The sequence below is a fragment of the Vipera ursinii genome (genome assembly GCF_947247035.1).
Source record: "Vipera ursinii genome assembly, chromosome: 3".
Lineage (NCBI taxonomy): Eukaryota > Metazoa > Chordata > Lepidosauria > Squamata > Viperidae > Vipera > Vipera ursinii.
In genome coordinates, this window is record NC_139516.1 from 117,447,902 (window position 1) to 117,736,259 (window position 288,358).

A 288,358-nucleotide genomic window follows, 5' to 3' on the forward strand; every position below is an offset into this window, starting at 1 on the left:
AAAGAAGGAACGAATTGCCAGTAAAAGTTAGCGAACCCCCCAAAAGCTCTGCAGTTGCTTGCAGGTTCATGGGGGCTGCCATTCTAACACCACCTTCACTTTGGCTGCGTCCATTTCCACTTCTTCATTGGAGATTAAGTACCCTAGATTATCCAGGTGGGACTGAAGGAGTTCGCAATTAGACAGCTTGGCATAGAAGCTTGCTTTCAACAATTTCAATTTATTATCATTACTACAGCCAAAGGCCAACATATAAATTAAACATTCAAATAAATCAAAACTAAACAGAACCAACACAAGAAGATATAGCAATATATTACAATTAGTGATGTAATCAGTGGGTGACCAAGGTCTGCCTAATTTTACAGACAGTATAACAAAACCTAGCTACCTTCAGAAAAACTGAATCATACTGACCTGACAATAAAAATAGATTGAGTATAGTCTAATGCTGGATAACAACACATAATAAAATTACTTATAAAAGATTATTAAAAAGATCTAAAATGTTTATTTATGTTTCTGGTGAATCCCCAATGCTGCTGTGCAGAATCTAGCCACCTGTGCTGTGATTACTGCCTGCTTGTCCTCCATCTTGGTGGCTTTCCTCAGGCCAACCATCCATTGGATTTTTTGGCCAGTGCAGAGGGACCCTGCCACAGCTCCCTCTTCTCGCACTGGCAGCTGCTGCATCTTCTCTGCTCTCACTTTGGCCTGTGTTACCACTGGCTGCATCCCAAAATCCAGCTGGGCTGATGCCATTGCTTCACAAGGAGGGAAGAGCCCAGGCTTGGCTGTGGCCTTGATCTTCTTCCCAGTTCCCAACATCATCACTATGCTCCAATCCTGTTGTAAACCTCCGAGTAGGCTGCACTCATAATGTTAGGACAGCTGGTTTAATGTCAACTGTCAGACTAGTGAACTCAAAATCAAGGAATCTTCAAGGCTTTGAAGTGCCATAAATGACAAAACTTTATCGATTACATCTCAGAATTGAAAAAGCAAAACCAGCTCTGGTTTGTCCGCATTAAATTTTGCCTAGTTAACAATAGCTTCCCTTAAACCCTACCCACCAGGTGTTCAGGTTGCCCAATCATATATCTTTGGTTTGTTATGGGAATGGTTCACTTCTCCATCTGACACCTGCATTAATGACCTTGGCATTCTTGTAGACTCTAATGGTCCACGGACAGCTTCTTAGAATCCCGTTTCCTCCCCATGCATTCTACCCCTCCCCACTGATTCTATGGTAAATTTAGTAGCAATAGAGATTCATAGGGATCTTAGCAATTCAATCTTGACAGTTGCTTTGTCCCTATCCTATGGGTGGGAAGAAAACATTTCAGCAATGTATTTAGGGACAATAAACAACTTTATAGATTTCACAATGATTAAGACGTTAATCATTGTGATATCCCTACAGTCACTTTAAGCATTTCAATGCAAGTAAAAACAATAGATGGCTAGCCTTTGAAAATAGGTCCAAATACACACACCATGACCCCCCCTGCAAATATTGAGCTTTTAATCCTTTATGTCACAAGCCACCTCCACTTTTTGACTGAAGCTTCACAACCTCATAATTGATTGGAGGGAGGAACTCTGTTTTTTACTGACCCAGCTTGCCTTCATTACCATACCCAAATGGCAAACCCATCATTCCAGCCAGCAGTAAACCAAAGCCTCAGAGACTAATGTGCCCTCCCTATCAACAAACATGCCCCCCCTATCAACAAATGCCCCTATTATGTATAACTATCAGAACTTCATGGTAAACTTCAGAGATCTCTTCAGGGGCTCAGTAAGGAAGGTTACAGCAACATATCAGATTCATGAACTTCAACAAGGCAATAGAAGAGTCACACTCCATGTAACTGAATTCAGGTTGATTGCAGCAGGCTTAGATTGGAACAAGGCAGCTCTCATAGCTAAATTCAGAGTGGAACAACCAAATTGCTTCTGAACTCATCAGATAAGGAGTTCCATAGACTCTAGAGCAAACCTACCAGATTTGTATTATTACTGATTTATGTTTGGAAGCGATTCAAGTCCAGTTCAGTCATTTGAAGGTCACAAGTAGAGATTATCTTTGCCAAGTCCTGCATAAAAGCCATAGGTGTTATAGTATTCATCCACCACTAGATGTCAGCACTGGTTTATTTTTCAAATTTTCAAAATGAACAAATTGCTTTTGAAATGAGAATCTTAACCATTCAGTAATTTCAAACTTATCCAAATTTAAGTTTTATAGTCATTTCATTTCATTTCAATATGTTTTGGTCCTCCATGAAAGGTTTAATTCACCGCTTCCGTTAGTAAAAGGGTGGGGCAAAAATCCCCCTCCTTCACTTTTGGAGGTGTTTTGCTTCTTGGGATTTTGTTTTCTTTAAGAAAGTTGATAATTAGGATAGAGAAAATTGATGTTCTTACCCAGATTGAAACACGCTGTTTACAATCATCTTAAAATAGTGCTTTTGACTTTGGTTGCTTGCAGCTTGGGCTAGACTCTGAAGTTAGGCTAGCCTTTCTCCTGTTGGTTTCTGGAAGGCTTCTCCTGGACCGATCTGGTCGACCACCATCTCTTTGAGGTCCCCAGGACTTCCATCCTTCTTTGACGTCTGTTCTGGGAATTTAGGGTCCCCTAACAGGAAGAAACTCAGTCAAAGGGCAACAAGTCCTGAACTCTTAAACTGCTGCACTCCTGTGCAGGACCGGGAGTCCTTGATGCAGTTATTATTTTTTTTAACACTGACTAGCATGCATTGTTTTTAACTAGAAATAATACTTTAAAAATAATTATTGAAGAGTATATTATTAATTTCGGCATTTCCGTTCAAAGGGTAGAATTTGATGGTTGACTAGCTGGAGGAATGTCAGTGAGGATGAACTGAATTGTGAGGTGGGTGATATTTTGAGAGCTGTAGAGTGTTAATGAGAAGCTAAGCAGGACTTGGGATATAGGTAGATTAGCTGATAGGGGATGAGGAAGACTGGAGAGATTGTGGTGAAAGGACTTGTAGCAATATTGGCAGAGGAAAATATGGCAAGAAGTAGAGGGAAGGGCATTCTCAGGAAGTTGGATTTGATTTCTTATTCTGGTCCCACATTCTAGCTCCCTATGTCCACCATATGTATCAGATCCTCAGTGGCCTTGGTCTCTAGTTGGTGTTGCTGAATCTCAGATCAGCCTGTAAGAAAACCACAATCATTCCTATGCCTATTGTGGGTGGCAGGGAAAATTTTGTCCATATTACCAAGAACTGGATGAGTGCAGAGATGAGTTCCCCTTCAGAATTAACTTTTGGGTGTGCACTGGTTACTTCCCCAGTACAGGGGGAAGAGAGGACTAGTACCATTTGGGTGAATGATACCCAAATAACCGTGATAATCAGATGTGAGTTTCTATTCATTGAGTTGGGCTCTAGGACTCAGTGAGATTGCTACTGTTGCAATTGTCTACTTCTATGCAGCAATTTCCCTGTTTGGGCTGAGTGATGCTGTTGCTGGGCTGGTAGAGGAGTTTTGGGGAAATTTCAACCTGCTTTCACTTCGTTTGGAATGTAAAAATCTAAGGAGTCCAAAACTACCAGACTTTCCATAGGTTACTCAGAGCCTGATGCACACTGTTAAGTTACTTACTGAGTTTGGGGTTCACCTTGGGTCATTTGCAATGTGATTTGAGGGTGGGGAATATTAACACGCATCTTTTTGTGGGGTTACATACTCTCTCATTTATTTAGAACTTTCTAGTGTTGCTGGAGACTTAGTTACTTCTTGGAATACGGAAATGATGCCAACCCTTGAGCAGCCTCTCTGTGTATAATGATCCTAAGGAACACTGTGGTTTTCTGAGGAGCTCTGGCAGCTGAAGCAGCAGAATATATGCTTGGAGCACTGATAGAAAATGGTTAAGTTCAAATAAATATATGGTTGAACCTGAACTGTGGAGATAAGAGAAGCAAAATATACTTATTTTTCCATTTGTATGGGTGTATGCTGATTTTTAAAGATTATTTGGATCCCTTATAGGGAAGGAAGGTCATGAAGAACATTTAATATTTACCAGAATGAGTATTCCAGGAATCCTTGGATCTGTTCTGAATTTGACACTGGCTGGGCAGATACTATAAGTTAGTTGGAGTAAGGTTCCTGTCCTATTAGATAAAGTCCCCCACCTTCTGCTAGCCTGGCCCAGCAGAGGACAAAAGGCCCACTGCAATCCTTTTTCGGCTGTGAGGAATTGGAGGAGGCAAAACATGAGGGGGGGAAGGGGAGGAACGCAGCAGCAACAGAGAGACTTTGAGAACCAGATTTCTGATTTCTCAAGCTGAATGGCCGGCTAAGAGGAGCATAGCAGGCAGAGCAGCTGAGGTGACTGGAAACCTGAACACACCTGAGACAAACAGAAAAGCACCCAAAACTGCAGCCCCCCCCAAAAAAAAGAAAAGAAAGGAGAGTGTTGCTAATAGGAGATTCTATCCTCAAAGGAATAGAATCATCCATCCACAGACCAAACTAAACATTGGTTTGTGCTTAAATTGTAAGCCGCCTTGAGTCTTCGGAGAAGGGCGGGATATAAATGGGATTAAAATAAATAAATAAAATAAATAAACATACAATCCAGGGAGGTATACTGTCTTCCTGGAGCAAAAATCAAAGATGTGGCTGAGAACCTAACCAAAATAATTAGGCCCACAGATTACTACTCCCCCTCCTCCTCCACATTGGTATGAATGACACTACAAATAACCTGAGTGCAATAGTGGAAGACTACATACAATTAGGCAACAAAGTTAAGAAGCTAGGAGCATAGTGTTCTTGTCAGTGCTCCCAACAAAAGGCCACCACCCATTGCGGGGAAAAAGAATTTTAGAAATAAACCACTGGCTAAAGGGTTGGTGTCGCCAAGAAAACTTTGGTTTCTTCTATCGCGGACTGCATTTTCTACATAAGGGACTCTTGGCAAAGGATGGGCTACACCTCATGAAAACAGGCAAAAATGTACTTGGAAAAAGACTGGCCCAACTCATGAGGAGGGCTTTAAACTAAAACTGAGGGGAGAGGCTGACCAATCTCTAGAACCCAAAACTAATCACAAATCCCAAGAAAACAAACCAAACAACAAGGTAGGCAGTGTTAGGAAAAAAAGAAATCAAACAACAATCAGGAGATACAGAAAACACACCCACGGACAGGCATAAAAGCCTTAAGTGCTTATATACAAATACTCAAAGCTTGGGGGAACAAACAGGGAAAACTAGAAGCAATGGTACACGAGGGAGGGTATGATATAGTTGACATAAGAGAAACCTAGTGGGACGAAACCCATGAATGGAATGGACAGTTGGATGGATACAAATTTTTCAAAAGAAACTGGTCTACAAAAAGAAGAGGCGGAAAGAACACTACATATCTGCAGAAATGCACAAAATCTCTCCAGAATCTATGTGGGTCAATATAAAAGAGAAAAAAGTGACATTTCCATAGGTGTATATTACAGGCCACCCAACCAACCAGAAGAAACAGATGAACTCTTTGCCAACCAGTTAACAAATGTATGCAGGAAGCACACTACAGTACTAATGGGAGACTTCAACTATCCAGGTATCAACTGGGAGACAAGCTCTGCAGTGAGCAGGAGATCAAACAGATTCCTAACCAAGCTAGCCGACAACTTTGTCACCCAAAAGGTGGAGGAGGGAACTAGTTGCAAAGCTATACTGGACTTAATCTTTACAAATAGAGAAGTGATAGAGGGAATGGAAATTGCTAGAACCTTGGGTGAAAAGTGACCATGTCATACTGAATTTAATATAATGCAAACACTAGCAGTATAAAAAAATCCAACCAATGTCCTAAATTTCAAAAGAGCTCAAAGAGAAGCTAGGAAAGATCCCATGGATGAAAATCCTAAATGGAAAAACAACCCACAAAGCATGGGAAACTCTGAAAAACACGATCACAAAAGCCTAGATCAACACAATACCATGGAGAAAGAAAAACAAGAAATCCAGGAAGAAACCAGCATGGCTGCATAAAGATCTCACTAACAAACTAAAAGACAAAAAGGACAAATACAAAAAATGGAAAGAGAGGCACATAACCAAGGCTGATTATCAGCAGACAGCCAGAACATGCAAAGAAGAAGTCAGGAAAGCAAAGGCTCAGAATGAACAAAGACTTGCAACAGAAATCAAGGATAATAAAAAAAAAGTTTCTTCCTAGACATTAAGAACAAGAAAAAAAATCAAGGAAACTGTAGGCCCACAAAATAAAGAAGATGGTAAGGAAATTACAGACAACAGAAAGAAAGCTGAGCTGCTTAACTCATACTTTGCATCAGTCTTCACACAAAAAAAACCCATAGCCTAACACACCAAAAAAAAAAAAAACCACTGCAAAAGACATACTAGAAACAAAAATCAAAATAAGCAAGAAAATGATAAGAGAACACCTATTTAATCTTGATGAATACAAATCACCAGGACCTGACAGATTAAATCCCTGAGTTATGAAAGAGCTGGCAGATGTTACCTCAGAACCGTTGCACCACATCTTCCACAAATCCTGGAGCACCGGGGGTAGTACCCAAGGATTGAAAAAGGGCTGATGTGGTTCCCATCTTCAAGAAAGGAAAAAAAACCGGACCCAGGAAATTATAGAGCAATCAGTTTAACATCAATACCTGGGAAGATCCTAGAAAAGATAATAAAAAACAGATCTGTGAACAACCAGAAGCAAAGTCATAACTAGCAGCCAGCACAGGTTTGTTAAAAACAGATCATGCCAAACCAATCTGATCTCATTCTTGAATAAAGTGACTAAACTAGTAGACCAGCAAAATGCAGTAGACGTAGTATACCTTGATTTCAGTAAGGCATTTGACAAAGTAGACCACAACCTATCCTTGGTAAGGTAGAAAAAGGTGGAATAGACAACATCACCACCAGATGGATCTGTAGCTGGCTGACAAACCGTACTCAACAAGTAGTCCTCAATGGCACTACATCCACATGGAGAGAAGTAAGCAGTGAGGTACTACAAGGTTCCGTCTTAAGCCCAGTACTCTTCAATATCTTCACAAACAACTTAGATGAAGGAATTGAAGGGCAACTCATCAAATCTGCAGATGACACCAAACTGTCAGGAGTAGCCAACACCCCAGAAGACAAACTCAGGATCCAAAAAGATCTTGAAAAACTTGAACAATGGGCCCTATCCAACAAAATGAGTTTCAATGTGGAGAAAAGCAAAATCTTACACTTAGGCAGGAAAAACCAAATAAAGAAATATAGATTGGGTGAGGCCTGGCTTTAAAACAGTAACTGTGAGAGGGACCTTGGAGTCCTAGTGGACGATCACTTAACTATAAGCCAGTAGTGTGCATCAGCAACCAAAAAAGCTAATACAATCCTGGGTCGTATAAACAGAGGCATAGACTCAAGATCATGAGAAGTAGTAGTACCACTTTATTAAGCCCATACCTCGAATACTGCAGCCAATTTTGGTCACCATATCACAAAAAAGATGTTGAGAGTCTGGAGAAAATTCAGAGAAGAGCAACCAAGATGATCAAAGGCCTGGAGACCGAAACATACGAAGAACGGCTAAGGAATTTGGATTTGGCCACTCTAAAGAAAAGAAGAAATAGGGGAGACATGATGCAAGTATTCCAGTATCTGAGGAGCTGCCACAAAGAAGAGGGGGTCAGGTTGTTCACCAGAGTACCAGAGGGAAGGACGAGAAACAATGTTTGGAAGCTGATCAAAGAGAGAAGCAACCTGGAATGAAGGAGAAACTTCCTGACGGTGAGGATAATCAACCAGTGGAACAGCTTAACCCTAGAAATCGTGGGCGCTCCATCACTGGAAGTTTTAAAAAAAGAGTGGACAATCACCTATCTGAGATGGTATAAGTCCGTGGTGGCGAACGTATGGCACAAGTGCCACTGGTGGCATGCAGAGCCCTCTCTGTGGACACATGCGCCATGGCCCCAATCCTAGGCCTTCAGCTGGGTTTTATAAAACCTTTTCGCTTTAGGCCTCCGGCACTGTGTGCAAAAAAAAAAGTTCAATCAATCAATCAATCAATTTTAACTTCTTGCGGGGAAAAAAAAGATCTCACAAAGTTGGAATTGATTGATTAAACATTTTACTCCCACCCATTCTGCCGTTACCACCACAGCCATGCCCACCCAATGGGCCATGCCCACACAATTGGCCACACCCACCCAATGGGCCATGCCCACCCGGCACACGATACATAAGTGGATTTCAGGTTTCAGTTTGGGCACTCGGTCTCTAAAAGGTTTGCCATCACTGGTATAGGTTCTCCTGCTTACAGTAAGCAGTGGGCTGGACTAGAAGACCTCCAAGGTCCCTTCCAGCTCTATTCTATTCTATTCTATTCTATTCTATTCTATTCTATTCTATTCTATTCTATTCTATTCTATTCTATTCTATTCTATTCTATTCTATTCATCTCAAGGAAATGGACGGGACTCTTGGCATTTTCAGCACAACTACCTATTCTGCATATTAAATCCATGTATTGTCCTTCCTGGTTGTTTGATTTTATCCGGGAGATGGCATATGGTCTGGTACAAATGGTTGTAAATTCATTCTTGAATGTAGGGATAGGCCTATCTGCCTTGAAGGATTGCCTCAAGACAATACAGGGAGGCAACATTTTTGAATGGCAGCAGTGGTGCTAGGGCTAAAGTCAACAGCTGAGCCTCTACTTCAGGCTCAGCTCTGATGCCTCCTACTGAGTGCTGCTGTTCAGGGATGAGAGAGAAAAAGAAGTTTTTCTCTTTTGGGGGGTGTGGGTAACATTCTAGCAACTGTTAAGCTTTTTCCAAATTTTTGAAGGCTAAAAGATTCACCACACTGGACTAGATGATCTCTACAGTTCCTTCCAAATCTGTAAGTATGATTCTACCCAGTTATTATTTCAATGCTCTTAATCACGACTGCCTTCAAGAGTAGCATATTAAATAATAGAAAGTACATTCTAAAACTGTAATATTCTGAATAATTTAATTATTCTGTTCTGTTTTCTGTATTTACTGCTTTTTTTTGCACCTGAAAGAAGAATCAATTTCTTTTTGATAATCCTTCTTTTCCTTTATTTGCCTGGCAATAGCTTTGCTTGCTTTTATCTCCTGTGCACTTCCTACATGTTCTTTCTAGCAAATAATAAACAAAAATCTCAACTTTTTCACTCAGTCCCATATCATCGCACAGGGAAAAGAAGCAGTGAAATAACTAATAATATTAATAGAAGAGATTGTCCTAATGACATTGAACTGTTGACTAGAATGATTAAAAGAAATCATTGGAAGTCATTAAGCATGTTTTGGTCCGTTCTCAGATAAGTGGTCTCATGCTGAACAACGAACAATTTATACTTCCAATCGTAATTCTGCTTTGTCATTATGTGTCTATGTGTACCTGCAGTGCTCAATGCTGGTCATTAACCTACCTAACATGATGGCTAATATGAGTAATGAGGTACTTGCCTCTACCACAAATTCCTTTGATTCTTCTAAGCATCAACAATGTAATCTATGTAATGTACAAGGATTTGGCTGTTTTATGTGGCCTTGACAGGGATGTTCCATCTAACAAAGAGGTGATGATATAACAAAATGCATTACGGTAAATATTACTTTCACTTCATATACTTATAGCTGCAAGACATGCTATTACAAATATTGTATTGCTTTTATTTGTAGGAAACCTGTTTGTGTGAATTTAATTCTATTCCAAGCTGATTCATCTCATATATTTGAGATGTATATTGTATATTTATCTCATATATGCGGGCAAACGCGTGCGTGCGCATGCACGCACACACACACACACACACACACACACACACACATGGTATGGGAGGAGGGAGGGGGAGAAGAATCCCATGCCATATAGTTTGGTTTTCAGAAAAGACCACCAACATACATGTAATCAATACACATCTCAGCTGATCTGCAGAGATAAGAAATCAGGTCAAGCCAAAAGGTTTTCACGTTTTTTTATTGTAAAGCTTTGGGAGGGCTAATTACAGTGGAGTTTGTCATCTGACAGCTCAGCAAACCAACAAAATGGAAGAGAACAAAATGGGCTCACGAGGTGTCATGCTCACGGCTCCAAACGAAAAGGATTACAAGGGAATCAATTGTGCTCACAGTGCCAGGGGAGAACTAAGCCCTAGGCCCAAAGCTTTCCCAGTGCAAGGGATATGCATCACATTGAGAGCAATACAACCTTAGCAAGAGAGAAAGAGGCAGTATCTAAACAAATGGCACAATTCAAAAATAGTTGGGTACTCTTTACTCTGCTGTAGGATTTCTCCTTTAGAAAAAGCTACACCTGCATGTACATAAAACTGTACAAAAAAACAAGGCATCACAAGCAAGAACTGAAATCTCGTATAAATAGAATCAACACGAAGAATTACAAAGGGGTAGCTTCGTTCCATCTCACTCAACTGACCTGTGTCTGGCCTTGCACCTTTGGTATTACCCCTGGCTTGTCCTAAAGTAGTGCTCAACGTTCTTCTCCTTGCCTTTGAATGTGCTTGTCTAGACCAGAACTCATGGAATGGTCTTCTTCCTAACCTTCTCCATCTCTTTTCCTAGGCATGTATTTCTTGGTTTGAAATTGTGAAGGTGAGTGTCTCCTAAAGGTTATTTTGACCATTGGATTATAAACCACTTACACTCCTAGGGCATCTTTATATTTTATAACTATATTCATCAAAACTATATTTCAATTACTACTGGTGCCATCTTCCTTTTTTTGCCTCACACAAAACACATTTTCAAAGTCTTGGTCATGTTTGGGAGGCCAGGCAATACTGTTTTTCAGTCCCTTTCCCTGAATAGCCAGTCTTTTTTTTTTATTTCTTATCTCTGACAAAACCAAAGGAAAAGAGATGAAGAACTCTCCATGTTCAAGTTATCAGCCTTGGCTTATTACCAAAAAGCAAGCTTATTTGTTCCAATGGGCCTAGAGCAAGCATATCCAAATACAGAAGCAATTCTGGGATGAGGTCAGTTTTATAATTCCCACCTGCAAGGGATGGACTAGAAATTAGATTGCCTCCTGTTATATTTTGATCGATAAGCCTAAAAGAGGATAACCTTACCTGAGCAACACAGGTATTCCTTCATTAGTGATTTTGGCTCCTATCTATTCCTTTCACAGTGGGATAGAATAGAATAGAATAGAATAGAATAGAATAGAATAGAATAGAATAGAATAGAATAGAATAGAATAGAATAGAATAGAATAGAATAGAATAGAATAGAATAGAATAGAATAGAATAAAGACCTGTCCTTTCCATACCATACCGTTGCACTTGAAAAAATCTGGGTATGGTGGATAGCTGGAGACTTCCTTGGACAGTGTTTATTTATGCTTTTATTTATTTACCTCAGTAACTATATTTACACATACAGTCCAGACAGATTTTTAACCAAGAATTGAGGCACAAGCCAGAGCAGCCTGGTTTGCTAAGCTATAATATGTGGGTTCACATATCATATTAAGTTAAAAATCAACAAACTATTTCAGAACTTTTTCCTGCTTTACATCACACATGATCACCCTAACCTTAGGCTCTTGATACAAGAGTGGGTAGGAAGTGCTGTATTCCTGCTCTCCGTCCTATGGATTGCTGCTGACATAGCCCTGAGCCTTAAAAAGTATAGGGATAGAAGAGAGGAAGTCCTTGGTTTTTATACACACTGGAAGTTGCCAGTGATCTCAAACCTGGGACTCTAATACTAGAATTCAGACACCTAATCGCCCCTGGCATGTGGCAGCTTACGATGTGAGTAGAATCACTGGGTTTTTTCTGGAATGCTTCCCACTACCACTATGTATGGTTAGAAGGCGATCAGCGGTGTGCTCATTAGAGGACAGAGAATGCAGGGAGACACTAACATTTCATATAATCCTAGAAATTATCTCTGACAATCAGAAGAAAATGAAAATTGCTCTATGTTGATTTTACCAGTTTACTAGTTTGATAACCAATCTATCTCCAAATGATCAGTCCTGTCAAACACGTACCCATATACCCACACAATAGTTTTACAAAACATATCATGTCTGTTTCCTTTCCTTCTGAGACACATGCAGTTGAGAAAGTTGAACAGAGAGACAGCAAAGAAGGACAATATCCAGCCCACCTTCTGCAATACAGCTTAGAAAAACACATGGCAATGTGTGGGAAGAAAGTTGGGCCTGTTGGAACCAGAAGAATTAAGCCAAGAGAAACAAGATGGGTCCAACAAATGTCAGCTAGTCTGGTGGACAGGGCCCCAGTCTGGAGACTGTCTTTCATCACCATATGTACTGGAAAAGTCCTATAATTACTAGCTGGCAAGTGATTGCCATTAATACTATACTATCTGGAATCAGGCCTAAGTCTAGAATACTGAGGGATTTAAGAATGTAGTCACCAAAGCAGCCCACTGCTTGCTGGAGGAAGAGTGCTCTTTTATAAATTCAGAGCTGGTCAGTTGAGTGATCCCAAATGACGGCATCAATGGTTGGGGATAATAATGCCCATGGATAGTTGCACTGTTTTTATGGGCCCCTACTGAAACTATGACAGGCTCCTGCAGTCAAATACTTTGTGGCTAAACATGTGGCACTGGAAGAGAATATTGGAGCCCTTGAGGCTGTCTAAAGGCATAGGGAGGGGGTATGTGACTCCAGCATACAGAGGCCCATGGGCCCAAGTGTGACCCTGAGTCCAAGCTCCATTTCACAAAGGCAATGGTGGCTTACAGGCAGACAAATCAAAGGCCAGAATCATGGCACTGGGGTCTAATGACCCCATGGAAATTCTCTGCCTCACATGAGGCAGTGGAGTAATCTGGGGCAGTTAGATATTCTACCACCTGAAAAACTGAAGGTTCTTTCACTTTGTTTACTACTGCGGTTCATTATCTATGGGGCAGGGGCAAAGGAGGACAGCTAAAAGCTATGACTACTAGCTATAGGGCTCCTCCATACCTGATAAAAGAGTTTCTGAAGTCTGAAAAGTGATTAAGATTTTAAAACTCTGTTATGTCCTTCCTACTCAGTCCTGCTGACCAGCCAGAATGCCCCTCTCCCAACTGATGCTTCATCCTTATTTACACTGTGGAAGTAAAGGGTGGGCTGGTTGGAAGTGTTTGCCCCAATGTGCTCTTCTGTGTGGTGAAAAATTCAAGCTGAAAATTTCTCCCTGTGGTGTTGTTTGTTTCAATGTCTTTTTGTTCCAAGGACAAATAAAACTCAATCAGGCAAGACATAAATGTCATTCTTAAAATTCGTATTTACAGGAATCTATAGTAACAAGAGAGGCAGCTTTTCCCCCTGCACCTGTGCCAAGTGCTCTCAGCCCTGTGCCCAATGGACTCCACCAAATCTGCGTGGACCTTTGGTAACTAAGCCATTTCCCACCCACCCCAGTCCTGAAACAAAGAAGCCAAACTCTCTTCACTATATTCCTTTCTCTCTCTTTCCAGATATCCATGGACCACTCTACGGAGAGCTTGGCTATTCTGGTGGTCAGTTCCCTTGCCCAGTGAGGAATCAATGAATGAAATGTTTCCATGCCCAATGACTGGGCAAGGCAGTCTTATCTGGCAGGCACAGAACTGCCAAACTGAGTGACAAAGAATCACAGTTTGAAAAGTCACTTCATACTGGAGCACTAGACACTGGTCTCAGCATTGTTTTCAGATACTTTATATGGCCTCCTCATTCTCACAGGTAGATCTCTCGTTTGGCAGTTTGGGATGATGGTGTGGTGGCTGTCTGGAAGTCTGAGGTCTGGGTGAGAGGGATTTCCTCCATGGGGGAATTCTTGCACGGCTCATGGCTACTGTTGGAGAAGGCACTGTATGTGGGGAGCAGGCGGAGGTTAGCCATTTTGGTGTTGCGCTCTTCTGAGAGTCTGGGGCTTCCATTCCCAACTTGTTCTTGACTCCCTCTGTCTTGATAAGGCACAAATGTGGAGAATTTGAGGGCATTCTTGGGCCGCCGGTTTGGAGAGGACTGACCTGGCATCCAGCAGGTATCAGAGTGACCAAATTCTGTGCATTCTCGAGTACAGGTCCCTGTCAAGGCTACATCAGGCAAAGGTCGGAGATCTGTAGAAATAAACAAGAAAAGGGAAGAAAAAACATTTATTGATACGTGTGTGTGTGTGTGTATACATCTCTGGTCATTCGAGTTTTTCCCCACGTAGAGTTGGAGGTATCAGGGCAACATTTTGACGAAATCTCATCCGTTGCCCTGATACCTCCAACTCTACGTGGGGAAAAACCCCAATGACCAAAGATCTACATACAAACACCCGCGAAAACCTCAGAAAACAGGTCATCTACAGGCAATAGCCACAGCAGTGGCAGCTCATATTTGTGTAAATTTTTTTGGCTGCCACTGCTGTGGCTACTGCCTGTAGATGGCCTTGGGCTAGGCTGAAACAGGAAATAAGATTTGTCCCGTGTCTGGGACTAAGCAAGTGTATTCTGAATGCTTAAAAAACATTTAACACATATCTTCCTTGCTTCTCAGATAACACAGAGAGAGAGAGAGAGCCTGTGGCCTAGGGGTTAAAACAACTGCTTAAGACGCAGTCGGCCCAGGTTCAAATCTCAGAAGGGTATGGCTGACTGATGAGAACAAATAAGTTTGAAATGATCATATCGGTCTCCCTTTATTCTTTGTTAGCAAGCCAAAAAAATTGTGGCTCAGTGGGTTAGGATGCTGAGCTTGTCGATCAGAAGGTCGGCAGTTTGGCAGGTCGAATCCCGAGTGCCGCGTAACAGAGTGAGCACCTGTTACTCGTCCCAGCTTCTGCCAACCTAGCAGTTCAAAAGCACGTAAAAATGCAAGTAGAAAAATAGGGACCATTACGGTGGGAAGGTAACAGCATTCTGTGCGCCTTTGGCGTCTAGTCATGCCGGCCACATGACCACAGAGACGTCTTTGGACAAGCGCTGGCTCTTCGGCTTTGAAACGGAGATGAGCACCGGCCCCTAGAGTGTATATTTTTATTATTATTATTATTATTTATTAAATTTGTATACCGCCCTTCTCCCAAGGGACTCAGGGCGGTGAACAGGGCACATATAAATAGAAAATACAAAAATTAAAAAAGAATTAAATAATCGCCCAGATAAAACAATAACAATATAAAAACCCATTAAAAACCCTAACATCCCCCATCAGGCCAGGCCAGCTTGTTCAAATAAATGGGTCTTCAGACCGCGTCGGAAGGAGCGAAGGTCCGGTGCCGTCCGGAGCTCGACTGGCAGCTGGTTCCATAAAGCCGGAGTGCCCACAGAGAAGGCCCTCCCCCTGGGGGCCACCAGCCGACATTCTCTGACCGGAGGCACCCTGAGGAGGCCCTCTCTGTGGGAATGCACAGGGCGGAGGGAAGTTGACGCCGGCAGCAGGTGGTCCCTGAGGTACTCCGGACCCATGCCATGTAGGGACGTAAAGACCATTACCAAAACCTTGAATCTCACCCAGAAGACAACTGGTAACCAATGCAGCTCACGGAGCAAAGGTGTAACATGGGAGTACCGGGAAACTCCCAAGACAACTCTCATGGCCGCATTCTGTACCAGTTGGAGCCTCCGAGTGGTCTTCAAGGGAAGCCCCATGTAAAGAGCATTGCAGTAGTCCAGCCGAGAGGTCACGAGCGCATGAGTGACCGTACACAGGGCATCCCGGTCCAGATAGGGCCGCAACTGGCGCACCAGGCGAACCTGGGCGAAAGCCCCCCTAGTCACGGCTACTATATGGTCTTCCAGAGTAAGCCGTGAATCTAGGAGGACTCCCAAGTTGCGAGCCCTATCCACGGGGGTAAAAACTCACCCCCCATAGAAAGAGGTGGAATATTTTGAATGTCCCGGGATGCCGGAATGCACAGCCACTCAGTCTTGTCAGGGTTGAGCTGAAGTCTGTTCCTCCCCATCCAGACCTGAACCGCCTCCAGGCAACGGGACATCACGTCGAGGGCATCACTGGGGTGGTTTGGGGTCAAAATGAAAAGCTGGGTATCATCGGCGTACTGATGATACCCAACTCCAAAACCACGAATGATCTCACCCAGCGGTTTCATGTAGATGTGAACAGGAGAGGCAAGAGGACCGACCCCTGAGGAACTCCACAAACGAGAGCCCTTGGGGTCGACCTCTGCCCTCCTGCCAACACCGACTGCGAGCGTCCCAGGAGATAGGAGGAGAACCACCGAAGAACTGTGCCTCCCACTCCCAATCCCCTGAGACGCCATAGCAGGATACCATGGTCGATGGTATTGAAAGCCGCCGAGAGGTCTAATAGGACTAGGACAGAGGAATATCCCCTGTCCCGGGCCCTCCAGAGATCATTCACCAGAGTGACCAATGCCGTCTCCGTGCTGTATCCGGGCCTGAAACCCGATTGGGACGGGTCTAGATAATCCGCTTCATCCAGAACCAGGGGGAGCTGATGCGCCACCACACTCTCAACAACCTTCGCAAGAAAGCGAAGGTTGGAGACCGGACGAAAGTTATTCAACACAGCTGGGTCCAGGGCAGGCTTCTTGAGGAGAGGTCTCACCACCGCCTCCTTCAAGACGGCGGGGAAATTACCCTCACTCAAAGAAGCAGATATAACCGCCTGGAACCAGCCTCGTGTCCCCTCCCGAGCTGCATAGACCAGCCAAGAAGGGCACGGGTCCAATAAACATGTGGTGGAGCTCAACCTCCCCATAATCCTGTCCACTTCCTCAGGGGTCACAGAATCAAACTCCTCCCAGATAACATCGACAAGACCGCCCGTGTCCTGATCGTCGGACTCTGCCCAGTTGGAGTCCAGACTGGTCCGAATCCGAGCGATTTTATCCAACAGATGTTGACCAAACTCCTCGGCACGACCCTGCAAGGGTTCCTCCCTCACCTCCTGATTAAGGAGGGAGCAGGTCACCCTAAACAGGGCGGCCGGGCGATTATCTGCGGACGTGATGAGGGCAGAGAAGTAATTACACCTCGCCGCCCTCATCGCTGCGAGATAAGACCTAATGTAGGTTCTTAGTCACAACCGGTCGGATTCGGATCGGCTGGACCTCCAACAGCTCTCTAGGCCCCGTCTCCGACGCTTCATCTCCCGGAGCTCCGCGGAGAACCATGGAGCTCGTTGGGATCTGCACCAGGTCAGGGGCCGCAAGGGTACAACTCGGTCAAGTGCCTCAGTGGCCGCCCTTTCCCAGGCTTCCACTAGGGCATCCGCCAAGTTGTGAGCAACGGAGGCAGGTGGGGACCCCAGAGCTGCCTGGAACCTGTCAGGATCCATTGAGCGCCTGGGGCGGTACCATCTTGACTTGTATATGTGTGTGTGTGTGAGTGTGTGTGTGTGTGTGTGTGTGTATCTATAACTATCTATCTATCTATCTATCTATCTATCTATCTATCTATCTATCTATCTATCTATCTATCTATCTATGCAACAACATGAGTAGCTAACACTTAAAGCTGGGAACACATATATAAACAGTAATTTCCTTGTAACTATCACAGAGCCATAACATTGAAAAAAATGGATATACTGTAGATTATCAAGTCCAACTTAGTGAAGGAATTACTGAAATAAAGACATTTAAAGCAGATGGCTGATTAGACTCAATATAAAGACATCCAATAACAGGACACATTGTACTGCTCGTATTTTTTTTTAGAATAATTTGCTAATATTCCAATAAAGTTAGAATTGTCCTTCCTGTAATTTAAATTCACTATTCCACGTCCTATATGCTGAGAACAGGTTTTGACCTTTTTCTGTGCAGCATCCATTCTAAAAGTTTTTTTTTTAGAATTTTAAAATTTTTAAGCAAACTAAAAAAGTAATGGAAAAAGAGATTGACATTATAGTGACTTGTAAAATATGGAATAGAATAGAATAGAATAGAATAGAATAGAATAGAATAGAATAGAATAGAATAGAATAGAATAGAACAGAATAGAATAGAACAGAATAGAACAGAGCTGGAAAGGACATTGGAGGTCTTCTAATCCAGCCCCCCCCCACTCAAGCAGGAGAACCTGTACGATTTCAAACAAGTGACTGTCCAGTCTCTTCTTAAAAACCTCCACTGATGGAGCGCCCACGATTTCTGAAGCCAAGCTGTTCCACTGGTTAATTAATCAGTCCTCACTGTTAGGAACATTCTCCTTAATTCCAGATTGCTTCTCTCTTTGATCAGTTTCCAACCATTGTTTCTTGTCCTGCCTTCTGGTGCTTTGGAGAATAATTTGATCCCCTCTTCCTTGTGGCAGCTCCTTAGATACTGGAATACTATCATGTCACCCCTATTTCTTCTTTTCTTTAGACTAACCCACAGGTCTGCAACCCGCGGCTCCGGAGCCGCATGCGGCTCTTTCAGCCGTCTCCTGCGGCTCCCAGTCCTCTGCCATGTGCAGTCCCCCCCAAAAAAAAGTGGGACTAAAAAAGCTCAACCAATCAATTCAAAGATGTAGGGTAGGTGCATATATCGCCTTGGCTCCACTCTTCAGTCAAACCCTGTTCTGCGCATGCGCGCATGTGCACACATTTTTTGCGGCTCCCAGTTTTTCCTTTTGTGAGGGAACCGGTTCCGAGTGGCTCTTTCACTGTTTCAGGTTGCTGACCCCTGGACTAGCCAAACCCAATTCCTGCAGCCATTCTTCATAAGTTTTAGTCTCCAGGCCTTTGATCATCTTAGTTGCTCTTCTCTGAACTTGAACTTTTTCCCAGGTCTCAACATCTTTTTTGTAGTATGGTGACCACCATTGGTTGTAGTAATCCAGGTGTGGTCTTACTAGGGTTTTATTAAGTGGTACTAGTACTTTGCGTGATCTTGATTCTATGCCTCTTTTTATACAACCCAGGATTGTATTAGCTTTTTTGGTTGCTGTTGCACACTGCTGTACTTACAACCGAGTCCCAAAGTTTTGTATGTTGCAGCATTACAGAGGTCGTTCTCACTTTTGAACGACCACAGAGATGCTGCACCATGCTACTTTGGTACCATGCCTGAGAGTCCTGAACTGCCCATGCTCACCTTCTGTGCAACATTGGGTGCCAGAGCCCTTGTCCAGTCAGGCGGAAAAGTGCCAGGCCAGCCTCTCCCCTTCCCCGCTAAGCCCCGGCCTCTCTCACAAGCGGATGTGGCCCTGTCTCACCACTTGCCGGACTGCTGGACTGGCACTCCATTGTGGCTGTAAGTTAAGGACTACCTGTAAATGGAGATGGTCACTATTTGATCAAAGGCAACTTGAAATGTGACTACAAGTAGTTCTCAATGTACAACTGTTTGAAGTCGCAACGGACTTTCCCGGGGCTTCTAGGACTAGGATTCAAAATTCAGGCAGCTGCCCACAACTAACTTGATTGCATTTTGGGATCACATTTGCAGTCATGGTCATGTATCCACAATTTATCATATTTTTTGCCAGAAATTGGCATTTATTTCTGGTTTTTGGCAAAATATGCCCACTTCAGACAACAGATTTTCTTAACAACTGCTGTGTTTACTTAATAACCATGGTGTTCACTTAACAATTGCAGTGATTTGCTTAATGACCATGGCAAAAACGTTTGTAAAATGGGGCGTGATTCTATGATGACCCACTTAACAATCAGCAGATCTTATGACTATAGTTCCAGGTTCAATTGTGGTAAGTAAGTAAGTTAAAGACTACTTGCACCATTAAATGAGATCAACGCAAAATCAATTGTAGTCAATCCCTGGGTTCACCAATATACAAGTTCACTATCAGGGCTGTCTTTTCCTGCCTCTCATATCTATCCATCTTCCTAATTGGGACGCTGAATGAAAATGCCTTGATTTGGGTTAGATGTGATAGTTGGCCACCTTACTTCAGACATTTCCAATCCACAGAAGAGTAAAACAGAGTTTTATTCTAGCTCCTCTATTTAATATCTACGTGAATTCAACGGTAGTAGTCTTAACCAAAAAGGAATTTTACCATCTTAAACTTAGTCACTGGTATATGGTACAGCTTTGTGCCAATGACGTAGCAATTTTTTCATTCATGCAAGTGGACCTCAGGAAGAACTGTGGGCCTTAGCGGAGATCTCTAGGGAGGAAGAGCTTTCCATTAATAACTCTAAAACCAAAACAATTTTCTCAAGAAGTCTGTGTTGTCCCCCAAATCATGGGAAATTGGAAATAAAATTGAATTTTGATGTTGTTCAGTCACTAAGTTGTGTCCACTCTTCACAACCCCATGGACCACAGCACTCCAGGCCCATGGTCCTCCACTGTCTCTTGGAATTTAAAACTGGATAAGTTCCAGTCTTTAAATATGGTGTGATTTTTCAAGCTCTCAAACTTTGGCAGCAATAAGTTATACACATTTCTGCCAAAGCCAACAATAGGGCCAACACAATTTGGATTTCTTTTCCCCACAAGAAAGAGGACAAATACTTACTTGTCCTGTTAATCCTTATTTGATGCAAGGTATGCACCCACAATGATTTAAAGCCCATGGACATTGTTCACTAGTTTGTCTTAAAAAACAACAAAAAAAATTTTTTTAAGTAGTAAAGTATGAAAATGTATCAAAGAGAGATCCAACCTAGATCTAAGGAGAAAGACAGCGAGAACAATTGATCAGTAGAACACAAGTTGTGGATGCTCCAACACTGAAGGTTTTGTTTTGTCCCAGCCTACGTACGTCTTTGTTACTTCACAAAGACAAACCCCTCTTTTAACAAGTAGGCTGTAAAACCAACCCCTTTTATTTGAGTTACAGACCTGGTAATTGTCCCAAAAGCAAAAGCAACAAAACACGTTTTCCAACAGAGAATTGTTGTTCAAGGCAAAATGGAGCACGAGTCAAACAGGAAATAGTTCATCGGCAAAGCAAACAAAACATGATCTCTTTGACACTGGAGTCCTTTGCAAACGGTTGCCTTCAGCAACCAGCCCTGCCCACACATTCCCTTTTTGTTATGAGTGGAGGGACCAGGTTCTTCATCAGATGGTAAGTCCTACAGCTCATCAGAGCCTTCCTCCGACTCTGATGGTTCCCCAGGCCCCTCCTCCGACTCTGATTCCCCGGACTCAGCTGCTGGGATCACAGGCTGGCACAGAATCACAACACGTTTTTCGAAGAGACTGGACTACCTCCAACTACCCCCACCTGCCTATCTCTTCCACATCTCTGCCCTTTAAGGCTTTACGGGCAGCAAGCAGCCCCAGAACCACATAGCTCTGCAGCTGCCTCCCATGTCCTAGGAAGTCTCAGCAAGGGCCAGCAAGCATTTATTTGCCCAACTGCCTTTCCAATCCCACATAGCTACCCAGCCTGCCACAGCAAGCCAGCCAGCCAGCCAGCCTTTGTTGATTTCAGCTCAATCAGTCTCAGTGTCAGGACCCACCCCAATCCACGTCTTAGGGAAACAAAAACTCTTGGAGTCAGTTCTAGTCCAAAAGGAATTTTTACTAGGACATGCTTGGTTGTGGGAATACAAGACAGGACTTGGTATTGTTTTACAAATTGAAACTTTATAAAAAGTTCCCAGTTCAACCCCCCTCCCCTCAATCCCATTTGGTCAGCCCCCCATCATTTTACTTCGTGTCATCCCTTTCGTGGGAAAAAGGGAATTTCGAATCTTTATGGTTATTGCCTTCTTCCTTTACAGATTCAAATGGAGACACAGGCCAGATGCCCTAACCCTCCCCTTTGTTCCCCCAGTTCAAAAGGTTTCCCTTGGTCTTTGAAATAACCTAAGGCAGGCTGTATCCACATGCGCTCCTCCTTCCTCGGGAGATGGCAGAATCCATGGGGGGGGGGGATAATGTTTTAAACATACATTTATGAATGTGATATAAATGGATTCTGACACTCAGTCTACTTCTTTAAGGTAGTCTGTCTGCCTCTCATGGGGCACTACACCTTTTCCTCCCCTTTCAGTTGGAGGGAAAGGAAAAAAACCAAACTTAACAAAAGTGGAATTTGGATAATAGAATAAAATTCAAAGGAAAAGAAGGTCTTAGGACCAAGTGGAATATCCACTAAATAATTATTAAGCAGTTTAGATTTGAAGGAAGTGCTGGGATCACACAATGAGGAATCTCATCATCAGCTGGCCCATTTTACTAAGCTCACAGAGACAGATCCAAAAAGAGATGATGGCTCCCTTTCAATCTTCAGAAACAGTATATTTACTTCAAAAACAACAGCAAAAGGAAAAACAGATGGTGTTTCTTGAATCAAATCAGAAAACACCTGATCAATTTTTTTGTTATGTCAATTATTCTTAGTATTATAAACTTACAAACTAAATCTTATGATTTGTTTTCATTGTAGTATTATACTTAGATTTGTAATATTTAAATTAAAAAATGAAATGAAATGAAATGGTCACAGAGAATGAAAAACAATCTTTGCATTCAAGTGGATATTAAGAAACAGTAATTCTGTTTTCTGCTACAAACTGAAGATGGCTCAGCAATTATATGGGGTTGGCCTTAGGCATATTACTATCTTGAAATAGTTAGTGGAAGAGAGTTTTCATACATCCATTGGCTGTATGAAGAAACTAGCTCTCCTGCACTGGCTTGTTATTTGAGACAACCCTTCTTTTCGAGAACCGTCCGTTGTAGCAGCCATTCTTCCTGTTTCTTATGTAACTTATAGCACTGCATGATGAAAGAACATGTGAATGTTCTTCCCTTTTTAGTCCATTACTTTTCTCCTGATAAATCATGATTTTCAACTGCAAAATGCCACACGCTTATATAGAAAAACAATTCAGATATGTACTGTTTTAATACTGTTATGCATTGCAGATAGTTTACAGAAAATGTTTTATAGACTAAGAGAGTTGGAAGAGATCTTCTAGTCCAGACATGTCAAACACAAGGCTCGTGGGCCGGATGCGGCCCAACGTGTTGTTCCATCCGGCCCGGGGACCTGCTCTGAAAAGAGCGAAGGACTGGCCCGCTGCACCTCGGCCCGGCCCAGGCCGACCAGGCGCTGATCTACAACCTGGTTGCATCTATCAAAGCCAGAACGCGCTCAGCGTTAAATCCACGGGGCAGCCCCGCCCCACCCCCTGCGTGCGCGCGCACGTAAGCAGAGTCCAGCGTCCCTGCTGGCTGTCTTGCCCTGCAGGCTGACTTCAGCCAGGATGCTGGTGCTGGCCATCTCCTGTGCGCACACCCGGGGGCGGGGCGGGGCAGAGGTGGCGAGGCAGCTCCTTGCTGGTTCCAGTGGATCTTAGGCTGAGTGCATTCTGGTTTTGATGGATGCAACCAGGTTGTAGATCAGCCCCCCCCCAGCACCTCCAGCCTTGCCTCACAGCCACGAGGCATCCTTTTCATCAGCACAAACACACACCCCACACGGGATAGCAAGACCGGCAGCAAAATAGCAGCGCTGGCAATCTCTCCTCTCCCATCACCCCTTCCTGAGCGTTGGGGAAGGAAAGATGAGAAGGAGAGAAGGAAGGAAGAAAGTGTAGCGGAGATGGGGATTGGGGGGGGAATCGGCATTGGCTGGGATCGTCGCTGGCTGGGAGTCTTTGCCAGAGCTCTGCGGATTCGGCAGAGGTCGGGTGGCTGGGGGGCGGGGCAGGGCTCTTGGGGAGGGATTTTTAAAGGGGAAGAGGAGATTGACTGGGGGAAGATTTTATTTTTTCCGGAGAGACAAGCCAGAAGGAGGGAGAGCGAGGTAAGAAGTTGATGAAAAGGCTTTTTCTTCTCTCTCCAAGCCAGAAGGAAGGAGGGCAAGTTAAGAAGTTGGTGAAAAGGTTTTTTATTCTCTGTCCAGAGAATAAACTTCCTACCTCGCTCTCCCTCCTTCTGGCTGTCTCTCTGGAAAAGAGAAAATAAAATCATCTTCCACCAGTCAATTTCCTCTTCCCCTTTAAAAATCCCTCCCCAAGCTCTGCCCCACCGCCAGAGCTCCTGACCTCTCTGCGGGAATCCACAGAGCTCTGGCAAAGTCTCCCAGCCAGCAACGATCCCAGCCAATGCCAATTTTCTCCTTCTCATCACTTTCCTTCCTCCATGCTCAGGAAGGGGTGGTGGGAGGGGGAGAGATTGCCAGCGCTGCCATGTTGCTGCCGGTCTTGCTATCCCACATGGGGGGAGTGTGTCTGTGCTGATGAAAGGGATGCCTTGTGGCTGCGAGGCTGGAGGTGCTGGTGGGGGGAGGGGGTTGGCACTATTCTACAACCTGGTTGCGCCCATCAAAGCCAGAATGCACTCAACCTTAAATCCCTGGGACAGCCCATAGGTGCGCGTGCAAGTGGAGTGCGACGTCCCTGCTGGCTGTCTTGCCCTGCAGGCTGACTTCAGCCAGGATGCCAGCACTGGCTGCCTCCTGTGTGCACACCTGGGGGGCAAGACAGAGGCGGCGGGGCAGCTTCTTGCTGGTTCCAGTGGATCTTAGACTGAGCATGTTCTGCCTTTGATGGACGCAACCAGGTTGTAGATCAGCGCCAACCCCCCCTACCAGCACCTCCAGCCTTGCAGCCACTAGGCATCCCTTTCAACAGGGCCACCCCTGCCTGCCCACATGGTATAGGAATGGCCAGCAGCAGCATATTAGTGCTGGCAATCTCTCCCCCTCCCATCACCCCTTCCTAAGCGCAGGGGAAGGAGAGAGATGAGAAGGTGAACAGAGGGAGGAAGGAAGAGAGGGTGGGAGGGAGGAAGGAACAAAGGAAGGAATAGGGAAAAAGTAATGGAGGGTGAGAGGAAGGAAGGAACAGAGGAAGGTAGAGAGAGTGGGAGGAGAGAAAAAGGGAGGGAGGAAAGAAGGAACGGAGGAAGGAATGGAGGGTGAGAGGGAAGAAGGAAGGAACAGAGGAAGGAAGGAAGAGAGGGAGGGTGGGAGGGACCATGTCCTAGTTTGCGCCCCGGTCCCATCCTCCTCTGCCGAAGACCTTCAGATCTGCCCCAGTCCTGCCCAGGCACCCCTTAAGTGAGTAATGTCGACCTGGCCATGCCCACCCAGTAGGCCACACCCACTCTGGCCACACCCACCCAGTAGGCCACACCCCACCTGGCCATAGCCACCCGGCCCCCTGAGGGCAACCACAATGCTGATGTGGCCCTCAATGAAATTGAGTTTGACACCCCTGTTCTAGTCCAAGATGTGAATGGTGATCACATGACTGTGGAACACTGCAACAGTTTTAAATGTGTGCCAACTGCAAAGCAAGCACATGGCAATCATGTGACTGTGGGACACTGCAATGAATCACACAAATGGCAGTTGTATGACCACAGAACGCTATAACAGCTGTAAATGAGATTATTGGTGGTAAAATTATTTTTTTAGCACTGAACCTTGAATAGTTGCTGGATGAAACAGTTGGTAAGCGAGGACTAACTGAATCACTTATGAATTGGGTTTCTGGTGGTAGAATTAATAATGAAGTTGAATGGAACTACCTCTGGCTACTACCATTAAGAATAATAGGACCCATGTGTAAATGATAAGGAAGGGATATAAAGGAACAGATAATCTCCAATTTCATTCCCTTCCAGCAGGCCTTTCTTTTCCTTTCCCTCCGTGGTCAGAATCTGTAATAAGCATGGCAATAAATTTCAGCTCTGGAGGTGGTTGGTGCAATGATAAAGAAGGTACCACTGCTCCAAACCCATAGTCTTTTAGTCTGTTCTTAATCTTTTCTAATTTTAATCAGTTTTTATATCTTTATGGCTTATTATATTGTAAGCTTCTGAGAGTTGCTTTAACCTGTGAGATAGGTGCCATATAAATTTAATAAACAAATTCTCCAGAGACTTCACTCTTAGAGGAACTTACAGCAAAAGCCTGTAGGTATGACGTAACTAGATAATTAGCTTATTTGCAGAGAAATCAGGAGCCACAGACTGCAAAACAAAAGATAGAGCTGTCTATCTGTCTTGTCTGCTTGCCTCTATGGTTTTACATTCTTGGGATTTCCTTTCATCTTTTTATGTTAAAGGAAATTTGATTATCTTCTTTCTGTTCTAAAGACTGGGAGATATGTACTTAAAATGTACAGTACATACAAAATTTGGTTCAACTTGAAAATCACTGGTTTCCAAACCATCAGCTTCTGTCTTTATAAAGGTAAAGGTTCCCCCGCACATGTGTGCTAGTCGTTTCCGACTCTAGGGGCCGGTGCTCATCTCCATTTCAAAGCCGAAGAGCCAGTGCTTGTCCGAGGACGTCTCCATGGTCATGTGGCCGGCATGACTGGATGCCAAAGGCGCACGGAACGCTGTTACCTTCCCACCGTAGTGGTCCCTATTTTTCTACTTGCACTTTTACGTGCTTTCGAACTGCTAGGTTAGCAGAAGCTGGGACGAGTAACAGGCGCTCACTCTGCTACGCGGCACTCGGGATTCGACCCTGCCAAACTGCCGACCTTCTGATCGACAAGCTCAGCGTCCTAACCCACTGAGCCACCGCGTCCCTCTTTCTGTCTTTATATAGAGTCTCTAATAAGACATACTATGAATCATTCTCATCAATAATCTTGAGCAGGTAGGTTCAGAGAAAAACCATACATATTTTATCATGGATTAACAAAGTTAGATGGACCAGATCTAATTTTGCTGTCCCAATCCATACTAAATGTAGCACCAGCAAGATGGTCTTCCAGATTCTAAACTTTTAACTTAACCAGTGCATCAAGTTTATTTATTTATTTATTTATTTATTTATTTATTTATTTATTTATTTATTTATTTATTTATTTATTTATTTATTTTAATCCCATTTATATCCCGCCCTTCTCCGAAGACTCAGGGCGGCTTACAATCTAGGAAGCACAAATCAATGTGCTTAGCAATAGCCTTCATTCTATGTATATGCCTGCTTGTTATAAGTTGACTTTCTCATAAGATGCCAAGATAACTATACATGTAGATCGGAGGTACTGAATATTTTATTACAAAACATGTACAGTTTGCTTCGAGAGTACATTTATTTGCATTAATTTCTAACTTGATGTAACACTGAGAACAGGTGATAATCTCTGGTCAGAATCTGTAGGCTTAATTTCTATTTGCAGCTTGAGGAAGCACTTCTCCAAACGGGCGGCGCCACTCTCCGTTTGGAGAGGTGCGCGCGCATCACTGCCCGTTTGGAGAGGTGCGCGCGCACCGGGCGACTGGGAGCCGCAGGAGACGGCTTAAAGAGCCGCATGCGGCTCCGGAGCCGCGGGTTGCCAACCTGTGCATTAGACCATCCAGTTGCTCTGACTTTTCTTGTCCTTTGCTTCTCATGCTCGATAAGTTCCAAGAGAGATTTAACTGTTTGGATACAAGAAATAATTAATGTCTCCTTAACAGGAAATATTTTTTACTTTCCATCCTGAAATGATGACATCAAAAAAAGCCTGCTATATGTGAGAAGGAAGTTCTATAGAGCAGAAAATCTATGGGAAAGTGTGGGGCAAAAGCAGTCATTTACTGACAGGTCTTCAAACCTAAAACATTATTTCAGTATATTTTTCACTTTCTTTATCTTCTCATTCATTTGAGCTGCCCAAAGTTGCTTCAGTAGTGAGGTGGTGACTAAATAATGAATGAATGAATGAATGAATGAACGAATGTGTTAATTAATTTCTGTAAAGTCAGTCTGTCTCAATCACCTGCAATATAAACTACTGCGAAAAAAAATTCCAGCATGATGAACAATTAGTAGTTCTCAAATCTTATTCTTGGGTAAAAGTAGCACAAACTATGTCAAGTCCCCAAACCCTCATTCTTTTCCCTGCATACATATTCTACTTTGGGGGGCTGCCATTCTGCTGGGGGGAGGGGGGAGTTTACTCTCGCTTGGGATAACTTTCGCTTTCTACTCTCTCCTCCTGCCTCTATCCCCTTGAGGAAGGAATGTGTCTCCCTTATCAGGCAGATGGTTACAGAGAAACAAAACTGGAGACGACCTTGAGATATGTGCCAACTGTGCCAGTTACCCGCTCGTCAGACCATCTGTGGATTGGCTGGATTTCAAATGGACATTATGACTTTGGTGGGAGGAGGAATATTGCTTGCTTAACTATACAGTTTCGGTGGGCTTTTCCCCAGATCTTGCCTTGTTTTCTCTACTGTCACTGACTCCTAATAAAAGTTTCCTTTTGAGACAATGCCTGTTTCAAGAGTTCTACTTTCTTGGGTGGTTAGTTGAAGTGGGTCCTTACAAACTCTTTGCCAAGCAACAATTAGATATACTTTACTAGAGGGCTCTTTAATTTGCTCTTATGTTCTTACCATTCTCAGGATGTTCCATCTCACCAATGCTGCCATCAGGTGTGGTGCGCTCATAGTGGTCCTCAGGTAGAGCCAGAGGCCCTATCCGAGGCCCTGATGAAGATTTGCTGCTTGGTGTTTCTGACTCTTCAAGGCCACTGTCATAGTAACTGTGCTGGGAGGGATCCTGCAGATCTTGAGCCTGATTGGCTGCAGAGAATGTCACTCGACGATGAGGTAACTGCAAAAAGCAAAGCAAAATCCTTAATTAATATACATTGCCATTAAAGAAAATCTATCTAGATCATAAAAAAGATTATAGAGTGAACTGAATTTAATGCAAATATGTCCACAATAATAACTGATTGTCAGTTGCTAACTTCTGGTAGAAGGTCATCAAATTAGTCATTATATTACTGAGTTATGGACAGGTATTTATGTTCTTAAGATAATAAAATGATTCAAAACTTTTCAATTCATGATGCTTTCTAAAAAAGTTTATTGTTGTAACCTCAGATGGTTATTGTTATAACCACAGTATACCACCGGTACACAATATACCATAGTGTGTAAAATACAATAAATAATTGCATATAATACAATAAAACAAAATAAAGTAATAAAAACAGTATTGGATGAACACAGATTATTGCCTATGTATAGATTCTGCTTCATAGAAATGTATACTATAAATAGTCCTTGCCAGTGCTTTTTTTGTAAAAGAAAAAGGTGCCGGAACTCACACGTCATACAACCTGCCTTGCCTACCCTACAAGGTTCCATCCAAAAAAGGTGCCGGAACTCCATTCTGAGTGTTCTATGAGAAAAAAAGCTCTGGTCCTTGCTTATCATTCATTCAGCAACTGTTCAAAGTTTCAACTGTGCTGAAGAATTTTATAGTCCATTTATGACCTTCACAGAGTCCCTCAATTATGCGATGACTATTATAGTCAATATGCATTATCTTGTGCATAATTCTTACAGATTGGACAGGAAGAGACTGCAAGAAAACAAGCTGTTTACTTTTCTACACATCAAAATCAATGCAATCTCATCTGCAGCCTGGGAATGGCAGTCTCAGTTACGCTGGGACTGAATGGGCTGATGGTGGTGCAGAGCTCAAGCTGCAGGATGCGTTGTGCCCTCTGTGCCAGCCTGGTCCTGGGTTAGCCATGCGGCCTCACTTTATCAGAGCACCCTAGGAGAAGCCCAGCTCTTGGAAGTGCCTGCAGTGGTGGTACTCTTTCCACTTTCTCCACTTTGGGCAGGAAGAAGCAAGGTAGTTGTTTGTAGGCAATTACTCCTTAGCCTTATCCTCTCCTGCTGCTGGCAGGATTGCTTTGTTCTTGTGTGCAGAAGAACAAACAGCTCACTCTGTTAAAACTTTCATCCTCCCAAACCTCTCTGCTCTGTAGGGGAGGGAGGAAGGGCCAGGCAAAGAAGAGATTGCCTACAGTAATCACTTGCTTTCTCCCACCCTTCTAACAGAGATATTGGAAAGAAAGAGTTATCAAGAGAATAAGCTGCTTGCTCTTCTACATATTGAGAGGGAAGTGATTGTATCATCAACAGGAAAGGGTCAGGCAAAGGAGAGATGCTTATAGAAATTGCTTTTTTCCCCCCCTCTCCCTTGTACTGCAGAGAGATTGGAGAGAAAGGGATTTCAAGACAGTAAGCTATTTGTATAGAATGCCTGCAGCTCCCAGCCCTAGACTGTGGGTGGTTACATTGCTTTTGATACCTACAAGACAGCATTCAGGCATTTGAGTATTCCAATGGGGGGGGGGGAGACAAAAGCCAAATATGTGAAACTGAGTAATCTTGCCTCTTTCCAGCTGGAAAGCACAGCTGCAGTCATATGATTTCCCATATAGCAATGATTTCACTTAATGGCAGTGTCACAATTAGGGTTGTTAAGCAAGGATTACCTATAGAAGTTGTATTAATCTTCAATGAGCTGTAAGACTCTTCAACATAGTTCCAATTATCAATATAATAGCTTAAAACGGCAATCAGGAAGAAATTTTTGGGTGTGTCTGCACCTGTTTTCCTTTGCCTTTGTATCACCAAAAATTAATTAGAAGTTTTTCAGTAGCTATACTTTATCATTTAGTGCAAAACAAGAAACTTCCATTATCAGCTTCAAAACAAGTCAGAATATCAGCCTTCCATCCTTCCGAGGTAGGTAAAATGAGGACCCAGATTGTTGGGGGCAATAAGCTGACTTTGTAATAATTCTGCTTGGGGGGGGCGGGCGAAAGCCTTAATAAGCAGGCATATACATAGAATGGAGGCTATTGCTAAGCACATTGATTTGTGCTTTAGATTGTAAGCCGCCCTGAGTCTTCGGAAAAGGGCGGGATATAAATGGGATTAAATATACATACATACATACATACATACATACATACATACGTGTGTGTGTGTGTGTGTGTGTGTGTGTGTGTGTGTGTGTGTGTAAATTGAGCTGTCACCGGTGTGACTACTGCCTGTCGATGGCCTTCAGGATAGGCTTTTGGTTCAAATAGGAAATTCTGGACTATAACATTTCCTGCAGCAGACCTAGAGGCTCATTCATTATCTTGGTTCAGTTGGGGCGCCAACTGTCTAAATATGGCTGTTGTTGCTATTGAAAATAAATTAATATAACTGTTTCTCAGGTAAAAGTTAATTTTTGCAAACAGTAGAAATTCAGACAAATACAAATATATACTGCATGTGTGTGTATACGTATTAGACAAAATGGTGATACGAGGCATGAAAAATAACAATACTTTTCATATAAAATATTTTGATGTATACATGCTACACTTCAAAACAAATTTTGCCCATGGAGCGTGCTGTTAAAATATGTAATCTAAAAATGTATACTAAATAACTTATTTACAGTTATTTACAGATAGTCCTCGACTTACAACCACAATTGAGCCCAAAATTTATGTTGCTAAGTGAGACAATTATTACATGAGTTTTGCCCAATTTTATGACCTTTCCTGCCAGAATTGTTAAGTGAATCACTGCAGTTGTTAAGTTAGCAACATGGATGTTAAGTGAATCTAGCTTCCCCCTTTGGCTTTGCTTGTCAGAAGTTCACAAAAGGGGATCACATGATCCCAGGACACTGCAACAATCATAAATAAGAACCAGTTGCCAAGAGTTGAAATTTTGATCACATGAGCATGGGTATGCTGCGATGGTTATTAAATGTGAAAAACAGTCATGGGTCCCTTTTTTCAGTGACACTGTAACTTTGAACAGGTTGTAAGTCAAGAACTATCTGTAGTACATAACATATAACCTATAATAATTTTAAAGTATAAAAACTAAAAACTATAAAAACTAAAAACTATAAAAACTAAAAGAGCAGAAATAAAATTAAGCATTTTCATGTAGCATAATGGAGAATCAGCTTGATGTAGTTGTTAAGGCTAGATATGGAGACACTCCAAGTTGTAGTCCTGCCTTAGGTACAAAGCCAGTTGGGTGACACTGGGACAGTCCCTCAACCCTAGAAAGTAGGCAATGGCAAACCACTTCTAAAAAACCTTCCAAGAAAATTGTAATGACTGGGTCAGGCACTCATCAGAAATAAAAAACGTATTCAAAGGCATGCACGCAGACACACATGCACGTACACACACCAAGTAGCATAATAGGGTGATATTAAAAACCTTGGGAGAATCAAATACATTTGCCTAATGCTCAAAACAAAACAGATGACAAATATTCCTTACAGGAAAGGAACTGCAGAGCTAAAAGATGTACCAGAGAAGAACCATTCATTGGAATCCATGGGGAGAGAAATGGAGGAAATGATAAAGAGAGCATTGTGATATTTTAAAGCAAACTACACAACTTGCGTACTTGGATTCAATATAAGGACACAAGTACAAAGTCTGGGAATTGCAAGATATGAGAATGAGCGCTTCATAATTTTTTGTCAACATGATTTGTACTGGCTACATATAGAATCACTCTCAACAAATCGCCTGTCTATCATTCATCACGTAACTGTTCAAGCAGGAATATATGGGAAGAAGTGTTGTTTCAGATACTGTGGCTTCATGCCAAAAATAGAATTTATAATAGAATAGAGCTGGAAAGAACCTTGGAGGTCTTCTAGTCCAACCCCCTGCTCAAGCAGGAGAACCTATACTGTCTCAAACAAGTGACTGTCCAGTCTCTTCTTAAAAACCTCCACTGATGGAGCGCCCACAATTTATGGGGATAAGCTGTTCCACTGTTTGACTGTCCTCACTGTCAGGAAGTTTCTCCTCAATTCCTGGTTTTTTCTTTCTTTGAAGAGTTTCCAACCACTGTTTCTCGTCCTTCCATCTGGTGCTTTGGTGAACAACCTGACCCCCTCTGCCTTGTGGCAGCCCCTCAGATACTGGAACAGTGCTATCATGTCTCCCCTATTTATTCCTTTCTTTAAAACTAGCCAAACCCAAGTCCCATCTACTTTGTCAAATGCCTTACTGAAGTCTAAATATACTATGTCCACAGTGTTTCGCTAAGTCTACTAATTTAGTCACTTTATCAAAGAATGAAATAAGATTGGTTTGGCATGATCTGTTTTCAACAAACTCATGCTGGCTACTGGTTATAACTTTGTTTGCTTCTATTTGTTTGCAGATCTGTTTTTTTATTATCTTTTCCAAGATCTTGCCAGGTATTGATGTTAGGCTGATTGGTCTGTACTTTCCTGGGTCTGTTTTTTTTTTTTTTGCTTTCTTGAAGATTGGAACCACATCAGCCCTTTTCCAATCATCAGGTACTTCCCCGGTGCTCCAGGATTTTTGAAAGATATAGTACAATTGTTCTAAGATAAGAGCAAGTGCAAGTGTGCAAGTTGCTGCCACTCACAGCTTTGAAGTATTCTCTCAATTATATAATCACACAAATACTATAGAATTTGACTTTTTAAAATAATAGAACCCTGAGAATAAATAATTTTCCCATAACCACTATTCTTTTTTAAGTAAATGTTTTATTTTATTCACAAAGATAGACTAGACTAGACTAGACTAGACTAGACTAGACTAGACTAGACTAGACTAGACTAGACTAGAATATTATTGTCGTTTTGAATTACACTAATCGGCATTAAAATGAAATTTTGTTCCCTACAGCTCTTATGTAAAGAAATAGGAAAGCAATTCCCCAAGTATAGTTCTGAAGGTCAGTAAGAGTTTACATTCATAGTTCAAGCAGGCCAGATATGCCACCTAGAAGTCCCTTCTTTTTCAAGGGAAGTAACTGTTAAGGTAAAAAAAAATATCTAAAATCTGGGCATCAAGCCAAGTCTCTTTTAGGCAATAACAAATTGTAATACCATATTTTGCCACAAGATGTCACCAACGCCGTTTTAAGCTTTTTAAGTCCAAAATTTATATGGTGGTTTTTCAAGGCTTATTTTTTTTCAAAAAAGAAAAAAACAAACATCTCCAATTAGAAAAGGAACACTTTTAGTCCCCAAGTTTCAAAAGAATATACATCCAATTAGATTAAAATTGTTCTTATAGTTGCTCTGTTTCCGCTCGGTAGTTAGTCACCGCCTTTCTTAGAGGGTGGGATAAAAATTCCCTTCCTTCTCTCCTTACAGGGGGAAAAAGTATTCTAGGTGTGGCCTTACCAAGGCATTGTAAAGTACTAATACCACTTTACAATGCCTTGGTAAGGCCACACCTAGAATACTGCTTCCAATTTTGGTCACCACGATGTATAAAAGATGTTGAGACTCTAGAAAGGGTACAGAGAAGAGCAACAAAGATGACTGAGGGACTGAAGGCTAAAACATATAGGGAACGGTTGCTGGAATTGGGTATGTGTAGTTTAACGAAGAGAAGGGTGACGGGTGACATGATAGCAGTGTTGCAATATCTCAGGGGCTGCCACAAAGAAGAGGGAGTCAAGCTATTCTCCAAAGCACCTGAAAGCAGGACAAGAAGCAACGGATGGAAACTAGTCAAGAAGAGAAGCAACCTAGAACTAAGGAGAAACTTCCTGATAGTTAGAACAATTAACCAGTGGAACAACCTGCCTCCAGAAGTGGTGAATGCTCCAACACTGGAAGTTTTTAAGAAGAGACTGGACAGCCATTTGCCTGAAATGGTAAAGGGTTTCCTGCCTGAGCAGGGGGTTTGACTAGATGACCTCCAAGGTCCCTTCCAACAACAACAACAACTTCTTCTTCTTCTTCTTCTTCTTCTTCTTCTTCTTCTTCTTCTTCTTCTTCTTCTTCTTCTTCTTCTTCTTCTTCTTCTTCTTCTCCTCCTCCTCCTCCTCCTCCTCCTCATTATTATTATTATTATTATTATTATTATTATTATTATTATTATTATTATTATTATTATTATTTACTTTGGGCAACTTTTACAGGAGAGAATACTTAAAATCTTAAAGAAAGGATCAGGTCTCATCCAGTTTCATCCGTGCTGCTTTAAAGTTGCTTGGTGGTGCTTTTGACTTCAGCTGTCAGCAGCTTAATGACCGGCTAGTTTGGTATGACCGGTCTTTCCTCTGCCAGTTTGGAGGGCTTCCCTGGATCAGATGGAAGGGCCGCCACTCTCCTGCAATCAAATGAGAGTTCCCTCCTTGCTTGTCGCACCTATAGGGCAACTTTCAACCCTTTCCAGGGTCCCCCAGTGGAATGAATTTGGACATGAAAGACGGAGCTTGTCTTCCTGCATCTGCGGCGCCGCAATGGCAAACCGGAAGTCCCCGTTATTCAGTTTAAATGTTTCTCAGGAAACCTCTCAATTTAGTACTAAGTAACTCAGTCCCTTTCTTTGATGGATGCAAACCATCTCTTTTATACAGCTTTTCACCAGACCAGTGGCAAACAGCATGACTAACATAACCAAAACCTTCCACTTTATACCACTCCTTTAGCCACACATTGAATTCTGCTATATGCTAGCTTTTTCATTTTTGCTCCTTATATACAGGTAACATCTCTGAAAAAATAAGATTACAGCCTATCCTGCTAAAGTTCCTGCCCCAAGCTCTGGAAATCATTCTGCACAGAAAGTACATCTTTTTCAGACAAGTCATTAGTGCCAAGATGGACAACAACATCAACACCATAGTCTTTGCTAGCATTCTCACACTTCCAGTGAAGATGTGCCAGAAGAGTCTTCTGACATGCAACTGACATGCCAGGAGAGTCTCCTATCTCTGGACTGTCGTTTTACCAACTCAGCAACAGAAGGAACAAAGCTTCCTCTTGTTTATTTGACCTCCTGGATTAGGGAGTGTCCTAGAATCATCACTCAAGATTCTCTGATAACAGCATCAGTCTGCAAGCCGTTTTAGAAGCTGTGCTTCTGGACAGCTGGTGAGCTGAAGCTGGAGAAATCATGTCGGAGTTGGATAAAACAGCCAATTTATTTTTCAAAAGGACAATAAGCTGTGCCTTTCATTTCTTAATCAATTTATGAGTTTTATTTTTATGAGCTAAAAGAGGCTCTCTTTAACTATGACAAGGAAGAGGGTTGCTGAAGGCAGCCAAAAGAAGGAAGCTTGGGGTACTTTTTCTTGTGAAATATAAGGATAAAAGGTGTGACTTTTAATTTACTACATGCAAAATAATTCACAGTCTTTTAGTAGGTGGTGTGATTGTAATCTTCTGATTTTTATGAACTCTGATTGGCCAGAAAAAGGAAAAGAGGGGAGAAACAAACAAACAAATAAACAAACAAATAAAGGTAACATTTTGTGACCACTAGAGAGAGTTGAAGTTAAATATGAAGATCTTGAATCTGTTATTAAAGATATAAATGACAATTTTTAAAGTTTGTACAGAAAATCAAATATACAATAAACTCTCTAGGGTTTAAAGATGTTAATGATACAGAGGGGATTAAAGAATTAGAATAGAGCTGGAAGTGACCTTGGAGGTCTTCTAGTCCAGCCCTCTGCTCAAGCAGGACAACCTGTCCTATAGCATCTCAGACAGGTGAATGTCTAGTCTCTTCTTAAAAAATCTCCAGTGATGGAGCGCCCACGATTTCTGGGAGTAAGCTGTTCCACTGGTTGATTGTCCTCACTGTCAGGAAGTTTCTCTTTAATTCCAGGTTGCTTCTCTCTTTGATCAGCTTCCAATCATTGTTTCTCATCCTTCCCTCTGGTGCTTTGGTGAACAACCTGCCCACCTTTTCCTTGTGGCAGCCCTCAGATATTGGAGCGCTGCTATCATGTCTCCCCTATTTCTTCTTTTCTTTAGACTAGCCAAACCCAAGTCCTGTAGCTGTTCTTTGTATGTTTTAGTCCAGGCCTTTGATCATTTTAGTTGCTCTTCTCTGAATTTTTTTCAAACTCTCTACATCTTTTTGGTGATATGGTGACCAAAATTGGCTGCACTATTCCAGGTGTGGTCTTAATAGGGTTTTATAAAGCGATACTAATACTTCACGTGATCTTGACTCTATGCCTCTGTTTATACAACCCAGAATTGTATTAGCTTTTTTGGTTGCTGCTGCACACTGCTGGCTCAGTCAAGTGATCATCAACTAGGACTCCAAGTTCCAATCTGTATTTGTACCTTTGCTTTTTCCTGCCTAAATGTAACTTTGCTTTTCTCCACCTTAAAACTCATTTTGTTGGGTAGGGCCCATTTGTTCGTTTGTCAAGATCTTTTTGGATCCTGAGTTTGTCTTCTGTGGTGTTGGCTACTCCTGTCAGTTTGGTGTCACCTGCAAATTTGATGAGTTCCCCTTCAATTCCCTCATCTAAGTCATTGATGAAGATATTGAAGAGTACTGGGCCTAAGATGGAACCTTGTGGTACCCCACTGCTTACTTCTCTCCGTGTGGATGTAGTGACATTGAGAACTACTCGTTCAGTATGGTTTGTCAGCCAGCTACAGATCCATCTGGTGGTGATGTTATCTATTCCACCTTTTTGCTTCCGTATCTGCTGCCTGACACCATCGGCTCCCGCACACAGAGACCAGCGAGCACATGGGGCCCAACGGTGTCCGTCAGCAGCCACTGCTTGCTGGCTGTCCTGCATCATGGCAGCCCCATCAGCATGGGCGGAAACAGCCCTGGGACAGCTGGAAGGAAGCCCTTGCCTGGCCTGGGCCCATCCACTCAATGGCTCTGACGGGGATGGCTTCTGCTGTTGCTCCGACCAGTCAACCATGCAGGGAAGTAGGAAGGGCAGCTGGTGCACAAGATCCATTGCCTCATTGGACTGCCAGAGAGCAGTCGAGGCGGCTCCAGATCCCCGGCTGCCCCTCCACCTCCTCTGCACCCCTGCATGGTTGACCGGTTGGAGCAGCAGCAGAAGCCACCCCCTAACTACTTCTGTGGCTGCTCCCGGCAAGATGCCATGTGGTGGTTTGCGCCGGTGGTGCCACTCATGGTGTGCCACGTGGCTTCCTGCCGCAAGCAGCAGCACCAGCGTGATGCACCATGTGGTCTCCTGCCGTGAGTGACTGCTAGCAACCAGAAGTGTTGGACAGTGTTGCTGATTCTGGTGCCACTGCCGCGAGGCGAGGCAGGTGTCAGGGCACGTCAGGTCTGGCTGCAAAGGCCCTAAGATAAGCGGGTGTGGGGCATGTGGGGCACTCACTCACACCCCTGCCCGAGCTTGATTTTTATGCATGTGCCTCACCCCACCTCATACAAACAGATGGCGGGACGGAGTGGGCGGCATCTTAACCAGGGCTTATTTTGGGGTAGGGCTTATATTAGGCACACACATACAAATCAAGCTATGACTTATTTTCAGGATAGATCTTATTTTGGGGGAAACACAGTATCATTGGGCAGGAATTGAGTCCAAAAGGTGTGTGTAACAGTCTTGCATAGACAAATGCAACCCCATTAAAAAAGAGAGGGTCTTCAAAACCAGCACTGAGTCTGGATGTGTGATATATAGTTGGATATTTTCAGAATATTGGTGATACCAGACCCTAAACTGATGGATCATTTCACCCTGCAGTTTCATATAGATGTTAAATAAAAGGAAAAGGATAATTGAGCCCGGTATGGTACCCCACAAGTGAGGGTCACAAGCATAATTTCTCACTCAACACCAGCCACAGAGAAAGGGGAAACATGGCAAAACCGCCCCTCCCAATTCCCAAAGCTAAGCCAATAGGATACCATGGCCTGAAACCTACTGCAATAGGTCTACATAATCTAATTCCTCCTGAGACCTCTGGAGCTGAAGCCCAACCATGGTCTCCATTACCTTCCCCAAAAAGGGAAGGTTGACAACTGTAAAAAAAGTTGTTTAGAATAGTTGGATCCAGCAGTGGTCTCTTAAGGAAGAGGCACACCACAGCTTCCCTCAAGGATAAGCTCCTCCCACAGAGAAGCAGATATCACTGCACAGGTCCATCCATAGGCCACCTCTCAGGTGACCATAAGTCTACAACATCTGCATCTCCAGAGGTGTGCCCCCCCACGCTCTATGCCTGGTATGTTCTGGCTGAGTAAGTTGAAATTAATCTGGCTTGTTCAAGGAACCAGGCCGGCTGTGTGTGGTGGAGATCCCTTCCAGAGAAAAAAGAAGTCCTGAAGCCACTAGCCTGTGAACAGAGCCCATGCCGGCACTCTCATTAGTTTCTCATTAGTTTCAAGTGCAGGAACGAGAAGCAATGAGCTGCCAAATGCCCAGCCGTGTGCCAACTCAGAAAACGACACTGGAACCCACTAGGAAGCCAGCAAAGCCACCTCAAAGAACCTGAGAGAGATGGCCTTGGAAGTTGTTGAGTTTACCCCATCCCCCAAGAATAGCAATAGAACTCCGACTTTCCCAGTTAATGGGCTGATGAAGAGCAATGTTCATTTCAATGACCCCTAGGTAAGTCTCCCAGTAATCCCAGTAACCATTTCCATAGAACTGGTGGTTTCATCCTTGGGGCACAAGGGGATCCTGGTAGCTGTCAGGTCCCCTTTTGGGTGCGCTGCCATTCTGCTGGAGGAAGGGGGAGGCTCCAGGGGAGCGTTCTTTGCTTGCTTTCACTTTTGTTGTAAACACATAGGAATTAGGAAGGGGCATCATCTTCAGAGACTCCCTCCCAGCCGGTTCCAGCCTGACCCCAAGGTGGCTGTACCCTAAGGATGACCCATTATCTGTCCTGTACCTCAATGCTCTCAAAGCAACCTTGCAGCACTGTGTTGGCTGCCGGTGGACTGGTCGAGGGGGTTGGGTTTCAAAATGGGAAGAATAGCTTTGTGTGGGAACGTCAGATTCTGCTTGACCTTACTGCAACCACTATTTCTCAATAAAAGTTCTTTTGATTAACTTCAAGAGTCATGCTTTCTTGAGAGGACTAGTCGGGGCAGGTCCTTACATTAGGTGGAATCTGCAGTAGTGGTCAACCCAGAGAAGCATCTACCTCTACTGTGGGGACCACGCAAGGAATGTCTGCACAAGACAGTGACTAGGAGAAAGTGGAATGCTGTGGGAAAGCCTCTACTAAGGCTCACCCCAGGACGGACCCCTCCGGATGGATGGAGATTGCCAGCCTGGGAGATTCATCAAAACCCAGATAGTCCATTGGTATCAGGAAAAAAAGATGACTGGGAAGGGTGAACCAAAGAAGTAATCTTCACCCAGGGCAGCCGATGACGCAAATGGCAAGCAGAGCTGGAAGAACTCAGAGATGAAGTGGAAGAAAGCAGAGAAATGGATCATGCCGACTTCCTCATGAAGTAAACTATGCGCTGCATGATGGAAGTATTCCAGGGCCTCAAGCCACGAGAGACCCTAGCCAGAATGGCCCTTGGGATGCTTTTCAAGCCCAAAAGGATGACGATGGCAGGAGAGCCTCACCATTAGACACCATGGCAGGAGTCTCAACAACCCCAGCTGGAGCAGCCACAGCTGCAGGAACAGCCCAGAGGGGAGCTGCAAATTCATTGCTCAAGGGGATCCTGGAGTCAGTGGCCCATGAAGACAAAAAGCCCCACCACTGTGTGTCAAGTTCAATGGAGACTCCCAGCAGCTGGGATTCTTCCTGGCCCATGTCCTGACCTAGATGCAGGAGTATGGGCCAGAAATACCCTTGGAGGGTGATGGGGTTTTGTGTTTCACACTGGTGCTAGAAGGAGCAGCAGCTCATTGGATGGTGACGCTCCACAACGTGAATGCCCTGGAGCTGAGAAATGTTGATCGCTTCATGACAGCACTTTGCTGCCACTTTGAGGATCCCCGTGCTGACCATAAAGCAAGAGACAATATCTAAACCATATGGCAGAGATGCAGTACATCAATGAGTTCTGTGCCCTGGCATGGCCAACTCGATTTGCTGGAGGACACCAGCTGTTTCAAAGATGGGCTGAACGATGACCTATACAATGCTTGCATGGCAAGAGGAGCCCATGCCACCCTGCACAACTGATGTGCGTTCGCCAATCTCTACTTCCTGGAGATAGGTCCTGGAAAAGATCCCCTCCGGAGAAAAGGGAGATATCCAAACCCCAAACATTGCAAGGCAGATCCACCACCTGCTTTAAATGTGGCCAGGAAGGGCATCGGGCAGCAGAGTGTAAAACCAGCCATCCAGCCAAAAAGACTAGCCCAAACCCCATGGGGAAACCCACCAAGGTGCAGCCACGAGCCAAAGAAATGGTGCTGAAAGGGGTGGAGGTTGTGGAGTTCACCCCCTTGCTTAAAAGAGTGAAGGGAACTCTGACCCCCATCAGATGATGGCCAAGGGCTAATGGATACAGATTCCGATGACGACCCCCTGGTAAGCGACCCGATCACACCAGTGACTGTTCTGGTAGAACTGAGTTTCCCTGGGTCAGGGTTGAAAGCTAATCTCAGGGCCCCAGTAGATTTGGGTTGCAGCAGATGTCTGGTAAATCCGCCATTGGTTGAGAAGCTAGGAATCTGGCTGAGGCAGTTAAAAGTCTCAAGTTAGTTGGCAAAGGAAGAAAGCTAGAGTAAGACTGAAGGAAACAGAAGCATTGACCTATTAGAGGGGATGTTATATTACTAATTAGATGTTTGAATATGGTTAAGAATAGATTGGTAGAAATAGAAGTATTATTATAATTAGATAGATAGGATTTGTAATCAGAATATCATATCTTGGTATGGAAAGGGAAATAAGAATATGGTAAGAACTTTGAATAAGGAAAACTTTTGGTTACCCAAATATAACTTGTTTTAAAATTATAAATGATTGGGATATTTTGAACATGAATGGGAAATTTAAATTGAAAAAAGAGAAAATAGGATATGGATTGAATAAATGGATATTGAGTGCAAATGCAATTAAGATGTTTTGGTTAGAAAAGATCTTCTAAACTGATATTATTGACACTATTAGAAAAATCTAACCAATGTTGATAGGCAACTGTTTTATTTACCAATAAGAATTGTATTTGCTTAGTGTGGAAACATGTTTATTACCAGAAGAAGAGAGGATGTACTGGAGGGTGTAATATTGGACTTAGTTTGAAGAAGCCTACATCTCTGTGAAGATCTGACCTGGAAAGTTAACACAACCCAGGTGGCTAGAAAGGCCCAACAGAGGCTTCACTTTCTTAGGGTCTTGTGGAAGAACAGGGTAGAACAACAGCTAATGACCCTCTTTTACCGGTCTACCATAAGCGTCCTCTCGTATGGTATTGTGGTTTGGTATGCTGGTCTGACAGCCGCGGATAGGAAAGTATTACAGAGGGTAGTGAGCACAGCACAAGACATTGTGGGCTGTTCCCTGACACCACTGGATGACATCACCAGGGCTCGTTGCCTTGGAAGAGTGAGGAAGATTCTCAGGGATGACTCACACCCTGGACGGTATCTCTTTACTCTCCTACCATCCGGTAGGAGATATAGGAATATAGCCAGCCGTATCAACAGACTGAAAAATAGCTTTTATCCGTGGGCTATTAGGCTTTTAAATGAGACATAATCTTATGCAGAATTGACTTGGGAGACCGGTGTGTGGTGTAGTTGGTTCACATGGTGTGGTAGGATGGAGGGTTTGTTGTCACTGTGTGTTGGGGGGAGAGAGCACGGGGGGAGGCTCAGCTAATCTCAATGTACACATGTTGTACTTTGACAATAAAGGTTTATTATTATTATTATTATGTACCACGGACTTACTAATGGACTCAGCCATCACGTTGTCTACTCTATTAGGCACTTGATTGTAAAAATAGAAAATTAATAAAATATTTATATAAAAAAAGTCCCAATGGTGTTTTTCAACTGGATAGGTCTATTGCGGGAGGCATCCCAGAAACTTTCGCCCCTGGGATAGACCCCTAGTCCTAGGGCTACCTTTGCTAAAAAATGGAACCCTCCCATAAACTGGAGAAAAGGACTGTTAAAGTTTTGGATAAGCCACCCCTCCCGGGCCCAAGACAAACTTACAAAGGCGGCTACTCCGAAGCCTGAACTAGGGGCTGTCATGCAAGGAAAAAACGTTCCCGTCATCCCCAAGGAATACCGAGACCTCAGAGATGTGTTTAAAGAAAAGGGCTCAGGTGAACCTCCTCCCCACAGACCGACTGCACTATAGAAATCCTACCTGGTGCCAAACTGCCAAAGCCGAAGCTGTACTCAATGACACCCAGGGAGCTGGAGGAACTGCACTTGTTCATTGATAAAAACCTAGCCTGAGGCTTCATTCAACCAGCACAACCCCGGGTTGCGGTCCCAGTCCTGTTCTGGGAGAAGAAGGATGGAACCCTTTGTCTCTGTGTGTGGACTATATAGGGTTCAACGAGGTATGTGTAGAGAACATTTACTTGCTGCCTCTGATGAAAGACATGCTAGACCACTTGGCTAAGGGCAAAATTTTTATTAAGCTGAACTTGAGGGAGAAATACTATCATGTAAGAATCAAAGAGAGAGATGGGTGGAAAGCCACGTTTAATTGCCCTTGCTACCCTTTGGACTGCAGGGCGCTCCGGCTATGTTCATGCAATTGATTAATGAGGTCCTACATGAGCACCTGTATAAAGGAGTGCTGGTGTATTTGGACAACCTTTTAATCTATGCTGAACCCAAGACAGAACATGTGAAAGTAGTGAGAGCAGTTCTCCAGAAACTGTGAGCTGCCAAACTCTCTAAATGAGAGTTTCACCAAAGTAAACTAGATTACCTGGGTTACTGTATCTCGCATGAGGGGATAGAAATGGACACTGAAAAGGTCAGATCCATGCTAGAATGGGCACTTATTTGCACTAGGAAGCAACTACAAAGCTTCCCAGGGTTTGCCAATTTTTACAGACAATTCATTCCTTCATTTGCTCAAATAGCCCTCTCCATTATGAACTTGTTAAAAATGAAAGGGGGGACAAGCCCAAACCTAGCCAACCACTAAAATGGTCAATGGAATGTTAAGCCACTTATGAGAAGCTAAAACGCCTGTTCACAGCTGAACCAGTTCTGAAGCACCCTGACCCAATGAAGTCATTTGTCATACAAGCCAATGCGAGTGATGTGGCTGTGGGAGCAGTATTGCTGCAAAAAAATGAGAGCGGACAGCTGCACTCTGCGTTTAAACCTCCCAAAAGCTTTCTGACACTGAACAACATTGGGCAGTGTGGGAGAAAGAGGCTTACGCAGTGAGATGGACACTCCTGTCCTGGAGGCACTTCTTAGAGGGGAGTGAAATATCTTTTGAAGTGTGGATTGATTACAAAAATTTAGAGACACTGAAAAACCCTTGTAACCTCACCCCTAAACAAGCACAATGGGCACAATACTTTAACTGTTTTGACTTCACCCTGCTCTATCTCCCACAGGGAAAGAATTTCCTGGCTGATGCACTGTTATGCATGTCACAGTACAATTGCTCCAAAGCAAAAAAGTTCTTCCGTTCCATCAACTGGCAGCCCAAGTAATCACCTGGGCACACATGAGAGGAAAAACCCCAGTAGACAATGTCTGTCCTTAAAGCTGCCCTAAAAATGATAGATGGTTCCAGACTCACAGCAATGTTTGCTCCATCTGAAATGGGTTGGCTTGGGTGGGGGTGAAGCTCTATATTCCAGAAAGTCAGAGACTCATGGTTCTGGGGAGCTGCCAATGATTCTAAAATGGCAGGGCATTTTGGTTTCTGAAAACATTACATTTAGTAGAGGCAATTTTGGCGGCCATCCCTCAAAAAAGACATTGAGAGCTATGTAGCCAGCTGTCCTTAACCAAGAAGTGGCAAGGGAAAATGCCGAGACTCCTTCAGACACTGAGCTGTCAGCACCTTGGAGAGAGATTTCTATAGACTTTATTATGGAACTCCCTGAAAGAGCAGGAAACGCAGTAATCTGGGTGGTCATTGATTTATTTTCCAAGCAGGTCCATTTTATCCCATGCCAGATAATTCCATCTGCTCGGGGTTTGTATCATATTTGTTTCTGTATCATATTTACCAATTACATGGAGCACCCCAAAGGATCATTTCAGATAGAGGGAACCTATTGGGTATGGACTAAGGACTCAGTTCCAGTCATTACTCCCAAACAAATGGTGTGTGTATGTGTGTGTGTGTCTGTGTGAATGAGTGAACTCAATATTGGAAGAATACTTTAGATGCTTCATTATCAACAAAACAACTGGACTGATCTCTTACCATTTGCAGAAGTGGCATACAATAACTCTGTGCACAGCAGCACTAGTTTCACCCCTTTTGGGATGACCACTGGTCAAGACTTCAAATCTATGCCTGAACTCCCTGTCAATGACCCTGCAGTGCTGTCTTTGAAGGAATGGGTCTTCCAACTACAAAATACCTGGCCTGTGGTACACAAGGCTCTCGAAGAAACTTGCGATGCCTATAAAGCACAAGCTGACAAGAAGAGAAGTGAACTAAAACCTTTTAAAGTTGGAGACTTGAGTTTACCTTTCAGCATGCTATTTATAGTCACTTCAACCTTCCAAGAAATTGGGACCTAGGTTTGTGGGGCCTTTCCCCATCAAACGTATTATTAATAATGTTACAGTAGAATTACGAAAATCCCTCTGCCGGTCTTTCATTGCAGTTTACTAAAACCTGAGATTTCCTCACCCCTTAGACCACTTCCTCCCCCTGTACCTGAACCGTTAATGATACAGGGGGAACAACATTTTGAGGTAAGGCAGATTTTGGACTCCCGTATGCATAGGGGAAACCTCCATTATTTTGTGGCATGGAAGGATTTGGGCAGATTGAATGGCTCAATCATTGGCATGTTATAGCCCCTACATTAGTGAAATGTTTTCACAATCAATTTCCTGATAAACCAAAACAAGTGTTTTAATTTTGTTTTTCTTTTCCATTTTTTTGTGTTCTGCAGGTTTAATCCCTCTTTTGGGGGTGGAAGCATGTCAAGTACCCTTTTGGGTACCTGGCCATTCTCTTGGAGGAGGAGGCTCCGGGGAAGCATTCTTTGCATGTTTTCACTTTTGTTGTAACTGCATGGGAATTAGGGAAGGGGATCGTCTTTGGAGATGGAATGGACTCCCTCCCAGCTGGTTCCAGCCTGACACCAATATTGCTGTGCCCTGAGGATGACTCTGTTATCTGTCCTCTACCACAGCATTCTCAAAATAACCTTGCAGCACTGTATTGGCTGCTGGTGGACTGGTGAGGGGTGGTGGCGTTAGGATTTGAAATGGGAAGAACAGCTTGATGCTCTGCATAGGATGCTCTGCCTTATCTCCAGTCAGATAGGATGGAGTAGCGGAGGAACTGACAGCCTTGAGAACAGCACCTTATTGCTGGTTTCCCACAATTTAATACCTGTGGATTGGCTAGATCAAACCGACTGGTTGGACCCTGGGGAAGGACACTTTTAATGTAATGTTTGCATGGGAAAACTTTAGATCCTGCCTTACTCTCCTGCTGTCATTCTCAATAAAAAGTTCCTTTTGAAACAATGCAAGTTTCAAAAGTTCTGCTTTCTTGGGAGAACTTAATTGAGGCAAATCCTTGCACAAGGACTATTTGTCTATCAAGTACTTGGAATCTAGACAACCTTCCAAAAAATTGGGCCCAAAGAATGTTGGCCCTTTTCCCATAAAAAGAGTAATTAACACAGTGACTGTCAAACTCGAATTGCCAAAAACTCTTAGGCACATACATCCGGTATTTCATGGCAGCCTCCTAAAACCAGAAATCACATCTTCCCTATGCCCAGAATTATAACCAACTCATGATCCCATCATGAATGAGGGAGAGCAGCATTTTGAAGTTAAAGACATTTTGGACTCTCGTACACATTGAGGGAAAACCCAATATTTCATAGTGTGGAAAGATTTCCCTCCCTCAGAGACTGAACGGGTTGATTGTAAACATATTAAAGCATCCAAATTGTTCAAAAAGTTCCATGAACAATATCCAGATGAGTCTCAATGACCATCCAACTAATTGTGTATTTTGGGTGTGTCTCTCCCTCCCTTCTTATTTTCTCTACAGGACTAACGTCTCTGTCAAGGGGAGCTATATGTCAGGTCTGCCATCTTCGGCTTGGTGCCTCACTGGCATCCTGCCATTGAAGGCTAGGAGGGAAGGGGCATGGGGAAAACTAATGGGCAATAAACATGTATGGGTATATGATGGGAATTAGGAGGGGGAAATGACAGCTTGATGAAGAGCACGAAAGTTTGGAACCAGTTTGTGCCAGCACTCAAGGCCATGCACCCCGAGGAAAGTATGTGGATTACCCCAAACATCTCAGCATTCTCAAAACACCTAGGCGAATCTTCATTGGTCATGGGAGGGCTGGGATGAGGGGAAACATTTTGTATCTTTTTCATGTGGGAAACTTAGTTCTATCCTGAATTTGCTGCAACCAGTATCCTTTAGTAATTTCAACCAAATGAAGGCAGGTCTGACACTCATATTTTAAGTGTCAGTGTATAGGTATCTGAATTCCTTTTGACTGACCCTTTGTTTAGTTACTACATCTCCTGTTTTGTCTTGAGTTCCTTTTCTTTCTTTCCACTTGGTTGATTGTCCTGAGATTTGTGCTTGGAATTAACTCTAAACATTTGTCTCTCCCTCCCTCCCACTTCAGTTTTAGTTTAAAGCCCTTCTGATAAGGTGAGCCATTTCTCACACCCCAAAGATGATCTTCCCATTTCCTGTGAGGTGTAGCTCTTCCCATGCCAGAAGCCCCTCATGTAGGTATTGCAAACTGTGATCTAAGAATCCAATGTTCTCTCATCAACACCATCTTCTAAGTCAGTGGTTTACTTCAAAAATTGTGCATTTTTCCCTCATTGGATGCCTACCCTTCGTTTAGAGCACAAAAGAGAATACCATATATGCAGCACCTCTTTGGCTATTTTCATGCCTAGATGCTTTTAGTCTCTTGATATTGTTTCCAGACATTTTGTCATATCATTTGTTCCCACATGAAAGATAGTAATAATCTGTGGATTTAATTATTTTAGTAAGTCCCTCAGTCAGTCCTTTGGTAGTTACTCCTGGAAGACACATGACCACCCTAGTTTGATTGTTTTTTGGTGGTTCACCCTGAGCAATGAATTGCCTATCACAACGACAATGCCTTTTTTCTTAGGGAAGTCTAGTCTAGTCTAGTCAAAGTGCCTTTCACTTCAACCAAATAGAGTCGAGAGTTTTTCTGGGGCAGATCTGACATTAGGCAGAATCTGCAATTGTGGTCAACCAGGAGGCATCACCTCTACCGTTCTTGGGGACTGTGCATGCAATGTTGGCTCAAGGGAATGACCAAGAGGAGATCGAATGCTTGGGGGAAGCTTTGTCCAGACCTCCCCTGGAACTGGATCTCTCTGAGTGGACAAGGGAGGCGGAAAGCTGTGGCCACCTGGTGAGATGCAGGTGGTCCCTGGGGGTCAGAAGGAAGGAAGATCATGGGGATCATTTTCACCTGTGGGAGCCCCAGCAGCTCTCAATGCAACAGGAGCAACAAGCAGAGCTGGAAGAGCTAGGGGAGGAAGAAGAGATAAGTGGTGAATATGGCCAGGCTGACTGGATGATGGTGCAAGCCATAAAGTTCATATGCGGGGCTTTCAAAAACCTCAAGGTGCACAAAGCCCTTGCCCGATCAGTGCAACCTGATGACCAGCAGTTTCCAGGCATAATGACCGACAGGGCAACCACCTCCATTGCTGCTGGCAACACAGGAACTGTGGGTGTAGCACCTGAGCGGTAACTCAACGCACTCCTCCCGCACGAGCAGCACCCAGGAGGAGGAGCTGAAAGACCCCAGCACTGTGTAAAATTTGACAATGATCCTCAGCAACTGGGACTCTTCCTGGCCCAGGTGTGGGCCTATATGCAGGAGTATGGTACAGAGATAGCTATAGAAGGCAGCAAGGTGTGGTGTGTCCCCATAACCCTAAAAGGGGCTGCAGCACAGTAGATGGTCTCCCTCCATAATGATGATGCCCCAGAGCTGAGAAACTTCAACTGATTCATGGTGGCGCTCCGCAGACAGTTCAAGGACCCCCCCACCCGGTTGATCGCAAAGCCAGAGACCAGATCAAAACCATCAGCCAGGGGTGCAGAGGGGTAGCTAAGGACACCCAAGTGTTTCTTGACCTGGTATGCAGGCTCACTGACCGGCCACAGGACATCATGTTTGGCTGCTTCAAAGATGGGCTGAGTGATGAAGTCTACAATACCTGCATCTCCAGGGGTGCCTGCCCCAATCTTCATGGCTGGTACATGATGGCGAAGGAGGTGGAAATCGAGCTGGCTCGCGTGATCTCATGGTACTTTAGGCCTCTATTGCTCTGCGGCAAAAGGTTTTGCAAATGGAGGGAAGGTCTGAAACATCGAACCCTTCCCTCCATTTTCAAAGCCTTTTGTCATCTTTGCAATAAGCCTCTGCTGCTGGGAATGGAGGTTGGGAGTGATGCACGCGTCAATCTGGGACTCCATTCTTGGTGGTAAAGGCCTTTCCTGAAGGCCTTTACTGCTGAGAACAGAGGCTGGGAGGAATATGTGCGTCAATCCAGGGCTCCATTCTTGGCAACAAAGGCCTTTGTTCAAGCACATTTTGTGTGGAGACTGGAAGCCTGAAGTCCCACGAGATCACAGCACCCAGAAGCTTCTAGTCTCAGCACCCAAAGTGTTTCCATGCTGGCTGGATGCTTTGAGGCAGCAATTTCACTGTCTGCTTGCAAACATTTTGCATGGAGACTGGAAGCTTCTGGGCACTGTGATCTTGAGCAGCAGAGAGACTAGAAAGGAGATGAATGACTAGATCTTTGCAAGTAAATGACCTGGCACGGCAGGATGGGGGGGGAAGCAATTGTGGGGAGCATGAAGTATCTCAGTGGGTTGGGGGGAGGCCTTGGGTGGTCTGAAACAGGTGGCTTGTTCCATCACTATCCCCCATGGCCTTCCCCACTCTGAAAGACCTCAAGTGCACTTATTGTACCACGCATTCGTTTAGCGAATGCACAGACAAAAGCAGGGAGTGATGTAGTTCAAGGTACACCATTCAGTTCTATGAATCAAGTTACAAATGGAATGGGCAGGCTGTATTCATAACTCAGGGACTACCTGTAGTTAGACTACTACAGATAGTGGTCTACTGCATCAGCTAAGTATCTCCTAGGCAGAGCAGACTAGGGTTTCTCAAGGTGCTATTCAAGCTCTTTTGAAGAAGCATAAAGAAACAGGCAATTTTGAGGACCCTAGATGGAATGATCAGCCAAGGAAACATAAAACAGAGATGAAAGATCATCAACTTCACTTCCCTTCGGAAGGTTTTAGCAGTGCCATCAGCACAGAACTGGCGGAAACCAGTGGGTACCAGGTATACCAGTCTACTGTCCAGAGAAGTCTGGCCAGAGGTGGTCTTTGTGGAAAAATTGCGACCAAAAAGCCTTAATTCTGACGTGGAAACAAGGTTAAGCAACTCATCAAATTTGCAGATGACACTAAACTAGCAGAAATAGCCAACATCCCAGAAGACAAGCTCAGGATACAGAAGGATCTTGACAGACATGAACAATGGGCCCTATCCAACAAAATGAAATGTAATGTGGAGAAAAACAAGGAAAAACCAAAGGTACAAGTACAGATTAGGAAAAACCTGGCTCACAAATAACTGTGAGAGGGACCTTGGAGTCCTAGTGGACAATCATTTAAATATGAGCCAGTAGCGTGCGGCAGCAGCCAAAAATGCTAATACCATCCTCGGTTGTATAAACAGAGGTATAGAATTAAAATCATGTGAAGTATTTAGTACAGCTTTATAAAATCTTAGTAAGATTACACCTGGAATACTGCATCCAGTTTTGATCACCACATTACAAAAAAGATTTTGAGACTTTGAAAAAAAAAAGTGCAAAGAAGAGCAACTAAGATGATTAAAGGCCTGGAGACTAAAATGTATGAAGAACGGCTGCAGGATTTGGGTTGGGCTAGTCTAGAGAAAAGAAGGATTAGGGGAGACATATAGCAGTATTCCAGTATTTGAGAGTGCCACAAAGAATAGGGGTTCAACTTTTCCAAAGCACCAGAGGACAGGACAAGAAACAATGGATGGAAACTAATCAAGGAGAGAAGCTGGAATTAAGGAAAAAAACTTCTTAACAGCGAGAACAATTAACCAGTGGAACAGCTTGCCTTCAGACAGCTTGCTTCATCACTGGATGTTTTTAAGAAGAGACTGGACACCCACTTGTCTGAAATGGTATAGGGTCTCCTACTTGAGCAGGGGGCTGGAGTAGAAGACTTCCAAAGTCCCTTCCAACTCTATTCTAACTCTACTCTACTCTACTCTACTCTACTGGTAATCCCCAAGTTACGAGCATTCCCTTAGCAAACGCCCCCAGTATGTATGAAAAAATCCCAAAATTACAAAAGTTGCCACATCACAGCAATCATTCACCCTTAGGAATGGCACTGCAACATTCACCCTGGGTATTCCAGGGTGATAGGTTCTCCTGCTTGAGCAGGGGGGCTGGATTAGAACAGGGCTTTTCAACCAGTGGTATGGGTACCACCTGTGGTACACTGGCACCTAGCAGGTGGTACGGGACCATCCTAGAAAAGTGGTAGTGGGGGAGAGGAATCAGCTGAACTGGTGGTAGCACCGCACAAGCTTGAGCGAGAGACGGCTGGAGCTGCAGGGCTCAGTAGAAGCACCAGGATCAGCGCCAGTCTTCAGCTGGAGCTCGGCGCTGATCCCAGCGCTTCTGCTGAGCCCAGAAGAAGCGCCGATCAGCTGGAATGTTGCACATCTCCAGGGTCTTGTGATTTACATTCAGATGCTTGGCAACTTATTCATATTTATCATGGTCCCAGTGCCGTGTGAACTGACCAAAACCTGCTGCAACCACCCAGAAGAGGGAAGGGGAAATAAAAACCAACCACCACCCCTGCTGCCAATCCTCAACAGAAATGCTCACAAAAATACAAACCTCGGACAGGAGGACGAGCGCCGCCGGGCGGGCAGGCAGGCAACTGTCTTGCTCGGCTGTGGCTCGGGGGGGGGGACCTTTTTAGTGGCATTGTAACTTCGAACAGTCACTAAGCGAACTGTTGTAAATCGAGGGCTACCTGTACTTCATCACTTTTTTCCTTTTTTTCCCTTTTGGTCATCAAGTTTTTGACACCTTGCTAGGCGACTGGTGGTACTCGGATGTTGCCATATCCTAAAAGTGGTACAATGGGTGAAAAAATTGAAAAGCCCTGGACTGGAAGACCTCCAAGGTTCCTTCCAGCTCTATTATGTTCTGTTCTATTCTAATTAACAAAGAATCTGCTCTTTGCAAGCATTTTAAAATTATTATAAAGGATCGAAGAAAATGCTGTCATCTATTTTATCTGAGATTTGGCACAAATGATTGGTATTCAAGAGATCGCCTATTAAATTCAAGTCTTTAGCAGCAGCCAACTGATGTCTGAAGAGGATTGTTCAAGGACTATTAAAAGTCCAGCCTAAATGTTGGAGGTGTGGTGGTGAAGATGCAACGTATTTTCATATATGGTGGACCTGTAAAAAGGTTAAAGCATTTTGGATTAAAATTTGGTGGAATATGCAGAAGATATTTAAGAAAAGGATAAAGTTTTGTCCGCAATTGTTTTTACTGGGTATTATTACTGACACTACTGTTGTGGATACTAAGTTGATGTTGAATTTAATTACGGCAGCAAGACTTTTAGTAGGGCAATATTGGAAGAAGGAAGAACTGCCGACTATAGAAGAATGGACTTTAAAAGTTTCCAACCTGGCGGAAATGGCAAAGATCTCAGCGTACTTGAAAGATCATTCGCAACAGAGATATATTGTGGAGTGAAAAAAATGGATTGATTACATCCAGAATAAATATGGGACTAAAAAGTTTCATTTAGCATTTGAATAAGTATTGATGTGATATTTATAGTGCTTGTAGTTATTTTATAAGAGTTAAAGTGCAATAGATTTAATAGTTTATTGTTGTTTGCATATGGTAGATTATGATTGTTTTTACTTTTATACCTTGTATTTAGCTCTGGGAAGTCGGGGAGGGGAGGGGGGGAGGGAGGGAGGTGTTGGGGAGGGTTGGGAAGAGGGGTGGGAGGGGTTTTGTTTTGTCTTGTTAAAAATAAAATGTACTATAAAACTTTTCAATAAAAAAGTTACTATAAAAAAGACTAAAAAAAGTGAATTCGAGCCTAGAAGTTCTTATTCTCATTCGGTCAAGGTTTACATAGTTTTAAGAAGGACAATGAAATAATTACCAGTCTACGGCCAAACCAGAGTATATCCAAGTGATACTGCAAGACCATGGTTGACAGTATGTTAACAGATATGATAGCAGTGTTCCAATATTTAAGGGGCTGCCACCAATTAGAGGGCACCAAGAACCTGTTTTCCAAATCACCAGAAGGCAAGACAAGAAGCAATGGATGGAAACTGAACAAAAACAGAAGCAACCTAGAACTACGGAGAAATTTACTGACAGAAAGAACAATCAACCAGTAAAACAGGTTGCGTTCAGAAGTTGTGGGTTCTCCAGCACTGGAGGTTAAGAAGAGACTGGACAGCCACTTGTCTGGAATAGTACAGAGACTCCTGCTTGAACAGAAGGTTGGACTAGAAGACCTCCAAGGTCCCTTCCAGTTCTATTCTGATTAACTAACCTCCAAGGTCCCTTCCAACATTATCAAGTTTGTTTTTGATTCCATAAAGAGAGAGGATTTGAGGTAGCCTACATCCACAGAAGATCTGTAGTTAATTCTCCAGGTTGCGTTCAGAAGTTGTGGGTTCTCCAGCACTGGAGGTTAAGAAGAGACTGGACAGCCACTTGTCTGGAATAGTACAGAGACTCCTGCTTGAACAGGGGGTTGGACTAGAAGACCTCCAAGGTCCCTTCCAACATTATCAAGTTTGTTTGAGATTCCATAAAGAAAGAGAATTTGAGGTAGCCTACATTCACAGAAGATCTGTAGTTAATTCTCCAAGATGTTTGGAATAACTTTGAAGAAACCTTGCCAAGTTCCTTCAAAAATTGTTTGCAAGTCTATCTACAAAATTGATGCTGTTTTGAAAGCAAAGGGTGGTCACACCAAATATTTGATTTGGATTTCTCTTCCGTTCATTTACTTTCCATTTTGTTAATTGATAAAACATAAACTATTAACACTTTTATTAATGAATGAAAATGAAAGCATTCTTAATTTGCAGCATTTTTGCACAACTGCCTAAAACTTGCACAGTGCTGTTAAAATCTATGTTAACATTAATCAATGAGACTGGATAATAATTAGCACACTGTGTGATCCTTACCTGCTGTTGGTGTATCTGTAATGTAAGCCTGATTTAAAGTCAGTGATAAAATTACAAAATTATGGAATGGAATGACTAATAAAAAAGATTCAACACTTTCCCCCAGGATTGTCTTTATGGAGAAACCTAACTTTAAAACTTGAGAAAAAGATAGCAATACGGAAAAATTGGATGGAGGGGGAATTGACTTTGTATCATCTGATAAATGGTGAAGATGATTTTTAAAAAACATTCTGTATTAAGAGACAAATATCTGTGAGATGTAACACAATGACAATATTTACAATTACAATATTTGTTAATATTGTTTGGACTAGGAACATTTTCAGTTCTAAGATATTAAAACAATTTGCTTACAACTAAAACCCCCTACAATTAGGTTTAATAGATATGTGTTATTCTAAAATCAATTTGATATACAGATATTAATAAATGAATAAAGATTTATTCTTATATTGCCTAGACCAGGGGTAGGCAACCTCGGCTCTTTTATGACTCGTGGACTTCAACTCCCAGAATTCCTGAGTCAGCTATGCTGACTCAGGAATTCTGGGAGTTGAAGTCCACGAGTCATAAAAGAGCCGAGGTTGCCTACCCCTGGCCTAGACAATGAAAGAGTGTCTTAACATCTATAACAACTGTCAATGGAGCTCAAATTACAACTGATACAAAAATAATATTTAGAACTTATTGGACTTCACTGTGTTTGTATAGAAAAGGACTGACAAAAACAGCACTTTAAAAGAGATATAAGGATAATGCTTGTTTAAGATAGACATTTCTACAATGTCTTTAGGTTTTGGGAGAAAGTAGTAGATTATATAAATGATTGTGCAAAAAAAAAACCCTAAAATTTTCAGATGATAATATTTTTAACTGTATACCTAGTACACGGGTGTCAAACTCGCCATGTGATGTGACGTGTTGCGATGTATCGCAACTTTTTTGCATTGCCAGGGCTGGGGTGGGCACGGCCTCCACATGATACAACCAACCCACGGGCCAGCAGTTTGATACCCCTGACGAGTACATGGAAATTAACAATGGGACAATGCAAATCACTATTATGGCTAAAAGACTGATATTGCAGCACTGCAAAGGCAACTGTATGGCTCCAATTATGTAATGGGTTTAAAAACTAATTGTACTTGCCAGTGAACAAATTGCCTACAGCTATACACTTTGTGTAGAAAAGTATAACAAAATATACTCATTTATACAGAATACAGTAGATTAAAAATACATAGAATGAAGGCTATTGCTAAGCACATTTGATTTGTGCTTAGATTGTAAGCCGCCCTGAGTCTTCGGAGAAGGGCGGGATATAAATGGGATTAAAATAAAATAAATAAAAATAAAAAATGAGTCTTATGTTTTAGAAACATATACTTATTTGAATAATTTTCATTTTATACATAACTATTTACTGTGATAATTTTAAATCACTTTTTATGTGTCTTTTCTCTTCTTTGATAATGCATAAATCTGTATCAATTTTACCTTTGTGTTTTGCTTTTCCCCCTCTTTTTTAATTAATTAAAAGCAATGAAAATAAATGAAAAAACCTTGGGAAAGATATTTAGTGGGCTCCTCAGAGTTGTGTCCTTGGTTGAACATTATTTTCATAAATGACTTAGCCAAGGGGATGACTCATCACATGTGTAGATGACACAAATCTGTCAAACTCTGAGGATTGCTGACAAATGGTTCAAAAAGATGTTGAGAGACTTGAATTGTGCGTCCTGTCCAATAAAATGGAGAAAAATGTTGGGCTCTGCACTTAAATACAAAAAAACATGCACAGCTACAAGTAGGTGATATTTGATTTGGCAGTATCAATTAAGGTCCTGAATTTCTGGTAGACCACATATTAAGCATGAATCAGTAATGTGCCACAGCTGTTAACAAGCTAATAATATCTTGGGCAAAATTAACAGATACCACACCTGCATATTTTGTCTAGTTTTGGTTACCAAAATACAGGAAAGATGCTGAGGAACTGGGGTCACGAGTCACAGAAAGACAGTGTAGGTTTTGTCTCCATAGTTCAATAGGGCAAGAACCAATAGGCAGAAGTTTTAGAGGGATGTTCAAACTTGAAATAAGGAGGAATTTCCTGATTGTGAGAACTATTAAGCACTGGACTCTTGGAATTGTGAGTGTTCTGTTCATGGAGTTTCCTGGAGTGACGTAAAGATATTGGATGAAAAGACTTTCATAGTGTGTAAGATTCCATAAGCAGTCATAAATATGGAATTGTTGCAATTAAGCAGGAGATAATTTGTTTTATATTTTAGTTCAAAAAAGGGCACAATACTGACAATTAAAGGAAATAATTACTTTTATATTTTATAAGCTTTTTGTTAATTAAAACTGTCCCTACTCTCATGCTTTAATTTGACAATAGATTCTTTCTCTCAAAAGCTGTTCATGTGGAAAAATATGAGCATTTTATTAATAACTGAAATACTTTTATAGTTCCAAATGTACTCCTGCTATACATCAGAGCAGCTGTTCTTGTGGCAGAGACTATTTATGTCTGATAAGCAAACAAAAGCGCTTGCTTCCATTTTTCTATATTCAAATATAAAAATAATGCTGCCTCCATGGAAACCTTGGTTTGAAAATCAGAAACCAGGGTCTGGATTACACATAGCACTTTTTGCGAACTTCTGGTAGTTTCCATGACTTTTCCTCCCTTTATAGCACAGGTGTTAAACTTGTTCTGTCATGTGATGTGTTGTGACGTATTGCTACTTTTTTTGCATTGCCGGAGTGGGCGCAGCCACCACATGATGCAACCGGCCTCTGGGGCGGCCGTTTGACACCCCTGCTTTATAGTAATCTTCAGATGCACTGATGTATTGTTAAGACATTATCTACAGTAGATTATAGAATTTTAACCAGATTCCATCTTAACTTGAGCTTGAAAGTACTGTATGCTTCATATACTAATTAAGTTCTGTTATGACAGAAATGTTATTAACTGTCTTGTAGCCTTTATTTTGCAAGAAGAAGGTCCAATGTTTAATATTCTTCAAGAAGTGGGAAAATACTGTGATTTAAAAATCTGAGAGCTAATTTCAACTGTCATTTAAAACACCTCCTTGAAAGTACTGGTTTAGAATAGGAGCTTCTCATTGCCTTCTCCTGAGTTGCCTCATTGCCTTCCTCTGATGAATCTTATCAAAAGTTATGGCTCAGTGGTTAAAGTGCTATTTCTTAAGACCATTAAAGGTCTATAGCTCGGCAGTTCGAAACCAAAGTATGCGAGATGGAGTGAGCTCCTGTCACCTGTCCCAACTCCTGCCAACTAGCAGTTTGAAAACACGTGAATGCAAGTAGATGGATAGGTACTGCATATGAGTATGTGGGAAGGTAACTGCATTCTGTGTATAACCATACGGTCTGTGCCAAGGTATGATGTCATGCTAGCAACATGACCACAGAAACATCTCTGGACATTGCTAGCTTTGGCTTAAGAAACAGAGATGAGCACCACCCACTAAAGTCAGTCAGGATTAGTGGAGTAAAACCTTCAGGGACAACTTTACCTTTTACCCATGTCAAAATATGAAAAACATGATGTTGGTAAAAATGTCCACTTCATTCTTAAGAAGTCTTTATTTTGATCATCAGCCAGCATATTTGTTCTGTTCCAGCCTACGACCGGCCCTGTTTGAATGTCAGGGACAACCCCTTTTTATAGTCAACAGGCTGGAAAAAACCCAACCAAATTTATTGACAAAGAAATCAAAAGTTCACAAACAAGAGTTAAACGAAAAGTTCACACAAGAGTTAAACCAAAAGTTCAGACAAGACTTAAACAGGAATTAACAGACCAGGACTCTAGCAGAAGATCTTCAAACAGTTGCCTTCAGCAACCAGCACCTCCCCCACCTTCCCCTTTTATCAGCAGTCCCAAGGCGTGGCTTCTCATTGCCTTCTCCTGAGTTGCCTCATTGCCTTCCTCTGTTCTGCTCTGCTAGATTGCCTCCTTCTCCTAGCGTCCCTGAACAGAGCCAGCTGTGGATCGTCTTCTTCCAATACCTCGTGCTCACATGTCTGAGCCTGATGAGGAACAAGACAGTAGGGGCCAGGCTGAGAGTCCTGCAGTGCATCAGAACCTCCCTCTGACACCAAAGGCTCTCCAAACCCCTCCTCCTCCTCCTCCTCTTCAGAATCATCAGACCCAGCTGCCGGAACCACAGGCTGATGCTGAATCACAACACTTTTATTCAAGAATAATATCCCATTGTGATAAGCCAGTCTTTCTTAACTGGCTGTAATGGCTTTCCCAGACAAAGAATCAGATGCTGATTCAGAAGACGAGGAAGAGCAGGCTTCAGGAACTTCAGAGAGGGAGGAGGAAGAGTGACAGGGGACTTAGAGGGCTCCAGGAGAGAAGCAAAAGCGGTGATGCCGTGAGTGTTGGGGTAACTTGCAGTGAGTGATTGGAGGAGCAGCCTGGCTGTAACTGCAGCTGGTCAGTGTTGACGGGGAGGAACTACCTCACCTGCTGGATTCCGAGACACACAGAGGTGAGTGGGGAGAAGAACAGCGGAGGTTGGCGAGGCTGCTCACAAGGAGACAGCCTCAATCCTCCTAATGAGAGACCCACCTCAAAACACCTATTTTGCTTGACACTGGGAGCTTGTAGTTTGTTGGAGAAAACTGTTCACGTTACCGCCGTTTGTATGCATTCTGAACTCTTGTGGAAACCCTTTACTGCTTGTGCCTGGATTCTTGGACTCTGTGCGATCTACTGTGTTCTTTGACCTCTCAATTTGTCTTGAGTCGTGGAGATCTCTCTTCCATCCAGTGAAGGGGTGGAGGTTCCAGGGAAGAGCCAGAATCTGGCTGGGGAAAGTGATGGCAGCGACAATGATCCACCGGTAAGTGATGCTTCAAGATCCATGACGATGTGGGTGGAACTAGAAGTGTAATCCTCAGGGTGGAAGGGAAGATTAGCAGTCCTTCTAGACTCTAGGTGCACCCAATGTTTTGTTAGCCCCAACCAGGTGGAGACTTGGAATATTTCTCTGTAAACTAAAGATGCTCTGTAAACTAAAGATCCCTTTGCTTACTTAAACACTTCATTAGTTGGGGGGGGGGGAACGTCCTGCTAGATTCATGACCAAACCTGTGAAAATGAAAATTGGAGCTCACCTGCAAACCATACATTTTATTGTGGCACCTAGTATGGGTAGGCTATGATTTGGGGCTTCACATGGCTAGAGAAGTGGAAACCCATGGTAGACTGAGAAAGGAAATCCCTAAAATTTCCCAAGACATGCCCAGGTAGGAAGCCTGTGGTAGAAACAGAAACTAGCAAGTTTGCCCCCAATAATAAGAGTCAAGGACCTGGCACCCTATCGTGCCTAGCAATAGAAAGGGAGAGTTCCCTCATCCCGAAGGAATACTGACACCTGAAAGAGGTGTTCAGTGAGTAAGAGTCTGAGGTGCTCACCCCTCACTGCCCCATCAATTGTGTCATCAGAATTCTGCTCATGGCCATGTTTTCCAAAGTTAAACTAGCTAGAGGTTTCATATAGCTGGCAAAATCACACATAGTAGTGCCCATAATATTCTGGGAAAGGAAAGATGGGTCCCTGAGACTATGTATAGACTACAGGGGCCTGAATGGCATTTGCATGGAGAATATGTAGCTGTTGCCCTTGATGAAAGACATGCTGGCCCACGAAGTCAAGGGTAAAATCTTTACTAAACTGGATTTGAGAGACGAAGATTAAAGCTGGAGATGAAAACTGCATTCAACTGTCCATTGAGTTGTTTTCAGGTCTGGGTTCTTCCTTTCAGCCTGCAGGGGCACCTGCCATGTTCATGCAACTAATTAATGAAGTTCTGCATGAACATTTATTCAAGGGTATCTTGGTCTACTTGGATGACATTTTAATTTATACTGAAACAATGGATGAGCATGTTAAGCTGGTAGAGACTGTCCTGAAAAAGCTATTGACAGCAGTTGCATGTGAAGTTTTCCAAATGTAAATTTCACCAACCCAAATTGGATTACCTAGGCTACCAAATCTCCCATGAGGGGGTAGAAATGGGTCCAGAAAAAGTGCGAGTGGTACTGGAATGGGAGGTGCTGCACACCCAAAAGTAGTTGCAGAGCTTCTTAGGCTTTGCAAACTTTTACAGACAATTCATTTCTGCGTTCACTCAAACTGCTCTGCCATTAACCAACTTGTTGAAAACTAAAGGGTAGGGAAAACATAAACCAGCACCCCTCTCAAATGGTCCATTGAATTCCAGGTGGCCTTTGAGAAACTTAAAGAGACTGTTCAAATGCTAAGCCAATTTTGAAACACCCAGACCTTTCGTCATCCAGGCAGATGCCAGTGACGTAGCCATCAGAGCAGTCCTTCTCCAGATGGATTCCAAGAGATGCTTGTAACCATGCGCTTACACTTCCAAAAAACCTGTCAGAGACAGAGCGTAGATGGATGGTCTGGGAGACTAATCCTTCAGTTTTTCTTGGCAAGTTTCTCAAAAGTGGTTTGTCACTGTCTGAGAGAGAATGACAGGCTAAGGTCATCGACCTTCCCTCACGCCAAAGATGGGACTAGAATTCACATCTCCCAGTTTCTAACCTAGTGCCTTAACCGCTACACCAACTGTCTCTTTTTTTGTCCTTTTTCTTAGACTCTTGATATATTAACACAACTATGTTAAGATTTGGGCTTTGTAAATTCTATTAAAATTTCCTAAAATTATTTCTAAATATCTGGAATAAATATGTTGAAACTTTTAAAACAGAATTAATTTCTAAATCCTTGAGCTTTATTGGGATGTAGGTTGGATTTTTATGTTGAGATTCATGAATACTGAATAACAAAATTGGAATATGTAATATTTAAATATTTAACTCTTTAAAATATTTCTACATATAAATAGGTGAAAATATGTTATTGCAATATATGGGAAGAAACAGAGGATTACTCTAAAATAAAAGGGATCTCAAGAGTCAAACTAGCCCCTCCCTCCAAGGTTCTTCCTTAATTTACTTCTAGCTTAGGAGCTAATTTTCTAGTTAATTTACTCCTAGTTCCTAGAGGAAACCAATTATCAGGACTGTTGTCAGTCAGATTTCAGGCCTGGATATGGGACAGAAACAGCATTGGTCATACTCATGAACAATCTCTAGTGGAAACTGGATGGGAGTGACGCCTCCATCCTTGCTTTTCTCAACCTCTCAGTGGCTTTCAATATCACTGACCATGGTATCCTTTTAGGCCAATGTAGGGAGTTGGGGTGAGTGGCAGAGTTCTGTGCTTGTCCACCTCCTTCCTCTGAGTCTGGTCCCAATTAATGCTGATAGGAAACAAAAGGTCCAGCTCACGGTCCCTGCTTTGTGGAGAGCCACAGAGCTCAATGCTTTTTCTATGCCTAACATCTGTACGAAACCACTGAGCAAGATCATCCCTCACCATGGAATGAGATATCCACCACTATGCTGACGATACTCGGTTGTAATTCTCTGTTTTGGATGTAGTCAGTGATACTATGGACGTTCTTCCACAGGGCCTAGAGACCTTGGGGATCTGCATAGGGGACAATAGACTTCAACTGCTCTGGTAAGACAGAATGGCTGTGGGTTGGGAGCCCCTCTCCATCCAGGAATTTATCATCTTTGTGTAATCTAGGGGTCCTATACGAAGAGCAGGTGACAGTCGTGGCTAAGAGGACCTTTGCTCAATTTTGCGTTGTACATCAGTTACACTATGCTCTTTCCTGCCCTGTCATCTACTGTTTGGAACTACTATAATGCAGTCTACCCTGAAAAGTATTTGTGATTTTCAGCTGATACAAATGCAGCTATACAGTTAATCTTGGACACCCCAAAGAACAGCACATAAAACCTCTGCTGCATGAGCTGCATTGTTTGCTGGTCTGCTTCCAGGTCCAATTCAAGGTGTTAATTAGGATTTTTAAAGCCATATATAGAATGAGGCCAGGTTACCTACTAAACTGTTTTCATCCTGTTACATCGGCCTGTCTCACCACTAAGGCAAGAGAAGATATGTTGCAGACCCTGTCAGCCAAAAACTATAGGAAGAGACACTTCTCTGCTATTGTCCCTGCCCTTTTGAACACTCTCCCCCTGGAGATGAGGTGGGTCCTCATTCCCCTGACCTTCAGGAAAGGCATAAAAACATGGCTCTGCAACCTTCCTTGGGGCGTACAAAGGAGCACATACCAGTGGGGCTAGGTAGTGCCCTGAAAGCTCTCCCCCGCCCTTTAAATAATTTTAATACTCCTTTCTCTTTTAAATTTTTATACTTTTAATATTTTATTGTAACCACCCAGGGTCCCTCTGTTAAGGAGATGGGTGGTTTTAAAATATGTTAAAATAAAAATAAATAAAAAATCAGAATAGGATTACATCCTCTGCTTCTTAAGTCCATTTGTCTGCCATAAAAAAATGATTTTAACATTTCAGTAAGCAAATGTGTTTTGCTTTATTATGGCTTCCTAAGTTATATAAAGGGACGCGGTGGCTCAGTGGGTTAGGACGCTGAGCTTGTCGATCAGAAGGTCGGCAGTTTGGCAGGTCGAATCCCGAGTGCCGCGTAACAGAGTGAGCGCCTGTTACTCGTCCCAGCTTCTGCCCACCTAGCAGTTCGAAAGCACGTAAAAAATGCAAGTAGAAAAATAGGGACCACTATGGTGGGAAGGTAACAGCGTTCCGTGCGCCTTGGTGTCTAGTCATGCCGGCCACATGACCACGGAGACGTCCTCGGACAAACGCTGGCTCTTCGGCTATGAAACGGAGATGAGCACCGGCCCCTAGAGTCGGAAACGACTAGCACGCTTGTGCGGGGGAACCTTTACCTTTACCTTTAAGTTATATAAACACAGTCATTGTTGTTTGTTATGCTTTATGTAACCCTTTGAGTGCTCAAGGCCCCTGCAATCCCTAACAAGAGCTATAGTTGAAATACTAAAAATGAAGAAATGGAACTGATGGTCACACAAGAGATGAAGGTGCAATGATCTTCATAGCTGGGAGTTGAAGTCCACGAGTCATAAAAGAGCCAAGGTTGCCTACCCCTGGACTAGAGCAGGGCTTTTCAACCAGTGGTATGGGTACCACCTGTGGTACATTGGCACCTGGCAGGTGGTACGTGACCATCCTAGAAAAGTGGTGGTGGGGGAGGGGAATCAGCTGAACCGGTGGCAGCACCACACAAGCCTAAGTGAGAGATGGGTGGAGCTAGGCGACTGGTGGTACTCGGATGTTGCCATATCCTAAAAGTGGTACAATGGGTGAAAAGGTTGAAAAGCCCTGGACTAGAGGATAGTTATATAACTACTGAACATATCTCCCTTTGTCAAGACTAAGGAAAGAGTGACCCAAAGTCTGTGGACTTGAAAAAGTGGGAGAAAAAAGTTGTACAATTTAAACTCTCAAGCAGATATATACAAAGTGCTTGATTCTGACATTCAGCAATAGGCAGATCTTCTGCCTATATATATAGCTTCTTTTAACATATGCTATTTATGCTATGTCTTACCACTGTCTTTTGTAAGCAAATTTCTGATTATGTTGTTGACTATCTGGACTATTCACATTTATTTCCATGCTACATACAAAGTCTAATACTTTGAGGGAGAACTTTTAACACATAACCCCAGAAAAATCCATGTGTTCATTCTTCAAAGAACATGGAGTTGAAAAGAATTTGGAAAGGGCCTTTTAGTTCAATCCTTTTCAGCAATATATGAAAGTATATTTCCCAATGAAAGTATCCCCCAAAAGATGGCTGTGTATCCTGCATTTGAATATCTAAGAAAAGAACATCCCCCACCTTTCCAGATAACTGACATTTCTGTTCCTATTCCAACTGTTGGGAAGCTTCTTCTAATATTCAGTCAGTAACTTAGTCACAGTATGCATAATGGTGACTAAGCCTGTACATACTGTACTCTGGAATGTACTTGTCTGTGACAACCTCAAGTTGAATTTGTGTCATCTTTTCTCAAAATTAAACATAACAAGCTCCTTCAGCCTTTCACAGGAATTAGATTTTAATCCTCTGACTATCTTATTACTCTTTTTTTTACTTATTTCAATTTCTCATAATCTTTTCTAAAGTGTGGTGCTCAGAACTGGACATCATAATCACAGCAGGGTCTGACCAAAACAAAATAAAGTAGAATAATTATTTTTCACTATTAGAACTGCATGTGGCTGTCACGTAGCCACGTGATTCTTTGGTTCACAATCAACTACTGTTCTAATTTTTTTTAAGTATAATCACCAATCCAGATATTATTTATCCTAGATTGTCCATGTGGTTTTTGAATGTTTTTGCACTTGTTGCAACTAAATTTCACAGGGTGAAGACTTGGTGTCCTCAAAATATTACTCAGTCACAACTCCCAGCAACCAGACCAGCCTGGCTTTGTGAGTGAAATATGGGGCTACAATTCACCAACATGTGCAGAATCAGAGTACTCAGACAGCTGAAATATGTTTCAGGCTCAAAAGAATGAACAAGGTTTTAAAGTCTAACAATTAAACACGAATTTTCTGTTTACTTTTGAATTGCCTAGTATGTTTTACTGATTGCCCTGCATGGCTAAGCTCCCAACAATACCATTAGAAGGGTTGTCAAAAGACATGGTGGTTGCAGCAATGTGATACAAATCCCATTCCCTTTGGTAAGCATATTAAAATCAAACAAGAGTACAACTTCCAGTGAATATTTATGGTGAACTAGATGTCCCTGAAGGAGTTAGGATGTCGTAGTGGCAATCGATGGCCAGACAGTAAATTCTGACTCACGCAGTCCCTCCCAAAAAGGAGAGGTTGTTAAGTTTGCCCACTAGACAACTGCTCTCTTTGAGTAAATTGAAGGAATTGAAGCTTTTGTGATCAGCTTGAGACTTACAACCACCTGATTTGCTTAATGACCATCATAAAAATAGCTGTAAAATCAGCTACAGTCACAAGGTGATTCAACTTACAATTGCAATGACTTATAATCAAAGTTCTAGGCTCAACAGGGGTCACAAATCAAGGACTACCTTTACAGCAGCAGTCCCTAACCTTTCTGGCTCTGCAGATTGACAGTGGCTGTAAGGGGGAAGAGGGAATGATTTCATGTGCATGCCCACCCTTGCACAAAATGGAGCTTTGCATAATTGTGCACTCACCAGTTGTGTGGCCCAGTTCCCAACAGGCTGCGGACCGGGTCTGGGCCACGGACTGGGGGTTGGGGACCCCTACTTTAAAGGAAACAGAAAGTATGCATAAGCCACTATAATCCTCTGGGTAACTTTTTTTTAAAAAATACAAATATGATTAGGTTTTGCGTCATTTTTTGAAAAACAAATATAAGAATGCTATAATATAAAGCATATTAGTGAAGGATATTAGTGAATATAGAAGGCAAACATTTCAAGAGGTATCAGTTGAAAGACTTCAGAAAAGGCATACATGCTTAAAACTCATTGGTATGAGTTTTGCATACCAAAAGTTTTGTTTTGTTCATTGCAATGAACAAGGAAATACATTCAATTTTGCAGCTACTAAGATTGTTGGACGAGCAGGCACAAAAATGATGGCCTTCCATACTAGGGTGGCTGTGAAATGAAGAAATAGATAGCAAGTGCCCGTCCCCCCAAGTTCTCTCTTTTAAAATCTTCTCCAATAGCTGAATGACTATAACACAACAGGTTCTGGATGCTGGATGAGGAAGAAACATGAGAAAGCAAAATTGAGAGAAGTGCATAGCCCAGCAACCACACAAGAAAAAAAGCTGAAACCCATGCTAAACAAAAAGGCCAGCAATGAAGCTGAAACCTTAATGAGTGGGAAAGCATCGGGAGTTATGGCAACTGGGAAAACAAAATTTGAATAATTTTTCTTTATCCACACTTAACCCCATCACTTTAACCTCAGAATCACAGCAGTGAGATAGAAATGAGCCCCTTCAGAAAGAGGATAAGGAACATAGGGCAAGAACATGGATACTGAAATAGAAGTTGGATAGAATAATATAATTACTGAAATAGACTTGAGAGACAGGAATGGCAATAGGAAAGATAACTTAATACCTAGCAACGGAAGAATTGCATAGATATAGACAGAATAAACCATAGAAAATAAGATTTAAGTCTGTTAGAAAAAAAACATACGGTATATCCATTAAAAGCAAGATGGAGATCTGTTATGATTAATGTACAGGCCTGTAAAATGAACAGATATACCCACATTTTTATTTGAAAAGCAAAATCTTTATTTTGTATAATAAATTCTCAATGTACTGAACAGAGATGAATAAAAAACAGTTTCCAAGATGTTTGGTCTCACCGTTATTCAGCTACCACACTAGTGGCAGATGCAGGATTGATGCAAGCCAGGGAGATCAGTAACTTTTCTGAATGAAAAAAAACATGAACTAGCTGCTAGAGAGAGAGACTAGTCATCGTAGGCCTCACATCTGCAAGAAATATTGTAGCCAGTATATTCACCTCAGAGACAACAAAAAAGGTAAAAGTCAACATTAAGGAATAAGTTCCATGATTTACACCAATTGTCCCTGAAACACTAAAGCAACAATAAGAAAGAGCTAGATTAATGAAGGAAGATTAAGAAGAATTTTATGGAACTTTAAATGGAAATATTATTTGGAATGAAAAAGTGTGAGAGGAAAGAAGCGAAGAGTTTAAGAGATCTAATCAAGAAAGCATTGTGTCCAAGATCAGTCCTTTCCACTTCAGTGTCTACCAAACAAGTAGAAGACATCCCAAATATATAAAAATACCAAAGTTAACAGAAAAGGGAATCAAGCTGTTTATCAACACTGAGCATGTTGCTATTTCCTGTAAATAGTCTAAAAAGAATGTGGGTGCTTTGGTTGGCACTCAGTGTAAATGGCAGGGCCCTGAGTTCTTAAAAACATCTCCCAACCAGGAATATAACTGATTGCAATTGTATCATGAATGTGATAGTTGAAATATCTGTGGAGATTCAGGCGCTCCTGGGGAACAAAGTTATGGCTTTCTGCAGAGGTCAAGGGTGTTACTCTTTTCATATTCCCTTCATTAATCAGGGAATGCATACAAGTTAAACATGTTGAAAAAAACACTTTGGTGGAATAATCTTAAAATTATCTTGCTGTCTGGAAAATAAAACAGATTTTCTTACTTCCAAAGGTTGGATTGAAAAAGAAGGCTATGCAGAAAGTTCTAAGTAAGCTTTGGTAGAGGTGGAGAAGGAATGCAATGAGGAGGTGGAATGTGGGATTCTTCTTAATTAGCCTGATTTAATAAGGGAATGGGCTGCCATAAAAGAAATGTTGCAAAAAGTCAACAAATGCCCTAGCAAATCTATTATGGAAAATTGAGCCAGGAAAGTAAATTGTACTAAAGTACACCAAGAAGCATTTGATATCATTAAAAAAGTACTTTTAACCAAACCCGTTAAACCTGACTATATTGATCCTTTTGTCCTTCAATGTAGGGTTGGGTGCTATATTGGAATTAAAAAGGAGACCATCCTCTGTTCTATCCAGTGCTTTTTTTGTAAAAGAAAAAGGTGCCGGAACTCACACATGTCATACAACCTTCCTTGCCTACCCTACAAGGTTCCATCCAAAAAAGGTGCCGGAACTCCATTCTGAGCGTTCTATGAGAAAAAAAGCCCTGGTTCTATAAAAAAAATACCTGGAAAACAAAAGCACAGCAATTTAGAAAAGGTGATGCATGCCTTGAAGTGGGTAAAAAATCCATATGGGGCTCAGAATTCTCTTTTATCAAACACTTATCTGACTTCACTTGAAAGATTTAAAGATAATATTAGTATCCAAGATGGTAACCAATGTTACAAATCATTCTGATTCAATACAATTTGATGAGCAGGAAAGCAAACTCTGGTGGCTGATTATCTGTCCCATTATGGGAAGAACACATGAACAGCATTGGGTGACATGAAGTTCTATTATGCATTCATGACCTGCTCAAAGAGCAAGTACAGACTGTGGTCTGGGAAGTTTTTTTCTCAACTCAGGCTGCTGAATTTAATGTTGCCATTCCTGTACTAAAAATTCTTGCTACAGTGACTCATGTTTTTATCACAATTGTTAAATTAAACCACTGCAATGCACTCTATATGGGGCTACCTTTTAAGATGATTCAGGAACTGCAGCTGGCCCAAAATTCAGAGTTCTATTTGCTGGCAGGAGTAACACCAGTGCTTACAATTGCAGCCTTCTTTATTTATGCCATGGGTCCAATTCAAAATGCTGGTTTTGACCTGCAAAACTGTACATGACTTGAGTTCCTTGACCCTTCAAGGCAATGTTCTCCAATCAGAATCTGCACATCCTTGCAAACAGGAAGTCCTTCTCAGTCTCACTGCACCAATATGAAACAGCTTACAGAGCTTTAGGTTACACCCATTCACTCAGTGGCTGTTCAAATTTATGATAGTGTTAAATGAAGGGATTTATCTATTTATTTTATTAAAATTGTTTGCTGCCCATCTCAACACTAGGTGACTCTGGATGGCTTACAATGTAAGTTATACTTACAATATAGGTTAAATTAACAACTGCTCCTCAAGAGACTTGGTTGTTGCAATATCCCTGTGGTCACATGATCATGATCCAGCTCAGTACAAGCAATCTTCACTTAACAAGGTAGAATAGACATCACCACCACCAGATGGATTTGTAGCTGGCTGACAAACCGTACCCAATGAGTAGTCCTCAGTGGTACTACATCCACATGGAGAAGTAAGCAGTGAGGTACCACAAGGCTCCGTGTTAGGCCCAATACTCTTCAATATCTTCATTAATGACTTAGATGAGAGAATAGAAGGGGAACTCATGAAATTTGCAGATGACACCAAACTGACAGGAGTAGCCAACATCCCAGAAGACAAGCGCAGGATACAAAAAGATCTTGACAAGCTCGAACAATGGGCCCTATCCAACAAAATGAGTTTCAATGTGGAGAAAAGCAAAGTTTTACATTTAGGCAGGAAAAATCAAAGGTGCAAGTACAGATTGGGCGAGACCTGGCTCAAAACAGTAACTGTGAGAGGGACCTTGTAGTCCTAGTGGACGATCACTTGATTATGAGCCAGCAATTTGCAGCAGCCACCAAAAAAGCTAATACAATCCTGGGTTGCATAAACAGAGGCATAGAATCAAGATCACACAAAGTGTTAATACTGCTTTATAAAACCCTAGTGCACACCTGGAATACTGCAACCAATTTTGGTCACCATACTATAAAAAAGATGTTGAGATCTTGGAAAAAGTTCAGAGAAGAGCAAACTTACGATGATCAAAGGCCTGGAGACAAAAAGATGTAAAGAATGGCTGCAGGACTTGGGTTTGCCAGTCTAAAGAGAAGAAGAAATAGAAGTGACATGATAGCAATATTCCAGTATTTGAGAGGCTGCCACAAAGAAGAGGGGTTCAAATTATTCTCCACAGCACCAGAGGGCAGGACAAGAAACAATGGTTGGAAACTGATCAAAGAGAGAAGCAACCTGGAATTAAGGAGAAAGTTCCTAACAGTGAGGACAATTAACTAGCGGAACAGCTTGCCTTCAGAAATCATGGGTGCTGCATTACTGGAGGTTTTTAAGAAGAGACTGGACACTCACTTGTCTAAGATGGTATAAATTCTCCTGCTTGAGCTGGACTAGAACAGGGCTTTTCAACCTTTTCACCGACTATACCATTTTTAGAATATGGCAATATTTGAGTACCACCAGTCACCTAGCAAGGTGTCAAAAACTTGATGACCCCCCCCAAAAAAGGAAAAAAGTAGTCCTTGATTTACAACAGTTCGCTTAGTGACTGTTCAAAGTTACAACAGCACTGAAAAAAGTGACTTATGACCATTTTTCACACTTATGACCATTGCAGCATCCCCAGGGTCATGTGATTTACATTCGGATGCTTATCGATTCATATTTATAATGGTCACATTGTCCCAGGGTTATGTGATCCCCTTTTGCAATCTTCTGACAAGCAAAGTCAATGGGGAAACCAGATTCACTTAACAACCATTACTAGTTTTAACAACTGCAGTGATTCACTTAACAACTGTGGCAAGAAAAGTCCTAAAATGGGGCAAAACTCATTTAACAAATTTCTTACCCCTCCTTTTATATCCTCTCCTCTCCCTCCTTTTATATCCTCTTCTCGCCCCCTTTATATCCTCTCCTCTCCCTTTATATCCTCTTCCTCCTTTTATATCCTCCTTCCCTTTATATCTTCTCTCCCTTCTTCTTTTATATCTTCTCCCTCCTTCTTTTATATCCTCTTCTCTGCTTTTTATATCTTCTCTCCCCTTTTATAACCACCTCCCTTTTATATTCTCTCCCCTTTATATCCTCCTCTCCCCTTTTGTATCCTCTTCTCTCCCCTCCATCTTTTATATCCTCTTCTCTCCTTTTTATATCTTCTCTCCCTCCTTTATATCCTCCTCTTCTCCTTTTATATCCCCTTCTCCCCCTTTATATCCTCTCCTCCCTTTTATATCATCTTCCTTTATCTTTCTCCCTTTTATATCCTCTCCCTTTTATATCCTCTTCTATCCACTTTTATATCCTGCCGTCTCCCTTTATATCCTCCTTTCGCTTTATATCCTCCTTTCCCCCTTTTATATTCTCCCTTTTTATATCCTCTTCTCTCATCCCTTTTTATATCCTTTTCTGCCCACCCTTTTATATCCTCTTCTCTACCCTTTCTTTTATATCCTCTCTTCTCTTTGCCCCTTCTTTTATATCAGACATGTCAAACACAAGGCCCGGGGGCCAGATGCGGCCCGTGAAGTGGTTTCATGCGGCCCGTGAAGCCATCCTGGAAACAGTGAGGGAACGGCCCCCCACTGCCTTGGCCCTGGCCCAGAGACCCTCCTTCTGCCAGAGACCCTCAGATCTGTCCCACTCCTGCCCGGGCCCCCATAGGCACCCTTGATGTGAACGATGTAGAGCTGGCCACGCCCACCCAGTAGGCCATACGCACTCTAGCCACGCCCACCCAGTAGGCCATGCCCACCCAGGCCACACCCACCCGGCCCCTTGAGGGCAACCGCAATGCTGATGCGGCCCTCAATGAAATTGAGTTTGACACCCCTGTTTTATATCATCTTCTCCCTTTTTTTCTCTTCAGTGCACCTCAAGGCTGCGCTTCTCTATCACTCTTTCGCCATCCCCTTCTCTTCCCCGTTCTTTTTTTCTTTCCCTCTCCCGCCAAAACCTGCTCCTCTCTCTTTCCCACCTCCTTTTCTCTTCTGGTGTGTTGGTTCTGCTTTTGTTGCTCCCCTCCCCATTATATTGTTTTTGTATTATTTTGGACTATTATGAGTCACCAAAAATCATTTGGAATTCGGCAATATTAAATTGAATAAATAATTATATATTCCTTTTAAAAAGGATTTGTGTCTGATCATTGTAATCAAATTGGTACATATTATCTTTGGTAGCATAATCTACTTAATTACTCATTATTTCTCATTATTGGAAATTTCGAGAAAACCAGAGAAGTAATTAATTTAAGTATGGTTTTGTTGTATCTTTTTCTTAAGAGACATAAAAGGTAAAGGTAAAGGTTCCCCTGCACATGCGTGGTAGTCGTTTCCAACTCTAGGGGCCGGTGCTCATCTCCATTTCAAAGCCGAAGAGCCAGCGCTTGTCCCGAGGATGTCTCCATGGTCATGTGGCCGGCATGACTAGACGCCAAAGGCGCATGGAACGCTGTTACCTTCCCACCGGAGTGGTCCCTATTTTTCTACTTGCATTTTTACGTGCTTTCGAATTGCTAGGTTGGCAGAAGCTGGGACGAGTAACAGGCGCTCACTCTGTTACGCGGCACTCGGGATTCGACCTGCCAAACTGCTGACCTTCTGATCGACAAGCTCAGCATCTTAACCCACTGAGCCACCACGTCCCTTTTTAAGAGACATAAAATCAGGCTATTCAAGAAATTAATCCAATTCTTTGGTTAGCTGCATATTTACTCTTGCAAAATCCTAGAAAATTAAAATATATTTTATAACTTTGAATAACCATGCATGAGAATAGCATTAACACCATAGCTAACATCTTGAAGAATGAATTAAATTAAATTAAATTTTATTAAGGATTGTTCAAATTCAAATTTTATCTCCATTTAATTATAGTGACAAAATTATTTACCTCAATCTCTACAAATATACTTTTAACAGAAAAATTGCATATGGACTATTATAATTTTGGTATTTCTCTTCAAGGCTGCAAGTCATATTTTGTTTATATTATTTTTTCTGCGTTTGGTTTGGATGTGTAGTATATGCACATATGTAAGCTCATTGATATAGTGCTGATACGGCTCACATTAACTATGCTTCACAAAATGCACATAGGAGTGCACCAGCCTTTTAAAGATTCTATTATGCCAGTGGAAGTCATTACATACCTGCAGCCATTAAGCTTTTTGAGGTTAAGTCTCTAGCCCAGTTATTATCTGATGGACAACTTGGACCAACTTCAAATCTGACACCATTAGAATTTGTCCAGTCTAAATTGTTAAGAGCAATTTTTCAAATTCCACACTGGGTCTCTAATGCTTCATTATGCATGGAAGCTGGAATGGTGAGAATGGAGACCAGAATCTGACAAGCTCTGCTATTCTACTGGTTGAAGATGATATTTCTCCCTACAGGCTTAGCTGGTATTAGAATATAAGTTTCAAAGTGGGTGGAAACAAGCAGTTTATAACTAACCTCCCCTCCTAGGACTCTTCCCCTACTTGCCAGAAATAAAATCATCAAACTCTTAATTGCAAATCTGATGTAATCTGATATATAATTACTATGTTTCAGCTACAAACTGTAAAGCTAGAGAAGGGACATCAAAATTCTCAAGGTAATGATTTAGAAGCTAATCAGCTTGTATAATGTGAGTTAAGTGATGCAATGTTAGGAATGACTCAGCAGGAGTCTATATCTCTTTAAGAGCTTGAGTATAAAACGGAAGGCCTTGCTGGAGTCTTTCTCTCTCGTCCGTTTGCTGCTGTAACTGCTGTGTGCTGGAGTTTGCTGTATTATCACGTGTATGTATTTTGTTCCAGGTGTATATTGTAGATAGTATAATATAAACCACCATTTAATACAAACCACTGTTTACTGTATTTACTCCTGGATTACCTCAGTGCAATAAGACTGTGCATGCTCTGACAAAAATAATCAAGGAATTCTAGAAAGTTTTCTCTAAAGGATTATACAGTTTTAGCTTAAAAAGAGAATGAAGGTGGAATAAAACTGCATGGTATTGATAAAATGATTAAGAAACTGGTTCTCCTTTTCCTCCATTTGTTAGCCTTGATAGTTATGTTCAAAAGAAAAAGAAAAGAAAGAAAACTGAGTTTCAGGTAGAGAAAATGAAAACTGGTAAACTTATTTTACTTCATTTTTCTCAAAGAACTAGATAAAAGTATATTCTATTAGATAAGATTAGTGATAGGATTGCAGTGTGACTTGACAGAATCATAAAGATGAATGCCTGTTTAAATCTCCACAACCAGATGAACTGTATCCTAGATGCTAAGGAACCCACTGATGTCTGTCCATTGTTTGTAAGACACTCTGGAGAATGAAGCATCAGATGATTAGAGGATAAAACATTTTTTATTTCTCTTTAAAGTGGAGGAAAAAGGGAATCCATGGAATTACAGTCCAGGCTATTTGATCTCAATTACAAGATGTTTCTGGAAGAGATTATAAAACAGTTGAAAGGTCTCTGAAAAGAACGTGATAATTATCAGAAATCAGAATTATCTTATTTGTTGTTCAGGTAGCTTACTTAACCAATTGTCAGGATGCTGTAGACATGATGTATACTGGTGTACAGGAATTTATCAAAGCTGTATGATATTCTAAGAAGGAAACTACTTAAAAGTGTGCTGGATGGCATCACAATTAAGATAGCAGGTTGGAAAAGCCACTGTCAATAGTTTCTGACATACTGCAGTGCGTGTATTGACAGAGACTGTTTCTGAATTCAGTCTACTTTAACATTTTATTAATGACTTGAACTGTTTGAAAGAATGTTTTTCAAATGTTCAAATACAAAATAGGTATAATAGAGCTGATGTCTGCAATCTGTTATGTCTAGATGGACAGAAACAAACTGGCCAACTCCAGATAAGACTGAATGTTTGTGGCTTTTGGTCCCTCTAGGGTTGGTGGAGTTGAGACTGGTGTTTAGCTTGGCGGTCCTCCTGGACTTATGCTTGAAGAGTGGATAGTAGTTGTGGCCATGAGAACATTTTGTATAGTTCATCTTGGTGCCAGTTGTGCCCTTTCCTTGATCAGGAGGCCCTTCAGACAGTCACACACAATACGGTCACCTCACAATTGGACTATTGCAGTCTAATGGGACTGTATTTGAAGACAATCAGGAAGCTACAGCAGGTTTAAAATGCAGTGGCATGAGCAATAAGTTATCAATGGCCCTCTGGATGCAATGCAAGGTGCTGATTGTTATCTAAGGCAGAGGTCCCCAAACTTTTGGGCACCAGGGACCGGTTCCATGGAGAGGTTTTCCCGCGGACCGGAAGGTGCATGGTTTTGTGTGCTGCCTGCATCTCACAGATGGGGCTTTGCTTGTTTGTGCGGCCTGGTTGCTGGCATGCCGCGGCCCAGTACTGGTCCACAGACTGGGGGTTGAGGACCCCTGATCTAAGGGACAACCTATCTTCAATTGTTACTACCTGCCCCAAACATTCAGGCAGAGTGAGTGAGCTCCAGGTCTCCTCAATTAAACATTGTCATATTGTGGAAGTGAGAAGTATGCCTTCCCTTTTGCTGCCCCTGCCTCCGGAACAGCATTCCCCTCAAAGATATAGAAGACACCCACTCTCTTTCGAATAAGTCTTCTTTCGTTTTCTTTTTTCTTTTTCTATTTTAGTCTTCTATATATATTTAATAATGCTAAGTTTTGTTTGATCCTATATAAGTTAGAGAGTGATGGATTTTAGAATTTATAGTTGTTAGTATATGGTTGTTTATGATTGCTTTTTTATATATATATACCTTGTATTTAGCTCTGGGAAGTCCGGGGGGGAGGGGGGTTGGGGGGAGGTAGGGGGGGAGGAGGGAGGGGGGGAGGGGGGAGGAAGGGGGGAGGTAGGGAGGGGAGGAGGGAGGGGGAAGGGGTTTTTTTAAAGGAAAACTGTATTTTTAAAACTTTTCAATAAAAAAAAAAGACACCCACTCTCTTTGAGCTTGTTCCTAGGCCTGGGATTAAGTATTTTTGGGGTGCCTATTATATTTTTATTGTTATGGAAGCTTTTAGTACAGGGTGCCATTTTGTTTTATGTATTCTGTTTTGATTTTGAATCAGAGTCTAAAGCAGTGACAGCAATAACAAATTTTAATAACAATGACGATAAGATGAAAAAAAGAAACAGTGAATTATTGGAATGGGACTTCAGGAGCCAACTTGTCTTGACTTGCTTAGTGCAGGATCTGTTAGAACATGTCAGACAGAAAGCTATCCAGCCTCTGTACAAGTCTTTCAATGAAGGTTTCCTGAGGTTATATGTTATATTCATGGCATTCCCAATTTATAAGGTCTGTCAAGAAAAGGACGTGTAATTATTTACGTAAGGCTTGTTTCCAACAACTCATACTGGCTGTTGTTAACTCTTGCGTTCTTATCCAGCTGCTCACAAACAGGCTATTTAAAAATCTGTTTCAGGATTGTGTCATACTAATAAGAGTGTAACTTCCCAGGCCTTCCTTCTTCCCTTTATTGAAGATACGGACATTCTCTCCTCTCCAGTCTTTCATCTAGAATTAATTCTCCATGTGTTCTCAAAGATTACAGTTTAACAGGGACAGACAGATAAACATTTGATCAACAGAGTACATGTAGCTATTACCTTTTAACCTAACATGGGGGGGGGAATGTACTAGCAATTCCTCCTGCAATCGCATTCTAGCACTTGGTAACTAGGTCACATTTAAAGCCAATGGACATGCGACCATGTTTTATGATGGTTGTATAAAAATGACCAGATTCACTTAAGGACCACAGTGATTTGCTTAACAACCAATGCAAAAAAGGTCATAAATTGGGTCAGTCACATGACTGACCTGTTTTAGGACTGTCACGAGTTATGACCGTGATGGGCAGCTTCCATTATGGCCACAACTCGAGGTCTACCTATAATAAGGAAAAAATGAACAGAAAAATCACACTACAATAATATAGTGTAATAAAGCTAATTAATAAAATATAAATGCATAACATATAATATAACTCATCCCGGTTATTCGTTACACCAGATCAAGCTGTAGTAATTTGTGTGCTTTAATAACTGCACAAAAAATTAGCTACATTATATGCCTTATACTGTTTTTTATGTTTCATTATTTCTGTTATGTTGCTTGGTCACAATTTTATAAATTATTTATATACTGTATATGTTCAATAGTATACATGGTTTGGGCTGGAGGCAGACCTGGCACTCAAGTAGTATGAATCTGTCTGCTGAGTCTCCTGCTTCATTATCATTGGTTGCAGATTTAATATTATTCTTAATAGGCAACATCAAAGAAGCATATGCATTTTAGACTACAAAACAGTCCAATGCATTTACAATTTCATCCACCCTGAGAATCCTCCACTGTTTACAGTCTTTCAAGTATTATTATGGCCAGGAGTTCCTTGAGCTTGCCCTCAATTGTTTTTTCCTGTTCTTCATAATAAGTGATCAAGAAGCACTTTGTAAAACTATTGCCAGAGAAAAACAGGTGTCTAATGTATAAACAGGAGAGGGATTTGGCTACAATTTAATTTGGTGGAAAAGAAAGGTAGCTTCTAGATATGCGTTGCCATTTGTTTCCTTTTTCCATAATAGTGCTTCTCACTTAAGAACAAGAAATCATATGCACAGGAATAGGATAGGGGATATCGTACCTGGATGAGCAAAAAGACTTGGATTTTAAAATGATCATATGCTCATCCCTACTGGAAGGATACGTATATTTGCTCTAAACTAGGGGTGTCAAACTGCTGGCCCACAGGCTGGACGCGTCATTGGGAAGCCACGCCCACCCCATTGCTAGCAGTGGCCAAAAAGCTCCAATACGTTGTGGGACATCACGTGACGAGTTTGACATGTCTGCTCTAAACATTTAAATTTTATTAGACTGTCTCCTGTTTCCTTTTGAACACTAGGGTAAAATCTTACTGTTATTTCACATGCTACTTTATTTCCATCTTTAGCATCTTGGATTCCTATGTTCTTTCAAAATTTTGCCAGCAAGTTGTTTTACAGGATTGTTCGCCTTCCATTGCATAGGTGAAATTTGTATTATTGTAAGAGTGTTTGGGCTGCCTTAAACATGAATTATTGTCATTCTATCATCTCTTGGCTTGTATTTGAACACTGACTTTGTCATTCTTTTCTTCAATAATTTTCTTGTCCTCAGTAGATCTGTTATTTCTGATGTGATATGACTCGTTCCAATCCATTTTATTTCATTAATTCCCAGAATGTTAGTTCTCATATGACAGGAATATGTTTGCCTTTCCTGGCTCTGGCACTCATTGCACAATCAAGCTTTCATTGTTTTTGGGGCCACAACAGTAGCCAAGCATCCTGTAAGATCATAAACCACTAATCCTACTTGCCTCTGTCTCTTTCCAGTAGCTTGTCAGGGCTCATTTTCCACTGTCAGGTTGACACTTTCCTTTTTGTAAAGCTGTGTTTTGGCAGAATATTGGAAGCAATAGCTTTTTGCTTCACCACAGAATAGAATAAAATAGAGCTGGAAGGGATGTTGGAGGTCTTTCTAGTCCAGCTCCCTGGTCAAAGCAGGAGAATCTATACCATCTCAGACAGGTGAATGTCTAGTCCAGGGGTAGGCAACCTTGGCTCTTTTATGACTCATGGACTTCAACTCCCAGAATTCCTGAGCCAACCAAGCTGGCTCAGGAATTCTAGCAGTTGAAGTCCATGAGTCATAAAAGAGCCGAGGTTGCCTACCCCTGGTCTAGTCTCTTCTTAAAAATCTCCAGTAATGGAGTGCCCACAATTTCTGGAGGCAAGCTGTTCCACTGGTTGATTGTCCTTACTGTCAGGAAATTTCTCCTTAATTCCAGGTTGCTTCTCTCTTTGATCAGTTTCCAATCATTGTTTCTCATCTTCTCCTCTGGTGCTCTGGTGAACGTGACCCCCGTTTTCCTTGTGGCAGCCCCTCAAATACTGGAATACTGCTATCATGTCTCCCTTATTTCTTCTTTTCTTTAGACTAGCCAAACCCAAATCCCTTAGCTGTTCTTCATATGTTTTAGCCTACAGGCCTTTGATTATCTTGGTTGCTCTTCTCTGAATTTTTTCCAAACTCTCAACATCTTTTCTGTGATATGGTGACCAAAATTGGCTGCAGTATTCCAGGTGTGGGCTTACTAGAGTTTTATTTTAGTCTGATCTCTCACTTTTGATGCCTGCCATTTTTCAAAGTTTAGTAGTATTGTTCATAATGACACTGGAATATGCAAGCACTACAATGTAATGATCCATGAGATTCTATTCAGGTCAGAGTCAACGTCAAATCTTGAATTCAGTTCTCAGAACAATATTTAAATAGAGGTTCAGAGAAAATGGAATATATTCAAAGAATGGCAACAAAGATGATCAGAGAATAAGAAACTGTATCTTCTGAGAATAGATTGAGGGAACTGGATGTGTTTACTTTTGAGAAAAGATGAATTAGAGGGATATAATATTTCAAAATATCAGAAGGAAATATCATGCAAAGAAAGTCAGAATATATTCCTTATAAAAATATTTTGTATCCTGCATTTTTTATAAATAAATATTATGGTTTTTATGCTACGGGAAGACAGATTACAAATAATTATTAGGAAAAATTTCCTATGGTAAGAAATTTTCAATAGGAAATCAGTTACCGAAGAATGTGTTGAGTTCTTCACTGGGTGTGTTCAAGCTGTACAACTGTCTGCTAACAATGCTCTCAATTAATAGAAATCCTGAACAGAACATAAAAACAGCTCAAGAGGGTTGAGAAATTTTGAAAACATAAGATACTTAAGGCCCAAACACAACCAATACTAAGGAGTAATAAAAATGGTAGACAGAGGATGAAACTGGACTGATTACATAAAAAGCTGTTGGGGGGGGTGGAAGGACAACTTTTAAAAAGTAGAAAGAAGAGAAAATTAAAAAAACAGAATGTCAGGAGATAGCCCAAATTTGTAAGGGTGGGGTCAATAATGCTACGACTTGATTCAATGCCAAAAATAACAAAAAAGGAAACTCAAATAAACAATTAGTCCACTGGCTCTACACACACACACACACACACACACACACACACAAACACACACACACACACACAAACACACACACACAGAGGAAAGAAAAATGTTTAAATTTGTTGAGGAAGCTGATTGGCTGACTATGTCAAATGCAGAAGTGGGGAAGTGGGGGGGGGAAGGAAAACATGAAGTTCTGTGAAGATAAAGTACTTGTTTTAATCCATCCAGAGTCACTGAATAATGAGATGGGCAGCATATGGCTTAGGGCCAGGATACTTGCAGGACCATCTGCTACCGGGAACGAATTCCCATCGCCCAGTATGCTCACACAGAGAAGGCCTCCTCAGGGTACCGTCAGCTAGACAATGTCGGCTGGCGAACCCCAGGGGAAGGGCCTTCTCTGTGGGAGCGCCAGTCCTATGGAATCAGCTCCCCCCTGAGCTTCGGATGACCCAAGATCTCCGGTCCTTTCGCCGCGGCCTCAAAACACTCCTTTTCCACCTGGCTGACCTGGACTGACAGACATTTTAATTATGTTTACAATTTTTAATTTATTTTTAATTTTTAATTTTAATTTATTGCACTGATGACTTTAATTATAATTTTATCTTAATTTCTGTTATATGTTATTGTTGTTAGCCGCCCTGAGTCCTTCGGGAGATAGGGCGGGATATAAGTCCCATTAATAAATAAATAAATAAATAAATAAATAAATAAATAAATAAATAAATAAATAAATAAATATAAATTTAATAAATAAATAAATAAGTAATATAGAAGTATGGTGTGCTGAAAGGGACTACAGTGTTACAGATGGGGGGGCGCAAGTCTTTTTTTTTTTTTACTCCTTTGTCTGGATTACAAATTTTAAATAAAGAAAATTATAGAAGGAGAAGTGTAGCTAGATGTACAAGATAGATGGCACCTGGGTCAGCAATAGTAACTTGCAAGGATCCGTGTGTCCTTACAGACAACATGAGCCAATGGTGTTCTGCAATTGCCAAAAAAGCTAATGCAATCTGGCACAGCATCAAACAAGGTGTAATGCTGACATCACGGAAATTGATAGTTCTTTGTGTTGCAATGATCAGATTGAATCTGGTCACAACAATACAAGAAGGAACTGGAAAGTGAAGAGAAAAGGACCAAAGACTGCGAGGGGCTAATTCCTGTAACAAATAATTAAAAGAACTAAAAGAAGGCTAATGGGAAACATGATAGCAAGTTTACATTACTTGAAGGGATGTCCCAGGGAATGGGTCTATTCTCAATGGGGCCTGGGGTTAGGAAAAACTACTGGATGAAAGCTTTATAAAGAAAGATCAAAGTCAAAATAAGGAAAAAACATCCCGACCCATTAAGCATTGGAACAGCCTGCCTCATGAAATCCTGGAGGATACATCACTGGAGGCTTTCAAACAAAGGGATGATCTGAGAAATTCTGCCTGGGTAGAAAGTTGCAATGGAATACCTCCAAGGTCACTTCCAACTGTGTGATTCTGATTCTAATGTATTGAGCAGGGGATGAATTTAATGGCCTAAATGACTCCTTACTTTATAATTCTTACTTACTTACTTACTTACTTACTTACTTACTTACTTACTATGCTACTATCCAGAGTGACTCTGGGAGGCCTACAAGGCAACAAAGGCAGAAATACAAAAACAATTTATAAATTTATAATTGTTTTTATACTTCTGTTTTTATTGCATTGTAGGAATTACAATGCAATTATAGGAATTATGTCTATAATTTAAAGATAGGAATTAAACAGATAAAAAGAGCAAAAATCCAACGGCTCACACAGAGACGGGGTGGCACCTTCTTTTGCCACTGCCCCAACCATTTCCAGCTTGAAGTGTCTCCATACAAGTTGGCAGGCCAGGTCTTAAAGGTCCTTTTGGGAAGCCAGAAGGTTGGGGATGGATCTCACTTCTGGCAGCAGGATATTCCCAAAGGTGGAGGCCCAGCAGAAAAGGTTTTTCTCCTAGACGCTGCCAACTGAAGTTTCTTAGCAGTAGGTCTTTTCCACTGGAATACAAGGGGCATGCAATCCCATTGGGCAAGACAGTTCTTTTCAGACCCATATCATAAAGAACTATAAAGATGATAACCAACACCTTTAGTTGGACATGGAAGAAGATCAGTAACTAGTGCAGCTCACTGTGATGTTATCCTAGGGCAGGGGTAGGCAACCTCGGCTCTTTTATGACTCATGGACTTCAACTCCCAGAATTCCTGAGCCAGCTTGGGTGGCTCAGGAATTCTGGGAGTTGAAGTCCATGAGTCATAAAGGAGCCGAAGTTGCCTACCCCTGTCCTTCCAAATCTACCCGTGCTGCTGCATTCTGTACCAGTTGTAGCTTCTGGATGCTTTTTAATGTAGCCCCGTCTAGGCCACATTGCAGTAATTCAGAAAAGAAATGAAAAGGGTAAGTATGACTGGGCACAAGGCCTCATGATCAGGAAAGGGTGTAACTGCTAGACAACATGAATTTGCGCAAAGGTTCTCCTGGCCATGACTGCTACCTGCCCCTCCAGCAGGAATTGTAAGTCTATGAGAACCTCCAAACTGTGCGTTGGATCGGTCTGTGTTAGTGCATCCCCATCCCAAACTAAAGATAATAGACCTCTAGATCCCAAGACTCCATGCACCCTCGACTGCTCTATTTTACCATGATTCAGCTGAAGCCTCTTGTCTTCCATGCAGGCCCCCTCACGTCCTCTAGGCACTGCAAAAGGGCAGTCACAGCATCACCTGGGTCACCTGGGATGAAAATATACTGTTGAGGGTCATCAGTGTACTGATGGTACCTCATTCTGTGGTATTGGATGATCTCACCCAGCGGTTTCATGTAGATGTTAAAAAGGAACAGAGAGAGTACCAAGCCTGTGGTACCCTACAAAGAAGCATCTGGACCTCTTGCCCCTATCACCACCATTTTGAACTGGCCTTGGTGAAAGGAACTGAACCAGCACAGCACTACACTAATAATTAATAATCTAGCATGAAGGAATGGCAGGTAGGCCACATATCCAAGAACAACTGTTCATAAAGAACTACTCATTAGAATAACCTCCTTCTCTCCTTGATATATTTCTAATTTTCTCTGCACTTTCATATTAATCCTTTATATTCAAGAACTGCATTGCTTGGATACTATAGATTAAAATCTAATTATAAATTATTACAAAACAATGAAGGGGTAAAAGAACAGCAATATATCAGACTCTGTCTTATTCTATTCATTACTGAAAAAAGAAAGTGCTTTAATCTTCACTGCATTTTCAACCCACCCAATATGAAAAATGGCACATTCTTTATTTTCTGTATTTTCCTCCATATCTTCCCATGGCTATTGCTATACTGGTCAGATCACATGCGAAACATTATGCCAGTTTAGCCTTTCAAATTTAACAGAGATGAGCTAGCAAGATGATAAGGATAAGAAACAACTTAAAAGTTTTGAATCTATTTAGTTTGCAGGAGGGACATGGTGATCTTCTAGTAGGTGGAAGACTATCATGCAAAAAATATTTGGACCAGAGAGCAGAATTAGAACCAATTCATGGAAACTACAGGAAAGCAAAATGATTTAATGCCATGGAAATTTTCCTACATTTAACAGCTTCTTGGAAATGGAACTCAATGCACTAAGAACTACTGGGTTCTTCTTTGGTAAAGGCTTTGGAACCACGTTTGAAAAGGATGCTGAACTGAAAATCTGTGTCTCTCTTTATTCTAAAATTCTACAATTCTAAGAGAAGAAAAGGAACATACTGCTAGAAAAATTTAAATTAAAAGAAACAGATCTAACAAAAGAGGAGGTGGACCTGTATTTCATGTGAAAAATAGCTACCCCTCTATAGAAATGCAAAAATAAAAAATAAAACCTAGGAAGATAATCCTGTTTTCTAAAATAATTACCGGCTAATAGCTCCAATCTGCAAAAATGAAGTCAGGAAAGCTAAGGCCTGCAACAAATGTCAAAAGTAATGGAAAAAAAGTTTCCTTCAACATGTAAAAAGAAGAAAAAAGTGGAAGAAACAACTAATGGGAGAAGATGATAAGGAAAGTAACTGGCCACAAGGAGAAAGCAGAGCTGTTTGATTCATTCTTCGCATCTGTCTTCACACAAAAGGCTAAAATAGTCCAACCGATCAAAAGCAGATTAGGAATAAAGTCAAAATAAGGAAGAAAATAGTAAGAGAACACTCATCTATTCTAGACAAGTTCAAAAAATCATGACTAGATGGATTACATCCCAGAATTCTGAAGAAGCTGGCAGATGTGATCTCAGATCCACTGAGCCATATTTTTCAAAGATCCTGGAGCACCGGAAAACTACAGAGGACTGGAAGAGAACAGATGTGGTTCTAATTTTCAAAAAAGGGGGAAAAAATGGATCCAGAAAATTACAGACCAAGCAGCCTGACATCTATACTTGGGAAGATCCTAGAAAAGATCATCAAGCAATGGATCTGCAAATGCCTAAAAATAAGCAAAGCTGTTACTAGAAGCCAGCATGGATTTGTCAAAATCAGATCTTGCCAGACAAACTTTATTGCCTTCTTTGACAAAGTGACTAAATTACTGGACTAGTGAAATGCTGTGGACATAGACTTTATAGTAAGGCATTTGACAAAATAGACCACAACCTACTTCTTGGTAAAATAGAAAAATGTGAGATAGACAGTATCGCCACTAGAAGCATTTGTAACTGGCTGACCAAATGCAATATATGTATAGTACATCTACATGGAGGAAAACATGCAATAAGTACCCCAAGGTTCTTTCTTAGACCCAGTACTCAAAATCCTTGTAAACAATTTAGATGAGGGGATCGATGGGCACTGTTTTGTGGTAGTTCTATTTTTTTCTTTGAGACTGGTTCCAGTCAAGAGTTTGTTGGGGAAGAGATCATTCTGCAGGCCTCTCCTGTGTATGACACTGCAGGTTTCTACTTTCTGTCTTCACCTTTTCAACATCTACATTAAACCACTAGGTGAAGAGATTCGTAGAAGATAGAATAATAGGATTGGAAGGGAACTTGGAGGTCTTATAGTCCAATTCCCTGCCCATGGCAGTTGTTTGCTTGTTTGGAGATTATGCAGAATGGTTATGCTGATGATACCCAATTACAGGTAGTCCTCAATTTATAACCAGTCATTTAATACTTGTTCAAAGTTATGATGACTGTGGAAAAAGTGACATTCGACCTCTTCTCAAAGTTATGACCATTGCAACATCCCTGCTGTTATCTGATGAAAATTCAGGTGCTTGGCAACCAGCTTGCATTTAAAGCATGAAGCTTGCAGTATCTTGCAAACATTTGATTGCAATTTGTGATCTTCCCAGCCAGCTTCTGACAAGCAAGGTCAATTGGGGAAGACAGACTTAATGACTATGCAATTCATTTAATGACCATGACAAAAATGGTCATAAAACCAACTCCAGTCATGTGATGCCTACATCACTTAGTGACCAAAATTCTAGTCCCAAATATGACCATAAGTCAAGGACTGTCTCATATCTTTTGATCTAGGATCATCCAATGAAGCTGTCAAGATCCCTTCCAACCCTATTTTTTATGTTTTAAATACTGAAGAGTACTGGCCCCAAGACAGAATCCTGAGGTATGACCACTACATGCCTCCCTCAGTATCCACTCTATCAAAAAAGTGCTATGGTCTATTTTATTAAATGTCTTATTCCTTAGTTTATTAATCTAGTCACATTGTCAGAGAAAGCATATATATCCCACGATTTGAAACTCCTTCTACTTCCATTGAGGCAGTCTAAAATTGCATTTTTGGCAGCAACATATAGTAACTATTCTGATTCATTTTTGCTATGCAGGTAATTATTATTCCAAGATCTTTTTACAAGTGCTCTTACCATTCCAAGTATTTTCAGTGCTAAACCAGTATATTTGATTTCTGTTTTTGAGGAAAATTACTTGACAGGTTAAGCATTTTATCACTTCCCCATACAAGTCATTAATCCTGCCACAACTGAACTTTCTAACACTCACTTAATGTCTCATTCCAGTTTAAAGAAAGTCCTTTCAAGAACATTCTTTGAGTGTAATTTTAAAAACCAACTATATACTTACTTAATTACCATGCCTTCTGGCCTACATCTAACAAGTTTGTTAATCATACCGCTAAATTCTTTGTTGAAATCAAGATATGTCTATGTAATTTTCACAAATCTACTGAAAAAGCTATCCAATTAAATAAGATAAATGATCTAATCTAAATATAAAATAGGTTGTCCTGACAAAATATATTCTGAACAAATATATGTTCATTTCTGGTAATTATTAAAGGAAGTTGCTGATGGTTTAGATAGACTATTAATTATCTTCTAGAAATACAGGAAAATGAGTGAAGATGGCTGGAGGGAGGCAAATATTGTTCCTATCTTCAAATAAGAAACAAGTAGGATCCTGATAGTAATAAACCAGTTTCTGATTTGGGAAGATTTTGGAGCAACGCATGAAGTGATCAATGTGTACATTATCTTGAAGCAATTCATTGATACTAGATTAGAATATATTCTTCTACAACAGCTTCTGTTAAGATTAATCAATTTCTCATACTTTTGTTAAAAATTCTAGAGAACAGACTTTGCAAAGGATTTCAAAAAATATCTCATTATATTTTGATTAGCATTTTAATTTAGCTTGGAGTGGATGGCATGCCTACATATAGCTTCCAAAGTGTATACTAACCATTCTTAAAACAAAGTAGAATGAGAGATCAAGTGGGGTGCCCCAGAGTACAGTTCTATGGCTTGAACAAAAATATGTAATGACAGCCGGAAGCAGTATAATAGGTTATTCACAGTTTATCAATAATATTTTATTGAAATTGTGAGTGGTTTCATGAGCATACTTTAAGGTGTGTGTCTCTGTGTGTGTGTGTGTGTGTGTGTGTGTAGGGATATGTGTGCAGGTGCATGTCATAAATGAGAACTATTGCAAGAAGCTACCTTTTCATCAGTGACAAGATTGCCAGCTTCCACTTCTCTAACTCTGAAATGAAACTTCCTACAGTTCCAGCTCAACTACTGTATATACCTTTTGTGGAAACCTTTTGGGAAAAGAGTACAGTAGAAATGCCACCTTTGGTTAAGTTCCACCAATTTTTCTTCTAATTTCTTTATAACTGTAGCCTTGTTCACTTAATAATACTATTTTACGTCGCTTTCTGGGCAACCAGTCAACTCTTTGCACCATTACTTTAATTTTATTACATTTTACAAGCTCACTAAATTAAAGAACACAAAAAAAACCCAACCAACTTGATAGCATTAACATAACATACTGACAAATGTCCTCTCAGCTTCAATACATGACATCAATAACTGAATCCTACTGTGATCTGATTGGCTCGTTGCCAAAACAAGATGACACCTGATTGGCTCTCTAAACACTCATGCTCATTGGCCACAATCAGATGAAGGAAAGCTACCTGATATCAACCTAAGCAAGTTGTGCTTCCTTTTTCTGGTTATTTAGCTATAACTTTTCATAGAATCCAGTTCAGATAATTGAACAAACTTTGTTGCTTTATATTCTTGATTAAATTATCTTTCCATTGATATATAATTTTATGGTACTACTCCAAAGAAAAGTGGTGTTATTAGCCATTGAACCTCAAAAATAAAATTAATAATAATAATAATAATACACTTTTCCCAAAAGGTTTCCACAATTTTGGCCACTACTGTAATTATAATTTTGTAGGTTTAGGGATACATACATGAAAGGTAAAAAAAATAGGCAATTGCTAATATCATTCATTTAATCTGCTGTTTCAACCTTTTTATGTATTTATTTATTTATTTAGTTACATTTATATACCGCCCTATTCCCTGAGGACTCAGGGCGGTTTACAGGGAATTAAAAAATCCACCATACAAAAGTTAAAAAACCAGATTAAAAAATATTAAATTGACCCTGTATACTTAAAACCCCAGTTAAAAATGTATACCTGAAAAGAAGAAAATATTCAAATATCTGTTCACTATTGTTTCAAAGCATAGAATCTAGAGAAAGTATTGAAATTAAAGGAAGGCAAATTCAAGCTAAATGTTAGAAAAACCTTCAAAACACAGACTGAAGTGGATTTTTTAAAATGTGTTTTGAATGTGAATTCAAAGTCCAACTGCAAAATAGCAAAGGACTCAATGGTTATGATAGATGCCAATGGCCTGTAGAATTTTGTTTGTGAACCTGGATTTTTTTTAGATATCCATGGTTTGTGTTTATTGTTTTCATATAACTTATCCAGAGTTTCACCAAGTTCAATAGCCTCTAAATCTCATAACAAGTAAATAAAGGGCTCTGAAGCTGAATTAGATCTTGAAACATGATTATCAAAGGTATATATTATATGTATAAGGGTAGAATCAGGCCAACTTGACTAACATAAAGTGAGATGTGGACATTATAATATAATAACAAACTGAACAAATCTGTGTAGATAGGAATATTTGGCTCCTTGAATGTAGATCTTAAATATAACCCTTTCCCAAATTTACTTTAATAGATGGCTGACCCAGGAAATTTGGAGAAGTTATATTGGAATGTTATATTGGAATTCAATAATGCAAACACAAACAACAGAACATAATCAAACTAGTGTCTTAGATTTTAAAAGAGCTGATTTTAAAAACTTAAGAGCTAGCTAGGGAAGGATTCCATGAATGAAAAACTATTCAGGAAGCTTTGGAAACTCTGGAAAATGTAATTGTAAAAGCCCAACTCAGCTCAATACCACTGAGAAAGAAAACAAGAAATCCAAAACGAAACTAGCATGGTTACACAACAAACTCTCTGATAAACTGAAAGACAAAAAGGATAAGTACAAAAAATGGAAAGAGGGACATATAATTAAGGCAGAATACCAACATATAGCTTGAACTTGGAAAGATGAAGTCAGGAAAGCTAAGGCTCAGAATGAAGTAAGATTTGCAACAAATGTCAAAAACAATAATAAAAAAGTTTCTCTCAACACATATAAAAAAACACCCAAAAAGTCAAGGAAATAATTGGTCCACTAATGAGAGAAGAAGGCAAGGAAGTAACAGGCAGTAGAGAGAAAGCAGAGGGACTTAATTCATTCTTTGTGCAAAAAATACAACATAGAATAACAGAGTTGGAAGGGACCAAACCCCTGCTCAAGCAGGAGGCCCTATCCCTTTTCAGACAAGTGGCTGTCCAGTCTCTTCTTAAAACCCTCCAGTGATGGGGCACCCACAAACTTCTAAAAGCAAGGCATTCGACTGGTTAATTGTTCTCACCGTTAGGAAATTTCTCCTTAGTTCTAGGTTACTTGATCCTTGATTAGTTTCCACTTGTTTCTTGTCTTGCCTTCTGGTCCTTTGGAAAATAGATCCCCTCATCTTTGTGGTAGCCACTCAAATATTGGAACACTGCTATCATGTCTCCCCCCTAGTCCTTCTTTTCACAAGGCTAGACTAGACATACTCAATTCCTGTTCTAAACTATTCTTCGTAAGTTTTAGCCTACAGCTCCCTAATTATCCTTGTTGCTCTTCTCTGTATTCTTTCCAGTGTCTCAACAGCTTTTTTACATTGTGGTGACCAAAATTGGATGTAGTATCCCAAGTGCAATCTTACTAAGGCTTTGTGAAAAGGTACTAATACAGGTAGTTCCTCAAGTTCTGAATGTAATGGAGCCTGCCCATTCCATTAACTTGAAAATTTGTAGGGGTGAATCTTGTACCTCAAACGAGACCACTCCCTGCTTTCATCCACACATTCGCTAACTGAATGCACGGACGAATGCGCGGTTCGTTAAGTGCACATGAGGTATCTCAGGGTGGGGAAGGCCATGGAGGGCCTAGTGATGGAACAGGCCCCCAAGCCCCCCCCCAATGCACTAAGATACCTCATATTTCCCCCTCCCTTCCTGCTGCGCCGGACTCACTCATCTTGCAAAATCTGTCTCCTCTCTGCTGCAGTTTCTTTCCCTTTGAGAGAGAGGAGGTCAGCTTGGAAATGCTTTTTGCACTGACAATGGAAGTTCCTGGATGCCGTAATATCACACGAGTTCAAACACAAATTCTTTGCAAAAGAGATCATGACCCCTGGAAGCTTCCATTCTGGGCGGGGGGGGGGGGAAATGTGTGCTTTGTTTGCATGCCTATGGGGCGAAGTGTGCAGTTGGAGTCAGCCAGGCACAGGAACCAATGCTGTCCGTGGCCCGGGTGTGCTGCTCACTGGCATGCGCCAGCCTTAGTTTGAGGGCAGGAATGAAGCCTTCAATTAGGCAGAGAGGCATCGAGGGGCCAGGCCCTTTGCACCTACGTCCAAGCTGCAGGCGGTAGCGACAGCCACCAGAGTGGCCATGATCCCCCCCTCCCCAGACAGCCGGACAGCCACCTCACCTGACCTACTCCTAGCCTGACCAGCCGGCTGGCACATATCCTCACCGCTCTTCTCCTCCTCGTCCTCCCACTCAAGGGCTCCATCCAGGTGGAAGAAAGTGGTGGTGGAGCAGCAGGATTGCTCTCAAACAATAAGACTTGTGTGAGCTGCTCGCTCAAGTGCACCGGCCTTTTTGAGAGCAATCCCACTGCTGCACCTCTGCTTTCTTCCACTCGGACGGAGCTGAGAAACCCAAGCCGCTGCCGCTCAAACGCTTTTTATCCGAATGCACACCTTGGGGGACACTGAAAGGTCCGTCTGCCTGCCAATGCGCACTTAGAAACAGAGCGGAATGCTGCATTTTCAACTGCCCCATTTGCTCAGAGACCTTCCAGTTTCCCCAAAGCCATTTGGATAGAAACTGTTTCAGCGCCTATGGGGCTATTCAAAACGCAGGGATTCGCTGCATTTAGTATAGCCCCATAGGTGCTGAAACACTTTGTATTTGAACAGAGACCTTGGGGAAACTGGAAGGTCATCTGTGAGCAAATGGGGTGGTTGAAAACACAGCGTCCCATTAACCAGTGGAACAACTTGCCTTCAGAAATCATGGGTGCTCCATCACTGGAGGTTTTTAAGAAGAGACTGGACAGTCACTTGTCTGAGATGGTATAGTATTTCCTTCTCTGAGCAGGGGGCTGGATTAGAAGACCTCCAAGTTTCGTTCCAGCTCTATTTTGATCTGATTCTGAATGGATTTATCACACCCAATTGGAAAATAAATGTCAAGAGATGTCATGTTACAATTTACAGATTTTTTTTTGTACAACAAATGCTGTGGAGATATACACAATAGGAACTTGTGCCTTTGGGGAATAAAATCCAATTATTAGGAAAGATCCCGATTACTATTTTAAGGAAAAGATTCACTATTAAGAATCAATCGAAGGTATTTGATCCTGGATGGATCAGAAACAATGACTGTGGTAACCTATGGTATATCAGAAGCCGTTGTGGACTTCCTTTGTGTGAAATACAATAAATAGACTTTAACAAAGGGTTTTGAAGTTTAATTTAGTTGTTGGTTTTACCCGTTAACTATGTTTTCATATACTAGGCAGAGGTCAGGTCAACTGGACTGGGTGAATATTGTTCTAGAAATTTATAAATTGTGTCTTCTTCACAAAGTGGGAGGGATACGTATATCTTTGAGGCATATTTATAAGTATTCAACTAGGGGGTACAATTTATGTATATGTTTTGTTTTTTTTATTTTATGCACTTTTTCTGTAGTCTTGTTTAGTTGTGTTTTGTTTTCTGTATTTTGGGGAGGAGCTTGTATTGTAATGTTTTGAATAAAAATAAAAAAATGTGAAAAAATATTTCTAGATGAGCCTAATTAATCAAAATGATTTGCAAAAAAACCCTTCTAAAAATCCCAACAATATGCTACAGACATTGTTAAGTACCCACAATAATATGTACGAAATCATTGCTATAATTGGTGTGCCTTGAGATAGTTTTTTAAAAATGCAAGTATTTGTAAAAAGGAACTTTTTGTTTTTCAATCAGCATACTAAATCTCTCTGAAAACATCAAAGATAAAATTTTCTGTCATAACTTTATTCCAATTTGATTCTCATATGCGTTTGGGTGAAATTCATATTGGTTCCTATGATTTGCTTAATATGATGGGTTTTTTTCCATTTGTGGAAACTAAAAATTGAACATAATTTCAATTGCTGAAACAATCTCCAAAAGCAATGTCATCTTACCCATCATGCCTCCCCATCATTTGGTTTCCCCACCACTGCACTATAGATTGCAACACAAAAGTCAGTGACCAACACATCATAGCACATCAGCTAACAATGGAAACATTTATTGACATCACATCATGTTTTAAAAAAAACTTTACCTGAACAAAGCTGAGAAGGAAAATTAGCATATTAATCCCCAAAAGAAAGGAAATAATGATACAATGGAAGGAAGATTAACACTATTCCTTGAATGTTTCATATTTTTATTGATAATTAACTGCAGCCAGTTTCAAGCATGGCATCCCAAACTGTACTTACCAAAGCCTCAGTGGTTATCAATATTTCCCATATACTACCCAGCTTGCAAACGATATATCACTTTTCTATTCTGCCAAGTTCTCTATCATAGACCAGAATATTTTGAAGCAGATGGTTTTACTTGCTTTGAATTCCAGCGGCAGTAATCTTTGCTCTGCACATGCTTATAATCTAATCTCTCAGCAAAGAGGTTATTCTAGCTGTAGAATTAATTTCATTTCTGCATGCAAAAATCTTGCGTCCATGGCCCACGTCACTCCATTAAAATTGTCCAATTTTACCATACTGTACCTGCAAATGTACTAAGGCTCTGCTGGTGTCAAGTTTCCATAGAAGAAATCAATGTTGGTCATTGATTCAGATCAATGATATCTGAATCGAAGTATGACTGGAAAATGGGATCCATAAACAAAGACCTGGCTTCTGGGACTTTAACACTTTCTTTATAGTAATGAATATGAAACATGAGAACTGAATACATCCTGATGCATGGATCATTGACCACTGACAACCCAACCCTTTGTGTTGCACCCAAGTGGTAGAATCCATTTCCCTAAATGCCATCAGCCCTCTAATTTACCACAATCATACAATCTTCTCCCCACTCTCGCACCCTTATTCCCTTAATTTGCTGGATCGAAGGAGGCCTCATTTCTAAGTAGTCCTATGAATGTAACATGCATCTGGACACTGCAGTCCTCCAACCTGCATCCTGCCAATCCATTCATGCAATCTGGGCCAAGTCCATTTCACTCCCACACCTCTGTCCATATAGCTCTGTTGTAGAATGAGGGAATGGTGGGAGGGTGCAGCACAATCTCTCCTACCTGTTTATTGGTGTATTTCTGAGGGTTGGTACGGTAGCTGTAGTCTGAATACTGCTCCGAGCCTGTAGAATTGCTGTCCCCAGTGCCCACAAATGTATTGGTGGCTGGGAGGTCCTGTACTACCTGATGCTTCTTGGAGGCAGATGGTGATTGGGGTTGCAGTTGAATGGAAGGCAAAGGTGAATTGGAACGGTAATGGCGACCCAAGTCAGGGCTTCCAGGTGGATAATTAAGAGGCAGATGGATGCGGGGACTGTCACTTACTGAATCATTCATAAGGTTGAATTTAAGAGATTTCTGCAGACCTGTTTCTTCTTCATCCTCAGCTGGTTTTGGTGGCTTAGTGGATTTGCTTTTTTTCACTTTGCCTTTAGCCTTGTTGTTCCCTTTGCTACTTTGTTTGGGAGCATACAGATCCTTAGTTTCCTTTTTGCCAGCTTGATAACCACTTTTGGCCTCCTTTTGACGGCAGTAGCGTACCAGCACAACAAGCAAAATTATCAAGGTGACAGCTACTATGCCTGCAATGACTCCAAACAAAATATTACTGCGCTGCTTGTTGCGCTCATACTCTGGATCACCAGCAATGTCAATATCAATAGGTGTGTCCAAGCTGTGTCCTACTAGAGTCTCCAGCAGTGTCCGGTTAGCCAATGTTTCATTCACATAAAAATGAACTAATGCTGTGCCATGGTGAGAAGGCTTCCCTTTGTCATTTACATGTACAACCAAGCGGTGAAGTCCATGATGCTTGCGGAGAATCTCTTTTTCTAGTGTGATATTTCCACTTACAGATGAAATCTTAAAGAGTTCAAAGGGGTTTCCACCAGCAATTCTAAACAGTAATTCAGCATTGATCCCAGAATCAATGTCTTCAGCTCCAACACTCATAACCTGTTGCCCAGGACTAGTGTTAGGTAGAATATGTTTATAGGAAGCATTGGATGGAGATATAATTACAGGAGCATTGTCATTCTCATCTAATACATTGATTGTCACCCCCACATAAGCAGATCTTGGTGGATCTCCCCCATCCACAGCTTTAAGACGGAAAGTGTAAGTACTCTGTCGTTCACGATCAAAAGATATACTGGAGAGAATGGTTCCAGTACCATTTTGGATTACAAAGTCACCATTATCCTGTTCCACAGAGAGTTGAATGACAGCATTATCTCCTTTGTCTGCATCAATAACTGTCACCATGCCCACTGGATTCAGTGGTGGTATGTTTTCCATGACAGAAAAATTGTAGCCACTGAGCATGAATTTTGGATCATTGTCATTGCGATCCATGACACTGATGGCAATTGAGGCAGTTCCTTTGCGGCTAGGGCTACCCTTGTCAGTTGCAACTACCAAGAATTCATAGCGTTCTTGCTGTTCCCGATCCAGCACATTTTTTACACGGATTTCGCCAGATTCTGGATCAATTGAGAAGGTGTCTTTTGATAAAGATTCTCCAGCAAGAGAGTAGATCAGTTTAGCATTAGATCCACTATCTGCATCAGTAGCACTCACTTCTACCACCAAGTCGTTTGGGGAATTATTCTCAGGGAATGCCACCTCTGTTGAGCTCTGGCTAAACACTGGATCATTGTCATTGACATCCATCACCTGCACTTTTAGGGAATTGGTGCTTGACAGGGGTGGATTACCAGAATCCACAGCTACAATCTCAATGGTATATTCTTTCACAGCTTCATAATCCAGGGGTGTAGTGGTCTGTAGAAAGTATTTCTTTTTGCTATCGCTGCCAGTATCACTAGCTTGTCGTAGCTGAAAAGGTACATCACCAGCCACCACGCAGGTCACAACAGCATTTTCACCCTCATCCCGATCAGACACTTGTACAAGAGCCACAGGTGTCTCAACTGGCACATCTTCAGAAATATTGGCAATGCCATCCTGATGAGTCACCAAACCAATACCACGAATTTCAATGGAAGGAGCATTATCATTCATATCCCTGACATTGATCACTACCTGGGCACGGGCAGTTTTGGGATTAGCTCCCTTGTCCTTAGCCAACACTGAGAACTTGAGCACATTAATATCTTCACGATCAACAGGACCTTGCACCGTGATGAGTCCAGTGGCTCTGTCTAAGCGTAGCAGCCGATGAATTACATCTGAAGCCTGATGGAAGGAATAATCAATCTCAGCATTGGCACCCTGATCAGAATCATTCGCTTTCACCTGTAATGAAGAAAAAAAAGAATCTGATCAGATAATACTTTAATGCTTTCAAGTTTTGGATGCTACTTCCGCAGAATTTAAAATATCATAACCTAATTCCAATTAAATAGTAGCAGACATTATTAAATAAAGGATTACAGAATATTACACTTACAATGAGTTTTTGTCCTGGTCCCATTCTCTCTCTTTTTGGAATGCATTTTTGACATTCACTCAAAAGGCAAGTGTGGGCCTTGACCTGGTCAATTTCCTACTTCACTACCATATAATGTACAATGCAGAACTGGGCAACCACATAGACAATATATAACATTCAGTAACTACTGCAACAAGTAATATAGACTACAAAACATCAAAGATCCCTACTGGTTTTTTACTATTGAGTTGGTTGGCAAAAATTGCTGGGTTTCCCTTATGGCAAAAAATAGAGAGCAATCTTGAACTGATTCACTGGGCTAAGAAACAAACCTTCCTTCCTCCCTTTAAGAAAGTAATCCAGCATCCTTCTTAAAATGTGCAGCCCTTGATCCCCAACTCAATAATCAAAGCAGCATTCAGACCTGAAAAAGTTGTCCATCCCTGCTACTGAGTGACATTTAAAACCAAGTAAACCTCACCAACTTCAGAAACACCAGTGCACTAGATCTGTTGCTTGTAGTTCACTCACACAAGTTATAGTTAATGAGCGAGCAGAAAGATGACTGGAGTATATTTTCAATATAAAACAGTTTCACAAGATATTTCTCATTCCCTTATATTTGAATAATAGAATCAAACAAAAAAGGGATAATTAACCTGCAACTGATTTGTCTAATGTTCACTTAAAAAACTACACATATAGATTATGTACCTAAAGAAAGTCCTGAGAATAGTCCTAAATTAAGATCTTGGCAGGAATGTTGCCCTTTCTGTTATCATGCGTCCTGTAATGTGCAGTTCCTACATTTTACATTTGGTTCTGAAGAATTGGCATGGTAGTAAATCACAAGTGATGCAATCTGGAGTAGGGCGAAAGGGATCAGTTGTGTGAATTCAGTCACAGTCCTCTTAGGCAGGGTTTTTCAACCAGTGGTAAGGGTACCACCTGTGGTACATTGGCACCTGGCAGGTGGTACGCGACCATCCTAGAAAAGTGGTAGTGGGGAGGGGAATGAACTGAACCGGTGGCAGCACCGCACAAGCCTGAGTGAGACGGCTGGAGCTGCAAGGCTGTCAGGGCTCAGCAGAAGTGCCAGGATCAGCGCCAGGCTCCACCTGGAGCTCAGTGCTGATCCTGGCATTTCTGCTGAGCCCAAAAAAAGTGCCGATCAGCTGGAATGTTGCAACATCCCAGGGTCTTGTGATTTACATTCAGATGCCTGGCAACTGATTTGGTCATGTGAAGTGACCAAAACCTGTTGCAACCACCCAGTAGAGGGGGGCAAATAAAAACCAAACACCCACCCCACCCCACCCCTGCTGCCAATCCTCAACAGAAATGCTCACAACAATGAAAACCTCGGACAGGAGGAAGAGCACCGCCAGGCAGGCAGGCAGGTGTCTTGCTCGGCTATGGCTTGGGGGGCATTTTTTTCAGTGCCATTGTAACTTTGAACAGTCACCAAGCGAACTGTTGTAAGTCGAGGACTACCTGTACTTCATCATTTCCCCCCCCCTTTTTTTGGTCATCACGTTTTTGACACCTTGCTAGGCGACTGGTGGTACTCGGATGTTGCCGTATCCTAAAAGTGGTACAATGGGTGAAAAGGTTGAAAAGCCCTGCTCTTAGGTGTCTAACAAATGACCAGAAGAAAGCATAGCCCTGCCAAATAAACCATATGAAAATTGGAGATCAAGCCAAAATGCCAAATGAAGATAGAAGACTACAATTAGATAGGATTCTTGCATATCTCCAGCAAAGGAACCTCCTTCTAAAATGCACTTCATATTGCAATCGCTCTCATGAAATGTGCCAAACTCAATCAAGAGAAGGTTTGATGAATGGAGTGATACATTTCACATGTGTTTTAGGGAGTTCCTTTTTCACTCCTAAAGCAGATTGGGTGTCCTGAGCAGGTAGCTTCAGTGAGTCAGCCAAGCTGAGCAAGAACGTGCTCGTCCCGCTTTGCCTCTGCTCTTACTGCTTTGATTTTGGAGCGCCAGGAGCAGGCAAAGTAACCGCGCTGCCGTGCAAACCCCAAGCAGAGAGGCTGGAGATGAGACAGCTTGCTTGAGGAGAAGTTCAAAAGGTAAGTGAGCAATTGGTAAGAGGGGGTGGAGAGGAGCTGGTGGGCTAGCACAGCAGGAGCAGGCAGGGGAAATATTGCTGTGTCTCTGCGGTTGGTCATTAGGATGAATGACTGCCATGGTGGTGCTGCAACATTCGTAACTTCAGGACCACGTTGTAAGTACTTGGGGTGTCACTAAGTGAACTATTGTAACTCGAGGAATACCCGTACAGTTAAAGATCTGAGAAATCAAGATAGCGAAGAGGAATAACTCTGCAGGCAAACCAAAGGAATGAATCATATCCATCTGATCCCACTGTGTACCAGAGAAAATGTCAGTATCACCTATCTATTATCTACTTTTGCAAAATACTGGAGAAAGAGCAGGAATGAAGGAAAGGTCTCCACTGATATACAAGAGAAACTGCACACTTCTATGTCTTAAGAAGCCAAAAAGCATCCATAAAAAGAACTCATGCATCATTATAAGGAAGAAACAGCTTCAAATGCTCAAAGTTTAAGGAACTAACAGGGTGAACCTGAAGTACAGGTAATCCTTGACTTATGACCACAATGGACCCCAATTTTTTTGTTGCTAAGCAAGACAGGTGTTAAGTGATTTGTCTCCCATTTTACAACCTTATTTGCCACAGTTAAGTGAATCACTGCAGTTGTTAAGGGAATCATGTAGTTGTTAAGTGAATCTGGCTTCCCGCATTGACTTGGCTTGTTGTTAAGGTAGCTGGGATGGTTACAAATGGTGATCACATTTCCCTGGGACAGGGCAACTGTCATAATAATACATGCCTGTTGTCAAATGCCTAGATTTTGATCACGTGATAAGAAGATGCTGTGGCAGTTGTAACTGAAAACCAGTCATAAGTCACTTTTTTCAGTGCCATTTTAACTTCAGTCATTATAAGAAAGATTGTAAGTCAAGGACTACCTGTTCTAGTACACAAGTGCAGATATGAATAGTTGCCATTCCTGAAATTTGGAGGGATGAAACTAAGGACTGGTATATATTGCTGGAAGGATATAAACTGTTAAAAAAAACCCTCCAATCCTAATAAAAGAGGTGACGGAGTTACGTTATATGTAGGAAATCAGTATGCCTCTATAGTAAAGGTAAAGGTTCCTCCGCACATGCGTGCTAGTTGTTTCCGACTCTAGGGGCCGGTGCTCATCTCCGTTTCAAAGCCGAAGAGCCAGCGCTTGTCCGAGGACGTCTCCGTGGTCATGTGGCTGGCATGACTAGATGCCAAAGGCGCACGGAACGCTGTTACCTTCCCACCATAGTGGTCCCTATTTTTCTACTTGCATTTTTACGTGCTTTTGAACTGGTAGGTTGGCAGAAGCTGGGACGAGTAACAGGCGCTCACTCTGTTACGCGGCACTCGGGATTTGACCCGCCAAACTGCCGACCTTCTGATCGACAAGCTCAGCGTCCTAACCCACTGAGCCACCGCGTCCCTTTTGAGCCACCGCGTCTATAGAAATACATAAAACCAAGAATGAAAGCCTCCTTGAATGCCTATGAATACAAATGAAGGGAAAAAAATAATTACATTGCAACAGGTGTTAGCATATAGCATAGGTGCTAGCAGTGTTCCAATATTTGAAGGGCTACCACAAAGATGAGGGGGTGAACCTATTTTCCAAAGCACCAGAAGATAAACAAGAAATAATGGATGGAAACGAATCAAGGAGAGAAGCAACCTATAACTAAGGACAAACTTCCTAACAGTGAGAACAATTAACCAAAGGAATGGCTCGCCTTCAGGAAGCTTTTAAAAAGAGACTGAACAGCTGCTTGTCTGGAATAGAATCAGGTCTCCAGCTTGGGCAGGGGGTTGGACTAGAAGACCTCTAAGGTCCCCTCCAACTCTGTTATTTTGTATCAGGTGTACACTACAAGCCACTCAACCAAGCAGAGGAAATAGGTGAACCTTTTGATAATCAGATAGCTAGGATATACAGGAAAGACTTCACAGTAGTTATGGAGGACTTTAACTATCCTTTAACATCAACTGGAGACAAATTCTGCACCAAGTGGGAAATCAATAAAAAAAATTCCTTATGAGCCTATCTGACAATTTTCTCATCCAAAAGGTAGAGGAGGGAAACAGATGGTCAGCTACAGTATACTCCACTTAATTCTTACTAACAGAAATGAGTAACAGAATAACAGAGTTGGAGGTCTTGCAGCACAATCCCCTGCTTAAGCAGGAAATCCTTATTTCAGACAAACTGTTGAACAAAAATCTCCAGTGTTGGAGCACCCACAACTTCTGGAGGCAAATTGCTCCACTGGTTGATTGTTCTAGTTGTCAGGAAATTTCTCCTTAGTTGTAGGTTGGTTCTCTCCTCGATTAGTTTCCATTCATTGCTTCTTGTTCTGCCTTCAGGTGATTTGGAATAGGCTGATCTCTTCGTTTTTGTGGCAGCCCCTTAGATATTGGAATACTGCTATCATATCACCCCTAGTCCTTCCTTTCATTAAACTAGGAGAAAGAACAGGAATGCAAGTCAAAATAGGCAAGAAAATGGAAAGAGAACACCTATCCACTTTAGATGCGTACATGGCAGGAGTAAGAACTGAACTATCATCAGAAAATAGAAGAACTGAACGAAGAGAGCTAAGAAAGTACACCTTTGTTCTAATTAACTAATTAGAGTACCTGTGTGAGAGAAGCAGATACAGTGCAATAGAAATTAATTTCTGTTATTTTGGCTCTGAAGGTAGATAATATGATCTCAGTATCTCATTTTCACTGATTGGTACATATTATGTAAAGCTAGGCAATGAGGAGTAATGCTCAAGTTATTAGCATTAAATCTCAAGTTATACTTCCCTTATTTAGACTTTGCAGAAGTGATTTGTGTTAGTCTAGGGCAGCAAAATATCAGGAATTTGGTAATAACTTTTTGGGCTAACAAATTTCATTAAAATGCATGAGTTTCCTTCATTGAATGAGAAATTGTTGAATTCACATCAAAAGATTTCAGACTATCTCAGAAAGTCTTAATAAAAGCAATGAGATTTAACACGTTACAATTGTTAAGGTATTTATAATCTGTCTCACATGTAACTTGCATCTGCATAACCAATCCTCTCCTTCCCCTCATCTAATCCCAAATGAAATCCTACATGAGTATGAATATCAATCCATTGGATGAAATGACCTGTAGATTATGAAGGCTTATGTCTTTTAATCCATTTTTATAATCGGAAAGGATGATATCAGCCTCTTGATTTTTGCTTATTTAAAATAGCAATGGCTTTGGTGGATTAAACTGAAACTTGAACATGTTGAAAATAAAATATTCTGGCAAAAACATGAATGATTGAGAAGAGATTACAGTTAGCAGAGCTAATTTGTAATTTGTCCTGGATCTCCTGTCATAGGACCAAGTTTAGACATTTAAGGGCTTCGTGACATTTCTGCATTCTGCTGAAGGTTATAAAAAATAGTTTCTAAGTAACCCGGGGGATCTCAACCCCCAGTCCATGAACCAGTACCGGGCCATGGCATGCTGGCAACCGGTCCGCACAAACAAGCAAAGCCCTATTTGCAGGATGCAGGCAGCACACAAAACCATGCACTCACCGGTCCTTGGAAAAACCTCTCTCCACAGAACCAGTCCCTGGTGCCCACAAGGTTGGGGACCTCTGAAGTAACCTATTAAGTGTCAGTGAAAGACCAGGGATAGCTACTACTAATATCCTTGCCGACACAGCTGAATTGCTATCTTATCTTCATTTGGATAATTTTCTCTATAGTGTAAATAGAGAAATGCCCAATATTTATAATTTAGAGTCAGAAGGCCAGTCATCTACAACAGGGCTTTTCAACCAGTGGTACGGGTACCACCTGTGGTACATTGCCACCAGGCAGGTGGTACATGACCATCCTAGAAAAATGGTAATGGGGGAGGGGAATGAGCTGAACCGGTGGCAGCACCACACAAGCCTGAGCGAGAGATGGCTGGAGCTGCAGGGCTGTCAGGGCTCAGCGGAAGCACCAGGATCAGCACCAGGTTCCACCTGGAGCTCGGTGCTGATCCTGGCACTTCTGAGCCCAGAAGAAGCACCGATCAGCTGGAATATTGCAGGATCTCCAGGGTCTTGTGATTTACATTCAGATGCTTGGCAACTGATTCATATTTATGATGGTCACAGTGTCCCAGGGTCATGTGAAGTGACCAAAACTTGCTGTAACCACCCAGCAGACGGGGGGGGGGAATAAAAACCAAACACCCCACACCTGTTGCCAATCCTCGACAGAAATGCTCACAATGAAAACCTCAGACAGGAGGAAGAGCCACTGTAACTTTGAAGAGTCACTTTTTTTTTGGTCATCAAGTTTTTGACACCTTGCTAGGTGACTGGTGGTACTCGGATGTTGCCATATCCTAAAAGTGGTATAATGGGTGAAAAGGTTGAAAAGCCCTGATCTACAATGCCAACTTTCTATTGATGCCATTGCTAAAGGTTGTTTCCAAAGGGAAGCACTGATGCCCAATACACATTTTCTCTCACTTGTTTCATGAAGAAAAGCCACATCTGTCTCTGGAAGTTTAACCCTATATTATTGACATTTATAGAAAGTCCATATGGTCCATATATTGATAGAAACTGCCGAATGCACCATCTTAAAACGAAACAAAAATAGAAATGTGTCAACTAAAAAAAAGAAAATTAAAAGGTTGCAATAGGAAAAAGAATAAAGCTCCAGAAGAACTACCACTATCACTGAGGTGATAGAAGAAAACATAGAAGAAATGGTAGAAATTGAGCTTTAGATAGGTTTGGGGCAACCAACAAAATCTTACCTCTGGAACATTTTGAATAAGTCTGTGCAGAATGCCTAACTGGTATATGCATGTGAGGAACCACAATACAGAAGCCTTTTAAAATTTAATTTTATAAATGTAATAGAAGTTTATGAAAAATGCAGTCTGCTTATGTGTAGTGTTGTTACCAAACTCATATTCCTGAGTTAAGGATGCATTTAAAGATTTCTTTTTCTTGAATTTCACATTTAGGTTTTCCCTTGGATTTCTATTTTGCATCAATCTCCAGATATTTATTTATTTATTTATTTATTTATTTATTTGTTTGTTTGTTTGTGGTGTGGGTGTGTGTGCGTGTGCGTGCGCGCGCAGGGTTTTTCCCCCCCATAGAACGCTCAGAACGGTGTCCGAGCACCGTTTTGCACACACAAAAAATAAAGCTTTTGCACAAGCTGGGCTACTCCCTCTATTGGCTTTCAAAAGCCTATTGGCTTTCAAAAGCCAATAGGAATTGCTGCTGAGCATGCCAAAAGACCCGGCTGGCAAACGTTGCACAGGCAAGTTGTCTGCAACTAAGGCAAGTTGGCAGTAACTTTGCACCCCTCCCTGCTGCCCAACTACACCATCTCAACTAGGTAAGAGAGGACAAGGAGTGGGAGGTGGGTTCTGTGGAGTCCATGTGCACTCCTTCCTTGTGCTCACCCGTGTCAGCCAGGCTGGTGGCCTACCCGGTGCTGGACCTGTGCCACCATCACCTTGCCCTGCACACCTATGTGGCCGCCTTGCAGCACCTGGCCCGCACCGCCTCCGCCGCCCACCCCGCGCAGCCCCGTGTAGAGCAGGCCCCGCTGCTCCCACAGCACCAGCCGCGCCGGCTCCGGTGGGCAGCCCGCCACCAACACCCCTTGCGCCCGTGACCGCAGCAGCACTGCCACCCCTGCCTCCTGTGCCCAAGATGAGAGTTCCTACACTTTTTTTTAGAAAAAAAGCACTGTATATGTATATGTACTGTATATGTATACATATATGTACAGGAAGAAAGAAAGTAAATCCCATGCCCTGAAGTCTTATAAAAATATAAAAGGCAATTTATTAATGTTAAATTGTAATTTGACTATTAATTACTGCCATTTCTTGACCACTTGACACTGTTAGTAAATATTTAGGAAATTGAAATTCTATTTTAAACTGTGTTCATTTTGTATTTAGAATGTATAGCCAAATCAAATCAAACTGGGGTTGGATAGAAAGCTATATAGAAAACTGCTCTGTTCTGCCAAATTCTCTTCTGCACTGCTGGTTATAGACAGGGACTTAAATGCCTGACTGGGCACAAATGACTAAATGTTCTACCAGCGTTTCAATTTCTCCTACCAGTTGGAGGAATTAGAGAAGCTCTGTCTCCTAGGAGAAGCAAAAGCGAAAGTGTAATTTCATTGGATTGAAAGCATCTTTGAACAAATGGCACTATTCTTCACAGCGCCCTGAGTGATAATAGACCTGCAGAACATACATTCCAGGAAACAGACAGGTAACCTACAATTGATGTATGGTTAGTATCTCATAATTTAATCTCACTGCAGAGTAGCACAAACTACTCATGGGAGCATAAGTAGAGAGTAACCATTATTCCATTTTGTTGAACTGTCAGATGCCTATCCATTTTGTCAACTGGACAGGACTGTGACTGGGAGAGTCCCGGCCATTTTATAACAGAGCCAGTGGAAATGCAAAAGGAGAACCACCAGGAAACCCTGAGCTTTATTGTGGCCCACAGAATGGAAAGATCCCTCTTACTCAGGCTGGAACAGCTCAAAAAATGGAACCCTTATATTAACTGGCAAAAGAGACTGTTAAAAATCCAAAAGGGAGGGCCTGAGAGAGGAGAACCTTTCCCCAAAAAAGCTAACTGCCAAGCTGCTCAGGGCACGATGGAACTAGCTGCAATGGCCCAGAACCAGCCAAGACAGGAGCCCCAAATCCCCAAGGAATATTGGGATCTCAGGGAGGTTTTTAGTGAAAAGGGGTCTGATGCACTCCTACCCCACTGGCCAACAGACTGCGCTATCGTGATCCTCCGCAGGCCAAACTGCTAAAATCCAAACAATACTCTATGACTTGCCAGGAGCCGCAGGAATTCTGCACATTCATCGACAAAAACCTGCCATGTGGGTTCATCCAACCAGCCAAGCCTGAGGTAGCCACTCTGGTGTTATTCCGAGAAAAGGATGTTTCTCTCCACCTGTGTGTCGACTACCATGGGCTAAACATGGTTTGTGAGGAGAAACCACTCATGAAAGACATGCTAGCCCTTCTAGCCAAGGGGAAAACCTTTACAAAACTGGACTTACGTGAAGCCTATTACCATATTTAATTTAATTTAATTTTAATTTATTAATATTTCTATACCGCCCTTCTCCCGAAGGACTCAGGGCGGTGTACAGGGCAAGAATAAAACACAAAGCTACAAAAATTAAAAAGTAATTAAATACATGCCCATAAAAAACAATAAATACATTAATAAAACCCCAATAAAATGATAGTAAAAACCCCACCAATCCCCCCTCAGGCCAGGCCGGCTTGTTCGAACAGGTATGTTTTCAGATCGCGGCGAAAGGAGCGAAGATCGGGCGCCGTCCGGAGCTCAACCGGTAACTGGTTCCATAGCTCCGGGGCGCCCACAGAGAAAGACCTCCCCCTGGGGGCCACCAATCTACATTCTCTGACCGGTGGCACCCTGAGGAGGCCCTCTCTGTGGGAACGCACAGGGCGGAGGGAAGTTGACGCCGGCAGCAGGTGTTCCCTGAGGTACTCCGGACCCCTGCCATGTAGGGCTTTAAACACCATGACTAGTACCTTGAATCTCACCCGGAAGACAACTGGCAACCAATGCAGCTCACGGAGCAGAGGTGTGACATGGGAGTATCGGGAAACTCCCAACACAACTCTCGCGGCTGCATTCTGTGCCAGTTGGAGCTTCCGGGTGGTCCTCAAGGGCAGCCCCATGTAGAGAGCGTTGCAGTAGTCTAGTCGAGAGGTCACGAGCGCGTGAGTGACTGTGCATAGATCATCCCGGCTTAGATAGGGCCGCAACTGGCGCACCAGGCGAACCTGGGCGAAAGCCCCCCTAGTCACAGCTCCTATGTGGTCTTCCAGGGTGAGCCGTGAATCTAGGAGGACTCCCAAGTTGCGAGCCCTATCTACGGGGGGTAATAATTCGCCCCCCATAGCAAGAGGTGGAATGTCCGAATAAACCCGGGATGAAGGTATGCAAAGCCACTCGGTCTTGTCGGGGTTGAGTTGAAGTCTGTTCCTCCCCATCCAGACCCGAACCGCCTCCAGGCAACGGGACATCACGGTGAGGGCATCACTGGGGTGGTTTGGGGTCGAAAAGAAAAGCTGGGTATCATCAGCATACTGATGATACCCAACTCCAAAACCACGAATGATCTCACCCAGCGGTTTCATATAGATGTTGAACAGGAGAGGCGAGAGGACCGACCCCTGAGGAACTCCACAAATGAGAGACCTCGCGGTCGACCTCTGCCCTCCTGCCAACACCGACTGCGAGCGTCCCTGGAGATAGGAGGAGAACCACTGAAGAACCGTGCCTCCCACTCCCAATCCCCCAAGATGCCGCAGCAAGATACCATGGTCGATGGTATCGAAAGCCGCTGAGAGGTCTAATAGGACCAGAACAGAGGAATGCCCCCTGTCCCGGGCCCTCCAGAGATCATTCACCAGCGCGACCAATGCCGTCTCCATGCTGTACCCGGGCCTGAAACCCGATTGGTACGGGTCTAGATAATCCGCTTCATCCAGGAACAGAGGGAGCTGATGTGCCACCACACTCTCAACAACCTTCGCAAGAAAGCGAAGGTTGGAGACAGGACAAAATTTGTTCAATACAGCTGGGTCCAAGGCAGGCTTCTTGAGGAGAGGCCTCACCACCGCCTCTTTCAAGATGGCGGGGAAGCTACCCTCACTCAAAGAAGCCGATATAACTGCCTGGAACCAGCTGCGTGTCCTCTCCCGGGCTGCATAGACCAGCCAGGAAGGGCACGGGTCCAATAAACATGTGGTGGTGCTCTGCCTCCCCATGATCCTGTCCACTTCCTCCGGAGTCACAGAATCAAACTCCTCCCAGGTGATATCGACAAGACCACCCGCGTCCTGCTCAACAGACTCTGCCCAGTCAGAGTCCAGACCGGTCCGAATCCGAGCGATTTTGTCCGACAGATGCTGGTTAAACTCCTCGGCACAACCCTGCAAGGGATCCTCCCTCACCTCCTGATTCAGGAGGGAGCGAGTCACCCTAAACAGGGCGGCCGGGCGATTATCTGCGGACGCGATAAGGGTGGCGAAGTGGTTAGACCTCGCCTCCCTTATCGCAGCGAGATAAGACCTAGTGTAAGTCGCAATCGATCGGATTCGGATCGGCTGGATCTCCAACCGCTCTCTAGGCCCCGTCTCCGACGCTTCATCTCCCGGAGCTCCACGGAGAACCATGGGGCTCGACGGGATCTGCACCGGGTCAGGGGCTGCAGGGGTACAACTCGGTCAAGAGCCTCAGTGGCCGCCCTTTCCCAGGCTTCCACTAAGGCGTCTGCTGAGCTGTGAGCAAGGGAGGCAGGTGGGGACCCCAGCGCCGCCTGGAACCTCTGGGGATCCATTAAGCATCTGGGGCGGTACCATTTGATAGGTTCCACACACCCACGGCGGGGGGTGGCAAAACGGAAGACCAGCCGCAGGAGATGATGATCGGTCCATGACAGGGGCATAACAATTGGGGAGCCCCCACCAAGATCATCTAACCACCGTTCAGATAAGAAAACTAGGTCAAGGGTGTGGCCTCCCTCATGAGTCGGTCCCGAAATTACTTGCGTCAGGTCCATGGCCGTCATGGAAGCCATGAACTCCCGAGCCAACTCATCAGGATTAAGGAGGGGTATGAGTGGAAAATGGAGTTCAATTGTCCTCTAGGGTGTTTCCAATTCAGGGTGATTCCATGTGATCTACAAGGCGGCCCTGCTGTGATTATGCAACTGATTAACAAAGTCCTGCATGAACACCTGTACAAAGGATTGCTCATGTATTTAGATGACATTCTGATCTACACCAAAACAAGGTCTGAGCACGTGAAGCTCGGGCGAGCAGTATTAAAGAAATTGCGAGCAGCTGAGCTATATGCTATGCTTTCAAAATGCGAGTTCCATCAGGACAAGATCGAATACCTGGGGCATTGAATCTCTCATGAGTAGAAATAGACCTAGAAAAGGTTAAAGTGCTGCTAGAATGGGGGGGGGCTCGTATGTGGAAGCAACTTCAAAGCTTCCTAAGATTCGTGAATTTTTAGCAGCAATTTATTCTCTCTTTTCTGCAAATCACCCTATCTACTATGAACATTAAAGACAAAAGGGAAAAATAAGCCTAAACCTAGCCAGCCCATAAAGTGGACAATGGAATGCCAAGCAGCATTTGAAAAGCTTAAATGGCTGTTCACAGCAGATCCTGTGCTAAAACATCCAAACCCAGATGCTCCTTTTGAGATCTAAGTGGATGCTAGCAACATGGCTGTCAGGGTTGCATTACTACAGGAAAAACCCCAGGGAATCCTCCAATCCTGTGCCTATACCTCCAAGAAATTAACCAACACAGAACAGAGATGGGCGGTGTGAGAGAAGGAGGCTTATGCAGTACAATGGGTATTGCTAATGTGGCAACACTTCCTAGAGGGGTCTACCAACATCCATTTGAAGTGTGGACAGATCATAAGAACTTAGAAGCCTTAAAAACGCCACAGAGGCTGTCCCCTAAGCAAGCCCGCTGGATGCAATACCTCAACAACTTAAAATTTTACCCTGCGCTACATCCCACGGGGGTAGGGGAGGATTTCATGGCTGATACCCTGTTCAGTGCCAGACTGGAAATCATCTGACCAATCATCCCATCAAACCAATTAGTAGCAGTTGTTAACCACAAGAGGCCAGAAAAAAGCCAGCTAAGTGTTAGACAAATTGAAAATGTCTTTAACAGACAATGAATGGTTGGCAATCATAAATCATAAATCATAAATCATGAGGGATGGGATAGCCTGGGTGGGGGCAAAATTATACTTACCTACACCCCTGCGAGCTCTTGTTCTACAGACTTGCCATGACTCAAAGACATTTTGGCTTTGTAAAAATCTTATATTTGGTCAAATGGCAAATCTTATATTTGGTCAAATGGCTAATATGTGCTTTGGCTAAGAGACGAGCAGGGAAGCTTATGGGATCGTTGCAGCCGGTGACTAATTCTTATGCACTTTGGAAAGAAATTTCTATGGATTTTATAGTGGATTTACCTGAGAGTGCAGGAAATACCATGAATTGGGTAGTTACGGACTTGTTCTCAAAACAAGTTCATTCCATCCCATGCCCTAAGATCCCATTGGCCCATGTCTTGGCAAAGCTGTTTGTGCAACACATTTACAGGCTCCATGGCATCCTTGACCGCATCATGTTAGACTATGGAGTACACTTCACTTTGCGGTTTTGGTGCCAATTTTTGAAATTGATGGGAACCACACAGAGCCTAAGATCCTCCCATCACCCCCAAATGAATGAGGGGTGCAAGAGAGCCAACTCAGTGCTGGAACAGTACCTAAGACGCTACATTAATTATCAACAGAACAGTTGGACTGATCTGTTGCTATTTGCAGAGGTGGCATACTATAATTCCGTATATAGCAGCACTGGGTTTACCCCCTTTAAGGTAGCATTGGGGTAGGACTGTATAGCAATCCCTGAACTACCCCTGGAGAAGCCCCCAAACCCTTCATTAATGGAGTGGATACAACAATTGCAAGCCATATCACCAATAGCCCGAAGAAGCATGGGAAGCTTACAAATGGCAAGCTGATAAAAAATGTGCAAAGTCAAAGGAGTTTAAAGTGGGTGACAGAGTATACCTTTCCACAAAGTACATACAGTCTACCCAACCATTCAAAAAACTGGGCCCCAAATATACAGGCCCATTCTCTATTAGCAAAATTATAAACCCTGTCACGGTACAATCAGAACTAGCAAAAAAAAACCTGAAGAGACTCCACCCTGTCTTTTGCTGTAGCCTACAGAAATCAGAATTCACCTCCCCCTTCGTCCACCTCCTCCCATGGCACCAGTCCCCTATCTTTGTAGAAGGGGGACAACATTTTGAAATAAGGAAGATATTGGACTCTCAAAAGCACAAAGGCAAAGAGCAGTACCAAATTGTGTGGAAGCATTTCCCTGCCTCATAGTCCGAATTGGCTGATGGACACCATGTTTGAGCTGCGAAACTCCTGCAGTCTTTTCACCAGAAATACCGATAAACCATGCATGCCCAATCTCACCTAGTAACTAACTTAAACTTTACTTTCTTTCTTTTAGAGGGCTAATGCCACCGAAAAGTGGGGCTGAATGTCAGATGCCTATCTTCATTTTCTTTGAAGCTTGCTAGCAACTGCCATAAACAGGGGGGAGGGGGCATTTGGGAGGGGAAGAGTGCTGGAGGGGTGAAATAATGTTGTGAGAATTTGGTGAGTATGGACACTTAACAGGAACCATAGGTGCCAAACCGAGCCATCTGCCTGCCCTCGAGGACACCAACCCTGGGGAAAGAATTCACAATGGTGCCTGAGCCACCAGATTCCCAAAACATTGGATCGGGATTGGACTGGACTGCTCTGGCTTTGGACATTGGAGGAAGGCTTTGGACATTGGGAATTGCTTTCTATATATGACTGAAAGCAATATATGATTTTGCACTGTTTTTCTTCAGACCTTGCCTCGCTCACGCTGCATTCAGTATCTCTAGTAAAAGTAACTTTTCTCCAACATCCATGGAGTCAAGGGTCATTGTTTCCTAGGGAGTAAACTGGGGCTAGTCTGACATGAACTACAATTTGACTGCAAGACCAGAAGATTGAGAAGACTATCTTTATTCCTTGAGAACAAAAATGACCTTGTCAGAATCAGACAGAAGTATGCAAGTCTGGTAGCTGAATATTTTCTTTCAGCACCCACTTTAGAAAAGTGCCATTCAATTATAGAAGCCCATCACAATTGTTTGATATTATATGAACAGCTTATTAGAGACCTAATAAGCAAGGGTTCAAAGAAACTCTATATGTCTATTGACGGTAACAGTTTTCCCAGGAATGTAAACAATTCAAACTATAAACATACAACAATCACTTACACTGGGCTCAGTCTTTGACCTAGAAAAAAAAGGCCCTCCTGATGGATTAAGAAGCAATACACCACCATCTTAGGAAGGACTAAGAATTTAGAAGAATACAACTGTGCAACGTCAGTTGGAGATGGAAGCAATGTAACAATACATACTCAGAAATAGATAGGAAGTTACAAGATTTGGCAACAAGATGACAAGCAGCAGAAAACGCAAGCAGGGATGAAGGATACATAAAGCTTAAGCAAGATATAACTCTATAGGGCAAAATGACATGTAAGCTCAGGTGAGGCGCATCTCCGTAGACAAATGGACATGTAAACTAAAAGTAAGAAAGAACCAAAAAGATAATGGCTTTGTGAAATGTTATTTCCCTATTTCTGGAAATCAGCTGTATAATATAAAGACCGTGGTTTGATATTGTTCAGAGTCTCAACTCCCAAATTGGACTGAGACCCTTTTGATGAAGTGCTTCAACAAAAGTTTTGCAAAAGTCCGTCTCTCGTGACTGGGTTCTGATTGGCTTCTGATCCAGGCTGAACCATTTTTTGGTCAGCACTCTGAAGAATGAAAAGAATAAAGCTACCTGTAATAGTTGGGAGACCTTAATCAGCTCAGTAAACAAACAAACATCTTACTCTTATAGCAACCTATAAATGAGGGTCTTGGAAAAAGTGTTAAGGACGCGGTGGCTCAGTGGGTTAGGACACTGAGCTTGTTGATCAGAAGGTCGGCAGTTTGGCTGGTCAAATCCCGAGTGCCGTGTAACAGAGTGAGCGCCTGTTACTCGTCCCAGCTTCTGCCAACCTAGCAGTTCGAAAGCACGTAAAAATGCAAGTAGAAAAGTAGGGACCACTACGGTGGGAAGGTAACAGCGTTTCGTGCGCCTTTGGTGTCTAGTCATGCCGGCCACATGACCACGGAGACGTCCTCGGACAAGCGCTGGCTCTTCGGCTTTGAAACGGAGATGAGCACCGGCCCCTAGAGTCGGAAACGACTAGCATGCATGTGCGGGGGAACCTTTACCTTTACCTTTAAACCCTTTTACAAGTATGGAAGAAACATTTTAGATCTCTGCACTCAGAGCACAACCAGGTAAATACCATCAAGGCCCCTGGTAAATACCATCAAGACTACTGGAAAAGGCCCCAGTAATGACCGCATCTTTCCTGAAAAGCTTAAATTGAACTATGCATTGTGGACATTTCTTGCTGACACTTTATGCATATCAATCATACAGGACACTTCTACAAAGACTGGGGACTGGCAACAATAGATTCCATTTATAAGAAAGGCAATAAAGGGGATCCAGTAAACTAAAGAGCTACTATCCTTCTGAATATCTTAAATAAATTATAATTTATTTATTTATTTATTTTATTACATTTATATTTAGACCTGATTGTCTATGGAGATTCTCAGTCATCTAGGTCCTGGTTATCCCAAAGGTGCTTTTTCATGAGGCAACTGGACTTTCTTGTTTTTCTTTGTTTCGCTTCTCATCCAAGAAGCTTCTTCAGCTCTGACTGGATAATGGGGAATTGAAGGATTTATATTCCTTGCAGGCAGCTGGCCATTTGCATTCTTTTAGAGAGTCACTGAGGCCATTTGGAGGTTTACCTGTGTCCTCAGGATCACCTGAGCAGTGCAAATGTGTGTAGAGCCTTCTTGGCTGGAGTATGTTTTCTGCTCTGGGTCCCTTCACCGTTGAAGACAGGAGCAGGCTGTTGGGGATGAGTCTGTGTTGTCCGGATCTCAAGCTAAAACGGTTCCTGTAGTCTGCAGTGTTTTCTGGAAATCCGTTTTCAAAGAAAGCCCAGTTGCCTCCTGAAAAAGCACCTTTGGGAAAAGCACCTGATTCAAAAATTAATCAATTAGATCAAATCTGAATGCTTGATCAGTGATGAACAGACAGGGTTCCAAACTGAGCACTCAGTGTTGGCAATGTTTGTGCATAACATCACTTGACTGAGAAACATGTCCTAAACTAAAGATACTCGACTTTAAAGTAGTATCCATTCCATCTCTTAAGTCATTGTTATGAGGAAAACTGTTAGATATCAGTATTGATGACTACTTCTTTTAATCTAAGAGCTACATTCAAACTTTTTATGTAAACAATAATGGTTCAACTGCTGAACTCCCAAAATTTTCTTGTGCTTATTTCTTATATAAACAGTAGCCTTAAACATGTGATAAGAACTACTGTCCATTACTGCACCCAAAACAGCCTCGATATAAATCACCAGAAAGATCAAGAAACCAAAGCAACAAATCTGGATAATCTGGATAATTGAGAAGAATGAGATTGACTAGGTACAGTCCTTAAAATGTAGTCTTTCATAATGGATTATCCTAGAAAACCCATCATATATATATTAAGATACATACATACACACACACACACGTCTTGAGTGTTTTTTTCCCTTTAATTCTTTGTTAGCAATACACACACACACACACACACACACACACACAGAGCTGACAACTCTTTCAAGTATCAACAAAAACCAGTTAAGCAGAAATTGAGAACATCTGGAGTGCTTGCAGATTCCCTATTAATTTTGGATTTTATTCAAGGGAAAAGCTTGCATTGCAAGACTGAGTAACACTGAATATCAGTCTGAAATCAACTTACTCTCAGAGCCACAGATGTTTGCTAAACACAGGCCCCTGGTAAATGGCAAGGTATCTCTACTTCTACTCTTACTTCTCTAGCTTGAGGAAAGGATTTTTCAGGGCCAGGCACAACATCTTTCATTCACACTACTAATTTGAAGGTATGCCAGTGCACTTGCACTTGTGACTTTGGGGAAATAGAAACAATTGCGTCCTTTATTATTGTAATTTTATAAGGATTTCAAAAGAACATTCCTCTTATCAAGCACACCTGCGGGAGATGATCTTTACATCCACTTTTTTCTGTCAAAATTCAAACCACAAAAACCATCTACCCTGTAATCTGATTTATAGCTACAGCAACTAAAATGAAGTAACAATGGATATCAAGCTTAACTTGACATTCTTCTGTTTCTTTTTAGCTGTTTTTATTTTGTTAAGTGATTTCTATTGGTGATCTGTAACTAAAGAATTTGAGAATAAAAAAAGCCTTTAACAAGCCAGTAAAAACTGCTAAACTTGCAATGATCTAAGAGTAAATGCTCTCCTGGTTCTTAAAACAAGGGCTCTGCTAGATCAGATCAGATCTCCATTCAATTCACTATATAAGTCATATTTCCAGTTGGTGGTAGTAAGGGGAAGAAATGAACTGGGGAGCAGCACAAAACTCAAAGATCTAATCTTATTCAACATCCACATCATGATTATCCAATCTTTTGGCTTCTCTGTACTGTACTGTGTGTCTTGGGCCACATATAAAATATATAATATAGTTAAAGTGTATCAGTAACAAACTTCCTTCATTTTTAATACTTTTTTTTATCTTGTGGGAAACTATAGATTGCACAATTCATAGATTGGCATAGCCTATAAGCCCTGTAAAAAAATAAATAATTTTCACTATTGGTCAGCTAAATGCCTTCAGGATTTTTTTGTTTCTTCATGTGCAATTGGCATTTGAATATAGATTTATGTTGCAAATGCAGAGATTTCACATAGTATAAACATCAAGAAATGAATTCCATATTTAATTATGTGGCAATGGTGAGATGGGTGGCATATAAATTTAATAAATATAAATGAAATAAATAAAATAAACATAAATTTAATAAATAAACAATAGAATAAAATAAGGTAGTTCTTGACTTACAATCATTGTTTAGTGATCATTTGAAGTTATATAATGGCACTGAAAAATGTGACATTTTTTCACACTTATGACCTTTGCAGCATCCCCATGGTTGCATGATCAAAATTCAGACGCTTGGCCAATAACTCATATGTTACTCTTGCACCGTCCCAAGGTCATGTGATCACTTTTTCCAACCTTCTGAAAAACGAAGTCGATGGGGCAGCCAGATTCACTTAACAACTGTGGCAAGAAAGGTCATAAAATAGGGCAAAATTCACTTAACTAAATGTCTCATTTAACAACAGAAATGTTGGGCTGAACTGTGCTTGCAAGTCAAGGACTACCTGTAAGTTTGCGGTGCCTATATTTAAAGTGGAAAAAAAAATAATCCACCCCAATCATAGATCATGATCCCATTCGCCCATTCCCTGCCAGTTCTTCCTTAGATCCTCACACCTTCTAACCCTCTTTTGGGGGCAGATTCTTCAGCCTTGACTGGCTGTTTATTATACTTAAAGATTCACAACATCTTACTAGCTAATCTTAGGCTAGTCATTCTATTTCTCTATCTGGCTAACTTTGGATAAATGGTATAAAACAGGGGTAGGCAACCTCGGCTCTTTTATGACTTATGGACTTCAACTCCCAGAATTCCTGAGTCAGCATAGCTGACTCAGGAATTCTGGGAGTTGAAGTCCATGAGTCATAAAAAAGCCGAGGTTGCCTATCCCTGGTATAAAACAATCATAATAAAATATAAAATCACTTACAAAATTTTGTTAATTTGGCACATACAAGACATACTCAATATTGTCTCATATACTGAATTCAGAAATCCAAATGGCTTCTTTTTGAATATATTTCTTACTCTTAACCTAGGTTTTATTCATGCCAGGGGTTGAAAGGGAGTATTTCTTTGAGATTTTTCTTGTGGAACCACCTTAACAGGTTTAACTGAGAGGCCACTTCTTCCATTATGGTATGTGAGAAATTTACCAAGAAAAAGAGGAACAAAATTCTAGTAGCAGGCACATCTTCAAGCAACAGAAAGGAATTAAGACCACACTAAAAGCTACCCACAAACTCCTCTATCCAAAAAGGAGACAATGGTGATAATGCTGATAATGAAGAAAGCAAGTAGCATATACAAGATTACAACTATCCTCTTCTAGTTCTGAGAATGAAACCAATTGCCCACATCCATACAATCACTCTGCACAACCATAATGGATAGGAGTTAAGATAAAAGTATGGACACCAAATTACCAATCAAGAGGGATGGGGGAACTTGTAACTACAATTGCCCTAGCAATTTCTACGTGGTAGATATGAATAAAAAAGAAATTGAAATTAAAGAACTAGTAATAGCAGAAATGATAGAGAAAAGAGCAAGAACTGGTGAGCACCAGGTGAACATGAATTGCATGTGGTTTTTGATTGAAACATCTGACTGCTCTACACCCACTAGTTGCAAAGCAGCTTAACAACATACTGCAAGGAGGTAAAATTGAAGAATAGTTAACATCTGGCAAAACATATCTATCAATGAAAGATCCAGCAAAAAGAGCAGCACTAGGAAACTACAGGCCAACTACCGGCATACCAACACCTTTCAAATTGCTATCTGGTATGGTAGCTGATGCAGTCCAACACCATTCAGTTGAAAATAAGCTTTTTCAACCTGAGCAGAAAGGAAACCACCCAAACAGCAGAGGAACAAAAGATCAACTTCTAATAGACAAGATGACTTTGGAAAACTGCAAGAGAAAGACCATTTTAAATGTAGCATGGATCGACTACAAAAAAGCAATGGACTTTCTGCCACATGACTGGATAATCAAGTACCTAGAAACAAGAGGAGTCAGTAGAAACATCAGAAGTTTTATGCAACGATCAATGGCATAATAGAAGACACCTTTACAGCACAATGGTGAGAGACTAATATCAAGAGAGGAATATCTCAAGATTTACTACCACCAATATTATTTGTCACCGCACTGCTCTGTCAACAACAATGAATAACTCAGCCCATGGCTATCAAACATCAAAAACATCTGCCAAACTATCCCATCTCTGTTACAAGGACAATCTGAAGCTGTATGGAAAAACACCATCTAATATAGAATTGCTGCTCATCATTGTCCATATATAGCCAACATATTGTAATGGAATTTGGACTGAACAAATGTACCACATTCACAGTGAAAACGGGGAAAAATAGTGAGAACTGAAGTAATCAAGATGCCCTAACGAAAATAACATCAAGTCTAGATGAAGATGATTACTATTAATACCTGGGTATCCTTCAAGAGAATGAAGAAAATCTTGAAAGTCCAAACTCAATTGAGGAAATACTATCAACGCAATAAAGAGCAGGGCAATTACACAGCTGGAATAGTGGACTGCACTCAAGCAGAATTAAAAGCTATGGATAGGAAGTCCAGAAGAATAATGACAATTATTTTCTTCATCCTCTCAGCAACATTGACAGACTCTTACCTACAGGGAAAATATGTAGGTGTGGAACGTTGCAAATACATCAGATGGTTGAAGAAGGAAAAAAGAGTATTGGAAGAGTATCTGAAGGACAGTGATGACAATGCACTTATATTACTACAGATAGTCCTGTTGAGCTCCGGACGGCCCCTGACCTTCGCTCTTTCCGACGCAATCTGAAGACCTATTTATTTGAACAAGCCGGCCTGGCCTGATGGGGGATGTGTTGGGGTTTTTATTGCGGGTTTTTTATACTATTATTTATTGTTTTAGCTCGGGCTTCTATTTAATTCTCTTTTAACTTTTGTACTTTGTATTTTACAGTATATGTGCCCTGTTCACCGCCCTGAGTCCTTCGGGAGAAGGGCGGTATACAAATATAATAAACTTAAACTTAAACTTAAACTTAATCTTTTATATTTCCAACAACATTTGCAAAAATACAGGAACTGCCAGGTCAGATTATAACAATTTGGAACATTAATTGGCAAAAGAAGACGACCAGAGACAGATGCAAGAGATTTGACTCGCCCTACCAGATGGACTATTACATGAACAAACACTTGTTTGAATATGGTTAAAAGACTAGAGAACCTTGAACATAAAGGGGCCCTATACCAAGTGGGATAAGAGATTTGAGTAATATAGTATGTTCTACATGTATGTAGAACGCGGTGGCTCAGTGGGTTAGGACGCTGAGCTTGTCGATCAGAAGGTCGGCAGTTTGGCAGGGTCGAATCCTGAGTGCCGCGTAGCAGAGTGAGCGCCTGTTACTCGTCCCAGCTTCTGCTAACCTAGCAGTTCGAAAGCACGTAAAAATGCAAGTAGAAAAATAGGGACCACTACGATGGGAAGGTAACAGTGTTCCGTGCACCTTTGGCGTCTAGTCATGCCGGCCACATGACCACGGAGACGTCCTCGGACAAGCGCTGGCTCTTCGGCTTTGAAACGGAGATGAGCACTGGCCCCGAGTCGGAAATGACTAGCACACATGTGCGGGGGAACCTTTACCTTTACAATATATGAAATGTAAAAATAGTGGGTTGATGTAACTTTTATTAAGATAAGTGAAATATAAACCGATTTAAAAGGATGTTATACCTGGATACTATAAGACAGATAATAAGTACAGGATTTCTATACTGCACGATAGGGAAAATATGGAAATTTAGATGACTAACATATGAAAAAATTATGACAAGAATTGGATTGAATATAAGGGAAATTCAGCTTAAACAAAAAATTACAAAAATAGGATGCATGCATTAATTAATTAATGAGATGATGGTTATAAGAATAATATAAGCCAAAAAAAATGCTATACATAGAGATTATTATTTGTACAAATATTAAAAAGTGTTTATATTTAACCATTTATATATTGAAAATATTAAGAATTACATTTTGTTTAAGGTTGAAGAAGGAGAATATAAATGGAGAAAGGAAGATCAAATAAATATATTATTAATTAATATACTAATTATGAAATTAGCAAACTTAATCATTACTGATTATTAACTGATTGTCTTTTTTTCTTGTATTAAAACATAAACCAAGACAACACACTGTACACTAGGCACTGGATATTGTTATAGTTAAAACCAATAAAATGTGTCTGTGTGTGTGTGTGTCTGTATATATGTATATGTGTATATATATGTATGTATATGTGTGTGTGTGTATATATATATATATATTCTCCCAGAAGAACGAAGCTGAAGCCACCAGCCTGAGGATGACGGATGAGATTTCGAAAAAACGTTGCTCTTACACCTTCAATTCTACATGGGGAAAAACCCGAATGACCAAAGATCCACATACAAACACAGTGCTTTTTTTGTAAAAGAAAAAGGTGCCGGAACTCACACATGTCGTACAACCCGCCTTGCCTACCCTACAAGGTTCCATCCAAAAAAGGTGCCGGAACTCCATTCTGAGCGTTCTATGAGAAAAAAAGCCCTATATAGATTTTGTCCGACAGATGTTGACTAAACTCCTCGGCACGACCCTGCAAGGGTTCCTCCCTCACCTCCTGATTAAGGAGGGAGCGGGTCACCCTAAACAGGGCGGCCGGGCGGTTATCTGCGGACGCGATAAGGGTAGCGAAGTGATTAGACCTCGGCGCCCTTATCACTGCGAGATAAGACCTAATATAGGTTCTTAGTCACAATCGGTCGGATTCGGATCGGCTGGATCTCCAACAGCTCTCTAGGCCCCGTCTCCAACGCTTCATCTCCCGAAGCTCCACGGAAAACCATGGAGCTCGCTGGGATCTGCCCCGGGTCAGGGGCCGCAAGGGTACAACTCGGTCAAGTGCCTCCGTGGCTGCCCTTTCCCAGGCTTCCACTAAGGCATCCGCAGAGTTGTGAGCAACGGAGGCAGGTGGGGACCCCAGCGCTGCCTGGAACCTATCATGACAGTAATAGCAGTAGTCAGGCACTACCTTGACATGATTGTGCGGCCTATATGCTTTGAGAAAGGTATGCCAGAGGTATGATGAGACATAAATTACAGAAATTTGTATCAGCTCATTCATCACCCAAATTAACAAGGGCCGAGCCCGAATTAACAAGGCCCAAGGCACTGGACAGAAGTGCCTCAGAAAGAACAAAGCCCTTTAACTAAAGCGATAGAAGGATTGAAATAAAGTATAACTGAGCATCTAAAACAGCACAAAAAATCAAAATAAGGTTGCAGAATAACAGAATACTAGAGATGGAAGGGACCTTGGAGGTTTTCCAGTCCAACCTCCTGCTCAAGTAGGAAACCCTATACCATTACAAACAAATGGTTGTCCAATTGTTGGAGCACCCGCAATTTCATTTCACTGATTAATTGTTTTAACTGTCAGGAAATTTCTCCTTAGTTCTAGTGCTGGTTCTGTTCTTGATTAATTTCCACCCATTACTTCTTGTCCTTCCTTCTGGTATGTTAGAGAATAAATCAATCTCCTCTTCTTTGTGACAGTACTGCAAGACAGTTATCATGTTCCACTCTAATCCTCCATTTCAATAGGCTAGACCAGTGATGGCGAACCTTTTAGAGACCAAGTGCCCAAACTGCAACCCAAAACCCACTTACGTATTGTCGGGTGCCTGGTGGGTGTGGCCCACTGGGTGGGTGTGGCTGTGGTGGTAATGGCAGATTGGGTGGGACTAAAAAGTTCAATCAATCCATTCCATCTTTGTGAGATCTTTTTTCTTCCCACGAGAAGTTGAAATTGATTGAACCTTTTGTTCTTTTGCACACGGCTGCGGAGGCCTAAAGCGAAAAGATTTTATAAAACCCAGCTAAAGGCATAGAACTGGGACAACGGCGCGCGTCCCCATAGAGAGGGCTCTGTGTGCCCCTGTGGCACGCATGCCTAGGTTCGCCATCGCGGGGCTAGACATATCTAGCTTCCTTAATCATTCATCATACAATGAATAGGCTTCAGACCCTTTATTATATTTGTTGCTCTTTCCAGCATCTCAATATTTTTTGTATCGTGGTGACCAGAACTGAACTCAATATTCAAAATGTGATCTCACCAGCATATTGTAAAGCAGTACTATCACTTCTCACTGTCTTGACTCTATCCCTCTGTTGATGCATGACCTTACTTTTCTCACCACTGAATTGCATTTTTTTGGATAGGGTCCAATGTTCTGAACTTTGAGTCTGTCTACCAAAGTGTTAGCAATTCCCCCCAGTTTGTCATCTGGAAATTTGAGCAGTTCGCCTTGTATCCTTAGTCTTCTTAGAACTTCAGACTAATGTAGAAAAATTTAAACTTTCCCTATTGTTACAGTCAATCCCTAAATGATAATAAGCCTTTCAAAAGAGTTTTTTTATCAAGCTAGATAAAAATGTTTTCCTATGTTTTGTTATTTATACTTGGAGAAATAAGAAAGCAGGAGAATCCTACACCAAGCTGGCGGGAATAGCCAACACTCCAGATATGCTCAAGATCCAGAAGGATTTTGACAGACTTGAACACTGAGTCCTATCCAACAAAATCCAATTCAGTGGTGAGAAAAGAAAAGTGGTTTTACATTTAAGTAAAAAAACAACAACCCCAAATGCACAGGTACAGAAGTAGGTAGTACCTGGCTCAACAGCAATAACTGTGAAAAGAACATGGAAATTCTGGTGGACAACCACTTAAATTTGAGCCAGCAGTGTGCTACAGCTGCCAAAAAACCCAATACTGTCATAGGCTGCATTAGCAGAGGGACAGAATGAAAATCACGTGTTAGTACTGATTTATAATGACTTAGTCAGTTAAGACCACATGTGAAATATTGCATCCACTTTTTGTCGCCATAATATAAAAAAGATGAGACTATGGAAAGTGCAAAAAAGAGCAACAAAGATAATTAGGGCACTGGAAGTTAAAACATATGAAGAACTATTACAAGAACTAGTTATATCTAGTCTAATGAAAACAGGAACTAGGGGTGACATGACCATATCTAAGGGGTTGCCACAAAGACAAGGGGGTCAATCTATTCTCCAAAGGACCTGAAGGCAGGACAGGAAGAAATGGATGGAAACTAATGAAAGAGAGATTATACCTGGACATAAGGAAAACTTTCCTGTAGATGAGAACAATTGTTCAGTGGCAATGGCTTGCCTCCAGAAGTTGTAGCTACTCAATCACTGGAGGTTTTTAAGAAGAGATTGGACAGTCATTTGTCTGAAATGGTATAGGGTCTTTTGCTTGAGCAGGGGATTGGACTACACTGTTGGTCAGGGCTTTTTTTCTCATAGAACGCTCAGAACGGAGTTCCGGCACCTTTTTTGGATGGAACCTTATAGGGTAGGCAAGGCGGGTTGTATGACGTGTGAGTTCCGGCACCTTTTTCTTTTACAAAAAAAGCACTGCTGTTGGTTCTCTTAAACATGTAAAGATTTAAGTGTATGAATGGAGGGCTCAGTTCATGGATTTGAATATGGATAAGGTGAGTAAGAGGAGTTAAAGTTATCCCCACATGTCTAGGCCTCAAAATCCCTAAGAAAGGAGTAGCTGTGGTAATGATTTAAGATAAGAAAAGGTGGCTTTGATTTAGCCAAATGTCAATCAATCAAAATAGAGGTGGAAAGGACCTTGGAGATCTTCTAGTCCAGCCCCCAGCTCAAGCAGGAGAACCTATACCATTTCAGACAAATGACTGTCCAGTCTTCTTCTTAAAAACCTCCAGTGATGAAGCACCCACAAGTTCTGACGGCAAGCTGTTCCACCTGTTAATTGTCCTCACTGTTAGGAAGTTTCTCCTTAATTCCAATGTCAGCTAAGAACATTTCTTATCTGGCCAATAATATTTATTATTCCTGAATATATAAGCCTCAGAGGAGAAATATTTACCCATCTTTAATACATTTATAGTGTGATAAAAATAATGCAAAAGACAAAACCATATTTAATGGAATTGGTTAGCAGGAAAACAATGGCTGTTGATCTCAGTCATGCTGAAGGATGGAATCTTACTGCCCTGCCTTCTGATGTAACCAGGTGGAATCTAGTGCTATTGTTGATGGCACTAGTAGTTATAAGTGATATTGAAACAGTAAACTATATGATCAGAAGTTGAGAAAAAGGAAAAATATATGCTTTTCCCTCCCCATTAATTCCAGTGAGTTTGATTGCAGAAATTAACTCATTTTTCCAGCTCCCATCCTCCCAGACTATTGTTTGCAAAAGCTTCTGACTAATCCAAACCTCCAATAACATCTTGTCTCTAAAATGTTAGGAAAGTAATAAGTAACACATGTAAAATACCTAAATACTTATATAATCCTTTTCATATTTTGAAATTAATAGGTACTCAAACTGTAAATCCAGAATTATGTATGTTTAGACTCTTCTACTGAAAAAGGGCTCGCTCACCTGCAGTACAGAGTGACCAATAGGACTATTTTCTGAAAGTTCAGCCTCATACAATGGTTTCTCAAACTTCGGTGCATTGTCATTCATGTCCAGAATGGTGATTCGCAACAAAGCACTGCTAGCACGAGGTGGGCTACCCCCATCTTGAACCCGGATAGTTAAGTCATAGGACTCTGACTGCTCTCGGTCTAGGTTTCCCATTACAATTAGTTGTGGCTGTTTCTCATCTTGATCCTCTGCTACTTGCAAGCCAAAAAGTTTCTGGGCATCTGAACCAGGCATGAGCTCATAGGAAGCAACACCATTGGCACCAGCATCACGATCCATGGCCAGTGGAATAGGGAAAAGTGCACCAATGTTGGTATTTTCAGGAATGGCTAGTGTGATGACTGGAGATACAAAGTTGGGTGTATTGTCATTGATGTCCATCACTTCAATCTGTCCCTCAAGTAGGCGAGGGCTATTGTTCATCAGGTCTGTGATAGAAACCTCAAACTCCAGAAAACAAGGATCTCCTGGGAACAAGTGCTGGCACTCTCTCAGATTTTCCCGATCAATGGAAGTTTCTGTGGTGTAGATATCACCAGTCTTGCCATCAACACGAAGATAAGGGGCACCCACTTCTAATTTATAGAGATGTCCTACATCTGGGAAGCCATAGTCTGCTGCCAGACTTCCAATGAGTGTATTGGGTGGCTGCTCTTCCTGTACTTTGTAGACTACACGTGTTCCAGAACCAAGGTTGGGAAGCTGGAGGAAAAACCATACACCCAGGCAAGAAATCAGCTGTTGCATTTTGAACTCTGATGAGACTGAAAGAAAGCAAAGAATACAGATCATTAACAACAGCAAAGTTCTACCCAAGAAAACTTTACTTTTTACGCAAAGCAGCATGCAGCTGCTGTGGGCTATATACAGGTCTCTACAGAATAAAATAATTATGAACCCCCGTTTCTTCCTGAATATAAAAAAAACCACTCCCAGTTTCATAAGTGCCTCTGTGAATCACTTCAGCCTCGATACTAGAATGGCCACACCTGCCTGGCTCTGGAAAAAGCCATGTCTACTATTGCTTCACACCTTACTCACTATGTGATAAACTGTAATCTTTAATAAAAATTCAAATAAGAGGAATCTATTGTCATCCTAACTATTGTAACTTTTGCAGAGAGCTCCATCTAAAATAGAAAACGCTAAGAAAGTTTACAATATCAAACAAAAATCCATAATATACCCCTGCATGCAAGCTTTAAAAAAAATTACAAATGAATACTGAATAGAATACACAAAAGGAATCCCTCATGAAAATCTCTACATCACTTTTCAGAAGAAATTACTAGAGCTGAATGAATTGATTTCCTAGAAAAGGTATTTTCCCATTGTTAAAATATAATAAACCTTTTTAATACAACATGATCAACCTTCTCTCTCAAGAACCAAGAACTATTTACTTATTTACTGCCATATCTAACGGATGTCAAATTTGATTGTGTCACATTTACATACTGTGACATATCGCAACATTTTTTGCCTTTGTGGACCCAAGGTGGGCATGGCCTGTGCTAGGATTTGGCATCAGGTGAATCAGTAAACTGAAGTGGTCCTAGTATATTGCGGAATATCCTTCTTTACCAGGCTTCCCAGAAAGTTTTGTCCTGGCAAAAATCATGCGCATGTCTGCGCTTACAGTTTAATATGCTGTTGTCTGAGTTCATGTCAGCTTGATTCTACAGCAAACAGATAAGCTCAGCTGGGATGAGCTGTAGCTTGGTCTCACAGTAAGATGGTCCTCCATTTACAGTGGAGGACCATTCAAAGTTGCAACATCACTGAGTGATTTATGACTGGTCCTCATATTTATAACTGATATAGCATCTCCAGTCATGTGATCAAAATTTGAGAAATTGGCAACCAGCATATATTTACAAAGGGTGCAGCATTTGGAGTCACATAATCAACATTTGTGAACTTCCCAGTTTCCAACAAGCAAAGTCAACGGTGAAGTCAAATTTGTTTAATGACCAATGTGTGATTCACTTGATAACTGCAGTGATTTGTTTAACAGCTGTGATAACAAAGGTTGTAACATTGGGCACAACTCACTAACCACCACCTTGCTTAGCAACAGAATTTCTGGTCCCAATTGTGATTGTGACTCAAGGAATACATGAATGCATGCATTCTTTAACTGTAAATATTAAAGATAACCACAGAGACCTGCTAAAACCTGTCAACCTCTTCTACTAAAAAAAAGAAAATAGTGATGCCTTTTTATATTAACTGAAAATATATTTAACAGCATATTTCATACGAGGTGATCTATACACAAAGATTGTTATTGTGTCCACTACTATGGGAGTAATTGCCATGAACTGAATTCTTCCCAATGTTTTAATGATCCATTGCTAACATGCAAATTTTATAACCAGTTTTACAGACAAACTATTAAAGAATATCTCACATAGTTAAAAAGAGATCTGAAGTGAAGTGAAGTGAAAGAGATCTGTTTTCATTTACATCAATATCGCATTTTTGATATCGTCCTTACAATATCATACTTACAGGGATATTGTATTCTACAAATACAATAAATATTAATATTATACTTATAGGGATTTTATATTTTATAAATTTATTAAGAAAATTCTGGTCTTAATTTTTATTAATTTCTGATAACAATCTCTCTCTCTCTCTCTCTCTCTCTCTCTCTCTCTCTCTCTCTCTCTCTTTGCTAAAAACTCTTTTCATTGTTTTTGGGGCTTAATTGTTACAGTGCTTTTCCTGTGTTTGAGAGGAACTGTTTATGGCTGGCTATAAACATTCCACCTGTAAAAGCTTTACTACTTAAGTATTTTGGGCTACATCAAAATATAGGCAAAATACAAGCAATATATCAAGACAACATTTACTAGGAAAGCTGGGCAGAAAAAATATTTTCCAACTTACAAGTTCAGCTTGAATATTTGGATAAAAAGCTTGATAAACTCTTTGTTAACAATCTATTTTAAAATCTGGTAATCAGATACCAGTAAAGCACTACAAGAGGATTTACAACCAGGTGGCTAACAATGTAACTTGCTGCCGGCAGCCCTGAAAATGCGGGTAACTGGGAAAATACAAGGTGGTTAGAGGATTCCAAGAAAGGCATGGATTGTAAAGACTCAAAGTTGATAGAACTGACTAGTGATAAACTCATCTTTTCTAAGAAGACTGAGTGGTTTTATTATATCCAATCGGAAAACAAATGTTAAGAGTTATTATCTTACAATTTATAGGAGACATTTTTGTACAACAAAAGCTGTGGAAATACACAAAACAGGGATTTTTGTTATGGGGAATAAAATCCAATTGCTAAAAAAGATCTTCTTTAATATTTTAAAGAAAAGCCTTACTATTACCATGTTTCCCCGAAAACAAGACCAGGGTTTTGTTGTTGTTTTTTTGCCTCCAAAAGGAGGCAAAAAAAAAGAGGTCTTATTTTCAGGGGATCTCACCTCTGGCACCGACAGCCCCGCCCAGCAGGTCCACTTCTTCTTGGGCCAAAGGAACAGATTCATTCTGCAGCTGTATTCCAGTCTGCATTTTGCAGTCAGGCCTTTCCGGAAAGCCTATGCAGCCGAGTACTGAAGCTATGGATTCAATCCATAGCTCAGTCCTTGGCTGCAGAGATCTTGCAGAACCGAGCTATGGATTGAATCCATAGCTCAGTTCTTGGCTGCACAGGCCTTCCGGAAAGGTCTGTGACTGAGAAATGCAGGCCTGGCTGCAGAAAACACTGCAGAAGAAGTGAGCTGGCAAAGAGAGGCCTGGCTGCAAGGTACTGGGTGCGGGGCACGTGGGGCAAACCCCTACCCCTGCCCTAGCTTGATTTTTAAGTGTGTGCCTCGCTGCAAAAGTAGAGCTTATTTATGGGGTAGGGCTTATATTGGGCCCACTCCCAAAAATCAAGCTAGGGCTTATTTTCGCAACAGCCCTTTCGGAGAAACAGGGTAAGAATCAGTCAAGGATATCTGATCCTGGATGGCCAGAGACAATGATTGGCGTGACTTATGATAAACCAGAAGCTGTTGTGGACTTTATCCAAGTGAAATATAATAGATTTTTTCAGGTCCCTTTGGAATGCTGCTGTAAGGTCTCGCCTCAGCTATTCCCTCAAGAAAGTCGAACTCTTGAAGCAGACAGCATTTCAAAGGATCTTTTATTGAGAGATAGTGATTGCAGAGAAAGCAGGCAGGATCTAAAGTTCCCGCACAAAAACGTTAGGTTAAACCCCATTGGTCAAACCCCTCCCAACTGCCCAGTCCATAGAAAACCAATCCAGAAGTGCGAAGGTGTTGTGAGAACTCTGAGCTGAGAGTCACAGTGAAATTAGAATTACCAAAATCACTGAGAAAAGTCCACCCAGTGTTCCAGTGCAGTCTCCTTAACCTAGAAGTGGTCTCACCCTTAAGGCTGGCACCCCCCTCCAATCCTGGAATCTATTATGATGGAGGGAGAACAGCATTTCGAGATTAGGAAAATCCTAGATTCACGCACACATTGGGGAGTCACCCAGTACCTAGTAATGTGGAAAGATCTCCCCGGAGCTCAGCCTGAGTGGATGCAAAAGAATTATGTAAAAGCCCCTAGACTAATGTAAATGCTTTCGTGACCATTACCTGGATAAACCTAAACGAACACCTAGCCACTATTTCTTTTCCCCCTTTGTTATTTTTCTCTTCTCCAGGTGGATCTTTCCTTCTAGGGGCAGTATGTCAGGTCCCTTCAGAATGCTGCTATAACTAAGGGGAGGGGGAGCACAAATTGGTGTGGATTGAGAATGTTTCTGTATTTTCTGCATTGTTTCTGCTTTTGCTTTGATGTATCTACATGGGAATTAGGGAGGGGGGAATAACCTCAGGGCCGTCTGGTTTCACTCCTGCTGATTGGCAAGAATGAGACACCTGGGAAATGGCCAGTTATCACCTTTTCAGCTTGAAGTTCACCTTCACGCCAGCGGATTGGCTCCTGATGGACTCAGGTATTGGAGTGGGGCTGAAGAAATGCGATTTTTAGCTTAATGCTCTTGCACAGGAACTTCAGATTCCACTTTCACTCTGCAATCACTTTCTCTCAGTAAAAGATGCTTTGAAACAATGCGTTTCTTGAGTTGTGCTTTCCTGAGAGGACAGCTGAGGCAAGTCCTTACAAGATTGTAAACAAGGGTTAGAAGTTTAATTTACCTGTTAGTTTTACCTGCTAATTACATTTTCATACACTAGATAGATGATAAGCTAAGTCAGGGGTGTCAAACTGCCGGCCCGTGGGCCGGACGCATCATGACAAAACCGCGCCCACCCCATTGCCGGCAATGGGGAAAAAGCTCCGATACGTCGCGTGACGTCGCGAGTTTGACACCCCTGGGCTAAGTGGGTTGGGTAAATAGTGTAGAAATTTACAAGTTGTATGCCTGCTTCACAAGAAAGGAGGAATTATCTTTTAAACATATTTATCAGTATTCAACTAGGGAGAACAATTTATGTATATGTTTGTTTTTATTCACTTTTTGATGTAGTCTTGTTTAGCTTTGTTTAGCTTTGTTTTTTTTCTTTTTTTTGGAGTTTGTATTTTAATGTTTTGAATAAAATAAAAAAAATGTTTTAAAAATTCCTCAAATACATTTGGGAAGGCTGCTCAAACTAATCAACCTTGCAATTACATTATTTTTAATCACATGACAAATACTTAAGAAATGTCTAGAACTTTTATGTGCATGAAACTAAGATATATGTAACCTTTTCTTTACATATTTATTTAAAAGTTTTTTTTCTTACTATACAATACAAATAGAAATAGAGATAATGGAAAAAAGGGAAAGGAAGGGGGACAGAGGGGGTGACATGGAAGAAAAAAAGAAAAAAACCTCAAAAGCAATAGCTTCCAACTTATTTCGGTGCAGTAAGATACCAAATACAATTATAATACCAGCTTTTTACTTATAGCAAATAGAAACATGAGTAGTCCTCAACTTAGAATCATTTATTTAGTGACTGTTTAAAGTTAGGCATGGAAAAGAGTGACTTATGACCATTTTTCACATGTCTGTTGCAGCATCCCCATGGCCACATGATCAAAATTTGGATGCTTGCTTGGCACTGGCATGTATTTGAGAGTTGCAGTGTCCCAGGCTCATGTGATCACCCTTTACAACCTTCTGACAAGAAAATCAACAGGGAAGCTATATTCATTTAACAACCATGTTACTAACTTAACAACTGCAGTGATTCACTTGATAACTGTGGCAAGTAAAGTCTTAAATGGGGCAAAACTCACTTAACAACTGTCTTGCTTTGCAAAGTTTGGGCTCAATTGTGGTCATAAATCAAATATTATCTGGGTATTTCTATAACAATAATCCACTTAATCATTGAAGTTTTATTTTTGTCTCTTTCATGCCAAAGTCCAGAAGCTGTATCCAAGTAACAACAAAACTATTTACATTATTTTCCCTAATTAGTGCAGTCAACTTCATCTCTGCCAGCTTCATTATATTTTTGATCCATTTCTCCTTTGTAGGAGTTGATACTTCTTTCCATTTTGGGAGCATATAGAATTCTTGCAACCATCAACATACACAACAATGTTCCAATTTTTTTCCATTTCTTCATCTAATAGTCCCAATAGAAAAATGTCCAGTTTCCACTGTACATCCATTTTTAGAATCCTATGAATTGTAAATGAATCTATTCTCAATATTTCTTTGCCTTATCTCCCATTATTGCGGAACTGCCAGACAGTGCAGGAAACACAGTTATTTGGGTCATGACTGACTTATTTTCAAAACAGGTCCACTTCATCCCATGCCAGAAGATCCCAACCGCCAAAATATTAGCTAAAATGTTTCTTCAATATATCTACCAACCACATGGTTCCCCCAACCCATAATTCGGAACAAGGGTGTCCAATTTACTTCTAAGTTCTGGAAGGCCTTTTTGGAGTTTTTGGGCACAGAACAAGGCTTGAGTTCTAGTCATCCTCAAACGAATGGGGGGACAGAACAAATGAACTCAGTTCTAGAACAATACCTTAGATGTTTTATTAACTATCAACAGGACAATTGGACCAACCTTCTGCCCTTTGCTGAAGTGGTATATAACAATGCTATCCATTCTAGTACCAGATACACTACCTTTCAAGTGGCTACAAGGCAGGTGTTTAACCCAGTGCCAGAACTGCCTACCTTTGAACCCACCATCCCTTCCCTTAAGGAATGGATGAATCAGTTACAATACACCTAGCCAATAGTAAGGAAAGCTCTAGACAAAGCCAGGGATGCCTACAAAGCTCAAGCAGTTAAGAAAAGAATAGAACCCAAACCTTTCCGCATCAAAGACACGGTTTACCTATCCACTAGGTTTCTTTAGTCACTTCAACCTTCAAAGAAGCTAGGTCCCAAGTTTGTAGGACCCTTCCCCATCAAACATATTATAAACCCAGTTACTGTGGAATTAGACCTCCCAAAACTCTTAAGGCAAATCCACCCCATGTTCCATTGTAGTTTACTAAAACCAGAAATAACCTCGCCTTTAAGGCCAAAAGCTTCTCCTGTACCACAACATATTATGATAGAGGGAGAACAGCACTTGGAAATTAAGGAAATCCTAGACACCCATAGGCATCATGGGATTGTGCAATATTGGGTGGCTTGGAAAGACCTTCTAGCCTCCCAAAATGAGTGGGTACATAAAAAGCATGTTAGAGCCCCTAGATTAGTTAAACATTTTCATGCTCATTACCCAAATAAATGTAATTCACCTATTGTTCTCTTTTTCTCCCTATTTCATTTTCCTGTTTCTGCAGGTGGGTTTCTCCTTTTATTAAGGGGGCAGCATGTCAGAAACCCCTTCAAGCCTTCTTTTCAGAGCTCTGCCATTCTAATGGGAGTGGGAGGTGTTTTCTCTGCTGGGAGGGGGGCTTGTGGCTTGTATTTCCTCTGCTTTGTTCCTCCTCAATTTTGATGTATCTCTTTGAGTGTAAAGTGGAGAATGGAATGTGCCAGGGGCCATCTGCCTTATCTCCATTGCAAGATCCGCTGCAAGATCCATTGAAGCACCTGGGAACTGTCCCGTATCAATTCCGTTTCCCATAACAACTTCGCACCTGTGGATTGGCTGGATGCGAACTGGACTGTTGGGCTCTGGGGTGGGATTTTGTGGAGCAAATGTTTTAATGTAGCAATTTGCATGGGAAATCTTTAGATCTTGCTTTATTCTCTTGCTATCACTATCTCTCAATAAAAGTTTCTTTTGAAACAATACCTGTTTCAAGAGTTCTGCTTTCTTGGGAAAAGTAACTGAGGCAGGACCATACAGTATCCTATAAATTGAGAAAACCTTATAGAAATTCTTACACTATGATTAACAAAGGAATTAGAACAATATCGCAATATTTTATTTATTAAATTTCTACCCTGCCCATCTCACCTAAGTGGCTCTGGATGGTTTGCAACATAATAAAAGCATTAGATTACAAACAAATTAAACTTTACAAGTTAAAAAATCAAGTTAAAAAATTCAAAAGGCTAGGAATTTCAAAAAAGCAATGGGGAATGTCCTCTGGCCATCAGCCATCCCCAGCTGCATCATTTTTTTTAGACCGCCATGCTAATTGGCAAATCCAGATCTCCACACACCTCTGGAAAAACAGATGACTAGGAGCTTGCCTCACCTCTGGGCATAAGATATTCTATGGAGCGGGAATAAGTCTTCACTTTACTAGACTGTCACTGTGACCAAGTGACTTCAGGTCTGTTTATTCTAGTTTACAGAATAGCCAAGCAGAATATTAAATATTACATAATAATAAAATAAGAAATAAAGACTTCTGGACATAGGAGTGCATTTCTAACTACAATAACAAAAATAATGAAAAATGCCATGACACAAACATGAAAAAGAAATATGTACATTACCAGAATACCAAAATATATTTTATCACTGATCCTCCTTCCCCCTTTTTGGAGATGGTTAGATTTCTGGTTTTTAAATAAAGCATAAAATATTGTCAGGCATAAGATTGTGTATACACAAACATGCATGCACACATACATATAATCACAGGGCTGAAAGGGTCATAATAAACCATCAAATCAAATCCTTATTCAGCACAGGAATTCAAATTAAATTAACTTAATTCACCCTTTCCATAAGGACATGCATTTTGTTCCCAGTCTCCCAATCATCTTTTTTCTTATTTAATTTTTACTGCTTTTAAAATGACAAAAAGAAAGAAGAAAAAAACCCACAAGGTAATTATGACAGAAATACATATATCGTCAAAGAAAAGAAAAAAACAAACGGACAGAAATGTTTTAAAAACTAAAAAAAATCACAAAAAAGGAAAAAACATATTTTAACAAGTTACAATTTTATATATATCTTTTGCAAATATTATTCAACTACTTAAATTTCTGTTACATTTCCATAACTATCATGTGTTTTTTTAGCCTATTGTATTTTGTATAATGAAGTCCCATACAAAGTCTACATCAATAGTTAATCTACTCATAGGTAGCATACAATCAGGTCTTCAATCCAGTGAAACAGGCAATAATATATTTATCTCCTATCAATATAAATTCAATCTAATCTAATTTAATCCACACCAAAAACATCCATGTTTATTCCAAAGCAAGTAATGGAAGAGAAGATGAATGATGATGAATTTCAGCATTAGACTTTCTCTCAATGTATATGTATGTGCATATGCATATATGTTACTACATATAAGTAACAACAACAAAAATCCCTTGCAATATCTGCATAGAGAAATAATAATACAAACACATTCATAACATTCAACCACAGGCACACTTCAGAAGAGCTGCTACAAACATTTCCAATACTGTTAATGAAGAAAAAAGTCCCTATGGAGTTCTTGACTTTAGTAATCAAAGAAATATCTCTACAGCACTCCATACATACGTTAAGGCTTTCCTTTAGCCATTAGTTATCAGAGAGCTCCACAGGTGCTATTAGCAATATTTGTCAAAAGCACACATTTGTTCTGCCTAATTATTATTCTTTCTCCTAGAAAGCTAGCATTTAAAAATTGTTGATAGAATTAATTTTTACAGTGATTTTCTGACACAAAGATGGGGAGAGTAGGATCTGGTGAAATTTGGTGAAACAATGCAACGAACAATACCAAAAGTAGCCAGTCAGTGAGATAGTCAGCAAATACATTTAATAAATTTTAAAAAGTACATTGATTTCAGAAGAAATACTACTTTCCAGGCAGGAAAATATTTAATTTCTGCAAAGTAGCACAGTTAATGTCTTATTGTGACTTGTTGCTTTGACTGCATTGTAACCTGTTTCTGGCAGTTATAGCAGTGATGAAGAAAACACAAATCTGAAGATCTGTTTGATTTATATACGTGACTAGTTACTGTATTTGTGGTAGTTCCCCAAATAGTCTAGCCCAGGGGTCAGCAACCTGAAACAGTGAAAGAGCCACTCGGAACCGGTTCCCTCACAAAAGGAAAAACTGGGAGCCACAAAAAATGTGTGCACATGTGTGCACATGCGCGCATGCGCAGAACAGGGTATGACTGAAGAGTGGAGCCAAGGCGAGATATGCACCTACCCTGCATATTTGAATTGATTGGTTGAACTTTTTTAGTCCCACTTTTTTCCCCCCGACTGCACATGGCAGAGGACTGGGAGCCGCAGGAGACGGCTGAAAGAGCTGCATGCGGCTCCGGAGCCGCGGGTTGCAGACCTGTGGTCTAGCCCTATGTCAAGCAGGACTTTAAATAGCGCCCCTGAGAGGAAAGCTGCATCCCATCCTGATGAGCAAATGCTTAGTTCTGATATTAATTTTGTCCAGAGGGCATTGCAGAAGGTTAACATTTGAAAAGCAGCAAGCCCAGATAATATCCCTGGGCAAGTTCTTAGGGAATGCACAGATGAGTTGCCTTGTGTTTTCAATCTTTCCCTGCAGCAGGCAATGGTCTCATCATGTTTTAAGATGGCCATCTTAAAAAAAATGTCTACAACTACAGGTCTCAATGATTACCATCCAGTTCCACTTACATCCATCATTATGAAATTTTTTGAGAGGCTGATAAAGGACATTATTGTATCTAGCCTCCCTCCAGCATTTGAGAAAATTTGCTTACCATCCCAATCGCTCTATAGAGGACGCTATTTGTTCTGTTCTCCATCTGAGCTTGGTGCACTTAGAGGGGAAAAAATACTCATGTGCAAATGCTGTTTGTCAACTTCAGTTCAGCATTTAATACAATTGTTCCTCAGCATGTAGTAGACAAACTGGGCCTTTTAGGCTTTAATACACCTTTTTGCAGCTGGATTCTTGATTTTCTTATTGATAGGCCCCAGTATGTGGAAGTTGGGACTAATATTTCTAACACCATTTTTTTGAGCACAGGTTCTCCTCAGGGCTGCATACCAAGTCCACTATTGTTCACCCTGTTGACCCATGACTGTTGTGCAAGGTTTGCCACCAACCATATTATGTATGTGGTTGATACAACAGTAGTAGGCTTTATTCAAGATGACAATGAGAGTGCTTACCGCAAGGAGATAGAGGGTTTGGTGAACCCAATGTAATAAAAACCGTCTTGCTTTAAACAGTGGAATAATGAAATAAATCATTGTCAATTTCAGAAAAGGCACACACAGCCACACACCTCTGTGTATAAATAATTCACCTGCAGAGGTGATTAACAGCATCAAGTTTCAGGGTGTGCAGCTAACAAGTAAGGCTTGATTGCTCAACAGCGAAACACTGGTGAAGCGGGCAAACAGTGCCTGCTTTTTCTGCATTGCATGTCCTTACTGCTTTCTATTGAGGAACGATTGAGAGCATCCTGTCTTATTGCATTTACAGTCAGGTTTGGAAGCATTACTACTTCAGACAGGATGGCAGTGCAGACAGTGGTGAGGATGGCAAAAAAGATTACTGGTAGTTCACTTCTTTCTATTCCAGACATAGCATATAAGAGATGCTTTAACAAGGTCCACAGTAATGTCTGGGATGCTACACATCCTCCGTGACCTGTTTTCCTTGTTCTGGGAAGGGGCTTTGTGGTATCTGAAGCAGAACATCTAGATTCAGTCACAGTTTTCTTCCATATACCATAAACCTGGTGAACCAGGGGTGTCAAACTCAATTTCATTGAGGGCCGCATGAGCATTGTGGTTGCCCTCAGGGGGCCGGGTGGGTGTGGCCAGGGTGGGCGTGTCCTACTGGGTAGGCGTGGCTAGAGTGTGTATGGCCTACTGGGTGGGCGTGGCCAGCTCTACATCGTTGGCATCAAGGGTGCCTATGGGGGCCTGGGCAGAAGTGGGACAGATCTGAGGGTCTCTGGCAGAAGGAGGGTCTCTGGGCCAGGGCCAAGGCAGTGGGGGCCGTTCCCTCACTGTTTCCAGGATGGCTTTGTGGGCCGCATGAAACCACCTCGCGGGCCGGATCTGGCCCCCAGGCCTTGTGTTTGACATGTCTGTGGTGAACTCTAAAGGTTCCTCTTTCAGCTATGTTTTCAAAATGGAGAGTGATTTATATACATATATGTATACGTACGTGTGTGTGTGTGTGTGTGTGTGTTATGTATTTATATGGGTAGATGTTTGCTTTCTTTTTAGAGCCGGTCAACAGAATTTCATTTTTAATGTATGCCAGTTTACCCACAGTAAAAAATGACAATAAAGCTTATCTTACTTTACCTTACCTTACTGGTGATAAATAATACCTAGAATTCCACCCAGAAAAAAACTAAGAGCCAATGCTGCATGTTCAATGTAAACATAAAGTACAAAGAGGCACTCAACAATGCACACCTCTACATTCTGAACCTGATATAACTTCACGTGGTCTTCAAGGGCAATCATCAACAGATGAATATATTTGGCATATTTCCACATTCTATACCTAGGAATTTGATTTCTATGTGCCAAGTGAAGAACATAAGAGATTTCTTTCCCTTAAATTTCATTGCTATTTTCAATATTTTTTCTAACCTTTTTAACTGTTAAAAAGAGAATAGAAGTAGTATCACAACATCTGTAGACACTGAAGACCGAAATTAAACCATAAAACTAGGAAAGTCTTGCAAAAGATCTGTGAATTTAGAAGGAAGTTCCAACCTCAGATTGTAAGGAACCGCAATGGATAGATAAGAACTGACTAAAAGAAGATCAGAGATAGAAGGAATTTTTCTGAAATGTGCAATAGAGAAATCAATATTCAACATACCTTAGAAGGTAATATGTTTTTACTATACACCTCTAGTACTAGAAGAAGATCAATACTCTAGTCATTACCAAGTCACACAGATTAAAACAGTTCCAGATTGGATTGGATTGGATTGGGTTGGGTTGGGTTGGATAGAGCAGAGCAGAGCAGAACAGAATACTTTATTGGCCAAGGGTGATTGGATACACAAGGAATTTGTCTCTGGTGCATATCAGTGTACATATAAACAGCAAGTAATAGATCAGAGATATTAAATCATAGTTACAATCATTAATCATAAATTACAAACAACAATTGATAAATCATAATAAACCAATAGAAGATAATAGTAGGAAAGATGAGATGAGAGCTTGGGAATTAAGTGTTCAGCAGAGTGATGACATGGGGGGGGGAATTATCTTTGTCCCTGGTTGTATGGCTGTCTTCAAGTACCTGCTGAAAATATATTGAGACAAGGTGGGTTGGAAAACGATAAGCATGATTTTAAACTAGAGGAAAGAGCATAAATAACCTGCACTATGCTCTATTCTGATACTGAAAGTGAACATTTTCTGCAGGTTCTAATAATGAAAAACAAGGAGCAAAATGAAAAAGATACAAAGAAGATCAAACTAGTGACCACAGGGATAGCAACCTGTGACACCGAAGACACTGAAGTGCTGGGTTAAATTTTGCCTTTTAGGGTCAACCCTCAATAATAATAAAAAAAATCAGCAGTCAAGAATTACACTATATGCTACCCCCTTGTAGGGTAGCAATGAAGACTTTGGAAAGGATACAGACAAAGGTTTTCTCTGATGGCTCCAATACCAAAATACCATATGGAAAACCAAGGGAAACTAACAAAAGAAGCATAGGACAAATCAACCCAGACACAAATGAGCAAACTCAAACTTTCATATTTTGGATGTATTGCAAAATATTAAGACACGGTGCCCTTCAGAAACCCATAATGCTAGGGCAGGTGGAAGGAAAAAGAGGAGGATGACCTAGAGCAGGGGTAGGCAACCTTGGCTCTTTTATGACTCATGGACTTCAACTCCCAGAATTCCTGAGCCAGCCATGCTGGCTCAGGAATTCTGGGAGTTGAAGTCCATGAGTCATAAAAGAGCCGAGGTTGCCTACCCCTGACCTAGAGCAAGGTGGATGGACTTGATAAACAGCAACAATGAATGCATACTGACAACTACAAGACCACACTGAAGACAGATTATCTTGAACACAGTCTATGCATAGACAATGATTTGGTGGCACACAATCAAATGTTCAACCTGATACTGATGACAGCACTTTATCAGTCAGTCGTAGAATCTTCCTAGGTATCTTATTCAGACTGACTTGATTTGTAGTTTCCTGCATCCTCCTCCTTTTGCAGTATTAACTGGAAAACAGGAGCTGAAGAGGGGCAGAACAGGGAGAAATTCAGAACTGACTGAGTACTAACCGCGGCTGATGGTTTCCTGAATGTTGGTGACTGATTACTGATTCTTTCCTGAGCTCATTATGTCTGGCCGGAGCATGCTGTTGTATTATGCCTGATTGCAACATTCCTCAATCTAATCAAGGCAAGTGAAAGGGAAATATCAGGATATCAGGTCTGAAGGGTAAATTCACTTAGACAGCAAATAAGGAGACAAACAAGATTGCCAATGGAGTTTGGATGAAAAAGGGAGAGGCTTTTCTTTTGCTTGTATATTTTTATTTGTAACCTTTTTCTTTCAATCCTTATTAAGAAAAGCAGTTTCTTTGAGTTTGAAATCATAACCAAAAAACAACAACACCCCACCACAGAAAGTATGTGTGGAAGTTTGCTAGGGGAATTGGAGGAGAAAACTGCAAACAATTATGGATAAGAGAAGCATCGTAACCTGAAAATTAGATGTAATGTTTGCCTTCTGTTTGAAGTCTCAAACTACGCCTGCTGCAAATACAACTTTATTTCTTCACTGGAGGAGAAACTGAAGGGACTTTGTCTAGAATCGCCCCAAATAAAGCTATGGGAAGTATATAAATTTAACTAACTAATTTGAGGACAGTGTTATTATACTACTCACTGCATCAGAGAAGATAAAAAGTTTCTGCAACAAAATGTGCTGAAGTGCTCCAGGAGGGCAGAGAAATGAAAAGAATACCAAAGAGCAAATGTCAGCCCTTCAAGGTAGGCCAGGTCAGCAAACAGATACAGCAAATACCACAGAAAGCTACATTATTGTAGGGTATAACAAAATCTTGAAAGCCTGACAGTATCCCTTAGCCTCATCTTATGCCAAACTGAATCAAGAGGTTATTTGGGGTTTCTTTCATATACCTTCCCTTTCCCAGGACTAAATTATCTTGTCCTTTTCCTTAACTGCTCCTGCATTCCTTCATCATCCCTGAAGAACTCCATCAGAATCATTCTGGCTTAATCAAAGTATTATGGGAAACAGTACAGGCTCCCTCCCTCCACCCTTGCTGGCAGGTGTCTCAGCTGTTGCCTAGGGTCAGAAGACAAGTCTGACAACCCAGAACTATACAGTTTACACATTTAATCTTATAGCAACTGGCACAAAAAAAACCCTTATATGGCAAGAAAGTTTCCTTTGACTTGGGGCTCATTGCGTATTGCCACTGTCAGAATCCATTTATATCACATTCATAAATGCATGTTTAAAACATTATTCCCCCCCCCTCCATGGATTCTGCCATCTCCCGAGGAAGGAGGAGCGCATGTGGATTCAGCCTGCCTTAGGTTATTTCAAAGACCAAGAGAAACCTTTTGAACTGGGGGAACAAAAGGGAGGGTTAGGGAAGAAGGCATCTGGCCTGTGTCTCCATTTGAATCTGTAGAGGAAGAAGACAATAACCATAAAGATTCAAAGTTCCCTTTTTCCCACAAAAGGGATGACACGAAGTAAAATGATGAGGGGCTGGCCAAATGGGGTTGAGGGAAGGGGGGTTGAACCGGGAACTCTTTATAAAGTTTCAATTTCTAAAACAATACCAAGTCCTGTCTTGTATTTCCACAACCAAGCATGTCCTAGTAAAAATTCCTTTTGGACTAGAACTGACTCCAAGAGTTTTTGTTTTCCTAAGACGCGGATTGGGGTGGGTCCTGACAGCCACCATTGTTAAGGTGTGCAGCATAGTCATAGGTCACTCTCTTTCTCATGAACAGATTCAGCATAGTTGTTCCAATGAATAAGGTATTCCAATATCTAGAATCCAAATACATTCATTCTTTCTCCCTCTTATCAGTCCTGCAAATTAGTCCAGACTAGGAAACCAAAATTATGAATACTAATACTACTTTTATTATAAGGTTAGAGTAGCAGAATCTTGCAATTACATTTCTGCCAAGGATTCAGATTTATGGAGCCACTGTCTTAATTGCATCTCTTCCTTTTCTTCCACAAGGTTATTCTTTCTTCCCTTTACATCTTCAACCAAAGCCAGGTCAAGGAGGAAAGCAGTTTTTTGAATGCAGGTGGGAATCTGCAGTTCCCTAAAGATGTGGCTCTGGAATGATCTGGGCACTTGCCATGACCTGGACTTCCATGGATATAACTGATATAGAGATCTGTATTAGAATGGTGCAAATCTTGGCTAGATGATTTCTCGTACCGTAAAAACACAAACCAACTCCGTTCTGCTTCTCTGCTGAAGGCAGGGATCTCTTAATTGCTCTTATTTTCATGGGTTCTCTGGAGCTGGAATCCAAGAAGACATAGAGAAAGAGAGGTATGGATAAAGAAAGATTTCTGAGTAATATCTCCTTCCCTTATTTCCTCTGTGCCTAAGTTCCTGCTGTTGCTCATAAAGTAATACTCAACCTTGGAATGGTTCTTCTGGTGGCATCTTGTCTCACTAATTCATCTTCCAGTTCATCAGCAAATCCTTTTTGAAACTTGGTAAAAGCATTGACATTCATAGATGAACATCCAGTATGTGATTACAAACTGTGGTTTGGCTTACAAACCTCCTGATTTGTTGTCCTTTTGGCCAAAGCAAGAAAGGCAACTCTAAATATCTACTAATTAGCCAACAATTCATTACCTTCCATAGGGGAGCAGCCATTTAACGTTCTTTCACAGACTAAGGCAAATTCAGAGTCAGCTGTAAGAAATTTTACCGATCAACTCGCGATTTAAAAAAATAATTCATATTGGTCAGGAGAAATTGATTCCTGGCTCTTGCAAACTTCTCCAGTTCCATGAGAACTTTGTTCAAATGAAATAAAATGAATAATAATGGGGGAAAAACACCTCCACAGAAAAGCACAACACCCAAGGATGAAAACTTTCTTGAATGTATTTTGAGTTAATATAAAAGGAAAAAGGAATCACACTGCCATACAGATCACTCAACGAAAAAGAGAAATAGATGGACATTTTGCTTTTAACTAAGGTATGTGGGGAAAATACCACAGTAGTAATGGACTTTTAACTATCCCGACATCAACTGGGAGAGAAACTCCGGAACTAGTGGGAGATCAAATATATTCCTGACAAAACCTATCAAATAATTTTCTCTCCCAAAAGATAGAGGAGGGAACTAAAGGGTCAGCTGTACAGGCAATCCTCGACTTAGGACCACAATTGAGTCCAAAATGTGTGTTGTTAAGTGAGACAGTTAAGTGAATTTTGTCCCGGTTTATGACCTTGTGGGAACAAAGGTCTATTGTTTTTACAGAAACTGTAGAAGACATGCTAGCCTGTGAAGAAGTACATTGTATATATTTTAATCTCATGAGCTTAGCTTGAAGCTTGAGAATTCTATCTAGGAAGCTTCCTGCTATGCCGAAAAACAGTCCTAACCAGAACTTACTGATATGATAGCAATTTTAGAGACAACTCCTAGGAACTAACAACCATAAAAGGTAATTCGTAAATAAGGGCCGAGGGCGATAAAATTAGAGTAGTGGGAAATGTAATCGGGGTGGAGATAATGTACTCACTTTAGAAGCTTTGGATAGGTTGTGATGATATTTATTTATTTTTATTTTTTTATTTTAATCCCATTTATGTCCCGCCCTTCTCCGAAGACTCAGGGTGGCTTACACTCTAAGCACAAATCAATGTGGTTAGCAATAGCCTTCATTCTATGTATATGCCTGCTTATGATTACAGCATGATTATTAAGCCAATGTAGAAGAGGTGGGAGGTAAATCTGTAACAGCAACCGAAAATAAAAAGAATGAATATTGTAGATTGGGGGGGGGTGTCCACTGTGTGCCTGTGCGCACAAGGAGCACCCCCTTTGCAAAGGAGTACAAATAAATTACCATTGCTTTCTCTTGGAAGTTTTGGCTTGTTGATTTTTATTTCAACTAGGCAACGAATCCCACCTTTTTTGCTACAGTTGTTAAGTGAATCACTGCAGTTGTTAAATTTGTAAATCAGTTGTTATGTGAATTTGGCTTCCCTATTGACTTTGCTTGTCAGAAGGTCTCAAAAGGGGATCACATGTTCCCGGGACACTGCAACCGTCATACATATGAGTCAGTTGCCAAGTGTCTGCATTTTGATCCCATGATCATAGGGATGCTGCAACGGTCATAAGTTGTAACTTTGAACGGTCACTAAATGAACTGTTGTAAGTTGAGGACTACCTGGACTGGACTTAATCCTTACTAATAGAGAGGAAATGATAGAGGGGATTGAAGTTGCGGGAACCTTGGGGAAGAGTAACCATATTATATTGGAGTTCAGGGTAAAGCAGACACAAGCAATAAAACAAAGTCAAACTAATGTCTTTAAGACTTTAAATATACATTACATACATACGCACAAATGCACGTGCGCGCGCACACACACACAAACACACTTTAACAACCAGTTTGGTTTGTGTGTGTGTGTGTGTGTGTGTGTGTGTGTGTGTATACTGCTCAAAAAAAATAAAGGGAACACTTAACACAATGTACTGTATTTAATAGTAGGATGTCTTATCTTGTGTTCCCTTTTTTTGAGCAGTATATATATATATACAAACACACACACACATAAATAAATAAAAAATAAAAATAAAAATAATAAAATAATAAAATAAAATAAAATAAAATAAAATAAAATAAAATAAAATAAAATAAAATAAAAAAAATAAAATAATAAAATAAAATAAAATAAAATAAAATAAAATAAAATAAAATAAAATAAAATAATAAAATAACCAGTTTGGTGTTATAATTAAACTATGAGGACAGCAACAGGGAGAGTGTGAGTTCGATTCCTGTCTTAGGCACAAAGGCAGCTAGGTAATGTTGGAGCAGTCATTGTCCTTCACCCATTGGAAGAAAGCAATGGCAAACCACTTCCAAAGTTTCGTGAAGAAAATTAATAAGACTGATCCAAACAATTCATGTTTAGGACTCAACACTGACTCGAAGGCACCCCTCCAATGTTTTTTGTTTTGTTTTAAACCTATTAGTAATAGATACCATTTTTTGCATTTTGCGGGTAGTCAGGTAGTCCTCAACTTACGACCACAATTCAGCCTAAATTTCTGTTGCTAAGTGAGACAATTAAGTGAATTTTGCCCCATTTTACCACCTTTCTTGCCACAATTGTTAAGTGAATCACTGCATCTGTTAAATTAGTAACATGGTAGTTAAGTGAATCTGGCTTCCCCACTGACTTTGCCTGTCGGAAGAGGGCAAAAGGGGATCGATCACATGACTCTAGGACACTGCCACCGTCATAAATACGAGTCAGTGGCCAAGTATCTGAATTTTGATCACACGACCACAGGGATGCTGCAATGGTCATAAGTGGGAAAAACAATCATAAGTCACTTTTTTCAGTGCTGTTGTTACTAAATGAACTGTTGTAAGTTGAGGACTAGCTGTATGGATGCAAATTAAGGTATTTAATTAATTGACATAGTCAATACCATTTATCATCACTTCTGTGCTGACTACTGGCATTACAGTGGGCACTAATTTACTGCAGCTGCCACCACCCATTTGTAGGCTGTTCTCATGAAGAATATTCTTCTTTTTTATGGAGGAGGGAATCATTTTCCAGTCTTAACTCTTTTTGAATGTTGCCACTCTCCATGGCTTTTCCTTCTCAATTGGCTTCAGTTTCTTCTTCTTTTATTTCCATTTAATGTTGCTCACCCATTCTCCAGTCCAGGGGTAGGCAACCTTGGCTCTTTTATGACTCGTGGACTTCAACTCCCAGAATTCCTGAGCCAGCCATGCTGGCTCAGGAATTCTGGGAGTTGAAGTCCACGAGTCATAAAAGAGCCAAGGTTGCCTACCCCTGCTCTAGGCTGAACTACCAGCAAGTTGCTCAGTTCTATTTCTTTTGCTTCTCTCTTTTTAAGCTTTGTTTTCATTGGTCTGCTTGCTTGCCTTCTCTCATGAAACTCTGGCTCCAATTGCTGTTCCTCTTTCTTCCCTGCTCTCCCTCCATGCATGGAGTGTCATTATTACTGGAGAAAACAGCCAAAGAAAATGGGAGGATGGAGTAAAGGCCTTGCCATCAGCCCACTCTTTCCTCCTTTCACACTATCTAAAAATATGTGATTGAAAAGAAAAAGATTAAACATATATATATCGATAGTAAAATAATACAGGTAGTCCTTAACCACAACTGAAACTGGAATTCCACCATAAGTCAGTTTGGTCATAAAGCAAGTCATCATATAACTGGATTCAATGCAGTAAAGTCAATCATGCAGTCATTAAGCCAGGGGTGTCAAACTCAATTTCACTGAGGGCCGCATCAGCATTGCAGTTGCCCTCAAGGGGCCGGGTGGGTATGGCCAGGGTGGGCGTGGCTAGAGTGCGTATGGCCTACTGGGTGGGTGTGGCCAGCTCTACATCGTTGGCATCAAGGGTGCCTATGGGGGCCTGGGCAGGAGTGGGACTGATCTGAGGGTTTCTGGCAGAAGGAGGGTCTCTGGGCCAGGGCCAAGGCAGTGGGGGCCGTTCCCTCACTGTTTCCAGGATGGCTTCGCGGGCCACATAAAACCACTTCGCGGGCCGGATCCGGCCCCCGGGCCTTGTGTTTGACATGTCTGCATTAAGCAAATCCAGCTTCCTCAATTGACTTTGCTTGTTAATTGAATGTTTATAAGTTGAGGACTACTTTTAACAGAAAAAAGCATATGACTTTGCATTGTATGTAAGCATATGACTTTGCATTGTATGTGTGGGAAGAATTAATTAGAATCTTCTAATTAGATCAAAAGATTGTCTACCTAAATTACATTTTTTTAAAAAAAAACAGTAGACAGTATGACATGTCATCTAGGAAACAGGACATGGCATTTCTAAGAATCTAAATATGAACTGGCAATATGCCCAGAAAAGTGATGGACAAATAAACTGAGAAAGGGAGGGGGGATAGATATATTTTTTAACTCTAATAACATACATAATTATGAATAAAACTTGAGTAACTGGAGAAAGAATAGAAGCTATTTTCAGACCCATTAAAAATGCTTCAGCCATAGCCACAACCTGACATTTCTTGATTTTACTTTGAAATTAATACAAATGAGTAGAAGGGACATGAAAGCAATACTGAAGCTGCAGAGATTTGCCTAAATCATAAGCTGTATTGATACTTTTTTAAAAATTTGATTTACGTTGGAAGATCAGGGTAGATGCATTACACTGCTTTTGGAGGTGTCTCCATTCCAGTTTTCATTCTTATCTAAAACTTTGCAGAATTCACTTGTGAATATTATTATGATGGTTCATTGCACAGTCAGCCGAACGGTCAGACTGGATTTGGCATTTTTTTTCTCTGCCTATCAACTCCTTCCTGGGGACCTGGGATAGGCAGATATGAATGTTTGATGGTCTTAGGCTTGACGTTGCAGGAGGACGGGGCTCCACTTTTTGCATTTGATTTCGCCCTGCTAAGACCCTGGAAAGGGTCAAAAGTCACCCTGTAGAGGCGACAAGCAAGGAGTTGATTGCAGGAGGGCGGCGGCCCTTCCGTTTGATCAGAGAAAGCCCTCCATACCAGCGAGGGAAAGACTTGTAATATAAGTTTGGATTTAAAAAGCTGGAAAATGGCACTAATGACATCTAGTGGTGAATTATGACACTACAATTTGTTATGCCTAAAGGAAACTTGGCTTGAAGCCCAGATTTAGATAAGACTCTTGCTGTCCTTGGAACTTTCACATTTGAAGACTGCAGCTGGGGAAAAGGGGAAAAAACTTTTGGGCTGCTTATTGGTGTGGCAGAGACAATGAACTGCCTTGAAACCGGCCTGCCTGAACTACAAATATAAATATTAACTGACTTTCAGAGCTGTGTTGTGGAACTATTTCCCTGCAGGAGAAACACACATCATTGCTTGAGATGATGGAATATTTTGGATTACAAATCTTTGTTTGATGAACAATTGTTATTATAAAGACCACCTACAAAAAAATGAAATGGATGTCCCATATTCAGCTTTAAATGGTAAAAAACCATCTCTTAACACCTGTTCCTAAAGTCTTCAGTTTGATATACCACCAATAAAATATGAAGATCAGAAAGAAATTCTCTCCATGTTGAAATCAATACAAGAGACTATTGCTTTAGCTCGAAATGAGACTAGAAACAACACAAAGGAGATAAAAGAACAATTTTCTAATCTAAATGTACAAACCTAGAATAGGACTACAAAGAAGGAACTAACAACCCAGAAAATAGAAGGAAAACTAGAGGAAGCAGATCCAAAGATGGAGGACCTAAAGGAAGGAACTAACTGACAGATCCAGACAACTGAAGAACTAGAAGATGGAGCAATAATATTGGAAATGGAAAAGACATCTTACCAATCAAGAATTCAGGACACATTTGAGGAAAAGGAAGAAGAACTGATTAATGGAAGATAAGAGTTGTTAGGAAAACTATGGGGAATTGGAGAAGGAGGGAAGCTGTTTAATGAATATCAACGGATTCGTTCTTCCAAAAATACTTTAATCACATGGTCTTTCTTAGTCCAAACAATATACACAAAAACAGGGGAAAAATTACTTGATGATTCAAATGCATTGACTTGGAAATTTAGTTGGCAAAGGAAGAAAGAGTAAGATTGAAGAAAACAGAGGTTTTGATCCATTAGATGGGATGCTATATTATTAACTAGACGTTTGAATATGGTGGAGAATAGATAATTGCTAGAAGTATTATCATAACTAGAAAGATATGTAATTAGAATATTAGATTTTGGTATGAGAAGGAAAACAGAAAAATGCTAAGAAGTTTGAATAAGGGAAGCTTTTGCTTACCCAAATATAACTTACTTTGAAATTATAAACAATAGAGACATTTTGCCCAGTAATTTTAATTCTACTGGGAAGAATTACAATAGAGACATTTTGAACACTGATGGGAAATTAAAAAAATTTAAAAAGTGAAAACAGGATACTGATTGAACATATGGATATTAAGTGCAAGTGCTATTAACACATGTTTTGGTTAGAAAAGTTATCCTAAAACTGACATTACTGACATTATGAGGAAAATGTAACACAGATGTTGACATTCAATTGTATATTTATTAATAACAATAAGAATTGTATTTGCCTAGTGTGGGAAAACAGGTACTACTGGGTGAAGAAACATTTGATGGTGTAATGTTGGATCTAGACTGAAGAAATTAATAATATACCACTGAATTACTAATGGACCCACACAACACATTGTCTACTAGGTACTTGACTATAAAACTAGAAAATTAATAAAGTATTTATTTAAAAAATGAACATTTGATGGTCTTAAAGGTATTGTCACAGAATGTAAGCTGTTTTGAACAAAGCTGCCTTTTGCACTTGATTGTGATTTTGTCAATGCCAATGGCGTTCAAGTGGTGCTCCAATTGTTTTGGGATTGCACCCAAGGTGCCTATTACTATCGGTATTACATATGCTTTCATTTGCCACAGTCATTCTATATTATTATTACTATTGATCATCGCACAGTCAGCTAGATATTTGGACTGGATTTAGCATTTTTGTCTACCTATCGAGTCCTTATCAAGGATCTGGGATAGGCAGATCTGCATGTTTGATGGTATTACAAATAGCGTCGCACAGTGGAAGCTGTCCCTGGTAAATCAGCTTTTTGCAATTGACTGTTGGCAAATTTGTCAATGCCAATGGTGTTCAAGTGGGCTCCAGTTGTTTTGGAATTGCACCCAAGGCTCCTATTACTATTGCTACTACCTTTGCTTGCCTTTGCCACAGTCATTCTAATTCTATTTGTTGGCCTTTGTATTTTGTTATCTTCTCCAGTTCTTTCTCTTCTATTCTGCTGTCTCCAGGCATTGCCACATCCACTATCCAGACTGTTTTATCTTTCTTATCAACAATTGTTAAGTCCAGGGTGTTATGTGGTAGGTACCTGTCTGTTTGAATTCTAAAGTCCCAGAGCAATTTCTTCATTTTCTATAACTTTATTTTATGGTCCCACCAGTTCTTGCCTGCAGGCAAATGATATTTCTTGCAGGTTTCCCAATGCACCATTGTTGCTATTTTGGCATGCCGCTACTTGTAGTCGGTCTGGGCAATCTTCTTACAGAAGCTTACCAGGTGGTCCACTGTTTCTTCAGCTTCTTTGCATAGGCAGCATTTACTGTCTGTTCCTGTATTCTCAACTCTGGCTTTGTGTCCATTTGTCCTTATGGCTTGGTCTTGTGCAGCCAGAATTAGTCCCTTGCTCTCCCTCAACTTTCCTGCTCTTAGCCATTGCCAGGTCGTTATTATCTATTTTCCTTGCTATTTGTTTTAATGTACTGATCATGTAGTGCTTTGTTTTCCCATGCCTCCATTTTGTTCTGCATTTGGTCTTTCTTGTGTGCCAGTTTAGTATCTCCAGTAGTCAGTAAGCCTTTCTGGCATACTAATTTCAGTGCATCTTCATCACTGTCCTTAACATATTCTTCCAAAGCCCTTTCCTCTTCTTCAACCATCTAATCTACTTACAACAATCCACGCACACCTATTTGCCTTGATAGGTAGATTCTGTTAATCTTGCTGCAAGGATGAAGGCCGCTATCATTATTTTTCTGGTCTTCCTATCCATTGCTTTTAGTTCTGCTTGAGTCCAGTCCACTATTCCAGCTGTGTATCTAATGACTGTAATTGCCCACTTATTGATTGCCTTGATGGTATTTCCTCCATTGAGTCTGGACTTTAAGATCTTTACTCTCTTGATGTATTCACCTCTAATCTTTTTCTTGACTTCAGTGTGCTTGATGTTGTCAGCTTGAAGGACACCCAGGTATTTGTAGTAATCATCCTTACCCTTAATGTTATTTTCATGGGGCATCTTGATTCCTTCAGTTTTCACTATTTTTCCTTGTTTGATAGTAAGTGTGGCACATTTGTCCAATCCAAATTCATTGCAATATCTTGGCTATATATACAACCAGTGTTGAAGCAGCAATCCTATTTCAGATGGTGCTTTTCCATACAGCTTCAGATTGTCCTTGTAAAGGAGGTGGGATAGTCTGGCAGATGATTTTGATATTTGATAGACATGCCCTGAATTATTCATTATTGTTGAGAGGAAACAGTGCAATGACAAATAGTAGCGGTGATAGTGAATCTCCCTGAAATATTCCTCTCTTGATATTAACCTCTCCCAGTCTCTCACCATTGACCTGCAACTGTGCTTTCCATTGTGCCATTGATCTTTGCACAAAATTTCTGATGTTTCAACTAACTCCTATTATTTCTAGGCACTTGATTATCCAGTCATGTGGCAGAGAATGTTTTTTTGTAGCCAATCCATGGTACATTTAGGTTGGTCTTCCTTCTCTTGCTGTTTTCCAAAATCATCTTGTCTATTAAGAGTTGATCTTTTGTTGCTCTGCTGTTTGGGTGGTTTCCTTTCTGCTCAGGTGGAAAGAGATTCTTTTCAACTAGATACTATTGTACTGCATCAGCAACCACACCAGTTAGCAATTTGAAAGTTGTTGGTGAGCAAGTTTATTGGCCTGTAGTTCCCTGGTGCTGCCCCTTTTACTGGATCTTTCATTATCAGGTAAGTTTTCCCAGTTGTTAGCCACTCTTCAATTTCACCTCCTTGTACTATGTTATTAAACTGCTTGGCAATGAGTGGGTATAGACCTGTCAGATGTTTCAAACAAAAACTGCAGTTCATCTTCACCTGGTGCTGACCAATTCTTGATCTTCCTTCCTCTTTTCTCTACTATTTCTGCTGTTATTACTAGTCCTTTCATTTCAATTTCTTTTTTATTCTTATCTACCTCTTTTAACCAAGCTGCATCCTTGTTGTATTTCTTTGGGTTATCCCATATCTGCACCCAGAACTGCACTCTTTCTTGTCAGGTACTGACTGAGTAGAGTTTCTCCATTGAGGGATTGGTAGAAAGGTTTCTGATTGGATTGAAATTGGAGGTTCTGACTATAACCTGCAATTCGAGCTTTCTATCTGCGGATCTTCTTGGCTATAGCTGTTATTGGCTGCTTTATTATTTCCAGTGCTTCCTTGATCTTCCTTGTTTCCAAGTTCTATTTCTTGATTAGAAATTCTTTGGTCTTGTTCTTTTCTTTCATCTGTTCTAGCTTGCTTGAGTCTGATCAAAACTTGCTGATCTTATTTTCCAGTCTAACCTTCCATTTTTGTGGTGCACTGTTCAGGTTTTTTTTCTTATTGATTTTGCATCCCAGGTATTAAGTTATAACTGCAGCTGTGCTCTACATTAGTTGGTTTGTTTCTTGCAGTGAGTTGGTGCTTATATTTGATATTGCAGTATTTGCATCTTTTAATACTTGTGCTAGCTGTTTCTTTGGAATAAGCTTCAATGGTATCCTTATTCTGATGTTTTGTGCTGTTCTAGATGCTCAGTTATTCTTTGTTTCAATTCTTTTACTTCTTTAATTAGAAGGCTTTGTTCTTCCTGAGGCAGAGGAGAGGCTGCCTGGTTTCCAAGTGAAAACAAGTCTTATATTGCTTCTGGATTCCTCTACTACCAACTCTCCCAGGTTTGCCTCTACATTATGAGGACGCCTGGCAAGAACCTTTCAGTTCTTCCAATTCTGCTTCTGTGAATACTTTATTTCGTATTATAAATCAACATTGATTTGCTAGCCTCTATTTTGTTATTTCTGATTCTGGATGTTTTTTTCAGAACTGGTGCATTCGTTTCAAATATCCATTATTTCTTTGTTTTCATTCAATGTCTATTTGCAATGGGTAAACACCTTTTCTTCCAGTAGTTCTGCAGCTGCTGGACCTGGTTGCTCTGCCAACAGTCCTCAGTCCTGTAGCCCATTTTTCACCAGATATCCAGGAACTCCAACATCTAGCACAGACCTTGTTAACACAGCTGCTATCTGAGCCAGTATGGCTTTCCGAAATGTATGTCTCACCATATTTTTATGGGAGAGACACTCTTTCTCTGACTCCTCTGATGAGAACTGTCCAGTATGGTTGAACCTCTAGCATAGCTCTCATCTTCCTCAGAGCACACAAGCCATACAACCATGTCAAGGTAGTGTTTCACTGGGGGATTATTATTACTATTATTGATCATCGCACAGTCAGCTAGATTAGGGGTCCCCAATCTGTGGTCCATGGTCCAATACTCGGCTGCGGCCTATTGGCCACCGGGTCGCATGACTGCTGGTATGCACCTGTACACCTGTGCACAGCCCCACTTGCATGAGCATCATGGGTACTCAAGGCCCCACTCACATGAGCATCGCCAGCGTATGCGGCTCCACTTTAGCATCACTTGCGTTCACAGCCCCACTCACGCGAGCAGTGAATGTTGGTGTCCACACACACACCTGCATTCTCCCCCCCCCCAGAAAACCATCCCTTCTTTCCCTCTTCCCCTGCTCCGTGTCACCAACCCCCAAAGATTGGGGAACTCTGAACCAGATGTTCAGACAAAGTTTGGCATTTTTGTCTACGTATCAAGTCCTTACCAAGGACTTGGGATAGCAAATCTGGATGCTTGATGGTGTTATAGATATTGTCGCAGGATGGAAACTTGTTCCCTGTAAAGCCACCTTTTGCAATTGACTGATGGCAAATTTGTCAATGCCTATGACTTCTGGTTATCTGCTGCAAGAAGATCGCACAGACAAGAAGCAACAGCATGACAAAATAGCAATAATGGTGCATTGGAAGATCTGCAAGAAATATCTTTTGGCTGCAAGGAAGAATTGGTCAGACCATAAAATAGAGAAAATAATGGAAAATGAAGAAGCTAAAGTGGTGCTCCAATTGTTTTGAGATTGCACCCAAGGTGCCTATTATTATTGGTACTACCCTGGCTTACCTTTTGTGATAAGTAGACACCTTTTCTTCCAGTAGTTCTGCAGCTGCTGGACCTGGTTACTCGGCCAAGAAGTCCTGAGTCCTGTACCCATTTTTCACCATATATCCAAGAACACCAACATCTAGCATGGACCTTGTTAACCCAGGTGATATCCGAGTCGGTGTGGCTTACAGAAATTTACATCTCATTTTTTTATGGGAGAGAGGCTCTTTGTGTGACTCCTCTGATGGGACCTGTCCAGTATGGTTGAACCTCTGGCATAGCTCTCATCTTCCTCAGAGCACACAAGCCATACAACCACGTTAAGGTAGTACCTCACTGGGGAATGTTGTTATTGTTATTATTATTTTAGTAGTAGTAGTAGTAATACGATCAGCCAGATGTTTGGATTGGATTTGGCACTTTGCCTACCTAAGAGGTCCTTTCCAAGGACCTGGGGAAGGCACATGCGGATGTTTGATGACATTACAGATATTGTCACAAGATATAAGCTATTCTGAGTAAAAAGTGCCTTTTGCAATTGACTAGTGGTGAATTTGTCAATGCCAACGGTGTTCAAATGATGCTGCAGTGGTTTATTGTTGCACCCAAGGCACTGCTGACTATTGGAATTACCATTGTTTGCTTTTGCCATAATTGTTCTGTTTCCATTTACAGATCTTTGTATTTTGTTATCTTCTCTATTTCTTTATCTTCTAATTCTGCTATCTCCAGGTACTACCAGATTCACTATCCAGACTTTTTTGTCTTTCTTATCAACAATTGTTAAGTCTGGGGTGTTATGTGGCAGGTGCCTTTCTGTTTGAATTCTAGAGTCCTAGAGCACTTTAGCTTCTTCATTTTCCATTATTTTCTCTATTTTATGGTCTGACCAATTCTTCCTTGCAGCCGAAAGATATTTCTTGCAGATCTTCCAATGCACCATTATTGCTATTTTGTCATGCTGTTGCTTCTTGTCTGTGCGATCTTCTTGCAGCAGATAACCAGAAGTCGTTTCTTCAGCTTCTCTGCGTAGGTAGCACTTACTGTCTCTGGCTATCTACTCAATTCTGGCTTTGTATGCATTTGTTCTTAAAGCTTGGTCTTGTGTAGCTAGAATTAGCCCATCAGTCTCTTTCTTCAACTTTCCCGCTTTTAACCATTGCCAGGTGTTGTTATTATCTGCTTTCCCTGCTATTTTTTTAATGTATTGGCCGTGTAATGCTTTATCTTCCCTTGCCTCCATTCTGTTCTTTATTTGGTCTTTCTTATAGGCCAGTCTGGTGTCTCCACTAGTCAGTAAGCCTTCCTGGTATACAGGTAGTTCTCAACGTATGATCACAATTGAACCTAACACTTCTGTTGTTAACCAAGATCAGTGCAATGACAAACACTAGTGGTGATAGTCAATCTTGAAATATTCCTCTCCTGATATTAACCTCTCAAGAGTCTCTCACTGTCATGGCTCCATTGAAGCCTGGGTCTGAGGAGGAGGAGGAGGAGGAGCCCGGGCCAGTGCAGGGGGATGGTGTAGTCCCTATGGCTCAGAAGGAATGACCTAAGAATGAGGACGAGACAGTCCCAGGTCTATCGGGTCTTGGAAGGTTAGGCAGGGAGGAAGAGAGGGCTCAGGCTGTTCAAGGAAGGGGGAGGAGACAGAAAGGGCAGGCATTGGAGCAGAGGAGCGGTAGAGCTCCTGAGTTGAACAAATGCCTCCCCCACCTGATCCCCAAGTGTGAAGAATGGGGAGAAGGCAGAGTCAGCGCAGGCCACCCCAACTACTTGGGAAGAGGACACCCCACCTCTCCTCACAAGGTTTACCTGGAGAGTAGTATTTAAGGAGACGCCATGAGGAGGGTCTTTTGCCAGGAACAAGTGTTTGTTTTCACATTACACTCCCTCGGCTTTGCCTGCTTTTGCCTTATTTTAAGAACTGCTTTTGCCCTGTCAAAGACTGCTTTTGGTTTGCTGTGAGGACTGTTCTAGCCCTGAAGATTTTCCCTTCAGACCTGCTTTGCCTTGGACCCATCTTGTTTTGAGAAGTACTCTTTGCCTTTTAGATTGAACTGTGCCCTTGGTTTTATGCCTGGACTTCTGACCTTGTTTTATTTGCTTTTTGTTTCACTGTGCCCTTTGGAAATTGCTCGTTTTGGACCTTTGCCTTGCTTTGAAAACAGCCACTGCCTTATGCCTGGACTTCTGACTTGGGGGCTTGCTGGGTAATCTATGGGCAGTTGTTTGGGTGACTGAGGGTGGAGTCTGACTGGTCGGTGGAGGGCCATTAGTTTAGCTTTCCCAAGGAAAATAAAGAACTCTCTGGAGGCCTGCCTAGTCTTGCCCACCTGGGTCATAACACCCACCAGTGACCTGCAACTGCGTCTTCCATCGTGCCACTGATTTTTGCACAAAGCTTCTCATGTTTGTTCTGACTCCTGTTATTTCTAGGCACTTGATTATTCAATCATGTAGTAGAAAGTCAAATGCCTTTCTGTAGTCAATCCATGCAACTTTCAAGTTGGTCTTCCTTCTCTTGCAGTTTTCCAAAATCATCTTGTCTATTAGGAGTTGATCTTTTGTTGCTCTGCTGTTTGGGTGGTTTCCTTTCTGCTCAAGTGGAAAGAGATTCTTTTCAACTAGATGCTATTGTACTGCATCAGCTACCACACCAGTTAGCAATTTGAAAGTTGTTGGTGAGCAAGTTTATTGGCCTGTAGTTCCCTGGTGCTGCCCCTTTTACTGGATCTTTCATTATCAGGTAAGTTTTCCCAGTTGTTAGCCACTCTTCAATTTCACCTCCTTGTACTATGTTATTAAACTGCTTGGCAATGAGTGGGTATAGACCTGTCAGATGTTTCAAACAAAAACTGCAGTTCATCTTCACCTGGTGCTGACCAATTCTTGATCTTCCTTCCTCTTTTCTCTACTATTTCTGCTGTTATTACTAGTCCTTTCATTTCAATTTCTTTTTTATTCTTATCTACCTCTTTTAACCAAGCTGCATCCTTGTTGTATTTCTTTGGGTTATCCCATATCTGCACCCAGAACTGCACTCTTTCTTGTCAGGTACTGACTGAGTAGAGTTTCTCCATTGAGGGATTGGTAGAAAGGTTTCTGATTGGATTGAAATTGGAGGTTCTGACTATAACCTGCAATTCGAGCTTTCTATCTGCGGATCTTCTTGGCTATAGCTGTTATTGGCTGCTTTATTATTTCCAGTGCTTCCTTGATCTTCCTTGTTTCCAAGTTCTATTTCTTGATTAGAAATTCTTTGGTCTTGTTCTTTTCTTTCATCTGTTCTAGCTTGCTTGAGTCTGATCAAAACTTGCTGATCTTATTTTCCAGTCTAACCTTCCATTTTTGTGGTGCACTGTTCAGGTTTTTTTTCTTATTGATTTTGCATCCCAGGTATTAAGTTATAACTGCAGCTGTGCTCTACATTAGTTGGTTTGTTTCTTGCAGTGAGTTGGTGCTTATATTTGATATTGCAGTATTTGCATCTTTTAATACTTGTGCTAGCTGTTTCTTTGGAATAAGCTTCAATGGTATCCTTATTCTGATGTTTTGTGCTGTTCTAGATGCTCAGTTATTCTTTGTTTCAATTCTTTTACTTCTTTAATTAGAAGGCTTTGTTCTTCCTGAGGCAGAGGAGAGGCTGCCTGGTTTCCAAGTGAAAACAAGTCTTATATTGCTTCTGGATTCCTCTACTACCAACTCTCCCAGGTTTGCCTCTACATTATGAGGACGCCTGGCAAGAACCTTTCAGTTCTTCCAATTCTGCTTCTGTGAATACTTTATTTCGTATTATAAATCAACATTGATTTGCTAGCCTCTATTTTGTTATTTCTGATTCTGGATGTTTTTTTCAGAACTGGTGCATTCGTTTCAAATATCCATTATTTCTTTGTTTTCATTCAATGTCTATTTGCAATGGGTAAACACCTTTTCTTCCAGTAGTTCTGCAGCTGCTGGACCTGGTTGCTCTGCCAACAGTCCTCAGTCCTGTAGCCCATTTTTCACCAGATATCCAGGAACTCCAACATCTAGCACAGACCTTGTTAACACAGCTGCTATCTGAGCCAGTATGGCTTTCCGAAATGTATGTCTCACCATATTTTTATGGGAGAGACACTCTTTCTCTGACTCCTCTGATGAGAACTGTCCAGTATGGTTGAACCTCTAGCATAGCTCTCATCTTCCTCAGAGCACACAAGCCATACAACCATGTCAAGGTAGTGTTTCACTGGGGGATTATTATTACTATTATTGATCATCGCACAGTCAGCTAGATTAGGGGTCCCCAATCTGTGGTCCATGGTCCAATACTCGGCTGCGGCCTATTGGCCACCGGGTCGCATGACTGCTGGTATGCACCTGTACACCTGTGCACAGCCCCACTTGCATGAGCATCATGGGTACTCAAGGCCCCACTCACATGAGCATCGCCAGCGTATGCGGCTCCACTTTAGCATCACTTGCGTTCACAGCCCCACTCACGCGAGCAGTGAATGTTGGTGTCCACACACACACCTGCATTCTCCCCCCCCCCAGAAAACCATCCCTTCTTTCCCTCTTCCCCTGCTCCGTGTCACCAACCCCCAAAGATTGGGGAACTCTGAACCAGATGTTCAGACAAAGTTTGGCATTTTTGTCTACGTATCAAGTCCTTACCAAGGACTTGGGATAGCAAATCTGGATGCTTGATGGTGTTATAGATATTGTCGCAGGATGGAAACTTGTTCCCTGTAAAGCCACCTTTTGCAATTGACTGATGGCAAATTTGTCAATGCCTATGACTTCTGGTTATCTGCTGCAAGAAGATCGCACAGACAAGAAGCAACAGCATGACAAAATAGCAATAATGGTGCATTGGAAGATCTGCAAGAAATATCTTTTGGCTGCAAGGAAGAATTGGTCAGACCATAAAATAGAGAAAATAATGGAAAATGAAGAAGCTAAAGTGGTGCTCCAATTGTTTTGAGATTGCACCCAAGGTGCCTATTATTATTGGTACTACCCTGGCTTACCTTTTGTGATAAGTAGACACCTTTTCTTCCAGTAGTTCTGCAGCTGCTGGACCTGGTTACTCGGCCAAGAAGTCCTGAGTCCTGTACCCATTTTTCACCATATATCCAAGAACACCAACATCTAGCATGGACCTTGTTAACCCAGGTGATATCCGAGTCGGTGTGGCTTACAGAAATTTACATCTCATTTTTTTATGGGAGAGAGGCTCTTTGTGTGACTCCTCTGATGGGACCTGTCCAGTATGGTTGAACCTCTGGCATAGCTCTCATCTTCCTCAGAGCACACAAGCCATACAACCACGTTAAGGTAGTACCTCACTGGGGAATGTTGTTATTGTTATTATTATTTTAGTAGTAGTAGTAGTAATACGATCAGCCAGATGTTTGGATTGGATTTGGCACTTTGCCTACCTAAGAGGTCCTTTCCAAGGACCTGGGGAAGGCACATGCGGATGTTTGATGACATTACAGATATTGTCACAAGATATAAGCTATTCTGAGTAAAAAGTGCCTTTTGCAATTGACTAGTGGTGAATTTGTCAATGCCAACGGTGTTCAAATGATGCTGCAGTGGTTTATTGTTGCACCCAAGGCACTGCTGACTATTGGAATTACCATTGTTTGCTTTTGCCATAATTGTTCTGTTTCCATTTACAGATCTTTGTATTTTGTTATCTTCTCTATTTCTTTATCTTCTAATTCTGCTATCTCCAGGTACTACCAGATTCACTATCCAGACTTTTTTGTCTTTCTTATCAACAATTGTTAAGTCTGGGGTGTTATGTGGCAGGTGCCTTTCTGTTTGAATTCTAGAGTCCTAGAGCACTTTAGCTTCTTCATTTTCCATTATTTTCTCTATTTTATGGTCTGACCAATTCTTCCTTGCAGCCGAAAGATATTTCTTGCAGATCTTCCAATGCACCATTATTGCTATTTTGTCATGCTGTTGCTTCTTGTCTGTGCGATCTTCTTGCAGCAGATAACCAGAAGTCGTTTCTTCAGCTTCTCTGCGTAGGTAGCACTTACTGTCTCTGGCTATCTACTCAATTCTGGCTTTGTATGCATTTGTTCTTAAAGCTTGGTCTTGTGTAGCTAGAATTAGCCCATCAGTCTCTTTCTTCAACTTTCCCGCTTTTAACCATTGCCAGGTGTTGTTATTATCTGCTTTCCCTGCTATTTTTTTAATGTATTGGCCGTGTAATGCTTTATCTTCCCTTGCCTCCATTCTGTTCTTTATTTGGTCTTTCTTATAGGCCAGTCTGGTGTCTCCACTAGTCAGTAAGCCTTCCTGGTATACAGGTAGTTCTCAACGTATGATCACAATTGAACCTAACACTTCTGTTGTTAACCAAGATCAGTGCAATGACAAACACTAGTGGTGATAGTCAATCTTGAAATATTCCTCTCCTGATATTAACCTCTCAAGAGTCTCTCACTGTCATGGCTCCATTGAAGCCTGGGTCTGAGGAGGAGGAGGAGGAGGAGCCCGGGCCAGTGCAGGGGGATGGTGTAGTCCCTATGGCTCAGAAGGAATGACCTAAGAATGAGGACGAGACAGTCCCAGGTCTATCGGGTCTTGGAAGGTTAGGCAGGGAGGAAGAGAGGGCTCAGGCTGTTCAAGGAAGGGGGAGGAGACAGAAAGGGCAGGCATTGGAGCAGAGGAGCGGTAGAGCTCCTGAGTTGAACAAATGCCTCCCCCACCTGATCCCCAAGTGTGAAGAATGGGGAGAAGGCAGAGTCAGCGCAGGCCACCCCAACTACTTGGGAAGAGGACACCCCACCTCTCCTCACAAGGTTTACCTGGAGAGTAGTATTTAAGGAGACGCCATGAGGAGGGTCTTTTGCCAGGAACAAGTGTTTGTTTTCACATTACACTCCCTCGGCTTTGCCTGCTTTTGCCTTATTTTAAGAACTGCTTTTGCCCTGTCAAAGACTGCTTTTGGTTTGCTGTGAGGACTGTTCTAGCCCTGAAGATTTTCCCTTCAGACCTGCTTTGCCTTGGACCCATCTTGTTTTGAGAAGTACTCTTTGCCTTTTAGATTGAACTGTGCCCTTGGTTTTATGCCTGGACTTCTGACCTTGTTTTATTTGCTTTTTGTTTCACTGTGCCCTTTGGAAATTGCTCGTTTTGGACCTTTGCCTTGCTTTGAAAACAGCCACTGCCTTATGCCTGGACTTCTGACTTGGGGGCTTGCTGGGTAATCTATGGGCAGTTGTTTGGGTGACTGAGGGTGGAGTCTGACTGGTCGGTGGAGGGCCATTAGTTTAGCTTTCCCAAGGAAAATAAAGAACTCTCTGGAGGCCTGCCTAGTCTTGCCCACCTGGGTCATAACACCCACCAGTGACCTGCAACTGCGTCTTCCATCGTGCCACTGATTTTTGCACAAAGCTTCTCATGTTTGTTCTGACTCCTGTTATTTCTAGGCACTTGATTATTCAATCATGTAGTAGAAAGTCAAATGCCTTTCTGTAGTCAATCCATGCAACTTTCAAGTTGGTCTTCCTTCTCTTGCAGTTTTCCAAAATCATCTTGTCTATTAGGAGTTGATCTTTTGTTGCTCTGCTGTTTGGGTGGTTTCCTTTCTGCTCAAGTGGAAAGAGATTCTTTTCAACTAGATGCTATTGTACTGCATCAGCTACCACACCAGTTAGCAATTTGAAAGTTGTTGGTGAGCAAGTTTATTGGCCTGTAGTTCCCTGGTGCTGCCCCTTTTACTGGATCTTTCGTTATCAGGTAAGTTTTCCCAGTTGTTAGCCACTCTTCAATTTCACCTCCTTGTAGTGTGTTATTAAACTGCTTGGCAATGAGTGGGTATAGACCTGTCAGATGTTTCAACCAAAAACTGCAGTTCATCTTCATCTGGTGCTGACCAATTCTTGAGTTTCCTTGCTCTTTTCTCTACTATTTCTGCTGTTTTTACTAGTTTTTTCATTTCAATTTCTTTTTTATTCTTATCCACATACTGTAAACAAACTGTGTCTTTGTTGTATTTCTTTGGGTTATCTCACATTTGTGTCCAGAACCGCACTGCTTCTTTCTTGCTAGGTACTGAGTGATTCACTGCAGTTTCTCTATTGATGGATTGTTAGAAACATTTTTGATTGGATTGAAGCTGGCGATTCTGCTTATGATTTGCAATTTGTGCTTCTTCTGGGCTGTAGCTGTTATTTGCTGCCTTATTATTTTCAGTGTGTCCTTGAGCTTCCTTGTTTCTAAGTGGCAATTCTTGATTTAGGTATTCTTTGGTGTTCTTGTTCTTCAACTTCTTTTCATTCATCTGTTCTAGCTTGCTTGCATCTAATGTCAACTTGCTGATCTTGTTTTCCAGTCTGATCTTCCATTTTGGTGGTGCACTCTTTGCCTTTTTTTCTTCTTTGTTGACTTTGCATCCCAGGTATTCAGTTGTAGTTGAGCTGTGCCATACATTAGTTGGCTTGTCTCTTGCAGTGAGCTACTGCTTATATTTGATATTGCAGTATTGGCCTATTTTAATGCTTGTGCTATTTCTTTGGAATAATCTTTCAATGCAGTCAAAAGTATTCTGATGTTTTTGTGTTGTTGTAGATGCTCAGTTATTTTTTGTTTCACTTCTACTTCTTTAGTTAGAGGGCTTTGTTCTTTATGAGGCAGAGGAGAGGCTGCCTGATTTCCAAATGAAAATAATTCTATATATCTGCTGGATTCCTCTACTGCCAACCCCCCCTCCCACTCCCCCCAATTTGTCTCTACAGTCTGAGTTCCTTCTGGCAAGGATTTGGTTTGTTTGCTCTGGGCAGATCTTTGCTGTTCTTCCAATTCTTCTTCTGTGATTCTTTCAGAAATAAAAGAGTCAAACTCAAAGATAAATTGACTTTGATCTGCTAACCTCTATTCTATTATTTCTAATTCTGGATGTTGTTCTTTCTAGAACTGGTGCATTTGTTTCAGATATCCTCTTCCTATTGGACTTGATCTGAAATAAAAGATCAGTATTTGGTTTTCAATCACTATCTATTTGTGTCTGGTAAACATCTTTTCTTCCAGTAGTTTTGCAGCTGCTGGCCCTGGTTACTCAGCCAACAACCCTGAGTCCTGTAGCCCATTTTTCACCAGATGTCCAGGAACTCCAATATCTAGTATGGTCCTTGTTAAGCCAAGTGACAACCATATTAGTTTCTTTAACTTGTGTTTCACCATATTTTTTTTATGGGAGATACACTGTTTGTCCGATTCCTCTGATGATACCTGTCCAGTATGGTTGAACCTATAGCATACCTCTTATCTTCCTCGGAACATACAAGCCCCACTATCATATCAAAGTAGTTCCTCAGTGGGGTTTATTATTAATTTGATTTGTCGCAGTCAGCCAGATGTTCAGACTGGATCTGGCATTTCTGTCTACCTATCAAGTCCTTTCCAAGGATCTGGGATAAGCAGATGTGAATGTCTGGTGGTGTTACAGATATCGTTGCAAAATGTAAGCTGTTCTAAGTGAAACTGCCTTTTCAATTGACTGATGGTGAATTTGTCAATCGTGCACAATTACCCAGAAACTTTCATAGTGAAGCTTCTAAAACAGAGGTGAAAGAAGTCAAAACAGTGTGTGTTTTGTAATGCAGTTTGCAGTTTCTTGTTTTGCAAATGATCTTCAAGATTATTGATCTTATTTTCTATGTAGTTCATATTTATTTTAAGCAATTACTTGTCAGAAGTGATGAAATAGATCCTGGAATAGGTTTCAAAGCTCTTAGCTGATGGGAAACGTCTTCTAATAAAACCATTATAGATCTCTCCTCAGAAGAAGATAATGCCTGTACTTTCTTGTAGAAATATTTAAAGCAAAATAAAAAAGTATAATTAAATTGAAGTATAAAGTTAACAAAGCATTGATCCTGTAACAGAAAATTTAATGTAAGTTAAGAAGCTAATGCACAGCAGAAGAGAAAGATATTTCATGCCAACTTGCATACCTTTTCTCCTTTAGAAATTCACCATTTTCTTTTTTGTTTCATTCTTTTTGATTCAGAAATTTTAAAGGTGTCAAAGATATTTTTGAATTTCCAAGATGTAGAAAATCTTATTTGTGTCTTGTTTCTCTGGCCATTTGTTTACAGGTTTGCTTCTTATGGTGAATTGTTTTTTTTGCTGAAGTGTGTCCATTGTTGAAACTTTTGTTCTAAAAAGCAAAATTGTTCTAATCTCTCACTTTTCCTTGAGGTACTGCTAAGAGCCTGCAGTTATTTCCAGCATATGCCAAATTGTTTTCAGACAAAAATACAACCACATCACAAGCATTCAAATCACTAATGCTTGAATATCTTATTCTTCACTGTTCCTTTAGGTAACATTAATTGAAAGGGTCATATTTTTTGTTCTCAAATTAACAAAGGGCTTATTGCTGATGGAAAACACTGAATTTGCCCAAAAATGTCTGTTAGATCTGGTTAGGTTCATTCTGTTCTGTTAGGTTAGTTCACTTGCTCAGTAAACTCCTTTCTCGGAAACTGGCAGCCTTATATTCCTCCTAAAGTAACCTCTGTTTTATTCAACAGGAAGCAACAAGTAATCACTGAATCACCCATAATGGGCAATCAACAATTTTCTGATCATGCTTGGAGTCAACAGCTATTCATAAAAAGATCTTTTCAGCCCTCACAATTATCCAGAATGCATAGCTTTTTACGAGAGCAATTCAGAAATAAACCTCCATTTGGTTATCAATGACAGACACTCACAGAACAGAACTTCTATTATACACATTAGAAAACTACAACATTATATTACTTTTTGAAATAATCGTCATTCAAATTGAGGCACTTGTCATAACGTCTTAAAAGGTATGAAATTCCTTAGTGGTAGTCGCTTGGCACCAAATCTGGGCTGTGTGTGTGTGTGTGTGTGTGTGTGTGTGTGTGTGTGTGTGTGATGAAAAACATCCCAATGCAATTGCTTCAAAAGTTCTTGGGTGCGTCTAGTGGTGTGCGGATGAGCATTATCGTGAACCAACACCACACCAGAAGTGGTGCCATAGAAAATCCTGCCAAATGTGAAGATGCCAAAGAAGTACTGCTAGTGAAGTTCATGCAGCGTGGTTCAACCATCAATTCAGAAGTCTACCGCGAAACGTTACAAAAACTCAGACAAGCCATCCATAACAAGCATCAGGACATGCTGACTTCTGGTGTGGTGTTGGTTCATGATAATGCTCGCCCAGACACTGCTAAATGTACCCAAGAACTTCTAAAGCAGTTCCGTTGGGATGTTTTTGATCACTCCTCCCACAGCCCAGATTTGGCATCAAACTACTGCTACTAAGGAATTTAAAACCTTGTAAGATGTTATGACAAGTGCCTCAATTTGAATGGGAATTATGTCAAAAATTAATTAATGTTGTAGTTTTCTGATGTGTATAATAAAAGTTCTGTATCTGTGAGTGTCTGTCATTGACAACCAAACGGAGGTTTATTTCCAAGTTGCCCTCATAGTTCTCCTCTGTTCCTTGTCTCTTTCACCTACATTATTTAATAATGTAAGAGAGGCAGGAATTTATTTGAATAGTTTTTAGATCAATCAAGACTTACATGCGTCACTGAAACCAGCCTTTTGGTTGAAATGAAAGATCCCAAAGTTCATATTTACTATTCCATGTTTGTTTTTTAAGCCATTACATTCAGGTTAGGGAAAGGCTTGGAAATGTCTATGTAAAAAAAATCCTCATTCAGAAAAAAACAGGCATTTAAAGGGAAAAAAATCCTTTTATTTCCCACATTGTCTCTTTTAATTCTACCTTAAACCTGTTTTTGTGCTGTCTGAGATCTATATTAACCAGGCTCCCTGTGCACATATTGATTGTAGTGGTGGTTAATATGGATATACCTCCAACATTTGACTTGGTTCTTTGTCATGAACCTGCAAAATTCCTACTTGCCTACCCATATTTTCAGGATCAGGGCTTTCCCTTATCACTGACTCCCATACATGAGGTAGAAATGAAAATAGCCTAAGAAATCCCTTTCCAGATTTTAATCTTTCTTTGCTTTGGACATGGAGATGGCCTGATACTCTGTTTGGACTGCATTTATTATAGTCCTTTTCTATACATCATGGATTTTTTTAAAAAATGAAAAGAAAAAAAAGTTTTGCAATTTATCCTGTTATTTGACCTAGCACAAAAAAGTGGTATAACTCGTTAACTTGGTTTCTTTAAACAAAAAAGAAATCTATCATTTCACTGCTCTATCAGTGAACTTGTCAAAAAATGTCCATGGAGGGGCATTCCTGATAAAATGCACAGTAGCCAATTAGAGTGGAAATACTTGCTACAATAGAATGAAGAATAGCAAGCAAAGTGGATAACACAGCTTCAGCAAGCACAAGCTATACATGCTACTTTTAATACATAGAGGGGAAACCTAACAGAAGTTGCCTTTTCCTGGTGTTCTGGGAAGATGACATGCATTCCTGCCCTTGAAAAATATTTACTGGCTTACACTAATGCTGGAGCAAATTGTGATTACCCCCAACACAACAAGAAGTCCCAAGGTGAGAGCTAAGAAAGGAACAAAAAGAAGAAGAAAATGGTGCATCACTTCCATATTTTCCCCAATAAATTACATGGACATGTCCATGTAGATATCAGAAGCTGACCTTAATTTGAGGAAATATTACATTTTTAATCTTACCACAAAGTACTCATCAGATCCTCAAAAAGTTAAGTTCTTCTTTTCCATTATAAAAAAAATATAGAATAAAATGCCAAAATCTCACAAAGTCCACAAATCTAATGAGACTTCAGCATGGGTTGATCTGTAATTGCTTCCTCCTCCTGATTCACCTATAAGTGAACTACCTCAGGGTAAGCTCACAGATAATGAGCTCTACACCTCTATGTAAGATCTCTGTATTTCCAGGATCAGTTAGGTACATGGATGTACATGTGCAAGTAAACAAAGATTTTCTGTAATAAATCTTTTACTCCTGCCTTGCTTTTCTCTTGATTTTGAATAAGCAAGCATCAACACAAAGGATCTTTTATTCAGAATTGGTACTTTCCCCTTTTCCATTAGTAGAAGAAATGTCCAGCAGAATAATGGAGAGTAGATGAAAACAAGACATTGCAAGGAGTACAAAAAACTAGACAACTGTTAGATAGCAACAAATAAATTCGCTAACTGTAATTTCTGGCACCATCTAATGGGTTATTTGGATTTTTTTTCAGCCCAGATACAATAGCCAGACATGTTGGTTTCTCCTGCTTCCTTGCTCAAATTCACTGCTTTCTCAGCCTCCAATCACGTGAATAATTATTTAGGAGAAAATGATTTTGCTAACAATTTCATTTTACAAATAGAAAACAAGCTCAGGTTTCTTCCATTTTAAGGAAATGTCCTCCACAGTGCCTCATCTCTGTTGGCTACTTCTTGGAAAGAAAGGAAAAAGGGCAATCAAGAGCTCATAGCAAGTTATTTAGCAATTAGATTCTGTGTGGATCAAACTTGATATTCTTCTAAAACAGGGATCTTCAAACTTGGCCCTTTTATGACTTGTGGACTTCAACTCCCAGAATTCTGGGAGTTGAAGTCCACAAGTCATAAAAGGGCCAAGTTTGAAGATCCCTTTTCTAGAAAGTTCAATGAGAGAAAAGTGAAATAACTAGTTCATTGGGGAAATGTTGATATGAATTCATCACATATAATGTATTCCCAATACATTATTGACAGGAAATATAGAAATTGCCATGGAAGAAACAAAGTGATTGAGAAGAATGGCACATGGAAGGAAGGAAGGAAGGAAGGAAGGAAGGAAGGAAGGAAGGAAGGAAGGAAGGAAGGAAGGAAGGCCTATATACAGCAAGTTCCAATTCAAGTGGACATAACAAATTTAAATGACAACTTGTCCTTGGTGAGGATACAAACAGCCACTAGTATAAGTTCAAAATATATATTTTAATATATTGTATATTTTAACATTAAACATGAGAATTGATGCCATTATATATTATATATATATATTGCTAGACACCATCATACTGATAATTAGAAATTAAATTATGCACATAAGTTTATTCTAAGTAATTCTGAGGTTAAAGAATAGAACAACTTTTTTAAAATCGTTGTTTCCCATAAAACGAACTCCCAATTCTTCATGTAATTCATTGCTAACGTATCAAACATCCCTTCAAAAGTTAATCACGCATGCCATATCATAGCAAAACCATTGCCATTTGTAATCACTAATGTAGAATGGGAAAGAGTTCAGAGGCCACAAATTAGACTTCCAATCTTCTGAAGGGCTCAGGAAAACATCTAGCAAGATGTGTTCATAAGAAAAGGCAACAACATGCTTTGCAGAAATTTTAAGGATGAGAATGGGAATGGTAAATTTTGGTAGACAGTTTCCATTGTCCAATATAAAATGGCCCTAAATCACAATGTTTGACTTTCTTTTCCATTCTCCACTATTAATTGGAGGGGGGGAATACCAATTTTGATTATCAGGGATAAAATTTCAAACCAATATACCAGGATTAGATCTTTAGCAATTTATTTTACTAAATAATCTAATAATTTTATGCAAGTATAGCCACTTATTTTATTAATCTTAAAAATGTCAGCTCAGAAATAATTCCATTTATGTTAATTTGAATTTATTGCCTAGGAAGTATTTATAGGATTTCAGTGTGTGACTTTATTATTTTTGAGAGAAATATGACATATGCCACTATGCCTCCCAAAAAAAACATTCAAAATGTCTCACGCAACTGTAATTTTTTTGATTCCAGCAACTACAATTGCTTTATATGCACATTCATGTTTTTCTCCACAATTTAGTCCAGAATAGAGATTAAACTCATTGGCAAAATCCATAAGAACATTTCTGATTACACTGAAGTAACTCTTGGAACAATGGCAGCCTTCCATTTAAATTCTTAAATATACTGCATTTGTTAATTTGAAAGTTGACCAAGACAATGGCCATACTCCATCTTGTCATTTTTAAAAATAAGCCATTTTAGTATTTCAGTTCCCCAACCAATTCTCCAATTATACATTAGCAGTCCCTAGATCTCTGAAAGGGAGAAAAAGTTAACGTATATTTTTATAACATAAATGGAACACAGATAAACACATGTATTCATAATTGGGGATTTTCAAGAATTTGTAAAAATCCTAAAATACTAATGGAAGTTGAAAAAATACCGTGCACAATCCAAATCCCTATAGTAGAAAACAAAACATAATTTTGGACCAAGTTCTATTTCTTACAATAGTAACTCACTAGGTGACAGTGTATAAGAAATGCAAACACTAACCTTGGAAAAATGGGGTGTCCCTGGTTATTAGGCTGGACGAGATTCTAATGTAATTAGTATTAACAGAGATTTTAAATGTAATTAATGCTTACCTTTCTCAAACCCAGCTCATCCTAATATATACCAACATAATTCATCTTCTAAGATAGGTCAGGTTAAAAGAAACCCAAGCTGCAAAAGGTAGTATAAATACTATCTTACAAAGCACTATGCCCCTATATTACACATAAGTGCACATCTTAAGCATCTTTCACCATTATATCTATTTTGATATGTGTAGTATGTCTTTTTCTGTCAGACAGATGTATACACACTACGCATGCAATTCTTTCAAGTGTATTTTGGCATCCTGAAAACCATCTCCCTCCACCCTATGTTCATTATTCACCCAGTCTCTTTACAATTTTATCACAAATACATACGGATATGTCTACAAATAGTCAAGAATGTACATACATTTCATTTACATGCTGATCGTATACAATTAACCTCAAATATATGCAGGTTTTTATTCATCTTTTATTATATCTAACGATCCATTATTTCTAAAAACCAGTTTCTTCCCATCCTCACTTACCCAGACCTATTTCCTTTCATTAATGCTTTTTCAAAAGGAAACTATGTATTTTTCACCTTTTCCTTTTGGCTTACTTCCTTCCATTTTCTCTATCTCCAGAAAGACATTTTAACAGGAACGCTTCTCAGCACGACCAATTCCAGAACAAATATTTCAAAGGCTGCTCTAGCATCAGCCATAACACAACACACCTTCTAGGCTTAAGATACATGATCTGGCCACCTCCGAAGGAGATGGTGATCGTGCTTTTTATATTGAAAAACACAGCAGCGAGCACTAAAAGAAGACACAGTACCTGGCCAAATTTCGTGTATGTTCCTTACCCCCCCCCCAAGAATGCTCCTACCAGCACACGGAAAACAAACGCATTTGGAAGGAAAAAAAAGAGAAAAGGATTTGCAGCAGTTACGTGATGTCCCCAAGCCAACGCCTAGCCAGATTGGGGGAGGGGTGGAAGTATCGCGCAAGTCCTGCGGGGAGGTGGTTTGCTGCCAGCTCATTCTGCATGTTTCGGGAGATAAAGCTGAGCATTTCCCGCCCCAGCACCGAATAATAAGCCAACAGTAAGAGGTAATATCAATCAATAACATTCAACGGCGCTTACGCCGAATTATGCCGAGCGCCATTCCCAAGTAGAAAATGTACGCAACCCGATACATCCGTGGTAACGATCCAACTAGTGGGTGAAAAATAAGCGCTGACCATTGCCTTCTCCCTGACTCCCCTCTCTCGGGCTTTTCTTTATGCTAACCCGGGAAGGAGGGCTTGTCTACCGGGGGACCACCGTATTAGCCATTCTCGGCCATTAAATCCATTCATCCACACAGTGCAGATTTGATCAAGCCACCGATTTATTTTTTTTTCCCACCGCGAAATTAATAGTGTAGCAACAAAAAGGATGGAAGAGGGGAGGGAGAACGGTCCAGATTTGTTCTTTAAAACAGCAAAAGCTGTGGAGCGGCAGAAGCGGGAGGGAGGATAGATAAGAATTCCAATAAGATCCACCAGCGGCTCCAGCCTGAACCAGAAACGCGACCTCCCCATCATCTTCTCCTCCAGCAACTGCCGCAGCTGGTATCGCGAACCAGACGCTTTCCTGCGAACATCTTCGAAATCTGCGAGATGATCATCTCACTCCCGCATCCCCATGCATCAGCCCGATGAACAACACCACCTCTTGCATTCCAACACACAACGGCGGCAAAGATGCCTTCTTAGGTTCCCCGTCGTAATCCTCCCAGCCTCCCATGCATCCGACCGGCTTCCAGCTTGCACACAGCTCCAGCTCCTCCTTACTTAATGGTGGCCAAGAGAGAACAACTAGCCGCATTCTCCCAGTTCGCCTCGCCTCTCCTCTCCAGACATCACCTTTAACCGTCGTCGGGATTCTTTCCCTGGAAATCGAGATCAGTTTTGCTCGGATTTTTCTACCTCGGCCATCAGGACTTGCGGCGGGTTGATTGTGTTAGGAATCACCCAAAAACAATTTTGTGAAAACCTACCCGACTCACCCGCTACCAGAACGCAGCTACGCAGCTCTCCCGCTGTGGGTGCGCGTTGAAAAGAGCGGCAGGCGTCAGCTCTTCTCGGTCAATGTATTCGCTGTATCTTAAACCGGCTCTTTGCCTCCGGATGGATGTTCGTGTGTGAACGTGTGCGCGCGTGTGTGCAAGAGAAGCGAAATATGGAGAAGCGCAGAGGAGAGGATTTGCAGGGCAGTCCCCTCCTTGCTCTCCTTTCTCCTTCCCGGCTAAAACCACCTCTTCTAGCTCCCGAGGAAAGATTAGCAAGCCGGTTTAAATAAACCCTGCAGCCAGTCGAAACTATTCACGGGAACTGCGGGAGCGGCCAGAAGCAAAGCGACACCGCCTGTGTTGGCCAAGCGGCTGCCAATATTTTATGCCAAATACCCCGGACGGTCGGATGACTCCTTCATTCACCCTTTATTTTTTTTTTAAATCGTTTCCGTTTGCAAGAAAACTGGCATCCACGGCCAAGTCCTCTTCACCCTCCTTAAGCCTGATGCTAATTTGGAGGAACATGAACCATTTTCCCGATAAATCCGTAAACGGGGGAGGGGAGAGAGAAATGTAGCCTCAGATTTATCTGCATACAAGGCTAACCAGATTATCTCTTGGATCTCAACAGCTTCTCCCAGAAGTAGCCCCAGTTCCTGGGCGCCATTCTGGCATCTCGATCGCTCTGCCCCTCCCTCCCTCCTCCCTCCCTCCCTCCCTGAATTCGCGGCCATTTACTTGCCTGAAAAATTAGGAGCTCCTTTTTTTTTTTTTTTTTTGGCTGGCTTCCCTCACGTTCGTAAAATCACAACAGCGCCCCCCTAAATCGGTAGCGCCCGCCGCGTTGCCCACCTTTTGGCATCAGGAAAGGTGATTGATTGCCAGCTGCCCCTGCTGTTATCTAAGCCTTGGGGTTGCGCGCCTGGATCCACCAGCGTGGAACTGGGTGACAGAACCAAGAAACCAGTTCCGCTCCGCTCTCCGCACGTTACCGCGGTGGATGCTCAACGCTGCCACTAGGGGCATCGTAGTAGGCCTCTTTCCCAAATTGCTGGTGCGCCTCGGGGGGTGGGGTGGGATGGGATGGGAGCGCCAGGCCTGTGTTTCCTTCCACCGAGAGATTCGTACACCCAGATGAGCCACGCTAGCGACCCGCAAACAAATGGCCCTTTGGCCATGCGGCTGGATCTGCTTTTACCAACCTTTGTTCTCCCAGTCAAATCATAAAGTCATTTCGATGCCTCCTATCTCAACTCGTTTCCCGGTTTCCGGTAAAACAAAAGCCGTCTATTACTGCACCTGCTGGAGGAAGAAAAAAAAAAAGAGTTGGGGCTACGCACCTGAAAACGGATGCGTCCTTCCTTCTAGCACCATCTTCGGGGGTTTTGTAGTAAAAGGTGAGGAGCTCGTTACCCCGCAAAAGTAACAGGTTTTTGTGCACTAAGACGCACCAAGAGCAGGTGAACGTGAGGGACGCCAGCCATTAAACGAGGAAGCAGAAGCTAGAACCGAGTCAAATTTCCTATCTTTTAACCATATCTTACAGCGGAGGAGGATTATCACGGGGACTCGCAAAACGTTCCTGTTATTAAACATACCTACTAGGAAGCGCTACTACCCACTTTCACTTGGACAACGGACATTGGATTCTCCTGTACCTTTAAGAAGCGAAAATGGATTCTACTTGTTTGCCAAAGGCAAAGCACGATGGCATTCAGCCTGTTTTCAGTGCCAGGAGCTCAGCTTGTTAGATTCAAGTCTGTTGTGTACCTACACTTCTGCCACGTCAGAAAGGCAGGCAGGTCATGTGGGCTCTCCGTAGAACTAGTTCAGACAGGGCAGAAGAGGGTAGGGCTTACCTGTTAATAGGCTTTGGGATTGTTTTCCCGATGAGCAGGGGGTGGGGGAAGAAACCATTTCTGCTCTGAAATGTAGATTGCCTTGGCTTCTGTGAAGATTTACACCGATTTAGCCAACGTACAAGCCAAATGGAACAGAAACCAGTTATATTTTTCCACATCTCAAATTGTTTGCTATGAACCTGTTACATTTCACCTCTTTCCCCCCCCCCCCCCATAACGATCTATTTTGTTTGCATTTACCCAATGCACCATCTAGAGGCTGTTTTATTTCCTGGCGGAATGGCTGCCTTTATGCCATTCTTATTTTGTAGGGGCAGGGCTTGCAAGGATGTTGGATTTCTCATCCAGCTACCGGTTCTCTCCGTGCTCCGATGGGAGGTTCCTTTTTCTGTTCCTTTTGGGGTGTTTTTTTTTCATTACTTTTTCATGCTTAATGCAACATGTCCCCCCCCCCATCTATTACAAACCACAGTTTGGGAATTATTTTGATTTTCTCCTATTTGTTTCCATTGATGAAATAATTAAAACTATACCAAAGAGTTGAAAGTTAGCACTGAGAGGGGCAGTTCACTATGCCTCAACTGACTTTTCATTATTAGTGAACATTGTTTATTAGAAAGATGTGCAAGGGTTTATTTGCATAAATGTTGGACAATTGACATAAGACCCATATTTAATTATTTATTTATTTATTCACCTTTCTGGATCTCTCAAAAGAGGAATTCTGAGCCATGACTTACTTAGCTTATTTAACTTACTTAGCTAATTTAATATTACCTAATACTTGCCAAAAGGGATGCAGTGGCCTATTGGTTAAGATACTGGGTTTGTCGACCGAAAGGTCGGCAGGTCAAGACCCAAGTACCGTGTGATATATATGAAAGTCTATGAAATTTATTTATGGATGGATGGGTGGTACCTTCAAGTCATTGTTGACTTGGACTACCTGGACAAATCCCTTCAGTTTTCTTGGTGAGATTTTAGAAGTGGTTTGCTATTTGTCTCCTTCCAAGGGGTGAGAAAGAAAGACTGACCCAAAGTTATTCAGCTGCTACATGATCAAGATAGGACTAGAACTCATTCATGGTCTCCTGGTATCTAGCTTGATACCTTAACAGCAAATTGGCTCTTCATTTCATAGAAGGGGCCAAGTGGTTTGTATTAGGCATGACTCTTTCTCAGCCCAATCCATTTCATAAGGTTATTGTTCTTGTGGGGAAAATAGGAGGAGGAAAGAGTATTCTGTATGTTCACCACCTTGAATGATTTATAAAAATATTAACGCAGGATAGAAATGAATAAACGTGCACATATAAATATTTTCTTTATTTTACAGTTTTCTAATGTATTGCTATAGGGACGCGGTGGCTCAGTGGGTTAGGATGCTGAGCTTGTCGATCAGAAGGTCGGCAGTTTGGCGGGTCGAATCCCGAGTGCTGCGTAACAGAGTGAGCGCCTGTTACTCGTCCCAGCTTCTGCCAACCTAGCAGTTCGAAAGCACGTAAAAATGCAAGTAGAAAAATAGGGACCACTACGGTGGGAAGGTAACAGCGTTCCGTGCGCCTTTGACGTCTAGTCATGCCGGCCACATGACCACGGAGACGTCCTTGGACAAGCACTGGCTCTTCGGCTTTGAAACGGAGATGAGCACCGGCCCCTAGAGTAGGAAACGACTAGCACGCATGTGCGGGGGAACCTTTACCTTTACCTTTAATGTATTGCTGTTTGTAATACATTATATTGGTATTGTATGTACAGTATTCTACCTTTCTGATATGCAGGTTTTTAATTTGTAAGACTTCAGTTCTCTCCACATCCCTGCCATCTCAGCTACATTTTAAATCAGGTGCACTTCTGGCAAAAAAACATTCAAATAGCAACTTTCTTTCCATTAAATTACATCAAAGGCTAGATTCATTTGTCACCGATTCTTCAATTACAGAATAATATAACTGCCGTCAGATATCTCTTGATTTACTGTGGATCTGTGAAAAACTAAAAATTGAAAAACCCTGCCAAATACCCATAGTAGGTGGCATATTCTCAGATCAAGAGCAATAAAGATTCCTGTGACGCTTAGGATCGAACATACCATGCATGGGTATTTGTAGTTTATTTACAATATATGAGGAAATAAATTTGTCAGAGTGACAAATTACTTTTTATTTTTGCTGCAAAATGGAAAACATTGGTTTGAGAGAATGGGGAGAGTAAACAGAGTTTGGCAAGGGAATTGGAGCAAGCAGAAGAGAGGAAAATCAAAAAGGAGGGAAGTGTCAAGAGGGAGGACAACTACTGACTGTTTAAAAGAAACACCTAACAAAAGAGGAAGTAGAGTCATATTATATGTATTAAAATAATTTTTTTTAATCCCATTTATATCCCGCCCTTCTCCGAAGACTCAGGGCGGCTTACAATCTAAGCACAAATCAATGTGCTTAGCAATAGCCTTCATTCTATGTATATGCCTGCTTATTAGGGCTTTCACACACACCCCAAGCGGCATTATTACAAAGTCAGCTTAATTGCCCCCAACAATCTGGGTCCTCATTTTACCTACCTCGGAAGGATGGAAGGCTGAGTCAACCATGAGCCTGGTGGGATGCGAACCTGCACTAATTGCAGGCAGCTGGTGTTACTTAAGGAGGCATTAGCCCACTGCTCCACCAAGGCTCTATTAAAAATACTATTTCAAGAATGGGGACTATTTTAAAAATAGTAAAAAAAAAGTTTCTTCCAGTATGTAAGAAACTATAAAAAAAATCAAGGAAATGATTGGTCCATTTATGGGAAAAGATGGCAAGGCAGTGATGGCTAGCAGGAAAAAAACAGAACTGTTTAATTCATTCTTTGCAACTGTCTTCACACAAAAAGAAAAAAATAGTCCAATCTGTCAGAACCAACACCTTAGGAGACAGAATAAGAATACAAGTTAAAATCGGCAAGAAAATGGTAAGAGAATATCTATCCGCTCTAGATGAGTTGAACTTGGCAGGACCAGATGGATTACATTTCAGAGTTCTGAGGAAGCTAGCAGATGTGATCTCAGAGCCACTTAATAAAATCTTTTAAAGGATCTGGAGCATGGGGAAATTTTCCAGAGAACTGGAAAAAGGGTTTATGTGGTTCCAGTCTACAAAAAAGGAAAAAAAACTGGATTCTGAAAACTACAGACCAATCAGCTAGAAATGAACAAGAGACTTAATAAAAAGCAGAATGGATTTGTCAAAAGTAGATCATGCCATACATTCTTTGACAAAGTGACTAAATTAGTGGATAAGGGAAACACTGTGGATATAGTTTACTTAGACTTCAGTAAGGCATTTGATAAAGTAGCAGTAGACCAAAGCCTACTTATTGGTAAGATAGAACAATACAGGATAGACAGTACTATTTTCCAAAGCATCTGAGGGCAGGACAAGAATCAATGGGTAGAAGATCTTTAAAGAGAAATGTAAGCTAGACCTAATGGGAAATTTCCTCACAGTAAAAATAATGTATTAATGGAACAGCTTTCTCCCTGGAGTTGTGGGTCCTCAAGAAAAGGCCTTCAAGAAAAGATTGGACAGCCATTTGTCTGGGACACAATACGTTTTCCTGCCTTCCACCCAAGATTCTTCTTAGGCCCAGTTCTCTTCAACATATTCATGAATGTTCCAGCTGAGGGGATAGAAGGGGAGCTCATCAAATTTGCAGATGATAGCAAGTTGGGACCCAAAATTGAGAAGGCTCTTACAGAATTGAACATTATGCCCTATCTCAGAGGTCATCAACTTTTCTCCGTTCTGCACCCCGTGCCACAGCAGCAGCCTTTTTTGCACCTTGCAGTGCAGCAGTGCCCCATTTTTGCACCCTGTGGCACAGTGGCATCCCATTTTCATGCCCCAAGGCAGGGCGGCATGCTATTTTTGCACCCCACAGCCTCAGCACTAGCACAAATGAGGGGGTGTATGCGCACACAAGCGTGCACTGATCAGCTTGTCCCACAGCCCGGTGGCCAGTAGGCCACGGCCCACTACCAGGCTGCAGCCCACAGTTTGGGGACCCCTGCCCTATCTCACAAGATGCAACTGTGAGAGGGATCTAGGTGTCCTTCACCACTTAAATATGAGCCAACAGATTGTTGCAGCTGCCAAAAAATCCAATGCAGTCCTGAAAAGGACTGGAAAAATGTAAATGTTGTCTCACCTTCTAAAAGGGAAACGTGACATGGGAAATTGCAACTTCATATCTATACCAAATAAGGCTCAAATATATTACAAGATAACATTTGGATAGATATGCTATATTTAACAGAAGCCAGCATGGGTTTCTCACAAATAGAGTCCCACGCTAACCTGATCTCTGGTATGGATTTAGTTTTGTAAGATATGATACCAGTCTTTAAATATCTGGAAAGCTATTACTTTGAAGATAGAATGAAATTATAGGTAATCCTTGCTTAAAGATGCTAATTGGGATGGAAACTCTTGTTAAGCAATACAGTCATAACTTTGAAAAGTATACCACTTAGCAAAGGCAGTTCTGGCAGTTCCAGTTGCCAGTAATGTGAGAACTGCAGGGCATTAAGCAAGGACCTCATAAGACTGCAATGTGCAACTTCTTGCTGGCTTCCCCATTAGTTTTGCTTGTTGGAAGGTTGTCAAAGAAGGTTGCAAATTGTAATCACTTGACTCTGTGATGCAGCAATGTCATAATAACAAGCTGAGTTGCTAAGTATCTGGATGGCAATCATGTAACCACAATGACACTGTGGTGTAAGTATGAGATCTGGTCAAAATTATTTTATTTTTTTATTTTAATTCCATTTATAATCCCGCCCTTCTCCGAAGACTCAGGGCGGCTTACAAGCTTAGCAGTAGCCTTCATTCTATGTATATGCCTGCTTATTAGGGCTTTCACACAAACCCCAAGCGGCATTATTACAAAGCTTATTGCCCCCAACAATCTGGGTCCTCATTTTACCTACCTCGGAAGGATGGAAGGCTGAGTCAACCTTGAGCCTGGTGGGACTCGAACCTGCACTAATTGCAGGCAGCTGGTGTTACTTAAGGAGGCATTAGCCCACTGCTCCACCAAGGCTTACATTACCATTCATCCAGTGCCATTATAAGTTCAAATGGTTGCTGAATGAGTGGTTGTTAAATGAGGATCAACTATTTTCTCTGTTATCAGAGGGCAGGACCAGAACCAGTGGTTTAAGGGAACAAGGCTCAGGCAAGGCAAAAGTAGGAAATTCCTGACTAGAGGAACTGTATGCCAGTGGATAGGCTGCCACATGAAGTAGTGAATTTTCCTTGACTGAAAGTCTTTAAGAAGAGATTAGATGATCAAGGTATTCTGCCTGATGTTGATCAAGGGATTGGTCTAGATCAGTAGTGGCAAACCTATGGCACATGTGCCAGAGGCAGCACACAGAGCCCTTTCTGTGGGCACATATGCCATTGCCCCAGCCCCGCCTCCCCCTCACAACCCCCTCCTCACCAGCAGCCCCCCGAAGAGTCACCTGTGGGCATGGCCTGCACGGAACAGCACAGCCAAGGACATAGCAGCTGGGCAGCAGGGACAAGACTCTGCCCTCACACCCCATCATGTGCAGATGACGCTGCGGGGTGCGGGCGGAGGGTTTGACTGCCATGGCGTTGCAGGGTCACCTGGGCGATCTGCTGTGGCAGGCCGTGGAAATGGTAGGTGGCCCTGTGGGGGGGCAGGTGGTGTGGCAAGGACAGAACGGGGAGAGTGGGGGGTTGATCAGGGGCAGGGACAGAGTCGGTGGGGGGTGCCCTCTCTTGGAGGAGCTAGATACCTACTAATCTTAGTAGAGAACCAGGTATAGGTTCTGCTATTTATTAAAGAAGAAACCTGAAGTTCTCCAATAGTTTAAGCAATGGATGAACTTTGTAGAGAGAAGGTATGGCCACAAAGTATGTCAGCTGCAAACAGGGGAACAGAGTTCATGTCTGATAATTTCCAAAGGTGGCTGAGAAATTTAGGCATAAAGCATAGACATACAGAACCTTACACACCAGCAGAAAATGAAGTGGCTGGAAGGAGAAATGGTATATTGTGGACCATGAAGGACTCGCTGCTGGCAGATGCAGGAATGAATAACACTTACTGGGGAGAAGCCATGAAAACAGCCAACTATTTAGTGAACAGGGTATGGAGTGTTGCTATCAATGAAACCATATTAAATGTATGGAAGGAGACCTTTATTAGCTCACCTAAGGAGATTTGGCAGTTATGCCTGGGTGCATATCCCCAAAGGCACCAGAAGGAAAGGACAGAAAAAGGCCAGGAAACAGGTTTGTAGGATATGAGCCAGGTTCCAAGGACTATAGACTCACAGATGGAACAAAGAAGGTTGTGATATCAAGGTCTGCTAGTTTTGCATAGCAAAACAATTGGAACAGGGTGCATGCTAACACTGAAGTGTTCGTGCCAACAAGTAGCACTAGTTCTCAGGAAGGAAAGGCTACACAAAGCCCAATGAAGGAAAGAAAGGATAGCAGGTCAGAAATAATAGGGATAGATGAGAATAGACCTGAAATAAAAAGAGAAGTAACAGAAAGACAGGAACAGATAATACCAAAGAGGTCTGAACGTAGCAATAAAGGGGTACCTCCTAATCGATTCACAGCAAGTGTGGTTAGAGCATATAGTATAAGCTGTGAACCCCGTAATTATCAAGAGATGTTATCATTACCTCAAGCAGAACAGAGTATAAGGCAGGAATGTACACAGAAAAAAATTGTTTAAGCCGATATGTTGACTAGGTTTTAAATGCAGGCAGGCATCAAGGTAAAAGCATTTGAGTTAACAGCTGTTTAGCTTTAAATGGGAGGAGTGTCAATGTAATGATTTAATAGGTAAACAGGTAATGATGTAACATAAGGTGGATGATGCAATGATAGGAATGACTCAGCAGGGTCTGTGTCTCTTTAAGAGCCTGAGTATAAAAGGGAAAGCTTTTGCTGGAGTCTCTCTCTCTCTCTCTCTTTCTTTCTTTCTCTCTCTCTCTCTCTCTAATAGAGCAGTTGGAGACTGCTCTATTAGTATGTATATGTATATTGTTCCTGGTGTATGATATTGTAGATAGTGAAAGATAAACCACTATTTAATATAGACCACTGTTTACTGTGTTAATTCCTGGGTTATCTTAGTGCAATAAGACTGCATGCTCTGACACAACTGCTTCCCCCTCCAAGGCCATGGTGATGCTTCATATCATGACTGGTTCATTTGGCAAGTTGGTCCCATATTCCTGCATATAGTTCCACATTTGGGCAAGGAAGAATGCCAGTTAAATTTCACCCCCAGGCTGGCATTATGCAATCTCTACTCCAGGGAGTGACAGTCCATGCAAGAGGGGATTGCTGGACCAGTTGAGTCACTGCTGCTACGGGGCATCGGCCAGACCCATTGCAGGTGTGAGTGTTGCTTTGGTCAGTTGAGCTGGCAACAGTGATGGTGAACCTCAGGTGTCTCTGGTTTTGAGCTTGTCAAAAGCTTCTCTCAAGAAATTGATTGCTTGTTTGAGGATAGCCTTGTGGAGGTCAGGTTTGCCTCCCATTGCTCTGCACTCATCTTTGGTTCATGGTTATTCCAGAGGGTCTGTCCTCCCAGTCCTCCATCTTCCCAATCCCTACAGACCACCAGGATATGATCAGTCTTCTAGGGTCTCTGCTACTTCCCTGAGTTCGGGGTAGCCCCACCGCTTTCTCTTGTCCCCATTCTTGAAATGGCTTCTTCTCAGGTCTCCATGTCCTCCTGCTCCTTCTCATGGTTAGATATTCTATGCACAGCCCCCACAGTAGACAAATGACTCTGGGTGGATCATTACTGTAGATCTGGCTTAATGTCAGGGCTGTCCCAGCTTGGATGTTCAGGAAAGAAAGACCTTCAATTCCATTTGTAGAGAGAAGTATAACTTATTGAAGCTAAGTGGTCACAGAATAGAAAAGCCAGATCTGAATATTCCCATGTAAACCCAGTGCTTTTCCCTTCTCCTGGATGCTGCCCTCCCCCTTGGTCCTTTTGGAAATGTCCAATGTGGTTCAATCTAGGTATTTTGGTAAAAGTCCTAAAGTTTGGTGCCTCTTTGGTGGGCATTCCATTCTGTTCTCATGCTTGGGTCCTTGGATCTGCCAGGCTCTCTTGCAGGCTGGCATCTCTAGTTCCTCTCATCCTGTCATTCCCCCCCCCCGTCTTTCTTCTCATCCTGTCATCTCCCCCCTGCCTATATCACCTTACTCCTCCCTCCCCTCTTTTATGGCAGGATGCCATTGAAGCAAAGCAGGGCTGAAGCAATGTGGGTATATATTCAAATGGTTGCTGAATGAGTGGTTGCTAAATGAGGATCCCCTATTTTCTCTTGTTACCAGAGAGCAAGTTTAGAAGTAGTGGTTTAAGGGAACAAGGTTTAGGCCTGACAAAAGTAGGAAATTCCTGACCAGAGGAACTGTCTGCCAGTGGATATGTTGAAACATGAAGTATTGAGTTTTCTTTGACTGAAAGTCTTCAAGAAGAGGTAAATATTCAAGTTAGTCTAGCAGATCTTGGTCAGGTGATTGATGTAAATGGACTTTAAGATTTCCTCAGCTCTGTGATTATATAAAATGATTCCTATAATTAGTTTTTCTCACTCAGCAGCCCTAAACTTGATGTTGCCCTTTTTATAATATTCTGGGGGCTTAATGGGGAACAAAATAAGGGCAGCCTTTTTCTGGTGTGTTGTATCAAGGCAGCTATATGTGGAGTTATAGAATTAGTAGAATTATATCTGAGTAGAATTATATCTGAGCCAAGGCTGTATTCAAAGAAGAGATTTCTTTAACAAAGGAAGAAGATTAAATGAACTTTTAAATGAGAATAATTGCAACTTTTCCCAATTCCTCTATGGTGGAGTTCAAATCTTTGCTTTGTTCTGACAAATCTTCCCTTCCTACAATTACAATGAAAACATAAAAAAACAAGAGGAAATGAACAACATAAAAGACTTTCAACATTTTTTTCTTTTGTTCCTGTAAACAATTACCCAGAGAGGTGACTGCCTTCCTATAGGGTTTGTTCAAACTAATCAAACAGAGAAGCAACCTAGAACTAAGGAGAAACTTCCTGAAAGTTAGAACAATTAATCAGTGGAACAACCTGCCTCCAGAAGCTGTGAATACTCCAACACTGGAAGTGTTTAAGAAGACTGGACAACCATTTGTCTGAAATGGCATAGGGTTTTCTGCCTCAGCAGGGGATTGGACTAGATGACCTCCAAGGTCCCTTCCAACTCTATCATCCTCATCCTCATCATCAATCCTCCTCCTCCTCCTCATCATCATCATCATTATTATTATTATTATTATTATTATTATTATTATTATTATTATTATTATTTATAAGCTTTTTATTTATTTTTTTCTTTACGTACATATGTTAATTTTTCAACCAGTGTGTGGTCTGGGTTCAAAAACGCTAATACATAATCAAATCCTACTCTTTGGTTCTCTTCTCTAGCCATTTGTAGAATAATTTCCAGCTTTGGTAGTATTCTGTTTCTTCTTTATCTTTCAATCTCATAGTTAGTCTGTCCATCTCAGCGCATTCCAGTATTTTTTTAATTACTTCTGCCTCTGATGGTATTCCTTCATTTTTCCAGTATTGCACGAAGATTATTCTTGCTGCAGTTGTAATATGTAGAACCAAATATAAACTTTGCTTATTAATCTTTTCTGGTATTATACCTAATAAAAAAAAATCAGGATTAAGTACTACATGTTCTCCCAATATTTTTTCTAACCAGGCATGTATTTTTTTCCAATAAGCTTTTGCTTTATCACATGTCCACCAGATATGATAGTATGTGCCTGAATTATGTTTGCATTTCCAACATTTATCTGACATATTTTAAAACATTTTTGCTAATCTTGCTGGTGGCAGGTACCATCTATAAAACATTTTATATAAATTTTCTTTATACCCAGTTGACATTGTCAGTTTATAATTTCTCTCCCATAATTTTTGCCATTTTTCTAATTCTATATTATAACCAAAGTTTTTCGCCCACCTTGTCATTGTTTTAGTTTGTTCACTTTCCATCTCCAAAATTAACAAAAAATTATACATTTTCTTAATTAATTTCTCATCAGAGGTTAACAATATCTTATCAAATACAGTTTGTTCTTTGTAAAATCCATACAGTTTCACATCTTTTTTATATCTATTTTGTATTTGTAACTGCCCACCATGACATGTTGGTGCCCTGATTTTCCAGCTCTTGTTTCGATTTTAATGTCCCATCATTGTTTAAAATATCTCTATATGCCCAAATTTTTTCAAAGTCTACCAAATTTGGGTGTGAGAAAGCTACCGTCGTTGATAAACACCCTGGAATTTTTACATATATTTTAGTTTTGATTTTTTCCCCATACTGTTATCAAAGCATTTCTAATACAGTGATTTTGGAAATACTTATGAATTTTGTTTTTCCCGTACCACAAAAAATTGTGCCACCCCAATTGTAAGTCATGTCCCTCCAAATATAACAACCTTTTATTCCTAAGAGTTATCCATTCTTTCATCCTTGTTAATACAGATGCTTGATAATACAAAGCCCACTCGGGTAGGCCAAAGCCTCCATTTTCCTTAGCATCTTGCAATGTTTTCATCTTTATTCTAGCTTTCTTTCCTTGCCATACAAACTTCAAAATTAATGAATTCAACTCTTGGAAGAATTTTTTCTCAAGTTTTATCGGAATTGTTTGAAATAAAAATAAAATCTTAGGCAATATATTCATTTTAACTGTAGCAATTCTTCCTAGTAGTGACAATTATAAATTCTTCCACTTTTCCAAATCTAGCTTTATTTGTTTCAATAGCCTTATATAATTGTCTTCTTTTATTGTTGAGCATTTGGCTGATAAATATATACCCAAATATTTAACCTTTTTCTGTACCTCTATTAGTTCTGACAATCGCCTTTTTTGCTTATCAGTAAGATTCTCAACTATCATCTTAGTTTTTTCCTTATTTTTAATCCCGCTATTTCTCCATACTGTTCTATCCTTCCCCACAATTTAGGGATCATCTCCAAGGGTTCTTCCAAAATAAATACTAAATCATCAGCAAATGCTTGTAATTTATATATTTCACCTTTTATCCCCAACCCTTTAATTTCTGTATCTTGTCTGATATTTCGATTTAAAATTTCCAAAGTGAAAATGAATAACAGAAGGGACAATGGGCATCCTTGCCTTGTGCCTTTTCTCAGTGGCGTAGCGTGGGGGGTGCAGGGGGGGCCGGCCGCACCGGGTGCAACATCTGGGGGGGCGCCCATTAAGCTCACCAGAGGGGGACGATTCTGCTTCACCAAGGGTCGGAGGAGCGAGCGAGTGGGCGGAGCACAGAAAGCAACCGCATTCGCTGCGCTCAGCCAGAGCGGGATCCCGTCCTCTCGCGGCTGCGGATCGCCTCCTTTCTCGGGTGGGGGTGGGGAGGCTTGGCGGCATCTCGCCTCCCTCTCTTTCTCCCGCCGCGGCTCTCCTCCGCTTGGCTCTCAACCTGCAAGCCCGCCCCCCCGACCCAGCTCCCACTCCCGTCTCCTCCTTTCCCGGAGGTAAAGGTAACAACTGCAGCCGCCGCACCTGCGGCTGCTCGCTGCTCCTCCTCCTCCTCCTCCTCCTCCTGCCGTATTGACTCTCTGTGGCCACTCGGTTCCCCCTGCAGGAGGCGATCGGGACGCCCCCCCGACACACGTCGCCAGCAGCGAGAGTTTCCAGCCAGTCCGGCGAATCTTTGGGGTGAGGTGCCAAAGAGAAGGAGGCGGCTTGGCTTGGATAAGCAGCGTCTGGGCAGAAAATAGGTCAGGCGCCACAGCAAGTATGAACTCCTGGGGTTCAGCCTAAGCAGGCAAAGCTGCAGGGTGGGTTGGTTGGCTTTTCCGGCTTTGGAATAACCTTGGGAAGCTGAGGCATTGTAAGTTGGAAGTCATTGTTTGTTGCCTAACATGTTGGGTCACCCCACACCACATGCTAAGCCATAAACCGTGGTTGGTATCCAGGGTTTAGGACAAGATGGAGAAAACTAGCCAATTGTGGGATCATAAATCTTGATGAAGCCCATCATCACTCCATGTGATGTATGCACTCAATCTACAAACGTAGTCCAAGCCTATTCACATCTGTTGTAAGGTCATTCTCTCCTGGGGTTTATCTTGACATCCACTAAGAGTGGAACAAACATGCCCCATTAACCATTTTCAACGCCATGTCCTCTCTTTGTCTCATCCTAAATCACAGCTGAGGCACCTTAAAGTTGCCTTGTTTCAGTTTTAAACTAGCATTTTCCCTCTTCTCCAGAGACCCTTTTTTGCCTTGAACCTAACTCAAGGGTAGGCAACCTTGGCTCTTTTATGACTCATGGACTTCAACTCCCAGAATTCCTGAGCTAGTGGAAGAGACTCGAGTGCTAAAATCCACGGGTTAGGGGGCACAAATTACTTGCCTTGCCCCGGGTGCTGACAACCCACGCTATGCCACTGCCTTTTCTTATTTCAAAGCTCTCAGTACAATCTCCATTCACAATCACTTTGGCTGTTTGCTTGTTATATATTGTTTTTACCATATTTATAAAATTCTGTCCAAAGTCCATTATTTGTAACTGATGAATCATAAATTGCCATGAAAGATTATCAAATGCCTTTTGAGCATCTAAGAATATTAGTGCCATTTGTTTCCCTGGATGTAGCTCATAGTATTCTAATACATCTATTATCACTCTTAGATTATTTTTAATTTGTCTCTTTGGTAAAAAGCCGTTTTGATCTGGATGTATAAATTCAACTAAATATTTTTTCAATCTCTCCGCCATTATTGAAGTAAAAATTTTATAGTCCACATTGAGCAATGAGATCGGTCTATAGTTCTTAATCTGGGTCAAGTCAGAATCTTCTTTTGTTATTAAAGTGATATTTGCTTCAATCCACGTAGTTGGAAGTCTAGCTTCTAATAAGAGTCCATTACAAACGTCTTTCAATGGTTCACTTAGTATCTCTTGTAAATTCTTATATAACTCTGCCGGAAGCCCATCTGGACCTGGTATTTGCCCATTTTTTGTCTTTTTATGGCCTCTGATATTTCCATCATTGTAACCCCTTCATCTAACATGATTTTAAATGTCTCTGAAATCTTTGGAAGATTACTTTCTTCCAGATATTTTACAGTTTTCTCTCTTGAAGTTTCCTCCTTGTCATACAATTCCTTATAGTATTCTTTGACTATCTTTTTTATTTCTTCATTTTTATATTGTAAATAACCTTTCCCATCGAGTAGGTTATGTATCTTTTTTTCCTTCTGTTTTTTAAGTTTATAAGCTAACCATCTTCTCGGCTTATTGGCATTTTTGAAAAAAATTTGTTTCGCTCTTTTTATCTGTTCTGCCACTTTTTCTGAATCTAACAGATTTAATTTATGTTTTATTATGTCCATTTCACTTTTCAAAGTCTTTTTTGTGGATTTTTTTGCAGTTCTAATTCTAACTTTCCAAATTCTTCTTTTAATAATACATATTGCTGTTTTCTCTGTTTATTTTTCCTTGCCATATATGTTATAGCTATTATTATTATTATTATTATTATTATTATTATTATTATTATTATTATTATTATTATTATTATTATTATTATTATTATTGAGATGTGACCCATCTTTCTGTAATGCTTCAATCTGCATTGCTGCACTAAATATGATAACCTAAGTAACCCCTTTAAATTCATGAATTAAAGGGGAGAAGGAAGCATAGATTTGTGTTTTGGTACCATCCTAGATCCAAAGCACCATACTGATTTTTCAAGCCAAGTAATTAAAAACATAGAATAAAATTGGAAATATATTTTGATAATATTTAGCCTGTTTTGGTTGCTGTTGAAAATGTACAATGCCCATATAGCCAAAATTAGCATTTTGAAATTAATTATTTACTCTCACACTCTAATGTCAGTGTACAGACAAGAAGGAAAGTATAGTGTCCAAAAAATAGCATTGCTTTGTAGATTAATATATGCTGAAAAGCTAATTTTAGAGATAATCTGTGAAGTTTCATTGGCAATTGGTTAAGTGTGGACTGGGAATGTATTAGTTTAAGGGTCTGAAATAAAAGATTTATATCTAAAATATATTTAGGTATATTTTGAAGGATTTTATTGTAAAGCTGCAAAAGAATTACATTAAATATAGTCTATAATCAAAACACTATCAGAACATTTAAAGCATTATGCTAAACTGCTTATGAGAGATTTTAAAAATGAATGTAAACTGTAGTCAGGGCTTTTTTTCTCATAGAACGTTCAGAACGGAGTTCCGGCACCTTTTTTGAATGGAACCTTGTAGGGTAGGCAAGGCGGGTTGTATGACATGTGTGAGTTCCGGCACCTTTTTCTTTTACAAAAAAAGCACTGGCTGTAGTAATAGTCACATGTCATTATGAAATCAAAAGGCAGTATAATTTGGGGGGTTCTGGGATTTTTATGGAGAATATATATACCTGGAAATGATGCCTAACTCTCTGTATTTCTCTTTGTCTGTAGAACGCTTGCGGCAAATTATTAAAATATTGTTTTATTAGTATTTTAACCCCTTTTAAACCTTGTTTTTTCTTTCTGCAGCACATTCACTCACTCATTAATTTTGGTATTTTTCTCACGGTACATAACCCCAGTCATAGTTGCCATGGCAACAAAAGGAAATGTGTTCAGTGCTAAAATATCTTCTTACAAATAACACAAATAAGAAAACACAGCAACTTGTGTTGGCTGCTGCAAATGCCAGTTTGATGCAGAGTCCACAGTGACTGAGGAATAAGGTCATGTGCTACATGAAGCTTTCCATTATTAGCCCATAGATCTCAATTCTCATACTTTTTAAGACCTTCCTTGGTCTCTGCTTGATGTTAAAAATATTTAGCTGAGATTACAGCATAGTTTAGTGCATATATTCTTTACATCTCCATTTCAGCAAGTTATTTATTTTATTTATTTATTTAGAAAACCTATATAGCCACCTACTCACTCACAGCAACTCTAGGTGGCTTGCAAACAATAAAACACAATATAGAAAGAAAACAATAATTCCTCATCCACCCACCCTGGTGACAGCACACTATTAAATAAACCTTTCAATGGGCTCCATTGCATTCGGGGTTCCCCAGGCCTGCTGAAAAAACCAAGTCTTCAGGGCCTTCTGAAAGACTGTCAAAGTGGTGGCCAGTCTAATTTCCGCAGAGATAATAGTCCAGAAAGAGGGAGCCACTACAGAGAAAGCTATTCTCCTGGGTCCACCAGATGTACCTCCTTTGCAGATGGGATCTGCAACATTCCTTATCTCCCCACTTGTAGGTGAGGTGGAAGTGACTGGCAAGAGACAATAACCTGGTCCCAAGCCATGAAAGGCTTTAAAGGTGACAACCAGCAACTTGAATTGCACCCAGAAGCAAATCAGCAATCAATGCAACTCCTGCAGGAGAGGTGACACGTGTACACCAAGGTCTACCCAAAATCATGAGGGCTACTGCATTTTGGACAAACTGGAGCTTCCATAAGTTATTATTAAGATGGGAATCTATATAAATTTGATTAAATAAATATCTTTCTTAACTATTCAGTCCTCCAAAACAGGTTCTAGAGATAAATACTGTATAAATACAGGGTGCTGAAAAGAATCACATTGCTGGAAAAGTTTCCTTTAATATGAACACCTGCTCAGTATAGGAGTCTGAATTAAAGGACCCTGTCAAGCTGCAAAATGCTTACGCTGCTGTGTCCATTACTGCTTCTTAGCTTGTCTACAAATTTTTTTTGGGGGGAAGTGGAGGGAAGAATGGAATGCAGGCTTCAGACATCAGACTGCCAAGCCTTGAGAACCAAGGTTACTCTTTTATTTACTGAGAACTGAAACACTCTCTCATAACAATTATCTGACACTTTATTGGATAATATGACCTGCACTAAAAGGGGGGAGGGAGATTCTATACTTTAATATATTGATTTAGGTGCCAATTAACCAGAGCTGGTTTTCTATTCATCTGTGCCGAAATGGTGTGCTCAATAAAGTTTTGCATTAGACATTGGAAAGTCTCAGCTGTGCTTACTTTGTTGGGATCATCAGTTGGACATATCCAGGGAAGGGAAGTGCTATTGTAATGTAATCAGTCTGAGTAATTAGTTCTAATGTCATACTATTCTGTCTTCACGAGTTTTTCTTCTATCTAACATTCAGTTGAAATGTCTCCACTTGTAACTTGAATTCAATACACTTTAGAAAAATAGAAAATAAATATGTATCACATCAACCTTATTCTCTTCTTAAGACTAATCTTTCCCAGTTTCTTTAATCTCTTCATAGACGTAGCCCCTGATCATTCTTACTATCCTACTTGATTTGTTTCCTGAATCCTTAAAAATATGGTGCCCACAACTGAGCATAATACTCAAGATAGGGTCTGTTTAATGTAGAATAAAATACATTTTATTTTATTACTTCCAGCAATTTTAAAACTCTTTTCAATTAATGCAATCTAAAATAATATTTTTATGGCACATCACACCTTATGTTGTTTGAAATCAAATACTATTTCAATCTTTTTCATAAATACTACTACAGGTGGTCCTTGGTTTATGATCACATTTGAACCCAACCTCTCTCTATTCTTTTATGTTTTTGGGTTCTGCCATTCTGCTGGGTGGGGAGAGGCTGTTCACTAGGCTGTTGGGAGGGGGGAAGTTGGTTGGTGTTTCCTCTACTTTGTTCCTTCTCCTTTGATGCCTTGGGGTATGAATGGGTAAGGAATGTGCCCTGCGAGGAAGCTGAAAGGAAACGAGAATGGTACCTGGGATCTGTGCTTATCACCTTGGTTCCCATAACAACTTCACACCTGGGGATTGGATGGATTCAAACTGGACATTTGGCTGATGGGGTGGGGTTTTGAAAGGGATGCTTTAATATAGCATTTTCTATGGGAAAATGTTAGATTTTGCTTTGCTCTTCTACTATCACTGACTCTCAATAAAAGTTCCCTTTGAAACAATGCCAGTTTCAAGAATTCTACTTTCTTGGGAGGACTAGCTGAGGCAGGACCTTACATTAAGCAAGATCTGCAAAAGGTCAACCTGGAGAGGCAACTGCCCAATCATGGGGACCGTGCATACTATGTCCCTCCATGGCAACAAGCAGGATGAGGCCAAATGCTGGGGAGTTTCCAGCATCAGGAGTCACCCAGAAGAAAGCTCCTCCAGATGGATAGAAGAGATGGTCACTGCTGGGACCATTCTGCCAGCTTGATGGGTCCATTGCAGGGGGTGTCCTGCCTATATTAGCCATGGAACCCATGGGGCTGAGCATGGGAAGCCTCTCAGAAAATCTAACATTGTTGCACCTGGCATGGAGTGGCCTCTGGTCCTGGGTCTGGCATGGCTGAAAAAGTGGAACCCACTAATAGACTGAAGGATGGGTGGTTTAAAATTCTGCAGAGAGAAACCCGCCTTGCCAAGCAAATGATGTCACCAAGGAAAAGAAGAAGCATGGGAAATAGCTGCTACATTAAGCAGAGAAACCATGTGGGCCATACCTAGAGAGTATTGGGATTTAGCGGAGGTTTTCAATTAGAGGAGTTCAGATGAACTGCCCCCTCACCAACCCACAGACTGTGCCACTGAAATCATCCTCGGGGCCAAGCTGCTGAAACCAAAGTTGTATTCAGTGACCTACTGGGAAATGAGTGAACTATGTCAATTCATTGACAAAAATCTGGCCCATGGGTTTATCCAGCCAGCCAGACCCCGAGTGGCTGCCCCTGTGTTATTCAGAGAGAAGAAAGATGACTCTCATTGTCTCTGCACTGACTATAGAGCAGGGGTGTCAAACTGCCGGCCCGCGGGCCAGACGTGTCGTGATGAAACTGCGCCCACCCCATTGCCAGCAATGGGGAAAAAGCTCCGATACGTCGCACGACGTCACATGACATCGTGAGTTTGACATGTCTGCTATAGAGATTTGAACATGGTGTGCATGGAAAATGTGTATCCCTTGCCTCTCATGAAAGATATGCTAGCCCACCCATCGAAAGGAAAAATATCTTCCAAGTTGAACCTGTGAGAGGCATATTACAGAGGGAGGATCAAGGAGAAAGACAAGTGGTTTTTAAAGTACAAAAATCTTTGTTCGATGCAAGTTGGACTAGCATGGGGGGGGGGGCAAGTTGTATGTCCCAGCCACACAAAGGTTAAGGACTATGCAAGTCTCCAACTTAAACATTGCAGGACATTTTGGATTTGTCAAAACACTACACCTAATAAAAAGACAGCTTTGGTGGTAGTTGCTGAAAAAAGACATTGAAAGCTATGTCGCCAGCTGCCCTACTTGTACGGCAGCAAAATGAAGTCAAGGAAAAACACTAGGCCTTTTGCAGCTGGTAGCAAGCCCTTCAGCACCCTGGACAGAGATCTCTATGGATCTTATTGTGGAGCTGCTGGAAATTGCCAGAAATACATTTATTTGGGTCATAACTGAACTATTCTCAAAACAGGTCCACTTCATTCCATGCCAGAAGATCCCAACTGCCAAGACTCTAGCAAAAATGTTCCTCCAACACATATATCAGTTGCATGAAGCCCCTCAGCACATAATTTCAGACAGGGATGTCCAGTTTACCTCAAAGTTCTGAAGGGCATTTTTGGACCTTTTGGGTACTGTACAGAGCTTGAGTTCTAGTTGCCATCCTCAAATGAATGTGGGGACAGAACGAACGAACTCAGTTCTGGAGCAGTACCTTCGGTGCTTCATTAACTACCAGCAAAACAATTGGATTGACCTGTTGCCATTTGCTGAAGTGGCATATAATAATGCTGTCCACTCCAGCATGGGATATACGGGCAGGTGTTCAAACCTATGCCTGAATTACCAACCAGTGAACCTACCATCTCTTCCCTTAAGGAGTGGATGAATCAGCTGTAAAACACCTGGCCGGTGCTCAGGAAGGCTTTAGATGAAGGCAGGGACACCTATAAAGCAAGGCTGATGAGAAAAGAATAGAACACAAACCTTTCTGTATTGGAGATAGAGTGTGTTTATCCACTAAATTTCTGCAATCACTGCAACCTTCTAAGAAACTAGGGCCCAGGTTTGTAGGGCCTTTCAACCTAGTCACAGTGGAATTAGAACTCCCCAAGACCCTAAGGCAGGTTCACCCCGTGTTTCATTGTAGCTTACTGAAACCAGAAATAACCTCGCCTTTATGAACAAAGGCAGCTCCTGCACTACAGCCCATTATGGTAGAGGGAGAACAATACTTTGAGATCAAAGAAATCCTAGATTCATGTATTCATCATGGGGCTGTCCAATATTTAGCGGTCTGGAAAGATCTACCAGCTTCTCAGAATGAGTGGGTTAACAAAAAGCATATTAGGGCCGCTAGGCTGCTTGGACACTTCCCTGAACGTTATCCCGATAAACCTTGTTAATCTTTTTCTTTTCCCCATTTTCTTTTTTTTTCTCTCTTTCCTACAGATGGATCTCTTGTTCTTTTAGAGGGGCACCATATCAGACTCTCAACCTCTCTCTATTCCTTCGTACTTTTGGGTTCTTCCATTCTGCTGAGTGGGGGGATGCTGCTCACTAGGTTATTGGGAGGGGGGAGGTTGGTTGGTATTTCCTCTGCTTTGTTCCTTCCCCTTTGATGCCTCGGGTTGTGAACAGGTAAGGAATGTGCCCTGGGCCATCGATGGGAAGAACCTGAAAGGAAATGAAACCCTGAGAACAGTGCCTAGGATCTGCGTTCATCTCCTTGGTTCCCATAACAACTTCATACCTGGATGGATTCAAATGGGACATTTGGCTGATGGGGTGGGGTTTTGAAAGATATGCTTTCATGTAGCATTTTGCATTGGAAAATATTAGATCTTGCTTTGCTCCTCTGCTATCACTGACTATAATAAAAGTTCCTTTTGAAACAATGCCAGTTTCAAGCGTTCTACTTTCTTGGGAGGACTAGCTGAGGCAGGACCTTACACCAACATTTATGTTGTTAACTGAGAAATTTGTTAAGTGAGTTTTGGCCCATTTTGCAACTTTTCTTGATATATTTTGTCAGGCCCACTTCAAAACCTCATCCCAAGAAAGCAAGACTCTTGGAACAGTTTCATTCCAAAAGAAACATCTATTAGGAGAAGCTGATAATAGGCATAATAGACAGGATCTGAGGGTTTCCCACTCAGATCAATAGGTTAAAAGAGTCCCAAGTAAACCCCACCCCAATAGTTCATCCGGTCAGTTTGAGTGGGCCAATCCTCAGGTGTTAAGCCCACTGTGGGGAAGGAGCTGATAATGGGTCTGTTCCCATTCTTGTGAAGATGTTGTTGGGTCTTCGCACCTTCCCTTCCACAGCGAGAGATAAGCCAGCTGGCTGGAGGCATGTTCCTTTCTCACTCCAAGGTAACATCAAGGGAGAGACAAATCAAAGAGCAAGTTGGTAGAAACAGCAGAAGGATACATTGTAGCAGAGCAGAGAAACATACCACAGAGCCTTGCCCTCTCCCCCTCAGGAAAATGACAGAACCCTCAGTAAGAAATAGAAAGAAATGAAATAGATTCTCCCCACTCCATTATAAGAAGAAGAAATGAAATAGGTCCCCCCCAGGGAAAGAATGGGTTCTGACATCCTGCCCCCCTTTAGAAAAAAATGAGATCCACCTGTAAAAGTAAAATAGAAAAAAGGGAGACAAGGATTACTCTGGTTTATCTGAGTATGCAGCGTGAAACTTAATAAGTAGTTGGGGGGCCCTAATATGACGTTTCTGAACCCACTCATTTGGGAAGGTGGCAGGTGTTTCCATGCTACTAGGTATTGGGTGGAACTATGATGTTTTCTGGAATCTAGGATTTCTTTTATTTCAAAATGCTGTTCACCTTCTACAAAAATTGGTGGTGGAGAAGGAGCTGCAGTGGGCCTTAAGGGTGACTGCAGTTCATGTTTTAAAAGGCTGCAGTGGAAAATTGGGTGAGCCTGTCTAAGTGTCTTTGGGAGCTCCAATTCTACTGTGACAGGATTGATTATTCTTTTAATGGGAAATGGTCACACAAATTTTAGTCCTAACTTTTTTGAGGGCTGCAGGGATTTTAGGTATTTTGTTGATAGGTAAACTTTCTCTCCTAATTGAAATGGTTTTGGTTCACTTCGTTTCTTATCTGCCTGGAATTTATATGCTGCCCTAGCTTTGTCTAACACTTTTCTTACAACTGGCCAGGTATTCTGTAATTGTTCAATCCATTCCTCCAGGGAGCAGATGGTCGGTTCGCTCAATGGAAGTTCAAGCATTGGGTTGAAATTTGTCTCATTGCTGCCTGAAAAGGAATGTAGCCTGTGAAGGAGTGTACTGCATTGTTATAAGCAACTTCTGCAAATGGGAGTAGGTCAGTCCAATTGTCCTGCTGGTAGTTAATGAAACATCTTAGATACTGCACCAGTACTGACTTCGACCATTCAGTCCCACCATTTGTCTGCGGATGATGAATAGATGACAACCCCTGAGTGGTCCCCAACAGTCCCAGGAATGCATTCTAAAATTCTGATGTGAACTGTACTCCTCTATCCAATATGATTCATTGTGGGGCTCCATGAGGTCGATAGATATTTGGACAAAGAGCTTTGCAAGTGTCTTTGCATTGGGGATTTTTTGGCATGGGATAAATGTACTTGTGTAGAGAATAAATCCGTCACGACCCAAATGACTGTATTCCCTACACTTTCCGGTAATTCTACAATAAAATCCATAGAAATTTTTTCCAAGGCACTGATGGGGTCGCTACTGGTTGCAATAAGCCTGGGGTCTTCCCTTGCCTTCTCTTATCTGTAGCACAAATTGGACAACTGGCCACGTAGCTTTCAATGTCCTTTTTTATTGATGCCCACCAAAACTGTCATTTCACTAGGTGTAAAGTTTTTACGAATCCGAAATGACCAGCTGATTTTGAATCATGGCATAGCTGCAGGAATGTCAGTCTCTGGCTTTTTGGGATGTACAGCTTTCCTTCCACCCATGGCAACCCATTGGTCATGGTGCACAGGTTCTTGTCGCTTAGGAACCATTTGTCGGTTTCTAGCGCTTTTTTAATTCAATCCCTGCCTGGCTCACTAGGGGCTTCTGGAGTTTGGCTTGTGCTCGAGTGGTTACTTGAGCTGCTAACTGCTTTGATGGCATAAGCAGGTCTGTTACCTCTGTTCTGTTGCTATCGTATTGGGACAGTCTGGACAATGTGTCCACTAAGAAATTCTTTCCTCCCGGTAAGTGCTTTAGGGTGAAGTTAAACTGGTGGAAATGCTGCTACCACCTCGCTTGTTTATGGGTTAGTTTTCTGGGCATCTTTAGTGCTTCTAGATTCTTGTGGTTGGTCCACACCTGGAAAGGAATTTTGTTCCCCTCCAGGAAGTGCCGCCAGGTTAGAAGGGCCCATCGGACAGCATAAGCCTCCTTCTCCTAACTGCCCACCTTTGCTCTTCTCTGTGAGTTTCCTTGATGTGTATGCGCAAGGCTGCAATTTCCCTTCATCATTCTCCTGCAATAGTACTGATGATTCCTGTTTTCACTCTCTTGCTGGGATTTTGGTTGCAGGCTTTGCTGTCTGTTCCCCCTTAGAACCTTTATTATCTAATTGCTGAGTTAGTTGCCCTCACCCAGGCTCTCCATCTATCTTCTGGAAGATAAGTCACCATCTATACCACAGGTCTACAACCTGCGGCTCCTGCGGCTCCCAGTCCTCTGACATGTGCAGTCCAAAAAAAAAGTGGGACTAAAAAAGTTCAACCAATCAAATATGCAGGGTAGGTGCATATCTCACCTTGGCTCCACTCTTCAATCAAACCCTGTTCTGTGCATGCGCGCATGTACGCGCATGTGCACACATTTTTTGTGGCTCCCAGTTTTTCCTTTTGTGAGGGAACCGGTTCCGAGTGGCTCTTTCACTGTTTCAGGTTGCTGATCCCTGATCTATACAGACAGCTGCTATGCCTATGGAGTAGTACATGATTTTGGCCAGCTCTGGCAGCTTTGTGGATTCCTTACAGCCCAAGGATCCCCAATTAAGAATGCAGTACACATCAAAGAACTTCTTGAAGTGCTCCAACTACCTTCCGAAGTTGCTGTTGTCAAGTGTCTTGCTCACCAGACCTCCTCTGACGAGGTTGCTATAGGAAACATGTTAGCAGATACTACAGCCAAAAAGGTGGCTCTTACTCCTTTAAACTCCTCCTCTACTCTTGCCTGTGTTTCAGAATCCCTGCATCTGTTGACCATTTGGTAGCCACCCAACAGTCTGCTCCAGTCTCCGAGCACCATGTGTGGAGCAACTCTTCCTGTACTCCTGACTCAGCTGGTGTATGGCATCATTCAGATGGTCGTCCATTCTGCCCACAATCTATCTTGCCCTATCTCATTCATCTCCAACATAGGTCTGCCCATGTTGGCCAGGAGGGATTGTCCTCTGCTATCAACAAAGAATGGTTTGCCCCTGGAGTACATGCCTTGGTAAGACAAATTTGTTCTACCTGTATCATCTGTCAACAATATAACATTGGTCATTCCGTCCTCACTCAACCTGGCTCCCATCCCCCTCATTGGGGTCCTTTTGTCCACATTCAGATGGACTTTATTCAAATGCCTAAAATATTTGTCTTTTCTCCCTTGAAAGTGGTTTTTGGAGTAACTGCTCCCCCTGGTTTACATTTTGTTTGTGGAAATCGAGCCTATCGGACACTTCCCCCTAGTTGGATGGACCACTATATTGGGTACAATTTTTCCAGGACTCCTGTCCCTATTGAAACCAGAGGACCTTCACGTCCCACTCCTTTTTCCCATCAGAAATGTGAAATACTGTCTAGTGGATGGAATTGCTTTTTTGGTACTATCTTTCTCCAATTAGGCATTAATATGTTGTGGGAACAATGTAAAAGATTTTCTATGTTTCTATGTTGGAGGTCTGCAAGTAGAAAAATAGGGACCACTACAGTGGGAAGGTAACAGTGTTCCATGCGCCTTTGGCATCTAGTCATGCCGGCCACATGACCACAGAGACGTCCTCGGACAAATGCTGGCTTTTCGGCTTTAAAACAGAGATGAGCACTGGCCCCTAGAGTTGGAAACAACTAGCATGCATGTGTGGGGGAACCTTTACCTTTACCTTTAGAAAAAAAATAGTATCTTTTGTACACTCTTGAAAACTATTTTGAATCTATAACCATCTATTACAACTAAACCACTTTAAATTAAACAATTCTTAAGAATGAAATATTCTTAATTTGGACTTTACTTTTACTGTTTGGACTGTTGTGTGTTTTGAAAAATAGATTATTTAGAATCTAGTTATGTTGCACTTCAGTCTTTAAATAATTAACCTAGTATATACATAACAATATATGATGTTTTCCATGATGAGCTTAACATTTTTTTTATTTTAATTCCATTTATATCCCGCCCTTCTCCAAAGACTCAGGGCGGCTTACAAGCTTAGCAGTAGCCTTCATTCTATGTATATGCCTGCTTATTAGGGCTTTCACACACACCCCAAGCGGCATTATATACATCAATAACAACATTTATTAAAAAGGCTAAAATAATTTCTGGTAGTATTATCTGTACATTAAAATTTTGTTTAGTCACAATCTTTCACTTTTCACATTCTGGACAAGCAGTGGTCATGTATCCTAGCAAAAGATGTTATATATGTGCATAGTTTATAGTTTATAGTTTTATTTAATTTGTATACCGCCCTTCTTCTTGGTAGGGACTCAGGGCGGTTCACAGGGCATATATAAAAAAGACAATACAAAAATTAAAAAAGATTAAACCCATGCCCAGTTAAAAACAGTTATACAAATCTAAAAAGACGAATTAAAACCCAAAATCCCCCATCAGGCCAGACCAGCCATTTCAAATAGGTGGGTCTTCAGGCCACGACGGAAAGTTCGGAGGTCTGATGCCGTCCGGAGCTCCACCGGCAGTTGGTTCCATAATGCCGGAGCGCCCACAGAGAAGGCCCTCCCCCTGGGGGCCACCAGTCGGCATTCCTTGACTGGCGGCACCCTGAGGAGGCCCTCTCTGTGGGAACGCACAGGGCGGAGGGGAGTTGATGCCGGCAGCAGGTGGCATAAGTGTAGTCAGTAGCATATGCCTTTTAAAAAATATCAAACATGCAAAGAAACAAAAATAAGTCCAAAATATCTGTATTACATCCAGAAATGCCAACTTTGCAACCAATATTTCTCATCCATAACTATGGCACCCTAAGGATACCTGCATACATGCAAATGCTTCTCTGGGATCAGTAACGCTGCAGGGATTGCTTTTTCCTTCCAGTAACAGATTGCTGGGAAATACCAAACATGGCCTTGAGAATTCCAATGTTTGTTACAATTTTTTCTGGATGTGGTTGGAAAGAGGCTATTTGGCGCCGGAGACCACTGCCACGAGGAACACAGCTCTGGGTCGGTGTTCAGAGCAGCTCCGAGTGGGGGCTCAGGGCAGCTGTGGGGAGGGGAATCCCCGCGGCATGTGGATCCGAGCCGCAGGTGCGGGGGTGCAAAGGACGGGCGGCGATGCTGTAGCAAGACACCGGCATCGCTTCCAGGGACAGCACCTCTGAGTTCCAGCACCTTTTTTTTTTTTAGAAAAAAAACACTGATTATATATAACTCTTCTTTGGTATATTTCTCTGTTGTTATGCCAAGCAGGAAAAATTCTGGTCTAAAATCTGCTCTCTGTCCTGATATTTCTTCTAGCCATATCCATATCCTTTGCTAAAACAGGACCACCAAACATGAAAATAAGTACCTAATTCTTCGGAACATTTCCAGCAGCAGATTTTTTGTTTTCATTGTACATTCTGAATGAGCTCTTTTTCATCTTCTTCTGCCTTCAAGTAGCCAATTGATGACGTATCAGATAGTGAATGTATTTTGTTAATATTTTTTATTACAGTTGTTATTTTTTCCAGATTTTTTCCAGATATTTGTGATTTAAATAAACTATTCATACATCCTTATCTAATTCCCTCCGCTATTTAGAACCTTCCAAATTCAATTCTTATAGCTTCTGCCTCATTGTAAACATTACTCAGAAAAATAATCAAGTGTTCATTCATTAAGCTTAAAAAGAAATCACAATCTGCCCATGATCAACATAGTCGAAAGCCTTGCTGTAGTCAATGAAGCAAAGTTAAATCTGTCACTTTTCTCTTGTTCTCTCCATTGTTTACTTTGTATCTCTCAACTTTTTTGAAATCCAGCACATCTCTCTCCATTTCATTCCATTCCTGTTTGTAATATCTTAAGGATAATCTGCCTGCATGAAGAATCATTATAATGGTTTTGTAATTTGCAAATTATTTGGCATGTCCTTTTTGGGGTATTTGTATATACATCAGTCTTTTCCAATCACTGAACTGCACAGTCTTGTTCTATATTTGTTGAAATAGAGCTCTGTATCTCTTAGTACTTTAACTTCCTTTTATTCTGCAGCTTTCAGTCATTCAAACAATATTTCATCATTGGCTTATCATCTTTGTTTATTTCATTCTATCAGATGCTTAACTTACTTATATATGAATATTTCTTCCTCAGTTGCAAATTTATCTGCTCTTAAAATGCTGTAATAACTCATTCTTATAATATTAACATATCAGTATGTTAACTCTTGGTCATTGTTTTTTCCTTGATGTTAACAATCTTTGTTAAATCATTATTTTTATTTTAAAAAATAATAAAAAATTATTTTATTACCCATGACTTTTACTCTCTATCTTTCCCTGTTTATTAATAGCTTGCTTCGATAGCCTCTTGGATTTAATCTACTCTGATAGAGAAAGCTATCAGCAAGAATAGTCAGGAATTTCCTGGAAGATCTTGGCAGAGTTTGTCCCCAACAGATGTCGACTTAATTAAAGTCCCCCATTATTATTTCCGTTAGCAAGGAAGGAACACATTTCTTTATCGTAGGGGAAGGATAAGCCTGCTGTTTAAATGTCTGTAATACATTGTCAGTCTAAATGTACCACTCTTTTTAATGCAAATCACAGTGAATCATGGAGGACTACTGAATTCTTATAACAGCACAAATACTTTGGTGTAAAATACTGCTGAGGTAATTTGTTCTTTAAAAAGGATATCATATGATACGTTGCATTTTTTTATATAGCTAACATAATCTATATCTAACCTGTATCTTGAGAAAGCTGGCTCTGCTTCCCAAGAGCTCTTGTCCATAATCTTTTTCATGTGTTTAAAGAATAATTTACTGAATACCAGAGAGAATGGAGTATTACTTAATATTTCTCCATGCATACTTATATTTTCTATTTGACCTATCTTATTACATGTTGCAGCAATGTTTTTGGCAAATTTCAGTACCACCCTACCCAGAATGCTCTTGCTTTTTTACATTTTTCAATGAAATTTCAAATTCTTGTGAAACTGTTCAAGGCATTCCAACAATGTCTTTCTTTGCTACAAATATATTGTCAAGATTGAATTGCTAAGATGCTCGCTAACCTCTGTCACTGCTCAACTTGTCATAGAAATGGGGAAGGGGAAGCTTGGGAAAGAAATGGGACTTTTAAGAAGCCATCTACAGACTGTGAGAACCAAGGTCACAAAAACAGGTATCTGACGGAGAAGTGGACCTTCTCATAACAAACCAAAGAAGTATGATTGGCCAATGTGAACACTTGGTATGTGGGGGGTATGGAAAACTATTGTTAACTAATCAGATTTTCATGTGGGAAAACTAGTTGGTTTTGCTTCTTTAGTACCAAGATGTGTATTCAGTAAAGTTTATCTTTTATGGCACCTCGAAGCTGCAACATTTCCTCAATATTGAATTTGTTAGCTGGACTGTTGACATTAAATCAGCTCTCATGAAGTTATGAGTGCAGCTTCCTAAGAGGCTTCCGAGAGGACTGTAGCATAACAATGTTGGGAGTGGAAAAGAAGACCAAGACTGTACCAACAGCCAAGCCAGGACTGGTCCTTCCTCAAGAAGCACTGGTGTCTGCCCAGATGGACTTCAGGGCACAACTGGTGGTAATGTGGTCCAAGGTGAGAGTGGAGAAGTGGTGTTTGATAGTTCCTCTTTTTGGTTGGTGGTTGTGCTTTGCTGTTAGCTTTGTTACTAGCTTCTCTGTTTTGGGTAATTGTGCCTATTTTGCTGTCCTTTTTTCTGGTCCGCAGAATAGAAAGGAAAAAAAAATAACAAAACCAACGCCGTCGCCTGCAGGCCTCCGGTTCGCTGCTGCTGCCTCACCTCCAGCTGCAGGCCTCCTGATTCACAAAAAACCCCAAACAATCTTATTTCATTCTTTGACAAAGTGACTAAATTAGTAGACCAATGAATTGCGGTAGACATAGTATATTTACACTTCAGCAAGGCATTCAGCAAAGTAGATCACAACCTACTTCTTGATAAGCTAAATAAAAGTAGAATAGATAGCATCACCACCCGATGGATTTGTAACTGACTGGCAAACTGTATCCAACAAGGAGTCCTTAATGGTACTACATCTACCATTGGTAGATGGTACTACATGGAGGGAAGTAAGCAGTGGGATACCATAAGGTTCCTTCTTAGGCCCAGTGCTCTTCAGTGACTTAGATGGGGGAATAGAAAAGGAACTTATCAAATTTGCAGATGATACTAACCTGGCAAGAATAGCCAATACCCTAGAAGAGAGGCTCATGATCCAGATGGATCTTGACAGACTTGAACACTGGGCCCTATCTAACAAAATGAAATTCAACATAGAGAAAAGTGAAGTCTTACTCTTAGGGAAGGAAAACCAAAAGTACACATATAGATTGGGTGAAACCAGGCTTAATAGCAGTAACTGTGAGAGGGATCTTAGAGTCTTAGTGGACAATCAATTACATATGAGCCAACAGTGTGCAGCAGCAGCCAAAAAAGCCAATGCAATCCTAAATTGCATTAACAGAGGGATTGAATCAAGATCAAGTGAGATATTAGTACCACTCTATAAAGCCTTAGTAAGATCACAGCTAGAATACTGCAACCATTTTTGGTCACCACACTATAAAAATATGTTGAGACTCTACAAAAAGTGCAGAGAATAGCAACCAAGGTGATTAGGAGGCTAAAACATATGAAGAATGGTTACAGGAACTGGGCACGGCTAGTCTAGTGAAGAGAAGGACCAGGGGAGACATGATAGCAGTGTTCCAATATTTGAGGGGTGTTAAAAACAGGAGGGGATCAACCTATTTTCCAAAGCATCTGAAGGCCAGGAATAACAGATGGAAACTGATCAAGGAGAGATTCAACCTAGAAATAAGGAAAAAATTTCTGACAGTGAGAACAATCAACCAATGGAACAGATTACCTTCAGAAGTGGTGGGAGCTTCATGACTGCAAGCTTTCAAGAAGAGACTGGACTGCCACCTGTCAGAAATGGTGTAGGGTCTCCTGCTTGGGTAGAGGGTTGGACTAGATGACCTACAAGTCCCTTCCAACTCTGTTATTCCATTCCATTCTATTCTAGAATGGTATAGGGTCTCCTACTTCCGGGTGAGGTTGCACTAAAAGATCTCCTAGGTTCCTTCCAAGTCTATTATTTTGTTATTCATTAAATTATGCTAGTTTTGTCTGTTGCATTCCACCAAATCCCTCCCCTCCATTTTGAAGGGCTTTAGGGTTTCACCAAGATATAAGGGATTCTTTGTTCTTTTGAGATTGCACATCCCTATTTTAGATCTTCTAGAAGCACACTACAGTAACCACTCTAGCTAAATATTCAGCATTGTGCTCTTTGCAGTACAATTTATACTGTGTGTCTTACTATAAATGTGTAGCAAGCTTTAGGGTGTTGCAAAATAATAAATCAAAATACTAAAAATGAGAAGGGAGCTCTCCAGGCATGTCATTAACTAGAGACATATTTCTGCATAACAAATAATAGTATTGTTATTTAAGAGCAAGATTTGTCAGGCAGTTCTATGTTAGGTAATGAAAAGCTTGCAAGTATACTAACAAACTGCATTACACCATCAGAAATACAAAGTGGAAAGTATTACAAGTGGTGATTTTGCTAGTCATTGTTATTTTATTATTAGTCCAATAAATCACCCAGATGGTTTATTTTCTTTGTTTTCTCTCTGGACCTGACAGAATGTCTCCACATCTCGCTCAGATTCCACCTAATTTTCCACAGGATTCATTTCTGATCATTAACATCTCTGCTCATGTCTACAGCTATGTTGTCTTTGTTCAGTGTTGTCATGGTAACACTAGAATTTTTCTGTTGCTTGCTGGATTCTGATTCAATAAGCATTATTGTATTTTTCTCCCACAAAATATGTTATGAAATTATTTTCTTATTAAATTTTGCTCCCCCAATCTCTCGCTACTACTCTGACATATTTTGAAGATCTGTTAGCATATTGATGTGTATATGATCAGAATAAGCACCCTGCCCCCCCAGCCTCAAATTGCTAACATACTGGATTCTTTCTGGGTTTTTGTTTTGTTTCGTTTTTTGTTTTTTGCTTTCTTTCTTTCTTTGACTGCTCTGACCAACCTTTGCTTTCTGTATGGAAACATAGCACATGCCTGTTGATTTGTATATTAATTTGAAAAAACATTTTGGATCAAAATAGTCAGAAAATATATTCTCTATTTTCTTTGCTTGCTCCCTGCTTTATTTATTCACTGTTGAGCAGCAACATATTGGATTACAGAGAGGAGGAGGCTGACACCTGAGTGGGAAAACAGAGTCTGGCTAGCAACATACAGTCTTTAGCTGATTTTTTTTCCTAAAAGGTTTAAGGAATGCATAAAGACTGTGGAAAACATTTTGAAGGAACTGACCCTAAATTCTCTAAACCAGGGCTTTTCAACCAGTGGTACGGGTACCACCTGTGGTACATTGGCACCTGGCAGATGGTACATGACCATCCTAGAAAAGTGGTAGTGGTGGAGGGGAATGAACTGAACCAGTGGCAGCACCGCACAAGCCTGAGCGAGAGACGACTGGAGCTGCAGGGCTGTCAGTGTTTAGCGGAAGCACCAGGATCAGTGCCAGACTCCACCTGGAGCTCAGCACTGATCCTGGTGCTTCTGCTGAGCCCAAAAGAAGTGCCGATCAGCTGGAATGTTGCAGCATCCCAGGGTCTTGTGATTTACATTCAGATGCCTGGCAACTGATTCATATTTATGATGGTCACAGTGTCCCAGGGTCATGTGAAGTGACCAAAACCTGGTGCAACCACCCAGCAGAGGGGGCAAATAAAAACCAAACACCCCTCCACCCCACCCACCCCCACTGCCAATCCTCAACAGAAATGCTCACAACAATGAAGACCTAGGACAGGAGGAAAAGCGCCACCGGGCAGGCAGGCAGGCATCTTGCTCATGTGTGGCTTGGAGGGCACTTTTTTCAGTGCCATTGTAACTTCAAACAGTCACCAAGTGAACTGTTGTAAGTCGAGGACTACCTGTACTTCATCACTTTTTTCCTTTTTTTTTTGGTCAAGTTTTTGACACCTTGCTAGGTGACTGGTGGTACTCAGATGTTGCCATATCCTAAAAGTGGTACAATGGGTGAAAAGGTTGAAAAGCCCTGCTCTAAACCCACAAAAAGAACTTGTTTTCAAAGCAGCAGATTTGTTGGGAAGAAATGTAGACTCAGAAACAACACAGACTGGGGAAAACATTCAGAAATATTTCCCAGCAGTAAATTGGCCAAAGAAATATAGACTCAGAAATAATAGAGTTGACTCCATACTCCTTAACGCTGTGCTTTTATATAATAGCAGATAACTGTCCAGGTGGAAAAGTGGTAAATTGGTTGTTTTTTTTATGGAGTTTGAAGGAGAGTGGGAAATGGATTTATTACATTTAGTTGAGGAACAATCTTATCCGCTTTTTTTTGGAAAAATAGTTAGCACCCACCCACCCTCCTAGAGAAGGAAATATTTTGGGGGGATATTAAATTGGCTCCAACTTTTGAAGTAAATGTCAATGACTCTATAGGATAGCAGTTTTGAGGGAAACCCAGGAAGCTATTATTCAAGGCCTCAAGAAAGGAGTGCCAAAATCTGTAAATTTTCATCAGTTGCACCAAATCGTGCAAGAGCCAAAAGAAAGCCTGACAGACTTTTTGATCCGTTTAAAAGATGGCTTCTGACACTTCACTAACCTAGATCCAGATGCCCCTCAGAATGAAGTAATTCTGAAAATGACTTTTGTAGGACAAAGCGCCCCTGATATCAGGAAGAAACTCCAAAAATTAGATCCTTCAACTGCCCAAACTTTCCTGATTCAAACAGCTTTTCAATCTATTCCCAATAAGAGGAAAAAGAGGAAGAAAAAGAAGAGAAGAAGATGAAGAAACAGGCTACCTTCCTAGCTTTGGCATTATAGTCACAGCCTAAGAGAGGACCCCCAAGCCAACAGTTTGGGAATTACAGAAAAAACAATGTGCCCAATGTAAACAAATGGGACATTGGAAAAATGAGTGTCCATTAAATTGCCAAAGCCCTCAGCCCAATAGACAACAATGATGGCCTCAATTCCAGCCATCTCCAGAGACAGATGATGGCACAACAAGAAGGGCGGTATAGAAATATTAATAAACTAAACTAAACTAAACTATATTGACAGAGCTCTGGAGGACTAGTTTCTACCCCCAAAACTCTGGTGGAGTTACAAATGGGGGGAAGATTCCAATCTTTTCTTGTGGACACCGGGGCAACTTACAGTGTCCTCAATGATCCTATTGTGCCATGTCTAACCACTCAAAGTACCCCCATAATAGGTGTTAAAGGAAAAATGGAAACTGCCAAACAAAGTGGATGCTTGGAAGTTAAAGGGATCGAAGGTCCCAGTGTGACCCATTCATTTCTCATTTTGCCACAATGTCCTATTAATTTGTTAGGAAGGGATCTATTAGGAAAATTGGGAGCCACCCTCAAGTGTTCCCCTCAAGGAGTACAGCTAACTTTTTCCCCTCATCAAGCATATTTGTGTTTCCTGAGTCCACAGGATTCTTAGTCACCTGCAGACTCTCGCATTAACCCTTTTGTATGGTACCAGAGAACGGCTGGATATGCTAACTTTGCTGTTCTCCATTTGGCAAAACTGAAACCTGATGCAGCCCGTTTCAATAAGGCAATATCCAATATAAAGAGAGGCTCACATTGGTATAAAATAACATATTCAAATCTTTTTAAATGTTGGCATTCTTAGAGAAACTCGGTCTCCATGGTCCACCCCAATTTTTCCTGTCCCAAAGCCTGGTGGGACTTGGAGAGCCACACAGGACCTCAGAGAAGCCAACCATAGAATTCAAGCTTTACACCCTGTGGTGGCCAATCCTTACACCCTCTCGACCACCCTATCACAGCGCCAAGTGTGGTATACCATAATAGACCTAAAAGACGCCCTTTTCTGTATTCCTTTGGCCATAGAGTGCCAGGATTATTTTGCCTTTGAATGGAAAGACCCAGATGATGGACGTCACTGCCAATTAACACGGACTAAATTGCCCCAGGGATACAAAAACAGCCCTATAGCCTTTGTGCTGCCCTGTAGAGTTGACAACTGGTTTGTGGATACTTTACATAGGACTAGACCAAACTAGACCAAACTGGCCCTCATTTTTTATGGCTAACACATATGGTAAAATGTTTTTTCTTTGTTGGCATTTTAGCAATAGTAGATGGAATTATTTATCATTGGCAGCACATTTTATACCAATTTTTCCTTAAATTGTAGCTTGGAGTAAATATTACTGGTGGATTGAGTTTATCCAGAACAAGTATAGGGTTAAGAAGTTTCATGTAGCATTTGAATAAGTCTTCTTTCTTTTTTTCTTTTTTTCTTTTAGTTTCTTTATATATATTTAATATTACTAAGGTTTGTCTTATCCTATATAAGCTAGAGAGTGATGGATTTTAGAGTTTATGGTTGTTAGTATATGGTTGTTTATGATTGTTTTTTTATATATACCTTGTATTTAGCTCTGGGAAGTCGGGGGGGGGAGGGGGGGGAGGGGGGAGAGGTAGGGGGGGAGGGAGGAGGGAGGGGGAGGGGGGATTCTTAAAGAAAAATTGTATGTTAAAACTTTTCAATTAAAAAAAATATTACTGGTTTTCCATAGCCTTTCCCATTGGCCCACTGTAATTCTCTCAAATTTTGCATCCATTTTAATGTACAGTTTTTAATTTGTTTTATTTTTGTAACACATTTCAGCAATAAATACATCCTAATATATTATCTTGGTTTTGTATCAGCATTTCAAATTCTGTTATCTTTCTAACAGTCCTTTTCTTTGAGATCACTTTTTATTTTTCTAGTTATTTATAAATGCATCAACCATAGTAAATTTCTTTCTTTATTGTGCAATTCTTGTTGTGTTTTTAATCTGTTTTCTGAATATATATGTATATGTGTTTATGTATATGTATGTTTGTGTATGTATTTGACTTGGTCTAAGATACTTATAGGGACGCGGTGGCTCAGTGGGTTAGGACGCTGAGCTTGTCGATCAGAAGGTCGGCAGTTTGGCGGGTCGAATCCCGAGTGCCGCGTAACAGAGTGAGCGCCTGTTACTCATCCCAGCTTCTGCCAACCTAGCAGTTCGAAAGCACGTAAAAATGCAAGTAGAAAAATAGGGACCACTACGTTGGGAAGGTAACAGCGTTCCGTGCGCCTTTGGCGTCTAGTCATGCCGGCCACATGACCACGGAGATGTCCTCGGACAAGCGCTGGCTCTTCGGCTTTGAAACGGAGATGAGCACCGGCCCCTAGAGTTGGAAACGACTAGCACGCATGTGCTATACAAGAATGAGCTTAACATCCCAGATAATCACAATGAGGTGGTCACTGACCTCGAGCCAGACATCCTAGAATGTGAAGTGAAGTGGGCCTTAGAAAAGCTGAGCAACAACAACGCTAGTGGAGGTGACAGTATTCCAGCTGAGCTATTCAAAATCTTAAAAGACAGTGCAGTAAAAGTGCTACACTCAATTTGCCAGCAAATTTGGAAAACTCAACAGTGGCCACAGGATTGGAAAAGATCAGTTTACATCCCAATTCCAAAGAAAGGCAGTGCCAAAGAATGTTCAAACTATCGCACCATTGCACTCATTTCTCATGCTAGTAAAGTCATGCTTAAAATCCTACAAGCTAGACTTCAGTGGATCGAGAACTACCAGAAGTACAGGCAGGATTTCGAAGAGGCAGAGGAACTAGAGATCAAATTGCCAACATACGCTGGATCATGGAGAAAGCTAGGGAGTTCCAGAAAAACATCTACTTCTGCTTCATTGACTATGCTAAAGCCTTTGATTGTGTGGATCATAACAAACTGTGGCAAGTTCTTAAAGAGATGGGAGTACCAGACCATCTTATTTGTCTCTTGAGAAACCTATATGCGGGCCAAGAAGCAACAGTGAGAACTGGACATGGAACCACTTTTTGGTTCAAAATTGGGAAAGGAGTCCGGCAAGGCTGTATACTGTCGCCCTGCCTATTTAACTTATATGCAGAGCACATCATGAGAAAGGCAGGGCTAGATGAATCAAAAGTTGGAATTAAGATTGCCGGAAGAAATATCAACAACCTAAGATACGCAGATGATACCACTCTAATGGCAGAAAGTGAAGAAGAACTAAAGAGCCTCTTGTTGCGGGTGAAGAAGGAGAGTGAAAAACTTGGGTTGAAACTCAACATTAAGAAAACCAAGATCATGGCATCTGGCCCTCTCAATTCCTGGCAAATAGATGGGGAAGAAATGGAGGTAGTGACAGATTTTATTTTCCTGGGCTCCAAGATCACTGCAGATGGGGACTGTAGCCAAGAAATTAAAAGACGCTTGCTCCTCGGAAGGAAAGCCATGGCAAATCTAGACAGCACACTAAAAAGCAGAGACATCACCCTGTCAACAAAAGTGTGTATAGTCAAGGCTATGGTCTTCCCAGTTGCAATGTATGGCAGTGAAAGTTGGACCATAAGAAAGGCTGAGCGCCAAAGAATTGAGGCCTTTGAACTATGGTGCTGGAGAAGACTCCTGCGAGTCCCTTGGACTGCAAGGCGATCAAACCGCTCAGTCCTAGAGGAGATCAATCCTGACTGCTCTTTAGAAGGCCAGATCCTGAAGCTAAAACTCAAATACTTTGGCCACCTAATGAGAAGGAAGGACTCACTGGAGAAGAGCCTAATGCTGGGAAAGATCGAGGGCAATAGAAGAAGGGGACGACAGAGAATGAGGTGGCTGGATGGAGTCACTGAAGCAGTAGGCGTGAGTTTAAATGGACTCCAGAAGATGGTAGAGGACAGGAAGGCCTGGAGGAATGTTGTCCATAGGGTCGCGATGGGTCGGACACGACTTCGCAGCTAACAACAACAAGCACGCATGTGCGGGGGAACCTTTACCTTTACCTTAAGATACTAATAGTTTCCTACTTGAGACTGTGGTTGAGATTAATAAGTTTTCATTCTCCAGCAGCTCAGACCCTCCCCCTCCAGAGCTGCTATTGGCTGCCCCTAGGCAGCAATGGGTTGCTTTAAACCTATTGGCTTCTGCCTAGGGGCCAGGCTATAAATTGCTGCAGGCTGCAGCCCAATTCTCAGTTCAGATCCTGCAAGCAATAAACCATGAATTTTGCTGAACTCACTTGCCTCGTCTCCTTTCCTGCCCGAAGAACTCACTACACAACACATTTCATTAATTATCTCTGATTGCTAGTTGGTGTTTGTGGATGCACTTTGCTATTCTTCCATCTGTCTGTTCTACATAGGTGGCTATATAAATTAAATAATTAATAATAGTAGCTATTACAGTCTTTGCATAATATGTAGATGATTCATTTTTTCTTCTTCTTGGGTTACTGGGTCTTTTGGTTTGCTTAAGATGTTTTGGAAGGCTTTGGTTAGTTTGTGTGCTCCAGTTGTGCCGTGTAGTTATAGTAGTCTTCTGGTTGCTTCTGAAATGTTTTTGACCAACTCAGGAGTCATCCACAGTATGGTAGATTCAACACTTGGGATGATTGATTTCATCATCCCCATCTCAGTTTTGCTAGAGGTCATTGAAAAAAGGCATTTAACCACTCAACCCACTACAACACAACCAATACAAGCCATTAAAAGAATAACACTTTCAGTAGGGGAGTATTGCATTAAAAGTGGCTACTAGACTAATTAGTGGACCCCACTGCCCCCCTGTGCTTCCTGCTCTATCTCCACCCATCTTTTAAAATTTCATATTGTTGTACTTTCATTATTTTTGTTTTATTCCTTTGCTCTTATTTACATGTTTATCGTTTTTTATCATTTTTTCTATTGTATTGTAAGCCACCTAGAGTTGCCCCATGGAGAGAGATGGGCAGCAAATAAATTTAACAAATAAATAAGCAATGCTATACATCAAAAAAAATCTCAGCAACAACCAACAGACAATTACATTAACATGGCATCAGCCATAAATGTTGATATTATTTCTTTAATTCAGAGAAATTTATTCATCTGTGCAAGTTTTATCACCTGCCATTCCTCCATTGGGGATAGCATCAACCCTTTCCACTTTTGAGCATAATCTTGCTGTGATTATCAGATATACAAAACAAATTTCCATTATTTTTTTCTAGTTGCCTGCTCATTCATCTGGATTAACTAGAGTACTGAGAGCTTACTCTGCTATTTACTTAGCCAGATCTCTCAAATGCTATATACTGACTTTTATTCATAAGGAATTGTTAGTGAGGTTAAAGAAACACATACCTGGAAATTCCTCACAGCTATGGGCCGTTTTGAATAACAAAGGTCACCCCATTCTACAAAAATGCTGTTCTTAAGTTTAAGTTCTTGCTTTTCTTTCAGCACAGCTACAACATTTGAAGTTTGCATTTGTTTAGAACTTTTATAACTAAACAGCCAATTTTCTAGTATCAGGTTAGGCTGTTAGAGCTGGTGTGTCAATTATACAAACATTATAATCATTATCAGAATCCACTGATAGTTGATCATAAACCAAGTCCTTTATTTGTAACCCACTGTTTACCTATAGTACTAGTAATAATTAAACCTAGCAATACTAATCCATCTCAGCTGCAGTAATGACTCTTAACAATTAGACTTCCTAAAATACTATTAGTATTGACTGGTTCAGCATCTGCCTGCTTTGCTTCTGCTCAGTCTTGATTGACATTTTGCAATCTGCCCCCTGGCATGATTAGTTTCTATAACTAGGAATGCATTTTCAGTCCCAAAGAAAGTTCCCCATTCCTGAGATAAAACAACAGCAAAAATGTAACTTAGAAATGACTCCATATCTAAAATATAGTTTTGTTTTTTTATCGGAAATTAAACACAAGTATTTGTATTTATCCTCTTTGTTTTTCCTATTCCTTCACTTTAGTTTCCACACAGTTTACTGCATCAAACATCCTGTGCCTTGCTGATAGAGGGAACAGATGAATCACTGTATCAAAGGACAAAATTAAGGAGTGAAACATTTCCCGAACAACCAGTATGAATGAATATTTATTAATAAAAATAGAACGGTCTGGGATTATTTCCATGTGAAGTCATCTTATTTCCTTCCACTAGTGATGATTTCAACCACTAGTGAGGTTATTGACCCAAGTTGAGCAGGTCAGATACAAAGACTCTGGTGTTCCTTTCCTTTTCATAGCTTCTCGGAGATCTGCTGCTGGAATTCTACTTCTGGGCTTGTTGCACCACCATCAACTTTATTTAGAGGGCAGCTACAGCTGCTGTTCATTCTTTACAGAGAAAGGGTTTTTTGTTCAGTTCTAAATATTTTCAATAAGAAAGACCTTTGGCCATAAGGCTAACTTCATAATGCAACAACTATATAATATTGCTTAGTTAATGCTTATTATATGTTCTTTTTTCCACCCTGTGGTACAGCAGACTGATCCTGTATATTAATCCTGAGTAATAATGGGGACATGTTTGGAGTAAAGCACAGATATCAAATAAATAATCAGACTAATTGGTTGTCTAATGAACTAAGCTTATTTGATTTTTTTTAAAGGTACAAACATCAACTCTTTTGTATGCTGTTTTGCCATTATACAATAATAAAGAGGCTCATGATATTAATAAATGTTTATTTCTTGTAAAACAAGTAGCAAAACTTTTGTATTTAAATGCAATTGTACAGTTTATAAATATAAATTTCACAGTTCACTGAAAACAAATCAGTTTAATACTATCTGACACTAGATGATGCTTTATTTGATATGCTGCTTTCAAGTAGCTTTTAAGAATAATTAGTTTGGTGATAGCATTAAAAAAGTTGAAAAAAATCTGCTTATAAATCTCAACGATAATGTTTTGCAGGAAAAACCCAATTTAGAGATGATGGGCACCTGTATATGCAAAATAATTTTCATAGTCTTTCTTTGTATTAAAGATCAGAACATTTATAAGAAAGTAAAGCAACTTGGCACACAGATGAATGCATCATTTGTATTTGTGTAAAAGCATTTGAATGCATTTGGGTCAATATAAAAGAAAAAAGAGCGACATTGCCATAGGTTTATTCTACAGGCCACCCAACCAACCAGAGAAAATAGATATAACTTTTTGCTAATCAGTTAACTAAGGTATGTAGGAAGCACTCCACAATAGTAATTGGGGATTGTTACTGACATCAACTGGGAGACACTCTGTACCTAATGGAAGATCAAACAGCTCCTGACAAACCTGATGTCAACGCTGTGAAAATGGATGTTCCCGCTCTGACAACTGAGGAAAATTGCCGCCATTTTTCTCCGCTTTCAGCTTGCTTTTTCTTAAGTTTAGGGATTAGATATAGAAGGAGGGATGGGGTGAATACTTGAGCTCAGCTAGCCATAATAATAATGCAGCTCCATGGGAACTCAAGGACACAAACTGATAAAGTTTTGGCGGGCTGAGGAGCTGGAGAGGGAGCCCGTGCTTCAGGCTGATTGGAGAATGTGATTTATGGCTGCTTCATGAGGGTGGGATTTGCAATTTGTTACTTTGTATCTAGGGGAAAGGAATTTAGTTTTGGGTTCAACTATGTAGTGCTAATACTTTGTTTCCTGAATAAAATGTTTCTTTAAGGAAGAATTTTTGCCTTGAAGTTCTTTTGCTGGGTTTCATCTATTGGAACCATGACACGTAGAAGACAACTTTGTCTCCCAAAGGATGGAGAATGGAATTAAAGGGTCAGCAAGTCTGTCTTCATAAGAGATATACTGATAAAGTCATCTGTGACACTGATGCCTTCCATGAGGTGAAGGAAGAATTTAAAAATGTTACACCTATATTAGTTCATCCTTCAAAATCCTTGTAAATAAAATTTGATGCTGATGTTGATATTAAACTGCTTGGGTCTTACCATATTTCCAAAAAAAATACCAAATGAGAGCTATCTCACATAGCAGATGAAATATTAGTCCTGCTACATATATCTGAAGTTCCAACTGTGGTCTACAAGATAACTGCTGTGAATATGTTGAAATTCATCTCTCTTAGTAACATCATCATATTTTTTCAGTTGAAAGACAGAGAGAGTCAATTGGCATGGATCTATGTGACTATGAATTACAATACATTATATTTATACACAATTATATTCAATTGGATGTAACAACAGTACAAGATATGAAGCACCACTAAATCATCTTATGTACAATTTACCAAAAATGAAGAAACACATGAAGAAATGCTGTTCTGAAAATCAGTGATAATTCATACAATGGGAGATTCAAAATATAAAGAATTCCAATAGTGCCTTAAAACCAAAGATATTCCAGTGATGAATACAATGTGATCTGTAACAGATGGAATACCATCAATATTAGGTTACTATACAGGTTTAATCAGTATATTTTTCAAAGATCCTGGAGCACTGGGGAACTACCAGAGGACTGGAAGAGAGCTGATGTAGTTCCCATCTTCAAAAAGGAAAAAAAATAGATCCAGGAAACTACAGACCTATCAGCCTGACCTCAATACCTGGGAAGATTCTGGAAAAGATAATCAACAAATCAGCAAACACCTTGATGCAAACAAAGTCATCACTAAAAGTCAACATGGGTTTGTCAAAAACAGATCATGCCAGACAAATCTTATTGCATTCTTTGACCAAGTGACAAAATTAGTGGACCAGAGGAATGCTGTAGATATAATTTACTTGGACTTCAGTAAGGCATTTGATAAAGTATACCACAACCTATTACTTGATAAGATGTAAAAATGTGGGTTAGATAGCATCACCACCAGATGGATTCGTAGCTGGCTGACAGGCCGTACTCAGCGTGTGGTCTTCAATGGAACTGCATCTACATGGAAGGAAGTGTGTAGTGGGGTGCCCCAGGGCTCTGTTCTGGGCCCAGTGCTCTTCAACATCTTCATCAATTATTTGGATGAGGGGATAGATGGGGAACTCATCAAATTTGCAGATGACAACAAGCTGGCAGGAATAGCCAATACTCCAGAAGATAGGCTTAAAATACAGGGGGATCTGGACAGATTCGAATACTGGGCGCTATGTAACAAAATGAAATTCAATGGTGAAAAAAGTAAGGTTCTACACTTAGGCAGGAAAAATTAAATGCACAGGTATAGTATAGGTGGTACTTTGCTCAATAATAGTAACTGCGAGAGGGATCTCGGAGTCCTAGTAGACAATCACTTCAGTATGAGCCAGCAGTGTGCTGCAGCTGCCAAAAAAGCCAACACAGTGCTAGGCTGCATTAACAGAGGGATAGAATCAAGATCACGTGAAGTACTAATACCACTTTACAATGCCTTGCTAAGGCCACACCTGGAATACTGCATCCAGTTTTGGTCACCACGATGTAAAAAAGATGTTGAGACTCTAGAAAGGGTACAGAGAAGGACAACAAAGATGATTGGGGGACTGGAGGCTAAAACATATAGGGAACGGTTGGGTATGTGTAGTTTAACGAAGAGAAGGGTGAGGGGTGACATGATAGCAGTGTTCCAATATCTCAGGGGCTGCCACAAAGAAGAGGGAGTCAAGCTATTCTCCAAAGCACCTGAAGGCAGGACAAGAAGGAACAGATGGAAACTAGTCAAGGAGAGAAGCAACCTAGAACTAAGGAGAAACTTCCTGACAGTTAGAACAATTAACCAGTGGAACAACCTGCCTCCAGAAGTGGTGAACCCTCCAACACTGGAAGTTTTTAAGAGGAGACTGGACAGCCATTTGCCTGAAATGGTATAGGGCAGACATGTCAAACACAAGGCCCGGGGGCCAGATCCGGCCCGCGAAGTGGTTTCATGCGGCCCGCGAAGCCATCCTGGAAACAGTGAGGGAACGGCCCCCACTGCCTTGGCCCTGGCCCAGAGACCCTCCTTCTGCCAGAGACCCCCCAGATCTGTCCCACTCCTGCCCAGGCCCCCATAGGCACCCTTGATGCGAACGATGTGGAGCTGGCCACGCCCACCCAGCAGGCTATACGCACTTTAGCCACGCCCACCCAGTAGGCCACGCCCACCCTGGCCACACCCACCCGCCCCCCTGAGGGCAACCGCAATGCTGATGCGGCCCTCAATGAAATTGAGTTTGACACCCCTGGTATAGGGTTTCCTGCCTGAGCAGGGGGTTGGACTAGATGACCTCCAAGGTCCTTTCCAACATTATTATTATTATTATTAAAAAAGAAATTGTAAATATCTTTTCTATCTACTATGTAATTCATTGTCAACCTGTAACCACCAAAAATCTAAGTCAACACTGACATTCAAATGTGGTTATCATAATACTAGCAGTAACAAGATACTGTAAAGGCATTTTTGTTAATTAGCTGATTGTTCTGTAAGTTGTGTGAAGACAACAATGAGGAATTTGAATGTCTTCTTAATACTGAAGTGGACTGTCTGTCCAGATGCTCACACTTGAAACACTTCTGTAATAGTTATAGAATTTCTGCAATCTTTTTTGAGCCTGAATTATGCAAGAAAATTCAATACTTGCATGGAAATATGGGTAATTTGGTTGATATCTATGACAAAATAAATGTGGTAAATATGCAGCTTTAATGTGATAATTTCAATTTAATCAATGCAAAAACTCGAATATCTACAGGTATTCCTCAACTTACAACAATTGAGTCCAACATTTCTGTTGCTAAGTGAGACATTTGTTAAGTGAGTTTTCCTCCATTTTACGACTTTTCTAGCCACAGTTGTTAAGTGAATCACTGCAGTTCTTAAGTTAGTAACATGGCTGTTAAGTGAATCTGGCTTCCCCATTGACTTTGCTTGTCAGAAGTTTACAGAAGGTGATCACATGACACCAGGACACTGCAACCATCATAAATATGAGTCAGTTGCTAAGCATCTGAATTTTGATCATGTGACCACGAAGATGCTGCAATGGTGGTGTGAAAAATGATCATAACTCACTTTTTTCATTGCTGTTGTAACTTCAAACGGTCACTTATGAACTGTTGTAACTTGAGGTCTACCTGGATTTTCATCATGAAATTGGAAATATTTAAACATGACATTGGCAGAAATTTTACACAGATTCTCAGGATTAGAAGCATAAAAACATTCTATTTAGATTGTGATTTAGAAAAATAATGCCTTTCTGTGTTAGGGTTTTAATTTTAAGCAATAATATCCCTCAAACGTGATGGGATAGCACACATAATTGGAATAGCTCAGCTTCTTCAGCAGAGAAGAAGAGTTTCACACTGTACATATATAAAACGTATGTCTGCAAAGAAATTGACATGTAAATCCTATTGAGAGTGCTTAGATAAAAGAACAAATAGATTAGAGACATTTTGTGGGAGTTTATTATACACTGCCTAGAGAAGGAAAAGTAAGATATAAAGTTATATCTTATATAACCTTATTATATAAGATATAAAAATAATGTTAGGGTTATAGGGTCTGCAATATAAGTAGTCCTTATAGTAAGTAGCCCTCAAACTGAAGTGCAAGTGGTTCCTGTAGTCTGCATTTGCACTTCAATAATACACAGGAACCATTTGCACTTCAGTTTGAGATGCAGACAACAGAGACTCATCCCCAACAGCCTGCTCCTGTCTTCAACAGTGAAGGGACACAGGGCAGAAAACATTCCGCAGCCAAGAAGGCTCCACACACATTTGCACTGCTCAGGTGACCCTGAGAAAACAGGTAAACCTCCAAATGGCCTAAGTGACTCTCTAAAAGAATGCAAATGACCAGCTGTCTCCAAGGAATATAAATCCTTCCATTCCCCACTGTCCAGTCAGAGCTGAAGAAGTTTCTTGGATGAGAAGCAAAATGTCTTCAGAGAAAAAAACAAGAAAGTTCAGTGGCATCCTAAAAAAACAGCTTTGGGGCAACCATGACCTGGATGACTGAGAATCTCCATACACATTGCATAACTGTGCATACCTTTAAAAATACTTTTTGAAGCACCTTTTGATTTTATGATAGCATCCAATCTTTTGGGGTAGGACCCTATCAGTATGGCACATCTTTCCTTGGGAATCTGTTAGAAATTTTGTACATAGCCCTACAGAACAAACAGTGCACCGTCCACATGTGCTTTTCTGCTTAACAGTGACAAGAAAGAGGAAGCTTTTATACAAAGAAAAGTCATAGAGGTGCGCCATAGATGAAACTACAAACATATAAACAGTGCAATCTACTGGTTGGAGAATACTGTTGTAGTTGTTGCATAAAATACATAGACACTGTATTCCAACACCCTCACTCAACAACTGCTCCTTATATTAGTGCCATTTTGGATCTCAGTTCTATAAATTTGTTTCTTGTAAGCAGTTTTGTCAAAGCATCTGATCCACTTTTGTTTCTCATGGGTTGGAAGTCTTTGCATCTCATCCCATTAATCTGGCTCTGGTTTTGATGGTACACTAGCAACATAGGACAACATTTGGCTGGGATGCTTTTATTACTTCTGGTAGATTTTCTAATTGAAGCTGCTTGTGGCCTGGTTTCTTCTTTTACAGCATGTGGGTAGTCTTTCATTAATTTCTACTTCTGTGTCACTTTGTTGCTTATCTTCATGTGACACTAATGTGGATTTTCCCTCAGTTTGAAACGTTTGTGCTAGTTCATGAAATTTTGAATACACTGAAGTTTGATTGACAATTACACTTCTACTGTTGGTTACCTCATTTGCTTCTTGGTGTAGAATTCTGTATCCCTTTTATTATTATTATTATTATTTATTGCATTTATATACCGCCCTTTCCCTGAGGACTCAGGGCGGTTTACAGGAAATTAAAATCAACCATACAAAAGTTAAAACCCAATTTAAAAAAAAATTAAATCGACCCTGTACTAATTAAAACCCCAATTAAAATGAATGTCTCCTCAGCCTGGGCCCGAGAGCTCAAAGAGCCAGGTCTTCAGGCCCCGGCGGAATGATCGGAGGTCGGGAGCAGTCCTCAGCTCCACCGGCAGCTGGTTCCAGAGGGCAGGCGCCCCCACTGAGAAGGCCCTATCCCTGGGTGTCACCCGCCAGCAATCTCTTACCGGCGGGACCCTGAGCAGACCCTCCCTGTGGGAGCACACTGGGCGAAGGGCATTTGATGCCGGCAGCAGGTGTTCCCTCAAATACCCCGGCCCCAGGCCATGTAGGGCTTTATAGGTGATAACCAGCACCTTGAATTTCACCCGGAGGGCAACCGGAAGCCAATGCAGCTCGCGGAGTAGAGGTGTTACATGGGAGTATCGGGAGACCCCCATTACAACTCGCGCGGCCACATTCTGCACCAGTTGAAGCCTCCGAGTGGTCTTCAAGGGCAGCCCCATGAGAGAGCGTTACAGTAGTCCAAACGGGAGGTCACAAGCGCATGAGTAACTGTGTGTAGGGCGTCTCGGTCCAGATAGGGATGCAACTGGCGCACCAGGCGAACCTGTGCAAAAGCCCCCCTGGTCACGGCTCCTATGTGATCTTCAAAATTGAGCCGTGAGTCCAGGAGGACGCCCAAGTTGCGAGCCCTATCAACAGGGGGTAACACCTCACCCCCCATCGTTAGAGGTGGAATAACTTGGTTAACCCGAGATGCCGATATGCACAGCCACTCAGTCTTGGCGGGATTGAGACGAAGCCTGTTTCTCCCCATCCAGACCTGAACCGCCTCCAGGCACCGGGACATCATGGAGAGGGCATCGCTGGGTTGGTTCGGGGTGGAAAGAAAAAGTTGGGTATCATCAGCGTACTGGTGATACCCCACCCCGAAGCCACGAATGATCTCGCCCAGCGGCTTCATATAGATGTTGAACAGGAGAGGCGAGAGAACCGACCCCTGAGGGACTCCACAAATGAGAGGCCTCGGGGCGGATCTCTGCCCTCCCGTCAACACCGACTGCGAGCGGCCCTGGAGGTAGGAGGAGAACCACCGTAAAACGGTGCCTCCCACTCCCAACCCCCTGAGACGCCGCAGCAGGATACCATGGTCGATGGTATCGAAAGCCGCTGAGAGATCTAATAGGACCAGGACAGAGGAGCAACCCCTGTCCCTTGCCCTCCAGAGATCATTCACCAGCGTGACCAGTGCCGTCTCCGTGCTGTGTCTGGGCCTGAAACCCGATTGGTACGGGTCCAGATAATCAGTTTCCTCCAGGAACAGAGGGAGCTGATGCGCCACCACACTCTCAACAACCTTCGCCAGAAAGCGAAGGTTGGAGACTGGACGGTAGTTGTCTAAAGCAGCCGGGTCCAAAGCAGGCTTCTTGAGAAGGGGTCTCACCACCGCCTCCTTCAAGGCGGCAGGGAAGACACCCTCCTTCAAAGAAGCAGTTATTACTGCATGGAACCAGCCTCGTGTTCCCTCCCGAGCCGCATAAGCTAGCCAGGAGGGGCACGGATCCAACAAACAGGTGGTGGTGCTCAGTCTCCCCATGATCCTGTCCACATCATCAGGGGAAACAGGGTCGAACTCAGTCCAGATAACGTGCTCAAGACCGCCTGATTCCTCCACATCAGACTCTGCCCAGTCAGAGTCCAGGCCGGTCCGGATCCGAGCGATTTTGTCCGCCAGATGATGACTAAACTCCTCGGCTCGTCCCTGTAAGGGATCCTCCCTCACCTCCTGGTTAAGGAGGGAGCGAGTCACCCTAAACAGGGCGGCCGGGGGATTATCTGCGGACGCGACAAGGGCGGCAAAGTAGTTAGACTTCGCCGTCCTTATCGCCGCAAGATAAGACCTTATAAAGGTTCTTAACTGCAATCGGTCGGATTCGGATCGGCTGGATCTCCAACCGCTCTCTAGACCTCGTCTCCGACGCTTCATCTCCCGGAGCTCCACAGAGAACCATGGGGCCCAACGGGATCTGCGCCGGGTCAGAGGTCGCATGGGTACAACGCAGTCAAGTGCCCTGGTGGCAGCCGTTTCCCAGGCCTCCACCAGAGCATCGACTGGGCTGTGGGTAAGGGTGATAGGTATAGGCCCAAGCGCCCTCTGGAATCGATCCGGGTCCATTAGGCGCCTGGGGCGGAACCACCTGGTCGGTTCCGCCGCCCAGCGGCGGGGGGTGGCATGACGGAAAACCAGCCTCAGGAGGTGGTGATCTGACCATGACAGAGGGGTGATGGACGGGGAGCCCCCTCCCAGATCATCCAACCACTGTCCAGACAGGAATACCAGGTCGAGAGTATGATCCCCCACATGAGTCGGGCCCTCAATAACCTGGGTCAGGCCCATGGCTGTCATGGAAGCCATGAACTCCCGAGCTAACTCCGACGACCCTCCCAGTGACGGCAGGTTGAAGTCACCCAGGACTATAAGCCTGGGGAACTCCACCGCCAACCCTGAGAGGGTGTCAAGCAGCTCAGGCAGGGCTGTTGCCACACAGCTGGGCGCCAGGTATGTAAGCAATAAACCCAACTGAACCCGAGTACCACATCTCAAGAGGAGGGATTCACTCCCGGCCATCTGGACAATGGTGGCCTCCCGGGGACACAAAGTCTCCCGAATAACCACTGCCACCCCACCACCCCTGCCCTGAGCCCGTGGCTGGTGCAGCACCCGGAAACCTGGCGGGCATAACTCGGTGAGAGGCAACCCTCCCTCCGAACCCAACCAAGTTTCCGTGATGCACGCTAGATCCGCACCTTCCTCCTCAATCAGATCATGGATGAAGGGAGCTTTGTTAACTACGGATCTAGCGTTAAAATAGACCAACCTGAGCTCAGCGGCCTGATCACCCTCATCCCCGGGTAAGAGGGTGCTAACCGGAGGGTCGGAGCGCGCCACCGCTCGAAGATAGCGGGGGCGCGATCCCAGGTGTTGATATGGCCCTCCGCGCAAACACCTGCTGCCATTCCCTATCGCCGTGGGGATTTGAAGCCCCACCCCCGCATTCCCAGAACCACAGAGATTCACTACCCCACAAGTACACTTTCCTTTGCACAAGCATTCCTTTTTGTATGTTTTTCTTTTGGGATGTGCACATAGGTTTTGTTTCCAATATTTTTTAGATGGCTCAAATTTGAGAACTTTCCATTCCACAATTCATACAGAGTTTTCTCAGATGATTTTTCTGGAAGTCGATTTTGGAGATAACATGCGGTTATAATTGCCTCATCCCAGTATGTGGTAGGCATATCTGCATCAAACAGCATGGTTCTTTCACTCTCACATAGAGTATGGCTCATTCTTTCTGCAACCCTGTTTTGTTCTGGATTGTATGGTACAGTAGTTTGAAATATTATGCCATGCTTTCTGAGAATCGCCTGAGTGTTTTCACCTGTATATTCAGTTAAATTCAGTCAAGTGCAAGACACTTGACATTTTGCCAAATTTGTTGCTTACTTGACTGTTCACGTTTCTCTGGTACTTCACTTTTGTTTTGTATTAGATATAGTGTAGTATACCTGGAGTAATCATCTATAAAAGTGGGAAAATGCCTCTTCTTTCCTGGAATCAATTTTTCCATTGGACTGCAAAGTTCTGAATGAATTAAGTCCAGAGTTTTTTTTTAGCTCTGCTGTTACTGTCAACCCTCGGCTGAAAAGCCCAACCAAGCAAAACATCAGAGCCATTGCAAACTTCTAATGATTACTTTTACTGAACAGAATCAAACTGGTAGGGTCAAAGGGAAGCTAGCTCTAAGGAAATGGCAGGAAGCAGTTAACTAAAAGAATGAAACTTTTGCCACCCCTCTCTGACAGTACAGGTCACATTGTCCAATACAACAACATCATCATCATGATAAAGTTGAAAGGTACTTTGGAGGTCATCTAGTCCAACCCCTTGCTCAGGCAGGAAACCCTATACCATTTCAGACAAATGGCTGTCCAGTCTCTTCTTAAAAACTTCCAGTGTTGGAGCACTCACAGCTTCTGGAGGCAGGTTGTTCAACTGATTAATTGTTCTAACTGTGAAAAAAAATTCTCCTTAGTTCTAGGTTGCTTCTCTCTTTGGAGTTCCCATCCATTGCTTCTTGTCCTGCCTTCAGGTGCTTTGGAGAATAGCTTGACTCCCTCTTCTTTGTGGCAGCCCCTGAGATATTGGAACACTGCTATCATGTCACCCCTCGTCCTTTTCTTCATTAGACTAGAACAATTCCAGCAACCAATCCTTATATGTTTTAGCCTCCAGTCCCCTGATCATCTTTGTTGCTCTTCTCTGTACCCTTTCTAGAGTCTCAACATCTTTTTTACATTGTGGTGACCAAAACTGGATGCGGTATTCCAAGTGTGGCCTTACCAATACATTGTAAAGTGGTATTAACACTTCACGTGATATTCTATCCCTCTGTTAATGCTAGCACTGTGTTGCTGTTTTTTGGCAGCTGCAGAACACTGTGGGCTCATATTTAAGTGATTATCCACTAGGACTCCAAGATCCCTCTCACAGTTGCTACTATTGAGCAAGGTACCAACTATACTATACCTGTGCATTTGGTTTTCCTTGCCTAAATGTAGAACCTTACTTTTTTCACTATTGAATTTCATTTTGTTAGATAGCACCCAGTGTTCAAGTCTGTCAAGATCCTTCTGTACCTTAGGCCTATCTTCTGGAGTGTTGGCTATTCCTGCCAGCTTAGTGTCCTGCAAATTTGATGAGTTCCCCATCTATCCCCTCATCCAAATAATTGATGAACATGTTGAAGAGCACTGGGCCCAGAGCAGAGCCCTGGGGCACCCCACGACACACTTCCTTCCATGTAGATGCAGTTCCATTGAGGACCACACACTGAGTATGGCTGGTCAGCGAGCTATGAATCCATCTGGTGGTGATGCTGTCTAACCTATATTTTTCTATCTTATCAAGTAGTAGGTTGTGGTGTACTTTATCAAATGCCTTACTGAAGTCCAAGTAAATTATATCCACACCATTCCTCTGGTCCACTAATTTTGTCACCTGGTCAAAGAATGCAATAAGATTTGTCTGGCATGATCTGTTTTTGACAAACCCATGTTGGCTTTTGGTAATGACTTCTTTTTGCTGATTCGTTGCTTGATTATCTTTTCCAAGATCTTCCCAAGTATTGAGGTCAGGCTGATAGGTCTGTAGTTTCCTGAATCCATTTTTCCCCTTTTTTGAAGATGGGAATTACATCAGCTTTTTTTCAGTCATCTGGTAGTTCCCCAGTGCTCCAGGACCTTTGAACGATATAGTTCAGTGGTTCCGAGATCACATCTGCCAGTTCCTTCAGAACCTTGGGGTGTAATCCATCTGTTCCAGGTGATTTGAACTCATGTAGGGTGGAAAGGTGCTCACTTACCATTTTCTGCCTATCTTAACTTGTGTTTCTAATCTGTTTTTTATGGTACTGTTTTTGATAGGTTGGACTGTTTTTCCCCCTTTGTGTAAATATAGATGCAAAAACCGAGTTGAGTAGTTCTGCTTTCTCCCTGTTGCTTGTCACCTTCTTGCCACTTTCTCCCACTAGTGGACCAATCATTTCCTTAACTTTTTTCTTGTTTTTTACATGGTGAAAGAAGCTTTTTTCCCCTTATTTTTGACTTTCGTTGCAAACCTTAGTTCATTTTGAGCCTTAGCTTTCCTCACTCCATCTTTGCAGGCTCGGGCTATTTGCTGATATTCTGCCTTAGTTATGTGCCCCTCTTTCCACTTTTTATCCTTGTCCTTTTTTTCTTTCAATTTATCAGAGAGTTCTTTATGCAGCCATGCTGATTTCTATTGAGAGCTGTTATTTTTCTTCTTTGTTGGTATTGTGCTAGACTGGGTTTTTATAATCTCACTTTTCAAAATTTCCCAAGCTTCTTGCATTGTTTTCCCTTTGAGGATTCTCATCCATTGAATCCTTCCCAATCTCCCTCTAAGTTTGTTGAAATTAGCTCTCTTAAAGTCCAAGACTCTAGTTTGACTGTGTTCTATTGCTTGTGCTTGCATAATGTTGAATTCCAATATTGCATGGCCACTCCCCCCCAACCCCCAATGTTCCTGTGGTTTCAACATCTTCTAGTAATTATGAGAACAGACTTTAGATTCATCAACACAATTCTTTAGCAGCTTTGGGTCTCACACTGATAAAAGACACTTGTAGATTCAAAGCTCTCTTCCCTTCCTCCCCCCTCTGTTGACAAGTTAGAAGCATGCTGCGGTCCTAAAGGCAGTAGCCTTCATAGCTTGACAGGTACTCTGCTTTGGAAAGGTTTTTCTTGTCATGTTTCCTTTTATACAGCTGGTGCATTTCATTATTTGATCACACCACTTCATAAATGCATTGCACAATATAGGAGAACAAACCCATCACGACAAGATTCAGCAGTCAATCTGCATTTAAAAGACAAAGGCCACTCTTTTGAAGACAACAAAGTCCACATTTTGGACAGAGAGGACCGCTGGTTTGAAAGAGGGGTCAAAGAGGTCCTCTATGTTTAAAACTGAGCAGCCCTCTCTCAACAGAGGGGGAGGGTTATGACATAATCTATCTCTAGTCTACAACACAGTCCTTCTGGCAGTTCCAAGTCTCAGGAGACCCTGAGGACACAGATAAACCTCCAAATGGTCTCAACAATTCTCTAAAAGAATGCAACTGACCAGCTGTCTGCAAGGAATATAAATCCTTCCATTTCCCACCATTCAATCAGAGCTGAAGAAGCTTCTTGGATGAGAAGCGAAATGTCTTCAAAGAAAAACAAGAAAGTCCAGTTGCCTCTTGAAAAAGCACCTTTGGGACAACCATGGGAATCTCCACAGACATTTGATCACATGGGCTAATTTTTATTCCACTTGCACAGTCGTTCTCAGTTAATTTCTTTATTATGTCAAGACTTCTGTGCCCAAGTCGTCTGTGCCATGTATGAATGCAGTTTGAATGTTTTTCCTCGTTGGAAGTATTAACCAACTCATTGCAGTTCAGTTGATACAGTTCATCTGCAATTTTAGCATTTGCAAGTAAAATATTCCATTTTGTGATGGCAGACTGTTCTCTCGGAAGGTCACTACATTGCCTGGTTTTATGAGCTTCTTCACTGACAAAAGATTAGTTTCAAGAGCAGGAAAATACAGGACATTTTTCACAGGTATCTTTCTGGTGACACTCTGGAAAATAGGACAGTAAAAAAAACCATTTCCTATTCCTTCTTATTCCATTATTTGCCCATCAGTTGTGGTGATTTTTCTTGTTTTACTCTGGTCAAAATGAACACATTTCTCATGAATGAAGGCAAAAGAAATTTCTGTCATTTGTCATGTGAGTCGTAGCTCCTGAATCGATGCACCATGCTTGCAAAATGAGGTGCAATTTTTGGATTGAAAAACATATTCATTATCTAAGCAAAATCAGTTTCTTCCTTCACACTGTTGGCTTTTGTAGTTTAGATTGTTTTTGCATTCTAGCTTTCCAGATTCTGCAATCTGCTTTTAAATGGCTTTGTTTCTTGCACACAAAGCATTCACATGTTTCTTGCTGCAATATAACTGTTTTTATTCCTATTTTTCATCTTTACAGCAGACTCTGCAACAGAAGCACCATCACTATTAATGCTTTTTGTTTTATGCTTATATTCATTCATAAACGTGCCCTTAACTTATTCCAATGTCAGTTTATCATCTGGACATACATCAAGTGCTGTAGCAAGTGTTTCATAACTTTCTGGTAAACCACTAAGTAATAGTGCTGCAACATGAAAATCTTTTATTTCTTCTCGAATACATCTCAAGTGTTCAACCATATCCAAGGTGTGCCTTATGTAATCCTGCATATCCTGGCCTTTCATCAGCCTGGTTTGGTATAGCTTTCTAATCAAATACAGTTTATTACTGAGATTTCACGCACCTTTTGTAATCCTTCCCACATTTCTTTAGCAGTTTCACACATATATGCACGGTATGATTTGATCATCTTCTATACTAAGGGAAATTGTGTTCTGAGCTTTCTGAATTATTTTTTTTGTATACATTTTATTAATTTTTGTAGGGTTAGTTAAGGTTAAAGTTAAGGTTAAGGTTAGGGTTAGGGTTGGGGTTTTTTAAAATAACATTCTTATTATTTAGCAAATAGCATATTGTCTGGGTTCATGTATTTAAAAACAATAAGTAAGAGTTAATTTCTATATTATCATAATCAATATGTTAGTTAATCGCTCAATAGTCTTCTTACTAGTATATATTCAACGTTACATAGTACAGATCGTGTTCCTTTCTCTCTAACTCGCTTTTCTAGCCATTGGTAAAAAATTGTCCTATGTTCTAAAGCAGTGTTTTTCAACCTTTTTTGGGCAAAGGCACACTTGTTTCATGAAAAAAATCACGAGGCACTCCACCATTAGAAAATGTTAAAAAATTTAACTCTGTGCCTATATTGACTATATATAAAGTAATTCTCTTGAATAGGAATCAAATAAACACAAAGAAAGTATTTTATAATTACTTTTCAATTTTTCCCACGGCACACCAGGCAACATCTCGCGGCACACTAGTGTGCCGCGGAACAGTGGTTGAAAAACACTGTTCTAAAGTACACTGAGTTTTCTTTCTCTTTTATCTTTAATATCAATCTGTCCATTTCTGCACAATCTAAAATTTTCTTAATTAGTTCTTCCATTGGTAACTTTTCATTTTTCCAGTATTGGGCAAGTACAATTCTTGCTGCAGTTAATACATGTAAAATTAAATATATACAATCTTTCTTGTAGTTTCCTCCTATTATGCCTACAAAGTTTCGCCCTTTGGCCAGTCGCCTCTACAGGGCAACTTTCGGTCCTTTTGGATCCCCCAGTGGGTAGAAATCGGGCATGGGGAATGGAGCCTTGTTCCCCTGCACCTGTGTTGGAGCGATGTAGCTTTCTGATCTTTCTTTATCTACTGATCTGAAGCGTGATCAATGAAATCAGTGAGAAAAATCAGCAGGATCCAGTGCCTTAAAATCTTGAAGTATGGGGTTCTTGGTGCTCTCTGAGTTTGGTGGTTTTCCTGCAGACGCTTCATTACCAAACTACACAACATCATCAGTGCTCATAGGGAGTGGGGATTGTTCTCAATTTATATACTGGTGGCTTGCTCTGTCAGTGTTAGTGGGAATGTTCCTGGTGGTTCTTTGGTTGGGCTGTTTACTGTTAGCTTGTTCAGCAGTTCCTTGATTGGGGTATTGTTTGCCTCTAGTCTTAATGTTAGTCTCTGATCATCAGGGTGTTGATTGCTAGTGTTTAGGTCTCTTTTTATGTCTATTCTATTCTATTTTTGTTTTCCTTTTGTCTTGTGATTGTCTCTTTTGATTGGCATGTAGATGTCGTTTATCTCTACATGCTTGTTGGTAGCCAATTTGTCAGCGCACCGGACTTCAAGGAGTTCTCTGGCATTTTTGGACTTGGCTTGGTTTAGGATGGTCACAGTTTTCCAACTAAAACAATGGTTGAGTCTGCCCATGTGTTGTGAAATTAATGAGGTTTTAGCATGTCTTCTGACTGACTGCTAGTTGGTGTTCATGGATGCACTCTGTTAGTCTTCTGCCTATTTGTCCTACATAGTGGCTATTACAGTCCTTACATTGTATGTTATAGATGGCTCCTTTTTTCTTCTAGGGCTGCTGGGTCTTAGGATATTTTGGAGATCTTTAATTGGTTTCTGTACTATACTAATGCTATGTGGTTGTAATAGTCTGTTGATGGTTTCTGATGTATGACAGTGTTACCCTTTTCACAATATATATTGGTTGTGCTGTATTGGGTTGAGTGATCAGGCACTTTTTGATGAAATTGTGTAGATATCCATTTTAGTGGAAGGTGATGTTTCCTTTTTCTGTTACTCAGGGTTGCTCAGTGTGGTTGTGCTCATTTAAATTGTGGTTTTACACAGCTTTTCTTGTGGGAGGTTGTGGGAACTTTGGTAGCAGAGCACTTGGTTGATGTGAGTGGTTTTATGATAGACTTGTGTTTCCACTTTGCCATCCTCAGATGAGGATATGTTGTTTTCTTCATGTGAATTTTATTCCTTTGAAGATGGTGTTGATATTTTATGTGTGTTCTCTAGTTGGTCTTTTTTATTATGACAAAGCTATCATCTTCATACCAGGTCCATACATTGGGTTGTATGTGTGGGAATGGTTTGATTCCAGGCACTGCATTATGGTCTCCACTTTGAATCCTAAAAGTGGTGATCCCATGGGTGTTCCTTCAATTTGTTGCTATATTTGTCCTTCAGACTGAAAGTATGTGGTTAGGTATGTGTTTCAATCTTGGTGTGCTCGATTAGGTCAGGTTTGCTGTGGAGCAGTGCTGTGATAGATTCTTAAGCTAATTCTGAGTTTATGGATGTGAAAAGGGCTCCATCACTGGAAGTTTTTAAAAAGAGACTGGACAATTATGTGACTGAGATGGTATAGGACCTCCTGCTTGAGCAGGGGGCTGGACTAGAAGACCTCCAAGGTCCTTTCCAGCTCTATTCTATTCTAAATTCTATTCTAAATTCCTTCCATGTGGCTGTAATGCCATTGAGGACTACTCGTTGAGTATGGTTTGTTAGCCAGCTATAGAACCATCTTGTGGTGATGTTGTCTATCCCACTTTTTCCTAGCTTACCAAGGAATAGGTTGTGGTTTACCTTGTCAAATGCCTTACTGAAATCTAAGTATACTATGTCCACTGCATTTCGCTGGTCTACTAGTTTAGTTACTTTATTGAAGAATGAGATGAGATTGGTTTGGCATGATCTGTTTCTAACAAACCGGTGCTGGCTACTAGTTATGACTTGGTTTGCTTCTAGTTGTTCGCAGATCTGTTTTTTGATTATCTCTTCTAGGATCTTCCCAGGTATCGATGTTAAACTGATTGGTCTGTATTTTCCTGGGTCTGTTTTTTTCCTTTCTTGAAGATGGGGACCACAGCCTTTTCCAATCCTCAGGTACTTCCCTGGTGCTCCAGGATTTATGAAAGATGTGGTGCAACAGTTCTGAGATAACATCTGATAGCTCTTTCAGAACTCTGGGATGTAGTCTATCAGGTCCCGATAATTTATATTTGTCAAGGTTGAATAGGTGTTCCCTTACCATTTTCTTGCTTATTTATTTTTGGGCTCTAGTATATCTTTTGCAGTGTTTGTGTGTGTGTCTGTGTGTGTCTGTGTTTGGCTATAGTTTCTTTTTGTGTGAGGACTGATGCAAAGTATGAGTTAAGCAGCTCTGCTTTCTCCTTGTTTACTGTAATTTCCTTGCCATCTTCTCTCTTTAGTGGGCCTACAGTTTCCTTGATTTTTTTCTTGTTATTAATATGTTGGAAGAAACTTTTTTTATTGTCCTTGATTTCTGTTGCAAGTCTTTGTTCATTCTGAGCCTTTGCTTTCCTGACTTCATCTTTGCATGTTCTGGCTATCTGCTGATAATTGGCTTTAGTTATGTGCCCCTCTTTCCATTTTTTGTATTTGTCCTTTTTGTCTTTTAGTTTGTTAGAGAGATCTTTGTGCAGCCATGCTGGTTTCTTCTTGGATTTCTTGTTTTTTCTTTCTCAGTGGTATTGTGCTGGTCTGGGCTTTTGTAATTGTATTTTTCAGGGTTTCCCATACTTCCTGGGTTGTTTTCCCCTTTAGGATTTTTATCCATGGGATTTTTCCTAGGTTCTCTCTGTTTGTTAAAGTCGGCTCTTTTGAAGGTTAGGATATTAGTTGGATTGTTTTCTATTGCTGTTGTTTGCATTATATTAAATTCCAGTATGACGTGGTCACTTTTGCCCAAGGTTCCAGTAATTTCAATTCCCTTTATCATTTCTTCTCTGTTTGTAAGGATTAAGTCCAGTATAGCTTTGCGTCTAGTTCCCTCCTCCAGCTTTTGGGTGACAAAGTTGTCGGCTAGGTTGGTTAGAAATCTGTTTGATCTCCCACTCACTGCAGAGTTTGTCTCCCAGTTGATATCTGGATAGTTGAAGTCTCCCATTACTACTGTGGTATGCTTCATATGTACATTTGTTAACTGGTTGGCAAAGAGTTCATCTATTTCTTCTGATTGGTTGGGTGGCCTGTAATATTCACCTATGGCAATGTCACTTTTTTCTTTTATATTAACCCATATACATTCTGGAGAGATTTTATCTTTGATCATGTGCATGTCTGCAGATATGCAGTGTTCTCTTACCTATAGTGATTTGTATCCATCCATCAGTCCATTCCATTCATGGGTTTTGTCCCACCAGGTTTCTGTTATGCCAACTATGTCATACTCTCCCTCGTGTACTATTGCTTCTAGTTCACCCTATTTGTTCCCCAAGCTTTGAATGTTTGTATATAAGCATTTAAGACTTTTATGCCTGTCCATGGGAGTGTTTCCTGTATCTCCTGGTTGTTATTTTTTTCTTTTTTCATCATTGCCTACCTCATTGTTTGATGTGTTTTCTTGGCATTTGTGATTGGTTTTGGGTTCTAGAGATTCTAGAGGTTGGTCACCCTCCCCCCTCAGTTTTAGTTTAAAGCCCTTCTGATGGATGGAAAGTAATCAAGGAGAGAACCATCCTATAAATAAGAAATTTCCTTACATAACAATTAATCAGTGGAACAGCTTGCCTTCAGAACTTATGGGCACTCCATCACTGGAGGTTTTTAAGAAGAGATTGGACAGCTATTTGTCTGAAATAGTATAGGGTCTCTTGCTTGAGCAGCAGGTTGGATTAGAAGACCTCCAAGGTCCCTTCCAACTCTGTTATTCTGTTATTGTGTTAAACTGGATGCAGTATTCCAAGTATAGCTTCACTAGTGCAGTATAGAGCGGTATAGAGCAATACTATCACTTCCCATGATCTTGATGCAGCATGGGAATGCACTGGCTATTTTGGCAGCTGCAACACATTGCTGACTCATATTTAAGCAGTGGTCCTCTCATGGGCACTACTGATGATCCAGCTATTGCTTATTCTGTATCCATGTATTTGGTTTTTCCTGCTTAAGTGCAGGACCTTATTTTCCTCACTACTGAACTGCATCTAGTCTGTCAAGATCCTTCCGAATCTTGCATCTATCTTCCAAAGTGTTAGGAATTCCCCCCTGCTTAGTATCATCTGCAAATTTAAAATTTAGGCAGTGAAAAATGTCTATACCTATAGAAAGAAATATGTTCAGGTGTATAGTAACATACTGTATGTGGACTGCATAAATCCAGGTGATCACTACATGTAGTCATCTGGATTTTTGCAGGTCAAATCCCTAATACCCATATTTTAAGTGGATGTCATGGCTGACAGGGAAAATACAGACATGCTTTTGTATTATATCTACCTGTAGCAGCACAATGGCTTTGTTCACAGAGGATACCAAAACACAAACTACTGGACTACATTTTAGCCAAATGTGGCATGAACCCACCCAACACATTTATAATTCAGTGTGTCATAAAAATCCAAATAATAGGATAATTCCATAAAGTTCGATTAAGTTAATTATGGTTAGCATTTATTTATTACAATGGAGTGTTGAAAGAAAAATCTTCATCAGGGTCCAGTCCAAGCCAGGAATAAACAAAATGGAGACTGCTTTAGAAAGGTTCTTGTTTATTGAAGAGCAGAACCACAACAGCATGTGGCTCTGGGGCAGCTGACTACATGGTGCTGGGAGTGGTGGATTTTTATACCTTCTTGGGCTGTTTGGAGTTGTTCCTGTTCTTGTGGCATGAACTTTGACCTGAGGTTCAGTGTGTCCTTTTGGTATTCTGATGATGGTGGGTTAATCATATTATGTCTTAAAGGTCATGTCCTGTTTCTCTGGGGCAGTGGCTCATGGCTATGTCCTGTGTTGGATTTTTGGGTGAGGGGTTGCTGGTTCTAGGGGTCTTTGTCTTTCTAATCCCATCAGCTTCAAGCTTCCCGGCTCCAGTCTTTCTGAAAGGATGATCAAATCTGCATTTCTACAGGGCTGGTTTCTGCTTGGGGCAGACAGACTTGGGGAGGGTGATGGTTTCTGACTAAGATTTTCTCCATTATTGCTTTGGCAGTATATAATATTCTGCCTTTTTGTTGTTGTTGTTAGCTGCGAAGTCGTGTCCGACCCATCGCGGCCCTATGGACAACATTCCTCCAGGCCTTCCTGTCCTCTACCATCTTCTGGAGTCCATTTAAGCTCACGCCTACTGCTTCAGTGACTCCATCCAGCCACCTCATTCTCTGTCGTCCCCTTCTTCTATTGCCCTCAATCTTTCCCAGCATTAGGCTCTTCTCCAGTGAGTCCTTCCTTCTCATTAGGTGGCCAAAGTATTTGAGTTTTAGCTTCAGGATCTGGCCTTCTAAAGAGCAGTCAGGATTGATCTCCTCTAGGACTGACCGGTTTGATCGCCTTGCAGTCCAAGGGACTCGCAGGAGTCTTCTCCAGCACCATAGTTCAAAGGCCTCAATTCTTTGGCGCTCAGCCTTTCTTATGGTCCAACTTTCACTGCCATACATTGCAACTGGGAAGACCATAGCCTTGACTATACGCACTTTTGTTGACAGGGTGATGTCTCTGCTTTTTAGTGTGCTGTCTAGATTTGCCATGGCTTTCCTTCCAAGGAGCAAGCGTCTTTTAATTTCTTGGCTACAGTCCCCATCTGCAGTGATCTTGGAGCCCAGGAAAATAAAATCTGTCACTACCTCCATTTCTTCCCCATCTATTTGCCAGGAATTGAGAGGGCCAGATGCCATGATCTTGGTTTTCTTAATGTTAAGTTTCAACCCAAGTTTTGCACTCTCCTGCTTCACCCGCAACAAGAGGCTCTTTAGTTCTTCTTCACTTTCTGCCATTAGAGTGGTATCATCTGCGTATCTTAGGTTGTTGATATTTCTTCCGGCAATCTTAATTCCAACTTTTGATTCATCTAGCCCTGCCTTTCTCATGATGTGCTCTGCATATAAGTTAAATAGGCAGGGCGAAAGTATACAGCCTTGCCGGACTCCTTTCCCAATTTTGAACCAATCAGTGGTTCCGTGTCCAGTTCTCACTGTTGCTTCTTGACCCGCATATAGGTTTCTCAAGAGACAAATAAGATGGTCTGGTACTCCCATCTCTTTAAGAACTTGCCACAGTTTGTTATGATCCACACAATCAAAGGCTTTAGCATAGTCAATGAAGCAGAAGTAGATGTTTTTCTGGAACTCCCTAGCTTTCTCCATGATCCAGCGTATGTTGGCAATTTGATCTCTAGTTCCTCTGCCTCTTCGAAATCCTGCCTGTACTTCTGGTAGTTCTCGATCCACATACTGCTGAAGTCTAGCTTGTAGGATTTTAAGCATGACTTTACTAGCATGAGAAATGAGTGCAATGGTGCGATAGTTTGAACATTCTTTGGCACTGCCCTTCTTTGGAATTGGGATGTAAACTGATCTTTTCCAATCCTGTGGCCACTGTTGAGTTTTCCAAATTTGCTGGCAGATTGAGTGTAGCACTTTTACTGCACTGTCCTCCAAGATTTTGAACAGCTCAGCTGGAATACTGTCACCTCCACCAGCCTTGTTGTTGCCTTTTTAATATACCCCAAAATATTTCTTTCTCTGGAGGGGGAGGTGCTGTTTTCCAACAGGAGTATATGCTGCCTCTTCAAACTTCTAAACATGTCACATGAACGCATTGAATTATTTGAATATCCAATCCTCTATCATTTTAACAAGGACTTACGATTTCCCATCTTACCTAAGCTAAACACTCCAACTAGCCTCATCTTTGTAAAAGGACTTCCAGTATTTGAGGGCTGCCACAAAGAAGAGGGCATCAAACTATTCTCCAAAGCACCAGAGGGCAGGACAAGAAACAATGGTTGGAAACTGACCAAATAGAGAAGCAACCTGGAATTAAGGAGAAACTTAAATTTCTAACAGTGAGGACAATTAACTAATGGAACAGCTTGTCTTCAAAAATCGTGGGTGCTCCATCACTGGAGGTTTTCAAGAAGAGACTAGGCAGTCACTTGTCTGAGATGATATAGGTTCTCCTGCTTGAGCAGGGGGCTGGACTAGAAGACCTCCAAGGTCCTATTCTATTCTATTCTATTCTATTCTATTCTATTCTATTCTATTCTATTCTATTCTATTCTATAGTGTTTAAAGATGATTAAAGTATGGGAGGAGGGGAAAACTTTAAATAATTTTAATCCTTACAGAGTTTTCTCTTAATCAGTCATAAAGATTCTCTTTAGTCCAGGGGTAGGCAAAATTGGCTCTGTTATGACTCGTGGACTTTAACTGAACATGGCTGGCTCAGGGATTCTGGGAGTTGAAGTCCACGAGTCATAAAAGAGCCAAGGTTGCCTACCCCTGCTGTAGTCCAACTGCCAATCTAATATTTACCATGTTGTTTTCTTGGCAACAGTAGAAAAAATAGTTTGCCTCTGTTGTCTTCTGATGTTTTTTCCACTTCCGAGTCTGAGCTGTCCTTATGAGGTTTTTTCGAAGGACTCCCTTTTCCCTATTCGATATGATTAGCTTTTCCAAAGTCACTAAGGTACAATCCTCGATTGTTTCCTCAATATTTCATTTCAGACCAAAGAAGGAAAAATAAATGTTAAGAAACGCGGAGAAAAAACAAAACAAAACAAAACAGCACTTGCGTATAGAAAATATCCTGAACGCGATCGAAATAAGTCGGGTTTGTGAAGGGAAAAAAAGATTCGAAAGGAACTCGCAGCGTATTGCTTCTGCACGTCTTCATTTTTAAGTTTATGCAGCCTACGGCCTAAGCGCGTGCTCGCAGGGCTCTTCAAACTCGGCCCTTTTATGACTCGTGGACTTCAACTCCCAGAATTCCTCAGCCAGCATGCCTGGCTGAGGAATTCTGGGAGTTGAAGTCCACGAGTCATAAAAGGGCCGAGTTTGAAGAGCCCTGTAAAGTCTAAGCCGACCCGAGGCAGGAAGATGTTATGGCGTTGGCTGTGGAATTTCAGCCGAGGAGGTTCGCTTATTTTATTTTTTTGTCAGAGGTTGCGCGCGTGGTTTTGTTTTGTTTTCTCCTCACCTAGGCCTAACGTGTATCTTCTTTTGCCTTGTTCAGTGAGATCCCCCGGAGGAGCTGTTGCCGGCCTTTTCCGCTCCCGTCTTCAGGAGGGGGAATCTTTGCTTCTCGGCCAGGAGTCTACGCAGACGGATAACGGGTAAGGTCCGGCCGCCGGCCTCCGTCCCGTCCCGTGAGAAGTAAAACTCAACGTTTAAATACACGGCTCTATCCAGAGAGCGGAAGAGTGCAGAGAGGAGTGGAAAAAGGGCGGGAGAGGGCCTTTCCCTCCCCAAGCTCTGTATTTGAGGCGGGGGGAGGGAAAAGGTTTTTGAGCAGTCCGAGAAACGTCGCTTCCTCGAGCGCTCGGGGAGGCCAATGGTCGAAATTAATTGGATGGTGTGATGGGTTAGGCAAAAACGGGGCTTTTCAACTTCAACAGCTTTTAAGATGTGTGGACTCCAATTAGCAATGGCGTAGCACTTAAACCAGGGGGGTCTTCAAACTTGGCCCTTTTTATGACTTGTGGACTTCAGCTCCCAGAATTCCTCAGCCAGCCTGCCTGGCTGAGGAATTCTGGGAGTTGAAGTCCACAAGTCATAAAAGGGCCAAGTTTCAAGACCCCTGACTTAAATTGATATTTAGCTTCGTAGGGTTTCACAGCACTCTCTCAGTGGTCTACAAATGTCAGCATATTGCACCAATAATCTGGGCCCTCATTTTACTGACCTCGGAAGGACGGAAGGCTGAGTCAACCTTGAGCCAGTCAGAATTGAACTCCTGACTGTGGGCAGAATCAGCTTGCAATACTGCATTCTAACAGAGCTCCCAATTCCCAGTGTTATGTGAATTGCAACCATCAAGGTTCCTCTTTGCAGGTAAGTAATGCCTGAGAGTCATTTGGGGTCATTCCTAGTTGCTATCGTTCAGTGAGCGGCCGTTGCACTGTCCCTCCCCCAGATAGTCCCTCGCTATCTCTCCGCACCGCACCGCACGCCTGGCACCCCCCCTCCACAGTGGGCGGTGACCCGGCGGCTCGGATCGGATTCGCACAGCCAGCACTGCAGTGAGAGAGAGTGAGTGAGCCAGGCAGGGGGCAGAGAGCTGCGAGTGCGAGCGCCCCCCCCAGATGTTGCGCCCAGTGCGGCCGGGCCCCCCTGCACCCCCCACGCTACGCCACTGTCGTTCACATCTAGGGAGCAAGTGCTACCACTGCTTTGGCAGTGAAATCAGATGCTGTTGACAGGGGAAAAAAATCTCCCATATGCTCAGGGTGCCATTTTCAGAGGACTGTCTATCACTAGAGATTTTCAAGCAAAGGTTGGATCAATTGAGATGGTTTGAGGATTCCTGCCCTGGTCTGAGGGTTAAGTAGAAGATCTCCAGATTATCAGAGTCATAAGTTGTTTCCATCATTCAAAAAATACGAATTTAAAATAAAAGTTACTAATTTCTGAGTTTCATGAAGGAGCTATGCTGCTCTGAATACTTGGTTCATATTAATTGAATGCTGTTTATGTTTCTAATGAATTGTCGTAACCAAGACATATTAAAGCAGTGTTTCTTAAAACGTGATTCTATTCTTAAAGGATTGTTTCTTAACACACTCATGTTATTTTTACACAATTCAAATATTTACTAATGCATCATTTTTCATTTTTAATACAGTATAGATAAATATAATCAATGCAAACAAAAGCTCTTTTGGGATCCTTCATAATTTTTAAAAGTTGAAAGAGTCTTGACAGCAAAACATTTAAGAAAAAAATACAGGATCCGATCTGGGTTGGTCACCGGGACCAGAGTTTTGTCTTCCAAACATTTAGACACAGATTTGACCAACCCAAATAGGATCTTGCAACATTATTTTGGGACTTGTATATTCGCCTTCGTTCGTAAGAAAAAATTCATCAAGGTAATGTCTAGTTTCCATATTTGCTGGAAGCTAAGATGATACAATGCTACCTATAAAGGGATAGAAACAAAAAAAAGAGATAGATAAAAATTAGTGCCAAATGTAGACTTGCCAAATTGATTTGAAGCCAAATTTAAAGATTCCACCATGTGTACATGTAATCTGAATGTATTTAATACTTATGTCATATTCATACTATATAATTAAATTAAGTAACTATAAAATGTGTTTTTTTTTTAAAAAAGCCAATTCTCACAATATACCAGTCATTCTCTTCCACAAACAAATTGCAGAATTGAATGCATTGTTATAATTACTAGGTCTTACAGAAGTAGGATTTTCCAGGCGTGGGAGATGTGATCTCTAAAGAGACAAGCAATCTTTTTCTTTCTTTGCCTGTTTGCTAATTTTGGAGGAAGGTGGTGTTCATCAGTTCATTTTGGCCACAAGTGGGTTTATATATAAATTAAACACCAAAGGAGCTAAAATGCATCCCTGCCTTACTCCTCTATAAGTTGGAATCTCATTGTTATAGTAGCCTTTGTACAGTGCAGTGAACCTTGAATCTAGATTGCTGACAAAGGTTTTGTATGAGCAATAGTAACCATCTATCAGTGGTATTCAAAAGCTTTGCCCAAAGCCTTGCTCTGGGAACTAGATCAAATGCAAACCTGAAATCAATAAGCACCCTGTATAATGTGGAGCCTGCTTTAGTTATTCTTCAGCCAAATACTGTAGTACGAGGGCATGTCCATAGATAGCAGAAGTGAAGTCCGCTTGATCATCAGCCAATATGTAGTCTGAATCCAGTCAATTAATAATAATAATAATAAAATAATAATAATAATAATAATAATAATAATAATAATAATAATAAGAAGAAGAAGAAGAAGAAGAAGAAGAAGAAGAAGAAGAAGAAGAAATAGTAGTAGTAGTAGTAGTTGGAAGGGACCTTGGAGGTCATCTAGTCCAACCCCCTGCTCAGGCAGGAAACCCTATACCATTTCAGGCAAATGGCTGTCCAGTCTCCTCTTAAAAACTTCCAGTGTTGGAGGATTCACCACTTCTGGAGGCAGGTTGTTCCACTGGTTAATTGTTCTAACTGTCAGGAAGTTTCTTCTTAGTTCTAGGTTGCTTCTCTCCTTGACTAGTTTCCATCCTTTGCTTCTTGTCCTGCTTTCAGGTGCCTTGTAGAATAGCTTGACTCCCTCTTCTTTGTGGCAGCCCCTGTATAGCTGTCTGGTATTGAGTTTGCTTGTTATGCTAATAGGCTAATAATGTATAGGCAGCTCTCAGGTGTCCTTTGCATGATAACAGCTAAGCCCCAGTCCTCTGTGATTTGTGCAGTGCAATCAATCCTCAGAAAATAATCTTCAGAGTCAAAATAGTCGCTCCACGTAATAATTATTTGCCTAAAACTTTCAACCTGTAATTTGAAAACTTCCTGAAGCTCAAAGTTTAGCCAAAAACATTTGGTGTGAGTTGTGCAGAAGAAAAAAGTATTTTTTAATATTTAAGATTAATATTTCTAATCCTATTTACCGGTATATATAGTAAAATATATAGTAAAATATGGATATTTATACAGTTCTGTTGATGGCAAGCTACAGTCAAGAAATCTGTATGCACATTTTGCAATAGTCCACATATAACCCTGCTTTGCTACATGAGTTGCCTCGTAGACTGCATATTTTTTTTCTTTTATTTAAATTTATATATTCTGCAGTTATGTAATTTTTCCTCTTTCTGAAGCTGGCATGGCAAGCATCAGCAGCACAAAACCTTTGGAGATAGGAATGTCTACTGCTATACTCCGTTAGAAGCCTTTACTTGGGTAAGCAGGCTTGTATGATTGCAACTTTCCTTGGTTATTCAACCAATAAAAGATGTGTCATTATGATATGAAAGGCACATGTAAGCTATTGACATTACTATAATAGTTTCAATGCATTTTGTCCTTTATTAGAGTACATTGGCTGTTCTTGCTTTGGAATTAACCAAACAGGCCCACTGGCTGCATTCTGTTCAACCAGATGGAAGAAACACCAAAGTTTGTCAGTCAGAACCTCAGATTGCTGATTTGTCCCAACATCATCACTCAGGTAAGCTTCTTATAAACTAGAATAACTGAGGCTATAATTTCCTCTATAAAACAGCAGAACTAAATCAATGTGGCAAGATTCCTTTGAGCTGCACATTCTGTTTTGTAAGGAGTAAATCCCTTTTTAAAAGGTTAAAAAACTAAAATATACTTAGTATGTTTAGTAATTTTAAAGTGCATCTATCTGCATTCAGCCACAGCTCTATTTCCTTGCACCAGAGAAGAGGACCAACAATTCTTGGAAGTGGATTCTAGCCATGCACTGAAAAATCTATCTTCTAGCAATTGTTCTTGGCCAAACGATCAACTCTGTTTGGAAACAGGTACAAACCTTTATTTTTGGAAAGCAAAACCTTTTGTTATCAAAAAAGTAGGACATGGAAAGTGGTCCAGTGCAAGCTGACTTTGACTTGCTTTGTAATAAAGTCTATTTCATGTTGAGAACTACCCTAGACGTTTGCAGGGAAAATCCAGGGTGGGCAGAACCAAAAACCAAAAGTTATAGGGTCTTTTAAAAATTCTGAAAAATAACAATAAATATATTGTTAACATTAGTGTTAAACATAAAATGACCACCATGGTTGAATGTTGAAAAAGATAACAATATATTTGTTACTTGTACACATTTTATTGTTTTTCCCCTACATTTTGTTGTTTTGTAGTTGATTTTTTTCTCTTCTTTTTATTTTGTATTTTTAACTTTGGAAATAAATAAAAATGTTTACAAAAATTCTAAAAAATAATGCAGAGAGGTGTTACTTATATTTCAGAATAAAATGATAGTAAGTTATCAGGCTGCACCAGAAATCTAATCGACTGTACTTTTTAATACTCCTGCTATGTCAAATAAAACTACTTAATTTGTATCTTAGAAAGACTCTGTAAGAGTGCCATATAATATTTTATAATTACAAAGCTCTGGTCAATTCTAGCCTGGAAACTTTGATTTCAGAAAGGCTAGATTTCAAGTTATTAAGCCAAAATATTGAAATAGGAAATTTGTATTAAACTAGTACTCTGATTTTTGTAACAATGAGAGGTAAATACATTAATGAGTAAGTAATACTTACTTGCAACAATGGGGTAACAGTATAACAGAATTGGAAGGGACTTTGGAGGTCTTCTAGTCCAAACCCTGCCCAAGGAGGAAACACTGTACCATTGCAAAAAATAGATGTTAGGCAAACAGTGACAATTTATTAAGAAAAAAATAATTTAGTCTACAAACTTGGCTTTAGTGCAAATAAAATATTATTTTTGCACTATTTCTACACTGCCCAATTCCCAGTGACCTTAATTTTTATTAAGACTACTAAAAATAGAGAACAGCTTTGTCCTCTTAAATCTATCCAAATTTATCTCTAGACCTTGATAGTCTCTACTAGGAAAATATATTGACTATCAGTTTATATATCGTATTAGTCTTCCTAACAGAAAATCTCCCAATATTTTTACTAAACTGAAATCAGCACAAATTGGTTAATGAAAATTGTGAAACAATTATGTTGCTTGTTTTAAAGAGTATCAGAAGAATAAGAGAGTAGCTACAATAAGGTAAATAGCGATTAAAACTTTCAAAGTAAAAGTGAATAACAGTGGGGATAGTGGACACCCTTGCCTTGTGCCTTTTCTTATCTCAAAGCTCTTGGTGCAGTCTCCATTCACAATCACTTTGGCTGTCTGTTTGTTATATATTGTTTTTATCATATTTATAAAGTTCTTTCCAAAGTCCATTATTTACAGTTGTTGAGTCATGAATTGCCAGGAAATGTTGTCAAATGCCTTTGGGGTGTCTAAAAATATTAGTGCCAATTGTTTCCCTGGATGTAGTTCATAGTATTCTAATACATCCATTATCACTCTTAAGTTGTTTTTAATAATTGGTTGAAAAATTAATATATGTAAGAGAAAATTAATAAAATCTTTATTTAAAAAAGGGATCAACTCTAACCCTAAAACCTAATCCTTCATTAATGTATCTTTTATTCCAGAGAACTTTGTCTCCCCACCTAGTACCAGCTTTGAATCAGATTCCTCTCTATTGGATTTGAAGGTACTCTGCTATTTTTGTTTTGTAGAATATACTTTATTATTCATTTGTTGCTCTTTTTTTGCTATATACAATATTACAAGCATACTTTTTTTACAGTATGAGCTTACATAAGTGATTAGTATCCTAGTGTTCTCTGTTTCTTATCTTTACCTAATCTAAGATTAAAATATGAGTCAAGCTGGTGAAAAATTTACTAGGAAGAGATTCACAAGGTAGAAAAGAGACAGACCTCAAAAATGGCTTGGCTGAGGCTAAGTAAGCTAGAATAGTCAATAGACTGAAACATAATTTAGGGGAAAGGTAGAAGAGACAACACTTAAAAGGGCATGGGTAAAAGTTCTGGAAAGGCATATTAGGTAAAAAGAGACATTGTAGTAAAAACTAATTCGGGATTACATTTAGAAGAAGCTTTTATTAGCAGAAAAAGCATTAGGTAAAGCAACACAGAATAAAGGTTTAAAACAAAATAATAGAATAATTGGATTGATAAAAGAAAAAAAAGAGAACAAATGATGCCACAGCTACCATTTCCTAAGATTTCACCTTTTAAAATATATATATATTGCTCTCAAGTAATTTTACATAGATGCTAGTTTCTTTAAAAAAGTTTTAAGATAAAATAAATATCAAGAATAAAATAACTAAGACCAATTACTTTTTTATTTATTTAGACACACACGCATAAAAACATGTCCAAATATTGGCCTCTGAATATAAAATGTATCACATATTTGCATCTCTTGATGGCACCAAATCAATGTTGGGGCTTTAGAATGAGAAAAACGTGCATTGAAATAAAAAATACATATTTTTAATTATTGTGATTTAATGTTGTCAGCCTGTGTTTAACTCTCCAAACTATTTTTTTAAAGAAAATTGATTTTAATATCAAATAATAATATGTATTGATAGTAATTAGGTAGTTTTCCCTATAACTGCGGTCAGGAAATAAAATTTCGGTTCTGGGTTATATGGTACAGTTCAATATATAATCAAAAGACACGTAATATTGCTGAAATACACAGATATGCCTCCTAGTTATCTCATGAATGATTTGGTCACTTAACCTTGAAAAGGAGATGGAATTATAGCAATAGTGATAGATTTATATACCGCTTCACAGTGCTTTACAACCCTCTCTAAGCAGTTTACAGAGTCAGCATATTGCCCCCAACGATCTGGGTCCTCATTTTACTAACCTTGGAAGGAGGAAAGGCTGAGTCAACCTTGAGCCAGTGAGAATTGAATTGTCGAACTGCTGGTAGCCAGCAGTCAGCAGAAGTAGCCTGCAGTACTGCATTCTAACCACTGTGCCACCATGGCTCATTAGAATCATATCTCAAAGAAATCCAAACAAGAAATTGGAATAACATTGGTTTATAGAAAGTGATTGTTAATGCTGTGGTGATATTTAATTCAGTGAGATTACTTTTGAGTAGTAAGTACACTGGATAGAAGAAGCTGATAGAATATATTTAAAACTCAAGAGATTCAGTACCTTGAACCCAAACCATGTAGCGCTTTACAGACTCGAAATCTTAGGCTCTAAAAACAAAAGGCAATATATATGCTCAATAATTTGCTTCTAACTGTAAGAAATTATCATAGATATTATGACCTGTCATCTCACAAACTCATGGTTGCTTGAATTTGTAGAAGAGCTAATGAACTGTGAAGGCCGTTGTAGGCTTTTGGAATGAGAAAACAAAACAATCCTTGTTGTGGCTTCACTTCTGTTGCTGTGAAACCCCTATTTCTCCTTTTTTCTGGGAAGCTCAAGGTGATAAAATAGGCAAATTGTATTAGATATCCAGCAGAGCTAACTGGTGTATATTACTGCATAACACTTGTTGACTACCTGACAATGAAGAATCATTCATACCACCCAGCAGCAACTCCTTAATGTGATCAAGGTATTATTATTATTTGTCCAGATACCCTATGATAGAGCTCTCAGAAACTTGCTGTGATAGATTTGAGAGGCATTTTAAGATAAAATTGCTTATTGTCGTTGCCATTTTGAAGACTATTTCTGGTAAAATAGAAGCAGGAGTCTATACAGTGGATATAAAAAGTCTACACATCACTGTTAACATGCCCAGTTTTTGAGATGTAAAAAATTCAGACCATGACAATTTTTTTCCATCCTAATATAACAAACAAGTTCAATTGAAAACAAATCTTTTTAGAGGGGAAATAATAAAAAAACTAGAATAATGTAGCTGCATAAGTGTGCATACCAATTATAAGAATGCATGCACACTTATGCAGCCACATTGTGGGAAGTGGCTGTGTTCAGAATTAGCCAATCACATTCAAAATGATGGTAAATAATCGTCAGTTGCCATCAATTAAAGTGTCTAATCAGGCCCATATAAATTTAGCTGGTTTGGTAGATTTTTTTTCTGACATTTACTCAGTTCCCTCTTACAGCAAAAGCCATGGTCTTCAAGTACTAGCAAGTACTTGTTGTACTAGTTGTGTACTATGTGTGACAACAGTGTCCTGTATTCTTCATATATCTGGGCCGTGGGATAGGGTGGCAAGACAGAAGCTTTTTTTTTTAAACGAAGAAAATCATCCAAATCTGGCTTCATTTTGCAAAAAGCTACATCAAGTCTGACAAAAGCATGAGGGAAAATGTGTTGTGGTCTGATGAGACCAAGTTTGAACCCTCTGGCCATAATTCCAAAAAGTATGTTTGGAGCAAAAACAACACTGTGCATCACTAGCAGTACGCCATACCCACAGTGAAGCATACCATATTTCCTCAAAAATAAGACCCAGTCTTATTTCTTTTTGCCTCCAAAAGAGACACCAGGTCTTATTTTTTGTGGAGGGTTGTCTTTTCCACTCGCCTCCAGCACCGACAGCCCCGTCCACCCAGCCCACCTCTTCTGCGGCTAAAGGAGCAGCTTCATTTTGCAGCTGAGAATGGAGAACAGAGATCCATAGCTCGGTTCTCTGCTGCAGAGGCCTTGCAGAACTGAGGTAGGGATTGAATCCATAGCTCAGCTCTCAGCTGCAGTTACCTTCTGGAAAGGCCTCTGACTGCAAACTGCAGGCCTAGGGATGCTGCAGAAGAAGTAGGCTGGTGAGGAGAGGCCTGGCTGCAGAGTAAGTAAGTGCGGGGCATGTGGGGGAGCTTCACACCCACCCCCGCCCTAGCTTGATTTTTAGGTGTGTACCTCGCCCCAAAACTTATTATTAGGTTCACCCCCAAAAATCAAGCTAGGGCTTATTTTTAGGGTAGGTCTTACTTTCGGGGAAACCACAGTAGTTGTGGCAGCGTTATACTTTGGGACTGCTTTTCTTCAGCTGGAACTGGGGCTTTAAGTCAGGGTGCTGGGAATTATGAACACTTCCAAATATCAATCAATTTTGGAGCAAAACCTTCAGGCCTCAGCTGAAATGCTGAAGATAAAGAGGAATTTCACTTTTGAACACAACAATGACCCAAAGCATACCTCCAGATCAACAAAAGAATGGCTTCACCAGAAGAAGATTAAAGTTTTGCAATGCCCAGCCAGAGCCTTGCCATGAATCTAATTGAAAATATGTGGGGTGACTTGAAGAGGGCTGTGCATAGGAGATGTCCTTACAGTTTGACAGATTTGGAACACTTTTGCAAGGAAGAGTGAGCAAATATTCCCAAACCAAGATGTGCCAAACTGATAGACTCCTTCCCCAAAAGACTGGATGCTGTCATAAAATGAAAAGGTGCTTCAACAAAGTATTAATCAATCTGAATAGTGCTGGAAGGGACCTTGAGATCTTTTAGTCCAACCCCCTGCTCAATCAGGAGACCTCTACCATTTCAGACAAATGGCTGTCCAGTCTCTTCTTAAAAACCTTCAGCGATGAGGCACCCACAGCTTCTGGAGGCAAGCTGTTCCCCTGGTTAATTGTTCTCACTGTTATGAAGTTTCTCCTTAATTCCAGGTTGTTTCTCTCCCTTCCATAGGGCTGAGGGGTCAGTGACAGGTTGCATTCGCCATGAGTCTTTCCAGGTCATTTTTTTCACCATGACACATATTGGGCAACTCACTACATAATTTTCTATGTCTTTTTTCATGCCCGGCCACCAAAATTGATGTTTGGTCAAATGCAGCTTTTTTATGAACATGTGTCCTGCTGTTTTCGAGAGATGGCTCCAGTGGAGGACCATGGTTCTTTGGGCTAGGGCAGGGGTAGACAACCTCGGCTCTTTTATGACTCATGGACTTCAACTCCCAAAATTCCTGAGCCAGCTTGGCTGGCTCAGGAATTCTGGGAGTTGAAGTCCATGAGTCATAAAAGAGCCGAGGTTGCCTACCCCTGGGCTAGGGGGATATACAGTCAGGTTCCCACCCAGGCTAAATCATCTCGCATGATGACCTCCCCCTTGTGTGAATCAAATCACTCATTGCCATTTAAAGTGCTTTGAAAGCACTTCTTAGGTCCTTCATATTCGCACCGCTTGGATTTTTTTTTTTTGCAATCTAGTTAAAATATAAAATACCGTATATTTAGTCATTCGGTAATTTTTTCAAGAGATAATTATATCAAGTTTGTAATTCTTCTGTTTAAAAACTATTTCTCAGTAATCCTAAAATATTCCTTGAAATAACTGCAGTTTATTACTGATTGCCGCTTCAGTGCGAAAAATGCAAAAGATTATCAAGAAATATATGCAGTTAACACTTGTGTTTTTTTTCTGTGCAGACCAGCTTAGAAGAGGAAGAATTTGTTAAAAAAGCTGCTTCTCAAGTGCAGGAAACATTTCAAGCCAGCATTTCAGTGGCATCCAACATCCTTGGTAATAAAATGCTAGGCATAGTTTGCTTATCCATAGATTAGTGTTTTTCCGATAGTACTGGAACCATAATTGATTTTCTACCTAAAAGAAAGGTTTACAGTATTATAAAGCCTGTTCTCACACCAACTTGAATACTAAAAACAGAAACAATGGTAAATTGATAGTTGTGATGGTATATAGGAGTTCTTTATGGTGACAGAGAACTCTTACCTCAGAGATGATGAGATATATTTTTGTTAATTATAGGGTTAGGATTAGGGTTAGGGTTAGGTTTTTTTTAAATAACATTCTTAATATTTAGCAAAAAGCATATTGTCTGGGTTCATGTATTTAAAAAACTTTAAGAGTTAATTTCTATATTATCATAATATGTTAGTTAATCTCTCAATAGTCTTCTTACTAGTATATATTCAGTGTTACATAGTATAGAACATGTTCCTTTCTCTAACTCGCTTTTCTAGCCATTGATAAAAATTGTCCCATGTTCTAAAGTACTCTTGAGTCGTCTTTCTCTTTAATGTCAATCTGTCCATTTCTGCACAATCTAAAATTTTCTTAATTAATTCTTCCATTGGTAGGTTTTCATTTTTCCAATACTGGGCAAATACAATTCTTGCTGCAGTTAATACATGTAAAATTAAGTATATACAATCTTTCTCATAGTTTCCTCCTATTATGCCTAACAGGAACAGTTTTGGTTTGAAATCTATATGTTTTTTAGTCATTTTTTCCAACCATATGTGCATTTTTGACCAAAATCTTTTAGCTTTAGGGCATGTTCACCAGATATGATAATAAGTACTAGGTGTTTGTTTACATTTCCAACACTTGTTTGATGTATTTTTAAACATTTTCGCTAATCTCACCAGTGTTAGATGCCTTCTGTAAAACATTTTGTATAAGTTTTCTTTGTAAGCCACCACTTTCATTAATTTAGCATTTCTTTCCCATAATCTTTGCCAGTTTTCTAATTCTATATTATGTCCAAAGTTCTTTGCCCATGTTATCATTGCTTCTTTTACTTGTTCCTCTTCTATCTTTAAGCTTAACAAATATTTATAGAGTTTCTTAATCAATTTTTCATCTATTTTTAGCAGTATTTGGTCAAATTCTGTCTGATCTTTATAAAATCCCGTTGATTTAGCATCTTTTTCATATCTCATTTGAATTTGCAAGTATGGCCACCATGATAAATCAATACCTTGTTTTTGTAAATCTTGTCTTTCTTTCAGTTTCCCTTCATTGTCCAAAATATCCTTAGGTCACAACTTTCTCATAGTTCATTAAATTTGGGTAAGCAAATGCTTCCATTGTTGAAAACCATCCAGGTATTTTAATATAAATTTTTGCTTTTATTTTTTCCCATTCTAGAAGAAATGCATTTCTTATAAAATGGTTTTGAAAGTATCTATGTATTTATTCTTCCCATAGGACAGAAAGGCATGCCATCCAAGTTGTAGGTCATGCCCCTCTGGTCTCTTTGTCCTATTAGACCTTTCTTAGAGAATTTAGCTTGTAATTTGCAATCCAATCATTGTTATGTTTGTTCTTTTCCAGTCATCTATCACCTTCTTTTCCCCTCATTTCTTAATAATAATGGATATGTGCATCCTTTTCATCCATGGCTCATACGCGGAACTGTTACCATAGTTCCTCTCCAAGCACAATTTGGGTGAACAGTTACTACTTGGAATAAGTGATCCTGCAAATATCCAGATTTGGACTCCATAAGTTATTACTAACACCATGAAACAAATTGTTAACAAATATAAACTTCCAAAGTACTAGTGTTACAAGACATTTGGATGCTTAAGTTAGTATATAGGCATTACAATCTCAAAAGAGTACATTGCGGTATATTGGTCCATTTGGGACGTGGCAACAGTGACTGTTGTCAGTGCCTCTTATTCCAGGGACAGCCATAAATGACAACTAGTGGGTGAATATTCTCAACTTGACATAATTTTCATATTGATGAAGCTGTACCTTAGACTGTCAAATAATATTTCCCACCAGTCTTATAGTCATGGAGATTTAAATATATTTAATCTCAAGTTTCGATCTTAGCCTGTTACAATTTTCCCCCCAAAATCCATTTGTCTCTATTTTTTTATAAAATCTATTCGTTTACAGGCACTTTCCTTTCTTTCCCCCTTCTGAGCACATACTTAAAGCCTTCCTGCTTGCTTTCATCAACAGCTCACAAGGGGCTGCAATTAAACATCTTGAAGGAAGTATTTTGTATAGCTCTGGAAAAGAATAATTTATTTTGGAAAATCACACATGTATTCAATGGAAATTTTTCTATTTTTCCTCTGAAATTCCATTTTACAGGTGGCTAAGATCTCACAGTTTTCCTGGCAAGGTTTTTCAGAAGTGGTTTACCATTGTCTGCTTCCTAGGGCTGAGAGAGCTAGAATCAGAATGGTGGAGTTGGAAAGGATCATAAAAGTCAGCTAATCCAATCCTTTGCAGTATACAGGAAAACCAGTTAAACCATCCTTGATTGTTCAGTCTCCCAGAGATGGGTAGCCCAGCTTTTAAGCAAAAAGTTATTTTCCATCTTTTTTGAAGATCAGAAAGATACATCAGAATAATTCCCAACTGCCATTATTTCATAACATTTTGCTACAGGGAATCCTCAGGTTACAATTACTCATTTAACGATCATTTGAAATTACAATGTCACTGAATGCAGTGTCCCCATAATCACATGTTCACAGTTTAGGCGCAGGGCAAAACAGGCTTGCAATTTTAGCATTTTGTGATTGTAGGATTTCTATTTGTGACCTTCCCTGCTGGCTTCCAACAAGCAAAGTCCGTGGGAAAATCAGCAGGAAGCCACAAGTCACTGTTGCTGCCAGCACTTTCTCTCCTGAGGAGCTTCCAGGCACCATGGGGATCTTGTTTTCCATAGTACCCACCCACAGCATCTGCCTGACCATATTCTAGTGCCTGACCATGGCATCCATGCGTATGTCAAGATTGAATTGCTAAGATGCCTACTAACTTCTATTGCTACTCAACTTTTCATAGAAACGGGGGAGGGATAGAAAGTGTAGGGAGAAAATGGGATTCTGAGAACCTGTCCACGGACCCTGAGAACCTACAAGAATGCCAAGGTCACTAACGCAGGTGTCAGACGGAGAAGTGGACCGTTCTCATAACAAACCAAAGAGATATGACTGGGCAGTGTGAACACCCAGTGAGTGGGGGCTGAGGGAAGCTATTGTTAACTAGGCAAAATTTCCCGCAGGAAAACCAGAGCTGGTTTTGCTTCTTCAGTTCTGAGATGTGTATTCAATAAATTCTTTTATGGCACTTCAAAGCCTTGAAGATTCCTTGATTTTGAGTTCGCTAGTCAGACAGTTGACCTTGTCCTTCATAGCACCCTCCTGTATTCTGTAGAAATTTGCTTGTACTCCATGGCAGCCTGTAATGGCTGCCCTCAGTATCTGTCCACCCATTCATACTCCACAGTGCTATCCAATCCACCTGTAGCTCTTGCCTGGGACACAGTTTGTGGCAGAAACGAGCGCTTCTGGATTCTGGCCTTCTCCCATGTCATAGTCATGTGAACTCTCTACAGGAAGTCCTCGACATACAAGAGTTCATTTAGTTAACATTCAAAGTTACAGTGGTTATGCCCAGTTAGTTTTCACATTTATGACCATTGCAACATCCCTGTGGTCATGTGATCAAGATTCAGATGCTTGACAAGTGGTTGCAGTATCCTGAGGTCATGCAATCACTTTTTCTGATCTTACAAGCAGAGTCAGTGGGGAAGCCAGGTTCACGTAACAACCATATTACTAACTTAAGAACTGCAGAGATTCATTAACAACTGTGGCAAGAAAAGTCATAAAATGGAGCAAAATCCACTTAGCAACTGTCTTGATTAGCAACAGAAATTTTGGGCTCAATTTTGATCGTTAAGTTGAGGACTACCTGTATTTAATAGCCCAGGCAGTCCTCGCTTATTGAATGCAGTGGGGATTGTAGGGATTGTCATCACTAAGAAATGATGATGTTACACTTTATGATCACACTGCTTATTGATGGAATTTTCAGTCCCAAACACCATTGTTAATTGAGGACTATCTGTATTTTCATTCAGCAGTGATACCTTTCCTTTTATTTTGAATATACCTGAATTATTTTGATTGCTCATGACATCCTTTGCCAACCTTAGTTCACTCCCAACAGTAATTTTACTGATATCTTCAATACAGTTAATTCCAAACTATTTTCAGGTCTTCGTTACGTTTTTTGAGCTGCACACTGCTATTTTCCTGCAGTCTCCCATTTTTTTCTGATTGAATTATTTGAATAGGTGCTTCTTTTGTATCTTTTTTCAGGACTTCTCATTGGCTTTGTTTAGGATTCAAAACTAAGCAGGATAGATCTTCTTAGTACTTGGAAACCAGCATGAAATCTTAGTGCTAAAAGCTAGACCTGGAGCTTGAAAATAACATTCTGAGTTTGTCAGGTAATGGATATGCCTCTTAAGCTTGGGTCAGTGGATGTTGCTTTACTGCTATTATTAGAGTTTTGTCTAATTTTTTTATTATGCATTCAACTCAAGCCTACAAACATATCTAATTCTCCTGCCTCCTGTTTTTCTCCAGAATAAATGTGAGGTGGGTTGGGCTGAGAGTGACTGGCCCAAGGTCATCCAGTTGGCTTTCATGTCTAAGGGAGGCCTAGATCTCAGAGCCTCCTGGTTTCTGACTATCTAACAAGTTCTTTTTCCTATGATTCTCACCCACCAAGGAATTCTTCTTACCATTGCCCTGAGCTTATTCAAATCTACATTTTAAGTCCAAGAAACATGTTCCAATCATTCAGCTTTAATTTCCATTTAAATTAAGAATTCCGGAGTTTCTTGCTTGCTTTAATTAGTACATATGTATCTTCACTTCTTCAGCTATGTCTTTTATATTGGTATCGAAGTCAGTGACAGCCAATTCTTTCGTTTGTGCTCCACTTTCTGAAGGAGAAAATTGTCAGCAAGGCAAGCCTTAAAATGTCCTATATGGATTTTGCTTAAGCAGATCTGTCACCACAGATGCAAGTAATGAACCCTCTGGGTATAATTTCCTTAAGATTATTTCCACTTGTACCTGCATAGTAGAAAATTTCCCATTTCGATTACAATGCAAGACACAAATAATGATTCTATAAATATTAGGAGAGGGTGTTCCACAACAGTATCCTTTTTTTACTATGTTCAGTTTCTGCCCTGATAAGCCCTTCAGAAATCCATTCACTCATTTACCGAAGGAAATTTGTGCATCAGCTAATGTCTATCGAGGCACAAAGATGTATGCTTACGAAAATCATAGGGCTGGAAGGTACATTGGAGGTCTTCTAGTCTGATCCTCTGCCCAAGGCAAGAGTCTTGTCAATGTTATTCCAATGATATGTTAGTTCGATAACCTCTGCCATGTTAAAAACCCGTGTAGTTCTCTGGACATTTGTTTGTAAAACTGGAATAGCAAATCTTTTTTGCTGTGTAGTTGGAAGGATCCTATAAGGTAGTCCTCAACCTACGACTTAAAACAGTTAGTTTAGTGATCGTTCAAAGTTACAAAGGCACTGAAAAAAGTGGCTTATGACCATTTTTCACAGTTATGACCTTTGCAGCATCCCCATGATTATGTGATCAAAATTCAGATGCTTGGCATCTGGTTCATATTTGTGACCATAGCTGTGTCCCAAGGTCATGTGATCATCTTTTGCGACCTTCTGTTCCAGGGGTGTCAAACTCAATTTCATTGAGGGCCGCATCAGCACTGCGGTTGCCCTCAGGGGGCCGGGTGGGTGTGGCCAAGGTGGGCGTGGCCTACTGGGTGGGCGTGGCTAGAGTGCGTATGACCTGCTGGGTGGGCGTGGCCAGCTCTACATCGTTCGCCTCAAGGGTGCCTCTGGGGGCCTGGGCAGGAGTGGGACAGATCTGAGGGTCTCTGGCAGAAGGAGGGTCTCTGGGCCAGGGCCAAGGCAGTGGGGGCCGTTCCCTCACTGTTTCCAGGATGGCTTCGTGGGCCACATGAAACCACTTCACGGGCCGGATCCGGCCCCCGGGCCTTGTGTTTGACATGTCTGTTCTGTTCAGTTAATAACTGTAGGAAGAAAGGTCATAAAATGGGGCAAAACTCATTTAACAAATGTCTTACTTAACAACAGAAATTTTGGGCTCAATTGTGGTATAAGTTGAGGACTACCTATATAAGACTGAATTTGATAGTATGGCTGAATTGGGTGCAATTACATTTAAGCCTCTGAATTAGATTGGACATTACTTCTTATAAATGAGACAAATGATTATATGTTTAAAGAAAGTATGAGTATTAATGTTGCCTGAATTTTTTTATTGCTATATATATTGTTTTCTCAGGACTTGAAAACATGCAAGCTGAACAGTACGAAATGGCTTTTTCCTGTTTCAAGCTGGCTGCAGATCAGAACTATAGCAAAGCCCAGTACAATGTAGGATTATGCTATGAACATGGAAGAGGCACCACAAAGGACATGACTAAGGTTTTCCAGTCCTATTTGTTTTATTCAGCCTATGTTACCACTTTATGTAGAAAACTGAGGGAGAGGGAATCATTTATTATCTATTAAGTGCCTAGTATGTCCTGAAACATAGAGACAAGTTCAATAGTTGCCCTTTGCTTTCTCCTATCTTATTGCTTCTTCACTGCAGAAAAATTATCTTTGGTGGAAAGTGTTATGAAAGTGCAAAAGAGGTACACAACAATTGTACAATATTGCAGATTAAGAAGGGAGAGAGGACTAAAGATGCCACTTCTTTATTAGTGTGAGTTTATATGTATTCATTTTCTGATGAGTTACAGACATCAATCTAGAAACAAGATAGCCTGCCTATTGATAAATACAAGGAATGGATATGCTGTGGTACTAATTGTTCAGGCCAGCAGCTTTAAATGCTGTTGGAAATAAGAGAAATTCTTTCTTTGGGTTATCCTTGTTTTCTGAAGTAAGTTGTGTCTCAGGTCAGTCTTGATTTCTGGAAATTGCTGGGACTAGTCTTTCAAATTTTCATGGCAAAGGTTTTTACTTGCAACTTTACCAAACTGACTCTCCTTTTAAAGTAGATACAAGCTATTAATATTTTGTTTCTTTGTACTTGTAGCTAAGACTTGCAAAGCACTCAAAAGATGTGTCATAAAGTGCATTTGAGTAAATGAGCAGCTTTCTTTTGATATATTAAAGCAGGGGTGTCAAACTCAATTTCATTGAGGGCGGCATCAGCATTGCAGTTGCCCTCAAGGGGCCGGGTGGGCATGGCCTACTGGGTGGGCGTGGCTAGAGTGCATATGGCCTACTGGGTGGGCATGGCCAGCTCTACATCGTTCGCATCAAGGGTGCCTATGGGGGCCTGGGCAGGAGTGGGACAGTTCTGAGGGTCTCTGGCAGAAGGAGGGTCTCTGGGCCAGGGCCAAGGCAGTGGGGGCCGTTCCCTCACTGTTTCCAGGATGGCTTTGCGGGCCACATGAAACCACTTCGCAAGCCGAATCCGGCCCCCGGGCCTTATGTTTGACATGTCTGTATTAAAGTCACCACATGTTTCGCAACATCCATATAGCTGTTTCCAAAGCTGTTCCCAACTGTTACTTTTCTGGCTTTTTCCCCCTCAGGTACCTTGCTTTTGGTGTACAAGCCTGGCCCTCTGTGGTTTCATTTGTGCTTAAATCAGGGGTGGGAATCTCTGGGTGTATGATTTACCATGTATTGTCCGCCTTGCCTTGCCTTGACCCATCCCATACCAGTAGTATTTTTTTTAAAAACTCCTCCCTTGACAAGTGTAGATTGCTATGCAGTAATTATTTATTGTGTGGGATTACATCTGGATAAGAAAAACATATTCTGTGATGCAATTATATTTGTAAAAGCTTTCACTGGAGGCAATGGAAATGGAAAAAATATGTTATAATCTTGACTGACTTTGGGCCCATCATTCTGTCTCAATCCAACCTACTTCACAAGTTTTTGTTATGAGAAAAATAAGAGGCTGAAACAGTATTTTCACTTCTGTACCTAAAGATAGGTAGGTAGGTAGGTAGGTAGATACATACATACATACATACATACAAACATACATACATACATACATACATAAATACATAGATAGATTAAAAAATGAACCGGGGAGACACAACAAGGGGAAGTCATTCCTAATACAGTGATTTAGGTTTTTAGGACAATGGAAAGTGAAAGTGGCATGCAAAGTGGCTTGGACCAGGAAATTTCAATTGAGAAATTAAGGCTTTTTTCTTCATTTCTTTTACTTATACTTTTAATATATTCTGTAGTGCATGAATCGCATACTTTTCAGTACTCAGATTGGGTGTTTAAAACTGAAAAAGTATTTTCAAGGCTATAGATTAATTAACTTTGCCTTAGAAAATTTTCATTATAAAATAAATATCTTTTTAAGATTCCTCATTAACATAAAGTTTTATAATAAAGCAGCCCTACAAAAAAATTTTTCAATGTCCTATCTATCATTTGTCTATCAAATCTGTAACAGAATAATAGAGTTGAAGGGAGCTTGGAGGGTTTTCCTACACACAATTAAGAGAAAGGTAAATAACAATAATAATAGGTGGAAGGGACCTTGGAGGTCTTCTAGTCCAAACCCCTGTTCAGGCAGGAAACCCTATACCATTTCAGACAAATGGCTGTCTAGTCTCTTCTTAAAAACTTCCAGTGTTAGAACATTCACAACTTCTGGAGGCAGGTTGTTCCATTGATTAATTGTTCTAACTGTCAGGAAATTTCTCCTTAGTTCTAGGTTGCTTCTCTCTTTGGTTAGTTTCTATCCGTTGCTTCTTGTCCTGCCTTCAGGTGCTTTGGAGAATAGCTTGACTCCCTCTTCTTTGTGGCAGCCCCTGAGATATTGGAACAGTGCTATCATGTCACTCCTAGTCCTTCCCTTCATTAAACTAGACATACCCAATTCCAGCAACCGTTCCTTATATGTTTTAGCTCCAGTCCCCTAATTATTGTTGTTGCTGTTCTCTGGACTCTTTCTAGAGTCTCAACATCTTTTATGCATTCTGGTAACCGAAACTGGATGCAGTATTCTAAATGTGGTCTTATATATTTTATAAGGCAGACAGGTCAAACTCGCGACATCACATGATGTCGCACAGCATATCGGGACAGTTTTGCCATTGACGGCAATGGAGTGGGCGTGGCTTCCGGATGATGCTCCCAGCCTGTGGGCCGGCAGTTTGACACCCCTGTTATAAGGCATTATAAACTGGTATTAAAACTTCACGTGATCTTGATTCTATCCCTCTGTTAATACAGCCTATGACCGTGTTGACTTTTTTGGTAGCTGTAGCACACTGCTGGCTCATATTTAAGTGATTGTTCACTAGGTCAGTAAGATCCCTCTCACAGTTACTACTATTGAGCCAGGTATTACTTATCCTATACCCGTGTATTTGGTTTTTCTTGCCTAAATGTAGCTTACTTTTTTCATCCATCTGACAGTCTAGATCAGGCATGTCAAACTGCCGGCCTGCAGGCCAGATGCATCATGACAAAACCGCGCCCTCCCCATTGCCGGCAATGGGGAAAAAGTCGTGATACGTCGTGCGACATCCCGAGTTTGACATGCCTAATCTAGATTATATGACATATTTGTAAAATATATTCCGCAAAAGAGAGTAATTTCATACACATATTTGTGCATATGTGTACATCGCAGTTTTCTCAGAAGTAGTAGTTTTGTCTCAAAAATTGCTATTTCTTCATAGGCAATCCTCTATTATCAGCGGGCAGCTCATCAGGGCCACCTCTTGGCCCAATACCGCTACGTTAAATGGCTTTTCTACTGCTGGTACAAAGCAGGTAAGTAAACAAGCAATATTCTGACCTGGCAACTTCTTGTGGCCAACTCACCATACCCAACTCACTGCAGGACAAGAGTTACACTAATATCAAAGAAATAGTGGAATAGAATCATTAAAGAAAGAATACAAAAGGAGGGACAGAATGAAATGTGAATGGCAAAAATTAAAATTATTTTATTTGTTTCAAATAATTAAGTAAAATTGTTAAATTGTCCTGCAGCGAGTTCTCCTGTAGTTAGTTGACCATGGTGAGTTAGCTGCAGCAAGTTGGCCGCAACGAGTTGGCTGTGACAAGTTGTCCCATTCTGCATTAAAGCTTGTTCATGTTTACAAGGTTTGAATTTATATGAAGCACAATTTTAATCTCTCTGATCCCTGTGTTTTTTCTCTCAGCTATGCAGAACCAGAAAGAATTACCACTGAAAGAAAGAACATGTCTGTCCAGTCCATGCCTTCAGATCCTTGGTCAGCCACTGAGTGCTCACTTGGGGCAGCCAACTGTTGGTTTGCTTCGCTCATGGAGCATAGGACACCTGGAAGATATGGCAGATAGTTGTGAACTGCAATCCTATTTGGGGCTATCTGATGAATTCTCCATCAAGCTACAGCCTTTCCCTTGCTCTTCAGGAATAGTAGTTGATTAACAAGGATCATGAAGAAAATTCCTTTTTCTGAAACTGGAAAAAATATTGTTATGGTCCTAACATTTTATAAGATTAGAACCAGGTACACGTTTTGGTTCTATTTAATTGTCTCATAATGTATAACATCTTACCTTGGTACTGAGGTAAGTAGTTGTTATCATTGAATATTATAACCAAATCCTGCTTTGATGGATTATTTCATCCTACAAGTATCTGTTGTAACTAACCTCAGGAAATTATAAGTATTAATATGCTATATGACAACTTTTCTACAAACTTGCAAAATTGTCACCAACCTAATCGCCTTCATTAAATGTTTTGGAGAAAATTTGTACTCAGTGTTTGAACTGAACATTCTCATTACAATCAGACCAGGAAAATGCTGGATCCATAAAAACTTATCTGTGGGCTAATCTCACCCATACCATATGGCTTTCAAGCCTATGAAACATGATTTTCTGGATGCCTAGAATTCCATGGTGGCATTTGCTTTGATTCCAAAAGGACATTGAAAGATCTTGAAACAATGTTGAAATATTGCTGTAATGAAAACATCCAGTTTTACAAGTATAAGAAACAATCTACACTTACCAATTGCACTTAACTTATATACTGCTTAATAATACTTTACAGCCCTCTCTAAGCAGTTTGTTGAGTAAGTATATTGTCCCTAACAATCTGGGTCCTCATTTTACCGACCTTGGAAGGATGATAGGCTGAGTCAACTTAGAGCTGGTCAGGATCGAACTGCTGGCAGTCCGCAGAGTTGGCTTGCAATACTGTATTCTAACCACTGCACCACCACAGCTCTTCAATTTATGATGCTCTCATAAATAGCATTTAGAAAGAAAGTAACTGAATGTAAAATATATGATGTTCTAGGCCTACTATGGCATACTAGTATACTAATATCTAGTGTGGTCATTGGAATGTCTTCCCTAAAACAAAATGCTGCAAAAATGGATTGTTTTGGGGGGAAAAAAAGAATTTGCATTCTTAAGAATTTCATCTTAACTTCTGCTCCCATGCTATTCCTTCAACAATCGAACGTTTCAAACTGTCCTAAAAGAAGACCCATCATACCCCTGCTTCTCTTTCCTTCCTCTGTGCTCAGAGAGGGATGACGGGAGGGGGAGATTACCAGCACTGCTGGTGGCCATGCTGTCACTGGCCATAGCTGTCCAATGCAGGTAGGGGTGGTCCCAATGAAAGGGAAGCCTGGTGGCTTTGAGGCGAGGTTGGCGAGTGGGAGTGGCACTGATCTACCAGTGGGGGCCATCAAAGCCAGAATGCGCTCAGGCTTAGATCCATGGGGAGCCAGCGAGCCCCTCTCCCATCTCTGCCCCACTCGTGGGGGTGCACAGAGAAGGCGAGCGTGCGAGTGCTGGTGTCCCGGGGAAAAGGGAAGCACTTCTACCTTTTTCCTTTCTCATTGTTCAGCAGGGACAGTCAGCAGCGATGCTGGGCGCTCGCCAACTCTTTGCATGCCCAGCTGGCGGAGCAGCCCCTCGCTGGCCCTTTCCTGCCAAAGCCATCTCCTTTTATATCGTGTCCTCTCCTGGAAGTGCCGATCAGCTGGAGCCCAGCGCTGATCCTGGTGCCTCTGCAGAGCCCCAACAGCCCTGCAGCTCCAACTGTCTCTCCCTCCGGCTTGTGCGGCACTGCTGCTGCTTCAATTCATTCCTCTCCACCCCGCTACCATTTTGTGTACCACTCTGCCAGGTGGCAAAGTACCACTGGTGGTACATGTAGCACCAGTTGAAAAGCCCTGTTCTAGAGTCAAATGTGAGGCCATCTGTCTGACAGCTAAAGCTTGGCTGACACTGGGTCATTCAACAAGCCAATGATTCTTAGCACACCAGTAAATCTACAGTGGCTGAGAAAGAAAAGAATTAAGGTGTTGCAATGGCCCAATGTCCAGAACTCAACCTGATTGAAATCTGGCAGGACCTCAAGAAAGCTGTGGATAAACAATGCCCATAAATGTGAATGAACTGAAACAATGTTGTAAAGAGTGGGCCAAAATTCCTCCAAATGATATGAGACTGATAGTCATACAGAAAATGATTATTTCAAGTTATTGCTGCTAAAGGTGGTTCTACAAGCTATTGACTCATAATGTGTAGTTTTTCACACGATTTCTCCATTTTGTCTTTGTTTTTGTAAAATAAAGATATAATGCAATATGTCATGTGTTGTTATTCATCTGAGGTTTTATTTATCTACTTTTAAGAACTGATAAGATTATGTCCTAATATGTAAAACCATTGAACTCAAGAGGATGTTCTTTCTTTTTCATACGATTGTACATGTAGTGTTTGACTTGACCACATTGGCACCAGAATTTCCATTGTTTTTCAAGGTGGTTATTATGTGAGTAATGCCTGATTTTACCACCTCTTTTGCCATGGTTGTTAAGTGGATCTCTGCAGTTGAGTAAATCTGGCTTCCCCCATTGATGCTGCTTGTTGGAAACTGGTTGGGAAGGTCACAAATAGTGATTAACCATTGCAAATACATGCTGGTTGCCAAGCACCTGAATTCTGGCCATAAGACTATGGGAATTGGTTATAAGTGCAACAACCAGTAAGTTGCTTTTTTCAGTGCTTTTGTAACTTCAAACGGTCACTAAATAAATTGTTAAGTAGAAAACTAGCTGTATATCACATTGGACAGAGAAAGCGTTTTCACATTCTGCTGCAACTCGGTGACATATATTTTAATAAAAATTATTAGTTGGAAAAGATACTAACAGACTGTTATTTTCACCTATGGTGAGAAATTGAAAAGTGCAAAAAACAGTAATGAAAAATCACTACTTGTATGATGTTCATGTAAGCCATGAAGTATTATGTATCACTGATACTTAGATTTTGCATCTGTTATTGTATTGTTATAAAATTACATTTATTAATTTAATATATCCTAATATATCCTGTTTGGACATTATTACAAAAAGTACCAAGCAAATATAAAAAGTTTAATGATTAACACTCCATTCCCTACATAATTTTCAGGGGAAAATTTTAGATTTCCATTTTACATGAACAATTAAGATTTAAAAAATGTTATTTCTCTAAGTTAGATCGGGGCATTTTATAGCCCATAAGCCACATTCAGCCTTTTGAGTGTCCCGGGGGGGCAGGAATGGCAGCCCTCCACAACATTCCCAGTTCCTCATGTGACCTCTTGGGAAAGTTAATTTGCCCACCCCTAATCTAAGCAAAGGTAGATTTTACTATTATCCTGACCTTGCCAAGTAGCTAGTCTGGGATTTTATGGCTATATTGAACATCTACATTAAGCTATCAAAGCATCTGGTCACCTTCCCACTCCACCCCATTTATATTCTTTGTTCTGTTCCATTATATATGTTATCGGTCCGTGGCGTTGAGAAATTTGTAGTCTCTTCATATTTTAGACTTTGGTATTCTTCTGAAAGACAGGTTGTTCATCTGGCTGGGGTACTGTTGATCAGGAGGTATGGTTGATCAGTGGTTTTGCAAGAGTGCTGTAACAAGTCATTTTGCTTCAGATGAACAAACTACATACTGCACAATTGAATCCAATTATTTTACATAAACATTCTCCTACCCTGAAAGAATTACAAAACAGAAATAATGTAAGACTATAATGGTAGATAAAAAGAGTTATCAAAAAAAGAATAAAAGTTGACAAGTTTCATCCTCAGAAAGGTATAACTAAGTACCTTGCCTTATTTTAAGTAGAATTAGGCTGAGGTAACTTGTTCTGTAAAATGAAGTTCAGACACATTTTAAAATGCAATTTTAAAGATTAAATAAAATAAGAAAGCTTAATGACAGTGCTTCAGTTACCGTAATTCATAAAAGGAAAAAAAATTCTCTTAGTATTGTTTCCCTTAAAAGATACAGTAAGACATTGTAGAAGAACCATGTTAGTCTATACTTAGCAGCAAATTATCAGGAATCTATTAGCACTCTGATTAAAAAAAATTACAAAAAGGATTAAGTTTTCATGAATTGCAGTTCACTCAATCAGACACACAGAGGATATCCATCTGTGAATATGGTTAATGCACAACCTTTCTAGGTCCAGGTGCAGCTGCTGTATAATTTACTGAGAGAGCTTTACATGCAGAAATTTCAAGATTTACTGTTTTTAAAACTGTTTCAAAACATAGTTTCTAACTGATTTTGGCAGCAGTATATATAGTCAGTCTGGCTCAAGAGACAAATTTGACAGGTGCTAACATTTCCGGATAACAAATTCTACAGTTTTGGTCAACACATACAGGATTGGTTTTGCATTTTAATAAAGTTTCAAGAAATCTGTTTTTTAATATTCAAGTATGAACATTTATATTACTGAATATAACATCAACTCCAATTTCAGTGTTCCACTAGCATATAGATAGTCAGATAGTCCTCAGATAGTCGGGTGTGAGTCTCTCTTTATGAGATTTGGTTCTGGGGCGCAGTTGGGCTTGCTGCTCGTGTACATTTCACCTAGTCGCGTAGCGGCAGCCCTGCCCGAGCTGCTCGATATCCTCTCGGGGTTGGTGGTTGAGTTCCCCAAACTTATAGTTTTGGGAGACGTCAATCTACCATCCCTGGGAGGTTCATCTGAGCTTGCTCGGGAGTTCATGGCTTCCATGACGGCCATGGACCTGACGCAGGTAATTTCTGAACCAACTCATGAGGGAGGCCACACCCTTGACCTGATTTTCATATCTGGACGGTGGTTGGATGATCTTGGTGGGGGCTTTCCATTTATTATGCCCCTGTCATGGACCGATCATCACCTCCTGCGGCTGGTCTTCCATTTTGCCACCCCCCGCCGTGGGGGTACGGAGCCAACTAGATGGTACCGCCCCAGACGCCTAATGGATCCTGATAGATTCCAAGCGGCGCTGGGGTCCCCACCTGCCTCCATTGCTCACAACTCGGCGGATGCCTTAGTGGAAGCCTGGGAAAGGGCAGCCACTGAGGCACTCGACCGGGTTGTACCCTTGCGGCCCCTGACCCGGCGCAGATCCCAGCGAGCTCCATGGTTCTCCGCGGAGCTCCGGGAGATGAAGCGTCGGAAACGGGGCCTAGAGAGCTGCTGGAGGTCCAGCCGATCTGAACCCGACCGATTGCGGTTAAGAACCTACATTAGGTCTTATCTCGCTGCGATGAGGGAGGCAAGGTGTAATTACTTCTCCACCCTCATCGCGTCCGCAGATAATCGCCCGGCCGCCTTGTTTAGGGTGACTCGCTCCCTTCTTAATCAAGAGGTGAGGGAGGATCCCTTGCAGGGTCGTGCCGAGGAGTTTAGTCAACATCTGTCGGATAAAATCGCTCGGATTCGGACCGGTTTGGACTCCAGCTGGGCAGAGTCTGGCGATCAGGACACGGGCGGTCTTGTCAATGTTATCTGGGAGGAGTTTGATTCTGTGACCCCTGATGAAGTGGACAGGATTATGGGGAAGCTGAGTTCCACCACATGTTTATTGGATCCGTGCCCTTCTTGGCTGGTTTATGCAGCTAGGGAGAGGACACGAGGCTGGCTCCAGGCGGTTATATCTGCTTCTTTGAGCGAGGGTTATTTCCCCACCATCTTGAAGGAGGCGGTGGTGAGACCTCTCCTCAAGAAGCCTGCCTTGGACCCAGCTGTATTGAACAACTTTCGTCCAGTCTCCAACCTTCGCTTTCTTGCGAAGGTTGTCGAGAGTGTGGTGGCGCATCAGCTCCCTCTGGTCCTGGATGAAGCGGATTATCTGGACCCTTACCAATCGGGTTTCAGGCCCGGGCACAGCACGGAGACGGCATTGGTCGCTCTGGTGAATGATCTCTGGAGGGCTCGGGATAGGGGATATTCCTCTGTCCTAGTCCTATTAGACCTCTCGGCGGCTTTCGATACCATCGACCATGGTATCCTGCTGCGGCGTCTCAGGGGACTGGGAGTGGGAGGCATGGTTTTTCAGTGGTTCTCCTCCTATCTCCTGGGACGCTCGCAGTCGGTGTTGGCAGGGGGGCAGAGGTCGGCCCCTAGGACTCTCGCTTGTGGAGTTCCTCAGGGGTCGGTCCTCTCGCCTCTCCTGTTCAACATCTATATGAAACCGCTGGGTGAGATCATTCGTGGTTTTGGAGTTGGGTATCATCAATATGCTGACGATACCCAACTTTTTATTTCGACCCCAAACCACCCCAGTGATGCCCTCGCTGTGATGTCCCATTGTCTGGAGGCGGTTCGGGTCTGGATGGGGAGGAACAGACTTCAACTCAACCCTGACAAGACTGAGTGGCTGTACATTCTGGCTTCCCGGGACACCTGGGATGTTCCATCTCTTTCTATGGGGGGTGAGCTTTTACCCCCTGTGGATAGGGCTCGCAACTTGGGAGTCCTCCTAGATTCACGACTCACTTTGGAGGATCATATAGTGGCCGTGACTAGGGGGGCTTTTGCCCAGGTTCGCCTGGTGCGCCAGTTGCGGCCCTATCTGGACCGGGAGGCCTTATGTACGGTCACTCATGCGCTCGTGACCTCTCGCCTAGACTACTGTAATGCTCTCTACATGGGGCTTCCCTTGAAGACTACTCGGAGGCTCCAACTGGTACAGAATGCGGCCGCGAGAGTTGTCTTGGGAGTTTCCCGGTACTCCCATGTTACACCTTTGCTCCGTGAGCTGCATTGGTTACCAGTTGTCTTCCGGGTAAGGTTCAAGGTTTTGGTTATGATCTTTAAGTCCCTACATGGCATGGGTCCGCGATACCTCGAGGACCACCTGCTGCCGGCGTCGACTCCCCTCCGCTCTGTGCGCGCCCACAGAGAGGGCCTCCTCAGGGTGCCTCCTGTCAAGGAATATCAACTGGTGGCCCCCAGGGGGAGGGCCTTCTCTGTGGGTGCTCCGGCATTATGGAACCAACTGCCGGTTGAGCTCTGGATGGCATCAGACCTCCGATCCTTCCGTCGCGGGTTGAAGACCCATTTATTTGAACTAGCGGGTCTGGCCTGATGGGGGTACATGGGTTTTTTATAGGCCTGTTTTATTATTCTTGTTTTAACTTGGGCATTGATTTAATTGTCTTTTAATTTTTGTATTGTCACTTATATTTATGCCCTGTGAACCGCCCTGAGTCCCTTTGGGAGAAGGGCGGTATAGAAATCTCAATAAATTAAATTAATTAAATTAAATATAGAAAGCATTGCCACTTTGGGAAATTCTCATCATTTTAATAAGATTTTCACAGGAGAACGTCTGGGTGGACTGTGTCTCTGATTTTCAGTTCCATGAAATAGTGAAGTAAAGGTTCCCCTAATAAGACAATCTTAACACACATTGCAGGATTCGATTGCCACTCATAGGTTCATTTCATTCAGCACGGCAAATGAATACACTTAGCCAAAATTTAACTTGTCTCTTAAAGTTCTGTTTCTATATAGATTCAATCCTACAGCATCCCATTTAGCACATGGCAGGGCAGTCAATTTTTTTCAAAAGTATCAACCCAATGCCCAAGCAGTTTTCTAAGAAAAAGTTTGATTCATCAAGTTTAACGTTTCAGAGCCAATTTCTTCATTTGATTCCTAAAATTCTAGCCATTCCATCATGTAAACACAGTTTGCAGGAGACACTTCTCCACCTTCATGGCAATCATCAAAAACCTAGGAAGGGAATAAGATACAAATACGATATATAATTTTGATCAATCAAATCATATCAACTGATAATTGCAAACAATTCTGTGAACAATTTACAAGTAACCTTACCTCTAAGTGTAAAGTGGTGCTACCTGCTGCACAGAGAATCTATGAGTCCATGAAGACACCCAAATTATATCAGAATAACAGAGTTGGAAAGGATTTGGAAGTCTTCTAGTTCAACCCTCTGCTCAAGCAGGAAACCGGCTGTGTCAGCCAGTGTGCTGCTTGTTGCCGTGGAAAGCGGGTAAGAGGGAGAGATGGGCATTTGTAGGGGGAAGACAAGAATCATACAAGAGAAGACTGTGGAAAGTTTTGTGAAATTTTGGAACTGCTTGCCTGTGCTTTGCTTCTCTCTCTTAGTTTGGTATGCAGATGAAAACTCCCTGGCCCATGTGTGACCTCTGGTTGCTTAGATACAAGGGGAGTGGATTCTAGAGTTTGTTTTAACTTACTGTTTCGTGCCCGATTTTTCTTCAGATCTTGCCTCACTCTTGCTGCATTCAGTTGTTTCCTAGTAAAAGTACTTTTCTCTAGGAAAAGTACGGAGTCAAGGGGTTTTCTTTCCTAGGGATTGAATGGAGGTAGCTCTCACATTAAGCAAGAACTGCTTTAATAGTCAATCCAGAGACAGTCCACAGGGTCTGAGCATCAAATGTCAAGCCCCGGGAGCAAACTAGAAGACCCCGGAGCTATGGCAGCTCCCCCCCTCGACCGTACTGTGCTGGAGACGATGTGGAATGGCGAGGGGAGTTGAATCACAATGAGCATGTCAGGCCCAGAGCACCCAATGTTCACTGGGGAGGAAACCCCGGAGGAGGCCATGATGAACCAAGCCTGTTCCTGATACAAGAGGTGATTGAGAGCCGAAGAACCCAGGAAACCCTCGCGCAGACAACTACCCAAGCTCCTTGAGTCACCCCAAACCAAGCTGTGGATGGAGCTACTACAGTGGCAGCCTACCCTGTCTGGATAGATGCCAGTGCAAGCGGTGCTGTCACCAGCAGCAGATGCTGCACAATTCCCTCCACCTGCAGGGGTTGCTCCTCAGAGACACTGGGCCTCAAAGGTCCCAGCCTTGGGGGTGACATATGGAGGAGACCCCGAGCAACTGGGATTCTTCTTGGTGCAAGTTTGGAACTACATGCAGGAATATGGGACTGAACTGAGGACGGAGTCAGCCTGAGTAGGACACGTGACCATGGCGCTGGAGGGTGCAGCTGCCGAATAGATGGTCTCTCTCCACAATGACAACGCCTCCCAGCTGCAGGACTACAACTATTTTATGGCAGCCCTTTGCCAGCGGTTCAAGGACCCACTGGCAGAATGCAAAGCAAGGACCTGTATGAAGACCATCACCCAAGGGCGAAGGTCAGTGACTGCATACATCCAGGAATTCCGAGGGCTGGCAGGCCAGCCAGTCACATGGCCCAAAAAGATCCTGATTGAGTGCTTTAAGGATGGCCTCAATGATGAAGTCTACTACACCTGCAACTCATGGGAGGCCCCATGAAATCTATAGAACTGGTATGTACTGGCAGACGAAATGGAGATTGATTTGGCCAAAGACCGACACCGGGGTAGCTGTGGTTGGATCAAGTCCTCGCCCCCCCACTTGTAAACAAACTTCAAAAGCTGCAAAAGGGGGTCCAATACTTAAGTTGGGGTCCACAGCAAGTTCCAAATCTGGGAAGGAAGGGTGCCAGGCCGCGAATGTCACTCCACCAAACCCAGCTCAAAACTTGTAACTGCCATGGAAGGAAGGCCAAGAAGCCACCACCATGATTTTGCAAAACAGTGTTATAGGGAGTAAAGGTCATTGAGCTTGCCCCTCCTGGCCGGGGGGGGGAACTCTGTCCCCTGACCCCTCGAGGAGAGTGACATTGACTATGATGACGACTCTTTGGTAAGTCAACACGTAATCTGTGACCATCCCAGTGGAGCTAGTGGTGCCTTCATTAGGCACCCAGGAGGCACCCTGGACTTGGGGTGCACCAGGTGTGCACCAGGTGTGAGGTCCAGAGGTGGTGAAAAAATTGGGACTGAGGCAAAGGAGACTGAAGGTCCCCATTGCTTTTTGCCAACAGGATCGGTGGAAAGGGAGGCCCCAATCCATTTTGTGACTGAACTGATGGAAATGAGAGTGGGGAGCCACACAAGAGGCTTGAGTTTTATACTGGCACCCGGAATGGACAGACCTTCCTGCTTGGACTTACATGGCTTCACAAGTAGAACCCTCATCTGAATTGGAGGAGGAAGCTCCTAAAAGTCCGACCCCAATCTGGGGGAAAAAGGGAGGCGATTCTGACCCCTAAGGAAAAAAAAAAACTATGGCAAGGAAAGAATTGGGTACTGCCATGCAGGAATACCAAAAAGGGGAGGAAAAGATCCCAAAGAAATACTTAAGGGAGGTATTCAGTGAACAGGGCTCCGACACACTGCCACCACATCACCCCATGCACTGCAGCATAGAAATCCTCCCTGGAGCAAAGCTCTCCAAGTCTAATATCTACTCAATGGCCCCGTACGAGCTAGACGAGCTTCATGTCTTTATTAACAAGAACTAGAAACGTGGATTTATCCAACCAGCTGGACCATGAGTGGCAGATCCAGTGTTGCTCCAGAAGGATGGGACTCTTCGATTCTGTGTGGATTATAAGGGATTAAATGCTGTGTGCATGGAGAATGTTTATCCTCTGACGAAAGCCCTGCTGGCCCACTTGGCTAGGGGAAGGATTTTTTCTAAACTAAATCTGAGAAGCATATTACAGGATCTGCATCAAGGAGGGCAATGAATGGAAAACTGCCGTCAACTGCCCTTTGGGTTGTTTCCAGTTCCGAGTGCTCCCCTTTGAATTACAGGGGGCTCCTGCTGTTTTCATGCAGTTGATCAATGAAGTGCTGCATGAACATTTGTAGAAAGGGGGTTTGGTGTACTTAGATGACATTTTGATATACACCAAAACTATGGAGGAGCATGTGAAATTAGTGCGTGCAGTCCTAAAAAAAACTCAGGGCAGTAAACTATATGCTAAACTAGGGGTCCCCAACCTGTGGGCCACGGTCCAGTAGCGGGCCATGGGCTGCTGACCACCAGGGTACAGGATAGGCTGGCCAGCGCGCGCGCACCTCACTTGTAGTAACCCTGTGGCTGCAGGGTGCAAAAATGATGCCACGCCATGGAGTGCAAAAACAAGCTGCCACTGCACCACAGGGTGCAAAAATGGGACGCCACCACGCTGCAAGGCACAAAACAGCTGTCACTATGCCACAAAACACAAAAATGGGTGCCACCGCACCACAGGACACAAAAACAGGCCACCGCCATACTGCAAGGCACAAAAACAGCTCCACCGTGCCGCGGGGCACAGAAATAAGGCACTGCGCCACGCAAAAACAGGGCAGGGCTAGTATCACACGGGCGCTAGCCTCACCCAATTTGGGTGCACATGTGTTTTGGGAAAAATAGCAGGTAGAAATATTTAATATGCTAAGTTGACTTAATCAAAATAAAGGTGGAAGAAAAATTGAATAGATAACCGTACATCTTTATAGCTCTTTAAGTGGGCATGGGGAGGTGGGAAGTTGATAAAACCCGTACCTGGGATGTACCTTATGAGCATTGCTTATTATTGTTTTATTGCTACTATTGCTGAGGACTTGTTTCTATGGACTTCTATAAATTTATTGCAATAAAGATTATAACAGACCAAAATGAAATAAAATATAAGGTTGGACACCAACAGCATAAAGGTTCTCTTAAAAAGTAAAGAAAAGCAATGTAGCATCGTTTGTAGATGTTAACAGCTACCGTGCAAAACTGAACAATATTGTGTATGATGGGAGTCTACTTTCAGACTGTGCAAACACCCTTTTGGAATTCTCATTCCATAAAGAAGTTGGCCTTCACCTGTTTCCCAGAGCTATAAGCAGCCCCCAAATTCCCTTTGAATAGAGTGAAGGTGCTTTGATTATTGATCAGTGGCAGAGTTTAAAGCAGTATACAGCTTTAGAGAGTTTATTTATTTATTTGATTTATATCCCTTCCTTATTTGTATAACTCAAGTCAGCTATCTACAACGAACCTGGCTGAAGCCATCTTGTTCGTTCTAGGTTGTCACAGGAATGGGAGGGGGAAATGGAGGTTTTCCGATAGTCTAAACAATTCTCTGTCATTTCAAATGTTTGTTGAGGGGGTTGGGTGTATTATTAGAAAACCCACCATCCTATTCTATTGCATAGTATGGAGGTGGGAAGTTTAACTTTGTAATAGTGTAATTGTTTGGAGGGAATTGCAAACTTGGTTTCACTTTTGATCATGCCAATACTTTGTAATCAATAAACATGTTCTTTGAGAAGCCTCTAGCCTCAGAGTTCTGATTTATCTGGTCTCATCTATCAGAACCTCAACAGCAGCATACATAATGTTCTTTCTTTCTTGTTTTCCACATAACACTGAGATGGGTTGGCTTACAAAGGTGAGCTATTCCAAGGCACTCAACTGGCATCTATGGCCTAAGGAATAAAACTCAGTCTCCAGGATTCTAGCCCAAACCTTCACTACAGTGTTGATATTCAAAACTTTTTCTCAAAAGATCAAGAAGAAAAAAAAGACATCCCTCTCCTCCATCAGAAAAAAAAATCCCCATGAACTTTCAGTTCATCTCATATGTCTGATTTAACTAGGTCCACTGCAACCCACACAATTAACTAACACCCTCAACCTCAAAAGGCTGCTCAATTTTCCTTTATATTCATGGCAAAAACAATTTTAACTTCGCCCATTGTTTAATAGCTGATATTTTAAACTTCTCCTTGATATTTCAACACAGAATAAAAGAGATATTTTTTAAAAAAATAAAGCTGGAATAAGGAAATAAATTGCCAGTAATATAACCTAAACATTAATACTTTTTTCTGAAAAATATCAATCCTGTAGGTCCTACAACACATATTCACCAACAGAATGTTGCTTGAATGATTTCCCATTCCTGCTTAATTATTTTGCCTGATATAAAACAATGCCCTGTAAGGCTAGTCCTCAACGTACAACCACAATTGAGTCCCAAATTCCTGTTGCTAAGTGAGACATTTGTTAAGTGAGTTTTGTTCCATTTTACAATCTTTCTTGCTACAGTTGTTAAGTGAATCACTGCAGTTGTTAAGTTAGTAAGACACGTGTTTACTGAATCTGACTTCCCTATTGACTTTGCTTGTCAGAAGTTTACAAAAGCTGATCATATGACCACGGGACACTGCAACCATCATAAATATGAGTCAGTTGCCAAGCATCTGAATTTTGATCACATGACCATGGAGATGCTGCCCACATGACCAATGGGATGCGGCAACAGTCGTAACTGTGAAAATTGGTCATAAGTCACTTTTTCCAGTGCTGTTATAACTTTGAACAGTCGCTAAATGAAGTGTAAGATGAGGACTACCTGTATTCTGAAGTCTAATTTGAATGACTGATATGCAGATAAATTCTAATGAGTCACACTAGCAAAACATCTGATCTCAATGTATTTCATGTCCTGAGGAATACTTACTGGACAAAGTCCACAAGGTATCCGTATCAACCCAGTGGGTTGTATGACTGGACTGATGGCTCTGTAGAGTTTCATGTGCCCGTCTACACTTCCTGCTGATGCTTCCTTTGCAGCAATAATGGTCATTTCTACTTTTCCATCATATATTAAGGTGTTTAAAATGGTTTCTATGTCCTCCATTGACAATTCTACCTAAATAATTTAAAAAGCTCAAGTAAGAATTCTCTAGGAAAAGGAGTACACTGATGCTTGAAAAGAAGGCTATTGTAAATGTTTACTATAACACAATTACTGCTTAATTGAACAAAACTGGTTTTTTAAAAGCCAACTGGAACTTCAGCAAAATTTCAGCATGGAAGGATTAAATCATTAGTTTAGTTATCAAGAAATGTTGTAAACACAATTGCTTTCCAATTACATAGTCTATTCAAGATCCTTCTTTGAGGGAGTTGGGCAGTCTAGAAATACAAAATGTAAATAAATAAAAACAACAGAGAGTAAAATTGCCAGAGGTAGGCTGAATATTCATTTTAAAAAGTAAACATAGTTCAATCAAAACACAGCTTAAAAAGGAAAAAAAGGAATAGAAAGTGCTTTAAATCAAGTGGATTATAAACCTTATCTATTGTATCAGAGCTATTTTTCTAATTCAGAATTACTTTTGCATGATACGATGCAGAGACCATCCAACACTATTAAAATATATGCCCATGAAAAAGCATGCCCTTTTTGTTCTAACAGGTAGAATCTTAATTTTCTTCAGAACTGAAATCTGATTTATAATCAATTATTATTAAAAGCAATTGCTAAATCCAATAACCAAGCATTTCTTCGATGTACATTCTGAAGCTATACATTTTTATTTAAAAGTCTTGCTTGACTTCTATTGCTTACAAGAAAAAAATACTTCCTTTTCTTTTTCATTCTCTCTTTATTTCTTTCTATATTTCTGTGGATAAAATCTAAAAAAATAGGATCTAATTTTTTAAAAATAATACTCAAATGAATTTATAATCCAACTGATTACATTTAAAAATGGCTCATGAAAGCCACTGGCAAAAGTTAATCATCATTCAGATACCCTTTAGAACCAAGAATGTTAGGATCAGTACCAACAGCTTAAAATTAAGGTGACCAATGCATTAATGCAGTTCAACTAAAGGTTGATCTATAAACGCAACAAAAAAGAAAAGGGCTATTATTTTGTGAGACACAACATTGTTTTTTGAGCACAAAATGAAAAACTAATACATCAATGATCTTACCTTACTGATACCTAACTCACTGATATATTTCCACACTTCATGAGAAGATGCGAATGAGCTATTTCTTTGTATCATAGGATTCTGCTTGGTTTCTCGAGCTGCTTCAGCCTACAATATCAATGGAAAAAAGATGTAGTAGAGAAGCTGCCTATATCAGTGGATAAGAGTGTTTTAGCTGGCATTCATTCGAAGATGCTTGCAAGTAAGCTATTCAGACAGTATTTTAAAGAAACATTTCCTGGCATCAAAATAATTAACCTTCAACAAACGTAACTTCTCTGTGGCTTCCTTTTACTGCACTTCCACATCATTCTTTGACTATTCAACATTAAGGAAAGTTCCTTATAAAAAACAAATACTGTAAACTTTAAAGAACTGAATTTTAAAAAATTATTTTTCATTCACAGTCTTGAGTCATAATGATGCCTAACGATAACTTAATTACTACAATATCTAGCAGTAGATAAAAACTGGCCATTTTTTTCTTCAGAAAAGTTCTTGCAACTTTCTTCAGAGAATAGAAGAAAGCACGAACAAAGGGATTGGTTATCTCAATTTTATTCAATAATGAATTAATTGAATTAGCTAATAAAGTTGAAATGACATAAATATTGGAATAAAACTACATGAAATGCTGAAACTCTCAGTGGTATCAAAAGCGAAAGATATATAGTATATGTACTCTTGGAAAGCAAAATGTTAGAAATTCAAACACGTAAACTAGAATTCTCTGTCACATACTAGGACTTTGGTCTTTTTTCTCCCACATAAAGTACCACATCTGTCCTATTAAATGTTAAGTGTCTAACCAGCTTGTGAGATCATTACATGAGACATTTGCCTTTTTAGTTATATCCTGGGGATCCCTTCCTTAGGAACAGCTTTAATGTACTCAAACTGTTTAGGGAAAAAAAATCACTTATAAGGAGACACAGGTTTCACAGCATCCACTATAAAATACAAGTTTCAGTTTGAATACTCTGAAATATCACAAAATTATAGAACTCCCTGCTCTATAAAATTCCTATATTGTCTGAATTTAAAAACATCCAACTAAGGAGAATCTACAAATTTGTTAAGAGTACGGATTGAAAATTTTAAGAAACTTATTTGCAATGGTCTGGGGTGAAAATTAGATAGGTTTAGAGAAACCTTATCAAGTACAGAATGAGAATGATACCTACATAAACTGCAGCTGAGACAATACATTGTGTCGGTAGACAAAAAATATAGAAAGCCAGACTCCGAGGTTTTCAGTTTTATGACTCCAGAGCATTATCTTTCTAAAATGTCAATTATCAAATGCATGCAATGGAGTGTCAGCATTTGCTTAGAAATATTGTAATGTTTTTCTTCTCACACTTCCTAGAAGATACATAAAGCACTGCAGATCTCCCAAGTGAAGTCTGTTGGCTTGACCCATCAAGGTTCTACCTGTGCCTTATTTAGATAGTTAGACCTCACTTTACTCACTGCCTTGTGAAACATTTAACGTTACACTGGTGCTGAAAAAATAAATTGCAACCAGGGTGCACATTTATGACCTTTCCAACATCAATCTCTCTCAGTCATGTGTTTGCCATTACAATCAGTTAGGACACCCTGTCCTGTGCCTGATTCATTTTTCCCCCTTTGTACAGCAGAGATTGGAGAGAAGGAATTACAAAAAAACGAGTAGGCAGACAATAGGGAAGAAATTGGGCTTTCTGTGTGGCATGCCCACATCTCCCAGTGCTCCCACCACAGTGCTTTCCGTGGGTATTCCCCACTGAGTATCTGCTTACTCCCTTGTAATTCCCTATTTATAAGAGGGGAAAGAAGAAAGGGGGGAAGAACATATGCAAATTACACATATGGGTCATTTACCTTAGTCTGAAGAAATTTAAAACACTGTTGATTTAGCACCTCTACAAATTCAGATTCAAAGTCTTGGTCACTATACCAAGCTCCTCCTGTCACAGAGCGATCAGGCTGGAGATTGTACAACATGTATACTTTCTTCTTGGATGCCTATTGAGTTAATGACATGTTTTATTCAACTCTTCTGCAATATGAAAACCTTCTAATATTTATCATTAAGAATATTTATCCTGCATGATACAGGTATTCCTCAACTTACAATTCGTTTAGTGACTATTTGAAGTTACAATGGCACTGAAAAAGTGAGTTATGACCATTTATCACATTTATGACTATTGCAGCATCCCCGTGGTCACATGATCAAAATTTGGAGGTTGGCAATTGGCATGTATTTATGTTTGCGGTGTCCTGTGATCATGTGATCACCTTTTGTGACCTTCTGACCAACAAAATCAATGGAGAAGCCAGATTCACTTAGAGGGAGTTGAAGTTGCCGGAACCTTGGGTGAAAGTGACCACATCATATTGGAATTCAAGAGCCTTGGTGGAGCAGTGGGCTAATGCCTCCTTAAGTAACACCAGCTGCCTGCAATTAGTGCAGGTTCGTATCCCACCAGGCTCAAGGTTGACTCAGCCTTCCATCCTTCCGAGGTAGGTAAAATGAGGACCCAGATTGTTGGGGGCAATAAGCTGACTTTGTAATAATGCCGCTTGGGGGGGGGGGGCGAAAGCCCTAATAAGCAGGCATATACATAGAATGAAGGCTATTGCTAAGCACATTGGTTTGTGCTTAAATTGTAAGCCGCCCTGAGTCTTCGGAGAAGGGCGGGATATAAATGGGATTAAAATAAAAATAAAAAATATAATGCAAACACAAGCAATAGAAAAGAATAGAAAATAATCCAACCAGTGTCTTAAACTTCAAAAGAGCTGGTTTTAACAATCCTAGAGAGAACCTAAGAAAGATTTCATGGACGAAAATCCTAAAAGGGAAAACAACTCAAGAAGCATGGGAAACACTGAAGAGTACGATCACAGGGGCCCAGTCAGGTGCAAAGAGAAAGAAAAAGAGAAACAAGAAATTCAAGAGGAAACCAGCATGGCTGCACAGCTCTTTCTGACAAACTGGAAGACAAAAAGTACAAGTAATTCTATTCTATTCTATTCTATTCTATTCTATTCTATTCTATTCTATTCTATTCTATTCTATTCTACTCTACTCTACTCCAGCCAGAGCTATAATTATGATTCACCAGTATACATATATGCTAAGAATAGGTACACTAGGTTTTGCAAGACAATGAAGCTAGGGAATAACTATGGCTTACTAAACACTTTGGTGATGGAATAAAAAACGAAATATAAGTATGAGATTTAAAATAGATTACTCCCTTCTTTTAGTCTTTCATTTTTCTTAATTTCCTACTTTTGTATTTTATGTGGCTACATTCTTCCTGATTTCATTCTTTAGTTTAAGCCATAGTATTGTAGACCCGACATTTGTAACCTGTGTGGGTATATTTTTATGAAGCCCTTTTTGCAGTATTTTGGACAAGGACAAAATATTGTGGAAAGGAATTTCTGTGGAAGCAGATAGGATCTACTTCATTATACTGATAATATATTGCTATCTCTATTTCTCCCATCTACAATTTTTTTCAGAAGCAGCTTAAATCATAATAGTCTGGGTGCTATTCATTCTCAGAAAATAAAATTTGAGATATTTTTATAAATCAAATGGCTAACTTTATGATGGTAACAGGCGGGATATGGCAGGAGCTGTTTGGGCCCACTTAACCATGAGTAAATTCTATTATAATCTTCAATCATGCTAGTCGTTGGGGGTATCCACTAAATTAATGGATGCTGTGGATACAGTTTACGTAGAGTTCAGTAAGGTATTTGACAAAGTAGATCATAGCTTATTTCTAGATAAGGTAGAAAAATGTAGATTTACCATTGGCTGACCAATGTACTTAGCTTGTAGTCCTCAATGGAACTACATTTAAATGGAGGGACACATGTAGTAAGGCACCTCAAGGTACTGTTTTGGGCCCAGTACTGTTCAACATCTTCATAAATCATCTAGATAAGGGAAAGAAGAAGAACTCATCAAATGTGCAGATGACACCAAGCTGGGGGAATAGTCAACATTTTAGAAGATAAGACTCAAAATAGAGAAGGATCTTGACAGACGTGAACACTGGGCCCTATCCAACAAAATGTAATTCAGTGGTGAGAAAAGTTGGGTCTTACTCTCAGGCAAGAAAACCAAAATGCATAGGTATAGATGGCACAACCACAAGTATGAGCCAGCAGCCAAAAAAGGCAATGCAGTCCTAAGCTGCATCAACAGAGAGATAGTATCAAGATCATGTGAAGTGTTAGTACTGCTTTAACCACACTTGTTAAGACCACACTTAGAACACTGTGTCCATTCTGGTCACCACGATACAAAAAGATTTTGAGACTCTAGAAACAGTGCAAAGAAAAGGAACAAAAATAGTTAGGGGACTGCAGGCTAAACCATATGATGAATGGTTTTGGGAACTAGATATGTCTTGTCTAATGAAGAGAATGACAAGGGGTGACATGATAGTATTCCAGTATTGAGGGTGTCACAACGAAGAGGGGGTTAACCTATTCTCCAAAGCACCTGAGGGCAGACAAAAAGCAACAGATGGGTGATTGTCAAATATTAATTACAATTAATCAGTGGAAGAGCTTGTCTGCAGAAGTTGTTGGTGCTCCATTAAGAAGAGATTGGGCAGCCATCTATCTGATGGTATAGGTCTCCTGGTTGAGTAGGGGGTTGGACTAGAAGATCACCAAGGTCCCTTCCAACTCTGTTATTCTGCATCTCAAAAAATATTATAGAGTTAGTAATTCTACCTTCAGAAGATGAGAAGGGGCTTGGGGAATGACATTTCTTGGATTAAAGTATAGCCTTTAGCTATCAAGCTTACACGTTTCACTAAATATTGTGATGATAGAATAAAAGATGTATTAGAAGAATGATCTATCCGTTCAAAACTTTCTCAGTACGATAACATAAGCATTCATTGTTATTTATCTATGTAATACTAAAATTCTCCTGCTTGTCTGTAATCTTCAATTTGCCAACAGTGCATCATAGTGCAAGTATCAAGATACCTCAAATCCGCTTACTTAAAAAGGATATATACAAAATCCAGGACCCATTATTCTCATGGAATTGAAATTTCAAAGACTTTCACAGCAGTTGTATTCACACTGATAGGTCACTGTCACTGCGGAAAGCCATGATCACATGATCGTGATTTGCAATTATTTTCCAATTATACTTCCAGAAACACATAGGTTGTGTGGAGCAAGGGGAAATGATAAATATTCCCACTCACTTTCCCACCTCATGCTGGTCTCTGTGCCCAACTGGCTGGTGGCAAAGCTTGACAGGCAAACAGTGGCTGTTTTGGAATGAGGCCAAAACTTGAAATCTCCTAATTGGCAGTGGGCAGAGAGGGAAGAACAAGGGAGTGACTTGGGTGTCTGATGGAAAGGTATAGCCGACTGGAGACTATGAGTAGTCGGCAGCTGAGTCCTCTTCCTTCCTAGAGGGGAGGGGGCCATCAGGACACGGTGAGGTGGGGAGCGGGGTTGTTTTCCTCCTGATCTACGGCTTTCTCCTTCTCTCCCCAGCAAAGTGGCAAATAGTTTTATGGTCAATCAAGGAGGAGGAAGACGCTTCATCAGAGCTCTGTTGAGGGTTGTGAGGGAAGTGAAAACAGTGCCAGGCTATATTATATGTGAAAACAAGTGTGACCCGACAGGTCATGAGTTGTCTAGTGTACATTAAATGGCGTTCTAAAACAGCTGTTAATACATTTTGTGAAATTACCCCAAAGCATATTACATCGTAAGAAAAACCGATAATTTCATGAATGATACAATTTATAAAAAGTTTGTAACGTTTACTAAAAGTTCATTAAAAAGAACAATTTTGTGTGGGAATGTTATTGCAAATACAAAAATACTGCAAATGTTACAATACTGAAAAATAAGATCACTGAGCTACCTGAAAATTACAGATATACTCACTGCTACAGACTTTACAGCTTTAATGAGTTTCTTGCTTTCCAAATTCTTCAGGATCTTGTTTATCTCAGTCAATGGAAGATTGCTTTTATATCTGATATCCCTGCTCCAAATGCCTGATTTTTTTTAAAAAAGATGCAAAATTAAATTAGCTGAGTAATGTACCACATATTTGATTGCACTGTAGATGCTGGATACCCCTTCCCAACCTTTTTATTTTTTCCTTACTAAATAATTAAATAATACATGCATATATACATACAAACATACAGGTAGCCCTTGAGTTATGACCGGTTACCTAGTAATGGTTCAAAGCTATGACAATACCCCCCAAAGTACTTATGACCCAGTCCCAAAGTTTTGACTGTTGCAGCACTCCTTTGGTCATTCATTCTTATGACCAAGTGCCAAGATGCTGCAGGTCCTCACAAGTATTGAGCCTGCTTTCCCAGCCCACTGGGCTTCAGCTCCGCTCCTCCCCATCCCATATCACCAATCACTCACCTTTCCAAGATCTTCAGAGCTCAACAGTTTGGAGAACAGGAGACAGGATGCTCCACTGCTGGGCCATATGCCAAAATGCCGTAAGTGGCCATTGTTTTTTGAGATGCTGGTGAAGTCCTAGCCTTCCTTCCCAAGTCAGGCAGGCACTTGCAGTAGTTGAGGAAGAAAGAAACGCGTTTCCATTTTAAGTCCTCAAAAGCCACCCAGAAGGAAGGGGTGGAAAAGCCAAGGAACTTGCTTGTGCGCTCAAGAGTTCAGCTTGCTCAAAGCATAAACTTCTCCAACCCAGTACATCTTACTCCTGAGGAAACCTGCCTGTGACGTCAGCCCAGCTCCTGCTGTTGGATCATGGTGGCAATTTTTCAGTAGAACCGAACTGCAGAGAACAGCATACGAAGCCCTGAGTTGGGAATTTTTGAAACACTGCAAGAGGAACACCAGCAGGAACTTATTTTGTTTCGCCCATGTAGGAGCCACTCTCCCTGCAGCTGTTCATCCAGAAGATGCCCTTTAAATCCTCACTGAGTCCTCACTGAGCGAAGGGAAGCAACCTGGCTCCTCGCAAAAGCGAAGGCACTGCTTGCACTGAGAGGAGGAAGAAACACTGTTCTTTCATTTTGGCCAACAGGGTTTTGGGAAGATGCAACAAGACAAGCTGCTAAAACTTGAGATGTCTCTTCCCGCGCAACCTCTTCATCCTGACAACAGGGAAGGATGCAGACAAAGCCTAAAGCACACAGCTTCCCTTTCACCAGTACTGCAACTTTAGAAGTGCCAAAGCAAAGAAGGCTTTCTTTTCTCCCCCAAGCTTAAGCCACCTAAGGTAAAGGTAAAGGTTCCCCCACACATGCGTGCTAGTCGTTTCCGACTCTAGGGGCCAGTGCTCATCTCCATTTCAAAGCTAAAGAGCCAGCGCTTGTCCGAGGACGTCTCCGTGGTCATGTGGCCGGCATGACTAGATGCCAAAGGCGCATGCAACGCTGTTACCTTCCCACCATAGTGGTCCCTATTTTTCTACTTGCATTTTTTATGTGCTTTCGAACTGCTAGGTTGGCAGAAGCTGGGACGAGTAACAGGCGTTCACTCTGCTACATGGCACTCGGGATTCGACCCACTAAACTACCGACCTTCTGGTCGACAAGCTCAGCGTCCTAGCCCACTGAGCCACCTACTGTTATGCTAATGCCTTGGAAAGGGATGCAAAGGATTCAGCTTGCAAGCAATAGCTGCTTCTCTCACCCAAGCTTTAGCAAATGCATGCTAATGCCTTGTGAAGGATGGCTAAGATTTCGCCAGTGTTCCGGGGGAAAAAAGGCCACTTCTGGAACTCTGCCACATGGCACAGCAATGGAGCATCCTGTCCTCCTTCCTTACTCAATCTTTTGAGCTCTGGAGATCTTGGAAAGGTAGGTGAGCGATCAGTGATGGAGGTGGTATGAAGGGGACTCAAGCAGCTCTGGGGATCCCAAATGGTAGGAAGCAGAGCATGAGGTATCTCAGGGTGGGAGAATGCCTTGGGAGGCTGGAGGCACGGGCAGCCCACCCAAGACACCCCATGTTCCACCTAATGACTCACACATTCATTTATGAAGGGTCCTTGGTGTTCTCTGAGCTTGTTTTCTTGCAGAAGTTTCATTACCCAAACTAGGTAACATCATCAGGACTGGCATTGACGATGTTATCTAGTTTGGGTAACGAAATGTCTGCAAGAAAACAAGCAAGTTCAGAGAGCACGAAGGACCCCTCATTTCAACCCTGAGCTACAAATATTCTCCTTTATTGGTACATTCATTTATGCATAGGGAAGACCAGAGAAGGGAAGTCCTTGACTTAATGTGGTTCACTTACCAACCTCTCAACCCTTCAAATGTAATTGGCTCCATTACATTCATAACTTGAGGACTACCTGTACATACAGACACATACTGTATGTGTACATGTACACTCTCCTCAGACTACAGAATGAAGATGAGATATGGGTAAAATATAGCTATATTCAAAAGGAGCAATTAAAACTAGGGGGAGATAATTGGAATGGAATAGGAAACAACACTGGGAGGAATAAAAATATAGAAAAGCTTAGTTAAGCATTTCTAAATAAATTAATAAAAAGGACAGATCCATGAAAGAATGTGAAGAAATTAATATTCAATATTATTCAAAATTAATAACCATGAAGATACTAAAAGAGGGAGAACAAAAAGAAGCTATATATATATAAACTATTTGAAAATAACTTATTTTGTTCAAAAATCTACTCTATCAAAAAAAATATGCCACAAATCTTGACTTTGTGCAGATGGGTACATTTATGAAACTGTTTTTTTAAAAAAATGAGTCAGTAAACCAACCAAAGACAATCTGAGAACTAACAATCACAAGATCTCAATCACTTTTTATCAAGACTCCACCCAGTTTTCTGCAACTACAACTCTTTAATTAGTTTCAAAGGACTTGAATGTAGGCCTTGGCCTACAAAAGTGATGCCGCAGGAGGATTGGCCAAACCAGGAGGCGGAATTAAGCAGGGGAGTCTGGAATCTCTACACAGGCAGAAGAGGGCAGGGCCCAATGCCCTCTCCCGAATGCCACCGAATCCTATTTAGTATGGTCTGGGTGCAAACCGCCAGTCTGAGAAGTTTCTTATATGATAGCCACGAGCAATAAAATAGCTAGATGAACTCTTCAAGTGAGGATCTGATTTGTTTTCACCAGACAGGGATAGAACAATACCAAACAAACAGCTGCCAAGTCAACTAGGTATTCGATACATTTTCTACAAATTAGGAAATTAGAGAGATAACCGTTAATTTCTGATCCTTCTTTTTTCCTCCCTTTTGTTGATCACTTATGTATGAAAAGGAATTTGTCCAGATTTTTTTTTTTACGTTTGCTTAGCAAGCCATCAGTAATTTTCTCATACTTTTGGAATTCCACCATGTTCAAGAATAAAACAGCTATCGTGCTTTACTTCACAAAGAAAACAGTAAAACGGACCCAGACCTTTATTTCCTGCATCCTCTATAATCTGGTATACCAGTTTCTCCTGATTGTCAGATCCCTTCATTTTGCTGCAAGAAAACAGAATGTAAAGTGAACATTTTTTCAAAAAGATTTGGTAAATATGGAAAATGGATAGCACAAGTGAAGTATTGTTTCCCGAAACTCCACTTAGAGATAAAGCTAGTCTTGAATAATTATAACCACCGGGATCCTCTCAATGAATCAGAATGAGATCACTTGGCTGCTTGATCTCTCACATATCAGCTCACATGTGTTCCTTCCTCCCAGTAGCACATCTACTTCAGGGTAAAATGGTTCAAAGCCTTCAACAGAGGAGCTTATACTAAAAAAAAAGCACCTCTTGCTGTTTCTATTATAAATAATAGAAAAGTTAAAAAAAGAAATCCAACATAATCCAGTTAAGAATAATCAGGGATTAAGCAAATACAAAAATGGGGTACTACAAAATCTTCACCTATCAAAGTTAACATATGCCAAGTTCTAGATAGTCCATCTGTTCTATCCCTGAAGATAAGTATTAGTTGTTTTCATCCCATTGAGCATTTGAAATAAGAGAAATATAATTAAGATTAATAGAATTTGAAGGTTGACTGATATTGAGAGATATTTCTGTATTAATTCCGTTACCCCTCTACCCCCACCCTCTTTTTTATTTTTTTATTGCAGGCTAAAGTGTCAATATTCCAAATAAATGCATTTTTTTTTACAAGAGCATAGAAGCAAATGCTAAGGAGATGTGGAAATGGAAATGGCTTCTGTGAAGCAGATCTCCTCTAGGAATGTGTGCTTGATGGTTTTAACCCATGAAAGTCAGGCCAAAACTTCATAAAACTATTGAGCTTATGAGGCTTAGCTCTTTCCAAAGGAAAAAAAAATGCTAAAGGCAGCCAAAACCTTTGCTCTTGGAATTGAGGGTACTGAGCGCAGCCTTGGGAGAGCTGTAATCTCTTTCCTGGATATTGGAAAAGTGAGGGCAACTCTTCCTTTTTTTTTTCCCTCAACATGAAAAAAATGCTCCAGGACTGGGCAGTCTCATGAGAGGAAGAAAACAATGAAGGTCAGTTGCAGTGGTGTACAGCAGGATAGTGAACGTAGCTGGCGTTCAAAATGCATTTCAGGCTTTGGAGGGAAAGAATTCTGCTTTGTGCCCTTGGAGTCTCCTGGGCATTTGGAGCTTCCAGCGGGGTACCTGCTTTGTGCCTGCTTTGGATGCTTTCTAGGCATTTTGTTTTCTGGACATGGAGTCTTTTTGCTGTGCTGCTGGCCAGGCCAGGGCACCTACAGCTCCTTTCTCCAGCCTCCCTGTGCACATGCCATGTTGCAGCACCCCCATAACTTGCATGTGGCCTGCACCAGGCCTCCCAGGGACTCTCCCCACCGAGGCATCCCATGGTGTACTTAATGACGGCAGTTGCTTAACAGCCATGCCTGGGAAAGCCATGATGCAATCATAAAATTGAGCCAGGTCACTTGGTGACCACTTAATGACACAATGACTTATGACCAAAATTCCAGGCTCAATTTTATTTATTTATGTATTGATTTAGATTTATATACCGCCCTTTCCCGAAGGACTCAGGGCGGTTTACAGGGCATTTAAAAGAGAGTCAATACAAACGTTACAACAAATTAAAAAAGATTAAATAAAACCCTGAGAACAGTAAAAAACCCAATTAAAATTAAAATTAAAAAATTCTCAGCCTGGGCCAGAGAGCTCGAAGAGCCAGGTCTTCAGGTTCCGGCGGAATGAACGGAGGTCGGGGGCAGTCCTAAGCTCCGCAGGCAGCTGGTTCCACAGGGCAGGCGCACCCACTGAGAAGGCCCTACCCCTGGGTGTTACCCGCCGGCAATCTTTAACCAGCGGCACCCTGAGAAGACCCTCCCTGTGGGAGCGCACTGGACGAAGGGAGCTTGATGCTGGCAGCAGGTGTTCCCTCAAATATCCCGGACCCTCGCCATTTAGGGCTTTATAGGTCATCACCAGCACCTGTACTTGTATTTCCATTTGGACCTGCTATCTTATGAAGGGATAAATGAAAGTTACTTAATAACTCTCCGAAGTACCTGGGGGTAACATTGGACAGATCAGTAACCTGACAACCTGACCTAGAAAAAACAGCTGCAAAATTGAAAAGTCGCAACAATTTGCTGAGCAGGCTGGCTGGAACATCCTGGGGTGCTGATGCTAACACCCCATGAACGACAGCCTTGGCTTTGGTTTATTCCACAGCTGAATATTATGCCAGTGTGTGGCTTAAGAGCATCCACATCCAAATAGTCAATGCGTATCATCTCTGGCACACTGTATCCTACTCCTGTGCAATGGTTACCATTTCTTAGCAGTATCATACCGCCCCACATTAGAAGACAATAAGCTCTCATTTGGCTATGGACAAGGATGCTGAACAACAACAAGGCTCTCCCTATTCACCAGGACTATGCAGTCCATTACAAGATTGAAACCCCTTAGGCCAGCATGGAAAACAGCTGTTCACCTAACATCTACTCACTTTAACCCCAAGAGTGCCTGGAGAGAGGAATGGTCCAAGGTACTTTCTTGTGGCCTGACTGTTAAGTGATCCCTTTAACAAGCCACCTGTTTTTAACCTGCCTCCCTTTGTCTGCATGAAACTGAACAGGTGTGATACTGGAAGAGGTACCTCTGCCCTGTATCAGTGGGAATGGAAAGAATCTCTGATTTCCTAAAAGAGGCCATTACCGTACCCCTATAGAGGTTTTGTGTGTAATTACGTGAATTGTGTGTATGTGTTTACTTCTCTTCTGTCATGTTCTCATGTTATGCTGAATAAATAAATAACTTCTACTTTTTCATACTAAGGAACTGATGGACAATTTTAACAAAAGAGAGTAAAATAATAATAATAATAATCCATACGCAGCATTCTGAGATTCCTTGATTCTGTAGAGAAGTCCACCACTGCTTCTCAAAAGATCTAGTTGACCCTAAGAGAATACACACAATTTAAAAACATTTCCACAGATTTTTAGTAATGAATGCATAGCAGGAAGCAATATATTTCCTTACTGCCCATTTGTGAGGGAAATGGGAGATTAAGAAACATGAAATATAAAAAAATAAAGTCCTCAGTCACAACATTAGTCAAATTCAGTAACTCTTATTAGAATAATTTTATCTTTCTTCTGAAAATAAATGGTTTACACTTTTGAGAGATGCAGACATACTACCTAAAGCTCCTGATTAAAAAGCAGAATATAAATAAATTCCAAACTATAATTGTTTGCAGATAATTATAGCAAACAGATACTTATGTCAAAAAGCATATAATGGCTACAGTTTTCTGTAAACATCTATTCATTGGCAAGCTCATATTCCTATTATTTCATTTATTGTTTAATTTTTACTAATTCTGCTCCATTTGAAACTATCTGAGTCTAATAAATATGTAAACAGGAATTAAACAGTTAACAGATTTTAAAATATTGTAAAAAGAAACAATAAAATTAATATGTTATTTTAAAAAAAGTTTTCCCCCCCCAACAGGACACTAAGTTCATAAGGATCCTAGTTCAGCAAACATGCACCAATCTAAATATGAACTTATAGGGTAATGAGAAGTGTAAACTGTACTCTTACTTTAAAATAGTATTCTTAACACATAGAACATATTTTTATTTCAGACTGCAGCTGAATAACTTTTTTAAAAACAACAACCACATACAATTCAGGAAGCTCTTACCATAGATAGCAGTCGGTTAATGGCCATAGCCCGTTGCTGAGCTTCCATGTGAGGCATGTCATTCTGAATCACTTGGTCTGTAATACCATGGGGAAACTGATGGCACAGTTCAATTATCCTGGGCAAAAGAGAAGTAGTAAGATAAGGCTTCCAGTTCTGTGCAGCTAGTGCTATAGCCGAGGGATCGAGACGATCTAAGCCCTACAGCTGATTTCTGTCTGTTTGGTGACCCTAAATGGGCCCAAAGCCACCCTGGAGAGGTGGCAAGGAAGGAGGGAAGCCCCGCCGATCCTGGGGAGACAGCGGTTGATCCAGACGTCTGGGGAAAGCTCTCCAAAAACCGACAGAACAAAGGCTAGTGTCATTAGTGACTCCAGACCAAGCTACATGCAAACGAAGCCAAAAAGCACTAAACTAAGCGTGATTGTAAACAGCGTGAGTGAACTGGGTAAGAATATTGATTTTCTCTCTTCTACTTGACTGATTTCCTGAAAAAAAAGAAAAAGAAAAAACCCCAGAAGTAAAAATCCTCCAAAAGTGAGAGGGGGTGGTGGTCTTTGCTCTACCCTCCTCTAAATGGAAGTGGCGAATTAAGTTTAGGGGTGGGGGAAATACAGAAAATTGAAAAATGGACTGATGCTGACATCTAGTGGTGGGTGAAAATACCACCCTAAATATACATCCCAGAAAGAAAAGCCTGTTGTTGTGACCTTCAGGGCTTTGATTAAACAAAGAACAGCTGTAACAAAAGAAAAGAAAACATTGTGGACTATCTACAAAGTGAGAACTATAAAACTTAGAAAAAATTGACCTTCCTGGATTATATTTTTTAAATTGTGACTTTAAAGTGATTGGCAGAGAAAGGATTTTTGGTTATTATGGAGCATCAGAGATCTGCAGAAAGAACATATCAAGAAAAAATACTTACCAGGAGGAAATGTATGTTCTGTTACAACAGATGCAAATGATATTAACTTCAAACCATGAGGAAATTAAAAATGAATTTGAAAATTTAAATTAATGCATTCTCAATTTAACATCACAACAACTAAATGATCAGAAAATAAAAGAGAGAGAGAGAACATGTAAAACAGACAAAATATAAACTAGTGGAGGCTCAAGTGGAGCAGGACTTACAAGAAACATTGAACATGGAAAAGATAACTTGTACTCTAAGACCACAAAGTAAATTTGAGGATAAGGAAAAATATTTGACAAAATGGATTGCTGAGCTGTTGGGAGTACCACAAGAAATGGGGAGAAAAGGATGAGAGAAATCTTCAATTAATATGAAGGGGCAAAATCTTTTTACTAAGACATGATGTTTGATTTGCCTATTATATCCACAACAACATTTGCAAGATCATGGAAAGACTCTTTGATTCAATGGAATATATTGATTGGAAAATATGCTTGGCAAAAGAAGAGGGCTAAAGTGAGAATTGAGAAATTAGATGATGGGGTGTATCAGAGGGAATATTTAAAAATTAAACACTGGTTTGAATATGGTTGAAGAAATAGAAAGATTTTAGTTTAAGAGGGATGAACCCTCCAAGTAAGACAGTATTTTTTCATTTTGTTTTTTGATATGAGAAATATAAACATGTTTGGGATGATCAATATAAAGGAAACATTTTAGATATTTAAATGTAATTGATTTTAAGAAAATTCCAATGGATAACTAAAAAGAGAAAAACGTTTTCAATACAGTTAAAAGATTAGATGATTGGATTTATTAAATGGAACATTTAAAGATTAAACATAGATTTATGGATAAAAAGAACAGAATTGGAATTAAGTGTATACTAGTTCAAGAGGAATATATATTTTAAGTTGTATATTATTTCCTTTTTTCCTCCCTTTTTTTCTCTCTCATGTCTTTTCTTTTTCTATGTTTTTCTTTTCTGTCTTTTTCTTACTTATTTTTAAGATGTGAAAATGGATTTAAATAAGGTAATTAACTCTGGGAAAATGTTAACCAGTAGAAATGTTCTGAACATTGCAGGGAAGATAAATTTAAATAAGAACTGTAAACAGGACTCATGACGAGGCAACCAAGATGACCAGATAGAAAAGAAGCATGATATTGATGTGATTATTATTGGTAGAAATTTTAGAAAAATCTTTATATTTGTTACCTATCAAATTAATAAGAATTGTATTAATTTAGGGTTGCAGAGAACATTATTGGAAGAAGAGAAAATCAAGGACAGCTATTATGTGGACTTTGGAATATAGAAACTGTTAGCAATTACTTTGTAAACATAAACCCAGACAACACGCTGTTTACCAAGTAAACAGCCACTACCACATGCTTCTCCCAGAAGAAGGAAGCTGAAGCCACCAGCCTGAGGATGACGGATGGGATTCCGTTGAAACGTTGCTCCTACACCTTCAACTCTACGCGGGGAAAAACCCGAATGACCAAAGAAACATGGAAATGAATTATGTAAACCATTTGGTCTTTGCGGTTTACATTAAAATTAAATTGGCGAATAGTCTTTAGCATCAATTTTTTTGCGAATAAAAAGATATTGGCTTCTCAACAATTAGCACTAAAGAAATAGACGCGTGTTCCAAAACTAAAACTTGCTTAACCCTTTCAACAACTTCCCTCAAAATCGCAAATGTATCAACTATCCTACTACACTCGTTAATTCCATCCATGTTTTCTCCGATTCTCTTGTTACATTCCTACACGTTAACCGCGTCCTACTCAAAAAAACTCAACTTCGACCCACACTATCTTTAGTCCCACCAATCAGTACTGTTCGTTCTCCGCTCTCATTCACACCCTACCTGTTTTCGATTTCCAGAGGTTCTGGAGGTTTCAAGTCCGCCATTACAAGACCATTTTTTTTCCTTCTTCGTTCATATACGCTTCCGGACTTGCTCCCCTGAATACGTTCAAATTAGGCTACAAGTGAACCCTCCAAACGCCACCGCTAAAAGACGCGTTGTGATGACGTCATTTCAAAGCGCCAGGCAGCACTGACGTAACGGAGATCGCCATGGAGACGGATCCCACCAAAGCCTTTTTGAATTTTCGACTGTATCGACGCGTTCGGCATTGAAGAGATCGTAGACGGCTAAGTAAGGAGAAGGCAGAAAAAGGATTAATAAAAAGACCTTTAAAGGGAGAATCAGACGCTTTAATTTGTCGGATTTGTATCCTGCAACTTTTCCTCCAAGTAAGGAGTTATTTTCTCTCTTATGGCAATCTTATAAGGACGATTAAATAAATCAAAGCCTTGTTCTCACCGACGGTGTTGGTGGTCCATTTGAAATAAAATGATTTTGTGAGAAACTCCTTTTAATATGGATCATTTTTCAGCAAAGTAAATAATTCTCATTCCGTACATTTCTCAGTAAATTCCCATAATGAGTTGAAATGGCAAGGTATTGGATTTGTATCATTTTCAAAATTCCATGCTAATGTAAACGAGAAGAATTTTTCTTTTTAAAAACGAATTAATATTAACGAGATAATGTCTCTTATTTTAACCTCAGTATCATAATGAAGAATCCAGAAAATTTCAGAGCAACTGGATTAATATTTCTTCTTGATAAAGAACAGTAAAGACAAAAACTCCCTTGTCGAGTTCATATTTTGTTGATTGCATGGACACATCTTGTTCTTTACTTAGCAGAGTAAATATGCATTTTTTTTTCATTCTTCCAAAATGCTTTTTTAACCTCATTCTAGTTAAGACCCTTTGTGTTCCCTGCTGGAAATTGCAGCAAATATTTTATTTTTTTAAAAAATGGAATAAGAATTCTAATAAGAATCAGTAGATCCATCCACAGATAAATTTCATCACAGTTCCCCTGTGCCATTATCTGCACTAATGCCATTTCTCTGTTGAAACAAAAAACAACAACCCTATATTGCTTTGTTTGTATACAATTTCAGACTTATTTTTGAATACCATGTGAATACTGTAGGGGTGATACAATAGACATTTTCGGTGGAATTTCATTTTGTGTCATAACCTTTCAGTTCTCCACATAAAATCATAACACTGTAAGAAGTCACTTAGGCCAACATTTAATCATCTGCTGCTTGCAGGAACTCAAATCAAAGCATTCAGGATAGATGATTCTATAGCATTTGACTGAAAATATGCAGTGAGGGAAATTTATCGCATTTCTGGTTCCAGCATCAAACTGTTCTTAATATTAAAGAATATTTTTTATTATTCAGTTGGAATTTGACCTTTATGTTCAGTCCACGATTATTCCATATCTTACACTCTAAAATAATATGAATTTGATAATCTGTTGTCAGGTATTTGATGAATAGTATCAGTTATTTTTTACTCAAAAATAAATGTTCGTTTCTTTCATTCTTTGTTCGTAGAATTTAATTTGATGTCTCATGATTGTCTTTCTTGCCCACTGCTGAATCTTATTCACATTTTTACAATTATTTATAAAATGGGGTGCCCAAGCTCAACCCAATACCTGAGCTTAAGTCTGACCAATAGATAGACAAACATTTTACTTGCCAAGGAATATAAATTATATTTCTGTAATTTTGAAGCCATGTCACATTGCCAAATCATATTCACAAATCAATTTCACTTCATATCTTTAAAAAGCTGTATACTATTATGTAATTATAGTATATATTTCCTGTTCTTTGTTTCTGTACTTGATTTTTGTTTCCTAAGGAAAACTCTGCAGTTATCTTGTTCAAATGGATTTGCAATTGGCTGGTCCACTGCAGTTAGCCTGTAATCTTCAATGTTTAGTTTAGTTTTAGTTTTATTGAATTTTTATACCGCCCTTCTCCCGAAGGACTCAGGGCGGTGAACAATGGAGCTACATCTACCTGGAGTGAAGTACAGCAGTGGGATACCTCAAGGTTCTTCTTAAGCCCTGTGCTCTTCAACATCTTCATAAATGATCTATAAGAGGAAATAGAAGGAGCACTCCTTAAATTTGCAGTTGACACCAACCTGGGGGGAATTGCCAACACTCTGAAAAATAGACTTAAGATTCAGAAGGGTCTTGACAGACCAGAGAAATGGGCACTATCCAACAAGATGCAGTTCAATGGTGAGAAAAGGATGTGTATTTGGAAAGGTCAGGCTGGAACCGGCTGGAAGGGAGTCCATCCCATCTCTGAAGATGATCCTCCTCCCTAATTCCCATGCAGTTACAGCAAAAGCATACAAATAATGTTCCCCCGGAGCCTCCTTTCCTTTCCAACACAATGGCAGGACACCCAAAAGGGGAACTGACATGCTGCCATCCCAAAAGAGGGATTAAATTTGCAGAACACAACATAACAAAAATGGGAGAGAAAAACAAAATTAAAGCAATCATTTAGGTTTATCAGGATATTGATTGTGAAAAAAAATCACTAATGTAGGGGCTCTAACATGCTGACAATCGACCCATTCATTCTGACCTGTGGGAAAATCTCTCCTTGCCACTAAATATTGGAGGTTTCTCCTATGCATATGGGAATCCAAAATCTACTTCACCTCAAAATGTTGTTTCTACTTTAACATTAAGGTTCAGATACAGAGGGAGGAACTGGTCTAAGGAGTGAGGAAATCTCAGGTTTTAGTGAACTGCAATGAAAGACTGGATGAACATGGCAGAGGGATTTTGGCAAGTCTAATTCTACTGTGACAGGATTAACAATGTGTTTAATGGGGAAAGGCCCCACAAATTTAGGTTCTAATTTTTTGGAGGGTTGAAGTGACTGTAAATATGGCCTGGAAAGGTAAACTTGGTCTCCCACTTTGAAAGGTTTGTCAGCTTGTGCTTTATAAGCATCACAACCTTCTGCAAGAGCCTTCCGTACTATAGACTAGGTATTTTGTAGTTGGGAGACCCATTCCTTCAAAGATGGCACTGCCAGGTCATTGACAGGGAGTTCAGGAATGGGTTTGAAGTCTTGACCAGTAGCCACCCGGAAAGAGGTGAAACCAGTGCTGCTGTATACAGAGTTATTGTATGCCACTTCTGCAAATGGTAAGTGGTCAGTCCAATTGTCTTGTTGATAATGAAGCATCTAAGTTACTGTTCCAATACTGAGTTCGCTCGTTCACACACACCATTTGGGGGTAATGAATGAAACTGAGTCCTTGGTCCATGCCCAATAGGTCCAGGAAGGCTCACCAAAACTTAGAACTGAATTGCACCCCTCTATCTGAAATGATACCCTGGGGTACTCCATGTAGTCAATAAATGTGAACAGAAATAATTTTGCAAGACCCTGAGCAGATGGGATCTTCTGACATGGGATAAAATGCACTTGCTTGGAAAATAAATCAGTGACCACCAAGATCACTGTGTTTCCTGTGCTTTCAGGGAGTTCCACAATAAAGTCCATAGAAATATCTCTCTCCAAGGTGCTGACAGCTCAGCTACCATCTGAAGGAGTCCCGGCATTTTGTTGCTGGTAAGCTGAGGCACACACAGGTCATGTAGGGCTATGTAGCTCTCAATGTCTTTTTTGAGGGATGGCCACCAAAATTGCCTCTTCACTAAGTATAATGTTTTCATGAAACCAAAATGCCTCGCTGTTTTTGAATCATGGCAGCTCCCCAGAACCATGACTCCCTGGCTTTCTGGAACATAGAGCTTCACCCCCACCCAAGCCAGCTGATCTTGGACCAAGCAAGCTTTGCTGTGAGTCTGGAACCATTTTATCATCTTTTACGGCAGCTTTAAGGACAGAAGTCATGACATTGATTATTGAGATGTTTTTCTCTCATCTGTACCCAGGTGGTTACTTGAGCTGACACCTGATGAAACAGGAGCACCAGCTTGATGATTTCTGCTTTAGAGCAATTGTACTGTGGCATGCGTGTCAGTGCGTTGGCCAGGAAATTCTTTTCCCCTAGGAGATAGTGTAGAGTGAAGTCAAAATAGTTGAAGTATTGTGCCCGTAGTGCTTGTTTAGGGAAGAGCTTACAAGGGGTTTTCAGTGCCTCTAAATTCTTGTGAAGTAAAACACTTCAAAAGTTTTACTCCCCTCTAAGAAGTGCCTCCAGGACAAGAGCACCCATCTCACTGCATAAGCCTCGTTCTCCCACACTATCCAACATT

At 41.0% G+C, this 288,358-nt stretch overlaps 3 protein-coding genes across 9 annotated transcripts; 1 reads left to right on the forward strand and 2 right to left on the reverse strand.

Annotated features, from left to right (window-relative positions):
• Window positions 1-10,030: 10,030 nt before the first annotated feature.
• Window positions 10,031-169,772, reverse strand: PCDH1 (protocadherin 1). 5 transcript variants are annotated; one of them, XM_083357531.1, is made up of 6 exons: window positions 169,591-169,772; window positions 169,195-169,294; window positions 122,099-122,910; window positions 92,569-94,764; window positions 28,280-28,499; window positions 10,031-14,153 (listed from the first exon to the last, which is right to left on the reverse strand). In XM_083357531.1, exons 3-6 carry the CDS (start codon window positions 122,891-122,893, stop codon window positions 13,768-13,770), a joined length of 3,597 nt encoding a protein of 1,198 aa, XP_083213657.1. In that variant the 5' UTR covers window positions 122,894-122,910; window positions 169,195-169,294; window positions 169,591-169,772; the 3' UTR covers window positions 10,031-13,767. The 5 variants fall into 5 exon arrangements, 4 of the variants coding, with proteins under 4 accessions (XP_083213657.1, XP_083213656.1, XP_083213658.1 ...); XM_083357530.1 differs by lacking the exons at window positions 169,195-169,294; window positions 169,591-169,772 and adding an exon at window positions 136,627-136,751; XM_083357532.1 differs by lacking the exons at window positions 10,031-14,153; window positions 169,195-169,294; window positions 169,591-169,772 and adding exons at window positions 26,895-27,316; window positions 136,627-136,751.
• A 62,301-nt stretch (window positions 169,773-232,073) lies between these two features.
• Window positions 232,074-256,376, forward strand: DELE1 (DAP3 binding cell death enhancer 1). Of its 2 annotated transcripts, XR_014492071.1 has the most exons (11): window positions 232,074-232,188; window positions 232,288-232,387; window positions 235,895-235,976; window positions 236,109-236,244; window positions 236,438-236,566; window positions 238,235-238,296; window positions 243,001-243,094; window positions 249,492-249,634; window positions 249,804-249,917; window positions 252,889-252,982; window positions 253,378-253,454. XR_014492071.1 is itself a non-coding variant. In XM_083359106.1 (10 exons), exons 1-10 carry the CDS (start codon window positions 232,152-232,154, stop codon window positions 253,626-253,628), a joined length of 1,128 nt encoding a protein of 375 aa, XP_083215232.1. In that variant the 5' UTR covers window positions 232,074-232,151; the 3' UTR covers window positions 253,629-256,376. The 2 variants fall into 2 exon arrangements, 1 of the variants encoding a protein (XP_083215232.1); XM_083359106.1 differs by lacking the exon at window positions 249,804-249,917 and having other exon boundaries at window positions 253,378-256,376.
• A 4,415-nt stretch (window positions 256,377-260,791) lies between these two features.
• POLR3F (RNA polymerase III subunit F) lies at window positions 260,792-284,623 on the reverse strand. 2 transcript variants are annotated; one of them, XM_083357628.1, is made up of 10 exons: window positions 284,552-284,623; window positions 284,090-284,379; window positions 281,291-281,408; window positions 280,468-280,535; window positions 277,551-277,618; window positions 274,048-274,160; window positions 269,977-270,120; window positions 268,111-268,218; window positions 266,846-267,037; window positions 260,792-261,257 (listed from the first exon to the last, which is right to left on the reverse strand). In XM_083357628.1, exons 2-10 carry the CDS (start codon window positions 284,131-284,133, stop codon window positions 261,180-261,182), a joined length of 933 nt encoding a protein of 310 aa, XP_083213754.1. In that variant the 5' UTR covers window positions 284,134-284,379; window positions 284,552-284,623; the 3' UTR covers window positions 260,792-261,179. The 2 variants fall into 2 exon arrangements, with proteins under 2 accessions (XP_083213754.1, XP_083213755.1); XM_083357629.1 differs by lacking the exon at window positions 284,552-284,623 and having other exon boundaries at window positions 284,090-284,428.
• Between the last annotated feature and the right edge of the window lie 3,735 nt (window positions 284,624-288,358).

Excerpts from the sequence above, each read along its gene's own strand:
- PCDH1 (XM_083357530.1), bottom strand. The coding sequence starts at position 136,714 with ATGCAGGAAACTACAAATCAAGTCAGTCTGAATAAGATACCTAGGAAG. Across the intron at positions 94,765-122,098 it reads TTGGTCACTCTGTACTGCAG|GTGAAAGCGAATGATTCTGA; the intron begins GTGAGCGAGCCC and ends TCTTCATTACAG. Across the intron at positions 14,154-28,279 it reads GATGGAACATCCTGAGAATG|ATCTCCGACCTTTGCCTGAT; the intron begins GTAAGAACATAA and ends TTATTTCTACAG.
- DELE1 (XM_083359106.1), top strand. The coding sequence starts at position 232,152 with ATGTTATGGCGTTGGCTGTGGAATTTCAGCCGAGGAG. Across the intron at positions 232,189-232,287 it reads GTGGAATTTCAGCCGAGGAG|TGAGATCCCCCGGAGGAGCT; the intron begins GTTCGCTTATTT and ends TGCCTTGTTCAG. Across the intron at positions 252,983-253,377 it reads CTACTGCTGGTACAAAGCAG|CTATGCAGAACCAGAAAGAA; the intron begins GTAAGTAAACAA and ends TTTTTCTCTCAG.
- POLR3F (XM_083357628.1), bottom strand. The coding sequence starts at position 284,133 with ATGGCGGACTTGAAACCTCCAGAACCTCTGGAAATCGAAAACAG. Across the intron at positions 281,409-284,089 it reads CCTCTGGAAATCGAAAACAG|GATAATTGAACTGTGCCATC; the intron begins GTAGGGTGTGAA and ends TCTTTTGCCCAG. Across the intron at positions 280,536-281,290 it reads TTAACCGACTGCTATCTATG|GGTCAACTAGATCTTTTGAG; the intron begins GTAAGAGCTTCC and ends GTATTCTCTTAG.